Below are 249,065 nucleotides of genomic sequence, written 5' to 3' on the forward strand. Positions count from 1 at the left end.
TTAATATGACATTAAACAGTTCAATAATATTAAGGGGATACATCTGCCAAAAACGCCTTGCAAAGCAGGTCAGCTCTTGTACTTATCACACAATTCCATGAGTCTCAGTAAAGCCTATGTTCCCAAATTTACTACAGGGTTACATTTATCTTTGCCTTAAACAGGGTGACTGCCTAAACAAACAAACAAACAAAGTACAACAAAACACTCTGGAAGAAACAGTGGGAAATCAGAAAATCATAATCATTGGCATAATACTACTCAGAACACTGCATATCAGTATTAGAAATGAACCCTTTCCCACAAGCGTTATTTTCATGAATGCATATAATGTTTATACATCAAGATTTAAAAGCCGTTTCAAAAGCAATCAAATGTCCCCAATAGGAAAAGGAAGGCTTGATGCTATGCTCTGCCTTTTAAGCATAAACTACATGGGTAATCCACTGTTGAGCCAAGGATCTCGCAAATTTTGATTGCCCTATATAAATAGTGTTTTATATGTGATATTGTCTCAAACATGTTGAGTTTATTAAATTGTTTATAAGACATAATGAAAACAGTTATAAGAGCCACATTGGATAATGGTTGTGTTATTATAAATGCTTGCAATATGCAATTTTTTTTTTTTTTTTCTAAAGATGATTCTGTTGTAGTGCAAGGTCCCAAATCAAATGTATTTTTACAGATGGGAAAAGAGAGTGACTTACCAAGGGAAATATAGTATTCACCAAATACACAAATGTAACTCACAATGACACCTTGAAAGCATTCAAACCTATATTAAAATATTGTGCATGATTTTCTTTAGTGTTTTCATATGATCAAACTAATTATATGAAATCACTGCATATGTTTTTATCTATATTATGGAATGTACCTCGTCTGCATTGATAGATTTGAGCTTTGCAAAAGATTAATGCAATCCAAGAAGTGACAGAGTGGTACTGTCTAACTCTGCAGAAAAGTGACTGCTAAAATGGTGTCTGGAAATGAACCAGAATGGTATTCTGTACACTGTAGACATCCATTCCTCCTCTGAGAAGAATTAAAACAGAAACCTGAAAATTTGTAATTTAAACAAATGGATAAATGATAATGTCATAAACTGTGATCCACACAACATGTATTATCTCATTAAAATACATAACAGAAGACAAACATGGTCTTAACATTATCTATCATTAAACAGGAGCAAAAAGCTAGAATAAACTGAATACAATCAGTTTCTCACTGTTCCTCCAAAGACTGGCAATTTAGAAAAGTGTAGGTTACCACTTCATTCTGAACAGCATTATATTAATTTTCTCTAAATTACAGCTTTTGTTTTCAACACAGCTCTTTTCTGCTCCTTGTCAGTTAAATATGTCAAGCCAAAACTTGTAAAAAACCTACATTTATACCATTCAGCTGTCTCATGAAGACAACACAAATAAATTAAAAAACGCAATCAAGTAAGACACACAATATGAATATGCATTAACAACGATAACACAACTGATGCAGCAGTATTGCAATATTATGGCGGTGTAAGGCAGTGACTTGAATACACAATCATATGATATGTTTATTATTAAATCATGTTGCCTTATTACTATTATTTGTGCAGTAAATCAGTAAATTGCACAGAAGTGGTATAACTTTTGACTGTCCATTACTATTTTTGCATTCAGATGCTCCACAGACAAAACAAAATGAATAAATTGAAGCTCCCTTTAAATTCCAACGTGGTCCCTGTCCACATGTATGGGTGCTGAAATGTTGTCATGCATTTGAACAAGTATGGTTTGTATAGGTAGGCATACAACTTGACAATGTTCCTTGCTGGAACTCAGATGCCACTAAACTTTGGAAGAACATACTTAATTTAACTTCATTATACTTCATCTTAGAAGGATGACACCTCATCTGTCAGTGCTACAGACCCAAAGTCTCAATCTGCACGTGCACATTTTGAAGTTTTAAAAGAAACCAGCATAAAACAACATATTACAGCCATCAAACCTAAATCTCGCTGTTGATCGTAGATGCCGTCTGCCTCTGTAAACTAAAACATGGGGATATTTTAATTGTTTGCTTATTTTATTAAATGTTAAGTGCAGTTCATAGCTGGAGGTTGTAAATATAAATTCAATAAATATAAACAGATGTTGGTTGGCAAATCACAGTCTACTATTAGCCAAGATTTGTATTTAGTTCAAATTGACTTTTTTTATTGTCCCTTAGTGTGACGTCTGAAGGAATAGTCATAAAATTACTGTTTAATGTGTGGAAAAAGCATTCCTGACATAGTTAGTGTGGTTGTGTTCAAACTTCAAATTAATATTCAGACTTGGCAGCATCCTAATATAGAGGACTGCATTTGAAATGGTATAAGCACAGAACTGATAAGTGGCAGACTTTACAACATCTTAACCAAGAGGTATCTGAGAAAATGTCCTAGAAATACAAACTTAGTTGAGAATAATTTACTATATGGACTCAAGCCTGGATGTCTATGAGGATAATCCTGAGCAAGTCTGGGAAAGCTTTGTTTGGAATGTCCTGCCTGACACAGGGCCTGATTGTCGATGTGCCTTTAAATATGCTGTGTATTTGTAAGTGACTTGCTATTTTCTTCTAAAGTATATCATTTTGTTTGCTTTGAATTGTTTTTCTTGGATGGATGATTGCTTTGGTATGCCAGCCGCTTTTATTTTATTATTCAAGAAATTTGGAACATCTAAAAAAGAAAGCATAGTCCTGATAATATTTATTAAATGACCGTCTGGTTCTGCTGATATCAGGAATAGATATAAAACATGTCAGTTTTTTGTCTGGCAATTCTTCTCTCTGGACCCCAGAATCTTTAAAACGATAATCCTCAATATCTGGTTAGTCTCCCATATTATAGAAGAGAGCTTTATACTACAAAATAAGACCAAATAATAGACTTACTCCAATAAGAATAATATTTTTGTCCAGCTTTATCTGTATAAAACAAATTATTAATTGATTACATGTATTTGGTATAGATCTCGGTTAAGCTAATAGGAAGAATCAGTAGGGTAATATCCAGTTTAAATGTAAAGATTAAACAATTGCTTTTACAATAATTTCTGTAACGGTCTTGTTTTTATGTTAAATAACTCCAGCAGAGCTTCAGAAACCACCCTGTCCCTGTCTCTGCAAGCATGGTTTTTGTACATATTTGCCCAAAGTTTCAGATATACTGGTTTCTATTACTAAAACTCTTGTGATTCCCCCAGTTGTCACTATTTATAAACATGATTTTCCTGCAATAAAACAAAACAAGAAAAGTCACAGAAGAAGGGAGTAGATTGATGTGGTATGCACATGTGTAGAGCAGTTCCTGTCCTTTAAATTTACATTTTTATCCTCCAAATTTGAGAAACACTCCACTGTGGTTTAGATTGTTTTTATTTTTATTTATACCATTTGTACTTTTTCATGGATGGTGCTGTATAATCTCATAATTTAAAACATTTGCTCTATGAGAAGGAAGTAAAGGGCAGAGGCTGAGAAGAGAAAGAGTTGAGAAGCTGGCAATACATGGGGTTGTAAACAGCATTTTGAAGTCACTTTGACTGGGAGGCGAGAGATGAAAATAAGGAAGAAGTTAGCAGGGACCAGCAAAAGGGTGACAGGGGGAGTGCACTATCACAGCATAAAACTCAACACTGCATAGCACAGAAAAACTGTAGTAAACTGTAGGTTTTGTTCACAATTAACCTGCACTAGAGATTGGACGCACTAGTAGAACGTGTTGATGCACAACTGCAGATCCTTCTCACACAGTGCAGAGTGCAGGGGTGTTGGACAACACAAGATAAAGTGGATTGCAGCATTAAATTGTAGTATAGAAGGAACAGAGCTTTGACACAAGCCATTCATATAAAGTATATCGGTCTCTCACACAAGGATAAAGAGAGAAGGGACACAGAAGCACTGAAACTGAGTCAGCTCACTCTCACAGATGTTAGCTCTTTCCTCTAATTTATGCAGGTTTTCATAAAATGTTTGCATATTTTCAATTAAAGGGAAAAAAATGCAGTTTATATAAATGTGAGTGGGCTGTAATAGGAGAGGTCTTGTGTGCGGAAGGAAATGTTGTTTATAAAAGATACAAAGGGAACACAAACTTGTCCAGTTACATTTCCTGATTGTTAGTCAGTGTTCTAAATGGCTTGATAAAAAAGGACAATTCTGCAGTTAATTTTATACCTGCTCAGAATGAGTCGCTTACACCTTCAGGAAAAGGTAAAAATAATGGCAAATAAATCAGAAAAGGGTATGTAAAATATTGCCCATTGTAAGTAACAACATGAATCGTCTCCAGCCTGTTGCATTCATCAGTATGTAACAGGTTTTAAAGTCAGAGTACACAAAATAAAACAAAAAATACTTGCTGCTGGTTGAATTTAAATATTATATAATAAGACTGTGTTCAGAAAAATCTGAATAATGTAACAGGGGGTTATTTATTAAAGAGCCAACGTAACCTGTACCATAATTAAAACACTTCTGTTAAGATTGTCAAAATTTCAGTATTATATATACACTACATTATGATTGGAAATACCACTGAGTGTGATTGTATTGATTTCTGAACCCTAAACGCATTCAGAATGTTGTGCTGTTCCTTGACTTATTAGGTATCGACTATATTAATGACAACAAACATGGCAATTCAAACCGGATAGCCTAAATCACATGTGGAAATACTATGCATTTTTTTCCTTTACTTTAATTGCAGTAATTAATCATCCAATTTAGACTCGTACACTGCCGTAAAACTGGAAAAGTCCTGGGGACATACAGAAACGATCAAGATTTCCACACAGACAATAATAGTGGGCACATGACTCTGCTTTGGGGGGTTGTCAGTACTCGTCCGTACTCAGTCAGTGCATTGAATCAGTACCATGAAGAGAACTTACGTGGTCCTTAGACTGGACTGATGCACTGACATGTCAGAATGATATTGTGCCATTATAAAGATGGTTTAGATCATACTGTTATTATACAATGATTCATTAGAATCAGAGCAGTGAGGTATGAGGCATTTTTGTCTTCAATTTCCCTTTAATTACTCACCCTGGCTTGCCAGTGGATGAGGACAACATACACACATCCTCTGAAACACACATCACCGTCCATGTTTTTGACAGTGCTAGCCAAGACTTAACAATATGGGCTTCTGTGACTGACAATAGCCCAGTGAAGTGCACTTTCAAAGCTACCCAATCAGCAACACGGTGAATTGAAGCTACTGCTGCAGATTCTAATCTAATTGTATGCGGTAACCTGACCCAAGTCAGCAAGTGACATATTCTGTCTGCAGGTCACATTTTCCCATCTGGAATGAGACTCACCAGATGAGCCACTGAGGAGCCCTGAAAATGTTATATGTCATTGCTAGCTGTTTGCAAATATTATCTTAAAGAATCTTATCATTGTGGAAGCCCAGGCAAACTTTCACTGACATTTTGTGGTAACTGACTCCTGATGTATGTAATAATGAGCTAATATAAAACATCTTGGTGGGTTAAACATACAGTGCTTGTCTTTAATCTGACACCTTTGTCTGCTTTATGTCACCTTTATCTCCCCAGAACATTGTAAATACATAAACTGGGGGTTTATGTCATCGCCTTTAATGGACATAGCTAAGTAACCATCTTTAACCCAACCAGCAGAAGAGACGACTTTAAATAAACATGACTACTGTTCCAAGTTGTAATTACAAGCACATTTTGTGCTTTTCCTTCTGTCCCATGCAAGACAATAACAGCAGATTTATTTCCCTAGTGGGACTGTCATGAAATTACAACCAGTTGATATTTTGATTATATTTACATTTTTCAAAGCCCATGTGTTAAGCTGTCCTTTCTTCGAAGAGCCATGTGGTGTATATTTTATAACAATTATGCATTTCCTGATTAAATAAAAAGAGATTACTGCAGTAATAGAAACATAAAATTGAATAGTCTGGCAAGAAATCTGACTACTGTGTTTCTGTAATATAAGGATTAGGCTGAATGGAAGGACAGGACAGGGACAAGAAATGTAACACATGTCCGTTTGGATTAATATAAGTCAAGCCCTACCACAGTCATAGGATGACATAGGACTGTCAACCCAAATAATTACTGTTCTTTACTCTTGCTGATGGGTAGTTTATAGCTACATTTCTTGAGAAGAAGATAAAGGATTTTTCGTTTTTTAAGATTAAACTATAATTGAGTATCCAAAGCCGCATTAACTAGATGATTTTTAACCAAACACAAGTTTAGGTAGCAACACATGTGTATATATATATATATATATATATATATATATATACACTCACCTAAAGGATTATTAGGAACACCATACTAATACTGTGTTTGACCCCCTTTCGCCTTCAGAACTGCCTTAATTCTACGTGGCATTGATTCAACAAGGTGCTGAAAGCATTCTTTAGAAATGTTGGCCCATATTGATAGGATAGCATCTTGCAGTTGATGGAGATTTGTGGGATGCACATCCAGGGCACGAAGCTCCCGTTCCACCACATCCCATAGATGCTCTATTGGGTTGAGATCTGGTGACTGTGGGGGCCAGTTTAGTACAGTGAACTCATTGTCATGTTCAAGAAACTAATTTGAAATGATTCGACCTTTGTGACATGGTGCATTATCCTGCTGGAAGTAGCCATCAGAGGATGGGTACATGGTGGTCATAAAGGGATGGACATGGTCAGAAACAATGCTCAGGTAGGCCGTGGCATTTAAACGATGCCCAATTGGCACTAAGGGGCCTAAAGTGTGCCAAGAAAACATCCCCCACACCATTACACCACCACCACCAGCCTGCACAGTGGTAACAAGGCATGATGGATCCATGTTCTCATTCTGTTTACGCCAAATTCTGACTCTACCATCTGAATGTCTCAACAGAAATCTAGACTCATCAGACCAGGCAACATTTTTCCAGTCTTCAACTGTCCAATTTGGTGAGCTTGTGCAAATTGTAGCCTCTTTTTCCTATTTGTAGGGGAGATGAGTGGTACCCGGTGGGGTCTTCTGCTGTTGTAGCCCATCCGCCTCAAGGTTGTACGTGTTGTGGCTTCACAAATGCTTTGCTGCATACCTCGGGTGTAACGAGTGGTTATTTCAGTCAAAGTTGCTCTTCTATCAGCTTGAATCAGTCGGCCCATTCTCCTCTGACCTCTAGCATCAACAAGGCATTTTCGCCCACAGGACTGCCGCATACTGGATGTTTTTCCCTTTTCACACCATTCTTTGTAAACCCTAGAAATGGTTGTGCGTGAAAATCCCAGTAACTGAGCAGATTGTGAAATACTCAGACCGGCCCGTCTGGCACCAACAACCATGCCACGCTCAAAATTGCTTAAATCACCTTTCTTTCCCATTCAGACATTCAGTTTGGAGTTCAGGAGATTGTCTTGACCAGGACCACACCCCTAAATGCATTGAAGCAACTGCCATGTGATTGGTTGGTTAGATAATTGCATTAATGAGAAATTGAACAGGTGTTCCTAATAATCCTTTAGGTGAGTGTATATATATATATATATATATATATATATATACATTGTTTACTGTATATCTCATATACACTTGTGTAAACGGTTAATTTGTTAAATGTATTATGCCTTGAACTGCACTGTATTATTGCACTTTGTATCTCTGGACATGGGTGTCTGCTAAGAAATAAATAATAATAATAATATATTGGTGCACATTTAAATGTCTCTAAAGCCCAACATGTTGTACTTTGTTGTATTAATGTAAATTACAAACATTTTTTTATAAATGACGTACTTTACTGCGTAAACCACATTTATCTTGGAAAACATGCATTCACTTTATGCTGCTCAAACTAAACAACTTGGAAACTAATAGCCAATTAAATACATGTAATCTTTTTCTATAAGCTCCTAACACACTGTTATTTTCTACCCTGGTAGGACAGAAGAAAAGAAAAAAAGAGAACTGGGTTGATATAAATGCAAAAAATTGCCTGAATGTGTGTACTTAAATCAAGTGTTTTGTTTTTGTTTAACTCTTATTGTCTGCACAATTTTACAGCTGATAAGCAAAATGAGTTAGCAATGGCAAAGCCCAGACCTACTATTATTGTTATGGCTATTTCACCAAAATCTGAAACTGAAAGGAATGTAGAAACGCAGGGACTTTGGGCTTCTTAAAAATGATGCTAGGCAACTATGGATGTCTCAGGTGGTGAAAGTTAGTGACAGATCTGTGAATCTGAACTGAAAACCTAGCAGTAATGTGAAAATGCACTTAATGTGATAATCAGCTCAAACTGGATGTATCGTACCATAAAGACTTTTGACATCACCATTTAAAGTTCTTAGTAGCTCCAGCTGCAGTCCACAATTAATACAACAGCGGATTGTGTGAGTAATTTAAGACTCTTTTTTTCTGACATCCTACATCAGAAAAACAATATTATTTTATGAGCAGCTGCATTTGGACTTTTCCAAACAATTGCAGCCCCTTGCCTAGTTCAATGAATTTAGCTGTCACCATAGTGAAAGGACATCAAAGGAGCACAGAGAGACCTAACACAGCAGCTTTTTTGAACCATTAAGAGCTTGGCCTTTCTTAAGGCCGTCTCACATTGCTGCTCGAGAGGAGAAAAAAAAATGCAAATAATTTAACTCTCATGTAAGAAAGTATTCACGTCAGACTTCTTGCTGCTGAGTTAATGTGCACGGAGGAAAAGAAAAGTGTGTGTCTGTGTAGGGAGCTTTAGAAATCTCGTTCCTTTCTGTGATTCAAGGTGCTCATTATTTACCTTGGTCTGTGGAGTCTGAGATGGAAAAAGCTGGCTAATTGGAGATTCAATTGCCTAGAACCAGCTAGTCTTTTTGAGAGGCTCAGTAACGCAGAGATCAAGGCTATGGTACATGTTGAGTAATCACAAGCATCACAATTCTTTCATTTCTTCACCAATGGCTTGAATGCTATCTAACAAGCCTTTTCAGTGAGGGTAATGTCTTTGTGTCAAAGGATGAACCAACACACAGTCCACATGCTCTAATGTGTTACATGCAGGTTTAATCTGCATACATCTACTCCCTTCATGATAGGCGAACGTTTTTGAGATGTTTACGAACAGTGTCGTGGCCTCTTCTTCTGTCAGTCTGGGTTTTTAAATGGGACACTGCACACCAACAGAATGAATGGAGCGAGGAATGTCCTTTACTCTTCAAGTGTTGGGAGGGGTGAGACACTTCAGTGTGCAACCGATAATTAAGATCTATACCACAAAACATTTCTAGAGAATTCGGAGAGACCATAAACAATACCAAATGAACTGGTTACACTTACTGTCAAATCTGGATTGATGAGGGTGGTTTTGATGCTTATTCTGAATAACAACAGCTCTACAGCATTGATGGGAGTTTGGATGTTGTGCATGGAAATTGTTTATTTGTGTTTTGGATAAATACATTGCATTGTTTCTACTATAATACCTTATTTTATTTTTTTTGGTTCGGTCTGTGATGGTTTTCATATTTAAAGGTAAAGGAAGACATATATTTGGTTCTTTCTTTATTTGTTTCTGATTATTGTTGTCAAGCCTGCCAGGTTCTACTAAAGGTATTTGGTCCAACACTTGCACATACAAGCATAACTGAACCAGAAAGTGGAGGGAATGTTGAAAAGGTGAGGTCTTGCCATTATCAGCTGATCATTATACTGAGTTGAGAACATCATTAAAGAAACATTTCACATTATTAGAAGCATTGGATCTTTTGAAGCACTGTTGGAGTCATTTTAAGTGTGTATATGGATTATGAATATGGAATTATATTATTTGTAATGAAAAAGGAGTACACGCATTTCCTACAGAAACAAAAAAAAAGATTAATATATTACTTTACCTGAAAATATTGTAATTGTTTTCATTAAAAAAATTTCTGAAAGTCTAAGCAAACATACTGTAATATAATTATTGTATTAAAAGTTCACTTCAGACTAAAGATCTCACTACATCTGTTTTCTCTATAATCACAGATGTGAGTGATCTATGCTTTTTTATCTTTCTTTCAATTACAGTGACTTATCTGTTAAGGTATCTTCCAAAGGTTAGTTTATGGAATAACATGCATCACTGGTTTGGTTTTCTTCTGTCATGTCAGATTTTGGTTTATTCTTGGTTAATGGATGAGCTGTAATGTTCAACCTGAAGGCAGTGATCTGGATTGTGTGTGCTTATATTGTATTATAGTGTATTTTAGTGGATGTTAGTAGGGGAAGTTTTTATTTTTTAATGTCCACATTAATGCATATAAAGGTCTAGATTTTGGTTCAATTAATTGAAAATTGTTATCTCTTAATAATAGGCTAATAATAATACAAAGAGAAAATATAAATGAGCCAACATTAGCATGTTTATTGCAATGCCATGTTAACATATTTTCTCTCTGTGCACTGCCACATCAAGCATTCTATATTTTTCACAATACATACAAGAAGGCATGGGAGTGTGTGCATGTATGTCTAGTTTTATTGCATGTGCTTTGTTAACATTTGGCATAACTACAAGAGGGTCTGAGACAGCTTGAAAGCTGGCTAAAATAAGAAGAGTGGTGATACCTTTAGGAGGTTGTTTTTTGAAGGTTCTTGTTTGTTTGTTGTGCGACACCAGTGCGGTGAGAAGTTTGATTCACATCATCAATCTGTTTTATTTTAATACCTCAAAAGTTTTGCTGTTGCCAAAACGATGTGATTAAATACTGCTGCTGAAGCATTCCCAGCGCAACATTTTAAAAAGTGTCATTTCAGGCCTATATCTCCACAGTGGATAAGGGTTGTATTTGGTAAACTAATGCAACACCCACAAATATATGATACAATATAGATATATACTGGTGGTATAATAATTATTGCTATAATTGTAATTTTATAAAAATAAAATATTATTTTGTGACATCCTTTTTTAGTTCAGATGCATCCAATAGCAGTGTAGATTTAAGTGAAAAATAACTTTCAGACAAAAATATCAGTAGGAATTTGCAATAAGAGAAAATGTTCTATGAGATGGGAGACAAACTACGAATCTCTGCAGTAGCGATTTCCCAGATATGTATTTCTCAGATTTCCCTTAAAACAATTACAAAATATGTTGGCAATGTTGCTCAAAAATATATTTTTTTCTTTTCTCATAAAAAGTAATTTCTTTGTCAATATAAACTTTTGACCTCATTGGACAGTGGACAAATTTTCTTAATACAAAAATATATAATAAACTTTACCATAGAACTTTATAGAGAGTTTTACATTTTACATTACAGACAATTGTGGCTACATTTAGAGAGATTTTACTAAAATTGAAATTATTAATTTCTTCCCATACACAACTTGTCATTAGCCCCTTTCCTTAAGAAACATACCCAATAAAAACAAAAACGCTTATCTGGACTTTCAACTCATATAGGAAGTTTACTTTTTCAATGTTTGTTGTCTGGGCAGAAAACAATGAGATGTGTGTAATATTCAAGATCTTAGGAGCCATATTTATCAGTCGCATACAGTTGCCCCAGAGACTTGTATTCTTGAAGTAGTGGCAAAACAAATATCTCCTTGAATGAAGAAAGATATGTAATCATTTGTGAAGCTATTATTCCCTTGGAAAACAAATACAGTGAACATTGACAAAGTGAACAGTGAAATGTGACACATGCTTTACTGTGCAATGCCTTGTCTGATTAATGAGTATACATTGTATACCATAAGGGGAGAAGACTTGCATGAAAATGAGACCCCTTTCCATGGCCCTCTCTCATATCTGAAATTTGGCAGTAAAAAAATGACCTTTGTCATTTGGAATATTTAACGTCCAAACAACACGGCGTCCATGTCTGTTAAACACAGATCTAATGTATATACTGTACGTTCTTTCAAATTTAGCTTACACATTGTCACCAAGTCAATGGAACTTGTTTAAGCAATATTAACCTTTAGTTTGTGAGTGTCATGCATCTATGCAAATCCTACTGTTTCTTTTTGTATTTTCCTCCATTGTAAATTGCTGTTAAAAGTTAGTTCTTTGAAAATATTTACTTTGAAAATAGTCTTCAAATTAGTTTAGTTATGGACCATCCATTCACTATTTGGAATGTTCACAAATGCATGTAATAAAGGAACAGAATGAGTTACAAACAATTAGACATTATCAGTAAATGCATAATAGTATAGTGATTTTTAAAGTTATGAATCTGTATTTTTCTTAGTGTTTCCCCATTGGATTACATATATTTTGCCAAGTAATACAACATAGATTTTTCATGTTTTCTTGATCCAAAAAGGGAAATATTTGACCACTTAAGATGTATTTTTGATCAAATTTGTTTGAAAAGAGTGTTTATGCTTAAAATTCAAAATGCAAAGTGACCTTTGGGTTGAATTCAAAAACTTCATTCACTTCACTTCGGAGGAAATACTAATGTTTGAAAGAATAAATACATGGTTAGACTTTCAAAAAATATTCTACAAAAAAGGCAATCATGAACTAAGTTTTGTAAGATTAATTGTAAACGTGGAAGGAATAATGAAAAGGCTTTCCACTTTAACTGTATGGAAATGGATGTGCATGACAAACATTTTGACTAGCGATATAATTCCACAGCTGTTGTCCACGACTATTCGAATAGTTGCCTGCCCCCACAGTCAAAATGCAGCATAAATGTCATAAACACACCAGCAATAAACATACCTGCCAAATCTCAGGCATTTTGTCAAACTCTCGTATTATTATAGCTTTTTATTACTTTTGATTAACTTTTTTTTATCACAATTTCAAATTAACTATAAAGGTTGTGACTATTTGTTTATAAAGGAGCTATGGCTTATACAATGTGTCTCCTGAAAATTACAGCAGAGTTGACTTGTGCTTAAGAACTGAATATTTTTCAAACAGCTGTACCGACCAACTTCTTTTTCAATTTGTTTTAATTTAATTTAATTTTAATTTATTAGCCTAAGTTTAGCAATGTGATCTGCAACAAAAATGCCTTGTCCTTGCGTCCTTGTGACAATGTTTTCCTGTCATAACAGTGAAATACAAAATGTACTAGAGTATCTGTCTATCAAACCACTCTCAACAGAGACTCAGACTGCCTGCCGGTCTATGTTTGGAAACACCTGTGTGTTCGAGTTACAATGAATACAAAATAAATAGCAATAGCTGTCTGTGTATGTAGCTTAAAATGAATTTGTTTATTTCGGTGCTCTTTTCTTTTCTGCCATTGCTAATTTTGCAGAAAGGTGTTTGGCTTTTAACGTACTAGCTTTAGATTTGTGGTAGTTTAATTGCACTGCACATATTTCACACTTAACAGTGTTTTAACTTACTATGTTAAACTATTTCCATGGAGAACGTCTCTGTGAGGAAGCCATTGGTCACGCTCTTGTATCGATTTCCACGGTTATGCGCAAATCTGCAGAATTACACTGATCCCATTGGTGGAGCCGCACAGGTCTGCGCAGAACTGCAGAAATCCGCGCTACGAACGTGACCATTGTTAGCCAAGGTGCGTTCTAGTTTAGCCAATCACAGACAAGAAATAACAAATCCCACCCTCCCGTCAATCTTCGTTACAGCTGCACAGAGACAATCATCAGTACAGGCTTTAAAATAAAATCCATATATACTTTTTTGTTTTCGTTTTTTAATCTTTCGGATGTGAGATTCACTGGTCATTAGTGGCCATCGTTAACGAATAGTCAAATTTGGTAATTTTGCATTGCTGCTGTATTTCTCCCCTTGCTTCAAAGTTGTTGAAGATGAAAAAATAACAATAATTCTACTTTAGAATATTGTATATCATAAATCATACCCAATCTGAAATGCAAGTATATATAGATAGATAGACAGATATCCTGTGCCATATGATAAGAAACATACCAATAGGACAGTCTACGTGGGAAACGAAATTGCAGCACTGATGTTCGTTTTGAACTATTATGTATTGCAGATTCAGAAATAGGGGATATAATACTGAAACGTGAGAGAAAAAGTCAACGAAACAGAACGAGACTCGCTGCTCAAAAAGTAAACTGGTAACAAGAATGAAAAAAAAATATATTTTTCAACTGAATTTAATTATTTGTCTAACGATGTTAGAAGAATACTTTATAATCATATTCCTCGTTGAATAAAATAGTGGAGGATGTGCCATGTATTACTTTTAAACATTCAAAAAACATCAAGGACAAATCGATACACTCGCTGAGCCTAAAACCAGACTTGGGAAGCACAGAGTTTGTCAAAACCCCTGAGAGGTAACTTTAAATGCACTGTATACATTGTTCCAATACAATGTATGAAGGCTGGGCATGGATCTTCACCACACTCGTTTTGTGGGTCTGGAGAAGATTAGTATACCTGAAAGAGGAGGGAATCTGGTCAATTTGCTACTGAGGAGAGAGGCATCTTGGATATTGGCATTACAGAAATTAGAACCACTGAGACTTAATGAGGATCTTGATGTTAACTTTTTCTCCAATAAATTATGACATCGGGGAATGTGGACTGTTTTTAGATGGGAGCTGCTGTCCATCCTTCCTTGAATGCCTTTCCATTAGAGGATAATCTGTTATATATAAAATTGTTACTGGTTGTTTTAAAATAAATTTTAATTTGATATTTAGCGTTACCAGGAACAACATATAATAAAGACAATACTGGATGGACAAATAATGTCTAGGTACAGTGGTTATTATTTAGGGTGTTCAGGCTTAACTGACTTGATACATTTGGAAAACTAGATGTTATACGGGGGAAATTGCTGGGTTTTTGCCAAAACAACAGTACCAGTGGAGCAATAGCTGTCATATGATCTGAATCTAATTGGTTTCCAAAGTAAATTAAGAGAATGGTAGTGCATTCTTACTGTCCCACTGTTGCAAAGCAGAAATGACAATGGTACTGATTAAATCTCCCCTTTCAAACTGTCTACATGTATTTTATTTGTGCTTGTTCATGTAGCACAGTAATTGTAGTCACATATTTGTTATAAAGATACAATGTTAATATATAGGCAGTAATTCCTCATTTGAGTTTCTCCTGTTTATTTGCTGATGATGCACTGATCTTCCGCTCTTTTCCCTCCTTCACTTTTGCAATGTCCTCTGTCTTTTAGGTGTTTTATCTAAACTCTGTCTGTCCCTCTAATGAAATGTCATTCCATCTCAATTTCCATTGACTCAGACTTTACTGCTCTACCACAACCAAGAACCTTGGTGTCATCCTTTATGCCTCTCTCTTACTTTCAACTAGAGAATATTAATCATATATGTGTGTCACATATATATGATAAAAACGTAGCAAATGTCTATTTCAATCCCTTCCATGGTAGGATTGTGGCTAATCCTGGTTGTAGATTAACCTGCACAGCACTGGAAGGTTCTACATGTTTAAACAATCTTTTTTTTTCCCCCGAGAATAAATTGGGGTTAGGTGAGATTTAATCAGGGTATGTAGACTCCTGGGGTCCATACTTCGTACGTGGTTTACTAAATTCAGTTGACATATCCCGGATTGAGCTAACGCGCTAACTGATATCCATGATTTTCAGTGCTTTCAACACACATCTGTGATTTAATTCGCTTGTTATCTTAAGATAGATGATTTTGCTCAATGAGGATAAGTGTGCGCTTCCATTTAGATACAAAATGATGCTCAGTGGCACACCCAAACTATGATTTGGCAATGGCAAAAAAAGTGCTGCCTATTTCAACGCTGCTGAACAGCAGCTAATTATGCAAGGGTATGAGGAGGCAAAGGACATTATATTGAATAAAGCCAATACAGCTGCATCTGCAAAAGCCAGGGAAGAAGCCTGGCAAACAAAAGCAAAAAAAAAGCCCCTTTCACACTGAAATACCAGCAAAATGCCTGCTTTTTTTGTATTGCACCCCATTCACACTGGCGTGGAATACCTGCAAAATACCGGCGTGTACCCATTCACACACAAAACAGAGAAAGCCAGCAAGAGCGCTGTAGCCTTTGGAATGAGATGCTACAGAAGCCTGTGAATTCGGGACAGGAGACATGGACCCATATTCTGGACATGTTTGTAAAAGTTCAATCATTTCCACATTTTGCCAGTTTTCTTTCATTGTGTTTACTAGGCTATTGGTTCTAACCAGGGCGCCGGTTCAGTATGTACTCAGGACAAAGCCTCTTGAAAACAACAAATAGTCAGGAGGGAAATGCAAATGTTACATCAATCTAGGTTTTTTTGTGCTATGCCCATGTCATCGGGTTGTATGGTTGTTTGTTTTTGTAGTGTGAGACTCGGTTCTCGGTTCATGGTCACATAAGAGGCATTGTGTGGCATTTTGAGGGGCATTGTGTGAGGTCTTAACATATACTCCAAAGTTAAAACAACTAAAATAAATGAGAAAAAAAACATGACATTAAATTGTGTGTATATCTATATTTACCAAAAGGCTGGGTGTGCAGATATGCAGTTGATTGATTGCTCAAAATAACTTATTTTCTTTTTCTTTTAAGTTACTGCCTTAAAATTAAATAACTCGAAACAAACTACCATTAGTGTACACTGTAATGCAGTCTAACACATTTGCCTATGTATAGAGATATATTTTGCATGATTTATTGGGAAATAATGTCTGATATATGAGTGACAATAGTTAGCATTATATACAACACCTGTTGGTTCATCAATAACACTCAGAATTGCTGCAACTACATTATTTTCAACCTCTGCCATTTTTTACAACCCAGTCCATGTTTGCGTTACAGTCACGCTCATAAATTCTTTGTCAAAGGTGGCTTAAAGTGGTTGCGCTCCCCTATTCTGATTGGTTACGCCAGTTAGCTAACATACTGCATCGACAATGTGAGGACGTGGCTTTCTTAATCCTGCCTGTTTAAACTGAATTACCGGTTAGGCTTATTTAAATTATAGTTCCTTAAAGATGAGGAAGGTGGAGAAGGAAATAGGATTGTTGGATTAAAAGCTGCCTGTGAGAGTGAACTTGGGTATTTAGTTGTCATGTCTTTACTTGAATATCTAGGTTTCAAGGACATAGTGTTAAACTGGATCTGATTATTTCTATTCACGGGCTGAGCCCTGATGTATTTTGTGCAAAAAACTTATTTTTGAAAGCAATGTTTTAACAATACTCCAAAATGACATATTATTCACACAAAATTCACACTCAAAATTTACGAACATTACACACTGTACATTTGCTTAAATTTTCCACGTCGTCTACATGAACTTACCCCTGGCTAAGTAGCGCAGCTATACACAGAGGGTCTGAGGCACTGTCAGTGGATGACTGCGGGAGGTGACATTAGTGGTGATCAGTCCTAATAAATCAACTAGATAAATCATCCCTTGCCACCCGAACCTGTAATGCTGAAATAAATAATCATCTGTAAGATTTAAAGACTCTTTAATATCTATGAATTCTTTCTTGCCAAAAAGCTTGCCTTATTAATATTGCTCCCATATTTACAGGATCTGTTAAGAACGGCACAGTCATTGTTGGGGGCATGTCAGCTGTCATTTCATTGGACAGGATTAAATACATTCACATTCTTAGCCTCCTAACTTAACCTGCCAGGGAGCAGGTTTGAGATGCTGGACATGTTGCTCTGGTAACATAGTTGGCTGAACTTTAAGCTCTCTTCGGAGATCAGAAAATCCTATGTTTATTCCAGGTTATCTTGAAACTTAGCTAGCTAACCTGGTTATCCACATTGATAAGTGTATTGAGAGAATGAATCGGGAATACCTAGAGTGACAGAACATTCAGGAAAGATGATGGGTTGTCAGTATTTAATATATGAATTGTGAATTGTGTCTAAGATAAATTAACAAGTAACAAACAGCTTTTTCTTTCTAACTGATCTTGCTTGCTATTATTTTTTCTGTTTATAATTTTCTTTTACGTTATTTTGTGGTTTCTGCAAATATATATTTCCTTTCTTTTAACTGTTCGTTTGTAACCTACTCCTTTATAATTTACTGTATCAATAAATGAGAAAAATAAAAAGCTCTGATTGATTTATTTTTCTTGGACACCTCTCAGTGACTTGGCATACCACAGTATGAAGTAACAATTGCCTTGTTATCCTTACTTCAGCGGTTCACTAGTAAATTGCTTGTACAACACGACCGCTGAGTTAAATTTAAAACAGACAGGAGTAAGAAAGCTTTTTTACTCCTGCATCCAGAAGACTGTCTTGGGTGAATGGAAATAAGTGGCAGAACTGTACCAGTTAAAGCAGGCGGGGGGGGGGGCACAATGGCCATGGTAACACACATTGTCAATTCCCCCTTTGGGTAGTACTCTCATGTTCAGATAACCGGGGGTTGCATTCATGACTGATCCTCTTAAGGCTCAAATATGATCAAGGAAGGACAATCACGTGAAATGCTAGTATGTCTGATTTTAATGTCTTGCATTAATAAAACTGCCAATAGTACTGATTTCTTTTTTTTTATGCTTGTACGGTATGTAAGAATAGAAACATTGTTCATGGACGCCTCAATCAACTTTTCCTGTGTGTCAGGATTCACTGACTTTCTGACTGATGGTCTGCGATTGTTGTTTATGAAGATAATTTTTAATGTACTGTTTAATATCATTTTTCCTTCCCCCTTTTTTGTTTTAAGTGACAGGTCCTGTGTCATGATTTCTCTCTACATGTTTAAACTGATACTTTACTAAAATTAATGAATACAGGCACCAGCTGGCTCAAGGCAATTACCCAACTATGAGACATTAAAGTGTAATATTAAAAATATTAAATGTAATAAAATATAGGTTACTCCCCAAATTATGCTGTTTGCTAATGTTGAAACAATTTATTGCAAAATAAGAAAAATTGTACGATAAAGTGCTAAAATCTGTTTATTTGAATTGGCAAAGCGTTCACAGTTTGGTGTGTATGTAACCCAGTCAAGAAATTTAACCTAGCCCAGTGATTAAGAAATATGTTTCTACTGTTTTGGTGGACAAAAAGAGTGCTGTATGTATGAAAAGGAGAATGTTACTTAAAATATTTAATGTAAAATGTACATTTATTTAAACAATATTTCTTATATATTTGAATAAAGAATGTCTTAAATACCTTAAAAATAATAATATATATAGGTGAAACATTCAGAAGATGTTTTGATTGACATCTGCGACTCCCAGGCAGACTTTCATTAAGTTTAGGTGTCATTATTTAAAAATAATTTAAGTTTACTTATGTTTTGAATTTGCACACATTGGTGTATTTTGCATTTTAAATATTGATAAGTATTACAGAGGTATTTGCAAATTCAAATAGTCTACTTACTGTTACATAATTTTAAATATGTACAGTCTATAAAAATTACAATCTGTTAGCAGATTACACTTGAGGTCTACATTAATGACAGGAATGTATGTATGCTTTTCCCCTTAAATAATTTTCTATCTGCATGTTTTGACAGTGAAATATTATTGTTTTAAAATGGAAAGATATAATTAAAGAAAGATTTGCCTTCCACCTGAGGTCCAAGCTGTTTCCAGTTGAATTTTAAACCATGCCGTTTTATTACTTTTAATAGGCAAACCCAGTGCAGCTGTTAATTTTATATGCTTTAAATATTAAGCTTATATTATGAAAAGCCTATGCATTTTATAGTTCCCAGTTGAAATATTCTTACTGCATTTATTTTGTATTAGCATTTAAATATATTTTGTGTGAGTTTATTTTTAATTGTATTACCTTTATAGTATGTTAAATTCATTTTGCAAATATTTTCAAATTTAAAAAACAGCAGATGAATCGCAGTTGAGCCATTAGGAAGCAAGTGCATTTGTTTTTTCACTTGTCTGTCGGCAAATAAAAGTTTTCTTTAAAATGTTGCATGAATTTGTATTAAATGGTGAAGGTTGATTAGGGCAGTTGCTTTAGCATATGGTGGTAGATCTGCATGAAACCAAATAATTTATTTCCAAAATGTTTTGATATATTCTAAAAAGCATGGTCAGTCAACTGTACATGAGAATACATCATTTGTCTCCATGTATCATTTTTAGTGTGTTGCCAAACATTGGAGATTGACACTTTCCTAACAAAATCCAGTTTCTGTTATATATTTTTTACTTTCATGTTGAATCAAATACAGCATTAAAATAATGTAGGTTCCAATTTCACCACATAAAAGCCTTAGGATGAATCCTAAAGCTACATATTTTTTGCAGTATATACAATTTGTTGTCTGTTGCTAGGAGTCAATGGTGTCAAGAAAATTGAGCAAGCACTTACAGGATTTATGTAGGAATAACCATCAAGGCATTCTTGGTTTATTGCAACAAAGTAACCCCTGTCACTGGTCAAGCACGTGGAGGATTTTATGTGATAATTAAATGGCATTTCAATTTTACACATTTAAAAATATATATTGTTTGTGAGATATTTCATTTTTGTGATATAATAGGCCATCAAAGCTTTTGACAAAGTATATTTTAAAGAAATTGTAGTGTCCAGTTTCGAAGTTATCTACAACTAGAGGAGCTGCAAGAGCATTTTCAGGTTGTTTTCTCGCAGATATTTTCTTGATTTAATGCCGTGAAAATGTAACCACTCCCACTTTATTATTGGGGGGGTTAACTACAACTTTAACCAGCCGCTAATAGCAAACTGCACATTATGGGGTTTACATAAAAAAAATTAAGAAAGTAGAATCTAACTAAAAATGAAACAGCGACTAAGTACAGATGTGTAGTTTTCTAGTAGCGGCTGTGTGAAAGTTTTATTCACTCACGTTGTGCAAGAAAAGAGCTGCGAGAAGGTAATTTTGAGATGCAAATTGTGTTAGATTTAATACCACGAACGTTTTGCAGCGCAATATCCATTCACAGACATGCCGCTAATGGTTCTGCATACATTATCACCCTTCTATTTTCTATTTAGATTTTATTTTATTGTGTTGTATTGGATGAAGGCCTCCCCAAGATGTTTCCACTAGCTTCAATCTGCAGTTTCTCTTTTCCATGTCATGCCTGCAAAGTGTATGATTTGATTTTCTCATCATGGCGTCATCTTAGGTATTTTTTCTTCTCTTGGTATCCATTCAATAGCTGCCTTTGTCCATCGTCAATCTGTTCTTCTTGCAATTTGTCCAACCCATTGCCATTTTGAAATGTTTTCACAGTGATGTTGCATATTGTTATTCCAAGCATTCATCTTTCCATGCTCCTTTGTGTTGTCCGCAGTTTCTGTATCATTTTTGCATTAAGTAATCATGTTTCACATCCGTAAGTGTGAGCACTGGTAGTGTGCATTGATCGAATACTTTTCTCTTGAGGCAAGTGGGTAGATTTCGTTTCAACAGTGTGCTGTTTCTTCAAGTTGCACGCCATCCCATTTTCTTTTGATTTCTTCCATAATATCTCCATCTGCTCTGATATGTTGTCCAAAGTATATTGAACTTCTGCCTTTTTCAAATATCCACTGATCTACTTCAATGTTCTAAGATTTAGCAAAGCTGTTAAACATGACTTTTGTTTACTCAGGTTGATTTTAAATCCCATTTTCTTGTTTGCATCTGAGAGTTCTTGAAATTGAAGCTTCAGATGTTAAATAAAATGATTTATTTTACCCGTACTCCTTTACCAGTCTTTATTTCTCAATGTCTTGGTGGAGTCAGATTGTTAATGTAGCATTGTTGTAGATATATTTAATAAGAGTTATGTAGGTTTCCTCAATGTTTTGATTTCTTAGAGCTCTGATAACTGAGTTTGTATATATTGAATGAAATGTTTTCTTGTAATCAACAAAGCAGTTCACTGGGGAAGCTCATATTCATTGGGTCTTTCCAATACTTTATATAATATAAATATAAATAAATATGAATGCTACTATATATAAAGTTTGTGCAGATTACACTTATGTATTCCTCCCAGTGTCTGTGATTATTTAAAGTAAATATCACATTTTATAAGGCAGCAGTCCCCTCTGTGATTTTGATTAATACATTCATTCTGGATTCCAGTTTGATGGTGGTCTGCATGGTTCACAACTGTACCCATTAGTCTGCGTTCAATTGTCATGCTTTGGGAGAAGACATCCAGACCACATTGAGCCTCCTAGATAATCCAGCAGTTTGACATAACACTTTCAATAAGTGTTATATAGTCCAGACCGCATTGGCATTACTTTAGTGTAGGAGTGACACTACTACAGCTATTGTTTTGACATAAATATTAAAACCATACTAAAATCTTACAAAAAAAGGAAGGCTGTTTGGCTTTGATGCACTTGAAAAAGTAAGCATTGCATTTGTCTACATTAACAAATTGAAGAACATGTTTTGGTCTAAATAAATAAATTGAAAGACTTCGATTAGTCTAGACATGTGTAGTACAACGATGATCAGTGGTGTCCTAGAGCAACAAGATCTTTATAAACAAGTTTAATAAGAAAGGAATCTCAAGAGAGACATCACAAAAATAATTAAGTAACATACACACTCCAATTAGAGTTCATAAGGAATCAAGGGCATTCAACAGTTGTGTAATCTCTACTTCAGAATTATAGCTTGCAGCTACTCAGTATTGCATACTAAAATATAAATCAAGTTTGTATGTATTCATTTAATTTTAATTAATTACCTGTATTCATGCATAAGCTAGGATCCACAGTGAACATAATAATGACATCAGGCAATAATTTTAAAGACAAGGTTTGGAGGAAATACAGATATTCTTTCAACACCACAGCAAAGCTTTGAATGGTACATTGACATAAATGCAAACACATGGTATACCAAATATAAGGTTTACAATACATTTTCCAACATATTTCCATTGAGTGCATGAAGCTATTACTTAGTAAGAGCACTGATTTCATGGTTAAGGTAAAATCTTTCCATGCTTTTCTGGGGACCCTCTCAGGACACGGAGGCTTTCCTGGACTTCAAATTGTTTATTGCTGACAAAGATGTAATTGTGTTTATTTAATATTTATTTTGTCATTTACCATTGATTGTTGTCACAAACGACACAACAATTGTTGTAGATTGCTAGCTTAGGCTGTGTAGACAAGATGTCTTTTTCATAAACGCCCTATGCATCAGTGTTTGTTTGTTTGGTTTACTTTTGTTTAATTTTATAATACTTCCTTAGCTTTAAAAAGCAAGTTGTATTAATTAAGCCAAGCTTTTATTCACACAGTGGGATATTTACAGTTCTCTACTGGGGCACTATTTATAAGAACATAAGAACATAAGAAAGTTTACAAACGAGAGGAGGCCATTCAACCCATCATGCTCGTTTATAATTATCTTGTGTTTATGGCAGTATGTGTAATGCATTTTGCACTGATATACAATACGTATTATTATTATTATCATGACAAATGTCCATTCATACCTAAAGATTGGCATTTAAAAATAGTGTTGAAAATATGTCTTTTGTGCAATGCCCTTGTCAGTTTTGTTTGGATCATAGTTGCTAATCCCATTTTTATTTTCCAGTACAGCTATATTTCAGATCTCACCAGTCTATATTATAATGCTCATGAAAGTACAGTGTTGCAATTATGTAATTAAGGATCTGCACAGGAGTGGCTGTACACATGACACAGTTTTGTGATATAGGTACCCAACCTTAGAATGTAGCAAATTTTACAGGTCATGGTGTCATTCTCAATCATTATTTAACTTTGAAAAGTCATAGGTGGTCTTTGTGTACATTAGTCACCCTTAAGAGATGCACTTAAACATTAACTGCTTTTGTCAAGTAGCAGTTTGGGAAACATAAAATTCTGTTTATATGAATCTCACTTAGCTAATGGTAATTAAGTAAAAGCCCAGGATTTACAGTTTTTTAAACAAGGACACTATGTATTGTAGCTTCTGGAATTTCCAAGACATAAATTAACAGTGTCAACTCTGGTATGGCAATATGCACCCCCCACAGTTGAAAAAACATCAAAACAGTGCATTGTTTTTAAAATATTGGGTAATATTAGTTTAATTGACATGACTTTGCTAGATGTTGTTAGTAATACGAATTTAAGAACACAAGTAAAATTGCAAAGGAGAGGCTCTTGTTTGACTTGTTTGCTTCTTAGCAGCTAATTTAATCCAAGCATTGCTAGGCTACATTGCTGCATATTCATTAGACTTTGGTCTAGAAGCCTATTTTGGAAAATTGGGAAGATATAGGCAAAGTAACAGATCTCTGAATAGGACACATTTGTTAGTTTTTTTTGTTTATTGTTTCACCCTTTTTTATTTTCATTCTTCATTCTACTTCAATTTATGAAAACTATTAACTAAAACCATAAAAGAAAAGCATTATATGCACATCTGTATACATTCTACCTGTTGATGTAATATTTGCGAGCATTAATCCCGGTTCACAAACCCATACGCTTATTTTGATGTTCTTGACAGACATTATTTAATTGTTCTTTTTTTAACACATTTGTGAGCATTAATCTAAATCCAACTTTAATTTATTCTTTACGATGTTACATAATTCCCTGGTGAAGTGTAGGAGTGTGTCACTTGAATCTGAGGTAGGTTTTTGTTTAAAGGATATTGTTGGATCTGTATTTTCCTAAAATGAAAGATAGGGTCAATGATGAAAGTAGAGCTGTTAAACATCAATGGGCCATCTGCCTCCCATGTTTCCCTCAAAATAATCTCTCATTTCGAGCTTACTAACAAATGGGTGTAATCAATCTTAAAAAATGCTCTCTTTCCTTTATCTCTAAAACTGAAATTAATAGGGACTGTGCAGCTTAAATGGCAAGTTCCAAACCCAAGAGACTAGTGACCTTGCTCATTTTAGATGACCCCCAGTTGGTGGTCAGTAAGTAGACTAAAACAACCTTCCCAATGGCCAAAAAAGCTGGCAAAACTGTAGACATGCATAATTTGGTCCTTCCGGCTGAAATCTGAAGTCCTTTACAATTTAAACAACATTTTCTCGTATGATATGTACAAATAAATAAACAAAATGTAAAGATTACAAGAACATAATAAGGACTGTGAGATTAGTTTTACATGAGAAAAATGTGTAATTAGTAATAGTAGTAACTAGTAACTAGCAATCCAGGCAATGTATTCTAAACTCTTATATTTGTACTTTTAATTTCACATTTAGAGTGCATTTCTTTCAGTCTAACCTCTTTTATTTCAGAACAGATTTATATATGTTAAGGATTTTTACAACTGGAATCAATCAGATAAATCATTGCTTAAATCTGTCCTAACACGGAAATATTTTCTAAGTTAATCAAACTAATTAGTTATACAAAGGAATACAATTTGATGATGTGTAAAGCTCTTTACTGTAATCGTTGTACAATTTGTCAATTTATTCTGTCTGCCAAGAAAATTGGACCAAGACATTCCTCTTTCACACATAATGACACAGAGAACATAGAGAAATCATTCATTACTTTTAGAAAGGTTACAAGCAAGGATTCAATTTGGCCTGATCCATATGCCCAGAAATCTTTGTTTAAAATCTTTGTTTTGCACACTGCGTCCGATACATCATTTGTAGTCCGTCATCCGAAAAGTTATCCATCAAGGAAATTGCACATTACACCACTGTTTCTTTACCTCCTCAACTACAATGTTATAGAAAATAATAACAAAGAATCAGAAGCAGAGTGCATGGTTCAACATTAAACTATTTATTTGAAAGTGCAAATCTTTGTAAATAATGTCGGTAACTTTTGTGTTGTTATTCTGTGCTTCATCACACTCTCTAGGAGAATTCTAGCTACATCAAGAGGTACCATTCATGCCCAGCTCCTGCCGTATATTGCCTTTCTTCTCAATTTTCTAAATTGTATTCTTTATTTGCTTTGTTGTGTAGTTCTTCATCGTTAGACATGAAGATGATAAGCTTTTCAGTCAATTCACGTCTTCCTGTCATTTTTCATTGGTTAATGTCATTTTTAATGCATGTAAAATCGGATCGAATTGAACTCTTTTCGATTCCAAATTCCAAATTCACCTTTGTGTGACACTTATGGACTTAAGGTGAGATTGGAATGTATCATTGGATCCAATGTGCAAAGACCTTTAATGCAGTGAAATAGAATATGCATCCTGTGGTGTTCTGGTGTTTTGTTTGATGCTGTGTTAGTACATTTAGTTTCTTGGTAACTTTCAGGGTTTTTGAATATCAAACACATATCTGCTCAAGTGTTTTTTTTAAATACCAGAAAAAAAAAAGTTTTTTTAAAAACTTTAAAAAGTTAAAATAATGATGGTTAGTTTCCCATTATTTCCATCTTTCAAAGTCATGGTGAGATTGTTTGCTGTAGTGGTAACAGTACTGGTAATCCTGATAATTAAAGAAAACATGTAATTATGTATTTACTTTTAAAATATTAGCAGTTTTCCTTGGATCTGGAATGATCCCCCACTTTAGTAATGTGTTACAAATCTTTACAATAGCCCTTGTGTGAAGCCTATATGTTTGGAGTGTCACCATGAGGCCCAGGCTATTTGTTTGTTTAAAGTGCCCTACTCCTTATAGCACTTCTGCTTCACTTACGTTACGGTCACCCGAGCTTCTGACACAACAACAAGCATTCAATGGTCTGCTGGTTGTTCTGTTCATTAGCTTGCTGTGTTCTTCTGGCATTGGTGCAGAACATGCTAATACCGATCTGTCAGCACTGAGCAGTCAGTGCAGTGCTCATACTGGGAGGAACCCTGAGGTCTTACTGGTCCTCTTAGTCTAGTAATTACCGGTAGGTGTTTGTCTGTGCACCCAAGGGTACTATTGTTTTCTTGTTGTTGGTTTTTTTAACTATATATTTACTATTTAGCAAGTTAATATTTTTTTAATCATACATTATGAAGTACTTGTTAGTCTTTCTTCACTGCTTTGTAGAATGCAATCATCTTTCATAAGACAAATTTTGCTCTAAGAATCCTAAGCTCATATTTGAATGCCAGTTTAGGACTGAGAACTTTAAATGTCTTAAGAGTCTTTCACATTTGTATGTTTTCCAACATGGCTTCGTAATATTAGGGGGCACAGTCCAATATGGGTTTTCACAATCTTCCCTTAAATTAATTTTTATCTGAATTAGCATTTTTCACTTTTGTTTTGACTTACCTAATCATGAGTATCCATCAATGAATGATCAATAAAACATTAAACAGTATTAGGAAATGGTTTATGAGTTTATGATGATATGTAGCCTACTATACACATATACATAAATAGATTAGGAAAATTATAAGTGAAATAAATTAGAAAATAAATATCCTGTTAATTAAGTAACATTGGTTAATGCAGATATTTGAAAAAAACTAAATGTATGCACCGTTTTGCTATAACATTAATGTATTTTCTTTGCAAAAGAAGACATTAAGGTTGTGAATTTCTATAAGGTACATAACAGCACAGGATCTCCTCTATCTGAAATTTAAACAACATACAAAACAGCCGAATATTATTATGGAAGGAAACAAAAGCAGACATTTTAAATTATCTTTTAAATGTCTGTGGACATGCTGGTTAATAAAGTAAAACGTCTGCCTGAAACTCCAGGGAGTTATAAGAATGCTGAACTGAAAACTATGTAGATGGAATTTAATTTTTTCTTCAGTTTAATTCTGTCAACAGTGCATATTTCAAGCATTGTTTCTTTGATTGACATCCTGTTATTACAGATCAGTTACTTTCTTTCTACGGGTCCCATTGCGTTGAGTTCTATTAAAATTACTTAGCTATTTAAATGTGTATGTTTTTCATTCTTCTGTCCATTTCAAATAAAGACATTTCATGCTATAGTAGCTGATGGAAAAAATGAAGCATTTTTTCCCTTTGTCATAAAGGATTAAATCAGGAAATATTGATACTTAGGTTATGCTTTATAATGGCTACAGGGGCTAAATTATTCTCGTATGAGTTATATTTTGATTATGAAAGTGAAGAACTCATTCCATTAAAAAAACAATAGTATTGGGTGTGCCTCTCATTTAGGCCTATTTATTAATTTGTTTCATTTTTTGCATTGAGAAGTATGTTCTTTAGTACAGAATTAGTACAAATTATTTCATGTTACATTTATTACATTTTTCAATATAAAAATATGCTCTTAGGAAATTGAATAATCAATGTTATATCCTAAGCCAGTGCCAATTTGTCTTGATTAAAAAGGGTATCATACAAGTTACAAAAAGAGTGCAGTTAACATTCAATATTCAGTTATTTGCAAGAGATGGGAGATGGTGATCAATCAAGTGTATTTACATGAAATACAAAATAATTTTAGATTACATTATGTGGTCTATATGAAGAAAGTGTTAGGCAAATATATTTATCTTATGGAGAAACTAGAGGTGTGCCTTTTCTATATTTTTTGAAGTGGTCAATCTAATGGCTTTCACACTCACTCAGTCATCGTTTCTTCCAAATATCTCTATACTCTTACCTTGTTAGTTATACATCATTCAAATTGATTAATTTATAGAATAAAATTCTTAAAGTGATCCATTGGCCACCAATTCAATGTTTAGCCCTCAAAAAATTTGCTGTGCAAGTATGATTCATGGATTTTACTGAACTTACTGAGCCTTCTATTGTTTCAGTTACATTTTTAAAATGAAGTGTGGTCATTTAGTTTACCTCTTAAGGCTAACAATTAAAAAAAATACACAATTTCACACAGTCACTCTATAAACATTCTAACCTTGATTTATTTTTCCATTTTAGTCATTGTTTCTAAAAACATATATATAGCGAAAAAGAGATGCCGAGATAAAAATGGTTTGGATTGGCAAATAACCTGACACCCACACTGTATAATTTTATGGTTTTCCAAAATGGTATTTTAACATCAGAGGGCATGTTTGTATGCCCTTGGTTCTCCTTGGTACTTTCCATTTATATTATGCACAAATATCCAACATGAGTCAGGCTGATCCCCATAGGAACACAGAAGTGCTACTAATATCTGCATTTCTAAAATAACTGAGTAGTAAATATTCTAGATTTCCCTCTGAATGCATATTATGTTAGGACAATTTTCTTCTACAAGTACTAAAGAAATATTATTCTTACGAAAAGTTAATAATGGCAGCAAAGATGATTATTTCCAAAAATGTTCAAGACTTAATGCTTGTACTCTTAAATTGTATTAAAACAATTATAAATAAGTTAAAGAGCAACTGCACCACACCTTTTTAAATTTAAATTCTGTTAGCTATATATATTACAATTACATACCACTAGTTGTCTGACCCAGGATATGTTCCATTTTAAAGAAATTGACAACTTTGTACGCGTTTTGGCTAACTTTTAGTCCCAATGGGTAGCGCCATTTTGGATTTCAAAACGAGGCTATGATACGAGCATGACGTAGTGACGGCCCGCACTGCCTTCAGACTGGCGTCAGGTACAAAGTGCTTTTGTTCACACACCAGGCTTACAAAGCACTACAATTTGAGTAAGATAGGTAAATTATTATTGTTCATCAGGGTTTTTTTTTTTTTCAAGCAATGTAAAAAAAACGAATCCAGATGTGGCACCCACTCTGCCCAGAAAACTCTTTCTCCCTCCCACCTCTGTTCTCTCAGCTGTGGCTCTGGCACATACCTGCCATAGCTTCACCCACAGGCTAACTTAGAGTTTAAGTGCGTCTTTACATTCAAATGGATGGCATGAGTCTCCCAAAACACAGAGACTTCTCCCCAAAGATTTCAATAACCAACTGTATATTTTACCTGCACTTCTGTAACTGTATTGTGCTGGTTTGTAATTTTGTACTGTATTTAGCACTTTTGTTTTGCTCATGTATCCTGTAAGTCGCAATAACGAGGGCAGCTGGCAAGGAATAATTAATAACATATTTTACAGGCCGCTCAGCGCATATAGCCTTTGTGATTTTATGTCTCATGAAACAATCAACTGATACATAACTGAAGTGAAGTGCCTGCTACACAACCTGAATTTGTTGGACCGTTTATCCGACTGATCGCGATCAAGAAATGTGTTGATCAGTCTGACTCAGGACCCATATTTACAGCCCACTGACAGCCAAATTGGCAATCTTTTGGGAAGGGGAATAATTTTACTTTCTCCTCATCATCTTGATAATGATCTTTGACTTGTTGACGGTGTCCACTGTGTTGTGTGCAGCCAAAAGCCACACAGTGTGGCATGTTTGTACACAGACTGTGCACTGTGCAGCCGCACTGACGTCACTGACTGTCAGCTATTGAGAAAATGGCATGCGCCTATGCGTTCATAAATCATTGCCATATTTATAGTAATATATACAGCTAACAGAATTTAAATAAAAAATGTTGGGGTGCAGTTCCCCTTTAAGAGTGACTGGGAAGTTACTTCAAGGGAAATAATGAGTACAAATCATATTTCATACACATGATATGATTATTGTTGTCCTATTTCTCACTTTGCTTTTATGAAAAATAAAACTGTTAAATTATTATTATTTTTTAGTCAATAAAATACCCAAATATTGATTAGTCATAATCAAAACATTGACCAACCCATTTTATTGTCATTTTCAATTACAATTAAAATTGATGGCTTTTGTTTGCCAGATTATTATTTCTTCTATATAATATAAAGTCCAGATTGGCTGATGGATCAAAGTTTTATTTTGGTCCCAACCTAGAACTGCTGAAAGAGTTGAATTCAGCAATTAAGGAAGGAATGTGTAAGTTCATACTATACAAAGTAAACTAATTTAAGTATGTTAACCTATTCAATTACTTACATAATTACCAGATCTGTTTATATTTTTATATAATCTAATTTTGTATTACAGAGAATCTACTCATTTAGAAAATGTACACCTCTGTTTCAAATGTTATAAAATATTATGGATTTTGATTTAACAGTTTAATCTATTTCAAATGTTGCATTAAACTGCAAGATGTGCCAAGATGTAGGCTATAACTTCTCTCAATTGGAAAAGAAAAGTTATGAAAAAGTTGTATTAATTCAAGAGACCGGTATAAGTAAAACATGATCTAGGCCTATATTGTATTCTAATACTACATATTTAAATAATGTATAAAAAGTGAATAAATGCAGAGTATTACAAAATTAAATCACAAAAACAGAATAAAAAAACGTTGCTATATCCGAAGACATAAGTAAACATAGAAGCTCAGTGATCAGTAAATGTAGAACCTAATGTTATCAGATTGAACACACAATGTTTTTCTTCATAATTGGTTAACTGGCTGTTGTGGTTGCAGTAAAATACTAAAATATGCATAATCATAAAGAAGGAAAAACACAGACCCATTAAAATCTCTATCTGACCATGGTTTGTTGAGAATATGTAATTATGGTGGCGACTACTTCACTTCATTACAATTATTGTGGTAAGGAGGGATGGTGGGAGGGCGGAACAGGACAGAACGGACATATCATGTCCTTCACAATAAACTGCCATAGAGATGTAAACAGGAAAGTTGCCCGAGAAACATATCTCTGGCTCAGATCTCACATGGCAACTTATATTTTTATTAAGTTCAACTTTCAATACATATAACAGTATATTTTTATGATTTACCTGATAGAAGAACATGCTGCATTATTATAGCGAAAGAGATAATACAAACCTATTTCTTAGGCTAGTTTTTAGTGCACTTGGATAATTAATATGAAGCTGCACTAAATGCTATAGCTTTATGATGTTTCTTGTTTGACAGTATTCTTCCTTGTACCTAATCCAACCCTATACACTTTTGTGTTTTTAATTTTTGATTTCTTTTGAAGTTTTGATTTGGTCTGGGCCTTAATCTGTAACATTATAATTGTGGCAACCTACTTTCATTTTACCCAAACACAACCCAACTTGTGATACTGAATATTCTTGAGCTCAGGAACAGTAATGCACACACTGCTGGCATGGTCATTGACTTTTAACATACTCATGAAACCACACCCTGAGGATTAGGTCAATATGGAGTAATTATCAATCACATATGAGAAACCAACCACTCACAGAACAGCATTTGCAAACATTCCTATACCTCTAAGCTTGTGTTGAAATGGCATCCCATGCACAGAATTATCAGGATTTTATCATTCTTCAGTTATCATGCCAACCAGAGCTGGTGCACACCGGTTACACATTCTGTCAATGCTATTTAAAGTACAGGCACCCGGAAGTCGAGGCAGTGTACCTTAGGAAAAACGCATGGAGGGCCTTTGGTGAACAGAGGAGTAGTTAGTGAGTAGTTAGTGAGTAGTGAGTAGTGAATTGTGTTTTGTGATTACCAACTTTGACCCATTTTTACTGAGAACCCACTTTTGGGTATTGACCTTGGACTTGACCCCACAACGAATCTGTAATTTACAGCTGATCCTGGACAAAACCATTTTTAAACGGGAGAAGTTATAAAATAAAATATACTTTTCACGATATTGATATTTTTGTGTCTAATCCTTATGTGTGTGATGTATAATAAGTTAATAGGTTGAGTGAAAGATGTCTCTTATTGAGTAAGAAATGTTATTTCACACAGTTTGTGCAGCCAGAACTCTTGCCCAAACTACATTTCTTATTCTGAGATGCATCCTTTAAATCACACATTAACTCGTAGCACATGAAGACAGTGAAGAAAAGCATACCAAAAAGATCACATCTCAGTGTTGAAAATGTATTGAAAATAGTCACTTACCTCAGAAAATATCTCCTGTCCCACAGTCATGCACTGTTTTCATTTCTGTTTTATTAAGTGTGACATAAATGTGAAGAACATTAATTCCATTACATGGTGGCTTATGAAAATGAAAACATATAGATGAGATGGAATGACAAGTTCAATAGCAACATGATTAAACACAACAGTGCTGATAGTAATATTTTATGACAAGTCTACATTGCTTGTTTAGTGGAAAATTATCTTGTTGCTGAGAATTTACCTCCCATTTGAACCACTGCCACTTTTAAAAAAAATGATTTATTTATCACTGAATGCATACACTGTTAATGGCTTTAAAGAGTCAAAATCAGATCAGACCTGTATTCAGTATGGTTCTGTGCTCTGGGATAGCCTGACTTTTGCTGCATTAAACAGAACAGATTTGCATTATTAATTGTAATGACTTCAAAGTACATGGAAATGTTACTTAATTCTCCAGAATGTGTATAAAGCTGATTGTTGCTTTCAAGATCCCACGAGGTACTGGGTGTAGGGATAGTATGGTAACAACATTCTTTATTCAAACCTAATACATTTTTCATTAAATAAACGGGAAGAATATTGTTATCATGCTGTTCATTTAAAGAAAACTACTGTATATGTAAACTTCCTTCAGTCATTGTTTTAGAAAATGTCAGCAGAGTTGGTAGAAATTACAGTTTAAAGAAAAATGAATGAATAAAATGCATGTATACTTGAACAAAATGCCATACCAGGTACTAATCAGATACAAATTGCATGGATACAATAAATAATTAGGATTGAATAACACAATAGCAGTCGTAGCTACATAAAATACATTGTGAATTTAATTTGTTATTCATCATTGTACAATCAAATAATTGTGTGAATTACTACAATTTTGTATTTGGATATTGTGGGTTACATGTAATAACATGTTTGGTTTAAATTTCACTGGAAATTAAGATGATTATTCTGCCTGAGAGTTGTCCAGCTGCTGGCACCCAGTTTTGGGCACTGCATACCTTTCTGTCAGTCTGAAGACAAAGTTATTTTAAATGCATGATGTAGAAACATAAATATTAAAGATGGAATAAGCAGATGTGCTTCTGTAATATAGCAACTGCCATCTTCAGCTATCTTCCAAAAGAAATGTAGAAAATAAAGAAGCTGATATTTTAAGATTGCAAGACATATAAATACATGACTTTTAGAAATTAAGTGTGAGCAGTCTGCATCATTTGTATATGGTTTAATATTTAAAATATGAAGTATTGTTTGTCTGATTATTTCTCTTCATGTACAGTGTTTTCAATGGTCTCCCATTCTGTGATTGAAAATGCAACAATGTATTATAAGCCAAACCAGACACAATTGAATTGAAAATTGCACCAATATTAATTTTGAAAGGATATTTTCAAGTTGGTGTTATGAAACAGGCTGCTCTGTACGTTTCAGGGAACCAGGTGGTCTGGAACTCAGTCCCAAAGACTTCAGCACTACAATTCAGTGTGTTCCCAATATCCCATTCAGACCCAGGACACTAATTGTGCTTCTGTGCTGTTGTATGAGCCAGGTACATCCCTACTTCAGAGGACCGAAGGATAGCTCCAATATAGTGTTTATCCCAGCAATTCTACAAAAGGTCATCTACTCCTAACAAATATAACAAGTTCAGACATAAATGTAAAACTGAAATGACTCATGGGTAGTAACTTTTTCTGTTTAGCTGTTTGGTGCATTGTATTTCTGCAACAATTCTTGGCTGAATATTTCTTTGAATATTTAGTCATACTGCTGGAGAGCTGTTCTAATGGGATAATGGGAACAATCTGTACTTTCAGAGAGAAGTAAACTGTGTGAATGGTTCCACTGTCACCATCACTTCGCTGAAATGTCTTTCAGCGGATTCACTGATACACAGTGCAAGATATGCCAAACACATTTACATTTTAAACATTAATTATTTAATCTTTTTATATCAAACTAATTCACTAATGATTACTTACATCATACACGTAATTGCTCTCATGTATAGTTCATTTGTTTCATTTGTTCACTGACAATTTCACAAAATATTTGTGCCTGTGTTTGAACAAGTGACGAAAAATGTCTTTATAACAATGTTTTTTCATCCCTCATGTTTTGCTCTGTCTAATAGCATCTCAGATGCTCTTTTTTGTCCCGTGTATTACAGCAACTGAAATACATCACAATACATCAGTGGTGGTCAATTGTGATACAGATATTTCTTCATGATGAAGATAGCCTCTACATATATTTGTTTGAAATGAAAGGTTTTGACAAAGATTCTTACATATAGGTAAACAATATCTCATAATCTTAAATCCAATTACTTTTCCAAAGTGGGATTTTATTTCTCTCCCTAGCTTCAATTTCAACTAGTGTACTGCAGCATCGTGAGCCTGTAAATGTGTTATTAATAATCTTTTTTTGTAGAAAGTGTATTTGTTTTTCCACACTGTTATTTAGAGTGCCAAATGTTTTTTGTTTTCTTGTAACCAGATACTCCTGTTTTATTTTATTATGGTAACCACCAAATAATAACAAACCCTTCATTAAGATGTTTAATGCTTTTCACAAGAGAAGGAAACACTTACAAGAAGAAGGAAGGACTTAAACGTGGAAATTAATTAGGTTCGATTAGTCATTTATTTAAATAAATTGTTTAGACAATCCAAATTGTCCCTTAAACCCTTAAACCAGACCAGCTGCGAAGTCATTGATGTAGGTATTGTAGATTAAGACTGAGTGAGATATTTAAAATATATATATGATTCAAGTCATATTTCAATGCCTTATTCCAAGAACAGACACAGAGCACAGCATGGAATGTTTATGCAGTCTCAACTTTTATATTATTATGCTTAGAAACAGCAGATGCTGTAAATTATGTTAAAACATGTCAGGAATATATTTTTAGAATCCATACTTATTATATAACTGCTTTAGAGTTAATTAACTGAAACATTAGAAAAGATTCTTTCCAGCAATATACGTGTAATACATAAGACTGCTGCTGTTACTACGACTACTACTACTAATAATACAAATAGATCATATTTTCACATAATCAGGGTGTTTTAAGGATGATGCACAAAGTTTGAGGGTGGATGAAAAGATCTTAAAATATTAATTCATAATACATGAGAGGGAAGTCTTTGTGTTCCTTATGCTGTATATTCAGCTTCTGACTCCTTCTTGTGTATCTGCATCTGTCTTCAGCCATATACTTACAACCTGGGTGGTTTACAATTGAACTGGCAGATTTGTGCACGTCATGATGTTATGTTATGTTATGGTGCTTTGAGGAATGGTTTAATTCAAATTCAGCTACGGTTTAAATGACTAATTCTTAAGTGATAATTAAATCTTCATTATTCCCTGATGTTTTCTTGGCTATGTTTTGTCAAGGGATGGGTTCTATTTAAGCTTTACATATCTCCTACTGGATGGCGCTAATTTATTTCACAGTATTTAAGTGTCCATGTTAATAAGAACTAAATACAGATAATTAGATCCCTCAGGGCATATTTTGGTTTTGTGTGGTATTTAAAAATGAACTTAAATTATGTTTTTGGCTTTGAGTTGTCAACGAAAATTCACGAGTAGTGGTTGATGTATATTAACCTTGAGCTTTTCTGAAATAAAACTAGAAAAAACATTTTACAGTAGATGGTCAATTATCATTAATTTGTAGGCTTCTAGTTAAACCCCTGTGTTTTTCCCTGTCTTCACATGTCCTAGTGTATGGGAAAGTGCTCCTAGATATGTAAAAATCAAATTATAACTCAAGGAATCATAGTTGCTTTTCACAGTGGATGCTGAAATCATAAGTTTTTGAGTAATTAATATTTTCAGTGTTGTGTACTGATGTTTATATATATATATATAAAAAAACATTTTAAAAGGTTTTTACAAATTGGATAGATGAGCTACTTACAAAGACTCATTGTATTTTAAAATACATTCTATATACTGTAACAGAAACCATAGGTATTTACGGGTTTATCATTACGACTACTTTGGTACCTACTTTGGTATCTGCTTTGTTAGAAGTACAATACTGGCATGATGCCATTTGAGTTATTTGAAAGGATTAGTTTTTACTGTGGCTTAAAGGTGAATGCAAAAATCTGCTTTTTGCAGAACAGTCAACGTTGCTAATGTCCTTATAAAGAATAATTACAAATATTACTTTCCACATATGCAGGAGACAAAAAACAGGTTTGCTTCAGCATATTCCAATCAGTATGAACTGTTTATCACTACAGCTTTAGCAATTGATGAGTAGTGGTTAGGGCTCTGGACTCATAACTGGAAGGTTGTGGGTTCATATCCTGGGTGGGACAGTGCTGTTGTACCCTTGAGCAAGGTGCTTCACTTAGATTGCTCCAGTGAAATGCCCAGCTGTATAAATGGGTACAAATGTAAGTTGCCCTGGATAAGAGCATCAGCTAAATGACAAAAATAATAATTGTTGCCCAACATGGCCAAAAGATTAAGGTAACCCCAAAAATGTTTCTATTTAAACAGTTTGGTTGAAAACGTCTCATAACATGCAGTGTATATTATGTCCTGTCCTGAGTTTGTTCATTTTTAAACTGACTTTGGATACTGCCCTCTCTCACACACAAACATCTCAAAGCAGTGATAGATTAATCAGTTCTCAATAAGGATCACAAAATATTACACCAGCATCCCAGTGTGATATGTAAGATATTTGAAGCAGACTTTTCCCAAAGGTAACAATGTTGTTTTATGTATACAGTTTTCAGTTATTCTGTTTGTCTGTTTATACAGATTGAAAACTATATTCAGGAGAACATGAAGAAGGAGATGGCTCAGATTCAACAGAATGCTGTTCACAACCACACAGCTACCATGTTGGAAATTGGGACCAGTCTGTTGAGCCAGACAGCAGAACAGACACGAAAACTGACAGATGTTGAGACGCAGGTACGTCCCATAGGACACATTCCACACACCATTTCCTCAGCTATTTCACTTTTAACAACCCAAAGCCAGTGAGGGTTTTGCCTGAATGATCCAAGAAAAATATTTGTTTAATTACGCATTTACCATTAAAAAAAGGTAAATGTGAACAGTCATGAAAATATGATGTTCATTTTATATATTAAAATGAAGGCACTAGTGTTTACAAAAGAAAGGCTATTTTACTTTGTTTATAATAATTATAATAATACAACAAATGTTTTTGTATGTTTTTGTTACTTTTGTGACTAAAATGTTTGGGTTATAAATACAAGTAAGAGACACTTTCTTTAATTTGTTTTTAAAGGTTTTGAATCAGACATCTAGACTGGAAATTCAGCTGCTAGAGAATTCATTGTCAACAAACAAACTGGAAAAACAGTTATTAGTTCAAACAAATGAAATCAGCAAACTTCATGAGAAAAACAGGTAATGCATCTTGTGCCCATCTTGAATATATTTTGTCTATGAGAGTAGTGTTTCCACAGATATATGTATTATCGTTTTATTTGATTTGCTTTTGCCACTAACAGTACATTTGATATTGCATTGAACATTTTCGATTCCTATCATAAATTAATTTGCAAGGATAAGTATTAACAATATCACCAAAGTGTGTATATATATATATATATATATATATATATATATATATATATATATATATATATATATATTGAGGTAACAAATGTTTGGCTTATAGGTGAATCTCAAATCACAAGCTTGTACCTTATCAGATTTATATTTATAGGTAGGAGATGGTTTCTCCTGACAATAAATTAAACCATGGCATATGAGATTGTAATTTACAATTGAACTTACTGTCAGAAGACAATTACTTCTGTTTATACATACAAATATCATAGGGTACACACTTATATTTTGCAAATGGCAAGCAGGTCAAAGTTTTGATTTGGTCTAAAACACAATAGCATCTTTACAATAAGACGAGAAATGCAGCTGGGTGACAAATTGCTTTTTACAATTACATAAAGTAATATATTATATGGATCAACGTTTAATTAGACCATAATCAAGAGAACCGAAATGCTCATTTCTAGTTCAAGTAAATGTAGCCAATGGAAAAAAAACAAATGATAGATTAGTTTCCTTTTTAGGTTACCATAGCATTATGCATAATATTTGGTGACATACATGTTTAGTGGTGATTAGATAATGTATATTTCTCAAGATTAATCACGATTCAGTACAGTACAGTATAGTTTTAAATGCTGATCATTTAATTGTAATGCAGCTCAAAATGATGTAGGTGGTTATCGGCTTCATCCCATAGATATCTATTTACAGCCTAATTTTAAAAAGAAAATGTGGTCCGGTTTGCCAGCTAATCACCCAGTTACTTGGACGATGCAGGAGAGGACAATGTAGTTAGTTATGGTATTTGTTTTGCTTTTTTTTAAGCAGTCCAAATTATACTTCTGGAATAATTCTTACCTAGGTTTAAACAATGCTTAACAATTTTGCAAAAAATACTTAATATTGATGCCATTTGTAAAAATAAGAATAATAGTAACACTTTATATTATCGTGTCATTAATACATGATTGGTAAATAGTTTATAAACCAGTTAGGAACCATTTATAATTTAATTTATAAATTATCAATAAACATCTAAAACAAATAAACAAAATACTGTTTTGTGAGCTGCCAAAACTGTTTAAAATCAATCTTATAAAGGTATACAAATAAAAAAAAGTTTAAAATACTTTATGAGCACATATATATGTATATTTAGCAAGAGCAATATCATTGTCTGTTTTTGTTGTTGTTTTGTTTATCCTTTCCCTTATATGTGATTTGAAATAACTAGGGAACAATAACCAACAAACAATAGGGTATTATTTCTTAAAAATAGAGTTTAATTTCGCAAATGAAAAAAGTTGAATTTATTTAGTCAGTTATTTAAATGTGAATTAAGCAATAGTCTAATCTGGAAATACAATATAAAAGCAAGAAGTAATATATATTTAATTGTTTATTTTTTGTAGCCATCAGATTGTCATCATCTATCTAATTCAAAATTGTGCCTTTTTTCAAAAGCCGCTTATAAATGAAAGTTGCACCAAAGCAATTGTTTTTATTTAATTTGATTTCATTTTGCTTGGAAAAGAGGCATACTTTCTTGGTAAATTGTTACATTTGCTCGAGAAATTCAGCCTTATAAAAAGTAAATTCCCATTTGGGCTTATAAATAAAGTTCCCACAGCAAATGTCTCTTAGTCAGATGCTTCAATAAAATCAGATTTTGCAATTATTGACTTGTAGAGGTTAGTGATTAAAATATACAGTACTGTGAAAACAGACCTTGAAAATATTACTTTGCTTTTTGCCAACTCTTGAAAGGGGTTTTTATGGATACTTTAAATAGAATAGTTAGTTTAAAGCATGATTGACACACATGCATACAAGTTCAACTAGAAAACATACACACACAAGCGCCTAGACTAAATCAAAACATTGACCTACCTGAAAATTGCAAATAAAAACAATATACACTGTGGTGTTTTTATTTAAAATTAGTATTTGTGCAAGAGCTCAGAAAAAGCTTCCTTGAGGGGAGGGGTTTGAAATAACTGAGCTGACCTTACATCGCTGGCCTGTCTCTAGTATGGCTATGATGCTAAACACTAGTAATTGACTACTGAAGATCAAGGTTGTTATTTTGATAAGCACAAAAGTTGATTTTAGCTATACATGTGAAGATTGCTGAGAGATGTCTTCTTAACTGTTTTAACTCTACACTAAACGATTCAGTTAGGCCGATCTATTATCCAGATATTATGCTTAAAGTGCAGAAAACTACATAAACCATATATTTACTGTATTATATTTTGCCTATTGCTGCACAAAATGCATAACACAGATTGGCTTTCCTATCAAGGTGCTGTCAACAAATTAATTAAATATTGGTAATTTATCATTTAGCTAAAAAGGTAAAGTAGTAGGAACATTTGAAAACAATACTACAGTAAGGGGCAGCTTATGCCTGAAAGTGCCAATGAAGATCTGAGAATTGCATCAGGAGCCGGAGTTGAACCTTGGCCATATTTTAAAAGTGTAATAAAGTGTGAGTTTGTAATGGAGAAAGGATGTGCATTTGCCTGTGAGCTTTGCAAACTAAATAAATGATACCTGTAAGTGTCAAAACTACAAGAACTTATAACGGTGAGTTAAGCCTATTTTAAATACATTTTTGGATTCTGACTTTAGACGCACAACCTCTTTAAAATCACGTGTGCTGTGTTTATGGCATTTTATTCAAAGGCTCGATAATAGTGTGTGTATGGTATTCATTTGAGTATGGAGCCATTCAACTCTAAAAATGCTAATCCTGTACTAAACACTCTTAATTACATTATTATATACAAATTGATATGATTGAGAGGTGTGCTAGAGCAATTATTTCAAATGTTCTGGAATGAAGGTACCAGAGGCTGCCCAGCTCTGGTGCAGAAGTTGTAAATGTAAAGATATATGTTTTTAATAACTTTAAAACAAATCTACTGTGAGAAGAATGTGTTCATCACATTCAACACAGGTTTGCCTGAGTGTGCAGCCTGTGAATGCCTTCTCAGATTCCCACTTTGAAATGTTATTATGTCATATCAACAAGAGTTTACAAGGCTATGCTAGGAAGTATATGGTTGCATAAGCATTGCAAGCATCTTTGACATTTCTCCAATCGTAAATTTTGTCAGACAGTGTTTTCAGGGTTGAAATATTATATTATTGGAGCCCTGGCAAATACACAACATGCTTTGTGTGAAGGATTCAATTACCTGTTATGAAACCACTGTTCAATACCTGCTACTATTTAGTGTTTGATTTTGTTTGATCAGGCATATCTATATATTTAAAAATTAGATTTGAAAGTATCAAGCTACTTTTAAAAGTAGCTATAGCTGTAGCTGGTTGTTTTTTCCCCAAAGTATCTTATAATGTGGCCAGCTACTTTTTTCCCAAAGTATCTTATACTGTAGCTATCTATGTTTTTCAGGAGTAGCTTATAGCTTTAGTTAGCTACTTTTTTAAAGTAGCTTTTCCAGCATTGCTGGTCTCTCCCACATAGAGTGGTTTAGAACACAAACCATAAAATACAATAAAATCTTCAATTTTTTTTTTTTTGTTTGTTTAATCGCATTAAAAGTGTGATAGCATACTGCAATTTGTGGTGGATGCTTATTCAACAGGAAATGTAAACAATGGATTATGTAAAACCCATTGTTTTCACAAAATGTATGTTGTCCCTGTCCAAGTGTGAATGTATTCAACAAGTTGCAAACATTTGGCAGAAGTAACTGTAACAAGAAACCTACAAGAATAGTCTCTGCTAAGAAAAAGTCTCAAAATTATTGGCATTATTATTAGATACAAAAAATACATTTATTTCTATTTCTTCAGTAAGATACTGGCGTTTGATCTATTATATTCTCTTGTTATTAGTTAATCAACACAGATACCACCTCATTTAACTATAATATTTGTTTAATACTTTAATAGGTTTATCATCTGATTATAATTATGAATTATGAAATCATTTCAATATAATATTTTTGGTATTTATTTCATTAAGAATGTGATATGGTGTAGCACAGTTAATATGAAAGCTATTAAAGCTACTAAATATATTTGCAACATCATTGAACCTTAAAAAATGTGTGCAAGTACTTCCATTGTTATAATTTATATTATTAATATGTATATTTTGGCCAAGAGATTTTCTGAAGTTGTGAGAATCACTTGTTAGAATCATTAGTACTAGGAAGGAAAAAGACCAAAGGGCTAAGGAAAAAATATTTCTTCTCAGTTTTCTGGAGAACAAAATGTTGGAAATGGACGACAAGCACAAGGAGGAGCTGGAGGCCCTGAGGGATGAGAAAACCAGTCTCCAGGACTTGGTGGGCCGTCAGAGTAACATTATCCAGGAGTTGGAAAAGCAGCTCAACAAGGCAACAGGCAACAACAGCATCCTGCAGAAGCAGCAGCTTGAGCTCATGGAGACGGTGCACAGCCTCGTTAACCTCTGCTCCAAAGACGGAGGTAAGGCCTAACTCCCTTATTTCCTCTGCAGAAGCAAAACAAGGGTCTAGCTTTCCTCACTCTGTGCCATTGGGCTCTTGGAAAGGTCCCGATTCTCCCAAATAAGCCGGAATTATGAGGAATTAATGTTGCTCTTAGAGTGATTCGTGACATGGAGAGGCCTGAGAGCAATTTAAAACCCACAAAGAACATTAGGAAACTGTTTTTTTGTACACGTGACGTACACGATTACATTATCGTCTGAGATTTTTCTGTAGTTCAAGAAAATAAGAAAAGATGTGTTTTTCTTTGGCGACGTCCATTTAAAAAATAAAATAGTATGTAAATATATAGGTATTGTACCAGTACATCTGCTGTAATATTTTCTTTTTGTTCATGCTTCCCTAAATTCTGTGATTATGCGGGAAGGTGGATTTCATTTTTGTCTACTTCCATTCGAGTAGCAACAGAACTGGAATAGTAAGGGTCACTCAATGTCTAAATAATGCCTATTGCTTTTTTCCCACCATTGGTCACACATCATTGAATGCGGATGTGGAAATAGAACTTCTTTAGTGCAACACCTCAGGAGTGAGAAGAAAAACATTTTGTTGCCGCACTTCACACGGCGTTCTCCTCGAGATTGAGTTTGTTTCCTTTGGATCTTAAAATGTAAGGGGAAATGAGGCATGTAGACAGCTCTCTATCTAACATAGAAGGACACATGCAAATAAACACAAATCCATTGGATCCTGTCCCCACACATGCTCAGCATTAGCTCCCTGCTGTTACTCCTTTGTAGACGAAGTAAATCACTAAAATGAATCTACAATATGACTGAATGCAAAGCTCTAATACTTGCCCCCTGGTAGGAAAATGAGAAGACCCCATATGGGTAAAGTAAGAACCTGTCAGGTGACACACTTCAGCACTGCTTTGTCGGAAAGGGGAGAGTTTCTGCTCAGTGTACTGAAAAGACTTCTGCAAGATGTATGGCTGACTTAATATGAGAGGAGTGAAATGAGACATTGCGACTGTCCCGTTGAGGTCAGTCATTATTTTCAACATGGCACCACTGAAATGTGTGGCGCATAAAGGTCGCAAGTTCATCCCTGCTTAAATTCTTCATTCTGAAATGCAACTCTGGGGACACAACGGTCTTTGGGGGAAATATCTTTGATAAAGTTAATTGTTTAACATGTGGTTCCTCACATGATGTCTCTTAATGAGTGGCATTGCAGTTGATGGAGAGCACACATCTTTCTTCAAACTCATACAACAAGGCTTTTAAAGAGAGTAGTTTTCAAATGGAAAGGTGTACATGTTTTCAATTGCAATCTATCATATTGTGTGCCATTTAATTTACTTTAGTATACATTCATTACAATGTGAGCATATCACCATGTTTTCTTATCTCGAGGAGGTGGCTCCTTTCATTTCATTATAAAATGTCTTACAACAGGATCTCAAATCCACAGATGTTTATATATATATATATATATATATATATATATATATATATATATATATATATATATATATATATATATATTTTAAATAACAGAATTACAAATCATACTTACTGTGACAGGACATTAAAGAAAATATTAAATATCAGAGAGCTTGAACAGGCTATGAACGATACTTATATGAATATATATATACACACAAACACACACAAAGTTAGGTCCATCAATATTTGGACAGTGACACAATTGGCTCTGTACACCACAACAATGGATTTGAAAGGAAACAATCAAGATGTGTTTTAATTGTAGATCTTTAATTTGAGGGTAGTTACATCCAAATTGGGTAAATGGTGTAGGAATTACACCCATTTTTATATGTGGTCCCCCCTATTTTAGGGGCTCAAAAGTAATTGGACAAACTAGCATAATCACCCTGGATAAGGGTGTCTGCCAAGAAATAAAAATAATAATCATGAATTAAATTGTGAGTTTCAATACTTGGTTGCAAATCCTTTGCAGTCAATGTCTGCCTGAAGTCTGGAACCCATAGACATCACCAGATGCTGGGTTTCTTCCCTGGTGATGCTCTGCCAGGCCTGCACTGCAGCTGTCTTTAGTTCCTGCTTGTTCTTGGGGTTGTTTTGCCTTCAGTTTTGCCTTCAGCAAGTGAAATGCTGCTCAGTTGGATTCAGGTTAGGTGACTGACTCAAAACAAACCAATCAGAGAGATAGCAAAAACATTAGGTGTGGCCAAATCAACTGTTTGGTACATTCTTAAAAAGAAAGAATGCACTGGTGAGCTCAGGAACACCAAAAGGCCAAGAAGACCATAGAAAACAACTGTGGTGGACAACAGAATTATTTCCCTGGTGAAGAAAAACCCCTTCAGAACAGTTGGCCAGATCAAGAACACCCTCCAGGAGGTAGGCGTATTTGTGTCATAGTCAACAGTCAAGAGAAGACTTCACCAGAGTAAATACAGAGGGTTTACCACAAGATATAAACAGGAAGACCAGATTAGAGTCATCTAAAGAACCCGGTACAGTTCTGGAACAACATCCTATGGACAGATGAGACAAAGTTCAACTTGTACCAGAATGATGGTAAGAGAAGAGAATGGAGAAGGGAAGGAACTGCTCATGATCCGAAGCATACCACCTCATCTGTGAAGCATGTTATGGCATGGGCATGTATGGCTGCCAAGGAAACTGGTTCCCTTGTATTTATTGATGATGTGACTGCTGACAAAAGCAGCAGGATGAATTATGTAGTGTTTAGGGCTATATTATCTGCTCAGATTCAGACAAATTCTTCAAAACTCATTGGACGGCGCTTCACAGTGCAGATGGACAATGACCCGAAGCATACTGCGAAAGCAACCCAAGACTTTTTTAATTTGAAGAAGTGGAATGTTCTGCAATGGCCAAGTCAGTCACCTGACCTGAATCAAATTGAGCAGCATTTCACTTGCTGAAGGCAAAACTGAAGGCAAAATGCCCCGAGAACAAGCAGGAACTAAAGACAGCTGCAGTACAGGCCTGGCAGAGCATAACCAGGGAAGAAAACCCAGCATCTGGTGAGGTCTATGGGTTCCAGACTTCAGGCAGACATTGACTGCAAAGGATTTGCAACCAAGTATTGAAACTCACAATTTAATTAATGATTATGTTAGTTTGTCCAAATACTTTTGAGCCCCTATATTTGGGGGGACCATAAAAAAATGGGTTCCTACACCGTTCACACAATTTAAATGTAATGACCATCAAATTAAAGATGAAAGTCTTCACTTAAAGCACATCTTAAGTGTTTCCTTTCAAATCCATTGTGGTGGCGTACAGAGCCAAAATAATGACTATTGTATCACTGTCCAAATATTTATGGACCTAAATGTATATAAGTATAATGTTCTAAACTGAAAAGCATAAACTATAATAATTTGCAGTTCATTAGGTGTAATGGGATTCCTATTTCCGATTCTGATTATTTTATCTTCATGTTAATACAATGCTGTTGAATTATTCTCTCTCACTCACTAGGTAGTTTGAAATGAATGAATGAATTAAAATTATTCAAACATTTTGTGCTCCAACTTGTGTATACATCCAAGAAGTTTACTTCTGATTGTCAGCTGTTTTTCCCCACTCCACACTACTTAACAATTGGTGATCATGCAGTAAAACAGTCTCAGGCATATATATATATATATATATATATATATATATATATATATATATATTGTTATATAAGCCTGAATAGTATCTATTATATATTATATTATATATATAGGCTATAAGCCTGAGCATGTTTTTCTGCATGATTGCCAATTGTCTTGATTTGTATATAGTATGGAGTAGGGAAAATCAGTCGACAAATCAGAAAAATAAATAAAAAGTAAACTGCTCGAATGAGAAAAGTAATCGCTGGAGACAATTTATATACAATATAATAGATTTGTATTGCAAAACAAGTAGAAAATAAAAAAAAAATACAAGTATTGCTGAATAATCATTTTCTGGGTAATCTGTCCCACAAGCCCCACACATATCCAAAAAATGTATTACAAGATTATAATGATATGCCCTAATTAAAAACATGTAAAATCTCTTTTTTAAAAGGGGAATGATGTGTTTCCTGCAAAAAGTACCCATTCTAAAACATTTAAAACAATATCAGAAGCATTTATTTTGGCTCCTTCCTCTTTAGACGACATTATATTTTGTATTGACATTTTCTTTGATGTGGTAAGGAAACTTATGGGTACAATTTTCACGTAATTATTACCAAATCTTCAATAGCACACATGCATCTTGTTCAATATAATGGTGACTGACCTTTGCTTTATAACTCTCCTAAATATCTGTGATTCTTAAATAATATTTTAGAATATTCTATTACTGACCTAATGAACCACATAAATCACGATAACATTCAAGTTATCCAAATCTCAAAGGACTTTTTTTTGTCTGGTTTTGCACTTGTTGAAAGTGGTTTGGTTAATTGCTACAATGCTCCTAGAAATACATTTTCTATGTTCTTGTGCTTTGTCATCACACACTCACAAGCCGGTTATATCAACTTTTTGTTCGTATTTCTTGTATCTCAAGCTGCGATAATATGCAATTTACCTTGTAATGGTAACCAAAAAAGCTCCAGAAAGGGCAAAAATGAATTAGAGGAAATTGCTTGGCAAATATTTACAGTGTACCATCTGTTTGCTTAATTTCAGTCATGTTTGTTTTGTTCGCTAAATTTATCTGAGAGACATGCGAGATACAGAAAACTGGGGTATTAACATGTCCACTTTCTTGAAATGTGATGTGCTGTCCCCAAGATGCATTTACTTTGATGAAATACATGTTTGGCAAGACATATGCATAGAAAGTTGCATATTTAAAAATTATGCAAAGTTTAATGATATTTACATTTCAGTGGGTTTCAATTCTTAGGAGACTTCTGCCAAAAAATACATTAATAAATAAATAATATAAACACTTTTTCTGAATTAAACCGAAGTTTGAGAAAAAATGGATATACAAATATTGCATTTCTCTATCTGCTAAAATACTGTTGTCTTTACAAACAGTATAGAACTAAATGCAGGGCCAAACCTGAGTCCTTTTACTCCACCCCAGATGAACTGGATAGAGTTTGGTGTGTGTGAGGCACAGTACTCTAGCATCAGCTGACAGTTCTTCGTGTCTATAGAGGACGTGTTAATAGTTATGGCTTATCTCACTGATGGACGACCGGGACAGTGGAGTCAATTTTCATAAGATCTGCAGTGTCAACCTTTTAAAATTGTTTCTTGTCCAAGCTTGTCACCTCACATGACACCTATGGAAAGAACCTGGAAGTAAGCTGCAACACCACGTACTGCAACAGAATTACTGGCAGCTAGATGTTCTTGTTCTGGAGTGGAATTGATAGCTTCGAAATTCTTCCAGATACTCATTTGATCAATGGGACAGTGCTTTGTAGTCTGTAATGCCAATAACTAATGCTTCGGTTCCACTGGCTTAAGTGTCCGTGCCGTTGTCGGAAGTTCATCATTTGTTGTGGGAGGAGCAGAGCAATTGTGGGTTTGGTTTGTGTTGCGTTTTAAAAAGAAAGATAGAGAACACTACAAGCGATAGAGCCTGACGTGGAAAGGAGTTTTGTGTCTATTGTATTCTTTATGCTTTACATGATTGGAGACAGCGTAATAAATACACGTTTCTGTTAAGAGATATTAGGAAGAGCTAATTGTGTATAGACAACATTATATTCAGAAAAGCATTACGTTACAGTTAAAAAAAAGTTTCCATGTGTAACAATAAAAATAAATATTTGCTATTGATTATTATTATTATTATTATTATTATTATTATTATTATTATTATTATTATTATTATTATTGTTGTTGTAATCATCATCAAGATATGTGCTAGTAGATATGTATTTTAAACTGAAATTTTAAACTTGACTCCCATAACTTATTACTCTTACTATATATTTGTAACTGCAAACAACACTTTTTGCCGTATTATTTTAAATTTACTTAGCAGACATCCTTAACCAGGGCAAGTTACAGCTGAAACAAAATACACACGAACGTTTCACAATTAATCATACTGTAACAGCAGCTACAATATAGCAGGTTTTATTTTAACTAAAAGGTGCACGTTTCAGTCATGGCATTTATGGGCTTATGGACGCATTTATTAAATCAGTCCTTAATGTTTTAGAGGGAAACCCAAATCTGCTGTATTTATTTATTCATTTATTTAACTTTTAAATGGGCAAACATTAACTCAGTCGTGTTCTCCTTCCTACTGATTGTCTCTGCGGGGCTGTTATACAACAGACCTGCACACCATTCAGAGGAAAACAACCCAAAACACTTGTTCATAAAATATTAATAAAATCGTCTGCTACTCCTGTATGATTGATACACTGGTACAGGTTCAACTGCTTGGTACAGGTACCCTGCCAATCAGGGTATGTTTGAGTATATTCAAGTGTCCATTGTTTCTGGAAATATCGGCATGCTACCTATTGTACATTCAATATCATCCTGGTGGACAAAAAGAAGTTGAGACCCAGTTTGCAGTCCATTTTTTGTTTTCACAAAGCTACCACTGTTATGGCAGTCTACAATGTACAAGGTTACGCTCTGTCAACCTGTCACTGTGGGGGATTCTTGGCATCGACACTCAATACTTGTTAAATCATTGAAATAATAATTTGGTCTAATACCTCATTCTTTGAGGAACCTCTAGATTAGAAGGGATCAAAGAGGTATGTAAGGAATTCTGACATACTTCACTTTCCAGCTATATCTCTGTGCATAAACAATTTCAACAGTAAAAACATTAGTTTGAATCTGAGATGAACGGCTTGTAAAATCAGGAGGAATTTCCATTGAAAGATTTGAGACTCACAGGGTAAATATAAACCACTTGTTATAACAGGAACTTGAAATTTATAGCTTGTATTTAGTCCTTAGCTCTTTGCTTGGTTTCAAAATATCCCGGCCATAATTATCCACAGATGGAAATAGATGAACAGCTGGCATATTCAAACTATTTAAAAGTTGGGGGATCTCTTTGCCCAGAGGTATAAGGTTTTTTAGTTGAAAAACACATTTACACTTGCACTTGTTGTTTTACTCACTTCCTGAAGTTTTTTTATTGTCAGTCATATGATATTCAACAGTTTAGATTCATGTGGACCCAATGGTAGGGTAAACATGTCAACTCATTGCACACCTTCTTTGAATCAGACATGAAAATGAGATCCTGTTGTAATTTTAATCGCTTTTAATCATTAATATCAAACTCTTAACAGCATTTACATTGTTCATCTAAGTGGTGTTTTATTTCTGAACAGTGGTTCCAAACAGCACAAAACGGGCAGAAGAGGACAAGAAGTTTAGAGATTGTGCAGATATTTATCATGCTGGATTTAACAGAAGTGGAGTGTATACTATACATATCAACAACATGCTGGAGACTAAAAAGGTAAATTGTGGTTTTAACTGATTTCTGGTATACACAATGGAGACAACCCAACTAGATAACTGAATTGCTTCCACTAGTAAGTTTATAGTAAGTAACTTAGAAAGGTAAGTTCCCACTAACTCAAAAGTATAAAATAATTATGTAATTTACATAGTATTTGTATTAGAAATACTATTTTTTTGTTTAGTTTTTTGTGAATATTCTCTAACCTATTTGATTTGTAATGTAATATACTTTTAAAGGTGTATTTTTGTTTGTTTTGTTTTGGTTGTTTTGTTTTATTTGTTTTGAATGCTATACTGACCTGTTGGATGCTAGCCAGCCTTGGGTAGTTATTGGCTCATTCAAGATTAATCTCAGGCTTGAAATATATCTGGCAACTCTGTATGAACAACAGGTGTCCACAGACATGGGAACTGCCAGACCACAGGATGTTGGCAGCCATTCGAATTCTAATTTCAGGACTTCTCAAGTCAGTAGGACATCCCTAATTTCTGTAGTTATGTTTTCAACTGTGGAAAACTCTCATAGGTCTAGCTCAACTGTGTTTATATCAGGGGAGCGAAGATGAATCCCTGTTACATGTTCAGATCAAGCACACAGTGCAGTTGGTGCTGCAAAGCTGCAGATCTGCAGGTTTTATAGGTAACTTAAAATCCTCAATGTCTGAAGATCTAAGAACATCGGTAATTTACAGCCATTATGTCAGTAATAAAATACAATTATTTTAAGATCGTATGGGGTGAAAACCAGGAGGACATTTGCTTGGCAAACTTTCTGAGATGAACCCAATTAATTGTACCCATTAGTCTTTAATATGCACAAACAAAGAGAGACATTTGAATTAAGATCCTGCCAAACAGTTTGCATTGTTGCCATTTACTTTGTCTCGGCAGGTATATTGTAATATGGAGGCAGCCGGAGGGGGATGGACAGTTATTCAACACAGAGAAGATGGCAGTGTAGACTTCCAGAGGACATGGAAGGAGTACAAAATGGTAAGGAAAACATGCTATATAGTAATGGTTGAGATATTATATAGGTCTAGAAAGTATTCTAGTATGTTTTATACTGGTTAGTAAAAATTGTAGTTTCCAAATTGATTCTGTCATATTCATACATTTTGCTTGATTTTTTTTTAATTAAAGGATTGTTTAAGCTTCATACCTTACCGGTTACCTGTTTTTGGCAAAGCATTAATTTAAGGTATGCAAACAATACTTCATAAATACAACCCAAGGAGCCACTACTAAGTTCAAATGTGCAGCTAATTTTAGGTTCGGATGGAGTTAGGGTTAGGGGACTTAAATGTAGCCAAATGCACATAAGGTACATACTAGTGCTGCCAGTAATAACCCTGTGAGCCACATTGAGACTGTAACCTTTAAAGTGAATTTGGGAGAGCTTTCTCAAGTAACAGGGGTTGAATAAATGAAAATAAAAAGTTGTTTATAAGTGTAGTCTTTTATGCAACAGTGATTGATTTCAAAAGTCGTAAAGGAAAATGATTATTGCAGCTGGTATTTACATTTAAAAAACTATGTTCTTGGAAATTCTATGCAATGGTAAGGCATGATGCAATGCAAAATACGAAGGACGGGTTGTTCTCCTATCTACTGTATGCAGTCTCAAAAATCAGTACAGCCACAGAAGAGGATGTTTATGAGGGCTTATACTTGATTTGGAAGGATTTCAGCGTATCTGCTGGAAATTACTTTCTGTCCCCACTTACTTCAGTTTAGCAAGGTCAGTGTGGAGTCCGAGAGAGCATCTGCAGGTCATGTTTTCACATTCTAAATTCAGCAAGCAGATGATAATGCTGACAGATTCTTCAGATCCAGCTGTGGCATAATACTTTAAATATAGAGGCGGGGATTTACCTTATCATTAGCAATGATGTATTAGTATCTCTTGCTCTGGCACACAAATTGCTTTTGCAAAACCAATGTTATTCCACATTGCATTTCAAGCCAGACATACCATAGACATATTTGTGATTGTTGTTATGATTCCTTTATTCAGTGTAGATAATTTCATATTATGCTGTCTTATTACAGTTACACTACTTGATTGTTTTTCCTATTTTGTATTATTTTCAATGTGAAATGGATGTTTATGCACCAATAGCTTTTAATAATACGTCTGTAAATGCTGTACAACATTCAATTACAACTTAAAAATTGTGTCCACTACATTGTGAAATATCAGTTCCATCCTATCAAAACCCTTTCAATGAGATATTCAGAAACAATGACAGTCACACCCTCAGTAAAACATAAATTATACAATTTAGGGAACCAAAATGGATTCTGTATTTTATTTTTAATTACATTTAAATTTAATGTAATTAAGTAAAAGTAAAATGGCATAGTGGCATTATAATGTAAAGAAATCAAACTCTGGCCTCAGATCCAAATCACTAAGTTGTTGAATACCTCCCCTCAGAGACTTAAGTTGACAGAGCATAGGTTAAGGGGAAGGAATTGCCAAAAGAAACTTGACCCATTAACCCACAGAACAGTGTGATAGAGAGTGGGGTTGCTAAGTAAAAAAGTAAGAAAGGGCACCTTGTAGAGAGCGATGAGGAAACTATATTAAGCATGATTGTTTATGTTGCAGTCTTGGCAATCTCTAAACAAGTGCTAAATCATTGTAATATATTCTTGGACACAGTGTAAGAATTAAACTGAGAGCAAATAAGTAGATTTAAACTGCTTTGTAAACGAAAGGAAACATTAAGAGCACATACAAATAGTTAAGGTTGTCAAATTATATAGACAATCATTAGGCCCTTTTTATTTTTTACTAGATTTCTTTCCTTAAGTATTTATGGTTCTTTGAAAATAAACCGTCTCAGTGTATATTTATGTAACATTGTGCTATAAAAGCTTCATACATTCCATTTTGTCACAGAAAAACAAAGGCAGAAAAGAGTACAGTGAGTACTTTCATGTAGTCGATATACTGGTCCCTTGCTGTCGTTGCGGGTTTTAATACATTTTAATGGATTGCATCCTTTTCCCTCTCTCGAGACTGGTGTAGGTTTAAAAACACTTTGAAAGGTCCGAAGGTGTCAGACACTCTGAAATTTAGGAGCTTTTCCACCACCGCATAGGTAATAAAATAAATAAATAATCCAAATTCACTTAAAGCTTTGCAGGAGATCTGTGCAATAAAGCTTGCGAGATTTCTCATGGCATACCAGCTATGTAATCTAAAACGCTACAGGGATAAAAATGGCTAGATTATGATGCATCCAATAACTGAGTGAAATATAATGGAGGTAAGTAAATCAGGGAATTAGTCAAATTACTGAGACTAAGTCCACAACTCCATTTTCGATTTTGGTAGAGCGGTTACAGTGGTTGTGAATGGAAGATGGCACATCTCCAGGGAGACATCAGAACAAGGTAGCTTTTTTAGCTGGCAAAGATGCTTGCATACAATGGCTCTTTCTTTACATCTCCCCGGGGAAAGATGATGAGAACTCTTATTATGAATGTCTGGAGCTCTTCAAACAGCATTGAACATGCCAGGTGGCTTGAAGGTTTGAATAAAATGATACACTTCCCACTGCTGGTAAATGTATTAGTTTTAACCTGATGTTGGTGACTGGTAAACATATATATTTTATATCAATGGTGTAACCCCTTAACACTGCAAATAAAAATGGAATAACTGGGTAAGCAAACACCAGGAAAAAGATTGCTGTAGAATACTGCTGTAGAAGCAACCACATTTTTGTACTGGTTTGTACCATGTTGTGGTTTCGTATGGTCTTTGTGAAATGAAAATTCTACATTTATTGATCAAAACACATCTGTTCAGAGTTTACCTTAACATACTGCCTTTCTTACAACCTTAGTTATTTCCTATATAATTAGTTTTTTTCTGATTACTGCTGAGATAAACAAATGTGTAGCCTACCAACCAAACAGTGAACCCTTTGACAGTTAATATACCATTTCATTCTACCTACCAAAGTACACTTTACATAGATATAGATGGTGTTTTTAAAGAATAGAGTTTAAATGGTAACTAGTACACTGTGCCAATGTTTCTATTATATACTCTAATAATGAAACAATACATTGCAGCTGTCTGAAACTGAGCAATTTGAATTATTTTGAACAGAAACAGAAATAAACTTTGTAATCATTACAATTATATATATATATATATATATATATATATATATATATATATATATATGCATAACATTGTGTTTTATTGTATTGATTGCTTTAAACCATGAAATAGAGGGGAATAGTTTCTGTATTCCAGTAAAAAAAAAAAAAACACTTTAGATGGAAATATCTGAAAAGAAGTACCCTGTGCATATTTTTCATATGTTTCTAATTTGTGTAGTCGTAACCATGACTGTTAGGTCTGTTTAGCATCGCTAATTTGTACAACTACCAAGATGTTTTGTCATATTTACTGTTCAATCAGTTTCCATGTTTGAAGGTGTTTAAAAAAAAATCCTGAATGCAATTTAATGAGAGAATTTTTATGAGATGGGGGGACGAAACAGTTATACATTACCTTAATGCACATATTAATGGAAATAAACACCAGGTTACCAAATGATGATTAAGGAAACAAGAACTTTACTGCCACAAAAATATATAATAATAATAATAATAATTGTACTACCTCCTTTTTGCTTTAGGGTTTTGGAAGTCCAACTAGTGAACACTGGCTGGGAAATGAATTTGTCTTCTTGCTTACCAGTCAACGGCAGTATGCTCTGAGGATCGAACTGACAGACTGGGATGGAAAGCAAGCCTTTTCTCAATATGACAGATTTCATATTGGAAATGAGAAGCACAATTACAGGTATGGAGTGTCAGTGTGGAGCTTGTTTATATATTTCAGCTTTATCAATCTATTGTTAAAACAGTTTGAGAGACAATATTTATGTTTCATGTGATCAAACTCTCCTAAGATTAGCCACCACTTACAATACTTTTATATATACTTAAATAATGCAATAAGTACTTATCTGTTCATCAATCCTCTTTTCTAAACATGCAATAGGTTTCAAGTTTCAAACACAGATTATAATTAGTTGGAATGCAATTACCATTATCTGTATCTGACTGTGTCCAATCACAAAGTAACACTTAAGGGTTCTTGGTAGATAAGGTTAAAATGTTTTCTACATATACACATATTTTTAACTTGTCTTTCAGATTTGTTTTTTAATACAATTTTTACATATCGAGCAGCCTAAAAGGGTGGACTAAAATGCAGTTAAGGGCTGTTACCAGGTTTGACAGCCACAGAAGTGAAAATTTCAGAATATCCTAAGAAATCAAATGTCCAACAGAAATGGTCTGACCATTTAAATGTAGAGTCTACATGTCTTCCCATAGACATTACCTAAGAAGTCAAGTCTCTTCTGATAAGACCTTATTTTCCCTTCTTCAACTGCGTATTTATTTTTTAAAGTCATTACATACTCCGTTCCTGTTGGGGCACCATGGAGTCAAAGCACAAAAATACACATATCAAACCTTTAGTTGATATTAAACAGTGAGTGGCAGGTTTTAAACAAAACTTTGAATTTAGATATAACCAATAACAGGTACATTCATACTTTTGTCACATTTAATTTCCTTTTGTGCTGGGTGGACATATTTTTAATTTTTTAAAGATTTCAGCATGACTCTACCCCTTCATTGTGTTTGCAATGGAATTTGTAGGTATTTTGTATGTACTGCACTCTGTAGAGGATCAAAAAACCTCAAAAAACAAATTAAGAAATAAAACCGCAAAACTAAGTTGTGCGCAGTATACAAGCAATGTTCCTTTCTCAAAATACATATTTTTTCTGTTTATGTAAATTGATTCTAAGAATCCTCTGCTGTGTTGTGTTATTATGTTTAAATTATAGTAATAACAGGCAGCCACAAATGAAAACTAGGACTGATACATAACATCTTATGCTGCTTTTTTCTTCTTAATTTTTCCACAAAACAGCAAGGAGGTCTTGGAAGTGTTACCATTTGAATCTGTCACTCTTTTTTTCACATCAATAATTTTACAATTCAAACCATATAAGTATGAACTGTGTAAAAATGCAAAAGAGTCTAGATAAAGTGTTTGGGACTGTCCATCCCTACATTGAAATGTAAAAATAGTACCACTAGGCAAAACTGTTTTTCATGCATGTGTAACCACTAGTAATAGGGCTTACAATTTGCAATGTACTCTAAGGTTCGTAAGACTGAAATGTATATGGTGGATTTTGTTATTTCCCGTAAGATTTCAAACAATTTGATTTGTTCTGGTAAATAATGGCAAGTTTATTACCAGTGTAATTATACCAGATACAAAAATAATAATACAAAAAAAAAAAACTTATGAAAGGGATTGTGCACTCAGTTTCAGATTTAAAGAATCAGTCAGATTCCTTGTCCTATTTATATCCTTGGGTATATTTATATTCAGTTCTACCACGGTTGAGTCTAATAAAGAAAAGGATAGAGCTGGAACCGGAGTGTAAGAGTTTGCAGTCCCAGTGTTCATTCAGGTTATCAGTGGAAATCTTCCTTCCCTATCGGTGCCGTCATCAAAGTGGGTCCTGGCTCGCCCACTTTCTCCATAAAAAAACAAGTTTCCAGAGGAAGTTGCACTCGGAACACAAACACAAATTAAAATAAAATGGAGCAAACGATAAATAAAGCTTTTCTTTATGTTTGTATTGTTCTGAGTTTAACTTCTTTCTTAGTTTAGCAGCTCTCTGTAGTGTTTTTTCTTTTTGGGGAATCTAGCAAAAATGGCCGATCTCCCTTTTTGTTTTTTTTTCTTCCTTGCTATCCTCAGCCAATCACAGAGCTACTCTGAGTATATTCAACTTAACCCATTAGTTGCTGTATGGTAATCCTTCATGTGGGTTACACACTCCCCCCAAAGCTGCATATGCCCTCGTATGCTGTCACATGAAATAAATGTTATTTATGGATTTCAAATCACCTCAGAATCTCTCAATGACCAGTTATTTATGGGAACTGGATTCACATTGTTTCCTAATGATTGTGTAACTGCCTTTTCTAATCCACAAAACAATGACTGTACCACTATTGAAAGAGGGTGCCCTAATGTCCCTTTCAGGCAATACCCTCTGTCTTGTGGATCTCCGTAACCATTCGTCTCTAGGAAGTTCTTCACCCTCACAACCATTACTGCCCTCTACAGACATATGTACATTGTCCAATAGGCCGATTTCAGTTGTCTTAATGGCAGTCTGACAAGGGATATTATCTAGACGGTCATTGTCTGATTTAGATAGAAAGGGGTTCTCAAGCACCTGGGTGAATTTTTTCGGATATGTCGATGGAATGATGCCAGGTGTAAATTCCACATCCTCATCACTGTCAGATGAGTTCTCAGGGCACTGGTCCGTTTCAGAAGAATTCATGGATTTTGCGTTTCTCCTTTTCTTTACGGGGGTCTGACTGCTCAGGGTTGTTTGGTTTCAGAGGCAAGAACTCACATGGTAAAAGGAGGTCTCTGTGCAATGTTTTCTATGATCCTCTTCCGTTTTCTGCTTTGACCACATATACTGGGGAGTCATCTATCTGTTTCACCACAACGTGGAGAGTAGAGAGTCATCGATCTGCAATCTTGTGCTTTCCTCTGCATCCTACGTTGCAGACCAATACTTTATCTCCTGGGAGTAGTACAGACTTTTTTTAAAGTCAAATCTGGCTTTGTTCTTTGCTGCCGACTTCTCTGCCTGCTTAGTTGCAAGTTTGTAGCTTTCATCTAGTCTGCTTCTTAAATTTGTTACATATTCGGAGTGAGTTTTAGCACTACTCCCATCAGGTTGGAGTCCAAAAGCAATATCTATAGCTAGTCTTTGTTGACGGCCAAACATTAGCTCGTATGGTGAAAATTGTGTCATTTTTAGTACAGTTGTAGCAATGAACCATCCAGAGCTCGTCTTCTGTATTCACTTGGGAGGACAAGTTGGTAGTGTGGGCTTTCCCTCTCCCAGCGTCTCTGATATAAAACTTCATTACGCTCCTCAAGCTGATCAAAAACCCTCAGAAACATCTTAACCTCAGGATCTTCCACTTGCTTCATTCTATTAGATGGTTTCCGTCCTGTGCTTAGTAGAGTAATTACCCTATTTATAGACGGATCACCTCTCTGTGCCACAGCCCAATCAGCCTCAGACAACCTGGGAAGGGTGCTCCATCCTGAAGACTGGTTTTGTTCAGCAAATTGTTCTGGAACCACGTCAATATGAAGAGCAAGCGACTCCACCAGCACTATAGATGGATTTTCAGTTTTCTGACTGACTTGGTGCCCTACGCCTATGCTGTGTCTTCCACAAACTGCTGTCACCGCATCTCTCAAAGAAGTCAGAAGCAAATCTCTCATCTAATTGTCGTGCAGCAAATTAACGGATTCTGTTATCCTCTTCTTTGCTCCAGAAATCGTCTGGGGATGAATTTTGTGGTTTCTCTTGCCAGCTCGATATTTAATACTGAAATTGAAACTAGACAGGGAAGCTAACCACCGGTGTCCTGCAGTGTCAAGTTTTGCAGACGTCAACAAGTACGTAAGGGGATTGTTGACGGTCTGTAAATTCTAAATTCTGTAAATTCTACTCCATACAAACAGTCAGAGAATTTATCAGTAACTGCCCACTGTAAGGCAAGAAATTCAGATTTATGTGCAGGATACCTCTGCTCACTTCTAGATAATCCCCTTCTTGCATAAGTGATAACTCGTGGCTGCCCTTCCTGTTCTTGATATAGAGCTGCCCCAAGTGCCCCAAGGGATGTTGGGATTAGCAAATCCCAGTACTGGAGTGCTAGTTAATTTGTCTATAATTTGGCAATCTGAGGTCCATTTCCCGAGAATGGGTTTTTTGTAATCTGCATAGTTACTAGGCAGCATGTGGCTGTTCTTTTTAATTGTTCTCTTCTTAGGTGGTACATAACCTGCCATCAAGTCCCAAATTAAGAGGCCTCAAAATTTTTGAGAAATCTTTAACAAAACGGCGGTAATAGCCTGCAAAACGAAGGAATGACTTCAAATCTTTGATGCTGTTGCGTCTTGGCCAGGTCTTTAATGCCAAGATCTTCTCGGGATCTGTTTCAACTCTTTTTTCACTTACAACATGACCTAAGTATTTTACAGAGTTTTGGAAGAAATTACATTTCTCCAGCGACAGTTTTAATCCAAATTTGTTTAATCTTTGAATTACACAGAGGAGATGCTCTTCATGGTCTTCTAATGTTTTTTGAGAAGACTATTAAGTCATCAAGAAACACAAGCACCTCCTTTAGATTAATCTCCCCCATACATCTCTCCATGACTCTGAAATGTGCTTGGAACATTCATTACTCCTTGCAGCATCGTATTAAACTCCCAAAATCCAAAAGGGCAACAAATGCTGTCTTGTGCTTATCTTCCTCATTCACCTCAACCTGGTAGTAACCTGACTTCAGATCCATCACTGAAAACCATCTGGAGCCTGCTAAAGCTGTGAAAGTCTCTTCAGTGTTTGGTAAAGCATAGGTATCTTTGATGGTCTGGTTGTTTAGCTTTTGATAGTCAATGCATAAACAAAAATCACCATTCTTCTTCTTTACAACCACAATTGGGGAAGCAAATGGGCTCCCTGACTCTCTGATGACCCCAGAGTCAAGCAATTCCTGCAGGTGACATCATACAGCCTCATGGTCAGATGGGTGACTTGGTCTGGGTCGGAACTTGAATGCTATCAGATAATTTAATGTGGTGTTTTACCACACCAGTGTGTCCAAAGTCTAAGTCATGTTATGAGAAGAGAAGACTTCTGGGATTTCACTGAGCTTCTTAGTAATGCGGGCCCTCCATTCGTCTGACAGTGGTGAGCCCTGGAATGCCTGAGACACAGCTGGTTCAGTCTGCCCTTCATTATGATGTATAGAATTACTCTGGACACTGATGGGGCCCTGTTCTGCTATTCCACAACCATTGCTTGGGAATCTTGGAGAATCGGTACCTTGAAGGAGTTCTGAGATGGAGCTGAGAGGATGTAGTTGCAGAGCAATATACCTCCAGACAGGTGTGACTGTGTGGGCTCCTCGATGAGAACTGACGCACCTCCTACCACAGGCTTCATCCTTGCATATCCATCTACCACCACTTTCTGACCTGCTGTTATAACAACACATCTCTGACTTTTCACACACCCCATCTTTCCATTTGTCATTTGAACCTTATGTCTCTGATACAATTCTCTTACAAGGTTTCTATAACTACACTTCATTGAAATACCACTTTTATTCTTTCTACTGACACTGTAGAGTTGGTCTAGGGCATGTGTCCCAATTAACAATGGGATTTCAGCATTGAATCAACAGGTGGGAACTACTAGGACAAGAACATATATCCTCTCTTTCACCCCAACAATGTCTTTGGGGAATAAAATACCGACCACAATGTAACCCAAATATGGCACTGTCTGTCCATCTGCTCCCTCTAAAATCTCTCTAAGATTGTTTGATGGAAGATTTTCTTCATAAAAGAGCTGAGAAACTGTAGTGACCTGTGACCCGGAATCTAGGAGACAATCACAACTAACTCCTTCAATGACCACAGTGGCTGTACATTTTGGACCCACAAGACCTCCTGGTACACCATCCTCCATCTTGGAGTCAGTAGCACTCAAGATCTGATTGAAAACAGTCAACTGTTTCTGATTGCATGTGGGACTAAGTCTGTTCTTAGGTAGGGTTACAGTGTGTCCCTCAACTGAAACCCATTCTAGTTTAAAGACTCATTTTGTTTCAGTTGCTACTTTTCCTGTTTTCCACAGAGTTCTTGATACTTTTGGTCCACTAGGACCTTGTTTGGAGGGTTTGGGATCACCGCATTTAAAACAAAACCAAGCTTTTGGCATATTAGAAGTGTTGGCTTGCTGTATTTTAATTTCAGATTTCATTTGCACTAGTGGCTTGTTACTTGCTCCTATTGACTTCTTATGGGACTTTGTGCCTATTTTGCAAGTTGCAAGTTGCTCCTCTAATTCAGCAACCTGTGTCTTAAGACTTGCTTTCACTGTAATGTAAGTCTGTAGCATAGGCGCCGACTATGCAGGGGCTCAAGGGCTTCAGCCCCCCCTGAACAGTAAAAAGCGGGGCTCAGCCCCCCTGGATTTTTTATGAGTAACTTAATCATTCAAGGAAGAAAATAAAACAAATGACCCCCCCCCGGTCTCACCGGAGAAAACACCATCAGCCCCCCCGTTCTTGCTAATTATTTTATCTGACCGTGGTCATAGGGGTTTCGGCTTAGTAACTCAGCCCCTCCCGGGAATTTCAAAACTCGGCACCTATGGTCTGTAGTATATCAACCTCTTTATTACAAATAGGGTTGATTTCAATTGTGCAGTGTGCATTCACTGGGGATTTCAATTTGGAACTGCCGAAGTGGCGCTTCATTCTGTCAAGCTTTGTAGCTTTCTTTTCTTCCTCTGTTCTCAGTAAAAGTAAGAACTGTGCAAAGTGTGGGGGTTCTGTTTTTTTCTGTTCTAATTGTAAGCTCAAAATAAGTGAATGGTCCCAGCATCCCCTAGAAAACTGCTTTACCAGCTGCCAATCAGCAATATTAAGTGCAACGTGTAGACGTTGCAGGAACTCTGTTGGCTTTTCACCTGGATTTTGGTTAGTGTTCAAGAATTTAGCAAACAACTCATCACCGTCTTCAACCAAGCCAAATGCAGAGTCCAGTAGTTTTAGATATTCATGGGGGGTTGCTGCCGAACCCAGTGGTTTCACAATATCTGAGGCCAGGGGCAGAAGACTTTCTAAAATCTTTTTTCTCTGTACATCAGGGGGACTGCTGTCTTGTAAGAGAAGCTCCACATGAATACTCCACGTTTCAAAATCATGTTCGCTAGGTGGTTTTGGGGTCTTGCAAGAAAAGGCACATAGTCTATTTGGCCCTGAATAAAGAGACAATGTCTGACTCTTTATGACATGCTCAACTACTAAACGTTGCACTTCCAAGGGATTTACAACACTTTCATCTAATGGAGCAGATCTATGTTTTGGTTTGTATTTCCTCATTGGAGTACACTGTCCTTCATAAGGACTCTCAGTACTAGAATCCAAATCATTACTGCTGATGGAGCTCTTACTTGCCCGAACCAGAGGTTTTGCCATTGACATTGGGGGTTCACTACTCGCTACACAAAAGCATTTTGCACTTTGTATGAGCCAATACACAGTGGGATCTGTAGGACTAGGCCTATCACATGGTAAGCTGGGCTAAAGATACTGTAGTGCTGTTTGGTATTTAAATTCTACAATAACTCCCCCTTCAGTTTTTCCTGCAACATCCGCAATCCTCACAATTTTCAAGACTACCCCATACTCCTCAAAATTGTCTATCAATTCCTGGTCTAAATAGGAACGACTCAAAGCACTTGCAATAATGGACTTCAGAACGTCCACATTGTGCTGGCTAACAACATCTAGTATGGAAGTTTCACTCATTGTGTTGTTTACTCTTACTAGAAATGCAAATGCTATGACCAGGAATTGTACTTACAGATTGTTTCCCACAAATAAAAATATACCTATATATTTCTCAGAACAAACCAAACTGTGTATTATACCAGATACCAAAAATAATAATACAAAAAATAAAAATAAACTGAATGAAAATGAAAAGGATTGTGCACTCAGTTTCAGATTTAAAGAATCAGTCAGATTCCTTGTAGGATATATTTATATTCAGTTCTACCCGGGTTGAGTCTAATAAAGTAAAGGATAGAGGTTGAACCGGAGTGTAAGAGTTTGCAGTCCCAGTGTTCCTTCAGGTTCTCAGTGGAAATCTTCCTTCCCTATCGGTGCCGTCATCAAAGTGGGTCCTGGCTCGCCATCTCAGAGTTTCTCCGTAAAGAGGAAGTTGCACTCAGAACACGAAAAAACAAAAAAAACTAAAACGGAGCAAACGATAAATAAAACTTTTCTTTATATTTGTATTCTTCTGAGTTTAACTAAGTTTTTTTCTGTTGGTATTTATTTTCTTTTTTAGTTTAGCAGCTCTCTATATTGTTTTTTCTTTGTGGGGAATCTATCAAAAATGGCCGATCTCCCTTTCTTTGATTTTTTTCCTCCTCGCTATCCTCAGCCAATCACAGAGCTACTCTGAATATATTAAATTTAACCCATTAGTTGCTGTATGGTAATCCTTCATGTGGGTTATACATGTAAATCCCAACCCTAGCCACAGATTAATCCAGGCTATATCCACAAACACAAGCATAGATTAGTGGATTTTAGTTGGATCCATGAAGGAGAATGTAAACATTTTTTGGTAGAATCTTCCATTGATGTTCATAAGTCCAAAGCATCTCATTGTGGCTTTCATTAATTCTGAATAATTGAGGAAGCTGGAGGTATCGATCTGCGAAAGCTGTAAGAGACCCCATATTACTAAAAAGCAGAAATAGAAATGAATGTTTTGCATTAGAAACTAATGGAATTCATCACAGTCCTCAATAAATTATAAAACTAGCCCAAAAAGGAATTCTTAGTGTTTCTCTGTGAATTGTCTGTTATTAAATCTTACTGTACCCTTCCATCTACATCAGTACTTGGAAACCATTTCAAATATAATTCATACCACCAGATTTCATAGACATTTCAAAAGCTTTTGTTTTAAACTGTCTCGAACACATATGTGAGTTAGAAACGATTGCTACTGGATGTATTAGTTCTGTTTACATGCTGGATTTATTTGTGTGTACATTTGTGTTGTATAGCAAAACATCTGGGAAATTACAAAAGCTGTTCGGACTGACACACATTTTTGGAATCTCATTAATCGTTCTGCATATCTCTATAAATAGATTTACTGTCTCAAATTCTTGAGGTATGACAATCTTGTGGTGCTTTTCATGGAAATTATCCAAAGCAAACCGTAAATCTTAAGACAAAGTGAAATGGAGATACCAGCTATGTCTTTAGTGATGCTTTGGCACTCCTAGTTACACACTTAACTTCAGGCATATTTTATTGAATTTCATTGAGCATTAGTAATATCCATACTTATTAAAGAATGAAGGTGCTCAAAATATATAACTTGGGTTTCATTAAACTGAAATAAAGACATTCTGGCATCGACAGCTGTATCGGACTACAATATGCACAAACCCAATTGCGCACATGATAATTTAAAATCTCAGAGTATTATATTGTAGCATTATACCCATTTATCATAATAATAATGGATATCTGCCAATAAGCCATTTTCTTAGTGTTGCCAGTTACTCTCTTTCAGCTAAGTCTGTCTAAAGGTTAAAGAAAATGAGCAGTGAAGTGAAAAAGTGAACATAATAATTATTCAGAGAAACACAAGAGGCTAGCCCCTTTACCTAAATCATGTCAAAAACTAAATCTACATTCTTTCCAATGTTTATTTAATTTATTTTCTCCTATTATAGGTTACCCTTGCAGGTTTAAACATAATATTTTAAATTTGTATCAATCGGCAGAATGTATTCATACTTTTCCTTTTTAAAATCAATTTCATTAAGTTTTGTTGTGACATTTCTGTGTTAATCTTTAACAGTTGCACGTGTCATTCTTTCATGCTATTGAGAGGTTGTGTAGAAGCATTTTGAAGACAATTCCTGTGAGTGTGCTAATGATGTTAAAACCAGAGGCTCACATGTAGGAAACCAAAAGCATTTTTATATGAAGTATGAAAGTATTGGCACACCATATATTCAAAAAGCTTCACAGTTCATATCCTCAAACTAAGTTTGGCGCTCACCACAACACTGTCGCAGAAAGTGCTTCCCATTACTTATTTAATTGCTAAGAGTTTCAGACAGAAACACAAGAGTATGTTTTTTGTTTTTTTTTTAACTGTAGACAAAGGTATTATTGTTTTGGGTGATTGAGTGATTTGTCATTGAAAGAGTCTGTTGACAATTTAGTTAATGTAGAGTGGTAACTGAATGAGTAATTAGACACTGAAAGTTAATTGAATAATTAGATACACTGAAATGTAATTGTTTCTTTGTGCCATAAAAGCAATATTGTTTTTTTTCTTAATACACTGAAGATGGCTTGTGGTGCTTCCAACTTTGGCTAGAGGGGAAACTTCTTCAAACCAATGGTTTTAATAGGGGCCCCTGATTGAAAAAGTACAAACCTACATTGTATACTGAGAAAAAGAAATTCAATCTTTCAAGCATGCAGTTTCTCACAACTATGACTGAATTACAATGCAGAGTCAAATTTAAAACACATGCAATGTAGGTGTAAATGTATACATTAAATTAAATCACTTACGTGTCTAAACTGTGTTCCGATCAAGCATTGGTTGTTTTGAGAAATTGTGTGTGTGTGCATGCATGTCTGTTTATATTATTAAAATGTTGACTTTAAATCTTGTTAAGAATGCATTGTCTTAGTATACTTTGAAACATAATTAAGGTATTTTTTCATTATCATCCTGATTATCTAAAAGCAAAAACTCAGCATCAAACTGGAAAGAAAAGAAGCCAATACAACATTCATGACCAGTCCATTTTGGATTGTTTAATGTTACTGATTTGTCAATGCATTTTCTAATAGCTACAACTACTTTAAATTATTAAGATACCAATCTCAACTTGTTATATAACGATATTATGGGTAATCTTACTTTAACAAGCTACTTTGGAAGTAAAGAAAACAAGAGAGAACTAATACTTAATCATATAATCATTCCCTCCTAAAAATATGCTTATAGTTATTAAGGAAGTAAGCAGTCAGCCAAAAGATTTGTTTTCATACATTACAGAGAACATCCTGAGAATTGTAAGGTGCTCCAGCCTGTCTTTTCTAGGACATTGTGTATTGTGTAAGTGTATTTAAGGCCTCTAAAGTGAAATAAAACATTTCCTTGGTTTCAGCTGTTACTAGCTACATCCTTATTTTAACACATAGAAGAGGTCAAACAAGAAGCCTTCTGGCTCAGTCATGGTGATGTTTCTAGACCAAAGAGTGAAAAAGGCAATGAACCGTTTCTTCATATGTGACTGTTTATCAACTTTGAGTGACGCTGAGGGAGTTGAGATATGTTTAGACAGTACATTTGTATATTTTATCATGAGTCTTACTGCCTCATAGCTCATCAGGGCACGTGGTTTCATTAAATGGGGACTTACAAACTAGACAAATGGGGCAAGAGGTATTTGTTTGTTTTAAAGCTCAAGTAAAACCAACATTTCCTTTTTTTTTTTTTTTGCTCATTCAAAAGGTGCATTACATGATAATTATTTCATAGTTGTTGTTTTTTTAACATAGTAACTTCTTTAACAGGAAGTTAAAAAGACTACCTAGATGGATAATTGTGCAGTATGGAACTTGGAAATACTTTATGCCTTTGGGTGAAACCTACTCTTACTTTTTTATTATTCTTTTGTTATTAGTTTCTGAATGGAGACACTCTACATCTTTTTTAATATCCTTTTTAGCAAACAGGCCAATTCTTCAAACATGCAGAATTATCCATACTACAATTGAAAAATTATATCAGGGAGCTGACCATCTTATGATATATATTTAGTGTTTCTTTGTAGGATTTTGTTTTTAAAGACATGCCATTTTTTTAATTCGTTTTTTAGGAATGACGTGGAACAGGGGACCTTTCGACTTGCCATTACTGAGATATGGAGATCTGACCCCCTACAGTTTGCAATTACCAAAATAAAACATTTTTCAAAATTACGAAAGAAAAAGTCTCGAGAGACGTAGTCAGTATAAATCAGTTGCTCTTAAAAGATATATTGTATAGCTAAGGTTCTTCATAACTAGAATTTACCAAGGGTTACTTAATTTAAATGTGTGGTGATTTGAACTGTGAGCTATAGCCTACTATTTATTTTTACTTTTATTTGTGTTTCCTACTCGTAAAGCATATATAGCCTCAACATATTGCTAGAATGGAGTAATTACATTTAAGAGATTATTTACATAGGCTTAGGTTTCTGTCAACTGCCATTTCAGTTATACCAAATCTTAATGGCAGAATTAGATTAAATCTTGCCTGTAAAGAAGTCTTTGGAGAAGATCTTTAGTAACACTAATGAAAATGCTTCAGGGTTTTGAAACTGTAGATAGTTATTCTGGAACAAGGTGCCTGTATCTTTATATTGCACTGTATGAAATTCTAGGACAGAAAGACTAACAAATATGAGTGCACACTGACGTGCATCTACTCCCTCAAAAGGAAATGATCCAGTTTGCACCCTGTTAACCTTTGCATGGAGCTAACTGGAGAGCAATTTTGGAAATAAGTGCCAGCTGGAAAACAATTTGCTGATGTGCTGATATGTTCATTCTCCTTCGTCTGCTGATCAAAGAGCTGAGTTCAAGGTCAAATGGCTACCTAATAGAAACAAAACTTTAAACATGAATGCTTAGATTTCAGCTTCCATGTGTGGTATTAATTCTAGCTCGCAAGTCTGAAGCATTTTACAAATGTGCTTCTCTGGAGAACTGTAATCAAATGTTTTTGCCGTTGAGGGACAATGGTAGCCTAAGAAGGAATCACTTCTATTCTGCTTCGCATTGTCAGCGAGTGAGCAATTATGGCATTTGCAGAATGGCATTTACTGACGCTATACCAACTAGAGCAGAAGAGGGGTCTGTACGACATGCTTTACTGTAGTTCCTGAAAAAGATACATTTGGATACACAAACTCTTCATAAATTGTGGTCTTAAAAGCAATATTCTACAAAAGGAAAACTGAAATGCAAGTATTGTTCCTTCAGATTTTTTTCTGTTAGGTTAAAGTCTTCAGCAAGCTGTTCTTATTTTGCACTTCCAAAGTAATTTGTTGATACAGGGCATATACTTTGAAGTTCCAATACCATAAATGAACTACTCCAAGGAAAGGAGGTCAAGCTATCCAGAAGGCAGTAGTATTAATCACAGACCATATTTATTATGCCATAGAATGTACACAATCCTTCCCAAGGAAAGAGATTTCATTGTTACCTTTCATAATAACCGAACATTCATTTCTCCTGCCTGTAGATGTATTTATTCAATACTTCCAAAAAATGATTTTAATACACACACATGAAAAACGGGCAATTCCACTAAAATGCAATGTATCATTTTCTGGAGTTTTTCATCCATTTGGACAGGTTAAATGGAAAACTGATTATTCAATTTTATCTAAACACATTTTCATCGGGATTCACCTCCCCTCAAATAAGTTTAAAGATCAAGCCAAATGTGTTTAAACAGAGCATGAGAGATTACTTTATATAATACATATATATTCAATTAACTCTGTGTAAATGATAATACCCTGACACTGTCAGTTTGTGTGATATTTATATAGGCACAGTGTGTACTAAAGCGTTTTATGGGGGTAAGAGAAGGGGAGAGAGAGAAACTTTCCTAATCATTAATGAACAAAATGTAACCATGAATCAGCACTTATCATTGAGATTCAAATGAAGTGTGAATGCTTTTGAATACAATTGTAAGTTGTTTGTCCTGTAGTGTGATGGGCCTCCTATAGATTGCATGCAGATGGTGCATCAAACTTGTTCATGTCTCTATATAAAGACATGAAATGCAGAACTAAATTGTCATCCATTGAAAAACATACATGTACAATTGCAGCACTGAGATGAATAATGTATTATGAGCTAAAAAGCGTGTTTGTATCCTGAAAGACTTTTGTTGCTAGGTGAGTGAAAATGAAACAAAACATGCCAGACCGATTAGCAAGGAAAACATAATTTATATGAAAGGTTTGGCGGTTATCGTTTGTCAGCCCGAAAAAGACAAGTAACAAATTGCACTCTCCTAACCTTAATAATAATTTATATAGGTGGTGGTGAAATGAATAGCTGTGCTTTCTTAGTGAGTCCATTGTATGTGGTTGTTTGCAAATGTAGCAAAATCTCTGGAATTCCTTGACCTCTGTTTCCAGGCTATGTCTCCCTCTCTCTTGAGAGATGACATAGGCTTTGTGTTCTACTTGTGACATGCCATTTGTCACACCGAAACTGCCAGAAATTTTCTTTCTTCAATTTGCTGGTATACTTGTTGTCTCATTTGTTTAGAGAGGGAAAAAAATAACAACAAAAAGAGTGTGCTACACTAGTGTTTCCATGTGTAAGTTAAGCTTGGTCTTACATTAGTAACAAATTCAATGAAACAGCAAAGCACCAAATTAGTTTAATATAGTCAGTGATTAATTATTGTACTGTATATGTGTTGCAAGAGAGTAAAAAGATACAAATGCTCCACATGTACACAAATAATGTATTGAGATTTACATGCAGTTCTGTGCCATGTTGAATCTAAGAGCAATTGTTTTATACAGTCGTTTATCATTTGAGGACAGTACTCTGTAGTCTCAAGGAAAGACTGTATTTGTTTTAGTTTGCTTATAAAGTAAATTCTTTGGTACAGAATATCAGATCAGTTCACACCTGAAGGTCTGGGAGGATTCTTCTTAACAATGCCTATTAACTGATTGATCTGCCATTCTGTACCACAGTCAGTATTCTGAATAGTAGACCACTATTTGGCAAAACCCCTTCTCAGAGAACTTCACTACAGTGTCATTGCTCTACATTATTGAAGATTGTGAGTTTGAAAAACAGAAGTATAGTATATACTGGAAAATGTTAAGTCAAATCCAAGATATGTGAAATACGCACTGCTGGATGTACTATACAAGAACCATAACACCCAACCTTGTCACAACATTTCAAAACGTTGCTGTAAGGTTGTGGTTTGGTTGTGGCGGAAATAATGTTTTTGCAACATTTATACTATGTTGGTGATTTTATTCTGTCAAACATAATATTATATTAAAATTACAGACTTTTAAAATTATTTCACTAGTAGAAGATGTTTAATTCTCATTATATGAATGTTAGTATTTTACATTTTTACATTTCATGTTTTTTTATTATTATTTTGAAATGGAAATACAGCTGTAATATATACTGGTCTCTAATATTTATATTATTATTCAATACTGTTTTCTACATTATTTGACAACATTCAAAATTGTTTTAAATACTTAAGATTTTGTAGATTTACACTGTCCCCCAGTGTAATTTCACGGTGATGTCACAGCTTTAGAGTAACACCAGTTCTTGGTTGCAGAAATGTTGTGGTTCTACTGCACTTTTGTTCTCACAAATTTGTACTGACATATCTGTGAGTCTTCAAATTTACATTCCATAGGTATATTTCCCAGGCAAAATGTTGTTACAATGTAGTCACAATGTACAATTTATTAAGGAATCTGCAACAAAACAAGATCTAATTAAAATTGTCATTTTGTTAAAAAAATGGGAATACTGATGACAGCCAAATAGCCTCATCGAGGGATATCTGGAAAACGAACACATGTAAACATTTGCACAGGCTCAAAAGCACTTATTCATCAGCAGCAGAAAACAGTAGAAAGTTAACCGTTATCTGTGAATGTTTAAATGTAGTAGTTTTTGTAAGAAGAGAGAATTATAAATGATTTAATTTGTTGCATTGTGTTGCAAAGGAATGTTGGTTCCATGGAAAGGTCCCCAATGTATAAGCACTAGAGGCAAGCCAGCATAATTTATGGGAATCTGAATTTTCTATGACTGTAATCCACTTCATTGTTGATCAAATACAATTAACGTCATCATATATTCAGTGAATTCTGCTGATCCAGTCACGCTATTTGTCTTTTTAATCCTCATTTTATTTATTTATTTATTTTAGTTGTACCAGTTGTACCTGGCCAAAAATGCAAAAAAACTAGACAAGGAGGGAATTATTACACTTTCAATACAGTGACACTTTTCTTTTATATCTCAAGAACCATTATGTGGGCAGTACAAAAATCTGTCCTGTTCAGAATTCAAAATGAAAGGACCCTAAAGAATTGTTTTCTGTTAATCAATGCATGAATGCACATTGGATTCCTTCAAGAATACAGTTACATGTGAACCTAAAAATTATTCAGCATAAAATGTAGACCTCAAGATTATAAAAAATAGGTTTGTAAAAGTATATTTTTAACTACACACATGCAAGCTGTACATAATCTCAATGATGAAATTGTTATTTTACACTTTCAGATGATTTCCAGTACAAATGTATTCGTTTCATCAGAAATGGAAAGATGCATCTTTGTTTACAGTAATATATAATAGAAATAAAAATGCTGCTTTATTTCCAGAGGCAACAGAATACAATCAGAAATTATTGCCTTTGCCTTTTTGGAATTATAATTGCTTGGCACTAAAACACTTCCCCTTAGAGTTTATACTTCCAAATCCAAAAAACTTGTGCACAACTCCTTTATTACTTATTATTTATTTAATGAAACTTGGCTACTTTTGTTTTAGTAAGTTCTTAAAATGAACTCAATTAGATTTATTATCTGGATCCTTGACCTTTTATTGAAATCTAGCCTGCAAACCATTTTATATTGTCTTTCTATGTTTGTAATATTTATAAATTGACAGACCCTGTTTAAATCATATGGAGATAAAGTATTTTACTATGTAGTGAACTGTAAACAGATCAAACTAGGAAATACACACAATCTGAGAACACAACATCATGTTATTAAGCAATCTCTGGAACAGTTCTGTTATCTTTCATTTTCTAAATGGTTCAAGGGAGTATGGGGCATCACCTTTCACACGGAGGCTCTGAAAAGCCTTAAGTTATAGCAAAGGTGCTGATAGGCCCCTGCATGCAGTGACTCAGGTATGCTGTAGGTGATGTCCCAAACTCCCTCGGCAAACGGTTTCCTCATTTCAGATAACCAAGGTTACATCCACAACCCAACTCTCTTGCTTTTGCTCTTGGGTAGAGGTTGATCGCTTCCATTCACAATTTTAAAGTCCAAGTTCCTTTTTTTTTGGGTCAATTTTGTTTTCTTAAACATACCCTTTCTTTCACTAGCAAGTCATAAATTTTGTGCAGCTGTAATTTATATTGCTTTCTTCAGTTGTTTGTCTTTTCTTTAATGTCTACTTTTGCTTGTCCTTGGAACCAGGCAGCCATTGAAAACGTGCAATTGGATTCTTCTTTTTTTTTTACAGAAAACTTTTTTTTTTTTGTGTTTTCACATAATATTTTTCCTACTTGGGTTTAAAGGTACAAAGGACCTCTTTCTAAAATAAAGTCTTTTAATAATGCACTTCATTGTACCAGCTGTGTGTTGATAAAATTAATCAAGAATTAAAAACACTTTAGAAATAACTGTCTCCTAAACTAAATTAGATGGAGAGATGTTGGGAATTATGTTTAAACTAGAGAAGGGAATATAGGCAAGGGCTGGGCTTTGTAATACAGAAGAGCACCACCAACCCCTATTATCCAGACAAAATCTGATTTCTTTGATGTTTCCCCTACATTAACTGACCAGACCTACCTTTAATTAGCTTGTGAGATGGTAAAGGGATGCACATAATATCTACTAGTTGTGTGTTATTGTGGTGTGGTCACTGGACCCAGCGCTCACAGAACATTTGAACCAGTGACCCCAGTATGAGCTCTCGGTTCATAGTCGCGTAAAGAGAGGCATTTTATGGAGTCTTGACATATACTGCAACAAAGTTAAATCACCTAAAATAAATGGAAAAAAGGACAACATTACATTATGTGTATATCTACAGTGAGGGAAAAAAGTATTTGATCCCCTGCTGATTTTGTACATTTGCCCACTGACAAAGAAATTATCAGTCTATAATTTTAATGGTCGGTGTATTTTAACAGTGAGAGACAGAATAACAACAAAAAAATCCAGAAAAATGCATTTCAAAAAAGTTATAAATTGATTTGCATGTTAATGAGGGAAATAAGTATTTGATCCCCTATCAATCAGCAAGATTTCTGGCTCCCAGGTGTCTTTTATACAGGTAACGAGCTGAGATTAGGAGCACTCCCTTTAAGAAATTCCAAACTCTCCACCATGACCAAGACCAAAGAGCTATCCAAGGATGTCAGGGACAAGATTGTAGACCTACACAAGGCTGGAATGGGCTACAAGACCATCGCCAAGCAGCTTGGTGAGAAGGTGACAACAGTTGGTGCAATTATTCGCAAATGGAAGAAACACAAAATAACTGTCAGTCTCCCTTGGTCTGGGGCTCCATGCAAGATCTCACCTCGTGGAGTTTCAATGATCATGAGAACGGTGAGGAATCAGCCCAGAACTACACGGGAGGATCTTGTTAATGATCTCAAGGCAGCTGGGACCATAGTCACCAAGAAAACAATTGGTAACACACTACGCCGTGAAGGACTGAAATCCTGCAGCGCCCGCAAGGTCCCCCTGTTCAAGAAAGCACATGTACAGGCCCGTCTGAAGTTTGCCAATGAACATCTGAATGATTCAGAGAACTGGGTGAAAGTGTTGTGGTCAGATGAGACCAAAATCGAGCTCTTTGGCATCAACTCAACTCACCCTGTTTGGAGGAGGAGGAATGACCCCAAGAACACCATCCCCACCATCAAACATGGAGGTGGAAACATTATGCTTTGGGGGTGTTTTTCTTCTAAGGGGACAGGACAACTGCACCGCATCAAAGGGACGATGGACGGGGCCATGTACCATCAAATCTTGGGTGAGAACCTCCTTCCCTCAGCCAAGGCATTGAAAATGGGTCGTGGATGGGTATTCCAGCATGACAATGACCCAAAACACACAGCCAAGGCAACAAAGGAGTGGCTCAAGAAGAAGCACATTAAGGTCCTGGAGTGGCCTAGCCAGTCTCCAGACATTAATCCCATAGAAAATCTGTGGAGGGAGCTGAAGGTTTGAGTTGCCAAACGTCAGCCTCGAAACCTTAATGACTTGGAGAGGATCTGCAAAGAGGAGTGGGACAAAATCCCTCCTGAGATGTGTGCAAACCTGGTGGCCAACTACAAGAAACGTCTGACCTCTGTGATTGCCAACAAGGGTTTTGCCACTAAGTACTAAGTACTAAGTCTCTCACTGTTAAAATACACCTACCATTAAAATTATAGACTGATCATTTCTTTGTCAGTGGGCAAATGTACAAAATCAGCAGGGGATCAAATACTTTTTTCCCTCACTGTATATCTATACCAAAAGTCTGGGTGTGCAGAACAGCCATTTGATTGATTGTTAAAAACAACTAATTTTTTATAAATTTGACATCACTCCCATAAATAACTCGAGACAAACTACCGTCAGTGCTGTAATGCAGTCTGTAATGCAGTTTGCCTATGTATAGAGATATTATATTTTGCATGATTTATTGTTATATAATGTGTGACAATAGTTAGCATTACATATGTTGCCAATCTGTTGGTTCATCAGTAACACTCAGAATTCCTGCGACGACATTTTTAACACTCCGGTCCACTTTTCGTTGCGGTTACAGTCACAAGTTCTTGGTCAAAGGTGGTTGTGTTGTGGTCAAAATGCAAAAACACACCGCTATTCTGATTGGTTACGCCAGTTAGCTAACGTACTGCATCGACCTTCAAAAGCCAGCATTTGTTTCTGTGTGAATGGAGTACTAGGTAGTGTAAAAAATGATAATAGGTGTCTCTCAGCATACATTCTCTGAGGTATCTTTCAATACATGAGGAACCCTTCTTATAGCTAAAGTGAGAAGTGAAATGTTTGTATTTTTATCTGGATATCACACCAGTACAGTGAATAATACCTTTATTTGTACATTAGTCTTGGGCATACTTTGCAACAAAGCACTATATTTCCAGTGGGGTGAGGGGATGATAGCACCATTCTGAGACACCAGACTGCTGTGTTTGTTACTTTTTTTTAAATGATGGTCTTGTAAACCACACATGAGTGCTTTAGCTCCTGTAGGAATTTACAAGCACCACATGCTTTCATTAAAAGTTAATTAAAAAAAACAAAAAAACATACTGCTTGACTTAGGTTTCACTACAACTGGAGTTTGTCCATCAGAGCCTTGTTTATATAACCTTCTTTGGCAGTGCCAGAAATAAATGTATTCACCAAACAGACAATATATGCTGTGTATCTATATTGGGAATATTCCTTGTCAAGCACAATTTGGACCAGTTGCTCATGTAGAGAAAAATATCCTCCCTATAGTGTCCAAAGGGATTACACCTGTGGCCAACTGGAACAATGAAACCAAATTTGGAACTATAACCCTGTAATATATCAAACAGCATGTTGATCTCACAGTGAGCATGTAGCTTCTGAGACTTCAGTCACATTTTCCAGAAAAAAAAAAAAACTTAGACTTAAAAATATTAGATCTCTGCTATGATGAATATACTTTTTTATTGAAAGTACAGTCCACAATGTTCAGTTTCTGTTTTCAATTGTGATTAACTTCACAGAGTTTAATTTAAATACATGCACCAGTTAATTCAATGGATATTAAATGTGCGCCTTGCACCTCATAGGACGTGACCTTGTGCATGATTTTGGAGAAATAAAATTAATCATCTTCTTCTTCTAATTGCAGGTTGTTCCTAAAAAGTCACAGTGGCACAGCAGGAAAACAGAGTAGCTTGGTGATACATGGAGCAGATTTCAGCACAAAAGATGTAGACAATGACAACTGCGTCTGCAAGTGTGCTCTGATGTTAACAGGAGGTAATGTAACACAATACCGACATGTCACCTTATATCATATGTTAACGTCAGTGTATTCACGGTGAAGAGACCTGCCACTGTTTCCTTCAAAAGATAGCCATGGTTGAAGAATGCTCATGAATATTGTGTGGTCCACTCTATATATCATTCTAATTTGAAAGAAAGTACATGGGAAAGCCACTAGCTCAAACTTGCATGTGTGTGAAGAATAACAGTGTGTTAATTCTCTGAAATACTCTTGTGTATATTTAAGTATTGTAAATGATTCATAGAGGTGCTCAACTGTACTTGACTTTTTGCTTTTCAAGAGAACAAGGGAAGCCACCATATTGGCCTGCTGTCGCTATCTGCTCCCATAATCTTTCAGCTTCTGTAATTGTTGCAATGAGCTTCTGCTGTATCTCTTTCCCCTTTCTTTGAAATCCCTTTCTCTCGTCCCACGCATCAGCCCACACTTTAGTTATCACTCCCAGGGCTGACTGGTGTGGAAGACAATTCACAAGACGCACATTAAACCAGGTTCTCAGCTTCCTAAGGATAATATAACACTTTCTAAGCCCATACTTAAGACAGCAGTTCCTCCCCAAGCAGTGCTAACCACAATTAGTGCAACTATAAGTAAAACAGTATCAGAACTCCTTAAAAGAGGGGGTGGGTGTAGCCTGCAGCAACCCTATAGGCTCTATCCATACATTGTGCAATAGTAAAACTGGAACTTACATTCACAAGATAAGGAGAGGAACAATATAATGTATTTACAGTTTGAAATCCTTCACAGCACACTGTCAGTTTCATGTTATTCTTGGCAAGGGAAAAGGCCCAGGACACAGAACATCAGAAAATAATGAACTCCATACGGATCTTCAGTTTCTTTATACTGTGCACCTATTACATTCAGGTTTGAAAAGCTCATGGGGTGCATCCATTATGTAGGGCTCAGTACCAAGTTCTCCCTCAGACTAAAAACAATAACTCCGAAAATATCTGAATTATTGAAGAGAAAAATAAGGACCCTATCATTTTGCTCAGACACTTTAAATTCACATACAAAAAAACATGCACCGCAAAGGTTTTCAATTCACAAAATCAAAAAGCCCTTGAGCCTGTCAAAGGTCATTCCATCATATTATCACATTATCCAACTGGATCTTGACACAGGCAACTGTATTAGATTAGATGGTGGTATCTGGCCAACCACAATAACAAAATAAAGAGTATATGGACTATGCCAGTAAATGTAATTCATTACTAAAACATTGGATTGACAGGAACGTTCAGTGCTTCTCATACTAGTGCTTCTTTCAAATGCGTCCATGTTATAAAAGAAACAGGAGCTGCTTCACTTTGCAGTAAAAACCGAATGAAACGTTGAAAAAAGATAGTAGCTATTGCTAGGCATTTCCAGCTTCACAGAAGGAGCTTGATGACCATATACAATTAATCCTGGCTTACAGGTACAAAAAAAGGGACAGATACCAAACTATACACAGTGTCTTTCCGTGTCTAGACTTGAAATGTCACTGCTGAGACTGGTATGTGACACTGTTAAGACTTGTGCATGCCCTGCTGTGTGATAGACACATGCCAGATTGGGTAGTTCACACCGGTGAATATGCCAATGTCCCACTAGCACGTGTTGGCACAAATTATCAACACATATTCTTAATATGAGGGGGGGTAGCATTCCATAAATCTGAGCTAATCAAGCTGAAGAACCAGAAGTAAAACAAGTGTGACATTTCAATACGAGCTAGTAAAATCACCTGAGATCAGCCTGTCAGGTTTTTCCAGTACAGACTGACAGGATTTTCACATAAATGAGTTGAAATACATTTAAATGTCATTGTGAATTGTTCCTATCCTTCCTGTCATTCCTGCCATTGCCTGAAATACACAGGAGGTGGGAAAGACCTGAAAGTAGCAAAGAATATGCTCTGTCAATCAGCTATCAGAGAGCGTTGTGATACATTTGAGTACCAGTAGGAGCTCTGTGCTGGTTGTCTCTTTCATTAAAGACCTTATAGCAGATTGCCTGTATTGCCAGGTTGGGCTTGATTTCAAAGTTGCAATTGCAGGCACTTAATGCATTTTTTTTCTGATGAGCCCCAATTTAGCTTGGTATTTAGATAAGGGTCTGGAGATGTGATTGAGGACAGGTATGTTATATTAGGCACACGATGGGATCAACAGTGTGTAAAGTTACGCTGCACAGTAGCTCAGATAGGCTGCATCGTCTGTTAGCATTTGTCACAATTTTGTCCTTCATCTGATAAGGCTTCATGCATGGGATGAGATCCCTGTGGAAAACATGGCTCTGACAAGGAAGGAAGCTCTCTCCATGCCCTGTGAATGGCCTTGATCATTCAGATTGGAGTCTGTCCGTAGTGAAGCCAGTTGTGTAATGCTTGACTGAATTTGACTCAAGATCTGATTTTGTAGAGTCTACCTGGAGCCTGTCTATAGCATGTGTTCATTTTGTATAAGCTTTCCATAGCCTGGCCTGAAACAGACTCCCGATGAGGTGTGAAGAGATCCTTGTTCACTTTAAAATGCACAAATCAGGCATCTGCATTCAGAGTCTGACTCTTGCTTCCGCTAAGTCATGGCTTTGACAATCCAGAATACAACAATGTTATACAAAATATGGAATATATGCAAATTTTTATTTCAGAAATAATGCCTTTTTTAACACAAAAATAGTCTAATCCAGACTTAATACATGCAAATGGATGTGAATGTATACAATATTTTACAAGACTGCCAATATATATTTTCTAGGCAATTTGTCCCTTAAGGCCAGATAATTAAGTAACTGACTTAAGTATCTGGCAAGTATCAGGAAAATTGCGTAAAAATGCTATTGTTGTACTTTTTGAGCAACAGTGTGGTTAGTTCCTTGCTGGTAACAATGTTTCTTGAAGAAATCTGTCTTCTCTGATCAACCATAACTTGTCACAATGGAGTTGTTGTTTTTTTCTTTTGTTTTGTTTTCCATGTATTGTTTTTTTGGAACCCATCCATTATTATGACTTTTTTGTCTAAAATCTCAGATGTTTCATTTCAACCTCTGCTTTTCCAGGTTGGTGGTTTGATGCCTGCGGACCGTCCAACCTCAATGGGATGTATTACACACAGGGACAGAACCTTGGCAAACTGAATGGCATCAAATGGCATTACTTCAAAGGCCCCAGCTATTCCCTGAGTGCCACAACCATGATGATCCGACCTTTGGACTTCTGAATGAATCTTTCCATGAATGCTGTTGACACAACTGGCATTTGCAGAAAAGAGTGTTCTGGAAACGTTCCCTCCAATGATGAAGCAGCATGAAAGAGGGAACATACTTATGGAGCACAATATTGACTCTTAAGCATATCTTGGGAGACTAACCTTTTGAGCCTTATTGACTTTGGTGGTGATGGCCGTAGACAGATGTCTGAAGGAAAACTATTGAATCTATAATGCATTTTGGTCCCGTTTTGGCTTTGCTAACTAATAAAGCAGAACTCATTTGAGGCCTTCTGAAATATTTTATAGTATAATTTTTCATTTTTGGTTGTTGATGGCAGAGAAAGAACTTTTATGTAAAAACATAAAACTGTCATTTTTCTATTTTTTAATGTTTGGAGTGCAGCACTCAACTGATCTTGAATACTATTTTTATCTAATGCAAACTTTTGAAATATCTCATTTACATGCAACAGCCTGAAATATCCTTTGACATTTCGGTGTATAATTGACAGACGAAAGGAAAAAAATATGGAAAGTCACCTTCAATGGAATGTAGAATACATAGTTATCTCATTTAAAATATACAATTATTTGGAAAATGATGTTCGGTGGATAGCATAGCTATCACAGTGAGCCAAGTGCTCCGAAGTAAAGTACTGCCCTGTTAGTTGCATATAATTGACAGCACTTTAGCTACATTTAGCTACATACAACAATACTGAGAACAGTGACTGGTTTGCAAAACAGAATCTGGAACTTGTAAAACATCTGCAATGACAAGTTTATAAATATTATACAAAAAAAGGTGTCATTTTACTTTTGTATATTTAAAAATACTTTCCTAAGGAAAGCACCTCTTTACTCTGTTTAACTTTCTACAGAACCAGAATATGTACATTGTGAATTAATAATACTTCCAATGTCACTGCTTTTACCTCATTTAATTGTAGATTTATTTTTATTGTTTGATTATTTTTTTGTAACTAATTGTCAAAACCTGTCATAGTGTGCAATTCAATAAAAGCATGTGATGCATGATTGCTTTAATATTTCTAATACATCAAATCCCCACAAAAGATATAGTCTTAATCAGTTATATTTATGCAGACAAATAGTAGAGATGCAATTTTCAGCCCTAAATGAAAATGATTGTATTTCTATATAGATGTTTCAGTAAATTAGATTCTCCAAGAGAAAATACAGAAGAAAGTGTTGCCACGGGTGCAGACAGGAAATAGAGTAGGCACACATTTAACTCTGATTCAATTAAATCTGAAGTAGCCCCAAACAAAATAAAGAGGTTTTGAAATTAAGTAAATAGGGTAGCCTCCTATGATATAATCATGGTGTTTTAATTACCACACATTTAAATGTATATTTTAAAAGGTGTATCCAACATACTTGGATGTTTTCTGAAACTACAAATTCACAATATGTATCATTCTTGTGCTGACGAAAAAACATTACATTTATATATTATGCACATTTACAAGATCTCCCAACTGTTTTTGTACTTTTGAAGATGATGATGATGATTATTGTTGTTGTTTTTGTTAAAGAATATCTAATCAAACTAAGAATCGTGTACATTCTGGCTATATACATCTTCATAGAATGAATCAAAGAATCAAGGATTAGCTTAAATATTACTCTACTGTAAGACTTAAATAAGACTATACCTTCTAGGAATTTTCTGCATGGGCAGAATTTATTATTTTTAAATGGTAATGACCTCAAACATACTTTAAATAAATACTAAAGTATGTTTCTAGGTTTGAATTACTGTTGTGTTGAAAATAAAAAAATACACATTTAAAATGTACATGAATATATATATATATATATATATATATATATATATATATATATATATATATATATATATATATATATATGTTTATTTGAACAGTGAATAAATGAAACATCATAAGGTATCGTAATACATTTATCTACTTGAGAATTTGTACCAAATCTTATTTTAAGATGAATCTACAATTGTATTATCTATTGAGGCACAATGAGATAACCTTTGTATTGCAAGGCATTTATGAGTTGAAGTTTTTTTACAACCACTTTGCCTTCAATACTGTCAGCAAAATAAGTGCACATCTATTCATAGACACTCATGTTGCTGCTTGCATCAGAGTTTGAAAATTGTACTATACATTTCTGTGCTCTTTTGCTCTCAAGGAAGAAGTTAATCTTTACATTTAGACAGAAAAAATCAAGGAAGAGCAGTTTTTCAGTTTAATGCCTGATAAGGGCAAGGTTAAACCCTGAATAAGGTAATTAAAATACATGGATCTAACTGTTAATACAGAACTATCTGTAGTGACAGATTGCAGAGGTGTCAAATGATGCTGTCAGGCCTCCAGCTTTCCAATAGCGGACATTCCTCAGCCTAATCTGAGGTTAAACAAATTACTGCTGGTAGCAAACAGCAGCTTATCTTTATCCAACAAAGGAACTTGCCATTCAGGTGGAATGTACACATAGGGGTATACATATAGAATAAAATGAGTGTGTAGAAAAAACATCCATGAAGGATAAGTACACACAAAAATAGGGTAACATTAAATGCTAGAAATACCCACAGGTTCTGAATTGTTTTCTGTCTGCTGATGCTTGCTTTCATTGTGTGGCTTATGTGGATTCAGACTCACTGGTACAACTCTAAGTGCTGTGCCAAAAGACCGTTCCCTGAGCACAAGGGGTTTATAAAGTCTTCGGCAATCACCGTAATAGTCTCACATAAATGATGAGACCTGCTACATTAGTGTAACTGGCTCTGGCTAATTTAATTATGTGTTCCCTGCCAAGTGTTAAAATACAGTTATTAGTGTCTTATTACATAAAGACACAGGGGATACATGTGTAAGTGAATTCAATAAAGTAAAACAGACTGATAATGACACATAATAAAAAGTAGAAAATGTAGGTTAAACTATATGAATTCTAATGAAACCACCAGAACATTTCTACTTGCAAATGTGCTTTTTGTGTGTGCAAGTATTCTAATACTGTAACTAAATAATCTGGATTAAGGCTGGTTTTCATCAGTATTGTGTAAGGGGACCTTCAATGCTGCAAGTTATTAAAATACATCTTCTAAAATGACGATCGGTACATTTTTTTTTCTTATTCTTAACCAAGGAATTGTAACGTAAAATACGAATCCAGACAGTTGGTCCTCAGGTACTGCTTAAATTAGGTAAGGTTTATGTCAAGACTCAGACTCCTTTCCTGCATATTTCAAGTATTGTTGACTATTCTGGATAACAATAATTTCCTATTCTGAAACTTTACAAGAGAATAGCATCCCTATGGGATGGATAGCTTGGCTTGCAATGGTTTTATTTAAGTCCGCAAGAAAGATCCGATAAGACTGAAATTACCTACAGTTTCAATATTGTTTTAGATTTTATTGTATTATTTCAGTTTTTTTAATAAATATGTATAAAAAGCATCACAAAAATGTAGGTCAGTGTATTGTAGAATGTGCTGTTGACTACTTTGTTTTAGGAACAATAAAATTCAGTAAACAATAAAAGACTATAATTGCCTTTGCTGATGCAGCAATAGTAAGAGCTGTATGGTCCATAATAATGAAACATTTAAATAATCACCTCCACACAAACAAAGAGCAATATGTCAAATTATAAAATAGATTTTTAAATCTGTACTGCTATAGCTAATTTCCTGGTTTAAAAGATATACGGTGATCATGAAGGTTTTATATGAGCCTTAGGGGTCTCAGGCTCAGCTTGAAAACTGAAACTAATGATCATGCTCCAAAAAATCTTTTCTGTATCCTCAGTTCCAAATAAAACCTTATTATGCATACTCGGGACCTCAACAAAGATACATGCTGTAAGAAATCAGATCAGCAAGGCATTTTTTTTTTATTATTGGATTGTTTTATACATTCCAAATTGGCTTATATGAATCTACTATGTACTATTGTAGAGCAATATAAACATGGAAATATTATATGGATATTCAATCCATATCAAATGACAGAGTTATTATATTAAGTATATTTAATAACCATCAACCATTAATGTAACAGTTAGGCATGTAGGGTAATGCCAACTCAGTTTGATGGAGGCTAACAAATGGTACCTAATGAACTGGATCTTCTGACCCACTCAGGAGGAGATAGCAGCCTATTTGTAGTCATTGATATTGAAGGTTGGAAACTTTCTAGCATACAGTGTCTGTGATTCTACATTTAGCTAGATTAGGCTCCTTGGAACATTGGGAATGAAATAACAAAATGTTTGGGGTGTCTATTAGTACATGGACTAGTTTGAATGTTTCCTTTCAAGACTGACTCAGGCCATTTACTGTGTCCCATATCTAGAACCCCCAAGTTAGGATAAAGCAAATTAATTACTATCAGAAATGAATCCCTTGGTATATGGCCAGTAGGAAATGTTGAGTTGAGTTGACAGAGAGGCTGAACAGATTCAATACTGCAGTATACCATAGACCATTTATATTGTGGCAAAGATGAAGAAAAAAAAAAAAAAAAAAGCATGGGTGCAATGCAAAGAAGAATAGAAATCTTCTACTTGAAGGGAGTATTGCCTTTTAGAACAGATTTACAATATTAAATATATATCTTACGTATACAAAGGCAAATCATACATCTGTGCCCTACTCTCACATTTTCTGAAATTTGCCAAAAGGAAGTACATCCTTTTCACTCCCACAACGTACGCTTCACGGAGCACTTTACATCACAGACAAGAACAGGGCAGACAGTTCACTAACCACTTGAGAACTGTACATCACGTGTATGACCACATAGTTATTTTAAGTTCATTTTAAAAAGTATGGCTTTGTTAACCAGTTGGCAAAGATCACTAAATTACTTTTTGATATGGGTGTGAAGACAGGTATTGGTTTGGTTTGTATGAAAATCTGATTGAATTACTTTGCTGTGTATACAGTCAATATCAGCATTGCATCAAAAATACTTATAAAGAGAGACAGATGTTTTGATGCACTATTTCAATTGCTAAACAATGTAATGCAGTTAACATAAGTAAATTTGATTTAGAACGTTTCAGTCTTGTTCCAGACAGCTGTTTGCAATTTACAAACAGGGGAAACAGGTATCAGAGAATATTACTAAGATGTATACTTGAAATAAAAGTGTTGAGAGTAGTATTACTGAATTTCCTTTGCTTCTATCTTCTGTTGTGCTCATGTAATTTTCATTGTGGAGGGCAATAACTACAGGTTAATAGTATGAATGTGTTCTTTGGTTCTTTTTCTAAGAATAATTATCGATATATTTAATAAAATTGGTCCCTGGGAAAACAAAGGTATACAGATAAACAGATCACATAGGGCTGTGAGTGTGTGGAACAAATGTTCTAGGATCTGTAGGATAGTTGACACACAGAAGCATGATGGGTCAAATGACCTCTTGAAATTGGTAAATGTTCATAATATTTACTACTCTATCCCTTCTAGCTCTCTTGCTATACTTTGGGTTTGGACTTTCTGATTCAATACCAACTACCAATCATCCAGGAAAAATCAAGATCTAGTTAGTTGCATGAGTTGCATTATCTTCTGAGAAAATCTATTCTTTATTCTTGTTCTTCCTAAGTTGTATTTCAGAAATGTTGTATAGAACAGAACAAGGTGTATAGAATGATGATAGTAATAAAACAAAAGATTAAGTCATCTTAATCGGTAAAATAACAGCTCAAAGACAACACTTTGTTTCATACATGTGAAAAGAAGACTCCTGGTTCAAATGAGACTATTGATAAGTGGATAAGGGTTTAGACTAGCAGGTTGGATAAATTGCATTAAGTTTTGGGACACCAACAGTTGAGCAATTGTGTGTATTAGCTCTTTTACTTGAGTTAGCAGAAGTGTGATCACGCTCAAGGGAACTCCTGTGGATGACTCCAGAATAGATTACATTTTACTTTGGTAACTACTGTGAGATATTGCAGATATTTCCTTAGGGCAGATTCGCCTTGTTGTGGAACAGGTCTCAGTAAGGCGTAAATCTCTTGAATGTCTTTTAGAAATGTACACCTGGGGACAGCTCTGAAGAAAAATGAATCACTTAGAAGCAGAAGATATTTCTTTTTATAATGAAGCCATAATATTTTGCTACTTAATACAATAATATACTAGTACCTAACTTAGTTTAGTGTGTTTTTGTTGAAAAGCAGGCTTTAGAATACACACCATTTTCACTAAAAGTGTTGTTATTCAGTTTTTGGCTAGTTTATATGAATGTAAACTTTTAAAACTTTCTTCCAGCTAGAGGACAGATTTGGCACCTTTATGTATTTGGCTTGTATTGTATTTGAAAAATGATATTTGGAATCTAATTGATTTTCATCAGTCTTTCAAGAAATTAATAAAAACAAAATATGGTTCTTATACCCCATTCAATAAAATGCTGGAACTGGGAGAAAGTATAAGCAGATTTATGAATGCTTGGTATATCTGCAGACAACAGACACAAAAATGGTTGCAAAGTGGGCCCCATTTATTTTTCCCAAAATGTAGGCCTAGATGTCCTAACCAGTTTTAGAAGGAGTTACAGTTTCTGTTGTTGTTTTGCAAAAATGCTCATAAAAAAGTGTGTGCTTCATACAGCCTGATCCAAAGCAACTGCATTTTGCAACAATTTAGGCCTTTCAAGATCCTTTCATTTGCACTTTTGAGCAAATATGTAACATTCTCATAGTACTGGTGGTGTTAAATGTATGGATTTGTAATGCACTAATTTAAAATAACTGTAACCATGAAAATACACATATACTGTACAAACACACATAGTCGTATGCAAGCAGACTGATGTAAAACAGGCAGACCTCATTTCCCAGTATGTTAATGTGAAAAATACATCGATCTGAGATTGTATGAGACAAAGCCAAAGCTCTGGGTAATGTTCCCAATTAATCTAATCCAGAATCTGTGCCTTAGACGTGGGTGTGCAAGGTTAATAGGCTTGATTAAAATTGAATTGTATCTTCCATCTTAAAATAAATCATCTAAAGTTAGAATAACAACCACAGCAGAGCGTTCTTCAGCTTAAATAGCACACAAACAGGCTGAGCTCCTGCAGATGAAAGCAGTATTGGCATACAGTATCTCAAATGTAATTGCATCACTTCGGAAACTTCATAGAGAATGTGTTCAGGCCAAAGACAAATGTATTTTTAAGTTTTGTAGAGCTATGATGTTACATGATGAATATTTGATATTTTGTTTCACCTTCAAATTAGGATGATTTTGTTCAAACACATTTTTACAGCTGGGAATAAATGTGGGGAGCTGAGTGAAAGACATAAACAAAGAGGTTACGGGCTAATTACTTAATCAAGACTAAAAGTTTATGCAATGCAATCCATCTGATGAATTCTTAAAAATAGCTAATTGAAATAAGATCATTCCTTGTTCTGAGAACAGATCCTTTTATGTGCAGTTACTGGGATCAGAATTGATTGATATTAAAAGTGCACACATTTCATCAATCTATATCCAGATAATGGATTCAAATAATATATGAAATATGAATACTTTCATAATTTACTACTTTATTTTCAATTAAATGTGGTAATTATCCATCAGTCCTTGTAGAAATTTGCACAACAAAAACTAGATAAAACAGGCTTAAAGTTGTAACACAGTTTTACGTAAAGGGATGCATTTTTTCAGATCTTCTTAGGAAATCTGAGCTGCATGTTTATACCAAATAAGAAAAGATTGAAACACATTGCAAGAGTTTGGAAGCAGGCATGTTTCACTGTTGAAAACATAATAACGATGTTTCAAAACAGCTGAGTAATAGTCAACAAAAGGAGATCTGTTCAATCTAGAGAAAAGACAGTTGAAAGAGAATATCGCATGAAAACAAGCAGTTCAACAGAGCATGTATACAGAACCAACTGCAGTTAGCAAAGAAAATAAGAAAAAACATATTTGTGATGCGAAAAGGAGATTGTATAACAAATATTTATACATTTACCTCTCCGGAAATAAGAGCCCTTAGAATTCAAACTAAGCTAAACATGTGAGTTTACATTTTTAGGTCAGGAAAAGTTAAATATCTAGTAGCGTAGAAAGTGTGGATGGGTATCCATGTTTCAAAGTGACTTTTTTCAGAAGAAGCAAATGTAAATGGACCCCTGCCCCCTCATATCTTACACACATTTGCTTGATTTAAACAAGAAAGAAAGAAAAATGTATTAGACACTTTAACACCAAAATTAAATTAAATAAAGAAATTCCAAGGCAATTGCCAAAGAAACAGAGTAACTGGTCCATATATTTTGTGTTATATGTAAGTATATATATTTTTTAAAGACAAGGCCACATGCATTTAGTCAAGCATATACTATAACAATAACAATACAGTGAAGAGTTAAAACAACTATGACTTGAGCAGATAAAGCAGTAGCTTACCTTTCATCAGCAGACTATTAAACATCGAAAGTTATTCTCCAGTCATCTCTATGGCCATTAATAAACTAGATCTTTCATCTCGTAGCAGTCACTGTGCTCAAGTACTTGACAGACTTGGCCCTTCCTGATGACAATAAATTAGGACAGACTAATTTGAGACATGAGGAGATGTGGAGGAGTATTATCTTATTTATGTTTCTGAGGTCTATCTGGAAAAGGGCAGATTGGCTTTCTTTATCTTGAGCTGACCCCTCATTTTGAACTGTCCATCATAAAACTGAAAGAAATGCACACATTTTGTAGTGACTGTAGAAAAGCAACACATATTTACATTTAGCACCTAGACTTATGATAAGACTGAAATTCAATAATGGATGCAGAATTCAACTTAATCTTTGACATTATATTTTGAACAAACTGCATTTGAATGCTTGATGGCATGTATGCTTGGAATGTAAAACCAATATCTGTATTTGTTAAGTGTCATTTGTATGTTTTATGAACTAGCACAACCACATGCAACTGTATGAGGGGAGAGAAGGAAATGATTTACATTACCATGAAACTCAACCATCAAAAGTGGTTGAACATTACATTAAACTTTAAAATGTAATCTTATTTTTATATATCAAAGAGATGTCAGCAAAGTTTGGTAAATGTAACTACGCATATGCTCTATGTGCCACAGGTTTCAGTCAAGGCTTGTAAATGGTCAGTGTACATTCGATTTTTAATGAACTGGAACATCCTCGGGGAATGTGTTTATACGATATTTGAAAGCGAGCTCAGAAGGATATTGCCATGAATCTCATAAAACCATTAGTAAATGAAAGTGACAGCTAAGGAAACTGTGGCGATCTCTTTTACTTAGCTAGTACTGGGCAAGTCTCGAGAGGCTGGATTCCTTGCCAGTTTGTGTTTTGCTAGGGACGATTTGGTGAAAAAATAAACAAATTAGTGTTATCCACTTTGGAAAATGATTGCATGGAACTGGCTTCTTTGGGGAATGGATTCAAACAGCTGCTAGAATGCAACTCTGTGAGTCTTGTGTATATTGACATACAAGTTAGTGCCTCTACACCACGTTTGGAAGGATGAAGTTCAAATCCTGACCAAAGATTCTACAAATGGGACCTGCTATCTTCTTGTATGTGCCCAGAATATGCAGAAGGGCCAGAGTTAGCGGATGCAGCTGGGGTAAATTGCAGCGGTCTGGTCTTTTTGAACATAACTTGACATCCCCCCAAGTATAACACAGAGGATAAAACCAACAAGTAACACGACACCTGTACGACACTGGAGTTTCTGCAAAGCACCGCCATTGACAAAATTCTGGGTATCTCGAGAGTTATACAGAAGATCTCCAGGTACAAATCACAAACAAGAGCACTTTATGTTGGGTGTCAAATGGGTATAAAAATTTGATCTCAGTCTTGCTGTTGAACCTATTCCATATAGAAGGAAATTACATTGACACAAAAAAACAGACAGATCAATGCTGGGAGATGGATTGGCATGCAAAGCTAATGTCTACCATCCATCCATTTTTGAAACCGTTTATCCTGGTGAGGGTCACGGGGAAGCCAGAGCCGATCCAGGCAGGCATAGGGTGCAAGGCAGGAACACACCCAGGATGGGACGCCAGTCCATCACTGGGAAACACACCCACACACCCACAGACACACAGACAGGGACCAATCAACCTAACCCACATGTCGGTGGGAGGAAACTGGAGATAATGTCTTAACATTGTGAAACTGAAAACATCACAATCACACAATGAACACAGAATACTGCCAGTTACAAACTGAAGACAAGCTTAGACAGAGTTAGACTGACAGTCTGAATAATTTGAACTGTATGTTAATTGTTCATAAAATAGATATACACCACAACCATCCCTCCACCATTAATTCTGCAATATTTTACTTGAATGTCTAAAAAGAATAATTGTTGACAGTAGGAAAAGAAGCTGATCAAGGAAAAAAAACACTTTGAAATAGTATAGGCCTATGTGGCAGATAAATTGTCACAAGTTTAGACAGTCTATTTAATGCACATTCAGGAATTGCTTTTCTTGGCCTCATGTTTGCATTGAAACCATTTTCCGTCTTTCATGTTTTCCGCGATGTTTTGTAAATGGAATGGTGTTTGTGTCAAATAAAGTTTCTTTCCATTCTCTCCGTGGAACATGGTTGTGGGTTGTGTGCTTTGGAAACCGTAATGCCTATAAAAGGACATCCCTGCAGATATGCCAGGACATTTGGAAAACAAAAAGAGATAAAAAAAGAAACAGAGAATTTGATTTGTTTTTGTAATGTGGTGAGATTACATCTGATTCTGCGTGTTTGCTGTAAATGTCATCCATTCTTTTCGAGTTTAATTTCACTGATGATGGAATGACTTGGCTGCTATAGTGGTGTTGCTCACTGTGATTTTTAGACGCTCACTAAGTAAACCGTCAAAAAATGAAATGGGGGGTCTTTCGGTCTACTTCGATGACTCGTCTTTGTTTGATGGTTGTTAACCCTGGTGGCATTGCCAAGTCTAATGCAGGTTAATAAATACACTCCACCTTCCTTGGGATAAATCCTGCTTACTGCCCCATTCCTCTTGTTAGTGTTTCCCATGAACTCACTCTTGATTGCTGTTCTGGCGGAGAATGGGCTGCAGCATTCCTCCTCAGAGGTGGCTGGTCTTCAGTGTGAGACTGTTGGTTCTGCTGTGGCATTATTTTGAAATGCTTTGTGATCTTTAGTTGTGACTCAAAATAAAGAAAATGCTACAATGCAGTTAAAGTTGCTGTTAAATCCTCTTGGGTAAATGTTGGCCCCTTCTACTTTGACAGATTTATAAAGCCTGAAGGAAACATTGGCATGAAGCCTGTACAGCAAAACAGACATGAGGGGGATGCAAATAAATGAGTGACTTAGTCAGTGGACACATAAGGGTAATTCTATTGGCCGCGTTGGCTGTTTTAAAAAGAACTGTTTCCTAGCAAATACATCTTTTTCACATACATTCGAACGGGGGGTCACTTTTAAACCAAGCCTATCATTTGTTATTTCTTCCGTGGTAATCCTACTTGGACATTAAAAGTAAAAGAGGCTTGTTAGTTATTACACACAGCATTAGTTTTGACGGGCTTCATATAACAACACATTTGCGCTATCGGACTGCAAAAACAATAGTGTTTTTCTCAAAGCCAAGGCTTAAAGAACAAAACGGAAGAAAGAGATTGTGTTTCAGCAAACCACTGAAAGAATATCTTACCACTCATTTATGTCTTTTAAACTCTGGTCATGTTTTATACTAATCCCTATTTTCAAAGCAGCTGAGGTTCACAAAAGTTGCTCTGATGTTTTGAACAGTAATTATTTCTTGACATGTATCACCACTGCGCTAATTGAAGACGACATTGGTAATGATGCCTATTATATAAAGTAAAGTAGTATTAAGTCAAGATGTAATCTTACAGCAGATTTTAATTAATATTGATTGCTTCTTGTAATTTTACCTGTTTTACTGTAACACTTTATGGAGCATTTTAAGGATATTTACATATTGATTGTTTGAGATAGAAGCTCACACAATTTAACAAGGTATAGATGTCTTCATTATTTAATTTTTTTACAACTTTCTCTTAAAATGCTTACATTTTTTAATGCAAGGATGTATTAATAATAATAATAATAATAATAATAATAATAATAATAATTATTATTATTATTATTATTATTATTATTATTATTATTATTGTGGATTGTAATACATTATCTTGGGTTACACAGACCTGAACTTGATATAGTCAAAAACCTATGAAATAAATTAGCGTAAAGCATGTTTTGCAGCCTGGCTTGCTTTTACTACTGTGGTAAGAGAACAAATAAACAATGCGTTAAGCTGCTTTATGCAAATGGAACACGTTCAAGAACAAATTGTACATCTGTTTTGTTGTGTGGTTAAATATATGTTGGAAGCATTAATGTGCTATATTGTTTGGAAATTGGGGATCACTTTTATGTGGCCCACATGGAGTCAGCTTAAAATCAGGAATAGGTCATATGACTCATATGATGGCAAAACGCATACTCATTTTGATTAATCTAATAATAAAATAAAAAAAGAAAGGTGAGCAGATTCTCAAGCTGAAGACTGTGAGAGGCTGAATATATTGCTCATGCTGATCACGTAATTCTATATTTTCTGTACCAATTCAGTACCATTAATATTAGTCATATCTACCTGCTGTCGGAGGTTTCACGTGCATTAGGAGAGACGTATGAGGAAACAGAAGAGTGGATAATACAAGGAAGCATGTATGATGACATATAGGTTACAGTCCTATCCTATAGGTGTGCAAGTCATGCAGAGGGCAGGGGAAAACAAATTATGTCTTGTGGTAAGATGCTTGGGAGAAAGATCATTACCAACGAGAACTAGGTACCAAGTATAAGATGTGTCTTCTTACCCAGCTGTAATCATGAAGAAACCCTAAATACATATGATGGAGCCCAAGCCAAGTGTACATGCAATGTTTAATGTCTCTGCAGAGTGGGCATCATTACAATATTTTTTTCTGAACGTTTTACAGTTTATTTATTTTTTACTCAAGTAATAATGCTGTGTAATGGGTAGCAGTTGTAGGGTTTGAAGGAGATATTTCACCCCACAGGTGTACACATTAAGAGGTGCTGGACCATCTATCACTTTCCAGGGGGGAGAGCTAATGAAAGGCCCTGTGATAGTACAGCTGCTTATCTTTACAAGCTTTTCTGGCAATTGCCCTCCTCATATTAACCAACATCTGAAGGTGTCTGAGTGCTCTTTCAGTGCACACACCACATTGTGCGTTGGATTTGCCAAATTACATACTTAGTTTATGTAAAATGCATGGTATGCAACTTCATAGAAGACGTAGAGTTGAGTTCTGCACATCCCAGATATTGCATCCGTCTCTTTCGTAGACATCCCTGAACTGATAAACTACTCTTGAAATATAAACAACCCTCCCTAGTTTCATAGCTTTCCTGGAATACAAGGATGATGTGTTGAGTTGTTGGTACACTTATGTGATTACACCTATGAGACACCTTCCTGATCCGTTTCTTCATTTTTAGGAGGAAGCAGACAGCTATCAGGTCAGAGATATTAGGTGTCAGAATGAAGGAGAAAGAACCTGGCCTCCCCCTAACTCCCTGTGTATTGTATTTTGCTATTCTCAAATGATTGTCCGGTCCTGCAGATGTGTTTATTTCATTTTTAGATGATTCAGGAATATGTACTAAGAGGTGACCTCAATCCTACCTTAAAGACATGTATATTTTGCCACTGACAAAACTAGCTTTGGTACTTCTAAACTAGTATTTACTATTGTTTGGTTCTGTGGGGACTAATGAGGAATTACTTCTGTTTTTCACCTTTCACACCCTTACATCAGCGTTTGTGTTTTAGAATGTTTTCTGCCAAATACAATTATATATAAATATTCAAAATTGTCTACGGCATCGTCAATAACAAAATGTTTTACACTCTGTACTGATGCAAGCTCCTCATAAAAAGGATTTGATATCCACTTGAGGAATACAAACAGTATATTATCAGTAACGGGCACTGACTAGGTTAGAAACTGTCAAATGATGAAGATTCATTGTGAATGTTTATGGTGAACCAAAATATCGTGCACATCCAAACTCTACTTTCATAGCATGAAGCAAGAAGATTTGATCCAAAGATTTGTTAATTTTGTATATACCACTAAGTTAATTTAAAAGCTGTAAATTTGAACTGCTAGGCTATAAAGTACATACTCAAATATAACAACAATGGGAATTCACTGACAGTGTGTGGAAGGATATATAGTATTTATTTTCCATCTTTTTGAGATATGTTTCCAAAACCTATAAACTGTAAGATATATTCATGGACATAAATCCAGTGGAGTTCAGGAAAAATGATGGTCTCAAAATAACATGAATCATCCTGCAATCTAATTCTGCAAAGGCCAAGTTGAGTTGATTTTATGTTTGTTTAGGACTTTATTTTGCTAATAACATATTACCACTGTCCACTGTACATATGGAAATGAACAAGGATAGCTGTTACAGCAGAAAAGCCACCCACAAGGCAATGCATGAAGAGAGATGGCTACAGAGGTCCCGAGTCCATTGACATTAAGGTCTCGTACTGTAATGAGTCTGATCGTTAAAAGAAGAGAACACAGTCCATAGAATACTACAGGTCAGTGTGGTTAGGATCAGGGCTTTTAAAAAGGACGCCAGAACACAATGTGACATTTTGAACTGTCATGTCAACAAGGCATTCAAGATGAAAGCTTCAAGGCATTTGAGACGGAAAACAGGAGATACTTCTTCACACAGAGATTCCCCAAAATCTGGAACAAACTCCCCAGCGATGTGGTTGAAGCTGAAAATTTGGGAACATTTAAAAATAGACTGGATAGGATCCTTGGATCACTTAGTTATTAATGGACACCAAACGAGCATGATGGGGCGAATGGTCTCCTCTCGATTGAACACTTTCTCATGTTCTTATGTTCTTAAGAACAGAACTTCTCTCACAGGCTATGGGAATACAGTGCATCTTCGAGGATTGTACCTGTTGCTTTCAATTTGAAGTGCTTCTTTGTGTAAGACTTCTTTATGCTGTATTTATCTAAAGTGTCATTGTAATTGTCTTAAGTTATCATCAAATAAATAATGACCATCTGCTGGTGGTGTGAGACAGAAATTTAGACTACTGGAGCAAATTTCCAAGAACCGCACTTGAATGAGGCTTCTATGACGACAGTCCAACCAATCTCTGTTATTTAAGTTAAAGTGTGACATTTAATTTCATATATGTAGATTTCAATGGGGATAGGTGCACGTCCTTCCCAACAGTAAACTCCTCATAGTTTTCAACCCTTTCTAAGACTTTCTTTGAAAACAACTCCACCGAAGCCTGAATGTTCAAGAACACACGAACCTAAACAGAGAAAGACGCAGGTTTGGCAACAATGGCCAGAATTGTGCAAAATATTTACAACGTTTTTTTTTAGAAATGTAAACACGTTGCAAATGTTTAGTATGGTTTATGACAGAAAAGAAAAATGTTTTTGTTTTTGCAAAGGCCAAGTTCTAAAACATGAAAAAAGGTTTTGAGACATGTTTATTTTGACACTGACAGCAAATTATTGCAAGTGTGTATCGTAGTTATGATTAAAACAGACCATTCCAATTAAAAGGGAAAAAATACTCCGCTTATAATATGTCATTGCTGCAGTCACTTTTTATGTTTCATGTAATTTAATTTTTTATTTACAGATATAGGGTATCTTTTTATGTATACATGTATAATTCCAAGAAAGCTCAAAAGCCTTTTTTTTACGTTTAACAAGGAATTCTTTAACATACTGCAGTAGTGTGTCCTGAAATTGACTGGTGGCAAATGTTTGAATTACAGTAATGTTAATGTTTAGTGAGGCAGAAAAACGAAGGTCAGTTTATGAAGAAGGCAGTTTACACTTTAAGGTTTAAAAAGGAAAACAAACACAGACACAAAAACATTTGACATAAACAACATAAACATTTTTCCACAAAGGCGACTCAATGCCTCAGTTGGCAAAACATCTTGAAGCAAGTTGAAAGCACCCTGAAATGGCTGCATCTCTTTCCATATGTCCCAGAGAGCCATGAAACCATGATGGTCCAGTGCCATCTGAGAACTGATATGATGCTTTTTGTCCAGTAAAACGGATGTATTTAATTAGATAATGTTTTTGTGTATGTGTGTTTATGCTGAAGTTTGGTAAGGATGCTGATTTTGATAATACAAGTCTTCCACTATTACAGAATATGCAAGGCCTGTATCATCCACCAGATGGTTGTATGGCATGAATAAACAAGGTGAGGATCAATAATTTGCTTTTCCCTAAAACTACTCAGGAAAAAGTATACAGAAGATAAGGTCAATAAAATGTTTGTAAACCAAATGTGTAAACCATCTGTGGTGTGTGTGGTCAGACCACTACTGGGACTTGCAACACCTCTTATAATGAGTGGAACCCATGTAGCTACAGCTTGAAAAGGGTGGGCTCTATTAAGTCTAGCAGTATTGAGTGTCTTGTGCTCCAGATATGCTGTGATTGAATCCCGGCTTTGGCAGCATCACTCTGAGCACCTGATCCACACATTAGTATGACAAGCTTACTACACCAGAAGACCAGTCTTCTGACATGGGGGGGTTTGAATGTTCTACCAAGTCCTGAGGAAATTATGTCATCATAACAAGCTCATTTTATACCATATGAGCCCTGTTACACCTGCAAGTGACTTCATTTCACACTTGAAATTGTTCAGTAACTAACTAAAATGCCCCGATTTATGTAATAACCTTCCATTAAAATGAATGTACAAGCAGTGACCTGTAACTGTTTAGCCTGCAGCTTGAAGCCTCACCAGATACCTTGGGTGTTTTGTTGCTCTCCTAGTAATGAACTGTTACAATGGATAAATGCAATCCCTCTCTCCATACATTGGGATGTTTTTGTAGGAAACTGTGCCCTTAAATGGGTGTATAAATGATCAGCTCTTAAATACCTTGAGAAGAATTCTTAAATATGTAAAAAAGAAAGAAATGGACCATTCAAAATTATTCTTAAACATAAACTCTAAGGGTAAGTCTCTTAAGGAAAAACAGGAAACTTGAACAGGGTATTTATAATGTTTGTTTTGTGGGCAATATATGAAAAAATCTTCATCCTAATTCTTCCTTATTAGTCCAGTGTAGATCATTGAATAATACATATATATTTTTTCCCAAAAAACTGTTAAGTGCAGATCAAATCAAGAAAAATCACTTTTGTTCTGGATTGGTGCCTAAACCCTGTTGGTTCCTTATCCATTTGTTCTATTCATTTTTTTTTTTTACTTATAATAATGTATGTATTAAAACATTATTTCTAGTGATGGTTTTGATCTAATTTGCTTTTTGTACTTTGATAAGGTTCTCTATGTGATTTTGGTCTTTAATTACATATTACATCTGTTATCTTTCGTAAATACATTTACATTTAATTTGAGCTAAAACAAAATGGTTAGGGTACATACACACACATATTATCATGAATATCTGACTGGGCCTGCTGATCATCAGTATAGTATTCAAGTATCTCAAGTGTACAGGAGACTGGAGAATGTAAACTTAAGTGTTGGGTCCAATGTGTGAATCCAAACTTGCCAATGTTAATCTGTCTGCATTAAGCATTGAATGTCTACTAAAAGTGGACTGCAGTAGATGCTCAGCAGATTTTGGTACAATAGATGACATCACTGTTCGCTCTGTGTCTGCTGAAAGGCAAACTAAGCAAGACTTATGGTCAGTTTTGATTTAATCCTGTCTAGAGTTTTATAGATGAAGACAATTAGTTTGAGTCTGTCTTTGAGTCTTTATTTTTTTCTTGTAGAATCCTGTATTGTTAAACATTCACAATACTTCTAGTTTTCTATATAGCTAAATATGTTTGCTATTGGAAATACAAGTATTAATAAAGTATGTGTTAATATTTATATCATACAGCATTCATAAAATAATTAAGATCAATGTTTTAATATGTCAAACAGAAATAACGGTCTCAAATATTTATTTATATATAATACTGATTTCTAAAATCTATATGTCTATATACTTATTTTGTTTTCAGTGTTTTCACACAGTATCTTTTAGAATACTTTTTTTCTGTAAAACAAACATTTCATTTGAACTGTACATGTTTTACAGTAAATATATAATCCAGTGGACATACTAATACTGTCTATCAGACCCTTCGTCTGTTTCAGAATCATTCTGAATGTTAATGGCATTATAAAACTGGTGTTATATAACTCAAAGCAGACACTTGCAAAAATAAAGTTGTGTTTTTCCTAGACTACCACTGTTCTTGTTTTTGTGTCTTGAAATTTTACCTTTGTACTTTGATTTTGCCTGTTTCTCACCACTTGAGGTAGCTAGAACACCATGGTATCATTGTCTATGTGATAAACAGGACACTCGACTCTGGTGTAAAACCAAAAAACGTGTTTCTGAACAATAACAAATGCGAAGCGAAGGCGAAAAAAAAATGAACATTGGAATGTCACTACACACTCTCGTTAAAATATATTAAACAATTTAGAGGAAGCCTCTCAATTCTTACACCTCTCTGTGGATTAAATATCCAGTATTTGATGGGAATTACTGAGATTTCTAATACAGCAATAAAAGTGCTGAGCTTGTGATGTGAGTGGAGGTATTGTAAAGTCCCAGCTGTTCTGCAGATGTAGTGTAGATAATGGAATCACCATGTGGCTGTAGAAACTCAGACTCACAAAGATCTGGGGATGGGGAGTAAGGAACAATAGCACAAAAATAGACGTAAAAGGAATACACCACTGACTCATGAATGGAAAAACATCAAAGACAATAACAGTGAAAGTGATCATGCAAATGGTTGTAAATAAAGACTCAACGAATGAGTCAGTTTTTCATTTGACAATCCCCTTCCTTCCCATCTCTTGAACTGTATCCACTGGAATCAAAAAAAGGAAAGCTGTGACCTTGGAAAATTAACATAACTCCTTTTTCCTCTTTCTCAGATCATACTTCATGGTAGCATTCAATAACTCAAAACTGTTGTCTGTGATCATCTCGGTTACTCTATTCTTTTAGTCTCGCTGTCAGCATCTCTGTAGGGGAGTGTTGTTATCAGTTTCCTTGGGAGCGAATACTGACCCCACCATTGTAATAACAGATTTTATGCCCACTCATGTATTTTAAGATGCTAAACATAACCAGGCACTGACCATCAATAACAGTTACACAAGGACAGTAATTGATTTAGGAAAGGTTAAGACTGGATTACTGGTTGATGTTTTAGTTGGTATTGTAATTGTTTCATTTCACTATTTCTTGTTACCCACTTCTGGAAAGTACTACACATATAGTCCATTTTGAAGATAATATTTCTGATTATTTTCAACTTTAACCCAGGGAAACACTTTGTCACCCGGTTTCCTATCAGTTCCGCAGCTGCAACCTGCTTTTACTAACATGTGAGGGTTGTTTTGCTACGTTATTCTTTCAGCTTAATTATCTCACCTGTATCAGGAAATCCTCTATGATGTTTATCATGGTACTCAACTGTATTGGACATACAATCTAGGGAGCAAAGTTAAACATCCTAGAACGACAAATACATTTTGAACCACTTAATTACGTTATCTATCTATTTGCATTGTTACGAAAGCGACATCTCATAATATGTTTTGACCAATTGTGTATTTATGAGACATTTCTGTAATACACAACGTCAAACAGAAATAAATACCTAAAAAGCAGCAGCGGACTGTCAAATTAAATGGCAGAGCTGCAGAGAAAAAAAAACTACTGCTCTGTTTTTGGTTTTGGTCTTGAGAATAGTCCCTCGATCTGGTTTTGGGTTTGGATCAAGGCCTTTTATAGTATGTGTGTGGCCACGCTTCTCCTGGTCTCTGAGAAAAAACATTTCCTTGTTAAGAGATAGCACTAAAAGAGCACTAATTTTAGGGGCAGATGTGGTGTCATACAGGACATTTTAGTATCCAGAGATTAGATTATTGATTAAATCCTTGCAGTTGTTTATTCTAACAAATTAAGGGGTGGTCAGTCAATGTGCACCTCATATTTGCGTGTTTCACAAGGTTTTGCCTAAAACTCTGTTAAATAATTGGCTCATAACGGCATATACCAAATGTTTTTAATGAAAAATTAAATCATATGGCCTGTCTTATTGTATAAGACAACAAAATATGTTCACTATGGAAACAGTAAGTCTCATGAAACAGCAAGAAAATGTTAGGTGTATAATCTTCATAAACCAGTACCTAATGTTTGACTGTTTGCAACTGATTGATGGTTAATAATGTTGAAACACAGCAGTGGTACATCAAAAATAAGTCAAACTTGTGTGGAATATTCTAGAATTTCACAAACTGTCCAATCATAATAGATCACTAAACTTAAACCTATTTTCGGTGGGACGATAGGTGAAGTAATACCCCAGATGTCTCCTAAAGTTTAATGGTAAGTGATAGGAATACTGTACTAAGTGAACCCTATGCCCAAAGTGTATAACCTTTTACACATTTGATTTCTTGCCAGTGCCTTCAGACTTCATAATCTTTTAGGCTTTATGAGGTAAGACCTGGAAATAAGTTTTTGGTTAAAGCCTGCTTTAAGTCGAAAAAATGCAACAGGAAGAAAATCTGGAAATAAATCAAGTGTGTATTAGAAAATGAACCAAAGGGAAATTATGACGTGGCTATATAGGGCAAAAAGAAATAAGATAATACAGTACACTGTCTGGATTCAAAGAGTTCAGATTTCATATTTAATTGTATTTGAAAGAATAAAAAAAAGAAATGTCATCCTGGAAACACAGGGGAACTCTAATCCTGAAGAACCAATTTATGGCACAATATTTCCCTGTTACTAATTTGCAACAGTGTGTGAAATTAAATGCTAGTTCTGCCATGATTTACTATTGATTGAAATCAGATTTAGCCATTTAGCAAATCTATACCAATAACATTTGATGATTCAGTTGGTCCCTTTCTCTTTCTGTCAGAAATACTCATATATACTGCTAACAAGTTCTGTTATAGAGGACTTTTTAAATGCTTAAACAAAAGCAGGTGTTTGCTTTGGGCAAAACAAAAAATAATGGTTCAAAATAATGCAGTATATCTTCTTCCCTGAATTGGTTAAATCTGTCTTTCTAGATCTCATTCCTTATATTGATGTTCAACAGAAGAGGAACAGCATGTGTCAAAGGATTCTTAAAACATGTATTAGTCTTAAAGCTATCTTTTTCACGCTGGGATTTGTGCTCAAGCAGGAATTAACTTTTTTGTCCTTCATGCTGACAATTTCAACTCAATAAAATGTGAAACCATAGAGGTAACCATAGTGGAAATATATTGATCAGCAGACTTCCTAAAGTCTGTGTAAAGTCCGTGTCTCTAAAAGGATTGCAGCTGCCCTGGTGCTGATGGTGCTACCAGGCCAGAAAACATACATTACCAAAACATACATTGGACTGATCCGTTGCCCATTTACCTCCTTTTCACCCCAATAGAAGAGACACCACATTAAGATTACCCACCTTTTACCGATACATCTGTAGTAGTAGCAGTATGAATACGAATTCTATATTCTTGAATTCTCTTGTGGCTCTAGCAAGAGCTTGTTGTTTTTTAACCAAGAACAGACAGAACTGGAGAGGAAGAAAAAAAAAATAGATGGGCTTCTGAATAGCTAAATTGAAAGTGAGAGGTGTCGTGACCCATCTCCCCAACTCCTATCTGACCCCAGCTGTGTGTCATCAGTCTTGTGCCTACACTCGTATCGTCCTTGTCTCCTTATCAAGCCTCCTATATCTCATGTTTCTGTCGGCCTGAGGTACTCCATCTCACTCTGTCACTACCTCCCCAGCCTCCCACCAGACTCTCATTCCTGTCTGGCCTTTCATCTTCTTTCTCCTCTTGTGCTGTAGCTGTAATATATAAACAAGAGTCTCTGCTATCAGCACAAAAAAAGCATCCCTGCGTCGGTTAGTCTCTCGGCAAATACACAGATGGCGCCCTCTACTGACAGAAACTGTGAATTGTCAAATAAACTCTTCTTGTGTGGATGAGGTCATTTGAACCTGGAAAAGGACACTAAGCCTAATGCTCGGCCTTTTCCCGCACTAATTAACTTAGAGAACATTTACATCTTCCTGATAATTATGATAAGGGTATACACAAAATTAACCAGTTTAGTTCTATCATATCTGTGTTTACAAGAGTGGGCTTTCAGTTCTCAGTACATCATCTCAATGGCAGGAAGCAGTGACCACTTGAACAGGATCAAAGAACTTCAATTTCACATCTGTATGACAATTATGGATGTTGATGTTGTCTTCATATGACAATATAACCATATATCAAAAGAAAACAGTAATTGTGCAATTACTAGAACTTTTAAAATGGTAGGGTATCCACATTAAATAAGCACTCATGATTCATGTTAAAATGATTATAGCACTTATGATTTTAGCTTGTGATGTTACATTACATCGTTAAGTAATTGGTAATACTTTGTTACACTTAATTATTTATGTCCATAACATTCTTGACATACAAACACATGACAAAAAAACATTATGACTGCATATAAGGGTTTGTTTGTTCTACTGATTAAAGGCTAAGACTAATGAATACAAGAGTATGAAAATAAGTACTAGTACTAGTTGGTTGTGCTCAGTCTCAATGCTTTCTGTCTAAAGATCAAAGTTAATGGTTTGAGCGTTCCTTTTAAAATAAGGTGCAAAAGTGCAAACAATAGAGATGAACAGTACTTATTCTTATTTATTTAAACACCCGTAGATGGCGCTATAAACCACAAGTTTAAGCACGCCGGGAGATGGTTGTTGTTCTTAACATTTATTTATTTTTGTGTTGACACAGTAACTGTCTGTCCCAATTAATAAAACTTAATTTAATTAGGCCATCTAGCATTGCCTCATTATATTAGTTAAACCTAACTTGTATTTTCTAATTTAGTGACACACAAATACAAATTTCTTTGCTCTTAATTGTGACATAATTATTACACAAATACAGGCTGCTTTTCTTAGCATACTAATAATTATTATTACGGTAATTTAATTATTGGTGACTATATTGGTCCCATATAACATTTATATATATATATATATATATATATATATATATATATATATATATATCATCAAACCATAATGCTTATGTTGTACATGTATTTGTATTAATGTATTTAAAATATACAATTGTGTAAGAAAATTATTTCATTTTAACTTCATTGTAGATTGTCCAGAGGAGAAATTTTATATATTTTCATCAGCTACAGTTCGGTGTTTCACAAATAATCTCACCTAGTCTTTATAGGCAGCAATAGCAATAGAAAATGAGAAATGGACTGGTGGAGAATGACAGAAGGAGGAGTGTTAAACTAACTAAACATAGACATAATTTTCACTTAAAAGCTATCTGTTGGCAGTATCCTCTTTAGTATCATTTGCACCAAACTAATACATCATGTTAACAGTGATTCTCTCTTTTAAAAATGCTGGGTGTGGTATTGAAAAGATTACCTTACACAATAATACAAGATGTTCACAGTTAGAAGTTCAAATTAAGTTAAAATTGAAAGCATAGAGACAGCTGAACCTGGGTCAAATTGAACTCTCAGTCAAAGCAAAGGTCAGTTGTGCATCTTCCCATATGCACAGATGGAAAACAGCTAAAATATTTGAGTGCCCCCCCCCCAAACACACACACACACACACAGAGCTCACCACCTGTCTTGTTTGATAGGCCTCACTTCTACATATCACTTTGGCAGCTATAGTTTCATTACACAAGGATAAGTCTGTAACCATTTTGATACTGTAAATATCATTAAACATGATTTTTACAAATGTATAGTCAACAATATGATTCACTGATCAAAATATATCTTTTAAAGAAGACAAAGGTATTTTCCAATACAGATGCACATTAGTCTCTTAAACTGAGTTTCGAACACATCTGACAAAAGTCTTTTAGATTACTTGACACACTATGATTTAGCAGTGACTATTATTAGAGAAGCGTTAGCTGCTGGATCCTGGACTAATCCTCCGCACATGTATATGTGTATCCTCGATTGTGAGTGACTGATATCTAACAGCTGCTTTTCACCTTCTAACCCTGTGAAAGCCAGATTCTATAAATACACCCAAAATGTACCAAGACACTTGTGTGTGTATGTGTGTTTCAAACTGGAAGAACATGCACAAAAATGCAGCAATACATTTAAATAAATAACTGCATACATAGACTCACACAAACATGAACCCATATATAATCTCAAATGTCATTTTGTGAGCCTACTCTACATTCCCACATCAGACAAGCCTCCAATCCATTGGCAATGCATGGCACCAGAGGTCATACACTATGTAGAGGGCATTAAAAGACAATCTGCATCCTGTTGCTGTGGATGGCAGCATGACCACTAATATATACTCTGGACACTGTTGTAATGCCGTTATTAATGGAATTTTATGGTCACAAATCCTGGAGTGTAAAGCAGTACTTCAAAAGAATAACTCTGAAACACATTTATGGTTTTCTCTTTAGACCTGACCATAGTCCCATAGAACACCTCTACGATAAATTGTAACAGTGAATTAAGAAAAGTCAGAAAGACTAACTTCACTTCCTGTAGGCGACTAGAGACTGCACTACTAGGAGAATGGCATAGTAATTATCTGGCCATCTATGAGAAGTACTACAGTAGTCATTAATTTAAAGTAATTTACCATATTATTATGTACACATTGCATTTTTCTATGGCAGTATTCGTTTTTTAAGACTTGCAAAAATCTATAGGTGGTCTGGGGAATTCAATGAATGGAGGTGGGATGCAGAGAAAGTGAAAAATCTATCACTTTTTTTGTTGGTTTCCTTTTCTCAAATATGTGAGCTGTTGATTGGTTGACGACTGTTTTTTTGGTCCATCCCACTTTCATACCTGCTTCACCAAAAAAATGTAATACGCAACCAAAAACCACCATAAGGGAGAAAAGGAAAATAAATCCATGCAAGATTTAAAGGTGTCTTAACAGACCACAAATATAGAGGAATCAAGAAAGTATCATGTATCACTGGAAAATGTAATATGGGAGCAAGAAAGGCCTTACCTGCCCCCTATGAACTCAGCTATGACATGCCATTGCCCTCTACAATACTTTAAAGGAAAAGTCCCACCAGTTCTAAAATCATGGTTTTATGCATCTTTATATGTTGTTACAGTACACTGCCGTTTCTGATCCGGATCAAATGCATCAGTATATTTGATCCAGATCAGTGGTGTCGAGGCTACACTGCCATTTGATCGGGATTAACTGTCAGCAGCTCCAGGGGTCTTCACATGCACACTAGAAATCCAAAATTAATTAGAGGTCATTTCTATATAAAAGCTATATAAAAAAAACTGTAATTTTATCTTGTTACAAATTATTCTAACAAGTAAAACCAACGAACTTGCATATTTGTTTTTGTAATCAAAGCATTTTAAATACATTTTTTTAGCTAACATTAAAAAAAAAACATTTAAACAGGATCAAAAATGACAGTGTAAATGTGCCTAGTGTATAAATAAGATGCATACCACTCTCCCAGATCAAGTCTATCAGATAACCAACTTCTAAAAAATTTAAATGTACCGAATAAGTTGGCGGATGTTTGTTCAGATGTGTGTTGTCATAGTTTCCTGGATAGTGGAAAAACTATGGAAACACCAGATTTGTCTTCACCATGGAAACTATTACCAAGTCAACTCTGGTTTAGCATTTGGTCTTACTCCTTGATAGAAAATGTAGTTTCCATTAACACAATGAAGTGTATGACTGGCAGTCAGGCAAAACTCTGGATAGGCAGAGTGGATTGGGGCTGTTATCTTTTACAAAACAATTTTACCCTCCAGTACCTGATGCCAAGATAAAGGCATCTGCAATTCAAATGTGTGAGAATTTCTTTAATGATATTTTACATAACAGTTTCCGACATGTCACATACGTTTCTATTACCAAAAATGTTTACACAATATTTTACAGTAGATTTACATTTGCTTTATCAAGGTGTGTGTGTCTGTGTACAAGGAGTGGACTGGGCACAGCTGCAGCTACACATTGTATTACTTTAAAGCTAGGCCTGCCCGGCACTCTATTAAGTATAATATAACACCTTTCCTATGTATTTTGCCTGTTTTAGCAGACAAAATCTGCAAGAATATTTCAACATTTCTTAAAATAGAAATTCGAAATGTCCAGAACCTTGAAACCCCTTCACAATGGCAGGGAGTAGAGAAATGAGGAAGACTTTACTACTTTTCATAATATTCTTTCAGCTGCTCACTAAGTGTTTACTCAAAGTTGGCAATGGTTTTTATATTACTGCTTTTATATTCATGATTTTAAAAATGTATTGCAATTTCCACACACGTACACAGTTTGATCTGACACTTACATGATTCTTACATGCCTGTGTTGTCCCTTGTAACAAAAATACCACAGAAAATTGTCTGCATAAATCTTCTGCTGAAATATTAAACGTGTCAGATGCATGCAAAGATTCTCACATCTACATCTAGAACCAAGATCCCTCTACGCAACATTGATTTCACCCGTATCATGTAACTGCTTTTTGAAATTCTAAGACAGTATGATCTGCCACTCCTGCAGTCACAGGACAGAAACCACTACACATGCTTCCCAAATGCATCTGTTTAATCTTTTGCCCGGGTTATGTTGCAGCCAAATTTAGGTGCTGTGCTTCCACAGTGCATTAGCCTTGTATTTGGCCATAGGCCAGTGGAGAAGTATACATTTCACAGCACACTCTCACTTTGGCCTAAACCAGTGGTGTTCTGAAAAATCTGTAGAGGAAGACTTTCAAGATACACTGTATAGATAAGCTACAAGAGATTATAGGACTCCTATTTTAATGCTCTTATATTTCATAAGTTGGCCTGGATAAGGGCATCTACTAATAAATAAATACTACTACTACTACCACTACTACTACTACTAATAATAATAATAATAATAATAATAATAATAATAATAATAACTGATAGAGGGGATTGTTATGGAAAGTTGGCAGCAACCACATTTGAATGATAATCAATTATTTTATTCTGTAATGATACAATTTCATGAAGGACTAATATGATGCATGCACACACGGCAAGATAGATACATATATAGATAGATACTGTGACAGTGCAGGGTGTATATAGAGCAAGAGGGAAGATATATAAGGAGGGAATGGCTCCACCTCCTGGATCTGCCATGCTGTAGCGAGTCCCGGCTCAACCAAACTTTCTCACACATCTATCAGCTCGGGCAGGAAATGCACACCTGCGGTCAATTATGAGACCGCCCTATAAAAGGACAACGCCCCTGCTACCTGACTGAAGAGTACCTGAGGGGAAATGTGAAGAGGGCTATATGAGTAGAGTGTCAGAGCTGTGTGCAAGTGTGAGAGAAGGAGAAGCAATTACTGATTACTGACTATCCAGCTTCTGACCTTTTGCTTGCTTTGAGAAATCAACCTGGGCTGGGCAATGACCATGAGACCTCCTTACAAGACCATGGTTGCAGTACATTCAGTACACACTGCTTATTGTAAATCAGGAAACTGCTGCCTACACCCTTTTAAAAATGCATTTTTGAACACACACTGGAGAAATTGAAATAATTCTAAAGATGATGGTTGCTGATGTAAAATAAATAAAATAGAAGCTGTAGTGGATTTCTTTATATCTTAAATTTCTTTCATATCTTATGTTTTCCTTCTGTTGAAAAAAAAACTGGGTCTGAATCATTATGTGTAAAAATACACCTCATAAATAATTTGGAAATTACTCTTTGCTATACTGGACTGCAACAAAACCAAACAAATCTCTCTTATACCTGAATACCCAAGAAAGATGTTTCCATTTTGCTAGAACAAACTCAGCTTTGTTAAATAAGGATAGGAACAAGGGTAGTTCAACGAACACAAGAAGCATGTGCTAGCTGGACTATCAAGCTAAAGTGTCCTGTTGATAAGATTGAAAAGCTCCAGTGTGCAATAACTGCAGCTGCCCATGCTTAAGCAGGGTCTTCTCCTCCTTTATCTTTCATTAACACAGTGACTGTGAAAGATTAGCATGCCTTATCAGCCAACCTTGTTTACCATCTGCAATGGTCATCGTCTGTGATGAAACATGATCTGTGAAGATTTTTAAGGTGACGGTGTCAGAGAAAGATGATCAAGTGGCAGAAGTGCTTTGAATATTTTCCATCATCATAAACTGCCCCGCTCTCTGTTTAAAAACTAACACTGAGCCAGACAAGAAGCACTCCGACTCGAGAAAGCTAAGGCATAAACTTCAACAGGAAGAGAAGAGCAAAAATGTCCGAATCAAACACCAAAACTAGTCAAAAGAAGCCGCCCAACAAAAATGTGAAGAAGTTGCGAACTATAAGCATGGTGTGTAGCTTGGCGAAAAGCTGGCAGAACTGGGTGGCAGAGAATGAAGAAAAGCAAGCCAGTGAGCCATCTGGATGGACCCCTTCTGATGATAAAAATGAGAAATCATCCAAGACGCATCCAAGAGCACAAGACAAACGGGGAACGAGCAAACTCACAGTTGACTCTGAGAAGGAGCTTCTCAACTCTAAAATAAGGAGCAAAAAAGTGGTTAAAACCGTGACCAGTAAAGTACAGGAGAAAGGGGTGGGCATTGGATTTTTGACCAACAGGTACCACAAAGAAGCAGATGAGGTGGATAAAATACTGAGAGAGAAAATGTCTCCGACGAGAAGAAGGAAATGCTCCAACCTGGTGTCGGAGCTCACAAAGGGTTGGAAAGAGATGGAGAAAGAGAAAAAGGATGTCACAGTGGAACTGGAGGAAAACCGGATCAACAGTATGGACTCGGAGGACAGTGGGTTTTCAGAGGGGAATGACAAAATCCAAGAAAGGGCAGAAAATACAGAAATACAAGAGGAACTAGTTGAAGTTTCATGTGTGAAGATCAAGCGACCTTCTACTACAGTGTAAGTACCATGTGTCATGAAAAAATCAATACAGAAATTAAACAACTCTATGAATGTTTACCACAGTAAGTTTTCTCAGTAATTTTGGCAATTACCACATGTTTTTCCATTGTTATGCCATGTTTTTCTTGGTTTGTAGGTTTACTCTACCTCTGTGTGCTTTACCATGATTCCGCTTTGTTTTCCCACTCCTGTCATGCATTTGACTTCACAGCATCCAAAAACATTGAATTAAATATTGGTTATTCCAAAAAGAATAGAGACAAATAATAAAACAAAAACACTATCATTGATTGTCTGAGGTTACAGATCGTATATAAGAAGATTTTTTCTTTGCAGATTTTTTCCAGTTTCCAGTAAGGTCCGCTGTGCAATACACACTGGAATACTTTACCCAGATTCAGTTACCAAGTTTTGCCAAGAGGATTATGACTATTTCAATGTGTTTAAATTACAGTAGGAAATTACTTCAGGGGAAGAACAATAAGATATGTACAAGTGTCTTTTGTATATAGGTCATTGCAGAAGATATAAGTTTAAGCACTTGCTCACAAAAATACAAATATAAGGCTACATATTCACGATAGCATTGAGGCTGCTGCTACCTACCAAGAAAACTGACTCTAATTGAAACTGACGTGAAGTGAATTAAAGTGAAGTGGAGTGAGCTGAAGCAGGTCATTAATAAAGCATGTACATGGATAGTAAGTGGAACAGCAAAACTCAAATAAAATTGTAGTCTCTATTTTGTATGCAACATTGACCCCTTGTGGATCAGCCATATAATGCAAATTCATCTGATTTGTTTATGTAGAAAAATACTGAATGTATACCTTCACTTTTTTGCTAAATCAGTATCTAATTATCCTGGTACGATTAAATGGGTACAGAGCCCAGACAAATGTGTATAAGAATATATCAGCTTTGATTAATTAGCCTTGTTGACTTTACTGGACATGTACTGTGCTTTCCTTAGGATCAATAAAGATGTGGACGAAGTCAAAAAGATTAACATTCTTGCCAAGAAATACAGCCCAGTGGGGAACCTAAAGAGCAAGTGGCACGACTGGGCAGAGGAGCACACTGTGAACCAGAAATTGAACCCTTTCAGTGAAGAGTTTGACTACAACCTTTCCATGTCTACTCGGCTGCATAAAGGCGACGAAGGTTATGGGAGGCCCAAAGAAGGCACCAAAACGGCAGAGAGAGCCAAAAGAGCAGAGCAACATATCCACCGTGAGATTAGTGATATGTGTTACATCATCAGAACCATGGTTGACCCGGGGCCTGATGGCAAGACACGGGTGACATTTGGGGAACTGTTCGACAGATATGTACGCATCTCAGACAAAGTTGTTGGAATTCTGATGAGAGCCAGAAAACACGGAAAAGTACACTTTGAGGGAGAGATGTTGTGGCAGGGACGAGACGACCATGTTGTGATTACTCTTTTAGTGTAGATATTTACTTGGTTAGGAGGCCAAAATCCCCAAAGCAGCCCAAAAGGCCCTTGTTCATTCAAGAAAGGTGATATACTCTTTATTTTTTAATTCACACTTACAGAGGAGTGTTTCCAGATAAAATAGTTTTTTAGCCAGTATATTGGTATGAACTGTAACATTTCAGTGAATTTAATGCTTGCACCTACAAATGATTTCTGCTACTTCACAGGCTTGCGGTGACAAGGCCCCATTGTCCCAAATTACCAAATCTTTTCTTATTTTAAGTCAAGTGCTCTTGCGTATGTCACATAAACTATAAAAGATCATCTGCTCTAATGTTGGGTGTCATGGAAAGTTATGTTATCTGACTCAGAAGTCTTAAATTTGTAACCGAATGTAACATGCTAAGTAAAAGAAAAACTTAAGAAAACAGAAAGCGGAATTTCCCAGCTTTGTGTCTCATAAAACTATTTGTTTCTATAATAGAGTCACGTCAAATCTGATAATGGCTGTTGTTTTTTAATCTGCACCAGTATGGAGCCTGATTTATTCCAGCAGGGATCCACAATACATTTTAAAGTTTATATTCCAACACTTTGCACAGAATAAAAACAAAAAAGGTAGACGAGTCTGTGGAAGAGATCAATTTTCTGCAATGCAGTGCTCCCACAGCTAAGGCCAATTAAAGTGACAAGTGTTTCAATCGAAAATGAAATAAATTAATTTGTCATCCACTTGGCAGTCGGTGATAAGTCCAAACTATTACATAAAAAGTGTTTTATTAGCCACATAGACATGTGTAGAAAGAAAACATATAACAGACTCCAGGTTACTAGCGTCGATCAAAATATAATTCAGATTAATTCAGTTGCTGTTCTAAAGCAATCTATCAGTACTCATTGTCTTCAAAACCTGCAACAATAACAATCTAACAATCTGTATAGCTTAATTAACAGTAGTTTGCAGTAGTGTTATCATAACAATTTTAATATCAATATGCTCTTTATGTAGAGAAGGGCAGGGAAATTGTATTTATCTAGTATTCAAAGTAAGGGATTCTTGGGAATAACTCACTGACACGTTGTGAATATTTAATATTCTGTTTCAATGTAGAAATCATCCAAGACGCATCCAAGAGCAGAAACGTAAAATGTATTTATAAACTATAATAATTCCTGTGGACTATATTTCTTTTTCTATTTTTCTATTGTAAAATGTAGGCTCTGTAAATTAAAAAGCTGAGTGTTTTTCACTTTGTCCCTTTATCCTTTTATCCATTTTCAACACTGAATGTGGTGTATTTCGAATCATTTTTTGTTTGCGGTTCATTGATTCTTTTAGCATAACTTCGTTTGCCTTTGCTTTAAAATCTAAAGTAGTGCTCCATGTAACTGTGACATTTTCAGATGATGATTGCTGTAGTATATGTCTGGAAAAGTACATGTAATACTCCAATAATTTACAAAGACATTTACTATATTCATTTTCATTTATTACAAAAAGCAAGCCTTTGTAGACTTATCTCAGTGACAGGGGCACATACCTGGAAACAGATGACACATAATGATAAACCAAGTTTTGTATTCAACAGAAATAGAGAATAAATAAGGGAAAATACTGCTATGTTTACAAATAGGAAGGCAATCTTCATGTACTTTCCAAAAGTCTTAGTTTGTGTTTCTATTCCCACCAACTAAAATTGATTAACGGTGGAATTGGCTTCGAATGAGCCTGATTTCACTACACAGAGAGCCAATAGTGCTTACATGTCCATTTCTCTAAAAGGTGAGTGGCTGTGTAGCATCTGTTGGTCATTAGAAAGCATCCTTTTGAACATGTATTCCAGTAATTGTTTGATTCTTTGCATTTGTTTTCCTTTTTACTGTATTTGACAAACAGCTGTGCCTCCATATGGAATATTGTCATTTTAACAAATTAACCAGTGTGTAGTCACTACAGGGCCCCATGCAGGACAAGAAGAGCAACCAATTTTCTTCAATGAATTCATAGCTAGAAAAATATTAATATGATTTATATGAATGAAGCATACCATAGCAGGTAGTGTACACCAGGGACCTGGGCCATTATACATATATAATACATACACATTACAGAATAGTGAAATTTGTAATTGAAATGTGATATGTAAATAATAATAATTATTATTATAATTACAATTATAATTATAATTTAAAACAGTGGTACAGGATAGTTGTCTGGCACAATGTTGTCATTAGTCTGCCTGGTAATGGGATTTTTTCCACTAAGACTTAAATTAAACAGCACAGCAAAAAGCAACATAATGACACTTTGCTGGGAAATATGATCTACTCTGAATCTATTTTATGAACAACATATCTGTGGGAGATAGTGTCTGGAAACAATATTAAGTTTATTTAATTTATACCCAAAGCTCAGCTCATACTGTACTCAACATAACACTTAGTATCCAGTAGCAAGGAGGGAATGTTAGAACTTAGATAGTTACTTTGAAGCCCATTTTCTCAATGATGGCAGCACATTTTCACAGTACATCCGGCATCATTAACAGATATAAATAGGAGCCCTCAAAATGAGTCACACTGTAGCAGAGTATTCACCTTAATGCACCTCTGAGAAAGACCTTTGTTAGTCACTTACTTTTCCAAGTCATTACAGGTATTCATTTGGGTCTGAAAAATCTATAAAACAACAAGAAGAGTTTAATCTTTGTGTCATCAGTTCCTGTCCAGAATGAAAAAGTGTCACACAAATTAAAAGAGCTCAACCCGAGCTCTGAATAGAGGCTGTTGCTTCACTCACCTACAGTAGTTTGTATTCAGTCTATATATTTATTCTCTGCAGTCCAACCCAATGGAATGGTACATGTTCAGGTGTCAAATGATCAGGCCTGGTCTAACAAACTGATAACTCCTTAACAGAAGAATGTCTTCATGTATTGTTTTTTAAAGAATGAGTATCATACATTTCCATTTCTAAAAGAATGTATTTACACTTAGTAAGGCAAGTGATTAATTGCATGTTGCATTTTGATAAATCTAGGAACTCATTCATTATGTTGTGCCTGCTATGAAAAACCTGAAAAGTGGAGGAAGAGGAAGAAGATAAACAAATAAATATAAAAAAGGAGAAAATCTCTAAGCCAGGTTGGGGTTCTGACTAATTGATTCTCGAGTCTCATTCACTGGTAAATCAACCAATTTAATACATTAGAGATCCTTCCAGCCTTATAATCCATCCAAAGTTCAACTCTTAACTGAATTCAGCTTGTGCATGAGTGTTCTTCAAATTGTTATTACTCCTGGAAGTTTTGTAAGAGAATATAAGGCACGATTTCTCAGTTTCATGGGTGCAAGTTTAAGGTGTAGGTTCTAAAGCTAGATCAAAAAAATCAAAAAGATAATATACTCCAATACAGACAAATTGCATGGTTTAAACACACCATTGTAAGTGTCACAACTGTCTGTGCAAACAGCCATAGACATGGAGGACTCAATTGTGGGATGAAGGTGTGTAGCAGTCCAGGTCAAAGAGCTGGCTAACAAGGCAATAGAGGAAAGGCAAAAGCAGTAGTTGGGGGTCACAGGTGGTAGGTCATTCAATCAGGCATACAAACAGCCAGAGGGCAATCCAGGAGTCAAAACACAGGGTGCAAACAAAGGCCAGAAAACCATGTAATCCAAAAACAGGCAGTATGCTTCAAAATGCATGTAAACTGACAAGACTTAACATTACATGCAACTAACAGGGGGTTGAAATACAGAGCAGAGGGAAGCAGGGGACAGGGATGTGTGGTGCTGGTCCAACGAGAGAAGAGGGTTGATGGTGCATGTGCACATGGTGCTGAGGAATGTTAATTGGGTGATTGATCATTGTGCTGGGAGTGTGAGAGACGGGGTTAGAATTCAGGTGATGAGGACCTCTGTAGGTGAACTGGGGAAGTGTGGAGAGCTGATGTAACAGTAAGCATATCACACTATTTGTATGTGCCACTATCAAGCCATATCACTAGATGGCACTTTTTACAGTAAGAATATGAATGCAGTAAAAGCTATATCATATTGTTATTTTCATTTATTTGTTTGTTTGTTTGTTTGCTTGTTTGAAATTACTTCTAATAAGAGTATTATACTCTGAAAGAATCACAATTTGATTATTTGCAAGTAGTGTCATTATTAATACAAAACAATGGTATGAAATGTGAATGAAATTCTCGTTTATGATATAATTTAAGAGCATTTGTTCCTCAAGAAAATGTATCTGAAACATCCAATTCTTCAATTAACACACATACAGTAATTAATTAAATTTCTGTACATAATATCACTAAATTACTCACATTAATTCACTCTAAACAACTTAAATGGAGCAGTTAGGTCATTGTGACCATCATCTGTATCACTAATTAAAATTTAGCTTGGGCCATTTTCAGATTTCAAATTTTCCATCAGTTGTTATTGTGAAAATGTATCTAGAACATCCAATTATTTAATTAAGACGCATAGGCAATTAATTAGCCAAACATGTAACAAGTATGCAGAATCTCCTTGATGAACAGTAATACTGCATTATACTTCAGAATAGATAGACTTTTCATGGTAACCCATTATAAAGCATCAGTGGCTTGTCCAAGTTTAAGGCCAATCACAAGCCTGAACCCTAACCCTAGCAAACACCAAAAATTAAAACGAGGCCCATAGAAATCTGCACTCAGTTCAGCCTTCTCTGCACAAAAGTAACACCAACCTTAAGGAAAGCCTACGTTTACTGCATACTCTGACCCTAGCCCTAGCCCGGACTAAAATAAATCCTTAGCTAACTTAATTTACATTGCATAATTTAGCTTTATTACACAAAATAATGCTGTCTAAAATATCTAAATTTAATCATACAAACAATCCAATCCCAACTGAATTACAGTTTTTCCTATTTATTTATCACGATTTTCAGTTAATCCAGATATTGCAATTAATTTGCCTTATGAAACTGTGGTACAGCAGCAAAGAACAGAAATATTTAACTGTAACTGTTATTACTCAAAATAAAAAAAAACAAATGTAACCATTAGACTATTATTAGTCCCAGTTTTATCTGAGTTTTTATCTTTCTTGCTAAGAAAGCCTTGTAAACCCATAAGTCTACACTTAACTGTATTGGCCTTAGCTGTTTAGACTAAAATGTAATTTCCCAGGCCTAAATGAAAATGCCACTTTGTTTTGTGTTATGTCCTGGGGGAGTACTATGTCTACTGGTTTTCACCAAACTGTTAGAAATATTAAGCCCATAACGGGACTATTTTCTTAATTTAATCTTTTTCTTCTTCCCTCAATCTTTGGTTTCAGAAATCTATACTGTAGAGGTGTGTTGTTATCAAGACCTTGAGCAAACACAATTCCACTCAGTCAGTGCATGACTTGTTTAGTTTTGCTCTCTTAAATCAACAGCTTCAGACAGGATATTGATTAATGATGTATAGACACAGGTGGTAATTACATTGTGGTTCATTTCCATTCACGCAGCCATGGCACAACATTCTCGACTGCTTTGTCCCTTATTCATGCCTTGTGTTTTTCAGGTGGGTTGTAATGGATAAACAACTCAGCTATCAAATTTGTTGGTGTGGAAAACATTTCCAACATGTATCTGTACATTTGACTCAGTTCAGTGCTCTCTGCCATCGGCACAAACAATGCTTGTTTTATTTTATTTTTGGCATCCATTATGGTATAGCCTACCTGCTTATACAAAGCTTTAGTTTCCTATTCTGGCTCAGAAATCTTGGAACCTCACTTGCAACCAATCAGTCATTTGTATTACAGACATTCATTGTATTTCCCCTTGTGTTTTTTCAACTACAGAATAATGTATGATTGGAAAAACTCCCACATTCCTTTTCTTTGGGTGTTTAATGAAATTCTGAGCCTTACAGAAATAAATCCCAGAAACCACTGCTGGTAACAGTGCAAGGCTGGTATTAGCATAGACAAGTCACAATATTCTGGACTGCTTTGATCATTAAAAATGCTTTGGGCTAGACTGAATCAAAATTTGGACCTACTTGCAAATAGCAAAGTACAAATCTGTACCCTATGGCAGTTTCATTTAATGTTAGAAGCCACTTTCTCTTACTTATAAATCAAAATTTGTGACTTTGTAATTTGCGATTTGGTCTGGCCCTTTGTCTTAAGTTGGCAGACATGAAATAAAACCAGTACTGAGCTGTAAGGTAGAGAACACTGAACTAATGGAATATTAACAATGCATGTTGAAAGTCTTCTCTACCATGTTATCTATCGTCAAATACACAATGGCCTACAAATCAATAATATTATGATTTGGATTATAGAAAATGCATCAAAATATCAGGTTGTAACACAATATAATGTGAAAATGGGAGTGAATATTTCATATAGCCAATGTACATAGTAAGAAAACCCATCCTATAAGTAATTACTGTAAATATGACAAACAGGAAAAGGAAAACATCTGTGCCCAGCCAGGGGGAACTAAAGAGACATTGACATCATACAGGAGCTTGAGGCATAACCCATCTGTCTGTTTTAGAGATGCAGATAAAATTCCATTTGGAGACTCATTCTTTATGCATTCAGATCAAAGAGACACTTAGCAACAATGGGACAGATACCTACCTTGGAAAATTCTCCCCAAAAACTGTTTAGTTATAATGTTCATGTATCATTTAACGTACAATTAAATTCAGGTTTCCATGCAAACAAAACATTTAGATAACTTTTTTTTTTTTTCCTGAGCTTACAAATATGTTTTTATATTCCATTTCTTCCTGTTTTTTAATCATATTTTAGATTTCAAATTCAGATTCTGATAACTTAATACTATTAGAAGGAACAACTGTAGGTGCTGTTTGATGACCAAAGAAGAATACTTCATGGAAATGTAAGGGTGTAAAAATTATACTATATACACACTGAGTGTATAAAACATTCACAACACTTTCCTAATATAGAGTTGCACCCACTTTTGCCCTCAGAACAGCCTCAATTAATTGGAGGATGGACTCTACAAGGTGTCAAAAATGTTCCACAGTTCCTGGCCCATGTTGACTCCAATGCTTCCCACAGTTGAGTCAAGTTGGCTTGTTTAGGATCTCTACTCTGAATTGCTCGCCCCATCACATCCCACAGATGCTCAATTGGATTGAGGTCTGGTGACTGGGCAGGCCACTGCAGTGAGCTGAATTCATGTTTGTGGAACCATTCCTATACAATCCTAGCCTTGTGGGATGGGGTATTATCCTGCTGAAAACATCCAGTAGCAGATGGATAGCAGAGACCAGGCTTCATCAGACCAATCCTCCAGTGTCAAGTGTTTTCATTCCTTAGTGCATTGCAAGAGCAGTTTCTTGGGATTTGCTGATAGAAGTGGAACTCTGGTAGGCTGTCGGCAGCCGTACACATTTGTGTCAAGATATGATTTGTGCTTTCTTTTATGGGTCTTTTGGCACCAAAGTTGTACTGTAGTTGACTATCTGTAGCCTGTCTGTTGCTCTGCACAATTCATGTCAGCCTCCTTTGGCATCTTCAGCAATGAGCAATTTTCAACCACTGGCCTGCCGTTGGCTGATTGTCCTTGGGGTGGTGGACCATCCTTGATACAGATAGGAATGTTAAAATGTCAATGAGCTGGACACATTGCAAGAAAAACAGATCAAAGATCGACAAAAGAAGCTATGAATATACACTCACCTAAAGGATTATTAGGAACACCATACTAATACTGTGTTTGACCCCCTTTCGCCTTCAGAACTGCCTTAATTCTACGTGGCATTGATTCAACAAGGTGCTGAAAGCATTCTTTAGAAATGTTGGCCCATATTGATAGGATAGCATCTTGCAGTTGATGGAGATTTGTGGGATGCACATCCAGGGCACGAAGCTCCCGTTCCACCACATCCCAAAGATGCTCTATTGGGTTGAGATCTGGTGACTGTGGGGGCCAGTTTAGTACAGTGAACTCATTGTCATGTTCAAGAAACCAATTTGAAATGATTCGACCTTTGTGACATGGTGCATTATCCTGCTGGAAGTAGCCATCAGAGGATGGGTACATGGTGGTCATAAAGGCATGGACATGGTCAGAAACAATGCTCAGGTAGGCTGTGGCATTTAAACGATGCCCAATTGGCACTAAGGGGCCTAAAGTGTGCCAAGAAAACATCCCCCACACCATTACACCACCACCACCAGCCTGCACAGTGGTAACAAGGCATGATGGATCCATGTTCTCATTCTGTTTACGCCAAATTCTGACTCTACCATCTGAATGTCTCAACAGAAATCGAAACTCATCAGACCAGGCAACATTTTTCCAGTCTTCAACTGTCCAATTTCGGTGAGCTTGTGCAAATTGTAGCCTCTTTTTCCTATTTGTAGTGGAGATGAGTGGTACCCGGTGGGGTCTTCTGCTGTTGTAGCCCATCCGCCTCAAGGTTGTACGTGTTGTGGCTTCACAAATGCTTTGCTGCATACCTCGGTTGTAACGAGTGGTTATTTCAGTCAGAGTTGCTCTTCTATCAGCTTGAATCAGTCGGCCCATTCTCCTCTGACCTCTAGCATCAACAAGGCATTTTCGCCCACAGGACTGCCGCATACTGGATGTTTTTCCCTTTTTACACCATTCTTTGTAAACCCTAGAAATGGTTGTGCGTGAAAATCCCAGTAACTGAGCAGATTGTGAAATACTCAGACCGGCCCGTCTGGCACCAACAACCATGCCACGCTCAAAATTGCTTAAATCACCTTTCTTTCCCATTCAGACATTCAGTTTGGAGTTCAGGAGATTGTCTTGACCAGGACCACACCCCTAAATGCATTGAAGCAACTGCCATGTGATTGGTTGGTTAGATAATTGCATTAATGAGAAATTGAACAGGTGTTCCTAATAATCCTTTAGGTGAGTGTATATGAACGGTATATGAATGGATACCGAGAGATTAAAAAACACCTATAAGAGGACCACATAAAAGATGGGTTGATGAAATCATACTTTGCAGGTGTGACATGGAAAAGAGAACTGTAGATCAAAGCAAGTGCAAACATCTTAGGGAGGCGTATTGTATTAATGGTTCATAAAGCTATTATTGGGTCAAATATGTCTCTTCTCATCTATAATCATTCTTCTAATAGATAAAATGTAATGTATTACACATTTCATTTTTTTTTTAATTAGTAAAAGCTACTTGATAATTTTCACAATTAGAAAGACACAACAGCACAAAATCTGTGAAGTTGCTGATTTAAAAATCTCAGGTGCTTATGTGGAGCTCTCTAATAGCATCACCTTTTTTCTTCATATAAAATCAGCAAAATTAGCACAGTATTTAAATGTATATGAATTCAAACCTTACAACCACATAACAACGTGATGTATCTCTTAAGGTATTTGCTCTCGTTCAGCTTTCAGAATGAGCGTCAACCAGAGAATTGTAATGAACAAGTCAGACAGGAAGTTCAACAAGGAAGAATTTAATTTATTGGAATGAGCATATCTACAGTACACCTTAAAGCATGTATGAATGTATGACTGAATGAATGAATGCTTTGACTGTTAATGGAGATGTTTTTTCAGATGTTTTTTGTCATTCACTATGTGCATACCACTATGTGGTATGTATTGTTAGTCAAATTATTGACCAATGACTGTAGAAACACACATTGGAGAGCACCGAAAATGTCTCAGGGTATGTATACAGCTTTCTATTGTGATAACTGAGAAACTATGAAATAAACATCTTATTTGTTTCTATTTATAATTGATCTTGCTGGGTTTCTTTTTGACAATTACAGTAGCTGTCCACACATCAGTTATTTATAGTTCTAAATGCATATGAAAATCAAGCTATATCCTCAGATGATCTGTCCTGAATAAATAGTTTCCATGAATAAACAAATAAATTGCTTTGATAATATTGCCCTGGGAAATCAGATAAATTGTTTCAGTAAACATTAAAAAAGCTCCATGCTCTTCCCAGGGTGATGTGTAAGTAATAACTGGAAGGAAGATAGATAAAGAGAGTCTCTCCATAAAACAAATAATACATTTAATAGCAACCTCTTTTTTATTAAAGATAATATTTCATTTTTTTTCTCAATGCTTGCAAATCAGCATGGTTTATGTTCAGCATTATTTACACTGTTCAAAAATGCAATATTTATGTTCATCAAAAAATCATATTTGTTTCCCTCAGAGAAAGTAATTTAAACTATTAACTAGACAGGTTGTTTTTATGGAATTGCATTCAACAGCGCTTTTGGCAGCCTGATGTAGGTGTGAGTATCAAAATGTCACTGCTAATTGTGTCCTAACAATAAAGCGTAAATGTTCCAATTATTGGTGTCTACCTTGCATTTGAATCACTTTGATTAGATATTTGAGAGTTCTGGAAAAGTCTGCAGAGGGCAGCACCCAAAAAGTGATTTAAACCAAACATATTTAGCATATTTCACCTCAAACATACAGACATTTCATATTAATTGTATGCAGTGGTTGTGGTTTACTGTTGAGTTTGCTTTCCAGACTTTCCTGACAAACTAGTTATGGATTGTCACCCAGTCACTATTTTTATACATTGTTTCCATAGTTCAAGTGTTATGTATGCGCTAGTCATTCTAAAGTTCTAAGGCTGTGATACACTATATTATCAAATTTGTTCTCCTTGAGCCACTGTGTTATAGGCCAGTCCAGAATTTGTCAGATAGCATTGTTTGGTGTTTCTCATTATGTTTCGTAAATAATCTAGAATCATCTAGAATCAAGACCACACATACCAGTTTGTCCTTGCAGCCAAACAAAACAACTTCACTTGACCCTTGTCCCAATACATTAAGTCACACAAGACAATATAATTATAGTAGCAGGAATAGATATCTTCATTAACCTTTCAGCTGATACACATTGCATTCTGGTTGTAGTTGCTGAACTAGATTATTCTTCCAAAGATTAATTTGCCCACTACCTTATCAGTAGTGTCCCCCATGGATATATATATATACACACACACACACACATATATCCATATCTATCTATCTATCTATCTATCTATCTATCTATCTATCTATCTATCTATCTATATATATATATATATATATATATATATATATATATATATATATATATATATATACACACACACACACTTCTAACCTGTACACCATGTGAAACCTCACCTCAACATTAACACTTAATGTTAACATCAGCACTTTTCATTGTTTCCATATTTCCTGGTATGCAAATGTTCTTTAACTCAATGTTACCTTATGAATGTGGTTTATTCCGAGTACTGCATTTCCTTAAAGTGGAAGTAATTAAAACTAAAACGCATTAGTCAAAGCTAAAGACATATAAGGAAAGTTATTTCTATATATTGATACAAAAAGTGAATACTGAATATCTGTGTACTAATCAGTCTTATTCTTGTATTACTGATCAAGCTCATTATCCTTAATACTCTTAAATATTAAATATTGCTGTATGGGTCTACATTTAATAAATGTCAAAAATGTATAGACCTTCCTGCAAATGTCGTGCTATTGCCTGTATTAAAACGCAAATATAGTTAATCACTGACTGAGAGAACGCTCTTCCTCCTTTACCCTTAATTTATCACCAAGGAAATCACTTCTGGATTGTTGTATGGGAGTTGTAGTGTTGAATCATGGGACATAATTTACAAGAAATGTATAATGAAAAATAGGAACAAATACTTTATTTTTATCGCCAGCGTATTGAATCACTATCAACTACCGTCTCAGTTGGAAGGTTGTTATTTCCCTAACGTGCGTGTTCAAAATAAAAAGAAAATAAAAACAACTACAACTCCCAGAGTGCTTCGCGACAAGGACTCGGCATTGTGCAGTGCAGGTTGATTTGTCACTGGCTGCAGATGCCCAGAAGGAAAAACAAAATCTGGTATCATGCGATTGAACTTCAGATCTATTGCCGCCACACGAAGAATGAATGAAATAAAGGAAGAGTGATAGAATGGCTGTTGAAGGTAAGGACAGAGAGGTGTCAATGCTCAAACTACGGTCTTTGGCACCACAACGCGAATAAACAGACACCTGGAAACTAGTTGACTGTGATTGGTTAGCGGCGGAGTCGGTGCATGCCACAGATGCTCACTGATGTATGACAATCCAGTGTGGCTTAGAGAAATGAAACTGGGAGCATTATGAAATATTTATTGTGCATGTGGGCAGGCCAATCTGTTAAGTTGCTGAACAACGAATAGCAGTTAATATTTGAAAGCGACCACCGCTACTGCACTTGTCAAAAGAGGATCTGTTTAGACCGCTCTGGAGACATTTTACTTGACTCTTTCCTTTGACCTGTGATGTGCGAGTTGGCTATGGAGGGATAAGGTTCATTCTCATGGCATGAATTGGGCAGGACCATTGTATTATTAAGTGCAGTGAGGTGCCAACATACTTGATCATTTTGTTCAAGCTGTCACCACGGGGCCCTGGCAGGGGGCAATTATTGCTACTTTAATTCCACGCACTTTTTAACGCCATGTGTTTGCTAACTGAGAATTGAGAGAGACTTGGGTTTTGGGCTGTTATTTGGCTTGGGCATTTTCCTAACTTGCAAGCAAAAGCATCCACAGCAGGGATTGTAGAGTTACCTTGGTATGTTGGGACAAGCACATCACCTGCACATCAGTGGCAGTCTTTGGATACAGAATCGGACAAGAGGTAGGCGTGTAGGTTGTGTGTTGCATGTGTGTGACTAATGCAGACATTAGTGTGTCTTTTCTAAATGTATATATGTGTGTATGTATATATCAACTTAAATGCATGCTTGAAACGTCTATTGTGTACTTATGCCAAAAAGCAAACTGTTTTATATATGCAATGAATGTATACAATCTGTACATATTTGCAGTTGTTGTAATAGGATTTTTTTTTTTTTTTGGAAGGGTGCAATCGTCCTTTTCTTATAACAGCATAAGGATTCTATACATTTGCAAGTACAACCTGAAGCTAGTGAACTTATTAGGTATATTGACCCAATACCCAATGAATTATCGGATTAAATTAGAGCTCTTTATTTAATAAACTCTTCAAAATCCAGTGTCTTTATTTATATGTTTAAGTATTCTTTGTATTATTATTAATACATAATATTATTATTCTTGTAATGTGTATAAGCATCTATATTTGGGATAGTGTAATTCAGGCCATTCTGTATGAAGGACTGATTAAAACATTAATCTCATATTAATTAAATTGGAGAAATGTAGAGGCTTAGATTTTGCTTTGATGCTTAATAGGCTATGCCACTGGAAGTGCATATTCTGTTTCAGTGCAGAGATGCGAGTTTGTTCTGTCTTGACTCAAGTTTCACAAAATCTTCAGAATTACTAACATAAATAAAAATATTATCTGTAATCAATAATGTAAAACTGATATCTAATTAAGCTATTTATAATTTTTCTCCTCAGCACTTGGAATTTGTACAATATTGAATTTTGTTTCGTCTGTGTATTTATCAAGTTCACAGTATTTTCAGAATAGGGATTTTGACTACTTATCATTAGGAACTAACCACAGTACTGCAAGTTTTATAAGTAACTTAAACCGTACAACAACAATTTGTATACCTAAACTGAACAGCTGGTGTGGTAATACAATTATACATTCTTTCCTATTACTATTACAGAAAGGTATATTTATGATTATTTATTTATTTATTTTCCGACTCCCTTATCCAAGGTGACTCACACGATTACCCTGTATTGCACTTGAGACGTTGTACAGAATAGTGATTTATTGAAACTTTATTGATCTGCAGTACATTATGTATTCTCAATTTGACCAATGTGTCTGATAAATTACAAGGAAAAGAATAGTCTAAAATCGGATCTCATAGTTTGCCACAAATGTGTTCTCAGACCATTTCCTAATTTTTGTCTGTGACTACATACAGTTTATCCAAGCCAGTCATATGACTGCAATGTTTACTTCATGCTAAGTGAACAGTATCCAGGAAGTAGTACCGTTCCTTTGTATTTCATACAGGGTTGGTCAGACCAGGGACCTGAACAGATTAACCTCTTGAGACCAGAAAAAATATCACTTTCTTTTTAACCAAACATCTAAAGTGGTTCAATTGTCTGATTAAGGACACCAAAAAAAAGAACACCTAGATCAAAATTAAATCAAGACTACAACCCACCCGCTTAATCCCAGTTTCCAAATCTAGTTCTCTTTTCAGAAGATACTGGATTTAGGTGATGAAAGTAATCAGTCATTGTATTAGATGTTTGTAATTGTCAGGTGGATCAACATTTTTATCTTGATTATCCTTATCTATTTTCTTTTTGTAAACCAACTCTTGGGCCTTAAGGCCTTTTTAATACCATATACAATTACATTAAAAGTTCACTTGTTTTCATCTGTCATTAAGCTATGGGTGGGAATTAGAATCTTAAAACTGATAATAAATATCACAACGTTCCTTAACTTTACCAAAAATGGAAATTGAAATGTAAGTCATGTAGTATTTTACACTTACATGCTAATTTCATTCTTTCATTCAAACTATCTGCATTAAATAAAATAAAAACTAAAGGAAAATAATGTAAGATTTGTTGATCAAGGCTATTATTTGATTATGATAACTGGGCCAAAAAATAATACAATAGGTATTAACTTATCTGTTATATAATTCCTTTGGTATTCGGAGTGCTAGAGGAATATTCCATCCTCAATACTCTGGCTATCCAGAGCTGGAATATTCCAATTCATCTGTAATGTCAGGCTCTTCTGGTTCACATCAGATTGACCTGATGTTCCTCTTGACAAGGTTCACACTTAGGAATTCCTGTCACTAGAGTCGATGCAAGGGTTGAATGGATTTCCAGTGAGACGCTAGTTCTGTGATAATTTGGATTATATATTTCACACATTATAACTGGTATATTGTTATGTATTAGGCTGTACAACAAAAGTTGGTATCCCTAAACTGAAGTACAGCTGCTGTGGTAATAAAAGTAAACATTTTGTCCTATTTCTATTACACAAAGGTACCCTGTGCTGCACTTGAGACATTGTACAAAAGAGTGATTTATTGAAGCTCCTGTGATCTGCAGTACAATATGTAGGCTGTTCTCAATTTTCCCAATATTACATGGCAGGAAGAAGAATAGTCTTAATGCACTGGATATTCTATAACTACTGTTCTTGGAAACATGTCTTTTATCTGTGAATATAGTTGTTTTGCTGACAGTGTTAGGCTAGAAATATATTAACAATTTAAAACAAGTTATTTGACATTTGTTCAAGTGGTGTTTTGCAGCTGACAAGAAGAGTTGTTTTTTTCAAAGCATGCACGAAATGCTTGAGAAATGATATTATAATTATGTATCCACTTCTGGTCACATTAATGCAATTGTCCTGAACATGTGACAGGGACATTGCTTTTGAAATAAGTATTTGATATTATGGGACTGTTCCTCTTCAGCATTTATCTGTGTTTTTAAATGTTGGGCTTGACCTTTCAAGTGCATTTCTCAAAGCTCAGCTGGTGGTTTAATTCAACTTTGCTTCACAAGATTTATATGCATATTACCACTGTGTTTACACTATTGGTGGTCGGGGGGGACATTTGCTAGAACTTATGTAGTACACAGTAGTGTTGTGAATGTTTTCCTATTGTAAGGAACAGAGTAGATTTAACAAGCAGTATAATAAGCAAGATCTAAGAATGTTTGATTGCTTCTTTTCTTCTTTATGGCCGAGTACTCATGTTGATTGTTCCCTGTCTCTGCATTGTTGTTATGTGCCTCTATTGTTTGTACTAAACGCACTGTCAGAGTTGACACTTCTGGGCGCCACTCTTCTCAAGAATGAGTTGAATGCAGTATGAGTGGGAATTAGTTTGTAATTTGGAAGCTGAAGCTGCTGGCTGCATTGCAACAACACACTGGGATAACAGGCTGCATACCTGGTGTATAGGAATGTCTGCGAATTCCAGACTACTTGCCATTTACCTTGGCAGCAACCATTACCCTTTTATCTTACGCCATACGTCTAAAGACGTACGAGTGATCCCTGCCTTTGAGAGAATCTTTGTGAGATTATTATCTCACAGTTACCCATGTTTACAAATTTGTGAGCATTTTAATTAAAGAGTAAAATGTTTTCAAAGACCCAATTTACATAATGATATCAGCAGGAAATTATATTCATGTTCACATCTTACAGGTGTTTAATACAGATATTTATCTTTATGCCTAACATATATTGTATTTTTGTAATCACCTCCTATTCACTCAATTGGCAATGTGACTATTTTTTCAACAGTATTTAAACTACACAGAATTCAAGATTTATTAATATCTGAGAAAGTGCTCTGTTTGGCCATTTTTGGTTTGTCATTATTTCATAGAGTCCCCTCTTTACTTCTTGAGCCATTATGTGGATTCACATAGAGAAGTTTGAGATTTTTCAATAAAGTGCATATTTTATTAAATTATTAAATTAAAAAAATCATATTTTATTTTAAGTTGAAACAGCCCAACACATCCAACTTGATAGAATGCACTTTTGCAAATTTGAACAAAAAGAATTGGGCACCATGTCTCCATGTCTCTTTTGAATATAAATAATTAAATGCATAAAGCAAATCAAACATTCATAGTTTTATCAAATAATACAATAGGCCTAGTTCTACATAATACTGTTTCTAATTTAAAATCCAAACTGGTAATAGGTTAGATAATATGAAGATAGCAACTGTTTAGTATCCACAACTGCAAATGAAACACAATCTAATTTTTACATTAGATTGTCAATAAAATAACTTGTACCAAATAAATGTTTATTTCCAGGCATTTGATCAATCTTACAAACAAACCACATGAATCTAGAGCTGACAAACATACTGCAAAAAGTACAAATTGTGAGAGATCCTTTAGGTTTTTCCATGGAAAAGAATGTTACTTAAGCATCAGAAATTTACATAATCAAAGCCTCTCAGCTCAAACACTCTCTTCTATTGTCTCTTACTATTTATCAGTACTGTGTAATTATGTTGCCACTGCTAAAGCTGGCTTGGAGCCCTGCCAGTGGTTACAAAGTGCCACCCTCACATCAACATATTGTTCTTGTAGGTTGTTAGAAAGTCCTCATAAAGAAAATTGTAGAATCAAATAGCCAGTGTGAACTCGGTATAACTTTAGTGAAACAAGTAAAACAAAGGACACGTTTGTTGGTGACTTTTCTACATTGCCAGGTACATTATAGTTCATTATAGTTATAATAAAATCAACTGCTTAACTGTAGACATGGGGCAGATTTCAATCAAAAAAAGATACAGCCTAGAAATCCATGTGAGTATCCTTTCTTACAGTGTATCTTTACCCTAGACCCACGGGCAGTAACGCACTCACCGCGGATTTAATGTGTATCTAATAGTAATTCTGTAACCGAAGTTCGGATCAGGTTTTCAATAGTTCATGCAGCTCTCTCTCTGTTTGAAGGCAAATTTTAAGAGATGAGCACCATCGAGTATATAGTATAATTGCTATTATTAATATTTACACAAATAGGTAAAGCATGGAGATGTCTGGATGATATTTATGGAATATTGTTACAGGCATATATGTGTGTAACTTGGAAGCCAACACATCCAGTGTATGAGGTTTGTGCACTGCACATTGGGTGGATTAAATAAATAAATACATAAATAAATAATCCGTTAAAGGCAAATGTCCACAGCATAGTGGATACATTTAGGATTGGAAACAAATAGAAACAAACAGATAATCTTGTATGGGTGATCAATGTTTTGCCTTTATCCCAGGCACATTATACAAAGTGGAAGTGATAACTATACATGTTACACTCACACACACAGACGCGCGCACACACACGGTACACAGCTGGACATATTACAAGGTGTATTGTAAAGAGTATTTATGTATGGAAATGCAATGTAGACAATGCTACAAGGCTAAATATATCTGTGTAACATGATCAAATATTTAACATGTATGTGTAAACATTAAACACTGGTTTCTACATTATGTATTTTGTCAGTGCGGCCACAGTTCACAGGCTTTGGAGTGATATGGCGAGTACCGCAGGGTCTTCTGTCAGGACCCTCCTAACACAAAATGTTGCCACAATGTTGTGTGTTAGCTGGGTAAGTACTGCACCTTGAGACACAGAGCATAAAGTTTGTACTTATTGTCTCTTACAGTAGATGACATCAAGAGATCTTAAAAGTATGTACTTTGTACTGATGTACACATCACTGTTCAGTTTCAAGTGATGATAATACAAATTGTAATAGGCGTTTATATCACAACATCGTGTCCCGCAGTGGCATATTTAGGGGAAAATGAATGCGGATGGAGCTCCACGGTGGATTCGAAGCCACAGCTCAGGCACTCTGCACCCCAGTACTGTGTTACACCCGTTAGGCCAATCGGTAGACATATTGAGGGTTAACACTGTACCTCTTTATTTGAAGGGTTATATCACTTGTAATGTGCTCATATTAGCTGGGAAGTGAACGCTGAATAAAAGTTTTACATTGATCTGTTATTCACCTAACACATAATTGATCCACCTAATAAATAACACCTAGCTAAGGGCTTCTGCCAATAATAATAATAACTGCACAGTTTTCATCAATGGCGGCTTTGGTTTTTATTTTTTTATTTTTTTATTCTATTAATAGTAACCGCTACAATCTATAGTCTTGTAGTTTTGTGTCAGCGGGGAGAATAATGCTGTGGATATATATATTCCTCCTTGTGCTTGTGCAGGGTTTGTGACTACTTTATGGTTCCCCAGACTATCCCATTAGCTTTTAGTTTGCATTCATGCAGACCAGATTAATTTGCTTTAGGTTTAGTGAATCCTGCAAGCTGAATCAAGATTCATCCCTTGTAATATTTTATTCCACTCATTAGACAGGTGCCACAGTGCAATCCTGCATAACATGTTCATAAAAATAAATACAAAAAGTCAACAAACATTAAAACATTGCAATCTAACATGTTCCAGTCTGCATTGTTCTGCATTGTTTTTTGGTTTGCTACAGCTTAAAGACTTTTTGCAGCATAAAATCAAAGCTTTCTGTGTAAGTGTACCTTTGGCTGTTCAATGCATCTTCTGTTGTTTTTGGAAGAACACAATCAATACCTACACTGAAAAATACAATATACAGTTCAGACGGGCAGAAATGTGCAGTTTCTAAAATTGTTATTATTTATATTTTGGTTGATTATAGTAAGTACAAAAGTGAAACACCTTTGCAAACTGAATACCATCATTCTGTTTGCCAGTCTTTTGAAACTACAGTTCATGTGTTTTGTAATGAGAATGATGAGAAGAAGAAGGGGAAAAAAATATCTGATCATAATGCATTGCCTTCCACACATCGGCTTAAAGCTTACCATATTTCACAAAAGTCTTCAAATGTGTCTTGTGTTTTAAATCGGGTTCCTATCTCTGTGAAACTCTGCAACCACGCAAGTTCCCCATTACTGATGAGGCAAGATAATTAGGCTGAACACAGCTTTGGATCATCTTGTTAATCCTCCCTTTCCTCTAAGGAATTTCACTGCAATAAAATGAAATAAAAAAAAAAAAACTAAACTCTGCAAAACGCATACTAATGCTTGCTTATTTCTAGAATACTGAAGAAAATCACAAGCTAAAATTATTCCAGCTTCTATACTACTAGGTGTATAGAAATGTAAAATAAATCCACATTCAGTATTACTAAAGAAGTCACTTTTCACATCCATCTTAATTGTTTGAAAAGAGATGCTGCTTAATGTAGTTATCTGATATTATTGCAAATGCCCGTTTAATCTCCACTTTGGTTGTAACTTTGCTTTAAAGTAAGGCTACTTATTAATTCAGAAATGCTTTATAACTGTACATTTACAAAATTGTTCTTGAAACTAGTTATTTATCAATTAGGCCTATATTTTTTTCAGAGATTGTTTAACACAGAGTCAGCCTAGAGAAAACTGTAAAAAAAAAAAAAAATAGAAATAAAAGTTAGTGTTTAAACATTGGACAGCCACTTCATTGATTTCTATTTAACGAACAACACCAAATGAACTAAAGGAATTGCCAAATAACATTGTTTCAAATGAAGGGTCTGACTACCTTCTACTTTTATTCTCAATCTATTTAATATGGAAAAATGCCTTGCACACGGAAATGATCATAATGCAAAAACTTGAGCCTTGCATTTATTAAGCAAATACATAAATACATTTTAACAATGGAGTACTGAATTTTCTGATACATAACTTTTTCATTGGTTCACTGATTCTCTTGTTTAAGCACTAAGGCTGCATGTGCATGCATGTGGAAGTTAGTTTTCGATTTCCATTAATTAAGATCAAAATTGCTAAAATGAGAGACCTATTAACCTGAAATTCTATACTGATTACTGAAACTAAAACTAAAGATTTGGCAGAACTGCATGGGTTTCCATATAGTGGCATTGATTTTAATATCAAATAAGTGTCATATTTCTGTTGACTAAATAAACCTCTAATAAGCCATGCAACACAATGTATATATTTTTTAACGTAAGACAACCAATTTAAATCTGATGTCTTATTTAGCACTAGTCTAGCAGTCCTGTGGTCCGAGCTGAAATGGAGTGGAGAAAGGTGTTTAGGATCAGTGATTTTCCCTGATAACACAAGGTACTGGAGTGCCAACATTGATTTTTGTGTTTGAAAACAAATAGCCTATACAGAATTGACTCTCGAATGCAGTAATAGTGAACATTATATTAACCTATAATTGTACCATGTCATTTTATTTGCCCCCTAGTGGAGGCAATAACTGCATACTCGGTGTTTCTGTCACAAGCTGTTTTTACAAAATATTATATATCACACATGAGAATCTAGCCAATCACAGAGCAGCATTTTCAGAAATTACTATACCTCTTATCTTTTGTATAAATGTAAAATGTATATAAATTAAAAAAATCTTCAGTTACCAATGACGTTTCAGTACACTTAGGCTAGTGCTAGTGGATGTATTTATTTTTATTTTTAATTGTTTCTTCATGTTTAACTAGCATGAAAACACAACACAGAATGACTACTGTAGTTACAGCAGATCCTAGACCAATACATTTTGAGATGGAGAGAAAGTGGGCTGATTGTTAAATGTAACAAACATAAATGTATTTTTCACTGTGAAGATGTTTTGTTTCATTCTGATGTGTGTGATTTATAATAAGTTAATAGGTTGTGCGAATGCTGTCTCTTATTATAGAAGAGATGTCATTTTACCATTTGTGCAGTCACAACCGCTCAGCTTCACGGTTCTGTTGATGTCTCAGTGACCTCTCTTTACAGTAATCCCCTGAAGTTACGTCGTGATTGGTTCTAAGACTGGTGATGAGATGATGTAATTGAAACCATTAACCCATAATTGTATTAAAATAAATAATCGATACAGTCAAGTAATTTGTAAAGAGTATACCGACTTGCTAAACTATAGAACACGAGGTAAGCCTTGTACACAACTGATTCAGTCACGTGCTGCATTCTTGTGGATGATTCTGCACAGAAGCAAACTGAGCCATGTGTTCACAGGGGTCGCGTTCATGTAGAGCAGATTTCTGCCGTTCTGTGCGGATCTGTGCTCCAACAATGGAATCGGAATTTTGTGCAGAACTGTGGAAATCTACACTACGAGAATGCAACCTTAGCAACAGTAGTGAAAACAACAACTGCTCAGTGCAATTTTGCCGAAATAAGTGTGGAACATCGTAAGAGGAGACAACTTATATTGGGGGATGACTGTACAGTAAGAGACACCCTTTCCAACTACCTATTAATTTATATAGTAAACCAATAGATGGCAGCTAATCTTATCTTATCTTAAGCTTATTTGTGTTAGAAGTTGAACTTCTCCAGCAAGCATTTTAGAAATGTATTGTTTAAGAAAGGGATGGCTGCCTTGTACTGGCACACTAGTAAAAATGCTTCCAATTAAATATTTGATGTTCTCATTCAGAATTGTGAAACATCTACCTGACTGGTTATATTATTTAAAAGCCCAAAGCAGATTGAAAATCCATCAAAGGAAAAGTGAAAATATAATGTACAGTCACAGTAACACTTCCTATAAGTTTATGGAGTTTAACTAAACTATTACTAATGTATTAATTTACTTTTTGTGCAATCCTACAAACATTGAGATGTTTTTTTGCTGCTTTAACCTTAACTTCCAGAATATCTTCATACCTGGGACTGATTTTACCAGTGAAAAATAGCTGCTTAATGGTGGCCAGCATATCCAAACCTTCAAAGCAGAAATAAAATCCAAGGGCTTTAAGTGGAATTACAAGTGCTCTATTTTTACTGAAGCAAGATTCTTAGAAAAAAAAAAAAAAACTATTACATCTCCGTAGCAGTCTTATTTTAGTAATCATAAATATTCATTTCAGTGAGACACACATAACAGTAATGTTAAGCAGGCGAATTCACAACACTAGCAATTCAAGCAGAAAATATTTTTCACAGCCAGGCTTAATACCTTAAATGTTATTAAAAATAATAAAGGCTTGACCTAAATTCAAAGATAAAGAAGGAACAAATTTAATAATTTCCCAGCAAGTGATACAGTATTATGTGTGGTTTTCATTAAAGGAATGCTACATTTTCATTCAAGTCAGTTCGTAGCTTTCAATTTCAATGTTGACTTAAATCACTTTTCTTCTTTTGTTCACCTTTGCAATGGATTATGTTTATTCCCATATTAATATCAGCAGTGTTTGCACTTAAAAAATGCATAAATAAAATAAACAACAGATCTCTTTGGTGCCGTGTTGTAAAGCCAATGCTAAGTGCATTTCTTAAAATAAATTACTGTGACTCCATGTTTGTAGAAAGTGACACAAATTCAATGTTGTTAAATGTTTACATTAAACATGGTGCTTGTGCACTACAATCAGGGTGACCCATAAAGACTTTGCTTAGGTAAAGTGTACATGAAGATACTGTCTATGTATCTTGGTTTCTTAGTTTTACCATGGAATTGAATAACATCAGATTTGTGACAATCAAATGGACTTACCCCAGCTAACAAAAACAGGTCCTTGCGATGTCCCCTAAATGTTCTCTAAAGTTGTAAAGACGTTGCAAACTAACATTACCAGAGAATTTTATGGGAAACGCAAAGTTAAGTTGTGGGTTTAGGTTGACTTCATTTTATTGTTCATTTTATTTAATAGTTTTCTTTGTTGTGGGAGGAGTCAGCCTGCCAGCACCAATATAAGGGTGCTGGATGCTTCAGTAGAGAGACTTCCCCCTTGTTCATATACTACCCTGGTTTCTGTTAAGACTGAAGTATGTATCGGTTTAGTATTTTCAGTTACATTTAGGTTTTAGTTTGTTTGGACTTATTTTTGCCGACTGTAATTTTTGGTTCCCTGCTTGAACACTGCCCTGTTTTGGAATAAACGTATCTTTTTTTGCACAACTCCTTTGTGTTCCCACAGCTTTGTCTCTCCCCCATCGAGCAGTTGGGAGGGCTCCTTCACATTGATAATTAAGATAAATGAGGAATGTCAATTGTAGAAATTAGATGATTGCTAATTAATGATAGAAAAATTAAAACTCAATAAACCCATTCTTGACAGCTAATTGAATAACAGTATTACCCATTGAATTCATTTGCCATAAGGTATATCTGCTGCATGATCTCAGATTCACTAAACCCTGATGAAGGCTTATTGGGCGAAACGTTGGTGGGTTTCTTTCCTAATTGAAATTAATTGATTTAATATTGTAGTGATTTAAGAGTGTGCTGTTTTTTAATTATTGTTTGAGATTTCATTCTGTTATCTTGCACTTCTACCGTGTTTGACTGTAAACCCTGTTAAAATGTTCCTAATGATTACATTCTACCACTAAAAGCAAACAAGAACAACGTTAATGTCCTGTGAATGTCCTGATTATATTGTCCTGCCATAACCATTAGGAAACCAAAAGGGGACATTTCCTAAAGTCCTTTGAATGTCCTGATTGGAACGTCCTGCCATAACCAGTAGGAACCCAACATTTCCTAAAGTCCTGTGAATGTCTTGACTATAACTTCCTGAGAAAAAACAATAAGAAACCATAAGGGGACATTCCATAAAGTCCTGTGAATGTCCTGATTGTAACGTCCTGCTATAACCATTAGGAAACCATAAGGGGACATTTAATAAAATCTTGTTAATATCCTGATTAAAACATCCCGTAGCAACAAAATGGGTTCCAATATAGAACGTTCTTAGTGTCCTGTGAATGTCCTGATTGTAACATCCTGCCATAACCAATAGGGAACCAAAAGGGGACATTTCATAAAGTCCTGTGAATGTCAGGATTGTAAAGTCATAACAGAAACCAAAGTGGGACCAAACCGTAATGGAATCACAAAGTCCTGTTCTGACCACTGGGGGACCACAAGGGAACTGTGGTCCTGTGCAGGTCCGCTTTGTAATGTCAAGTAAGAACCTAAAGCGGACCTATTCATAACATTCAGTGTGTTTGCAGAACGTTTTAAAAACATCCCAGAGAGAACGTTATTTCTGGGACCTAAATAGAATGTTCCCTAAAGTTCCCAGGACGTTCCCTGTTAGCAGAGTACTCTATTGCTTGGGAAAAAAACTGCTACTCCCTCCTGGCCGGCCTGCCTGCATCTACTACCCGCCGCTCCAGCTCATCCAAAACTCTGCGGCTCGTCTGGTGTCTCTCTGCCCCGATTCGCACACGCTACTCCACTGCTCCGATCCCTCCACTGGCTCCCGATAGCGGCACACATTCAGTTCAAGACACTGACCCTCACCTACCGCTGTCTCGACCACACTGCACCAAGCTACCTTCAGACCCTCGTCTCCCCATACATCCCCTCCAGACCACTGCACTCCTCCAGTGCCAGAAGACTAACCCTGCCTCCTCTCCACTCTCCTTCCTCCAGAGCCCACTCCTTCTCATCCCTGGCCCCTAAGTGGTGGAACGACCTGCCCACCGAAGTCAAAACAGCAGAGTCCTTGACCTCATTCCGGCGCTTACTCAAGACGCATCTCTTCCGACAGCACTTGTAATATTAGTCCTCTATCCCTGCTAGATAGCACTTCACAGTTTTTATTATGCTTCTTGCATTCTTGATTTGTTTTCCTCCTTTCTCCCTTTCCCATAACCCCTGACTGTGACCCTACATCTTGACAGCACTTAGCTTTCACCGTCCAGGATGTACGACCTCACTTACTGTACTTGTGTAAATTGTAAATTGTAATTTGTAAAATGTATTATTTTGAATTGCTATGTTTTAGTTAAATTGAATTTGTAATGATTGGTGCCTTGTACTTACTGTATTTTTGCACTTAAGTTGTAAGTCCTCCTGGATAAGGGCATCTGCCAAGAAATAAAAATAATAATAAAATAATAATAATAATAATAATAATAGGTAAATGAACTGAGTTGACAAAATTCATATTAAACAAATATCTTGACACTCAAGCATGAAAAACGAAAGCCCACAAAGTACCAGTTTAACAAAGTACCAGCCAGTTCTTACAATGGAGAAGCCCACAAAGTACCAGTTTAACAAAGTACCAGCCAGTTCTTACAATGGAGAAATCCTTCATGGTTGGTTGACTGTCAGGTGCATAAATTTGATTCTTTCACAAGTGTAATCCATGTACAAAACAACTTTTTGGTTATGAATAGAAACCTCCTTCAAAATGAGGGTGTGATCTTAAGGGCTCATTAAATTAAGAGCTTTAAACTAAGTTACACATTGAAGCCTTTATTAGGATATAACCATAAATAGATACATTTCTAGAAAGATATGAATACAACCGTAAGACCATTAAAATTATAAAAATACTTAAGTTGGTGAGTGAATTAGAAGAAAAACTAGTTACATTTTTCAGTTTTCACGTCAGTGGATATAAATGTCTTTAAAAAAAGGTGTTGCCGTGCTTGTGACCATTCTAAGCTGCCTTTTATCTGATAACCTTGAAAAAATATATTTATACCCTGCAAATAACCAAGGTGCGGCTGTTGTACTGTTTCTCAATCATAACAAGAACAAAAATATATAGGTCAAAGTAGTTTCTCCTGGGAATACTTGAAAAGCTGCAGAGCCTAAGTGCTCTACATCTGAAGTTTCTTACTTTGCCACCACCATTATATTTTTCATTACATGTTTTTAGACATCAGCAGTCTTTCATTATACATATTTTGTCACAGTGTTATCTGTGTATTTTATCCTTCCTGAATTGTTGTGGATCAAGCAACATCCTTTTACTTCTCCTCTTTCCAAAGGACTTTCAGCTATCAAGTAAGTCCACATGCATCATCATTAGTAATTGCAGCAAATATTTTTATTTTGCCCGTAGTTCGTGACTGATATTCAGGGCTTTTGTTATTTATGTCCCTGGCGATATAGGTCATTTTTTTTTCCCTGAACCACATCTCGCAGCTATTTTCAGCTTTGTACTTGGCCAACTTTTCCAATGCATGAATGGAACTGTTTGGCACAAATTAGAAAACTGCATGTGAACAGATTGCATAAAATATTGCTTTTAACAATATACTTGTATTCTAACATACTTTTGTTGTACAATTATTGGATCTGAAAGAGGAAAATACCTAGGTGGTTTCAATTGTAAAGGGCACTCCAATCCATTACAGATTGTAATGATGATATTGGTTATGATGTAAGAATAGTGAGAGAGTAATTCATAAGGGATGATAATCATAGATTTAAAACAATTACGTATATATTTTAATAATGCCTGCAGTGTTTTCCTAAATACATCTATGAAAGTGAAGAACACTTTTTTAAAAACATGCATTTGCCATTCATGACTTTTTAGAATGATAGGATACATGCATGAATTTGGTTTTAGGCAGATTAGATTACAGAACAAACCACAAATCCAGCCTGGACCGCATGAATATCTACAGTGCACGTATATGGAAATTAAGCAGAAAACCTTAAATTAATCATTTTCAGCTTCTTGCATTGTGAAATTAACCCTGCTGTCTGCTCCAAGATTTCTTGGGGTGAGTTTGGATATTCTTTGAGAGCAATACTAGTTCAAACTTGTGAATGTTAAGTCTGGAAAGTGCAATTTTCTGTAGGAGATTTTGTATCTTGGAAACAGCAGGAGACTGATGCTAAGCTTTGTAAGAAATTGTACAAATTTTGTTACACTGCATTTGAAAGTTTGTATTACTGGACTTGTAAATCCTGTGCTGCATTATTGTGCTAAATCCTGTGAATAAGCATCTATTTGCTATGTGCAACCTCTCCTTTGCACCACAATGAACATTTGGCAAAATCAATACATTTAAAATAATAAACTGGTCCACTTCTGATTTTCCATAAAGAATATTTGAATCCTGAAAATCACTAAGATGTGGAATTTGAGTATTCTGTGCAGAATATTTTGTTTAGGATTTCCAAAGAGACCAATTAATATTTCACCAACTTTGTCAGTGAAAGAAAAAATGCCCCTAGCTCACATCTCCTGCTGATTTCAAATCTGTTCTGTAAATTCCAGCAAGTCAGCACCACAGAATCGATGTAGGTGTTATCATACAGAACTAGTCTTCAGTCCAAGGTAGCTTAAGTGTTCGTTAGTGTAGAGTCAAGAGAGATGCTGCTTTTTCCATTTACAAATTAATATAGTGTCAGGGTTGGGGCTAATTAGCTTTTTCAGACCCATTCCAAATTCCAGTTCCAATTATTTTTGCCACTAACATAATGGGCTGTTCAGGAATTGGAATTGAATTGAAAAAGGAATTACATACAGAATTAGAATGGAAACACTGGAATTGACTCCAACCCTGTGTACAATCCAAGTGATATCCATTATTTTTTATGGTTGGAAGTTGTTACTTCTCCATTGGAATGTTGTTATTTTAATTAAAAGGCCCTTTTCATCTCTGCATACCTATTCATTCATCAACCTGGTACAAGTCAAAGTTGTGGCTTATTAAACAATGTCTACTAGGCACACTTCACTTTCACAAAAAATATTTTGGCGATCCAAATGTTTTTCTTTTGTTCACTTTAGATTAAGTAAGAATGTTAGGTGAACTTTAAAACAGCATCCTGCTGATGTTTTGTTTCATGCATCTTGAAATTGGATCAAAGGTCTCTTCTATAACTGGGGAAATTCAGTGAATTGGTCAACTTACAAGGTTGGATCTGTCCTTTGTTTCTGTATTTCCTACTCTATCCATCCATAAATAAATAATAAAAAAGTAAATAAATAAATAAACACTGTTTAGACATCTCCATCTTAAATGTGCTTTCAAACTCTTGTTTTTACTTCTAATTTTAACATCTACTTACAGTACCCCTGGGATGAACCCATGGACTTTAACAACAATAACAACAACTACAAAAACAACAACATGGATGTTTTAATGAAGCCTGATTTTGTTACCTTTGTATTGGTCTATCAGAAGATTTAAATGCAGTCTTCAGAATTTGACACTTTCATGTTTTTTTTTTTTGTCATTTGTATGCATCATTTTTTAAAAAAAGATTTAAAATAGAGGTAAAGTGACTAACAATTCAGATGGGATGAGAGGTTATTCTAGCTTCCAAGACTGATGGGAAATGAGCAATCATTTATGGTTTTATAGCATTTGGCTGAGTTTCACCTTTGCTAAAGTGAAACAGATGGATTTTCTTTTTTTTTTTTTTTTTCCCAGCAGCGGGCTGCGAAAGCCTCCGAGTACAGTGCTGACAGTGGAGCTTTTCAATTCACTTTTGATTGCGATTCAGTGTACAATACTAGATAGTGATACACAGCTTAAGTTGTTTTAAGGAATGTCTGGGTATGTGCAGTTTTGATTGCTAAAAGGGGTGATATTTGTATTATGAAAGGGCACTGAAATGTCAATGAAAATATTCAGCTGCAACAGAAGACATTTAAGGAGATGGTGAAGAACTGCATTAGAAATTACCCTAGACTGTCACTGCAGTGGTAGGAAGCTCTGTCCATGGTGCTGATTCATAATCTTTGAGAAGTAACCTTGCATTGTCTGTATGATTGTTGGACACACTTTATGTAGACATATATCTGAGTTTCCCATATTAAAAACAGCATACACAAAATAGATTTACTTTGTTGTGATGCCTATGTCTGGTGTTCCTTTTAAATGTTTTCCTGTAATTTTGTTCTATATTTTCAGTTAACAAAACTCAAATAGATTTTAGCAAGGACATCTGTATTACTTTTCTATTTATTTGTGGAAAACTCCTTTTGTTAGGTAGTGCTTTGGTGCACAAGTATATGGAATTTTAGCTCCTTTACAGAGAAAGTTCCTGAAACCATGGGCTGCTGTTTGGTGATCAGCTGAGCTAATAGTAACTGCCCCTCAGAGTTAGCTTGTGAAAATCTGCTGCCTTCATAGGCAGTTCTTTATACAATAGTTTGTTCAATACATTGAATTTAATACTATATTACATTAAATTCAATTATCATTCTGGCATAGTTTTTGGAAATGGGAAAAGCCTCTATGAAATTACATGTTGATTGTCTTAGATAACTTGGCGGTTTTCAAAAGCAATTGCAGAAAAGTATAAGGTGGTATAGTTTAGTGTTCTGCTACATTTAAGGTTGATTTGTCTGGTATATACACTGCTCAAAAAAATTAAGGGAACACTTAAATCACACATCGGATCTCGATGAACGAGATGTATTAAAGATCAAAATCTTTACATTGTGTAATTCGTTGAAATTCAATGGAAACCAAAATCACCAACCGATTGAGGGCTGGATTCAAACTCACACCGAAAATCTAAGTAAACAATTGAAATCACAGGCTGGTCCAACTTGCGTGAATTTCATCACGGCAACTCATAATGTGACTCAGTAGTGTGTATGGCCCCCACATGCCTGTATGCACTCCCACCAACGTATGGGCATGCTCCTGATGAGATGGCGGATGGTGTCCTGGGGGATCTCCTATCAGATCTGGATCAGAGCATCAATGAGCTCCTGGACAGACTGTGGCGCTACTTGGCGGCGTCAGATGCACCGATACATAATGTCCCAAAGGTTCTCAATTGGATTCAGGTCTAGGGAACGTGAGGGCCAGTCAATGGCATCAATGCCTTCGTCATCCAGGAACTGCCTACACACTCTGGCCACATGAGGCCGGGCATTGTACTGCACCAGGAGGAGCCCAGGACCCACTACACCAGCGTAAGATCTGATGATGGGTCTGAGGATTTCATCCCGGTACCTAACAGCAGTCAGGGTACCGTTGGCTAGCACGTGGAGGTCTGTGCAACCCTCCAAGGATATGCCTCCCCAGACCATCACTGACCCACCGCCAAACCGGTCATGTTGGATGATGTTGCAGGCAGCATAACGTTCACCACGGCGTCTCCAGACTCTTTCACGTTTGTCACGTGCTCAGTGTGAACCTGCTCTCATCTGTGAAGAGAACGGAGCGCCAATGGCAGACCTGCCAATTCTGGTGTTCTCTGGCGAATGCCAATCGAGCTGCACGGTGCTGGGCTGTGAGCACAGGTCCCACTAGAGGACATTGGGCCCTCATGCCACCCTCATGGAGTCTGTTTCTGACAGTTTGTTCAGAAACATGCACACCAGTAGCCTCCTGGAGGTCATTTTGTAGGGCTCTGGCAGTGCTCCTCCTGTTCCTCCTCGCACAGAGGAGGTTGTCACTTTCATGTGCACTAAAACAGGTGACATTGATTCACAATCGCTTAGGCTTCCTAACTGGACAGATTGATATCCCTGAAGTTTAATTGCATTGGTGTTTTACTTTGATTACATGTTCCCTTCATTTTTTTGAGCAGTGTACATATTAATACGGTTTCTATGGAAGTATTTTTAATCAAACAATACCATCTCATAAAAACTTGTCTATAGTAAATGAGCATATACACTGTTTAATAGCAAATTTCAATGTAATGGTTAGATGCCTCTTTGAAGATATAGGGCCTAGTAAAGCTTTTAGAACAAATTATGCAAGTCTGTATACTCTATGAAAATAAAATATATGTATAATAGCTATTTTGTATGGTAGGATACATATTGGTATAATGCAAATTATTTGGTATTCAGTTAGCTTATTTATTATTTGAAATGTAATTGGAAAATGCCTAATGTTGGGCAGGACACACATTATGTCTTGCGTCTCAACAGCTTATGATTTAAATAAATGTATAAGCACATGTACGTTTGTACTTGTAAACTGAGAGAGTGCTTGATTATCATATGGCGCCCCAATAATACTATTAAAAATTAAAAGATATAAAATAAGTTCAACAATAGCTGTGTTCTGTCTTGCTACCAAGCTGTTTGACGTGATTTGCACATTAAGTGGATATATGTCTATGTATTGGGTATTGGGGGATTTTAAGGTACGCAGAGGCAAATTTGCATGGGGGGAATGGAGAGTTGGGGATTCAAAGCATAATACATTAGCTCAATTTTAACGAGGAGCTCCTCAGAGCACTTTGTTTGGCTATTGCTTTTTTATGGCATTAACATCCAACAACCAACTGCAGCAGCTATTATGCAATGGTTTGAAATATATTATTTAAATACAGTATTTAACAAAGCACTCTGGGCTAGATATTCATAGGGTTTGCGTAATCCATTCTGCGCCGTTCACCCTTGAATTGTATGCAAGGTGCAAAATGGGGGTAGTGGCAGAAATTATGCTATTTTCGTAGCTGTGTGCCATGCAAAAAACAGGTTTGCGATGCACATAACGCGTTGAAAACCATGGCCTTAACTTCGCATTAACATCATTATTTCAGGGGGTAGCGACTGGACAGCGACATTCCAGCGCACAGTCGACCATGGGGCTGTCTGTTTTTATTTATGGTTGTATGTGTGCTGCACCAGAACTTTGTTTGACAGAATGACAATACATGCATACATAAATACATACATATGAAACGTAGTTGGTAGCATGCAGCGTGTCCGTGGTCATTGCTAGTACTCGTGTTGTTTATATTGATTGCCCCTATGTCCCTTTCCTCTGAGCTATTAACCATGACTATATCTTGTCTACAATTATTAGCTCACAAATCTAGGATGTAGGACATGTATTAACTGTATATTTTTGTTTGCACTGTAATTTTGAACTTGTAATTTGAACTGTTTTGATCTGTAATTTTAGACTGTATTGCACTTTTATAATGCTCTTATGTTTTGTAAGTTGCCCTGGATAAGAGTATCTGCTAAGAGACTTGGTTTGTTTCACCTGCTCTTGGTGTATTGTTTTCCCCAAGTGTACATGAACAACACATGCTTTGAAGATATGAACAGCACAGTTACTTTTAAAAATCTTTCATCAGAGGTTTAACCTATAATAACTTAATGAAATTATTGTTGCAGTTGGAAAACTGAATGAGAAAAGCCCTGATCATGAAGTCACTCATATAACCCAAAGAGAATTACTTGTTTTTCCTTTTTCAGTTTTATTTTTAGATTACTCCTCCGCAGAAGATTCGTCTGTCCTTTGTCACTGATTAATTCTTAAACTGAAAAGATTGTTTGATTAAAAATTCCTAAAGCTCTTGCAGCATATCCATTCCTTACTAGCTTAAGTGCTTTAACTGCAGACAAATTATTTTTCTGAGGATAAAAATGAAGTTATAAATTCAGGTCACAGCTAGAAAACTTTTGTCTAGGTTTTCTAGGTTCTTTCATTTTGACTTTTACCTGATTTGAGATTACATTGTGTGTGTAGTATTTTGAAAGGTATACAGTTGTTGTAATGTCAGTCTTATTTGTATTCAAAGAAATTCTTTCACTGCTTGGCCGAACTCTGAATCCTTTGTGTGCTTATTTTTGCTTTATACTGTTGTCGGGAATGACGTCACAGTGAACGGGGGCAAGTGGTCTGAGCTAATTTTAGCAATGGTGGCAAAAAAAAATCCTTCTCCCTGTGGGTTGTAGTGAATAACATTTCAGCAGAAGCTGTAATTTTCTGTGCAGCTGGGACCCACTTCAATTATATATTATTCATCCATATACAGTTTTATCATGCCCCAGTCCTTCTGTGTTCTCCTTGCCTTTTTAAAAGAGTAAGGTCTTGAATGATAACATCAGTGTTTCATTTATGGGAACCTTCATCTAATAAGTATAATTTCAATTAGGACCAAATCATTAAAAAAGGACATATGTAAATAAAAAATAAAATAAGTAATGCATTTCTTTAGTTTTTATGATTTTATTAGAAAATGCTGTGATGTACAGTATTTACTTTTTAGTTAGGAGTATTGTTTCTTGATGGATGCCATGTCAATGTATGTCATATTAATTTAATAGACCTACATGTAATTAAAGATGAAGGCAATGCCACTGGGGGTACAGTTTTCCCTGTCCATATATTTGTATTTCAGACAACAATGTTTTTTTAAATGGTCTGATCATTTTTTCAGATCTGTTTATCTTTTTATATATTTTTCATATAATTTTTAATATTATAATTCATCTCATTTTATATTTTTCCACATATGATCATTATATAATATGAATGTAGCTTTAGTATGCTCTGGATGTGTATTGTTAGTATTGCTAGGATATTATTGTCTGTTTGACTTGAATGCATGTTCTTGTAATGCAACCAAACCAAATAAAGCTTGCATGTATAACTAGCAGACAAAAGTTAGTTTTAATAATATAGGCTTTTGATTAACATAGAATTTTCCTTAATACATAAAATTAGACTTGAAATATTATCAATTTGTCTATTAAAAGTAATTTTAAAGGGAGTTTCAGTGACTTTGGGATTTATACAATCCTCATAACTAGGTTTCCAGTAATTACTAGTTTTATTTGCTACAGAATTGTTGTAACGTTAAGGGGTAATTATAATAAAATATCCAGAGGGCTTAGAAATGTTAGAACAATCTAACGAGATGTATTATTATTATCAGGATTATATATATATAGTGTGTGTGTATGTGTATATATATGCGTGTGTGTATATATATATATATGTATATATATGTAAAAATCCTGAAGATAAACTGAATTTAATAATTAGCAAACAGCATAAACAGACTTTTTGTTCTATATCTTACGGTAAAAGAATAAGGATGTTTTTGTTTAGAAAAGATGCCATGTGTGACCATTTTTAATACATGCCTTTTCAGTGAGTTTACTATGTCTATGTGTCGACCTGTAAATGGCTCTGTATAAATGATCTACAGTAGCTTTAACAAATGAACAAAAAATAAACCTATCTGTAAATCTTAATAAAATAATGCAACATTGTATTACTGTTCCAAAGTTAAATGTTATTTTTGCATATAGTATAATATGTTTAAGCAAATTACTAATTAAATAGCTTTAATCTAAAAAAACAGATCTCCCACTCTGTACCTGGTATGATTTTTTTAAATTGTATTTTTGTGTTCTACACAATCTTCTTTTCACTAAAGCTGTACATCAGCACCATCTAGTGAGTTAACCATAGACTAGCTAGTACTTCTCATATGGAATAAAATCCATGATTTTAAATATATTTGGACAGAGATCGGCAAACAGTTTTACAATAAATTATAACTACACAGTTTAGAATGTACACATTTATTTTAATTTACAAATGTATTATATAATTATTAACCAAGTGCATTTATACTTTGAACACATCTCTGTTTTTATTGGAAACTGTTAAAACAGTTTCTCATAGAAAAATAGGAAGTGTCTAAGTCAAATACTAGCTTTAAGCAGACCATGTCATTTTTCCTCTGCAGTAAATTCAGTGTGTAGCCTTTTGGACTGCCTGTCACAGGGGATTTACAACACAACTGCTACAGGAAGAGGAATGCATTATTTATTTAAAAATGTCTTTACTATGACAGATTATCTGTAGGATGCATTTGACATAAGGCATTACACTGACACAATCTAATATTTAGCTGAAATTGTTGATTCCTTGGCATATGTATACATTTACATGAATTAAAGAGGCTTCAAATTAGCCACTGCCCTTAACTGCACCATGAAGTAAAGGCATTTTGTAAACGTTTGTCACATTATTAATAACTTTGGTTGTCATGCAATATCCAAGAAAAGTGGTTGCACTGATGGTGTGGCTGGACAGTTCCTGCAAGGCTGTCCAGTACAACACAAATGTTCTATTTATGTAAAATCCCTTAACATCAGGAAAGACCATATTTCCAGATTGTGCATGTTCTAAGAACATTTATTTGACAGAAGAAATCTGTGCACAGATTGGTTGTATTCGGATGCATTTGTATTTTAATTTATTTTTATGAACTTAATAATTTGAATGTATCATGTTCAGTTTTGAAGAGTGCCCTCTATGCAAATATTGAATAGCTTTTTTAATCATTTGTAGTGTACCCTGTTTGCTTTAACGGTAGCACAATCTTGGACAGCCAGTAGTGCTGTAAAAAGGATGTTAATCTGTTCTTTGCGTGATTCTTTTTGAATGGAGCTTGAATTAGGTGTAGTGCTTTGGTGAAGAAAGGGATAAAAAGATTTCAAACTATTTTGCTTCCAAGATAATAAATTATTTTAGTGAATGTCTCAATGTTTTTTTTTTCCCCTCAGCTGTCCACTGTAACCTGAGTCAGAATGGTATAGATCATGCAGCCTGTGTAGAAGACGTTAGCCTCCAACTCGAAACTGAAACGGGGCAGAATGCAGGAGGAAATGAGGAGAGCAGTCCGAGGCCCAGGGAGAAGAAAGGAAGCCCAAAACAACAGGCATCGGAAACGGACACAACCCGGGTGAGAATCCTCATCTTTTCTAGATTTCTGTCCGGAAATGTTTTTTGTTGTACCTGAAACATGAAGAAATGAAAGAAAATGCAACCAAGGTACAATTGATTAAGTGTCTTTAAGGTGTCTTATTTATTTGCCAAAAATTGAGAATGCTATTGGGAATTTGGCAGCGTACATGCATTACGATATCCAAGTAGTACAAAAACTACAGAGCTAATAACATTAAAATGGAAAACCTTCCCATATAACTATTATTTAAAGGACAAAACAGCAGATAGTAGATGACTACCCATGGTAGTTTATAAGGCCTAACACACATGCTCACAGATATCATTAACAATGTAATGCGACAATTCCCTTATTTTTCAGTAAACACTTCTGTGTGATGTTCAGATTGAAACACTGGAGGGTGCTGGCAGTCGCTGTCAGAAATCAAACTCTGATTTACCATGCCTTAGCTGTGCATGCTACCACTTTGACAAAAGGTCCAGACCAACAGGGGAGGTGGTAGTTGTGTGATACTCAAAGTATTTCATTATTCAGTGTGCTCTTGCGTAATTTTTCAAGTGAAAGTAATAATTAGTTGAGAGCAAACCTCATTAGCGGCAGTTTTCTTTGTATTTTTAAAAGCAACAGTGCTCACAAGATTTGCTTAAGAGCCTTTCTTTTCACTCAGAGAATTATGCTGTGGCACACTGACCAGATAATTACTTAAACAGCTGTACTTCTGTGTATTACCTGATTGCAGTTTGAAGAGTGGAAGGAATGGTAAAGGCTGTTGACCTCTCTTGGAGACCAAACACGTATACGTTTTTAAAAGGAAACTAAAGTCATCGCACAGTCAACAACCCAACACCCCTTGCCCTCCCAAAATTACAAAAAATCCAGTTTCATCATCTGGAACTGATGAATATGCATCCAAATCTTTTGTCATGTCCACAGGTTGCATTGAGACGTACGCACTTATTTGTTTGCCAACTCTCTCCACCTTAGCTTGCTGTATCAGTTTTATAAATAGACTCTTCTTCTGACTTTCACATATCACTGTTCAAGAATGAGTGATTGTGCACTCATATAATTCGGCTCCAACCAGATAAAAATAGCTACATCTGCCGGATTGGGCCTCTGCTTGATGACTCAGAAACCAAGGGGATTAGAAACATTATATAAAATGTTTGATTTTTCCAACATTGTCTGCACAGTTAGTAAATCTAATTTTAAATGCAGGCTTTTTTTTCTTTTTCTTTTTTTGTGTGTATCTCCGAGGATGCAGGTTTTTCACTGCTGGTCTTTTGAAATCCATATCACGTCGCTAACAGAAATAATTAACAAAGTAGCACATTTCAGTCCTCCGCTGTCAATGTATTAATGTTTGCAGAACAAAAGGTAGCTTTCAGCAGATGTAATGCAAGAACTGTTAATTAACAGTGCTGCAAGATGTGTGAAAAAGAGACCTGGGCTTGCCTTGCTGACAACCCTTCAAATAAAAAGAAAGCAATAACTAAACATTGTCATAATCTAAATACGATTGCCACTGTAAAAAATAAATCTTCTGCCTTTCTCCCACCCCCCCCCAGTGCTCACAGCTGAGATACAAGAGTATGACAATCCAGTCTGCTGGAGAGACGAGATTGATCTTTTACACGAAAGCAATCGATGCGAAAGGCTTACAATCGCACTGAAACTGTTTTTCCTATTTCAGTTCAGTGGCACAGATAAATATGAGAACCACAGCTGTATGTTCTTTGTGCAGTGAGATTGTCTATCTTTCTGGTTGTACCTACCCACCCTTTATCCCAGAGAAGTGCAACCAGCGGAGTTTGCATTATAAAAACTATGCTGATCCAGACTTAGAGGAGTACATTGAAGAGGAACGACACTACTTTGTTTTTCTTAATAATTCTCAGATACGTTGGTGACAAGGATCCGTTTAGAAGAGCTGAAATGTACCCACCATAACAATATTGAGGATACCTGAACCTTTTTGTCATTGAAATGGGAAGCTGTTTTGTTCCTGATTTGACACTACCCACAAACATGATTTCAATAGAGGCTGTTGGGGATCATAGCTGCTTATTCCAGCTCATCTGGATTGTTATTTTTGCATCCAAAATGAAGTATATAACAAATTACATTTACGTACACGTTTACAAGTGTACACGTTTCAGTCATGGCGTTTATGGACGCATTTATTAAACCAGTCCTTAATGTTTTAGAGGGAAACCCAGATCTGCTGTATTTATTTATTCATTCATTTAAATTGTAAATGGGCACACGTTAACTGAATCGTGTTCGCCTTCATACTGATTGTCTCTGCGGGGCTGATATACAACAAACCTGCACACCTTTCACAAAATGACAGCCAGAAACACTGTCCAGCTGTTCATAAAATATTATTAAAAGTAATTTTTTTTTAACTTGTCCCGGCACTGCTTCAGGGTCCTGTTAAATCCGCGTTCGACACGTTTTTAATACTTTCGGATATTAACTGTAAGCAGTAATTGTTTATGTATGTGGACTTCACTCCATGCAGCTAATAAAACTGTAATAATCTTCGTGATCCCACACAGCACTTCATAATGTAGCTTATGTGTATCTGATGCGTTTTTCTTCCCTGTCTGTCAACAAGTCAATCACACATCTCCACCTCTGAACACAGTATTTCCTCAGCGGGCTTGACGGACGCTTATGGCAACGTCTGGCACCAGATACTAAAGTGTCCAGAAAACACCCATTTAACCCATTTAAGTGTCCACCAGTGGAAACAGGGCATAAGTTTACCCTTTTCCCCCCACCTCTCCACAAATTGGTATGTTCCCTTCAAACTTTATTTAACTGATGAGCCCCACACGTCCACCAGCTTCTTGGAACGCAAGTCTTTAATATCTCCACTGAGCCATCTTGTTTATCTGAATTTCACCAGTGGCGGCTTCAAGGCTAATAAACCCTGGAGAGGGGGCTGTGCTGTTTCCACCTGGTGCTCCCCATGTGTGTGACTGCAGGCGTATCAGCCTGAGCCAAACATGCTCTTTCTCACTCTTTAGAAGGCATATGCCAATTGAACTCTTATCACAGGCACCCAGCCAGGACAGTCATGTTGGTGCTACCGAGGGTCAAAGAGATGATTATCAAGGCTGGATGGCACCTCTGACAAATTATGCGCTGTTGTGGTTTTTGCTTGGTGCACCTCTGGTGTCCCTTGCTTATAAGCGATTCTCTCGGTTTTAATTAGTTTTGTCCACGCTGTTTAAACATGCGAGACCCAGCAGTTCTGTGCTATCCTGCTGGAAAAAAACAACTGGTCTCTCTCTCTAATTAGGAAATCAAAGGAGTCAATTGTAGGTCTGATATCCTTTCAAGAGCAGACCGCATTTAGCCACCAACTGTTATTTTCCCCATATTAGTTGCACTTGCAGGAGAATTATGCATTGGTTTAGGTAACACCGCATATTTATAAATAATGTGCCTCTTATGAAACATGGTACATTTTCCTTTAATGTACTGTCGTTAGACAAATATATCAATAATAGCATTCCCAGGTTTAATTTTAATGACATCTCTGCAACACGGGCCAAGCAAAAAATAAAATAGGCATTTGATACCTTACTGTAACTCTGTCAATGTGAAGTTGTGAAGAGAATCTGATTAATTTAGAATCATTGGTGTTTATTTTGGAGTCTGCTGGGGAGTGCAGTAACATCGTCTTACATGGTCTGTGATGCCTGAGGAAGGGGAGGGAGCGGTTTTGTTTATTTATATCTATTAAGTACAGCATATCTATTCAAGTTTTATTAATGTTTTAAAAGCAACATAGAAATGTCCTGGGCTTAAACACTCTGAACTGTAATATAATTGAATTGTTGGGCTCATTTTGAGATACATGCATTTTAATCTAAGTAGAAGGGCATATTTTCAAAATATACTCACTAGGTGGCTCTATGAATGCACCAGATTAGTTTAAATAAAGTAGTCAAAGTACAAGTGTACTCTGCAAACCGGGAGAGTTCAGAAACAGGAGCAGAAAAACACCACAAACTGTATTTTATTTGAAGGGGGACACACACAATGCTTTCCCTGCTTTCCCTGCAAGGAGCTAAGATACATACTTTTCATATCTTAACATTGTTTTAAACAGCCAAAACCACCACCAACATTTTTTTAACCTTGTTAAGGCACCCATTTTTAAACCATTTTAAATCTAATATACTTTTATTCTTAAATGTTGAAACTCTTAAATAACAATGATTCTTACATAATACAAATATCTCTGCAACAAAATAACTTTTAAGGGGCTTTACAGTGAAACCATGTCATGTAAGATTTTTTTATAGTTTTAAACTAAATCCTGTTCTCGGCAGCTGGACCTGTTCAGGGAAAAGATTTGATGAATGAATCCCTGTGGCTTTGAACTGTTGAACTGACTTGAAATTAATAAATACCGTAGTTAAATTAATTTGAAAGTTGAATTCAAAACTATGGCATCATTCATTTTCTGCTTTTATCAGTTTCATTACATGACCTAGTTAAGTAGTGGCTAAATTAGTTTTAATTTACTTGAATTTTGCTATTTGGTCAACCAATTAATTTATCTTTATAATTAATGCCAGCTTAAGTTTTTTACTGCTCAATTTTACAGTGATAGTGATAGGGAGATACATTAGTTTTGGAGAACAGTCGGAAAGTATTGCATGAGAGAGAGAGATTTGGTTCTTCACATTGTAATAGGTATGACATCAAAGGAAACAACAGCAATGAAATATAGTTACTTTTTTCTTTAAGTAGCTGCTACATCAGAATAGGAATTGCTCTTTCAGAAATAAACTGCAACAAAATTCCCACAGGGTCTTTTAAAGAAGGAGGGGCAGACGAGAGATGGAAGTAAATTGACCTCAGTCAAAAGAAAACACTGTTTTAACACACCCACACATGCATTTCAAAGTTCAAAACACACAGGCAATATTTAATACAAATTAATCATTCAATGCAGAGTGAAACAGAGACAACATGATTTATTTTAGCTTTATTTTACTTCTCAGTTTTTAAGCTTAATTATATTTAAAACTACTACTAAATGTACTTGATATTCTCATCCTACAAAATAAAAATATGACACAGAATCCCTTGTGTTCCTGTTTCGTCTCCTTTCTCCATCTGCTCTCCCCTCCTCCTACACAAAGCAAAGAGAGATAGATGGCCACCCTGCTTGGTCAAACTATAGGATTTGTAAAATCAATCCCAACATAACAGGCCACTAATTAAAAGAAAAAAATTGAATCCTTTGAAATGCGACCCTGTTACAGTGTTCATTCAGGTGTTAGTAGCATATTGAACCAAGAACCCCTATAAAGATATGTCTTCATTGATAGTGAATAAGCTTCAACTATAAACACACTTCTTACTGAACTTTCAACTCCTTCTAATGTATTTTCTGCTGTGTTATTCTGGTCCTAATTTCTATGCTAAACCGGATTACTAATCTTGTTCTCTGTGGATCCTTTACATTTTTTAAATATTAAAAGAAAAACAACCAGTGAAATCCATTTCATTCAGGATGAGGGGATTTAAATCCAAAATATTTGAAAGATGCGAACACAAAAAGTTGTCGAATAGTCGCAGGAGGGAATCTCACAGCACAGCTTCTCACTGAATTAAATCCGAGATTAATGTCAATATGACGGCCAATCAAGCCTACTTCAATGTATTGTGTGTGTGTCAGTGTAACAGTGCAGAACAGTACATTGGGAAACATGTATAGTTATCACTTCCACTTTATATACTGTGCCTGGGATAAAGGCAAAACGTTGACTACCCGCTACTAGATCATTCACATTTCAACAATTCTCCCTAAATATCATCCAAACATCTCCATATGCTTTACCTATTCATGTACATATTCATAATGTGGCACACGTTGCATTTGATGCAGTATTAAAACTCGCCTTCACTCCCATAATGTATGGATTATTGCAAATCTGTACTTAGACAGATTTCTGAAATTAGACTACAAAATTCATACATTATATATACATAAAATCTGTGGTGAGTGCGTTACTTTACACGGTTCTATGGTACACCCACTGTAAGAAAGCATGCGTACACGGATTTCTAGGTGGTATCTGGATATGACAACAGTGAATGCTCAACTTGAGAACTGCTGCTATGCGAATATATTTTAACAAGAATATGTATGCTAACCTAATATTAACGGATATTGGCCTGCATTACATTTGCCCTTCTGTTGGATATACCCCGTCTGAAATAAGCACCAACAATAGGGAACATTTTGTTTGTGTGGATGTTGGGCATTTGTTAACCACACTGTACAGCTTTTTTGTGGCTACTGCCATAAGCAATTATTTCCACTGTACACAGAGAGTCGTAGAGGCATTGGAATAAACATGGAGTTTATTAACTGTGGAATAAACCCATTCTTAACATTTTTGCATAATCATGAGAGGCTTTTAAACAAATTTGAAATTGTCTAAAACCAGAGGAGCTGCAAGAGCATTTTCAGGTTGTGTTCTCGCAGGTATTTTCTTGATTTAATATATAGAAAATGTAACCACTCCCACTGTATTGTTGGGCGGGATTAAATACAACTTTAACCAGCCGCTAATAGCAAACTGTACATCATGGCAGTTGCATTATAAATTAGAAGAAAGTGGTATCTAACTAAAATGAAAGCATGATTCAGTACAGTTGTGTAGTTTTCTAGTAGTGGCTGTGTGAAAGTTGTTTTGTTTTATTCCCTCGTGTTGTGCGAGAAAAGAGCTGCAAGAAGGTAATTTTGTGGCGCGAACCGTGTCAGTTTTAATGCAAATGTTTAGCAGAGCAATATCCGTTCACAGACATGCCACAGATGTTTCTGCAAGCGACCCGCAGCATGAACATTTTGTGTTTTATCGGGGCCCTAGTTTTTTTTTTTTATAAGAATGCCCAAAAACAACAACAAATTCCACATTATTATTGATATGGACTCAGTTACAGAAACTTTTCTGAACATACCGGTGCCTACTAAATTAGTATAGTACTAGATAATTACTGGAAAGTTTTAGGTCCCTATTAGGTCCAATGTTCCCAATAAAGTGGCCACTCTGTGGATACTATAGCGCAATTTATAATTTATAAACTGCCCGGGCCATGGTCTGTAAAGTAAAGTTAAATGTGGCTTGCTTGAGATTTTTCCTGCACTAATATTAGGCTACATACCTAACTATATAACACAATAATAATAATAATAATAATAATAATAATAATAATAATAATAATAATAATATTTTACTCTGTGGTAGGAAAATCCACAAGGCATTGTGGTTTAAATTGAAAATGTTATCCAGGTAACTTTTGCAGAAATTGATAGACATGCAGTACGATGCCAAGAGGGCAGCCTGGACAAGACTAGGTTCCCTCATTGAAGACCCCACGCACTCAGGATGCTCAGGTTGTTTGGCTGGATGTACATTTGTGAGCAGACACTCTCTCTCTTTTGAGTATGAACAAAAGTTGCCTGAGAACCAGCTTGACTGACTTCCATCTATGTGACATTCTGCGTCTGACAACGACCACATTTTCACCTGAATGACACACTTGGCAACAAGTCACAGCTTCACTACATTAGTTGTGACACCAGTGGGTCCCCCAAGACAAGCCTGATTTGATCAGGCTATAGTGAGGATATTCCTTTGCCTGTTTTTTTCTATAATGATTGTGATGCTGTGATTAATAGGCTCTTAATTACAATTTTACTGTTTTGTCACTGTCATTTGGCATACCAATATGGAAGCAACTTATGTAGGCCAACCCATACTCTTTATTTTCTGTGATTTCATACTTGGTTCACCCCACCTCAGATACAGTGTATAATGTTATTGTATCTGAGCAGTTTTTTTAAGTGAAACATTTTTACATTAAGTGGTTGTACATTAATATCATGAGTAATTATTTGCTTTGATTTGTATGCAGCCCCTGAAGATACTTTCACATCTGGCTCTTTGAGAAAGTTTGGACACCCCTGCCATAGAGCTTCTGTTATTTGCAACTGCAGACACACCTATTATGTCTACAATTTATATGTGCAAGGGCATAACTCACTTTTATAGGCCATAAGAGTGATTCCTTGAGTCATCATTATCAGTAATTTTCCCTCAGTGGCTTACGCTGAAGAATTTCCGCAATGAGTGCAATGAGACCTTTTTAAATGCATTTAGATTGAACACCTGTAAGAATCAGATTAACTAGCCAAATGCTGGTCTACGTTAAGGCAAGAGTTCCCAGACATAACCCCATGACATACCGATTATTACACCACAAATGTCTAAATATAGATTATTTCATGACCATAGAATGGCAACAAAATAAAGTGGTTTTAATGGCCATTTTATACTGTTCATAAAGCTAAAATATTAGGACACAACTGACATTGACTAAAGTAGTACTATTTGTTGATCTTTTATTCAACACTGTGCCAATTACAAATAAACTTACAAATTACATTTCTGCAGGATTTGTGAAGAAAGGCGGTTGCGTTCTTGTAGCACAGATTTGCCCATTGGTGGAACCACGCAGATCTGCACAGATCTGAGGAAATCTGCGCTACACGAATGCGACTGGCGTTCTTTGACCAGATGTGTGACATCAGACATAGCGCAGCCACAAAACAGCCGGCGCGGCAAGCTGAGAGATATGCAAATGTGACCAAGTTTATTGGTAGCTGAATGACACGGTAATTAGTAAATTATTCAATTTAGCATAGAAAACTTTAAAATACAGATATGAAGAAATCGTAAAAGTCCAAACCTTAAATTAAATTAAATATAGTAAATTATTATAATTTTTTTATGGTATACCGCCCAGCCATAATTTTGAGTATTCAATATTACAACATTTATAGTGGTATTTTTAAATATACAGAGACCCTTACATCTTACTTTTTTTTTTTTTAAATCTTATTGTACATTTATTTTTATTTAATTTTTTCCTAATTTATTGTTGTTTGGAAAGATCGTTGTTGTTGGTATGGGTGCCACTACAATCAACGCAGGTACCTTGGTTACCTGGCTGCTATTGTGCCTGGAATATGAGTCTTTATAGATATAGAAAATGTATTTTGCTATAGCATTGAAAGCCAGCACTTTCTTTGAATTATGTGAAATACATTTTTTATGGTATGCTTGATTTATGATGCTTATTACAACATGAATGAAGTAATGCACAAATCTGTTCACAGAAGTAAATCCTATCAACAACTTTATTTAATCTTCATCAGAGGATCTCTTTAGAACAATAAACAAAATGTAGTCTTTGAACATTTTCCTCTCACTCAAGATGTACAGTTTGAAATACTGTAAACATTAACCAGAATCAAACGGGAAATCCAAACACTCCTTTAAACAATAGCTACTGGTTCTTGAAAAGCTTCAGATGATATTCCACCTTCCAAGCTGGTCAGTGAAATGGCATCTACAAAGTGAATTAACATAGCACAAAAGATTTAGTTGTCATTTATAATATGGCATGTATCATCTTTCCCTTTTTAGATGGATAACGGTTTATTTTATGTGTATAAAAGGGTGTGCGTGTGTGTATCTTTTCCCAGCCTCCCAAAAGATGGTGTTCCAAAAAAGTGGATTGCACAACATTTGGCAGCATTACATGTTTTTTTTCCTCATTACACTCTTAGACAATATATCAAAGTGTCATCTGATTTAAATCCATTACCATTGAATAGTAAGACACCCAATGATTTAATGATTTGAATCATTCCTAAAATGTAGTTTATAGAAAAATTGTTTAAATTGCTCATAGTAATCAAAGTGGAGCAACCTTCTTTTTGGTGTATATTTTATCAGTAAAACATCTTATCTTTATAGTGCTGCCCAGGTCTAAAGAAAAACAACTCAAAACCTCTGTTCTCAGTCCATATCCAGCCAATCTGGGATCCTGATCCAACAAATTCTCAGTAGTTCATTTTACAATCTATGCTGCTTTAGACTGCATGTAAGCAACCCACATGTTCTTATGATTTTAACCCCAGGTATGTAAGGACACATAATGTACCCATTTCAGTAGATATTTATTATTTTTTAATGATGGCCTATAACCTAGGCAACACACTGCTTTATGCTTTTTAGTGCTTCATATTTAGGCAGAATCAGTGGAGAATTGGGAAATTGCCCATGACATAGAAGTGATTCAATTATTGTCAAATAAATGTCACCATTTTGTGTTTAATGGACATCTGGAGGTGGTATGGCTATATATCTAGACAACATTTTACTCTGCTTGGGAACATCTGCATAGAGTCAGCTGGGCAGCAACATAGTTTAGTATTGGCAAGTGCATCCCTGTATAGTTTATTCCTTAGAGACAGTTTTCTTTTTTTATGAGAGGAAAAAAAAAATTACTGCCTAGCTGATGAGGATCATTACCATTTCCAACTCCACTATTTATTTCCCCAAAACTCTTACAACACACCAGCAAGCATTCTAGCATGAACCACAGCTATTTTGTTATCATCGGCAATTAACATTTTTATGCCTGGTTTACATGAGATTGCCCTGGAGGAGAAAGCCAAGTGGATCTGACGTGACTTGCATAATATGAAGTCACAGTATATACACTTCATAAAAAAACATAAGAAAAGAAATGTAAAATTCGACAGCAAACGGAAACCCAGAGACACAGTATCCAGAGCCAGCTTAACAGTTTTTCAGGTGGTGACAATGTGCTCATCGTATATAATTCCCCCCCCCAGTAGAAAATATGCACCAAAGAATGTTATCTGCACTAACTTCATACCAGCCACATAAATTAGCTTAAATCATGATGAATTTTGGCCCATTTTGTGCTTCCTTAATACAGTTATACGTTAATTATTGTATACTGGATTTACAGTAAGTCTTTTGAAAGAAGTGATTTGTTTTTCATTGGATTTTATGAACTGTCTACTTTTAAACAATTTCTCTCCAATATGTATTCTAAGAAATGTCAGTATCCCCTTTTCCCCGGGCATATATAGGTAAGGCTGTGTGTTTTGTGAGATTTGTCATAGCATTTTATAGACCGATTGTGTAAAACACAGGGCCTTATACATAGGCTGTGAAGGCCCAAAACCTTTTCAGTTTGGGTTGGTTTCTGTTGGCCGTTTGCTGAGCCAGCCTTGGACCATGCTGTGAAACTCCAGCCTCAAATCACATATCCACATCTGGTCAAAGCAGGCTGTGAGCACGTTTTTGGATTCAGCACTAAGGCAAAGAGGGACTTCCATTATCATCACTGAATAAGCACATTCATTACATGTGACCTCCTTCTAGAAAAACAACCCGGGCTCTCTAAGGCACACCAGGCAGACCAGCCCTTGCACAGCTGTGTTGTGCCAGTGAACCAGCATTGACTATGTCTGGCTGAGGTTTCCAGGAGTGACAGAACAGACATTTGTAACTTTGCTGTCAATGATCAACTTAAAAAAAGGCAATGAAGTACAAATAAGCACTAAGCAACTAAAAGGAAATCACTGTTTTGGGACTAAAAGTTAACTCTGCATCATACTTTCTGATTCATAAATAATTGCATAAGACTACGCATAACATATTTCAAATGTGTGTTTTTTTAATGGCAGGTTGTATTGTATAAAACACAATTCACAGACTTCTAGGTGCTTGAATCACGTGATCATTGCTTTTATCTCTTTACGATGCTCTCAAGTGGCATTGCTTATTCATCTGCTGTGGTTGGAACTGCAAGAAGATGAGATACTGTAGTCATCTTGTCTGATGTGCTAGGATGCCTAATATAAGAATGTCTCTTTAAAATAAACAACTGATCAATAAATAAACCCTCAGTGTAGTGACTGACCAATTCTAGTTCATCATGTTGAATTAGTGTCCTGCTCAATAGAAAAATCTGCAATCTTTTACATATGAAGTGAACAACAAAACCATCTTTATCTCCCCAAGCCAGCCACTTATAACATTTAAATACATTTTCACATTTTATGCTCGCAGAGAAAGGTGTCTATCTGCTGTTTTCCATCATTATATTCTCTGCAGAGACATTTCAGCAGAAGCTCGTGGGTATATTTCTTAATGTAGATGGGAGTTCTGTAGTTTTATGTTTGTGTGTTTGTTGTTGCATTGAACTATAAAGATAGTGCTTGCATTCTGGTTTGAAGGTTTAGAAAATGTTTGCCAGATTATGATTATGAAAAAGGGATTTTCTTCAGATGTGGCGATTCACTGTGAGCTGATACAGTATATGGAACCCTAAAGTATGGTATCTTCTCTGCAGTTATTGCTTGTTTTGATTGTACTGTTTGGGAATCTGTCCTAAATCAGAACAGTGCAGTTCTTACATTATTTGACATAACAAATTCAAGAGGGGTTTACGATTTGTGTTTTGCTTTTTGTTTCCACAGCCTGGGAATGTGAAGTTGACAAAACCAGTTGCTCTGTGGACCCAACAGGATGTCTGTAAGTGGCTAAAGAAACATTGTCCAAACCAGTATCAGATCTACAGCGATTCCTTCAAACAGCATGATATAACAGGTACTATTTACTTTCAAAGCTTGTTTGCATTTGTATTATCACTGTTTAGTTTTATTTGATTATCATAGAAATCAATAAAGTGGGCAGTAAAACATTTACACACCCCTTATAAGAAAAAGCATGACGGGCTGGTTTATTTGACTCACGGGGTCTGAAGACTGAGGCAATATGAGCAAAGAAGTCGGGCCTCAAAATGTTTCTCAAGTCATCTTCTTATGATAGAGTATTCAGCAATGTAAAGAAATACATATATAAACTATAAATATATATATACCAGATTCTGACAAGGCAGCAACCCCATTTGACTAATCAACCACTCTATATACTCTCATCTGAAATTCTAATTTTCTCCATTTATTTTCTGTAAGTAATAAACATATTCGAATAATGCCTGAGGAGAAGTACACCAGTTCAGTGCTAATCATTTTTATGCCACAGTGCATCGAAGAACAAGTGCTTATTACAACCATCTTGGTAAAAATAAGAGAGGAAAAAAAAACTTTATATGTAATCATCCGAGAAACATTAGGTTTCAAATGCTATTTTATTACTGTTGATCTGCTGACTGCACACGTTAAGTCAATTTAAGATAGTAACATCCGAAGAAAATAAAATACATTATTTCCTTCATAGCGAAAATTGCTAATATGCATTAAAGATTGTCTGAGGGGAAATACTGAATCTCTTGATAGTTTTTGTGCAAATTAATCTACTTCATATACTTTTTTGTACACACTGGATACTGTCCTTTCTGGATTATGTATTTAAATTTCCTTACACACTCTTAAGTGCCCCTAGATGATTTACTTATCTTTCTGTTCTTCTATTTCTCATGTGAAATACAGATTGTATATCCCATAACATCCAATGAAGCTGGGATACAGAAATCTCGGTCTCACCATATCCGTTGCGTTTGCCTAAGGAGCCAGAACACTACTTGAGTCATCTCAGGGTGCCAATCACTTATGACTATGGGACACTAGCATTTGCATTGTCTCCCAGTTCTTATCCCAGCCAACACAATTTGTGACGAGCAGGATTTGTACACTCTGCTACATTCAGAGAGGGATTATGTCACCGTAACAAGTTCATACATGATGAGCCCTATTACAATAGCACAGCCTGTACAAGACTTCAGTAATCCTCTTGCTTGTGATAAGTTTTACTTTGTATCACGCAGTTAACCAAGAGATTTGTCATCCCTCACGTAGCTAATAGATTGCCCAGTCCATAGTGTGTTTGGGAACAATTGTACATTTCATTCAGCTTACCATACAAAATTATGTTAAAACTGACTGTCATTTATAATTATATTAGTTGTTTCTCTCTTCCAGGGCTCATTTCTGTGTTAGACTATTTGGCAGCTATGGGATTTATATTCTTCAGTTTTGCATTGAGATAATACTGAAGTTTGCAATTCCTCTTGTGTGAAGTTGTTAGTGCATTCTTTGTGCTTGCTTTATTGCCTACCAGTCAAGAATTTCCCATAAGTGACTGAAATCTGAATCTGACAAATGTAGTGTATGGAGTTCTTGGCCTTAAAGGACTACTTGATTTCTCCAGATTTTTTTTCCTCCTACCTTTTTACATATCCAATTATGTGTGTTCTGCACAGTTATCAGTATTTCTGCTTAGGTTGCTGTTTCCTGCTTGCCGATCCTAGCAGAAAAGGCCTCTGATGTGTCAAAAACTGGTTGCCAGGAAAGGGGAGAGAAACTGATTAGCGTCACAGAATGCGCTGAATGTCATTGGTGAAAAAATGTTGACATCTGTGCAGAACTGTTTTACTTTACCCCTTTATCTTCAGATTCAGGGTCTCTCTTGAGAAACCATTTTTAGCTGTGATTTTTAGTGAGCAAGGCAAAATACAGGCTCAAAACAGTAACCGAAAACTACTAAGTCTACATGCTGTAGAATATAAACTGAGTGAAATAATCTGTCTGAAAAAAAAAATGTTTAAAATGTACTTGCCTGAAATGTATGTTCAGATGTCTTCATTAAATCTCTGAGGTGCAAATGTATCCATAATATCTTTTTATATGGCTCGCAATAAAAGCATATTAATGTATTGGCCATACCATTGACTTACAAATTCTCCAGCACTATCCAAACCCTGTGTTTCAAGGATAGGGTTAGCGTTAGGGTTAGACTTTGAGTTGGGGAAATGGTCAGATGTTACTGCTGGAGGGTTATAGTTGTGTATACCAGAGTATGGAAACTCCGCTGAAACTATGATGCTTAGATTAATTGAAACTGCATTCTTCATCTTATCACATTTCTTCCCGATAGTCTCTTGGTGTCGGATTTTAGTCCCTAAACTCCTTTGGAAAACAATTCTGTAGAATATTAATGATTCAGCTTTTTAGTTTTTTTTAACCTTTGTTCAATATAGCTTCATTATGATGATACAAAAGGATAGCACTGCATTGTATTTATCTAAAGGTTAAAAGTAATAAATTAATTAAATAAATTAAGTGCTAAATTAATAGAGCAGTTATTAGAATTTGTGCTGTCAGAATTAATACATTTATATCGTAACAAAGGCCAAACCAAAATTTATAATTTCATGGTTTACACATGTACACTACAATTTGAATAACATTTAGGCAAGCTGAGACACTTTTTCACACAGAGAGTTGTTACAGTCTGGAACAAACTCCCCAGTGATGTTGTCGAAGTGACAATTTAGGAATTCAAGAAGAGACTAGTTGTGATCCTTGGATCACTTATTTATTAATTGACACCAAACATGCATGATGGGTCGAATGGCCTCCTCTCGATTGTAAACTTTCTTTATGTTCTTAAGTTTTTTTTTTAATATTTTTTTTAAGTATTAAATCTAGGATTTAAAAGCAATATTATTATGTGCTGTCCCTAAGTTTGAATTCATAAACAAACTAATTAACTAAAAATCACATTATCATTCACAGGCTTTTAGTACAATTATTCTTTACACATCCATTCTGCATTTCATGTGTATCAGCTGTTTGGTGCTCTTTTGTAGTATTTTAATGATGTGTACATACACAAAGATTTGCTAATTGATTTGCTAAATTAATCAGATTACAGCAGTAAGAAAAGCATTGGTGATCAACAAAACCTATTGCCTAAAATAACCTTAAGAGTCCATAAAGTCCTCAATGCACTTTTGAACAGTGTATATTCATCATAATTCAATTGGTAATTGTACACCGAAATCATGAGATTATGGTATAACAAATGCATTTGAGGCGAAAAAATGTACCTGATTAATGATGATTGTATAACTACATAACTGAGATTCACAATATAACTACATAACAGATATTAGGTTTCCCAATTTCCTGGAAGAAATGTTGAACCATTACTTACTGAAACAATGTGTTACAATTGTTCAGAACAACAGAACTATTGTATTACTAGTAGTTGGAGAAGCAGACCTTTAAAGTCATTTGACTAATCAAGGTGCTTTACAGTCACAGACAAAAATATTAGTATTTATTAAAAAGTTACATTGAAACTGATATTTTATAATTTCTGATTATCCAGTTTAAACTACAAGAAGAAATATAAGTGAAAATGGGAATATGCTATTGCTTAATCTATGCTAATTAATTATTACATAATTGTATTGTGAGATGTGATACCATTTACTCATTGTCAAACCAGTAAACCCCTGCACCATGTTGTTTAATTGTTGTAATATATAAATCTTTCACTTTATATATAGACTTAATAATTTTCTAAAGTTTGTAGTCATCTGTAGCAAATCTGTCTTCTAGACAAGTGTATTGTGAGATCAGTACCATGAAGAATAAAAATGACCAGAAATATTGCACTCTGCAAAGATGCCATTCTCTCCATTAACCTTCATTATTTTGCGGTACCAGGCTGAAATGCATATTAAATACTGCTGATTCCTATCCTAGAATAAAATTAGCATGCAATTTAGAACATAACATCTGACTCATATCCTTATGGGATCACTTTGTGACCATGTGGAATACTGTGTTCAAAGAATTACATTTGCAGTATTATTCATTTCAAAATTATATCTCCCTCTCTCCTACATTTCAGTTTGTTAAAGAGTATTTTTTTTAACCTGAATAGAAAAAGTTGGAGAATTGTTTGCGTGTGTGCCCATTGTAGGTACTTGCGGCAGTGGACAGGGGTCAGCATGGGCACCCTGACTGGTCTGTGGCTACGCAGCCACATACGCAACTGCGATGCACTGTGTGTACTGACACCTTCCTATCAGAACCAGCATGAACTTTTTCAGCAATTTGAGCTACAGTAGCTCGTCTGTTGGATCGGACCACACAGGCCAGCCTTCGCTCCCCACATGCATCAATGAGCCTTGGCCGCCCATGACCCTGTCGCCGGTTCACCGCTTTTCCTTCCTTGGACCACTTTTGATAGGTACTGACCACTGCAGACCAGGAACACCCCACAAGAGCTGCAGTTTTGGAGATGCTCTGACCCAGTCGTCTAGCCATCACAATTTGGCCCTTGTCAAAGTCGCTCGGATCCTTACGCTTGCCCATTTTTCCTGCTTCTAACACATCAACTTTGAGGACAAAATGTTCACTTGCTGCCTAATATATCCCACCCACTGACAAGTGCCATGATAACGAGATTATCAGTGTTATTCATTTCACCTGTCAGTGCTCATAATGTTATGGCTGATCGGTGTGTGTGTATATATATATACACTCACCTAAAGGATTATTAGGAACACCAAACTAATAATGTGTTTGACCCGCTTTCGCCTTCAGAACTGCCTTAATTCTACGTGGCATTGATTCAACAAGGTGCTGAAAGCATTCTTTAGAAATGTTGGCCCATATTGATTGGATAGCATCTTGCAGTTGATGGAGATTTGTGGGATGCACATCCAGGGCACGAAGCTCCCGTTCCACCACATCCCAAAGATGCTCTATTGGGTTGAGATCTGGTGACTGTGGGGGCCAGTTTAGTACAGTGAACTCATTGTCATGTTCAAGAAAACAATTTGAAATGATTCGACCTTTGTGACATGGTGCATTATCCTGCTGGAAGTAGCCATCAGAGGATGGGTACATGGTGGTCATAAAGGGATGGACATGGTCAGAAACAATGCTCAGGTAGGCCGTGGCATTTAAACGATGCCCAATTGGCACTAAGGGGCCTAAAGTGTGCCAAGAAAACATCCCCCACACCATTACACCACCACCACCAGCCTGCACAGTGGTAACAAGGCATGATGGATCCATGTTCTCATTCTGTTTACGCCAAATTCTGACTCTACCATCTGAATGTCTCAACAGAAATCGAGACTCATCAGACCAGGCAACATTTTTCCAGTCTTCAACTGTCCAATTTTGGTGAGCTTGTGCAAATTGTAGCCTCTTTTTCCTATTTGTAGTGGAGATGAGTGGTACCCGGTGGGGTCTTCTGCTGTTGTAGCCCATCCGCCTGAAGGTTGTACGTGTTGTGGCTTCACAAATGCTTTGCTGCATACCTCGGTTGTAACGAGTGGTTATTTCAGTCAAAGTTGCTCTTCTATCAGCTTGAATCAGTCGGCCCATTCTCCTCTGACCTCTAGCATCAACAAGGCATTTTCGCCCACAGGACTGCCGCATACTGGATGTTTTTCCCTTTTCACACCATTCTTTGTAAACCCTAGAAATGGTTGTGCGTGAAAATCCCAGTAACTGAGCAGATTGTGAAATACTCAGAAAGGCCCGTCTGGCACCAACATCCATGCCACGCTCAAAATTGCTTAAATCACCTTTCTTTCCCATTCAGACATTCAGTTTGGAGTTCAGGAGATTGTCTTGACCAGGACCACACCCCTAAATGCATAGAAGCAACTGCCATGTGATTGGTTGGTTAGATAATTGCATTAATGAGAAATTGAACAGGTGTTCCTAATAATCCTTTAGGTGAGTGTGTATATATATATATATATATATATATATATATATATATATATATATATATATATATAGTGACGGACAAAAGTATTTGATCCCTTGCTGATTTTGTACGTTTGCCCACTGACAAAGAAATTATCAGTCTATAATTTTAATGGTAGGTGTATTTTAACAGTGAGAGACAGAATAACAACAAAAAAATCCAGAAAAACGCATTTCAAAAAAGTTATAAATTGATTTGCATTTTAATGAGTGAAATAAGTATTTGATCCCCTATCAATCAGCAAGATTTCTGGCTCCCAGGTGTCTTTTATACAGGTAACAAGCTGAGATTAGGAGCACTCTCTTAGAGGGAGTGTTCCTAATCTCAGCTCGTCACCTGTATAAAAGACACCTGTCCACAGAAGCTATCAATCAATCAGATTCCAAACTCTCCACCATGGCCAAGACCAAAGAGCTGTCCAAGGATGTCAGGGACAAGATTGTAGACCTACACAAGGCTGGAATGGGCTACAAGACCATCGCCAAGCAGCTTGGTGAGAAGATGACAACAGTTGGTGCGATTATTCGCAAGTGGAAGAAACACAAAATAACTGTCAGTCTCCCTCGGTCTGGGGCTCCATGCAAGATCTCACCTCGTGGAGTTTCAATGATCATGAGAACGGTGAGGAATCAGCCCAGAACTGCATGGGAGGATCTTGTTAATGATCTCAAGGCAGCTGGGACCATAGTCACCAAGAAAACAATTGGTAACACACTACGCCGTGAAGGACTGAAATCCTGCAGCGCCCGGTCAGATGAGACCAAAATCGAGCTCTTTGGCATCAACTCAACTCGCCGTGTTTGGAGGAGGAGCAATGACCCCAAGAACACCATCCCCACCGTCAAACATGGAGGTGGAAACATTATGGTTTGGGGGTGTTTTTCTGCTAAGGGGACAGGACAACTGCACCGCATCAAAGGGACGATGGACGGGGCCATGTACCATCAAATCTTGGGTGAGAACCTCCTTCCCTCAGCCAGGGCATTGAAAATGGTTCGTGGATGGGTATTCCAGCATGACAATGACCCAAAACGCACAGCCAAGGCAACAAAGGAGTGGCTCAAGAAGAAGCACATTAAGGTCCTGGAGTGGCCTAGCTGGTCTCCCGACCTTAATCCCATAGAAAATCTGTGGAGGGAGCTGAAGGTTCGAGTTGCCAAACATCAGTTTCGAAACCTTAATGACTTGGAGAGGATCTGCAAAGAGGAGTGGGACAAAATCCCTCCTGAGATGTGTGCAAACCTGGTGGCCAACTACAAGAAACGTCTGACCTCTGTGATTGCCAACAAGGGTTTTGCCACCAAGTACTAAGTCGAAGGGGTCAAATACTTATTTCACTCATTAACATGCAAATCAATTTATAACATTTTTGAAATGCGTTTTTCTGGATTTATTTGTTATTCTGTCTCTCACTGTTAAAATACACCTACCATAAAAATTATAGACTGATCATTTCTTTGTCAGTGGGCAAATGTACAAAATCAGCAGGGGATCAAATACTTTTTTCCCTCACTGTGTGTGTGTGTGTGTGTGTGTATACACACACACACACACTAATGTGCTTTGGTTACTGGCCAGTGGACATTTGTTTTCCTTTTAGTCTTCTTGGAAATCAATACAACTTCCATCAGCGAAGTATTTCACCTACAAAAAGAAAAAAAAAAGCTTCCAGTTAGTTATTAACTCTTTCTCAGCAACTTAATTAAAATAAATCAATATCACTGTGGCAAAGAGTGCTACTTCAACTGAATCTTGAAGTCTTTCTTATCATTGATTTGTGAAACGTTGTCACTGTCTTGCGGCAATTGTTAATATGCAGGACAGTAACTTTGTAAAGCTGCCAACTGGTGAATCATTTAAAAGCTCAGGAGCAATGCAGAACTCAACTGATGGGGCTCTTTACCAGGGAAGAAATGCCTCCAAAAAACAAAGAATTTCATTTGGTAACTGGTGCTTTTCACAAGAATGTTTGTTTTTATTTGGGACATTGAAGATTAATTAATGTATTAATTTATTTCAAAGAAGATGTCAAGAAAACAATACTGGAATAGACAAAAATGAATACAAACCAGTTCATATGTCCATAAATAAACCTATTTTTTAAATGCATATACACTCACCTAAAGGATTATTAGGAACACCATACTAATACTGTGTTTGACCCCCTTTCGCCTTCAGAACTGCCTTAATTCTACGTGGCATTGATTCAACAAGGTGCTGAAAGCATTCTTTAGAAATGTTGGCCCATATTGATAGGATAGCATCTTGCAGTTGATGGAGATTTGTGGGATGCACATCCAGGGCACGAAGCTCCCGTTCCACCACATCCCAAAGATGCTCTATTGGGTTTAGATCTGGTGACTGTGGGGGCCAGTTTAGTACAGTGAACTCATTGTCATGTTCAAGAAACCAATTTGAAATGATTCGACCTTTGTGACATGGTGCATTATCCTGCTGGAAGTAGCCATCAGAGGATGGGTACATGGTGGTCATAAAGGGATGGACATGGTCAGAAACAATGCTCAGGTAGGCCGTGGCATTTAAACGATACCCAATTGGCACTAAGGGGCCTAAAGTGTGCCAAGAAAACATCCCCCACACCATTACACCACCACCACCAGCCTGCACAGTGGTAACAAGGCATGATGGATCCATGTTCTCATTCTGTTTATGCCAAATTCTGACTCTACCATCTGAATGTCTCAACAGAAATCGAGACTCATCAGACCAGGCAACATTTTTCCAGTCTTCAACTGTCCAATTTTGGTGAGCTTGTGCAAATTGTAGCCTCTTTTTCCTATTTGTAGTGGAGATGAGTGGTACCCGGTGGGGTCTTCTGCTGTTGTAGCCCATCCGCCTGAAGGTTGTACGTGTTGTGGCTTCACAAATGCTTTGCTGCATACCTCGGTTGTAACGAGTGGTTATTTCAGTCAAAGTTGCTCTTCTATCAGCTTGAATCAGTCGGCCCATTCTCCTCTGACCTCTAGCATCAACAAGGCATTTTCGCCCACAGGACTGCCGCATACTGGATGTTTTTCCCTTTTCACACCATTCTTTGTAAACCCTAGAAATGGTTGTGCGTGAAAATCCCAGTAACTGAGCAGATTGTGAAATACTCAGACCGGCCCGTCTGGCACCAACAACCATGCCACGCTCAAAATTGCTTAAATCACCTTTCTTTCCCATTCAGACATTCAGTTTGGAGTTCAGGAGATTGTCTTGACCAGGACCACACCCCTAAATGCATTGAAGCAACTGCCATGTGATTGGTTGGTTAGATAATTGCATTAATGAGAAATTGAACAGGTGTTCCTAATAATCCTTTAGGTGAGTGTATATGTGTATGTATGTGTGTGTATATATATATATATATATATATATATATATATATATATTTAGGTCCATAAATATTTGGACAGTGACACAATTGTTATCATTTTGGCTCTGTATGCCACAATGGATTTGAAAGGAAACAATCAATATGTGCTTTAAGTGTAGACTTAAATCTTTAATTTGAGGGTAGTTATATCCAAATTGGGTGAATGGTGTAGGAATTACACCCATTTTTATTTGAGGTCCCCCCAATTTTAGGGGCTCAAAAGTATTTGGACAAACTATCATAATCATGAATTAAATTGTGAGTTTCAATACTTGGTTGCAAATCCTTTGCAGTCAATGACTGCCTGAAGTCTGGAACCCATAGACATCACCAGATGCTGGGTATTTCCCTTGTCGTTAGGGAAGCTGTCTAGTTCCTGCTTGTTCTTGGGTCATTTTGCCTTCAGTTTTGCCTTCAGCAAGTGAAATGCTGCTCAATTTGATTCAGGTCAGGTGACTGACTTGGCCATTGCAGAACATTCCACTTCTTCACCTTAAAAAAGTCTTGAGTTGCTTTTGCAGTATGCTTCGGGTCATTGTCCATCTGCACTGTGAAGCGCCGTCCAATGAGTTTTGAAGAATTTGTCTGAATCTGAGCAGATAATATAGCCCTAAACACTACATAATTCATCCTGCTGCTTTTGTCAGCAGTCACATCATCAATAAATACAAAAGAACCAGTTTCCTTGGCAGCCATACATGCCCATGCCATAACATGCTTCACAGATGAGGTGGTATGCTTCGGATCATGAGCAGTTCCTTCCCTTCTCCATTCTCTTCTCTTACCATCATTCTGGTACAAGTTGAACTTTGTCTCATCTGTCCATAGGATGTTGTTCCAGAACTGTACCGGGTTCTTTAGATGACTCTAATCTGGTCTTCCTGTTTATATCTTGTGGTAAACCCTCTGTATTTACTCTGGTGAAGTCTTCTCTTGACTGTTGACTATGACACAGATACGCCTACCTCCTGGAGGGTGTTCTTGATCTGGCCAACTGTTGTGAAGGGGTTTTTCTTCACCAGGGAAAGAATTCATCTGTTGTCCACCACAGTTGTTTTCCATCGTGTTCCAGGTCTGTTGGTGTCCCTGAGCTCACCAGTGCATTCTTTATTTTTAAGAATGTACCAAATAGTTGATTTGGCCACACCTAATGTTTTTGCTATCTCTCTGATTGGTTTGTTTTGCAATACGCCCCAAGAACAAGCAGGAACTAAAGACAGCTGCAGTGCAGGCCTGGCAGAGCATCACCAGGGAAGAAACCCAGCATCTGGTGATGTCTATGGGTTCCAGACCTCAGGCAGTCATTGACTGCAAAGGATTTGCAACCAAGTATTGAAACTCACATTTTAATTCATGATTATGTTAGTTTGTCCAAATACGTTTGAGCCCCTAAAATTGGGGGGACCATATATAAAAATTGATGTAATTCCTATACCATTCAACCAATTTGGATGTAACTACCCTCAAATTAAAGATGAAAGCCTACACTTAAAGCACACATTGTTTCCTTTCAAATCCATTGTGGTGGCATACAGAGCCAAAATGATTACTTTTGTATCACTGTCCAAATATTTATAGACCTAAATGCAGTTCAATTTTGTTTGAATACATCACAGGTTAATGGTTGAAAAATACTATTTGTGTTTTTTTCCAGATATTGAACACATGTAATTAATCCCAATCATATTGTGTTGGAGATGGAGAAATGTACTGTGAATCTCTGTAACATGTAACATAAAACATATGCAAAGGGTGAACACTACAGAACAATCTTCACCTTTTCACTGTGGAAAATGAACTTCACAAATGTATTTTTCTTAAGCTAGAATACACACATGTTGACAAACCTGTCTTTTATCCCTTTTAATGTAGAAATCGGGGTCTTCTAGGTCACTGTCATTTTTGTCTTTGAAAGGGTTCTGTCAATGACATCCAGCGTTGTTAAATTGCCGCTTTTATGACATTAGCGGATTATGTGGGATGAAGGGTTAATTTACTAACTACTGACCTCAATGGCCCCAGTTTGAATGCTATATAGTTCACAAGTTAAATGAATTATCTTCAGTAGTTGGCAGTTCAGTTCATGGCCACATCATTTATTACAATTGCCAGTCTCCTCTAAGGTGAAGCCCAGGAAGTTAAAGCTCAACATTAATTTGGAGAGATGCTCACATGGCAGATTTCCGACAGCGTTGCTTTCATTAATCTCTCCTTTCAGCAGCGCCTAATCCAACGGTGCACAAATCTTAACACCTTCACCTGTATACTCCTTCTTCTTTCCCCCTACTGACCTACTTACTGACAGCATGTGCCAGGTCCCAGTTAAACATGTAAAAGTGATGCATTCATGTAAAGCTCGATTGTACAGTTACACATGCTGACATCTATGGGACTACAGTTTCAATTTTATAGTCGCATTCATAAATAATATATTATACAGCCAAGTCTAAGTCATTATTTATGATTCAATGCCTTCCCCCACAGATGATATATATCTGTCATGCAATCATTTTCCAATGCATCTATTTTTAATAATCTGTCCTTACATTTCCCATGTTGTAAAACTAACTATACAATTATATGAACCCATTAAAAAAATACATATATATTATTCTTGTCAAATTCATACATAATGTTACATTTTTAATACGTTTTAAGCATTGTTCAATAATGCCATGTGTGTATTGTATTAGAAGGTACATGTAATTGTATTAGAAGGTACATGTAATTGATATTGAGGCATGTGTGGGTCATGTTTGCTGTAATGTTTGAACTTCAGTGTAACATATGTATGCATTGGTTTACTTTACTAATAGGTTTGCAGTGGTCCAAATAGGACAGTAATGGAAGAAGTTGCCAACGCTCAAACTCAAACACAACTTTACCTATAGCCTGGCCAGTAAACCCCCCGAGCTTGTGTGGAAGGCCCTCGACCAGCAGCAAAATAAAAAGGTGTTTGATTCTGTAGCGTATGAATTTACTCCTGCACTGTTATGCATTTTCAGTCGTGACCATAAGAGAGAGAAGACAAGTGGTCTGCTCATCGACACTAACTTAGGTGGACGTGAGCTATTAATATGTTTCTCTCCTCAGGCCGAGCGCTGATGAGACTGACAGATAAGAAGTTGGAGAGGATGGGCATTGCTCAGGAGAGCCAGAGGCAGTATATTCTGCAACAGGTGCTGCAGCTGAGAGTGCGAGAAGAGGTCCGGAACCTGCAGCTCTTAACACAAGGTAAGGCTTATATATACACACTTCACACCAAAACCAAGGTGTACATGTACAAAGTCCATTATAATCAGGGTTTGAAGTTTTTATTTTTTATCACATGATGTCCCGTTAGCTATTTTAAGATGATTTCTCCATCTTTATTAAACCCGGAAAAGAAAAGTCACCTTTTTTTTTTCCCCGTCACATCTTCATTGGGCTGCTGATTTTGTTTCGCCTCCTTTGTCATTTGAACACAAGAGTTAACCAATTACATTAATCACTCACATATTAATCGTGTTTTAACTGGCATTTCTTTCTCGAGTCAGTTTCCTATGTGCCAGTTTTATCAACCGTGAGTTAAACAGAATTTTCTTGTAAGCAGGATGTGGTTACGTCTATATGACAATTCATTCAGATTTAGAGGCAAGAAGTGATTAGGATAATTTAAATGGAAAAGTTCATGCCTATATTGTAAGACAATTTCTATGGAAGAGGTTTATACTTGAGTGTCACATAGAAGCAGTGAAATAAACATTCATTAGTTTTATTTCTTTTGATTTTATGTGCCTTATATTGTGAACATCCCCCCTGGATTTCCTCTTGTGCATGAGCTACACTGTAGTGACACAACTGACAGTGTTTTACACAAAATCTGCATTTTCCTCTTAATGAATATCCTTCCTGTAACCTAAAAAGGTGCCTTTTCTTCAGAGTGCTCTGTTGTTGACAGATTACGTTGGTAGCTGGGGAACACAAATTCTACTGCTTCTGAAAAATAATGCTCACTGCAGGTTCTAATGAAAGTAAGTAAGGAAACCTATTCCTTGGGCTAAGTTCTCTTGCACTTTCATGGTAGTCTTCAGCAGAGATAGGTATTCTTCACATTTTGCCAGGCAACAGTTCCTATAATCCCAGTAATGACTGACATCTCTCTCAGAAAAGAAGCAGAGCTGCAACAGCTTACAAAAATGCTCCGCTGATGGTCCTCAAAATTTTGAAGCATTTTTGGGACCCACTTCCTATCTTTTTTTTTTTGGCCTTAGTCAGATAGACAAGTTGCAGTCTAAGCAGATATAAAATCTGGGAGTCATGCTGAACACACACAACAGGATATGCAACATGAAAGAAATGAAGCAAGAGGGAACTGGAAGCCATATAAACCTCCCCTGTAACAGGAAATTGGTTCCATACTTGGTAACAGATTGCCGAAATTGTTCTGCAACTAGATCTGCAAGTTAATAATACAAGTAATGAGCAGATATAATTTGACTCTGAGACTAAATTCGGTTGAGGACTTCTATGTTATATTTGGCACAGAGTAGGGAAAACACAAAAAATACTCTTATAAAATACCAACTGAAATGGTGGGATACATTTACACAACTGAGGCTATTTTATTAGCCATCTGCAGTGGCTTTTAACTGGTATTAAAGGCCGCCTGGAGGTCAGAAGGCTATTGGGATAATTAGTACAGTGAACAAAAAATTACTTTCAGTATACAGATAGTAATTGACCTTTCATACTCAGTGTTATGTTGCTGCACTAATTTATAAACCTCAATGAAATTCTGCTTTTCTGAATGCCAGACTAGTGATTTAAAAATTTCCTCAGAGGACTATTGTAATTTATATGTTGGCGAGAGGAGCAATTTAAACCTTTAGGATCAAAATAGGAAAATATCCACATGCTGAAGTGTATTGTGACTTTAAAATACTGTTAATCTATACACTGAATTTCCATTCAACATTCAGACTGGGGGGTGAGAAAACAAAAAACATTTAACATTTAATTTATCTTTGCTCGGTTTGAGAATTTCAGTTGTAGTTGGATTTGCTAGCTTTGCTTGAGTAGCACATTGTGTCACTTTAAATACGAGTCACAGCTAAATGATTTTTACACTGAATTAATTCATGAATTTTATTAATGAATACATTCATTTTTATGAGGTGATGGTCTTTAACTATTGCCCTTATTGATTGTTTTCAAAGTTGTTCAGTGTGTCCGTGTGGGACTTTCTGGATCAGCTCGTGCATTATGATGTACTAAGTGAGATACCCCATTTACACAGATACTTATGTCTGCTTTTTGGTGGCATTTCTTTGCCGTTAAGGTCTGTGTGAAAGGGTTTATGCCAGCATTTTGACACTATCAATATTCCACCTCGGGACCTAGTCTAAATGCCAGGATTTTTGTGTCAATGCATCTGTGTGAATGGAGCAAGATAAGTAATGCCGGCATATGACGCATCATATCCTTGCGTTGTCGATGCAGAACGTTAGCTAACTGGTGTAACCAATCAGAATAGGGGTGCATTTTAGCATTTTTATACAATAAACAAGGTTAAGCAACCTTTGACCAAGAACATGTGACCGTGAACGTAATGAAAAATGGACCAGGTCGTTAGAAATGGCGGAGGATGAAAATAATGTAGTTGAGTGTTATTGATGAACCAACAGGTTGGTATATAATGCTAACTATTATCACTGTATGTCAGAAGTTATATACCAATAAATCATGCAAAATATAATATCTCTATTCATAGGCAAACATGTTAGACTGCATTACAGTGTACGCTGAGGTTGTTTTTCGAGTTAATTACATTTTTTACATCAGTAATGTCAAAAAATACGTTGTTTTGCACACCCAGACTTTTGGTAAACATAGATATACACACAATGCACCCTAGATAGACGTATCCTTTGCTTTTCCCTCCTGACAATTTGTTCTTGGTTAGTGAGAAATACCGAACCTGCTTAGAACCAATAACTCATTAAACACAATGGAAGGAAACTGGCAAAACAGGGAAATTATCTAACTTTTACAAACACGTCCAGAATATGGGATCGTGTCTCCTCTCCCGAATCTACATGCTTGTCTAGCATCTTGTTCCCAAGGCTACAGCTCTAATGCCAGCTTTCTCTGTTTTCTGTGTGAAAGGGTACATGCCTGCATTTTGACGGCTTTCAAAGCCAGTGTGAAATGGGGGTGCAATAGGAAAAAAACAGGTAAACGTTGCCTGCATTGTTGCTGGCATTTCAGTGTGAATGGCGCTTAATGCTTAATAGTGAAGTAAGACCAATCAAAACAAACAACGGACACTTTCAGCAACAAGATTACACAAAAACGCAAACCGTTATGATGTGTGCACGCTTTGGGTTTTCCCTTAAGAATTGGAAGTAATGCGTCTCTGAGATCATTCTTCTGTACAGAATGATGTAAATATTACATTAGAAATAAGTAGCACAGGTAGTTTTACCTTTACACTCATAGGCATGGATACAGTCAGGGGACAAAACACTTCCACTCTATTTATATGGATTTTAGGAATTACATTCTTTAGCCAAGGCCTTTCCTGGAGGGGAATCGAACATTGTTCTGTTGGAATTTCTAATGTAAAGCAGGCAAGGATCCAATATTACTCCTTAGGTCACCCCCATAGTTTTGGAAAATGTTTTTTTTTTTTTTTTATATATATATATATACAGTCTCAGGGGATTTTATTTTTACCTTCTCAAGAGTTCTTTTCTCACAGGGTAACAGTAATTTGCACCCTGCCACACGTTGACAGAAAAATATATGACAGCGGCACCTAGTATTTAAAAGTTCATTTTTCTTCCTGCGCGCTGTCTACCTACTGCTTTCCGCCCACACTGTTGTGCTGGGTGTGTGCTTGTGGTGCTGTATGAAGTGAGACTTGCACTGTAATTATTACTCCATAATTACACACCTTGTTCTGTGTAATTGCTTTAATTAAAATAACATTTAAGATAACACGACTATATGAATATATAATATAATATAATATAATATATATATATATATATATATATATATATATATATTTATATATATATATACACTCACCTAAAGGATTATTAGGAACACCTGTTCAATTTCTCATTAATGCAATTATCTAATCAACCAATCACATGGCAGTTGCTTCAATGCATTTAGGGGTGTGGTCCTGGTCAAGACATCTCCTGAACTCCAAACTGAATGTCTGAATGGGAAAGAAAGGTGATTTAAGCAATTTTGAGCGTGGCATGGATGTTGGTGCCAGACGGGCCGGTCTGAGTATTTCACAATCTGCTCAGTTACTGGGATTTTCACGCACAACCATTTCTAGGGTTTACAAAGAATGGTGTGAAAAGGGAAAAACATCCAGTATGCGGCAGTCCTGTGGGCAAAAATGCCTTGTTGCTGCTAGAGGTCAGAGGAGAATGGGCCGACTGATTCAAGCTGATAGAAGAGCAACTTTGACTGAAATAACCACTCGTTACAACCGAGGTATGCAGCAAAGCATTTGTGAAGCCACAACACGTACAACCTTGAGGCGGATGGGCTACAACAGCAGAAGACCCCACCGGGTACCACTCATCTCCACTACAAATAGGAAAAAGAGGCTACAATTTGCACAAGCTCACCAAAATTGGACAGTTGAAGACTGGAAAAATGTTGCCTGGTCTGATGAGTCTCGATTTCTGTTGAGACATTCAGATGGTAGAGTCAGAATTTGGCATAAACAGAATGAGAACATGGATCCATCATGCCTTGTTACCACTGTGCAGGCTGGTGGTGGTGGTGTAACGGTGTGGGGGATGTTTTCTTGGCACACTTTAGGCCCCTTAGTGCCAATTGGGCATCGTTTAAATGCCACGGCCTACCTGAGCATTGTTTCTGACCATGTCCATCCCTTTATGACCACCATGTACCCATCCTCTGATGGCTACTTCCAGCAGGATAATGCACCATGTCACAAAGGTCAAATCATTTCAAATTGGTTTCTTGAACATGACAATGAGTTCACTGTACTAAACTGGCCCCCACAGTCACCAGATCTCAACCCAATAGAGCATCTTTGGGATGTGGTGGAACGGGAGCTTCGTGCCCTGGATGTGCATCCCACAAATCTCCATCAACTGCAAGATGCTATCCTATCAATATGGGCCAACATTTCTAAAGAATGCTTTCAGCACCTTGTTGAATCAATGCCACGTAGAATTAAGGCAGTTCTGAAGGCGAAAGGGGGTCAAACACAGTATTAGTATGGTGTTCCTAATAATCCTTTAGGTGAGTGTGTATGTATATATATATATATATATATATATATATATATCTATATATATATAGATAGATATCTATATCTATATATATATATTTAATTACATTGACATTAGCAAAACTAATCAGACAGGTTCTCAATCATATTTTAATTCCACCTTTTATTGGATGTATATTTGGTATGGTAAATTCTAGACTCGATATAAAAGTTAATTTATATGTTATTAGTGATAATATGAAATAATACTCATAAAGGGTAAGTTGCACCATTTCTATCACGGTTTTATACATCTTTGTGTTGTTATACTGTAAAGTAAGAGAAGTTCCACTTATATTATTATTATTTAATAGCATAATTTAGTGATATAATTATTACAGTGAAGGTAATAAGTAGGCTTGGGATTGAAATTGACATTTTTTAGGCATTAAACCAAAGTGCTAGTGCAGCTTGAGTTCTTTACTATAGTGCCTGGGGGGAAAAAATGAAATAATGTATCTTAGTGTACCATTAGATGGCAGCATGTATACAAAATTTCGCTTTTTTGGTAGAAAATAAAACAAAAACATTACACATTAAAAAGTGTATGTCGCAGTTTAGATATTTAATAACTTTGGAGTTTGTAAACCAGACAGGGAGTTAATATGAATTAATTGTAACTTCTCTCCCAAGCTGACAGTGCTCAGCATATTTAATACTTCCAATCAGGCAAGCTGTTATCAGGGGATGGGGAAGGCAGATAACCTCCATATAGAATCTGTAAAAGACATGTTTTTGCCTCGCTTGACCTAAGTTGTGCATTTTACTGCCTGCTTAACTGACGATATTATACCTGACTACCACAATAAACTTGCTGTTTTCTTACATGGTATTCAATGTCAAAAGGATATTTAACTGGTGTGAAAATTAAAATTGGCAAAATATATATTTGTTCATTTCACACACACACACCCTTGCAACATTATTTTGTAATTCTTGTAATTCTGTATTGGTCTGTGGAGTACAATGTAGTTTATGAAACGGTGTAGTTCTGGAACTTTTAACATCCATGTCCAACTGCATTCACAATCAAAGCTCCCCTAACACAAGCAGGCCTAAAAAGTAAATTAGCTACTGAGCAATTAAACCCTGAACAGCAGGTCAATAGGATGTCCTCCTCTTCCTGTGGGTTGACACTGAAGTTCCAATAATTCAATCCATTCCTAGGCAAAAACAATGAATATACAATACTAGTGTCTTCACCTCTGTGTTTTTTTTTCATGCGTTGATAATGTTTGTGTAAATCATTTGCTGAACAAGCAAATAATAAAAACTTTACTATCAAATAAACTTTATCAAAAAGGCAGTAGAATATACAGACAAAAATACAGACACAATCATGTAAAGTTTAATGGTCAAAATGACAGTATATGTATTATATGTATACATTGTTGTCCTTTATTACATAATGTATTCCTAGTATGGTGTTAGTTTATGCAGCAAGGCAAATGCTTTTGCTTTTCATTGTAACAAAAGCAATTACATTTGCTTTCATAGACAGTTAAGTCCAGCTAATAAATAACTTGAGTTGGAAAAAGCACAGAGGAAGAGGGGTTATAGAGAAAGTAATATTTAGAGAGGTCACATTTCAGATTAAGCTAAATCCATCAAGGATGAGATACCTGGAAGGCAGTCAGACATGAAAGGGGAAATGCTAGGACAGAAATTTAAAAAAGAGAGCAAGATCTGGGCATCATTAACATAAAACTGGCAAAATAATCCATTAATAAAATATCAGATCAGATCAGAGTGTAGAGAGAGAGCAACATATGGAAACATGGAAAAGAGTAGTAAGATGGGGGGGTACATACATGTATATACATACATAAACATGCAATTACAGATTAAAAATACAGATATTTTAAATAGAGATAAATTGGACATGTTACAGCTATTTAGAATTTAATTTCACCCTTTGGCTATTTTCAGTGAAAACACTTACTTTGTAATGATTATAACTGCTTTAATTATGTAATGCTTGACAGTATGTTCTGCCCTACATTTGAATTGTAGAAATACCAACTGTAAACATGCTTGTGATCTCACCCCTGTCAAGTCAATGTTAACTTCCTACTTTGGGCATAATGCCATCTTTTTACTCCCCTGGGCGCTGATTGTGCACAATTCAATATGTAAAACACCATTAACAGACCAAGGGGGATTATCAAATTCATTCACAGCCTATTATGAAATAAACTCTTTTCACAAATCAGCTTGCATATGGATACATTAATTAAACAATCGTTATGTGTGGAGTTTAACTCTCCTGTCCCAAATCATACAGGAAGTTTGATATCAAGTGTATGTATGTGTATATATATATATATATATATATATATATATATATATATATATATATATATATATTACACATTAGTGGGTTATATACACATTCTGCACTCCCAAGTACAGGCTCTCTGGTTACAAAGATGATATACACAACAGGGCCAGGGCGGAGACAGTGTTGTAGTTTGAGTGGTTTGATGAATTCTTCCACTTACGAAAAAGGTCTCCAGTGATCAAATTCCATGATGTATGAAACAAAGCTCCAGCGTAATCTTATTTTAGGTTAAAATTACATACAGATTCTTACTCGGTTTAAAACAAATAAATACAAACGTTCTGACTGTCAATCGATTTTATTCACATGAACCATCTTTACTCCACTCATGTAGTGGAGGATTCAGGAAAAAAAACAGTGAACCAATGAACTTTTGCATGCAATTGAAAGCAGCATAATAACTACCAACTTACGAACTCAAAAATAAAATACAAATAATTGCTTTTTCATGGTAGCTAGGCAAAGTTAACTTGAGTGCACAAGTTTTCCATAGAACAAGACTGAACGATCCAGTTATAGCTCTTTTAAATAAACAGGATTATGCAATTTAGCCTTGGAACATTTTAACCTGCTTCTGAGGATCTAAGGCCTGGATAATGTTTTTTTCTTTTAACTAATTAACTGATCAGTTTCCTAAGAACTCATACTCAAGAACTAGATTTTAATTGGTTCTCATTTCAGGTAATAGTTTACTCGCATTTTAATGTATGCAACTAATTCAGTAGCTAAAGATTTTCAATGCTGACAATTGCAAATCAACTATAAAAAGCATTCACTAGGGACCCGGTTTATGAATGTGACAAAATTGTCCAGAGTTATGTTTTTCTTTAAGTTGGTGTAGTCAGAGATGATTTATTCACGATATTTATTGGCCGACATTTAAGCATTAATTAAGTGTTTAAGTGTTTAAGCACTTTGTCACTTCTATTGGTCTACAGTAGCCTTTAGTCTTTCCAAATCAGAACACTGGATTAAAACACATAAATGTAGCAGCAATTTTCCTAACTCGTTACCACTCACATACAGGGCAGAATATAAATTAGAATGTTAATGAGTAGCCAGGATTCAAAACTGCCTACATCTATTCATTTGGGCGTCTGTAATAATAATTTAGTTTTGTGAAACATAAGAAAAAGGGATTACTCTAAGTACTTTAACATTTGCATAGTCTGCATCTTAATTTTTGGAGAGTGGCAACATAATTGTACTAAAAAGAATCTAATGTATTACTACTGTTCAGAAAAAAATGCATAACATACATACATATATCTCTATACACACACATACATATTTAATATATCTGTATAATGTAAAAAAATCCATTTATTTTTCACTAAAAGTATCTCAAAATAGAGATAACAGGGTAACTCTTAACTAATATGAAAGGTAAATAACCTGCCCTTAAATATAGATATCGAAGAGTTGATGGATATATTCATCTTCTATTGTAATTTGTGCAGAAAATGTTTTTGAACCTGCATACATATGAAATCATTACGAAATTGAATAGGACAAATTCTACAGAAATCATTTAATTCAATACACAGTTAACCAAATTATTTTAAAATGTTTTCTGTTGTGCTAAGAAATATATATTTTTAAACTAAGGTAATACATACTATTAAAGCTAAATTTAGTGTTCAATGGTGATTTTCCCCATCTTGGTAAGAGTTTACTCTACAGTGCCATTTTGCATTCCAATGTTGCTTGCGAACACCCCCAGAAAATGTATAGATATAGACATAGACATTATAAAATATAGATTTCTCTAACAACAAACGATAATGCGAAGTCTTGTATCCACAAAACTATGGCTTCTTAAATAGCTTAATATCCTAGAAGATGTATAACCATCTTCCTGTAAAAACACTCCACTTAAACCAAGCCTATCAGGCATACATGCAAGAGGCCAATCAGCAATACTCAACAGGTGAGAAAACTGTGGCCAGTCTCTAGATGCAGGGGATTTGTATTCTCTAGGAAGCCCAATGAGGCATCATCCCTCTAAGAGGCTCATTAGAATCCACACGCCCTGTTATACTAGTGTTGAACATGCTGGGGAGACTCTGACAGTCAATACAAATATAATGGTGTCCCTGAAAAAACAACAGTAACTTTCACTAATTATGTGGAAAACACTATTATGCAGTCCCAAAACTGCAGCACCTCAAATATGTTCCTCTTAATATACTATCAAAAGGTGAGATAGAAGCTTATATAAAATGGTTTAAAAATCACTAACAATATGCAGAGCATCCTTTCTTACATAATTTGATACAGTGTTTAGAGAAACATTCAATTAAAAACAATAAAAATACATTGAGGCATACACTATACAAGGTAAAGTAACAGGAAATGTTCAATTATTAAGATCAAATTACAGAATAATGATCTGCATTTAGGACATTTCCATTATCGTAGCCCATTTAATTACTTCCTCGCATACTGGATCGGTATTGGGTTTCTGAAATTATGAGATGAGTCTTTGCTGAGATTTCCGAAAAAATAAGCGGAATAATCTTTCTTTGGAGGTGCGGTGGGGCGTGGTATGTAGCAGAGAGATTTATTTAACTTTTAATTTTACAATATAATTTTATACCTTGAGAGGATTCCAAATCTATTGGGTAATTGAACAAGTCAATATGCTGATACATATATATGGTGATGATGATGATGTTTACAGTACCTATAGAAAGTCTACACCCCCTTTCAAAATGTTAAACTTACCTTATATTCTGCAATTAAAATGCACAGCAACTCCTGCACAGGGCACAGTGAATGCAATTGACTGTCCTCCTCCAAAGAGAAGGAATGGTCAGGCCCAGTGTCAGGCTGGTCCATCGGAGACCTCCCTGTCTGTTGATGTAGGCTACAATGGCTGCGTTGTCGATATAGGGCAGCATGTGCCTGTCCCGTAGGGCTAGGGAGATCTAAATTAATGATCTAAATTAATGTAGTGTATACAAAATAATAATAATAATAATGGAAATGTATTTCAACCACACAGATTTACATACACACACACACACGCACAAGTAATTTGTAGGCGGTTTGAGGTCTGAGTAGGATCAATTCAACAGAGAGTAAAAGTAATTGAAAACACCGGCCTATAGACTGATAAGTCTGTAATGACTATAATGACTAAGGGCAACATGCTTAAAATACTACTGACCAAAGGCAGTAGAAGAAGTCTGCAAAAGTCAAGTTCTTTAATTCCTCCTCAGGCCAATTGAGTCATGAAGAATATAAGAAAGAGGCTTTTATTCCAATTATATAGTAGTGTGGGATTTTGGATTAAAAGGGATTAAAGGGCAGGTAAGTAATCTTAAACTTTTTGCATTGTTGAGTATAATTAAAGTAATACTTTGAACGGCGTCTTAGTGGTTTAGTCCTTAGCTTTCGGTATAAGAGAAAGCAGAGGATGTATTGAGAATTTTAAACAGTATTTTACCCTGTTCCTGGTTTAGATTTAGTAATATTAAGTTACAGGCTAGCCTTTGTCTTAGTTCACATCTTATGAAAGAGTAAACTCTATAATTTACCATAATAGTGACCTCTGTCCAAGAAACTGTTTTGTAATGCAATCCACAATTAGTCATACACAAAATAGCAATGTAGTAATAATGCCCAAGATACATTTCTTTGCCTCTATTGCTGTTAAAATTAAAATTATATACATCCAACAGGTCATCTTAATATTCTTCATTAATCAGTTGTGTAGGTGTTGTAGCATTTGTTGATGTTATTAGTATATATTTCTACTTGTTTTGTTTTGTTTTGTAGGCTTTTTTATTTTTCCATACAACATTTTGCAAATACTATAGGTCAAAGAACAGAAAGATAACTCACTTTTACTCATTTGACTAACAGTTACCTATGTATAATGGATAAACTCGGTTTAGAAATTAAGTACAATTAAGTAAGTTAACACACAATTTACAGTGCCCGAAAGATTCAAGAATTGGTTTAAAATAAAAATAAAAAAATCTTAAATTTCACTTTAGTGAAAGAAATATGAAACAGACTTTTACAACTTATTAGATTTTTAAATGTGTAATATACATATAAATTGTAGCGACTATGTATACTGCTCTCCTGCAATTGCACATGGTAAGTATATAATGAACTCCCCAGGAGATCAGTACCCCTGTTGGACGCAACTATAAAATCCTTCCAAGTATGTCAGATTTTGTACTTACTGACTAAAGACTTTGATTAGATTAGCCACCAGACTTTTCACAGAGTTAGTCATTTGGAATTCATGTCACTGCTGCTGTATGAAGGTGAAGAAACTTGTTGGATGTTGGATTCTGTTATTCTTTTGTTGTCTAATTCCCTACGAGTATATCTGAATACCATGTGTGCTGCTTGTAATCAACAAGTACACTTTCTCAGCCAGTGGCTCGCCTAGAGCAGCATAGCACCAGGATCTGGAAAGTAAACCACTTGTAAATCAGTTATAGGCAAAGAACACTCCTCTAGTCATGCAAGTACAAAAAATGCATCAAACTATAATGAGAGTAAGAAGTATACAGTGTGTATATAAAGAAAACATACATACATGATTTAAGAAATTTGATTTAGTTGAACTCCAGAGGTTCTTATAGTCCAGCACTGAAAACAGCAGTGGTGACTGTGGATAGATATGGCCAGAGCGGATTATTACTAATTATATTTTGATGTCCGCCTGCTAAGGTGACAGTACAGCAGTAAAACATTTCCATTGCCACACAGTTTTGATGTTTTGTCCCTGCATCTGTTTTTGCATCTGCGGGAATAGCGGGGCATCGTGATTGCACCGGGGGGCAAGGAGATATGTTGTGGTTCCCCAATTCCCATGGGGGAGTAGTAGTTTGGAGCGAGACTAAGCTCCGTGTTGTTCCAATAAATCGGTCTGAGATTAAACCTGTTGCATTAACCCCAACTCACCCTCTTTTATTATCGTTGTTTTGGTGGGTGGGGAATCCAGCTAGCTAGTGCAAATGCTAGAGTATACCACCCTAAAACTATTATCTATCAAAAGTGGACTAAGATGACCCATGATGTATAATAAATCACAGATTGCCTGCACATTGTATTGTGTTTTGTTAGTTCGATGGCCCGCTTTGGAGGATGACACACATTTATAGTCTGCCAACTCCTACGCTGTGGCTAAAAAAGCTTTGTCAAATGTTTAACCGTGAATGATGGGAACTCTGAAAATGTTTATATCTGATAATGTGACTTACATGACCCATGAGCACAAGGAGCAGAACTTGTAGGCGTGAAAAGTGGTAGTTTTAAAACAAAGTACAGGGGGTTTCGGGAAGGTTGCAGAATGGTGATATTTTAAAAAGTTGCTGGAGAATTAAATAAATCAGTGCAGAACAGTGCATGTCGAAAATGTATCTTTCAGCATTGCAGATATCTGTGTCTTTGTTTAATTACAGATTCCATTTGTTTAGTTTCTATTCCAGGGGTCAGGGAGATTTATTTATTTTTTAATGGTGGATGGCATTGATTCACTGACATCATGTACACTCTGTGTGTCGGTGGTGAAAAGACATGTCAGCTCTATATCTGTAGTCTGCCAGGGTAATGCAATCACCACATTACAAATCTATTACCAACACAAAAAGAGCTTGTAAGTGTGTAGACTACATATCTTGTTTTTATTGTTAATGGTTCTGAATTGTTTACAAAAACACTAATACAAATAACTACAATTCACTTGATCTTTCCAAGGTATTTTAAGTGGATGTAAGCAGTATTATAGCATTAAAAAATGTATGTTGTTGAATGCAACCCTGGGTGTGATTTGCTGCTGTGGATGGTGGGGATTTTCCCCTTTCTGCTTTTTTATATCCCTCCCTCTGGTTGTTATATTATATACCCGGTGGGAACACAGTATATCCCCACTTCTGATTTGCCTTTGTACATTCAGTCTCACATTTGTCGTTTCCCATAAGACCCCATTCACACTTATTAGGCCAGCCCTCGGCCAACTCAAATGCAGTCCTTCTTTTTTTCTGACACCGTTCACATTTGAGGTTTTAGGAGGCCTAAGTTCATTCACATATGTAGCTGAAAAGGTGGCCTAAAAGAAATGCATGCCAGGAATTAAACAAATCTGCTAAAACAAACCAGTTACGTATGACATTAGGTATGTTTACAAGTGTAATCGCATCTATATTTTCTTTGAAAGTATTCTTAAACTTTTGGAGCCGTCGCTTTCTAATATAATTTAAAAATACATGACAAGATGTGTCGGTTGAGAAGCTTGGTTCAATGGGAATCAAATGTAATATGTAATATATGACCCATTTCAAATGTCTGTATCTTCAGTTATGCAAGTCTAAAAGTGCTGTATAATTCACTCAAAAGCGACTGATATGCATCGATAGAAGCCATGCACTTAGTTATATCCTATAGACTTTAGATTTTTCTCTCTGGCATCTCAAACAGGCACCGACAGAAGAGTGTGAAATCGGCACACCTGCCGCAGCCTGCCCTATCCTCATCTTGACTATTCTCAAAAGGGAGGAAGGGTCTGTTGGTCTTCACTGAAGGAAGACTCATAGACGACTCCGCTGGTATATTTGTCGTCTGGCCAAACAAATGCGTGAACGTTGAGGAAAAAAACTCTATGATAATTCACAAGCAAATGCCTTGCATTTATTTATCCCCCCCTTAATTTTTTTCTCAAATCGCACTTTGATATTACCTAACAAACATAACAAGTTTCAAGTCTACATTTTTACCTGTCCCATTACAGAAATAAAAAACATATATCCCAAGTTTTTGAACAAGTTTCAGTAAAACGATTAAAAAAGTTTTTGTTTTTGTAATCCTCTAATTACCAAAATGTAATTAGAGCTGATTTTCTTTTTGACTGTTTTCCTGCTATTCATTCTTAATTAAATGTGTGACCATTTAATTAAATTATAGAATGGAAATGGAAATTGTATAATTGAAAATGATGTGTGCTAATTCAGTGGAATTTGACAACCTGACTAAATATAAAGTTATCGCTTAATTACATACTAGAATATGACTAACAGTGCTGTACTTTATTCAGTAATCAGGCTGTGATGACATTTATTTTTTAGAAAAGCACTCACCTTTTTATAGTTCACTGTTATGTCTAAACCAACTTGGATACCTTTTAATTTCTTCATAGATATAGACAGGGGACATAGGACTTATCTATGTAATGTGGTAAGCCTTCAATAAATCAGCTTTATATTTTTTATCCTGAAATTAAATAGTGTCAATCCTAGAACTAACATGGCCTTGTATTGCGTTCAATGTTATCAGATTAATGTTTCCTTTAAGTCATTCTGACGTATTCTGTTCCATTAGTACAAAAGGAAGACAATTATTAAATGTGAGCCTTACAGTTTCCGAATACATTTAATTTGCAGGAGTCTTATCTCATCACTGAGGTGCTATTAACTTTCAGCAGGTGGAAAACAAATTGTTAAGCAGTCAGATGTCTTGGGAAGTTAACAGATTTCAATTAACAACTTTAGAGACTCAATTTGTTTCAAGGTAGGTGTTCTATTGCATTAATCTAATTCTGTGTTTCAATAAACATTGAATAGAAGCAAGTCTAAATGTAGCTCAAGAAATTAAAGAATGCATGGAAACCCGCATTTAATGTGCAAATGCTACTGAGATAATCCTTACATGGTGGCATAATAAAAGTGCAAGACAACTGGTCAGTTTATTGTAGATTTTAAGGTAGAGTATGTTGCTGATGGACGTTTCATGGTTAGCAATTGTGTATTTCAGGTTAATGATAAGAGCAGAAAGATGTTTTTTTCCTATTATCATTATGCTCTCTATATTGTTGTGGTTCTATTGTGCACTGCTCAGTAATGTACATCGTGTTATAATCCTAACTTTATTAAACACTTATATTCATGGCTTGCTGCTCCATCAGTGACGTGAAAAATCACTCGGGTAAGATTAGTAAAACAAACTATTATACAACTTGACGTGAGGCACAAACCACAGCTGTACACCGTTTCATTTAAACAAGTTGTCACATGACTGCCACAGAGTCCGTTATGTCAGTGTCTCGAGGAATTGTTCTAATCCATGTAAACCACCCTTTCTGGCATTTTCCTGCAAAAACAGCACAAGCACCATATTTAGGGCTAATGTACATATTGATTCACTCTTTTGCCCTGTAGGGTAAACTGCAGCTCGTCCCGAGTGCATTAAACTAAAACCACGTAAACCCCATGAGGGAGAGAGTCATTTCATCTTTGACTCAAGCATATTGTCTCAAGTAAGGTTAAAACATACATGTAAACTAAAGTAGAATAATACAATATTTATTTCACAGTTATGTCTGGATTTGTGTGTAATTATTAGAGGTTGCTCCAAGTTAAATTGTTAGTAATTAATGACAACATTGAAAAGCCAAGGCTTAGACTCTTGACCCTGACCAACCGCATCAGTCATCTTGTTTGACCACTCACCAAGAACAAGAGTGATTTATTAGCCATTGAGTCTGAAATCTCAGTGACATTACTGAGAAACGGCGTGCTCATCCACAGATGTTCTGCCGTTGGAATTTCGGACAGTGGAGTTTCTAAATGGGATGTTTTTCACTGGCGGTTTTTGTGTGACCTCAAATTGAACACACCCTGCTTTCCAAATGGAATGCATAATTTATCGAAGTAATGCAGAGCGATATGATTCAGTCGGTTAGATTTTGTCATAGGGCTAAATTGAAAATATTTGTTGGACTGATTTATTGAGAAGTGGGAAAAGAAGTGCGATCAAGCTTCTGTTTATAGTTTTCCTAGCAAAATTGCACCAGGGAGAGAGAAAAGGACAACAGTGTCAGGACCTGTTCCCCAGTTTTGCTCTCTCTATTCAAAGATAGATCTCTTTAACAGCAGTGCAAAGTACCCTTTATGATTTATGAGTAGTAACATCCAGGAAATGCACAAATAAGGCTATTGGAAGTCTACTGTTAAATCCTGCAGTGATTTATTAAATGATAAACCAGGTGCTGACTACTAGAGGAAAACCAAATCAAAAAAGGACTTTTATGTGTGATACATATGGTGCTGCTGTCAACTGGTATAAAAATAAAGTAGTCTGGGCTTTCTTTTTCTTGTTAAAAGGATACTTGCCTTTTATCCACTTCATTATTTTTTCATATATAATTTTAAAAGGACGAGCCATTCCTTGGTGAAGCATGAAAAATATATTACGGTGTCAGAGCAATGGAAGAATTATGCATTTACCAGCTGTAAAGCACTGACAAAAATATATTGATATTGTGGTGACTAATAAAAAACAAAACACAAACAAACAAGAAAGATATAAAAATGAGTATAAATGAAGTACAGGGGAGACTTTTTAATCTTATTGGCATATTTTCATTAGAAGATTTTACCAGATAAAATTTCTTATAAACCCACCCCACCCCAAACCTCATTCCCAAGCCAAGTCTTAAACATGGCTTATGCAGTTTTACCATTTGTGTGGAGTAGGCTTAACAAAAACTAGCTCTGGATTCGTAGTTAGTGCTCAGTCAGGCTTGGAGACTGGAGAGATGACATTGGTACGCTCCAGAGGTCGGTATGATTCATGACCTGTGTAGAGCACGCTCTGACTCATCAGCTGTACATTTTCATGGTCCACATTCCCCCCACTGCTTTCTGCTCCTGTGAGCGCAAACTGCCAGATTGCCAATTAGTGCCATTTGTGGCAGGGCTACCTCTGTGACAAGGCTGTGTGTTATTCACAGACTTTTAACAGCTTTGGTTGCATCGCCGCAAATTAAGCAAAGAACAAAAGAGAAAAGAAAATGCATGTAATTATATAAAATTTGAGACTTCTGTTTGGGACTTGTAGACGTTACCTTGGGATTTTGAGAAATAGCCCTGATAGATAGACACAGTAACACATTTGTAACACTTCTGCTTTTCTTAACTCCAAGACACGCCAATGCATGTGATTTAAAGGACTACGCCTTGAATCAATCATCAGACACAATTATTTGTAATAGGTTGGAGCTGACTTTTTACAGTGGGAATTCCTGAAATACAAAAGTCACATGGAAAATCTGTTTATATGTAAAGAGAATCAAACCGTACTTTTCTTTTAATTTATATGAGTTGCAATCTAATAGCTTACTTTTGTATCATTTTGTATGGCATATAAATCATCCTTTACTTTTCAAACTCTGTTATTAAAATTATTCAAACTTGACGAGAAAAGTGGGGGAGGTTAATTTGCTTTTGGTAAAGAAGAGACACCACTGTGGTAAATCACGCTACTGCACATTATTGCCTCAACTCACTTGACACGACTGAACAGCAAAAAATAAATTAAAATCTGCAAGGTATGAGTCAATTTAAATGATCCCCATGTACTTTCAGATATTTTTCTTTTACCTACAATTATTTCTGTAGTAATTCCATTGATTTGCTCAGCACGTTTTACTCGACATTCAGTAATCAGAGTTCTCTGAGTTTAGGTTTCAGATTTGTCAATCAGAGAAAATAGCCCTGGGCTCAGGATTGGAAAATATCATCATCTCTGAAATCATGAGGTCCTTGTAACTGGATTGCTGTGTTTTAGAAGCTCCACAACTCTATGATAATGCTGATGCAATTAGGCAATGTAACGTGATGTATGAAACCCATTTCTTTAGTACTCACTTGTTCCCACAGCACTTCACTAAATCCCAAAACAGATAAGCACAGAACTCTCGGGTGACCTGTACATGGCCCAAGAAAAATGACAAGACTGTGATTAGTTTTGAAAAGGTTTTGAATAAAGTTTACAACACTGACAACTCTAATTACAAGTGATAACAACCTAACCTAATCCTGATCCCCGTTCCGATTTCACAGATTTCTCCAGCAGTGGATTCAAACTGGATTTGCGATAGAAAGTTACGAATGACAAGCCATGTTTGTAAATGCTTTGCTATACACTGTTTGTCAATGAATAAATGCATACAAATCTGGTTAGACTAAAACAACAAGTTTGATTCATGAAGGGTAACTAACGATTAGAGTGTGGTATCAAAATTAATTGTAGATTTCCTAAATATGTCTAAATTTAATTTTTCCTTTGTAGAAATGTAATACTAGGATGCAAATTATCAAACTACTTGTCAATTAAACAATTAAAATAAAATAAACAAGGCCACCTATATAATCTACCCACTTTTGAAAGCATACAATTTTCAGATATTTCTTTATTGCTGTATACCTTTATTTCGTCATCTCTTGATATCCATAGAATATAGGCTTCTAATTTAAGTAAACAATGCTTACACTTTATAATGCAAAATACTGGTCAATAGAATTAATCATGCAGGGCCATAATCAATGAAGCAAGTGTCTAATTCAATACTCTGAAGTCCAGGTGAGTTGTGATCAATCCCTTATGAGCCTGCATAGGCCACTGTTAATTTTTAATACAGTAGCATTGTTTTTAAATTAAAGCTCATTTATACAAAAGGAATTTTCACTGCCTGCCATATTGATGATGCCATTATGGGTCTGTTAAAGCTTAGAGGAATGGGTTTCAAATGTTTTTTTCAAATGTTTTGTGAATTTCACCCACAAGTGCATCCTTGCAACTCCCCTGACAATCCTCCAAAGATAGGTGGCGAACACATTTAACACGCTAATGTTGTATGGTCTAAAACGGTTTAACTTATTTGTAGGTTAACGCTAATTGAGATTAGTAGAAAGCAGTCCTCTTACATTTTAACTTTACCTTTTTATTATCTTTTTTTTAATTACGAATGAACCTTTTTAATTTGAATGATAAATCATCTGTTTTGTTTTTATAACAGTACTTTGTTATTCAAGCTTCATGTTTAAAACTTTTTTTAAACATTTGCAACCAATTTGCAGCAAGCCCATGTTTCTTAGAAAATTACCTACATTTCTTATTAAATAAAATGTGTGATTTCCCCCCCACCTCTCCCTCTCCTGGAACTCCGAGCTTACACACTTGTACGAAATCTGGGGGCCTCCATTCTTTGCCTCAACATTTTTAACACTTATGGTACTGCAGACATTAGGCCCTGCAGGTATGTGGGAACTTGTTTCCCCTTGATTAGCTGTGGCTTCTTCAAAAGATTTTTTTATGAAGTTGTAACAGTAAATCATGTAGCATTTTGCTCAACTAACTCAGGTAATTGGCTCCCTGGGTAGATAGCTGTACGCTGGAGGCCACCAAACAAAAGCGGAAAACCCAGGTTCCCAGGCAGGCTTGATAACCTTAACAGCAAGCTCTGTCAGCCTTCTCCTTTCATTGCCGTGAATTTTGTTTCATGTGTACAGGACTTGCACAATTCAAAGCTTAACCGATGAATCAAACGGTTTACTTCAGATTCTCACACCTAACTTGACCAAAATGACACCAAATGACTGCATTCGAAGAGACCAGGTTTAGGCAGAATGTTAAGTCCTCTGCATGGGACCTCTTAAGAACTTGTTCAAGGCCCGAATCAGTGTATGAAGTGGATATCTGTAATTTGTGTCCTATAAGACGAGCACACAACCTGCAGTCTTAATCCGCTGGAACACTGTTTGTGTGTATATATAAGAACATAAAAATGAATAAATATTTGGTTGTCATTCAACCGCATGTAAAAATATGTAGACTTAATAGTATTTTGAACCTCCAGAAGCTTGCACGGATTTTAATATATGGAGTAATTTTCTGCTAAGCAGGTGTATTTTCATGCTTGTCAAATCTCAGATTATTAAAATTAGAGCTACCAAAAGCCCTATATGTTTGGGTTGTCTTTGGAATCTGGTGACAATCCCTATAAATATTTGACCCAATTCTGCTTTAAGAATTCAACTCGGCAATTAGAAGTTCACTTGTTTCATACCGCATTTGACTTGATAGAACTTGTAACATCACTTTTTTTTTCTTTAACTTGTTTAACTAGGTGTCTCGGTTTGTTAAGTTGTGTGCACTAACTGTCTATAATCATATCCTCAGTTTTAGAACAGATAGCAAATCATATTTAGGCTATATCTAAAATAAAACAATATACAGACATTCATATAAAGTGGGATTTATCAGCAAGAGCAAGATTAGTATTCAAAATATTGAGGAAGCTAAAGTATCACAATCCATCAACTCACTGCAGTTATTTCCCTAACAAAGAAGCAACAACATAGCATACAGTCAAAAGAAGAGAAAAATATGTTTTGACTAATCCAGTTATGCAAAAAGTCTGAGAATGAGTGCCGTGCATGAGATTTTATTAAGTGAGCATGTGGGAGTGAGATTAGGTCCAGATCCGTGTCTCAAAAGATGTCCGTGAGATTTGAGCTGTCTACATTCACAGTGTAGAATTTAGCCGTCAAGTTATCGATATCGGTGGTTGTATATCGAATACATTACATTGCATCAGCATATTTGTCCTCTGGCAGTAAAGAACACACAGCTCAGTTAACAGAATAACATGGTGTTTCTTTGCAGCTAGCTGTATTGAGCTTGTTTTGTCTCTGAGTGCGTCCCAAAGCAGTGTGCACTGGCACATTGGTCTGCCTACAGGCATTAACATGTGTGCGACAAATTGTGAAGTAACACGTGTGCAAAACTTTTAAGTAAAGTAGATGAAACCTCATTTATTAGCCCTAAGAAAACCCTAGTCCACAGAAGCCTAAGAAGGTTACTCGGGATTCTAACCCTAACTCTCGTCCGGGACAAATTGTAACTCTAATTTGCTGGCTAAATGTAATTACCGTTCATTTTTTAGCTGGATTACTCAAAATAAAGCTCTCTAACCATCCTAAATGAAAGCATTGCATCATTCCTTCGCTTTTTGAAATTGTCTAATTTCTCTCATCTCCCAAATGTATCCGTTATGCTAGATTTTAGGTATGTCATTCTGTTTTGTTTGTTTTTGTACTTTTTCATACTGTGCAGCTCAGTTGTGGATGATTTGAAAATGTGCTTGTCTGAACTAGAGTGCTGCACAGGAGGAGAAGAAGCCAGATTATCTCATTGTCAACATCCCGACCCCTGCAGGTTATTGAAGACTCCTACTCATTAGGCCGAAGTTGCGGAAAACAATGATGTTGTAGAATCCGGTACATTTATTTTGTCTCGTATGTCCCATGTCCCATATTGCGCTGCTTAATTGCAAGAACTTTTCATATCAGGTTTATGAGTCATGGGAGGAAATATTGTGCCACTCTATATGTATGTAATGTTTTCTGTGTTATGTGCAGCATTGACTCGGGTAGAGGCACAAAGACTACACATGGGAAGCCACAGGGGCTAAAAATAGAGGCCAGTGGAGTACCTTCACAAGAAAGATCATTTTCTTTAGTGCAATGAAAATAGTGTCTCGAAATGGCGTGTGGGTAGGTTGTTAAAATGTCACTGCTTAAGACCGTTAGTAAAGATAAACCGCTCCAGAGGGTAAAATTAAATGAAAAAGAAACAACTGAACATTGGGGAAATAAGGCATAATGATCCAATGAATCAAAATATGGTGTTTGTTCAAAAGGTGGAGTGCTTGTTCATAAGTGGGGAAATGCTTAACAGGTCAGCATGCTAGACTAACTGTTAATCTTGGGGTAGTAGAATAATGCTTTGATTTTCTTTGCCTAATCACATTTTCGATTTTTAAATAAATCACTGGAACGTTTTGAAAGCAGAAACCCGTAGTGTGTGTCATGAAAGCAGACAATATTTTCCCCAATCCGATGCGCAGGTGTAGATGCATGTTGCGCAGATGCATGTTAAGCATTCTTCCGAAGAGTGCAGAAAGAAAAGAGAACCGAGAACAACAGGATGTTCTTCCAAATGTAATTTTAACACTGCCGTCTCCAACATTATCACCCACTGAGTTTGTGTGGGCTGAACGAGAGAGAAATGCAAGAGGAATTTTCACTGTAACGCAACACAGCCATGAGAGTTCTTTCAACACATCTCGGCACTCAGCAACACAAGCCTGATTTGTGAAAATATAATTGCTAGAATGCCCAGCATTTAGGCAGCTATTAGAGATTTGAAATTGGTTTGTTTTTTTTATTTTCTACATTACACATAACATAATTAACTTTTGACCTATGCAATACCGTATATTTCAGTGCAATTCATTTGGACCCCCTGTGTTTTCTCATTTTGGTTCCAGCTGTGTTCTTAATTACGGAGGCTTACTGAACCCTTCCTTCAATTAACTTTTCTCTTAATAAAATGTTCTTTAACTGTTTTAGAACCAGTCTTTTCTGTCAGAGATAACATGCCATAATATGTAGCAGGCCTAATACTGTTCAGTCTGTTCTTAATTTTTGAATACATAGTTGTTCTCTATTGCTGTTTAAATAACTCCTAATAGGATATAAATTAATGATGTAACACAGACACAGATGTTTCTCTGCATGGGCAGTTCCAGACAATATTGAAATAATATTCCTAAATGAGTGGAGTTTTAGAATTCTACCACCATTCTACCAAGTAATTTTTAATAATGTACAATATTTGGTAGCAATTGCTATTAATTTAAAATGTAGCCTAAAATGTAAATCTATTACTTATGTTCAGTGTACAAATATATGTGTTTTTACTTAACTTTTACTTAATTTTAATGAATAGGTGATAAGAAATTCAAGTAATCCAGCTCCTTGGTCTAAGCAATCCTGATAGAACAAGTAAATCCAAGGAAATAATAGTTATTATTAGTAATATGCATGTAAATGTTTTTACCGTTATACGTAAAATAAAACTGCTAAGTAATGTATTAATGTCAGTGTACAAACTGCTTAAATACAAATACCTGGTCTGTCCAATTAGCTTAATTATTTGTATTTTATGAATAATTATGAGTTGAATTAAAACCAGAAGAGAGGCAACATTCTGAGCACTAACAGTTAATAACTCAGTCTTAGAATCTATAGTATAAGGAATGTATTGAGTATTTTGCATTTTACAAGAAGCACTACACAGATGCTTGTGTAACAATGTGATATAGGTCACCTTTCTCTTAAATGTGTGGGGTCACCTCAATGAAAACAGGCAAGTGTGGCTATGTCTGTTCAGTGGGCACACAGTGTATATCACCATAGTTGTTAATGCCCATAGTGTTTTCTACAGATTAGGTAAGAGAGAATAGAGTCACAGGTACCCAGTGTACTGTTTGTTCTGTCGTTAAGGAAGTGAAAAAGAATTGTGTTAGATCTTCTCATCAGCATGTCCTGTTCTTCATATTTGTGTATGTTGTTTTTCATTTGTCATAAAATTAAAGATATATTTATATTTCATTCCAAACCAAAACACATGGTTAAATTGCTAAATACAATACCCACATCACTATCCCGAAAATACCTAATCCTAATACAGCAATAGACAAACACTACAAAACAAATACCTATCCTAAAACTCGAATCATGATATAAAAACCCACAGTTAAATCCCACCCCCTTCTAAGGTCTGCAATTCAACCGAGAACAGCAAAAAATAAGCAATAAGACTAGAAAGTGCTGTCCATTGGCAAACCTTATTCCTCACATATACAGGGAGCTACAATCGTAAGATCATATTATAATGAGCTCAATGATTCTGGAGGCAAGTAAACACAGATTTACAACCAACAAACAACCAAAAATGTGGATGAAACTAATGTGACAGCGATATGCAAATAGAAAAGTGCTGTCAACAATGTGCTTAAATGTGACCCTTGTCTCACAGCATTGTGTACTGTAGTTTCCCTTAGGCGCCATGTTCACGTGCTCGTAACATTTTCAAGCTTTCATTAACGTGAAATAGCAAGCAATATCCTGGTTGACGACACCGTACACGTACAGAAACATGATGATTATTATTATAAATACACAGAAGAATTGACACTGGATTGTTGTACCATTTTTGCATCTGAACAACAGTGTCAACAATTTCTTGTTTCTGTAGGGACATTATAGCTTGAGGAACAGGAAGTTTTGAATTGTGCTTTCACCAACACCATGATTTTCACCAGTTCAAAGTATTTTATTTTGTAATATTAATTGTGGAGAGGCTTTGACACAAGTAAAATGTGATATGGACTCTTAACTTTTAATGGATGAATATTGGTTATTCATTCCCATCAGTTACATTCTGCTAGATACAAAGACTTTTGCAAACCACAGGTGTTTTATGCAGCATAAGAGAATAATTATTTTGAAAAATGAACCTTGCTTCTCTAGCTAAGCCACAGCTACCTCTGCAATTGAAAGAATTGTAATCACACAACTTACGCCTAACAAAATAATTCAGATCAAGATACCTGTAAATGTATTATAAATCTGCCACAGGGTTTGGGTACACACTTGAGAGAATACTGGATACGCTAGTCTCTGTTTTAACCAGTCTTGACATAGCTTAAAGGTCAGGTGCGATTTAGTTTGTTTTTAGTCTTGCTTCGTAAAGAACACATCCGAGAACACAAAACATTAATGTTGTGCTTTACTAATGTAACTTGGGAGGCTTTTAAAGCTTCTGTTTCACCTCCCTTAGAGGATAAGAGATGGAGAAGTAAGATGGCACATGGTTAAGTTTATTTTATTTTTGGTAACAGGGTTCATTTATTTACAAGGAATGCTTTAGAAGCACAGCTGGCAACAGGAGCTTCTAAAGAATCAAATGCTAATTAAAGTGAAAGAAAGAGAAGAAACAGCTAAGTGGATGTCTGTCTTCTATTCATATACCAAGTGCATTAGGGGAGTTTGAAGTAATACATTAAAATAAGAAAAAACCCTCCCAATACACTTGTAGATGTAAAAGAAAGTGTTCATAATTAATTTTTTTATAGAAATATCTGCAGTATACAGTATTGGACACACATTATTTAATTATGTTAATTAAGCTTTAAGGAGGCTTTCCACCTTAAAGTTTGATACCATGGTCCTGGAGTGCCACAGTGTCTTGAGGTTTTCTACCTCTGCTAAACTATCTAATTCAGGTCTTTGTTTTTTTAACTTGGCCAAAGTAACACTGTTTCCAGTTCTCAAGGCACTGAAGATATCAGGGACACCTATAAAATCTGCTGGTGCTGTGTAGCTCGGCACTGAGCTCATGCACGTATTGGAGAAAGCTTGGCTTCTAACCTCACTTAAATGGCCAAAATAAGGAAAAACAAAGTTCAAAAACTTGGCATGCCTAAAGTCATCCTACTAATGATTATTTCCTACCCACTTTCCCCACTTTAGGGAGTTCCTATATTTGGGCTGGTATGTGGTGTGCTGACGTAATAAAAGCCTTCCATTTTCCAAGCCAGTGATGGCTGTGCTCCAGGGAGTGACTGTTGGTTCAGCTGGGCTTTGCTATGAAACATTATGACAGCCATACTGTGAGGTTTGGTGCTGTTTACACACATGTTGCTGATGTTGTTGCTGTAAGGCCAGACTATAAAACACAATCAAGCTTATTTTCCATCACAAGCATTTGGTGCTCTGTAGGACTAGGCCAGCCGAGATACAAGCAGGACCTCAAAAGTTCACATCTGATTCAATGATTGCTTCCTGGCTGGCTTTAATTAAACCGCTCGCTTCCCTTTCTCATTTACCGACACTTTGAAAAGATCTTAAAGTATATCTTTCACCCCTGTATGATATAAATAATTGAAAAAGGAAAAAGAGAAAAGTTTCCCTTTTAAAGTTTAAACTACTATGAAATAATAATGAGGAAGCAGCTCCCGTTTAATATATTTTGACATCTCCATGGCCGATTGTAATAGTATATTCATAATGTAGGCACAATGGATTTAGAGGGCCAGATCTTCTGAAAGGTTTATTGTTGATTTTAATCAAATTATAAATATTTACATGCTACCGAGGCCTGGAGGTTCAAATATAAATAGGGCTGTTGTTTGTAAGTAGTTGATGTTCTAATTCCCAGTGTGTTATTAGCCTCAAGCTGTGTTTGCCCTCTATTAAAAATGTACTTTCTTAGCTAAGGCTAGTTATTAAACCCAGGAGTCCCCTTTATGATGGTAACTTTCAAGTTGATTGTAACATTGTGAGGTGATTAAAGGAAGTTCATTGAAAGGTCTTTTAGCTATTCCAGATGATTGATCTTTCTTAGCCTTTGATATTAAACTTAAGAGTGCTTCTTTTCCTTTGCTAATGCCATCTAAGATTCCTATTTGTCGTTTTTGATGTAATTATAATGCTTAATTATCCATCATAAATGCAGTAGGGTTTGATATATTAGAGATAATAACCTGGATAGTAAGGCCACATGCCATAAAAAATGTATGTTTCTACCACAGCTGTTCTGCATTGGCGTGTGAATTTTAGAGTTAAAAAAATAATAATCTTCATATTTCACACTGATTCTTGGTCACTTCTTTGAAACAGTCTTAAAAAAGATGTTAAAGGAAAAAAGCAAAATGCCCAAAACTTATAGCTTCTCAAAATATAGCTGCTCCACAATTACAGGTTTCATATGGAGCTGTGAGGTCACACATCATTAAAGGATTATGAATCTTACTCATGAATGTCCCACCCAGATAATACTCTTCCAAGATGAATGGGTGATGTGCAGAATCTTAATTTTTACCTGTTTTGCAAAAGTCAGTGTATTAAATGGAAGGGTTATGTTCTCGTTTCTGATGTAGCTATAGTTTTTTACCCAGTGAAAACCCACATTGTAAATGGAACACCCAATTTTCTCTCAATAGTTTTGAACATGTTACTCGCAGTACATTTTGGGAGAGTAATACAATTCTATGCCATAGTAAAACATATTTTCTTTTGTTATGTTCTGTTTGTTTGTTTGCTTGCACACAGATTGTTTTATGATTTACTGTGGGTTACAGGTATTCAAGTCATGTACTAAGAGCTTGAGCTAGTTCTTTCATTGGATTTGTGGATAAACTCTAAACCATCTAGGGGGTCCTTGTGTATGCCTACAGACATACATTATAGAAAGAAGATCGTTTCACTTGTCGTGTGATTATATATGAATGCCAGAACTTTAGCAGTTCAAAAGAATTTAGTCAGAGATCAATTAACTGCTAACGGCAGTGAAATACACCAATGGAAACACATGATGTATTCTGTTGTTTTTTACCATGCAAACAAATCCACGGTGTAGACTTTTAAAAATGAGAATGTCTCCAATAATTTCAAACAAAAATAAAAAGGTTAGATTGGAATTTTAAAAAGTGGTGCCCAGTCAGCCGTTTTGTAATAAGCATTCAAGATTATTTTTTTCCATAAGGTTCCTTCAGACAGTGAGTAAAGCAAACGTATGCATGGCAAGCCAAATGGAATTATGTTTCTGTTAATCCAGGAAATATGAAGGTCGGTTTTTTTCTGCTACCATAAAACAAGTGACATCAAACTCCTGACTCATAAGCTTTTTCATATGCTCTGTTGCAGGGCTATGTGACTGGAAATTGCTTCCCAGCCTGCAGCTTTCACGCTGTAACTTCCAGGACGAGTATAAATTATTTTTAGAGGTTAATTTGCCTTGGGATATTTCACCCACCCCAAACAAAAAAAAAAAAATCTATGAGTGGAAGTATGCCCCAAAATTAATGACATGGAAGTGGCTAAAACAAAACCTCATTATTTTTTATGTTTTTCACCTAGACATTTTTTTGCATGTGGTTTTAAATTAACAATTTGCTTCATAAAATGTAGGTGTTTGCTATAAAGCTTTCACACATGGAACAGTTTTCTAGATAGGGAGTTCCGTGGGGGAAGGGTCTTTAAAAGCAGACCGAGAATGCACACAGGAGCACAATTACCCTTCATCCAGAAAGCCTGATTCTTTGTGGAATTGGTGGTTGTTGTTGTTGTTATTTTACTGTGATGAACATTTTTCTCCAGGCACTTTTCATGTCTGAAAATTTACTTTTGCACTTGCCAGTTGTAGTCATCTCTAGCATGTAGGTGGCCACTGACATTAATTGAGACATGGTGTTCTATGCACACAAAATATAAATTACTTCCTGAGGACATAGCATGTGTTACTTTTTTATATATATAAAAAGGCTTTCATTTTTTCTTCACCATTACAAACAATTTTAATGTTCTTGCTTCCCAAAATACAGCACATACAATCATAATTATTTTCAGATACTGTAATATATGTGGAATTAGCAGATTGCTTATAATTATAGAGAAAACAATCAAAGTAAAATACAGTATTCTCCCTACACAATTTTCCTTCAGCAGCAACGATTGGCATTTTTACATGAGAGAGACACATTTTCTCTACTCCATAAATACTGCCAATCCCACAATGTACTGTAAAGTTCAATATGGCCTCTGGCAGAAAAGGTTCACTGCATTGCAGTCTTCTTTTTATTGCCACTGAGAGTCTTGTGGTTTCTTCCCCGTTTATTGTTTTTCAGAGCTTCTGAGTGACTTTGTAGAATATAACAAGTATTTGAATTATGTAGGGTGACTTATAAATCATGAGAATGTTTGGAAATAAGGGGAAATGGGGGGGATGATGGGCAAAATGATAAGATTGATGGTAACCCAATAGGTGAAGGGCTCTTTCAGATTATATCACAGCAGTTTGCAAGAGAGATGCGTCCCAATGCTGATGTTTTGACAGTTGACACTGTTGTTGGCCTCAGACAGTCCACAAGACAAATAGCACAGGTGTCCACTTGAATGCATAGAGGATTCTTTATTGTAGTACTTTTCATCCATATACGTTTACCGATGTCACCCCCGCATCAGCAGCAGATAAGACACACTCACAGCAATCCTGTAAATGGATGACAGAACAGACCCCCAGTCTGGCACAACATCATTCTCTCAATACATTTTGCACCTGAATGGAATAATGAACACTCACAGCATGAATTGCACCTAAGACCTCGGAGCGTGTGTAATTTCATTCTCACGTCTGTGCTTCATCCTGATGTTGTGGTGTAGAATCACAACAACCCTTAAATCAGTGAAGCTGAAGACCTCTAGTGGGATGATTATAACCATTTTAATTGTTTTACTTATATCACATCATCAGATCACTGATAAAGTATTAGAAACCTAGACAGTGTGTTGCCAAACAAAAACCAATTTCACTGCAGTAAAATTCCATATACGGTGAATCCATGTGATGCTATTCCTCCATGAAAAAGAGTTTGAATTATTTTGCATGATATTCACAAATGTGCAATATTAGGCTTCCTTAAAAGCCAGACACAAGAAAGAAAACTAATCAACTATTAGCACCATTATTTAGGAAGCTAATGGCTTCTTTATTAAACAAAATGATAAGTGGAACTGGTCTTACAAGAGCCTCTACCACTCCTGTGAAGTATTATCATGAGAGGGAGTTCTGTATCGCTGTGCTGCAATATTGATGCAGTACAGCACACCAATGTGAGGTCACTATTGAAGCCCAGAAAATGTATTGTAATGGCATTCTAAGTTAAATAGCACTCTATGCTACATGGAGCTGTGCTTTCAAATAAGATTACCACTCTTCACATGTATTTATTTATCTATATGTAATGGGCCAAGAGAGTAGAATTTTTTTACTGTTCAGTATTTTATGGCAGCTTTTTACACTTTAAATAACTTACTTATACCTACTGTGACTACGTAGACTAACAGTTGCACACTATTCTATAGCATGTGATTCTTTTGTGTATGTGCAGTTTGTGATTTAAGCCCCAATACCCCAATGACCTTGAGCTATACCCAGCTATCCAAAAGCATTTGTTTGTTGGCACTGTCACACTCTCAATCACTCAAGGACTTACAGCCTTTTCCTCACCATCTTGATTTATGCCATGACCTGACACAATCAGAGAATGCTCTGATTAAACCACAAATCCTTGGAAATACAAATATATATAATTTTTTTTTATTTTATTTTATTTATGAGAACAATTGAAAGCAACATATAAACCAATGAAGACATCGCAAACTGAAAACTTCAGGATTCATGAACTATTTCTGAAATTGTGTGTGAGTTGTCTTCTGTTCTGCTGTATTGAATCAAAGTCATAGAAATGGTACAGTCACACAGTACATGATCTGTACATGGCATTCTTCATCATAATTTTTTGTAGTGACTCCCCATTGTCCTGACACAGATAATGTGCACTCTGACTCGGTAAAGCTTACCTCCAATTATGGGATAATTAAATCTGCAATTTGAAATGAAACCCATAGAAATGACTTCTGTCACGAAAGTGAGAAGAAAATGTGTGTTCATCTTGGAAGCTATATTTTGAAGCTGTGTACAATTTACAATAGAAACTATTTTAGCTGAATGAAAATGTGTTTTGTTTGATTATTAACCATTTACAGTATATTTTCTCCTTGTGCACAGTAAATATTCAAACATATTTAACAATGTGTTCATAGCTGTTACAGTGAGGGAAAAAAGTATTTGATCCCCTGCTGATTTTGTACGTTTTCCCACTGACAAAGAAATGATCAGTCTATAATTTTAATGGTAGGTGTATTTTAACAGTGAGAGACAGAATAACAACAAGATCCAGAAAAACGCATTTAAAAAAAGTTATAAATTGATTTGCATGTTAATGAGGGAAATAAGTATTTGATCCCCTATCAATCAGCAAGATTTCTGGCTCCCAGGTGTCTTTTATACAGGTAACGAGCTGAGATTAATCTCAGCTCGTTACCTGTATAAAAGACACCTGTCCACAGAAGCAATCAATCAATCAGATTCCAAACTCTCCACCATGGCCAAGACCAAAGAGCTGTCCAAGGATGTCAGGGACAAGATTGTAGACCTACACAAGGCTGGAATGGGCTACAAGACCATCGCCAAGCAGCTTGGTGAGAAGGTGACAACAGTTGGTGCGATTATTCGCAAATGGAAGAAACACAAAATAACTGTCAGTCTCCCTCGGTCTGGGGCTCCATGCATGATCTCACCTCGTGGAGTTTCCATGATCATGAGAACGGTGAGGAATCAGCCCAGAACTACACGGGAGGATCTTGTTAATGATCTCAAGGCAGCTGGGACCATAGTCACCAAGAAAACAATTGGTAACACACTACGCCGTGAAGGACTGAAATCCTGCAGCGCCCGCAAGGTCCCCCTTCTCAAGAAAGCACATGTACAGGCCCGCCTGAAGTTTGCCAATGAACATCTGAATGATTCAGAGGAGAACTGGGTGAAAGTGTTGTGGTCAGATGAGACCAAAATCGAGCTCTTTGGCTTCAACTCAACTCGCCGTGTTTGGAGGAGGAGGAATGACCCCAAGAACACCATCCCCACCGTCAAACATGGAGGTAGAAACATTATGCTTTGGGGGTGTTTTTCTGCTAAGGGGACAGGACAACTGCACCGCATCAAAGGGACGATGGACGGGGCCATATACCGTCAAATCTTGGGTGAGAACCTCCTTCCCTCAGCCAGGGCATTGAAAATGGGTCGTGGATGGGTATTCCAGCATGACAATGACCCAAAACACACAGCCAAGGCAACAAAGGAGTGGCTCAAGAAGAAGCACATTAAGGTCCTGGAGTGGCCTAGCCAGTCTCCAGACCTTAATCCCATAGAAAATCTGTGGAGGGAGCTGAAGGTTCGAGTTGCCAAACGTCAGCCTCGAAACCTTAATGACTTGGAAGGATCTGCAAAGAGGAGTGGGACAAAATCCATCCTGAGATGTGTGCAAACCTGGTGGCCAACTACAAGAAACGTCTGACCTCTGTGATTTGCCAACAAGGGTTTTGCCACCAAGTACTAAGTCGAAGGGGTCAAATACTTATTTCCCTCATTAACATGCAAATCAATTTATAACTTTTTTGAAATGTGTTTTTCTGGATTTGTTTGTTGTTATTCTGTCTCTCACTGTTAAAATACACCTACCATTACAATTATAGACTGATCATTTCTTTGTCAGTGGCAAACGTACAAAATCAGCAGGGGATCAAATACTTTTTTCCCTCACTGTATTGGTGTCTGCCTGTTTGTCCTAGTATGATTATTATTATTATAGGGCGACTTACAAAATATAAGTGCAATACAAAGTGCAAGAATACAGTTAAGTACATGCATTCAACAAACCACCTTGGGGGGGACACTAATAGTAAATACTCATTTAAGGATAAAAAATGTTGTTCCATTGACTTTCTGCCAATTATATATTGAATTTCTGAATGTCCATAATTAACATCAACTATATAATGAAGCAGTTAGTTCCAATTTAGCTTTCGTTCTCATGACTGGCAGCACTGAGAATTGTTTTGCAAAACATATTTGCAAGGGTTTATCAGACACCTCATATATCTTTCTTGATGGTACTGTTGCTGTCTGTGGCCGCATATCTTTAGATTCCAAGCCTGGCTATAGCTTATTAACAGAAGTATAAGATTCTGTGTGATAAGATCAGTTGACTTTCCCATAATCCTCTAGCAGGGTGTATATATCCTTGTCTTCGGGACCCATTGTTTCTTCTGGTTTTCATTTTAACTGTACTTTTAATTAAATCCCCTTAACTGTACAATGACTTGTAGTCATTAGTTTCAGAAATACCCTGCTTTAGGTCTATTGTTGGCATAACATTTTGCAGACAGAGCTTTTTCCACATATATCTCTATTAACTGTTTTTGTTACAAATTACTGATGTAGAAACCCATTGATCAAACACTTCTCTCATAAGCTGCCTTAGTTTAGTTTTACCAGTTGTTTCAATTCCCTACACTGGGTCATTGATACGTTTTATCTAAATGAGGGAGTTTTGAAACCCAGCACTAGGTACAGGTTTTATGGTAATTTTATACTATGCCAAAACTATTTTCAGATCTGAAAACAGTTTTAAAAGGAAGGTCTTATCAAGCAAATTCTTCAGTTAAAAGATTCAACTGGCCTAAGTTATTATGTTAAGAACTGAGTGGGAATGAAGATCACAATAAATGGAGAGTTTTGAAGTCCGTGATTCAGAAACTGCCCAAAACTATCTTGGTATGCTCAGATTACATATTTTTTTTATTTAACTACAAAATACATTAAAACTCACCTGTTTTAGATTTTCAAATGTAAACTCACATGATTATTCAGGGAAGTATAGCAGGTGATTCCAAACATTATATACACATACATCGTGTTTTTTCTGTTCAGTTTTGTTTTCGTCTTCCTTCAAAGCTCTTTTCAATAGTTCGTAGCGTTTCTACCTACAAGGCTTAAACAAGATTTAGCTCAGTGAAAAATCCGTCTGCAAATTCTGCAAGACGTTTATCCACTAAAAGACATTTTTCAAGTTCATGGATGGTACAAATCCTAAGAGAGGCATCCAGAATAAGCTATAAGATAAACAAGAATAAGATCTTGTTAATGCATGAAGCATATATCTTTGTCTAGTTAAGGAATAAAAAGCAACTCAACTCATCCAACGATTACTTGTATAACTTTGTCATCACAATGCATGTTTAAAAGTAGGTGAAGTGATGACGCTTCTGTGACAATGTAGAATTAGGAATTCATCATCTAAAAGAAAAGAGGGGAAAAACGCTCTTTCAGCAAATTAAAAGGCCAATTAAAAACAGTCGATTTATGACATCCAATAACTCCAATATTTAGATCCGTAGTACTTAAAATATGAAAGCAGACCCTTGCGTTCTAACGACAGTCCATCAAAGCCATTAATCATTTTGATGTGGTTTCATCTCGTACAATGTTTAACCCCTGACGAGATTATTACTGATGATAATTGTATTCTTAATTATCATGGAGGGCCATGACAGGATTACATTTAATTGTACATTTGAAGTCTTTGACTCCAGTCGAGGGGTTATGCTGTTCTTGATGTTGAAGGCAATAGGACTGTGAACATTCACTTCAGTGCTATTTAATTAAGCAGGGGATGGCTGTACTCGTTCTCAAGGTGATCTGGAAAGAGGGCAGCAGGATTTACAGCTGCTACAAATACGATGAAATACAGATTGCTAATACGCAACACTTTAAGAAAACCTTAACCGCTTCAACAAGCCGGCTCCTAACTGAACAGGTCAAGTCAATTACTCAAGGTCACAGAGGAGAGGTAAAAATACAAGATTATTCTTTCCTTCATATTTAAAGTAAGAGAAGAGAGCCCACATATAAAATTAAATGTTTTTTTTATTCTGTAAATTATTATTATAATTTGTCATACATGGGTGGCATTTAAGAGCAAATGAGGAAAAAATACTTGGTAATTTGACTCTTATGTAATTTACTTCAGTGCTTTGTACATCGTCTGGTTAGCACTTTCGGAATGAATGTAATGTGGCCTTTTTTTCATAAAGGTCTGAATCTTAGAGTGCAAAGGAAACATTGTCCCAGTCTTACGGTTAAACAGTGGCTTCTCTGAACACTTTAGGTAGAAGAGGTTTGCTGAGATGAGTGCTTCTGTCAGTAACAATGATCTGAAGATTAATTTAACGTGTGGTTTAATTACCGGCCACTGAAAATGAGAGAGGCTCTGCCAATGTTTTAGCTTGTTAGCGCATATGAGTGAGGCTGCTTGAGAGGTCATGTTTTCCTGCTACATTTGCTGTTTGTCATTGTGGCATTTCAGTTGCAGAGAGGGTTTTGTAACGTCAAGTTCGGCCATTGGGGAATAAAAGCTACATGCTGCACGTCTTTGGGGGAAATGCGAACAGGTGTGTCTTTATGACAGAATTGTAAAATAAATATCTTTCAGCATTATTTACATAAGTTTTATCATTTTGTGTTAGTATATCACACTTCATTGGATTATTTTATATGAATCAGGTTTAATTCAGGTTATTTGCCTGAAAAGTCAAATGTTGTTTAAATTAAATTCTTACGTGGAATGTATACCCTGTGCTGAAAAGTATATGGAATATGGAACTTGGACTATTTCTGATTCTTGTGTAGATTTTCCCATTCTGAAGCTGTTTTGAATGACTTATAAGCATGCAAATATGTGTCTCACCCTGAGCACTTCAAACTTGCTTCAAACATGGGCAACATGGTATATCACTTTCTGTTATCTGAAACCTTCTGAAAGTTGCAGGCAATTGCTTTTTTTGATATGAAAGCTCCTGATTTGGCATAGTGTCCATTCCGTTTCATTCACCTACTATTTGAAGGTTAGGTTGAGCAAATGTAAGGAAAGCAGCTCCAAATTCTGTCCTACCACACCCCACCTCACCTTTACTCCTTTTAGAGAAGTCAAGACTCTCCACACTTCTGATCTGAGCTGGGTATTAAAGCAGAACTCATGTGATAAAATGATGAGAGGGCACCCTTTCCTGCCAAGTCAATTCCCTCTGGGCTTTCTTATGTTATACAGAGTCTAATAGACATATGTCACTTGCCATTGTGATTTGTGCTTGAGTGTAGAAGGCCTAATGATTTTTTTGTTCTATGACTATCTTCAAAGCACAAGCCTACAAAAACAGCAGACACGTTTAATGCTTTGTTGAAGAACAAAGAACATCTAATATTTGATGGAAAGTCCTGGTGGCACAAAAACAAGGATGGCAGATGACAAAGGGATAATGAACTGGATGCCCTATGTGAGCAGTTGTTTACATCGGTGTAGTCAATGAAGCATAAACCAGATGCCTGAAAAGAATTGGCACAACGCAAGGTGAATGATACTAGACATTTGAGTATGTGCACTGATGGAAATGATCATACATTATCATATTTTCTGTAGGGTTTGAAGATAAAAGCCTTTTTTGAACTTTTTTTTTTTTTTGACATGAAATGGAACCCCCCACTTAGTATAGCAGCATATGTTATTGCTGTTAATATTTTAAAGAGATAACAAAACCTCTTGAGAATTTGCAGGCTGTAAGGAATCACTTTGGATTGATGGGGAAATAATATTATCTGCATCTGAAGCAAGATGCATTGTTTTAATAACACAAAGTTATTCCAGTGCACATCTCACGGTTGTTTGTTTTACTGAGTTGTATCGAGTTCTGGATTTTACTGCTTTTTGAAATAAAGGCTCAGACCAATTAGAAAAAGAGATTATAGATATCTTGTAATTCTTCACAGCCTTTTTCTAATTACTGTGAATCATCAGAGTCATAAGATTGCGTTTTAACCAGATATTATTTTGAATTTGAACGTTCCTATGCAGGGATAATTACTGACTGACAAAGATTCTGATCTATGCTGGTCTGTTCTCGGGCCTTTCATCAGACCTCTTCTGCAATTGAGTCTATTTAAAAAAAAAAAAAAAAAAAAGTAATATCCTGCTACCTGCCTTCAGAATATGCAAGATGTACAAGAAACATATTTTATGGCATACTTTGTTGCCAGAGCAATAACTAACACATCACATCAGGAACATTCTGTGAACTGGTTTATTTAGTGCAATAACAATTTAATTAACCTCTTCCCATGAAGGGTAGGAGAGGGTTCTTTTTTTTTCCAAGCAGGCCCAAAACCTTGGCCTTCTGATATTAAATGTGTCTTATTGCCGTCGACTCTACAGCTGGATACATTTATTTCTTGTGGGGGCTAAAACTATGGTGAAGCAAAATAACAAAACATGATGTAAACCTTCCATTGGATATTCTCCTAAAAATATTTCAAGCATCTGTTTTAATAATATGACATGTTCTATTACTTTAAATATTTGTATTCAGAGTGAATTCTGAGTGAGCCATTTTTACCCAGGATATTGATGATGCAAGACATTTGCAACACAAAGTAATGGAAATCAGATGATATCTACTCTGTGCTAATGTATGTATTGTATCCTTATACTCAGACTGGTAGAAGTGAAGCGTTTATAGTATGTATTATGGAAAAGAGATATTTGTCCATCACCATTTTAATATTTTCACACTTTAAATAATGTCACCTATTTTTATTTTTAATAAGACTTCAGCTGACAATTACTCAGTATCTTACACATACAATGCCCATCACTCTACTGTAGGGCAGGAGGTCAAAATCAAGGCTCTAAAAACCTTAAAGGGTAACAGTCTTCACTGTGCTTGAAAGTCGCCATTACAGCCTCCAAAGCATTGAGCAAATGATTCTTCTGCTGTGTGGAATCACTGGTCACCAGAATCGTGGCATCTCAAGCACTTAAACCAAACATTTGTGCAGTTGCAGAGGTGAGAGGTTTATATAGACTCCATCAGTCTTTATCTCTTCTGTTGTTACCTTCACCACTGTAAATAGGTTTTCTTCTTGTTTTTAAAACTTAGGGTAAAGTAGAACATTTAATAATAATTTTAAAGGAATTGATGCGTTTATTCAGTTAGTTTGATGTTTTTTCCGCATCTGTCCTCACTCATCCTGAAGTGCAATGGGAAGAGAAACGTCCTTGTTCCTTTCAGATGACTGTGCTGAGCCCTCTGTAATATCAGTGCCAAGCTTGATTAGCTAAGCCAAGATAGCAATCTCATCACCTTAAGATTCAGTATCGATTCAGATGTGGTAAATATTCCAAAGGGAGCTTTTTCCTATTATTCCCCATGACCTCACTAATAGCGGATTCTCTCATAATGGAGAAGTCAGAACAATTCAGCTCACACTCCGTCTTAATTACTTTTCTATTGTAAGCTGGTTTGTTGTCTGTTCAGTTTTTAAGAGCTTTATTGTCAGAATGGACTTGACAAGCTGCCCTGAAGGAAAGCTCCCACAGCAAACCTGGATGCTGGCATCTGTGAAAAGGTTTATAGGCACGATAGATTTCCACTGCTGACTAACCACGTGCCCATTTTGTTTGCTGTATCTCAGATGCCACAAATAATAACGTTTAATATTTAACGTCTGTCTGGAGATCACCTTGGGCAAGTGCCAAGTCAAATTTTTGAAGAGCAGCTGTTGCCTATTGTTTTTTCTGTCGATTATGGAGTGCTGGTTTTATGTGTGAGACACTAAGTCTCTATAGTTCTTTGTCAGAAAGTCCCAAATGATGCACAGGAAGTGACTCATGTAACCGCAGTCAGATGTGACCTAGAGCAAAAGGGATGAGATGGCCTGACCTGGATGTCATTTCTTCTTGCCTGTGAGAGACTGCAACAGTATTTTTCTAGCTTGCATAGCTGTTAATGCACTTTTATGAGCCATTTGACATTGGTAATGTATCCTAGCTCATAATCTTATATAGAACCTTTAATAAAATAAAAAATATACACCAAAAAAAACATGCATATGATAGCTTCCCTTAAATGGAAGAAATGATGACAAGAAGCTAAATTAGTGTGTCATTGCAATCTGCGAAAAGCATTTATGGTCTGAATATGTCTTAGTCATTCTCATCACATGCTATATTTGGCTTTGGCTGTGTCTTTCTAACGTGATCCAATGCCCATCACATACTGTTTATGGGACCCAAAGCACTTTTATGTTAATTCAGCTTGCATCAGGCGCTAGCCAGGAGTGTTATGTCCAAGTGAAATATTATTTTTAAGGGTGTCCTGAAGTCACCATTTTCAAAACTGGCCCATGAGGATGATTCAATTTGTTTGAAGTGCAGTGTACACTTTTTGAAGACTAAGGCTACTGGAAACAAACGCTGAGTAGGCACTGAAAGAGAATGTGCATCAGGTCTTGATTTAGACTCAAACATGTGACATCACAGAGTTACAATACTTTACATTCATTTTTGTATGACTTTTAGTTATTTTCCAGAAATGAATCACTTTTAATAACCAGCTGTCCTGAAATAATTAATATAATCTTGTAGGGAAGAAACATCCCATGTTTTCTCAGCCTGCTGGAAATAAAAAAAAAAAAAAAAAAGGAGTAGTTGCATTGAATTCAGAACCCCACCCAATCCATCAGTGGATTACGTTGAATGCTCGCCCTTAATTTTAAATTATACATATTCTTTTTGCCATTCTCAAGCATGAAGATTCCCTGCATTCACTTCAGATGCCTTCACAGTCTTTTTTTCAGTGGGTTGCTAAGTAACATGCTACAGAGCATGCAGTCTTTAAATGGGCAGCAGCCATTTTCTGGTTCATTGTACTTGCTTTTCAGCTCTTTGAATGGCAAGGATGTAGCTCTTTTCCCACTAGTCCTCTTGTTAGGATGCATTTATTTTAAGTGAATAGACTCAGAAGTTGTAAACACTCTGAGGAAAATACACAACAATTTTACAAACCGCTTACTTGCTGTTGTAGGCTACAGTCAATAATTTTTTACTGTACTGTATTTCTGTGAGGTGTGTAAAAATGTACCTCAAATTAACTAGCAGTTATTAGTAGTCCCTGGACAAAAAGTGAATTCAAGTATGCTTTTTCCTATTTAATGTTTAATAAATTAAAATCTAGTGTTGCTTGTCAGAAAGCTTCACATTAATTTATTTTGCTAAAGATTCAGATATACAGGCATTGTGAGCTTAAATTTGAGTTGTATCTCAATTATTTACCTAATTCATATACCGACTTTTAGTTAGTGTCTCATGTTTGCTTTGGTAGGAAGTGGTTTGGATTCAATCCCTACTTAGTATATTAAATTAGGGACATTGACTACTTTCCTAGTAGCTCCTTCCAACAGATAAATGGAAAATACAATGCTTCGGGTTAGATCAGACTGAAATTCAAATTGTTACAAATATCTCATTGGTCTGAGATTATCATGAATTCATCTCTTAGTTTGTCATGAGAATCAGGATCCTTAATATGGTTTGTGTGAAGTAGTGACTTCAACCACAAGAGCAAGAACAATCTGTTTTTCTACTTGTGCACCAATGCAAATAGCTTTATTTTTTATCACTTGGGCATAACTTTCAGGGCTGTAATTAGCCTGGTTGATCTTTAGATCTTGCCAGAAAATCAATGTCCTTTTTAGTGTACTGAGGAAAACTGGACACAATATTCTAAATTATCTATACTCCCTTCATATGTATCCACAACCTTACATTATCCAAGAATTGTGCTATCTCAGGTCCTTTTCTTTAACAGTCTCCTTTGGTCTAGTTTGGATTTCCGTTGGATTTTCACCATTCACATTCCTGTTACTGATAATAATATTTTACACCTGCAAATTGAATTTCAGTTAAACAAATGTCTTTCTAATATGTCTAAAAGTATGAATAGATCAGTCAGATTGGCTTTCATTATAGCAACCAATTTACCATCACTGATATCCAAAATTCATCTTTATCAGAATGCTAGTACTTTAAACCTGACTGCAAGGGGATTTTGAGAGTTTGGTCTACGTGCATGCAGTAAATGTTTGCTAAATGAGGCAGCACGAGAGCTGGCATGTGAATCCCATCAAAACGACAGTGCTTTAAGCAGTCTGTAATATCATATGTCAACAGTACAGTGATTCTATTACTGGGCCATGTACAGTATCCTGGAGCTTTCTGGTTATAACTTCTAGCCCACGTGTGCAGAGTTGCTGATCTTGGTCGGCGCTCCGTGGAGATGACCACATTCATCCCACAGCCTGGGGAGAGAGGATGAACAGTGATAGCTTTGACTTGCCCTGCCTTCGTAACCCCACATCTGGTCAGACCACCATTGAGAACAGGCCGAAAAGACCAAAGGAAAACTCATGACCTCACGACTTGGCAAACACTTTTGTGTTCTAGTCAGGGCTGAAGCTCTATATTATTCCACACGAGGAGTAAAATAACAGCAAAAGAAACACTGCCCTCAGACATGTACAGTTGCATGAAAACCCACCTAACATGGATGGTGTCATTCAGTTCAGTGGACCTCAAATAGCTAACATTTCACCGTCCTTGCTTTCTTTAAAACTGATCATCTACTGGCCTTTCTACTTGGTATCTTCATGGTTAACCTATTTTCTCTCATAAAAATGTCAGAAACAACAATTTGACACACTAGGGCAGCTTGGCGTTGACGCAAGATTGAAGCACCAGGTGTGATTAAATAAGATCCCACATTTCATTCAAACTTTAATTTTCCCATCACACTCCAGCAGCTGCTGGAGCCCACTGCTCGTTCCCGAAAGACCAAAAGTGTACTACATTTATAGCATATACATACTGTAATGAAAAAATGTGCTCTAAATGTCATTCTCTCTTGGCCTGCTGTGAATTGGTGTAGGCCTCATGTGTTTCAAGTTGTACAGCTGCTGATGAGGGACTGTTACAAATCTATTTTATTTCTCTGGGGAGAGGGAGATTGATAATAGTGTTATCGTTATGGAGACAGTCGGAATTTAAAAGGTTTAAAGCCTTATGAGCTATTCCATATTTACAGTGAAGTGACAAGAGGGAGCTGAAGAAAAAGGACAGACCAGGCAGTACTGTGAAATATATGTATAAAATAAGCTCCTTTAATAGCTGCCTGTTTTTCTTGGTCTGTAATACATTTTTAACGGGTTAGGCATCTGCATTAAAACATACAGATATAAAAAGACATAAACAGAAAATGCATATTTCTGTATCTGTTTTTAATTTGAGCCTAACATGTAAATGCATTTACAACATATATTGTGAAATCATTAATCCTGAAGTCAACATGCTGAACACTATATTTCTTTGACCAATATTGTTAGCTTCCTATTGCTACATCCATGCAGCTAGAGCTCTCTGTTTTGCCTTGTTCAATTTCTATGAATCTGTTCAATGTGTCTTTCATACTGGAGCTATAGGGGTGGTGCTGAACCAGAACAATTGGCAATGAAACTCTTAACACGGTGGAGATGCAATGAAAAGGACGAAGTGAATGATCAGATGCACTACATTGCTTGTCGCAGAGTGCAAATTAAAGAAGCTTATTTTGAATCCCCTTTTGTTGTAGGTCAGCTCGTTTTGATTTGTTCTGACGCTGCAATGTCACATTTTTCTGTCTGTATTCACCCTGCAGTGAGATCAGTCAAGGTTTAAGCCCATCTGCTATATGATTTTTAATGAAAAAGGAAATAGGGGGTCTGTTGTTCTGCGTTCTTTTTTCGCAAGGCATTCTCTTTAGACACATTTGACAATATTGTGCCCAGTACAATTACTATATTTGAATCATGCCAACATTCAACATGGGCTTGGTGAAAGGGAAACAACTGCACTGGGAAGAATCCCAAGGTAAGCAATTAGACTAACCCCCAGATAAGCAGAATGAAATAGACCATAGCTTTTCACCAGGAAAAAATAATCAGCAATACCTGACTGAGGTATTAAAAATAATGAAGGAGTTAAAGGTAAGCTATGCACGTCAGTCATTGAGTTCCTGCTGGGTGTATAAAAATATGTGACATGATTTTTAATCTCAGTATTCATTGAGCTATATTGTCAAAGGTAAGGGGATGAATCTCCCTCTGCCAGTAACAAATTGTACCATTATTTAGTTCTAGAAGGCATTTTCGAAGAGCATCCTGACAGATTATAATGTTTGTGACATTTTAGACAAAAGTGTCCTGCAAGCATCGCTGAAATTGTATACTCCTGATCCAAACATCTATCAAACAAATTGCAGTAGTTAAGTCAGAGAGTGAACCTACACCCTATTAAATGTGTTGTAGGCGGCTGTCTTTTGAAACTATCTGTTGTAGGTTTGCTAAAATATGGCTTGATCTTCCAAAGATGGTAAAATATTGACTCCTATGTAAGAAACAGCAGTTTGAATCAGTTAATACATTTTGCTGTTTTTTCATTTTTCATGTTTTATTTTTTATTTTAAAGTGTGCACCAGGTAACTCGCATTGCCTTCATAAAAGCTGTTTAAGCTTTTGTTGACTGAAATCAATCTGCAAAATCTCAAAATATCACATGGTACCACAGGCAACTGAAGACCTTAATGGCAATTCATCACCTAGGACTGTGCATGATGGGCTTTTGTGCTATGAAGTAATGGGACGGTGAAACCGGCCAAAATCAGTTGTATCACTGAAAACATCACTTCAGACACAAGCGCACTCCTGGCGAACTCTCCCTTATCGAGCCTGCCAGCTAATATGCCCTGATAAAACGGGTCAAGTGAGCATTTTGTCAAACAGGAAACATTAAAAAATAAAGGAGTCCTCTGCCACCAGACCATAACTTTTTCAGGATCATTAGATCTGCTTGGGGAAAAAAAAAAAATAAAAAAAAATCCCTAGATAATACTTTTACAGAGACCAAATTACATCTTTTTCTGTTTCTGCTAGACACAACTATGTAGGATACTATAGCACAGTATCATCATGAAAGTATACATCAAGTAGTCTGATTTTCTGTTTATAGTAACACTGGTTAACGGCACATACTAGGAAGACATGTTTATTTTAAGCTTTACCATCTACCAGTATATTCAAATGCATGAATATATATGTGTGTCATCATCAGTTGACCTTCATTTATTGTTATCATAACAATTGTTTTTCTTTTTTAGGACATCACATTACATGATTATTACCCCATAGTTGCTATAAATTACTAGTTCCCCACCTCGATTGTATCCTCATCTTATCAATGTGCCTTTTAGATATTCAATACCTGTCAGAAGTGTGTTGTTTTGCTGTGCATGGGAGTGAGACTTCGAAGGAGACGGTGTGTACAAGAACATTATGCTGAAAGGTGGCCTTGTGTATCCAAAATGTCTGTTAGGCTTTGGGGGTTAGGCTAAAAAACAACCCAGTCAATTGAAAAGGACAGTAACAAAACCAAAAAAAAGTGAAATTGATTGAAATTGCATTGAGGTGTTCGAAGGAATGCGGGAACCTGCTGGTATGTGCGTACTGTTATCGCCACATGGATTAGAGAGTAACCTTTAAAATCCCTCATCCCAAGCTGCCGAGGATGCCAAATGTATTTAATTCCCTTAAAAAAAATAAAAAAATAAAAACACTGTGCATTTCTGTCAGCTCCCTCCACCTCAGAGCAGAACTGACTATCTAGAGAATTCAGCACTGATGAAAGTTAAGGGTCTGACAATCTTGCAGACAAAAGTCCTTTTTTTTTTTTTCCTCATGTCAGAACTACCGTCTGGAAGCATTTCACTCGGGACCTGCACAGCTGTCAAAATGTGACTGACTCGTACGCGCTTCTACTTCAGGGAATACCGAGAAAGGGTTGGCAGATTGCAAAATAACCGTATTTTAGTTGCAACATATCGTTCTTTCCCCAACTGCTTCCATACTTACTTTGTGTTGAAATGGTTTTATTGTTGTTGTTATTTGTATATGTGTCAATTGTCAAATTAGGTGCATGTGTGTTCCCTAATAGTACTGCAAAACAGGAGGTTGTGGCTGCTAATGTACTGCTGCTAAGTTATTAAAAGGTGCTTCTCTAAACCAATTTTTTCAAATATATTGTTTAAGTGTTATATATTAGGGTAGCATTTATTACAAGATTTAAAATCAGTCAGTTGAGAATACATTTTTGTCTGACTTACCTTGTTTGTGACATCCCAGTGCTATACATAGTTTGAACAGACATGTAACTGTCTGACATTAGTATGAAGTATTGGGTATTTTCTTCCACCCTATTAAAAGACGAGCACAAAGGTGCTTAATTATAGAGCTGATGCATTTTCTATAAGAGTGAGTGACATCTGCACAGCCTGACAGGGATATTTAGGGAATGTCGTCAAAGCATCACGACTGACATTGTACTGTGCACCAAACAGATGACGCAGTTCACCAATCTGCTGGTCTTAAAATATCCATATGCCGCACACTCTTCATAAACAAATGTATATACTGGATTAAATGTATGATGCTGAAATGGTGTCATTAGAATGTTACACTGAGAGAATAGAGAACTTTGCTTGACACCCTTACAAATTGAAGTGATATCGGTAGAGCATATTTCAGGCAAAAACAAGAACAGTTTCACATTCTAGTTGCAAATCTATGCAAAATAATGAGGCTACCGCTAGAATGCACAAAGGTCTGGAAGTTATAGAGCAATCCAGCTTTCCACAGACATGTCAGTAGTTGCCCATGGCGGTGTTGGCTTGTGGCTACCCTTTTTTGGTTGTTTTCTGTTTGTTCTCCCCTGTGTCATTTTCCTGCCGCATTACATTTAACGTGACAGTTACATATTCATGATGCATTGATAGTGTGCTCAATACTATAGTGATGTGTTTTGTTATGTATGTACATTGCTTCCTGTAACTGCATGGGTCTTGCCTTTACAGGGGACTGCCATTAGGCAATTTTTTATGGGAATGTATTACCCAGTGAGTATGTGTATCTATATATAGATAGATAGAGGCATTTCTTGTTTTGTTTGGTTTGACAACATGTTTTACCAAGCTGCTTGTCTTCCTGCATTGTGTGTAATGAAGTACTGGTAATGATGAGCGTTGGTACAGACAGGTTGTACCTCTGACAGGAGGGAAGGCAGTCCTGTCGTCATGGCTACATTGTTGATCTATCCCCAGTTGTTAATTGTCAGTTTTGAATACAGCAGCTGTTTGGATGTGTCTTGTATCATTCAGCAGAATTAGACCGTTCATTTCACTACATTTTATCCCTTTTCACTCGCATTTCTGAACAGAATCACCTGTGAGTTCAGCTACTCTGTCTTCATCTCCTGGCTCCTTGCCTATATGACTAATATGCAAATATTGGTCTTGCTGGGTGTTCCCGTCCCGTGATGCATATACAACATTTTAAAGACATTATCTATCTATCTGTTAATATTGTGTTGTTTGAAATTAAGGGGTGTAAACTAGTGACTGATCTATGACGTATAGTCTAATCTATTTTTTTCTTAAATATTTTGCAGTATGTAGGGGTGGTGGGGGGTGGGAGGGATTTGAAATGTTTTTTTTCTTTCAGCATCTTTTTTTTGGGAGTCTGTATTGTGGGGGGATGGGGGATAGGGGAAGCCTTAGATATCTGTCTATGTCTACCTGTGCTATATATGATATGTACAGTTTCCTGCTATATTTTAATAAGCAAGACAATATGAATGGCTAAGAACTTGCTCAATAGCAGTATTGTTTATTACATTTCACTCGTGTTCAGTGACCAAGAAAAATAAGTGAAAAGGCAAACAAATAGCTCTCTGCATTGCTTTTTAAAATTCTACCAGTTGAATACATACATGTTTTAGTATAGGCCAACTTCAATATGATAGGAATGTATTTATTTTTTATTTCCTTCTGAGGCCTGCTATTTCCCAATCTTTAAATTGATACCGAGATCATTAGGCTCTGCATGATACACGAGGCAGCTTCTGTGCATGTGTCTACTTTGTGTTTTGTCTGAGTTGTCTACTTTAAGGCTCTTCGTTTTCATATGCAAGCACTTAGTATGTCATCCATTTGCATTCAATTGAAAGAGTACTTTTTAGTTGCATTTTATTTTCATTTTTCTCATCTGACAGTATAGGAGGATTTTGAAAGCCTTGTTGTTCCCTCATTTAGCTAGAGGTCAATGGTCTGGTCCTGGTGAGACTCTGCGTGCTATTTTCAAGTTCACTCCAGACAGCCCTGGTGATTTAAGTTACTGCCAAATCAGGCACAAATTGATAATTATATTAAGTGAGTGTGACCTATATCATCTCTTAATTGCTGCAGCGTAAGATAACTGCTATATATGTGGAACAGGCCTTACTGAGTCTGTGAGCCCGTTATAATGATTTCACTACCTTGGAAGACTGTACATTCCTCCCTGCTTCATGGGGTCGTTGTTATGGCATACCAGGTTTGTCAGTCCTTTGGATTGTGTGCATCAGGCAATTTCTGATGAAAATCCACAGATGCTTTGTTTTGAGATACTATTTTCCTATACTATACAGACCGCTTTAAAATGATATATTGACCTTAAGGGAAGTACAGAAATGGAAACTTTAAAAAGCCCTAGTTATAATTATATACGATTACAATTATATCAAAATAAAACATGTAACTACAGCACTAAGCACACAATATTCCTAGTCCATATATGGATTTTCTCATTTTGTTGTACCTTCTCTTCTACATGTATATAGTTACAATTTCTCTACACAGGAGTGCTGGAGGATTGTGTGTTTATGCCAGTATAACTGTATACCTCATTGTATAATTTGACATACCTCATTTATAATGAGAATATGGGTGACCAGATGGACAATGTGACTTTTAGTTGTTTAGTTTTAACATAACTCATATTTGTTATCAAATGTGCTGCTCTACTTTAAACTAATGAATGCACAACAGGAGCTTTAAACGATCGTTACACAATGAAGACTTTTTATCAAACTGAATTAGTGCCTTTAAAACAAAACTATTTAAGGAGCTGACACAGGTATCTGTGAATGTGCCTGCTGCTGGAAATACCCTCAACTCCAGAACAGAGGAACAGGTGTAAAACCCAACACTACAAGGTGTAACCTAATCTGCAAAACTTCCTTAAATTAGGCCACAGCTGGTACTACTGAAGTTGGAAAAGTCTCTTGACAGTTTGTGGTTTTAATTGGAAACTGCTCAAAGACCAATCTTTTTTAAGTCTCTGTTTCAAACCCAAAAGTTGTTTTAGATACCTGGTTGTATTTGCTTCTGAATTCAAATATACCTCAAACCGCAACTGTATTACATTTTCGTATCTCATAATTTCCTTGCAATTATTGTTAGGGACATTGGTATATATGGTACAAAATATTTAAATGTATTGTTTAATATGTCAGAGAGAAAAGAGTTAGTGGCAAAATGGATGCATTCTCTACCTCTGTTTTCTTAAAGGTTACATGTGCAGTGTGAGGCTAAATTTATGAAGCCTGTATGTAGCCAGTTATCAGCTGTATCCAAGTTATCCTTAAATCTGCATGAATCAGTTTTCTTCCTGTTGGGTATTCCTAGCAATTAGCAAGGTAATAGCATTCGGAAACTTTGATTTCTAATTATTTTAGCATTGAGAAAGAAAGAAACATTCAGAACAAAAAAAGAAAAGATAATACTGAGTAATTTTGCAGCTCAGACTTTAGCGGGAGGCAATCATGTCAAGAAAAAAATATGAGAGAACGGCTGCTTGAAACAATCTTTGGGCAGAAGGAGTTGAAAATGTCTCATGGGTCCAGTGCTGTGTGCATAATTTTACAAGTATTGGCTATGTCAGCACCCTCATCATCTCACCAAGAACGCTTGACCCAAATTTGGTCCCTCCCTCATTAACCTAAGGTTCAGTGCTAACGAATGGTGCTTCTTGTCCCTTTGATCTAGATGTAAGCCATGCCCTTAAGAATTGCAATTAAAATATGAATGTCATGGATTAATCGGAATCCTGACACTATTTTAATAGTATATTTTATCATCCTGGGGTTGTTCAACAATGATTTTTTAAAAGAACATTAACTAAATGAAAGCAGTTCACTTCAGAGTTCACTGTACTGAGAACTAGCTATTTTTTCTACTGCAAATGAAAGGCCAGTCTGAAAGACTTGAGGTAATACATGGGCCTCCACAATTATTAATCATTGCAATACCACAAATACAAGGAAAATGCACTCCAGAAAAAAACAGAAGTGTATCATGTGACCCATATTCATACAAAAATCTAATATTTGAGATCTTGATTAATTGTCCTTCACAACTTGCAAGTCACTTTAGATGAGTGTGTCTGCATGACGATAAATGTCACTTGATATTTTATATGTATTTATTTTAATGGTACTGCCAAACAAAATACCGCAAATCCATCTCTGTCATGCATATGTGGGGATCATCCATCTGAGCAAATGAAAAATGTTTGTGTAATAGGGGAAAAAATATTTAATTGTGATAGCTCATCTTTTAGAAATCAAATGTGAAGGGAATATTGAAAGTATTGAATTGAGTTTAATGTTTGTGTGATGGCAGAGTAGTATGCATCTTCAAGGTCATTTATTTTGTAAGAGCCCACATGCGCCATGCAGACATGCGATTGACTTCATAAGAGGAAACCAAGTATTTGTGTTTGATGTGCTACAAACAACTGTCACTCCCCCTTCATGGTCCTTTTCACTGTTCCACAAACTCTTATCGACAAACCAGACGTATTGGAGCAGTCCATAATACCCCGTTCCTCCGGTGTGCCAAAGCCTAACTTCTCAACCATATGGTATAGGGCTACGCTTCCACACAACATGATAATACAGCCCCAAGATGTCTAGATGCCAAGATGGCATAGAAATGAGATCGTAGCATTGCCTTCTCAGGAACGGCTATTCCCTCTGTAGTTGAAATGAAAAATTGTTGGGTCTGAGATAGTATCTTGGTATTCATCTCAACACAAACCTTTTTCCACTGATCCAAAAGTGGGTTCCAATGCAGGGTGTTGCTCCTGAACTATAAATAACAGAAATGTATTTTTGTTGGATATCTTTCTAGGAAAATACAAACCTTTCCCTGACCTGGTGCCTGTTTGCAATAGAAAAATATAAATCCCATATATATATATATATATATATATATATATATCTCCAGCCTTTGTGAATTCCTGAATTCTTGCTTTTAAAAAGTAAGCAGCATCTTGTATCTATTTTAGTTTCTTTCATCATCATTTCATCATTCACTATAAACACAAATGTATTCTCTTTCTGGGTGAATCCCAGTGAGTTGAATGTCTGTAAAGGATCATGTTAAAGAGTCTTTCAAATTATTATATGATAAGTCTCCTTAAAACTTTATAGAACATGACATGCACAGGTCCAAGAAATTGCTGTTAATATATATGTATGTATTTATGTACATAATCTAAAGTAATTGATATCTAATTAAAATATCTCCTCACCATTATTGAGTATTGAGGAGTGCAAATTGCACAGTTGTCTGTTTTAATGAGGCATACCACAAAGGACACCTCTGTTTTTCTGAATTAATAAGGTAACAAACCACATTGAGAATTGAATATATGCCTTCCTATTTCCACAGGGAAGGCATATCTTACTGTAGGTATAACATAAACACCATGATACACAGAAAGAAGCATGCATGATAATGGAGTAGATCCCAATGAAGCTCTCAAAATGTAAGTAATTGATGCAGCCACTTCTAAAGAAATGATGTAGTGTTAATTTGGATGTGTCTGTTTACTGAGAAAGATGAAAGAAATGCCAATGTGGTGTCAGATCATACATGTGAGATGATATTGCTATTAAAAACCTTTACGCTCACTAGACAAAAGACCGTTTGGGGCAGAGGATCTACAGATAGTATGCTAACAGTCAACTTATCTTACAAAAACTTGATAAGTGTAAATTCCCTTCCCAACATAGTTGCTGAGCTGCAATTACAATTGAAGGCCTCCATGGAGAATTCCTTTGTGCATTCAACCACTCCTCACTGTATCTTCATCTACGCATCTCCCATGGAAACAGGGAAGAGAGATTGCAAGAGCTTCCCATGATAGAAAGAAAAATAATGGTGAGCAGTTATTCAAAAATGGATGCCATAGCTGTAGCACTGAGGCAACTATATACACTTACCTAAAGGATTATTAGGAACACCATACTAATACTGTGTTTGACCCCCTTTCGCCTTCAGAACTGCCTTAATTCTACGTGGCATTGATTCAACAAGGTGCTGAAAGCATTCTTTAGAAATGTTGGCCCATATTGATAGGATAGCATCTTGCAGTTGATGGAGATTTGTGGGATGCACATCCAGGGCACGAAGCTCCCGTTCCACCACATCCCAAAGATGCTCTATTGGGTTGAGATCTGGTGACTGTGGGGGCCAGTTTAGTACAGTGAACTCATTATCATGTTCAAGAAACCAATTTGAAATGATTCGACCTTTGTGACATGGTGCATTATCCTGCTGGAAGTAGCCATCAGAGGATGGGTACATGGTGGTCATAAAGGGATGGACATGGTCAGAAACAATGCTCAGGTAGGCCGTGGCATTTAAACGATGCCCAATTGGCACTAAGGGGCCTAAAGTGTGCCAAGAAAACATCCCCCACACCATTACACCACCACCAGCCTGCACAGTGGTAACAAGGCATGATGGATCCATGTTCTCATTCTGTTTACGCCAAATTCTGACTCTACCATCTGAATGTCTCAACAGAAATCGAGACTCATCAGACCAGGCAACATTTTTCCAGTCTTCAACTGTCCAATTTTGGTGAGCTTGTGCAAATTGTAGCCTCTTTTTCCTATTTGTAGTGGAGATGAGTGGTACCCGGTGGGGTCTTCTGCTGTTGTAGCCCATCCGCCTCAAGGTTGTACGTGTTGTGGCTTCACAAATGCTTTGCTGCATACCTCGGTTGTAACGAGTGGTTATTTCAGTCAAAGTTGCTCTTCTATCAGCTTGAATCAGTCGGCCCATTCTCCTCTGACCTCTAGCATCAACAAGGCATTTTCGCCCACAGGACTGCCGCATACTGGATGTTTTTCCCTTTTCACACCATTCTTTGTAAACCCTAGAAATGGTTGTGCGTGAAAATCCCAGTAACTGAGCAGATTGTGAAATACTCAGACCGGCCCGTCTGGAACCAACAACCATGCCATGCTCAAAATTGCTTAAATCACCTTTCTTTCCCATTCAGACATTCAGTTTGGAGTTCAGGAGATTTTCTTGACCAGGACCACACCCCTAAATGCATTGAAGCAACTGCCATGTGATTGGTTGGTTAGATAATTGCATTAATGAGAAATTGAACAGGTGTTCCTAATAATCCTTGGTGAGTGTATATATTATTTGTTTGTTTTTTATTTTTTTTATTTTTTCAGAATACATAATTTTGTAGAGCCTCCCATGATCCTGCTTTATCCTGGGTTTTTAGAGTATGAACTGAAACAATACATTGGTTTGCAAGATACTGATGTAGTTGAAATATGTAAAGGCATGCTATATAGGTTTGTAGTGGCATTCTTGTGGTCATGCAGGTTGATGTCCTGAAATGACTGTACAAGTGTGTTGGGTGGAGACATACCATCACAGGCGTAAACATGAAGAACCTTAAGCTGTATAATTTCTGAACGCTGTCTAGACTGCAGCTTCACACCCAATGTTAAATGAGATCTCCAGCTCCCACAGCAATTACCAGGGAGACCTGTTAACACAACATGTAACAAGGGAATCTGTCAGCAGTGAAATGAAACCACATCATTGTCAATGGGAGCAATACTGATAAGGAAACCCATACAATATATTTCCATGTTTGTTTTCTCCATCCTTGCAGATTAAGGCACCCCTTATACAGCAGTACTTTCATTAGAAAAATGAAAATCCTCTGCGTCACTGACTTTGGCATTTAAAGTCACAGATTTACATTTGAACCACTATCAGATGAAAAATAAACTCATAAATGCATGGACATTTTCATGGATAAATAAATGACATTACTTGTACTGCATTCTTGATATAGAAAGACATGTTACTCATGTCCACAGTCAAAATAAATGTGAGTATTACATCAAAGAAAAAAGGTTTATGTTCCATTATCTGATGATTGTGACATTGCACATGTTCATTTGAATGTACATTATGCATTAAAATGCAGTGGATAATAAATACAATTATTCTGTATTCTACTCCCTGCTGTATTTGCTTCTTTTTGAGACATCGACACACTTTTGTGTGCTTGTGTGGGATGAGCAGCAGGATAATTGGCATGTCTCGAAAGATGTCCTTCCCAAGAAAGTGAGATTTGAGCTGTGACTGGTGATGGCATTAATTACAACTAAATTACACATTAAATCATAACCTGCATGCTAGTAAAGGGGTTAAATTGGTTGTGAAGTGGATAATTAGTTCAATTAAAGAATTAAGAGCTCAGGAGGGAGTGGAAAACAGAACTGTTGTGGTCGTTGTAGACCAGATTTGAAGAACATTGTAAAAGCTGAATTCATAATATCTTTAAAATACATTCTTTGACTAATGTTAAATATTTTTTTGTTTAAGTTTGAAAACACAAAGTTCCTTTTACAGAAACAAGTATCAATTCATTCACAAGCTTTTTCGTCAGTGAGTTAATTTAATTGTAACTTGGGCCACTGACAGGTGCTCTAACTAGTCAGTGTTTTACATTGGTCTATAATAGCTTGTGACCTTCTCAGAAATTATATCATACATTGTTTCTGGTTTCTAGCAGTAGCTCTCATTAATCATGGCAAACAAAGCAGTTAACACACTTCACTTTTAGCTATCAATCACTCGGGCACAGATAAAGAAAATGACTTCTATGACACCAGCACAAGTCATGAGGTTCCTCAAATTAAAATTCAGATTATCAGACATGAAAAGGAAATGGCAAGCTTCAAAATAAAACTCGCTGGAATTGCAGATTTCCATCCCTGGCGTCGGCTGAGAACGCATGTGGAGCTGAAACTGGTTCGTTTAAAAGTGGGACGTTCCTTACCAGTTCAGGATACTATAAATCGATTGCATTTCACAAACAGCTGCTCTTCCAATCAGTGCTAATGTGAGCCTCTTTAATCTTTTGGTTACCTCAGCTACAGGCTTTCCACTCCATTCATCACTCTGAAGGTTAGTCTGCTACAACAGATAGACAAGGAGACCTCCTTAATAAAAAATGGCCAAGCACATTTGAAAGGCAGAGAGAAGTATTGGAAAGATGGGACACCCAGGCCTGCAGTATTCTACAGAGGCATAAAAACAAGTGAAAGACCAGTGGCTTATAAGCTTTATCCACCTTGCATACAGATGGACTGCTCTTTAAAGCAACACCGCAAAAGAGTAAAATAAAGCCAAATACAGGGCTAGGAACCATTACAAATGACTTATAATGGCCACTGTCGCCTGGATTGGATCTAAGCCTTAGGAGGAATTTTGGAAACTCATGAACTGGCATCGGGTCTCTCTGCTTAATAGAAAAGTCACCTTTTTAAACAGAGGTCACCTTTGTTGTTAGATATTTTATTATTTGAATGATTGTGCGCCTCATGTGCTGTGCTACCAAAAGGAATAAAACAAACCTCCCTCCTCTAAGATGGAAATACTAATGTAATGTTTTTTTTTTAAATGGAAACGTGGTCATCAGTACACATTGAGATAATTTGGGCAACAATCTACTAGCGGCATTGTATTTTTTTTTTTTCTTCTTCTGCATGGGCCCATACGCCAACACACTATCGGCATTCCAAACAGCATTTCAACTCAGATCTCGATCCCATAGTGCACCTCTCAAGTGAATTGGACTGATGAATCAGGTAGAGACTACTCTAGCTGCACTAGAAATTGTGTTTTGGGCTGACGCACTATTCCTTTGGCTATCTATCAGAAGGTTTGAAGTTATTTATTAATACCAGGGCAATGACCCGTTAATATATTGTGGACAGCTCCTTTTCGTATAGTGTTTTTTCCCCAATACGGTTTCATTTTGTTTTTTTTAAAGGTCAGTTTTTGGTTTGATTCCAAAAAAAGTGTTTATTTATTGATGTTGCTGGTGTATTGAGTTGACACAGGGCCAAAGCAGATATGATTTATGTGGCATGGATTTTAAGATTGATAGCTTTGTGAGTCTAATTTAGGACTGAGTGATTGGAGTTGCCAACGCGCTGAAGTTCAGTTTGTGCGATCCACAGGGTTCTGATTGGGTCTGACTGGTTTACTTTACTTAATGACTCTGCTGAAATAGCTGTCATGTCAATGATTAATAAAGCTTTCTAAATTTGAGAGCAGGAAAAGAAAGACAAATGACTGTTAAGGTTCTTGCCATGCTTCCACCTTCCAAAAAAGAAAAAAATGCACCAGAAAGCTGCCTGTATGTGAATGTGTACCTTTTCCTTATTTATTAGCTCTACTGGAATCAGCACTTCAGGAGTTAATGAAGAGCTCCCACCTTGCCTTGCTGAATGCAAAGTGAGGTCCTCTGACCTGTTATTGCGTTTGACACCAATCATCTATTATTTTAATACCCTGGAGAAGCAGGCCTGCCACCAATCTCACCAAGATGCATGGTCTCATCTGAAACATCTTTTTTATTAATCCTATAAGACGACCACTAGTTGACTTCTCATTGAAGGTCATATGGGCCCAGATTAAATCAAAACCCCGAACTACTCGCCAATCGCAAATTACAAATCCAGTTCTTGATGGCAGCCTTCCACTGAGAGGAAAGAAAGAAGGCTCTTTCAGACTAAAACTGCCGTCAATTCTGGGAATGTAATGTCCAATTGGTAGGTGCAATGATTGTTTTATAGTCTTGGCCATAGTGTTGAAATATTTGTATGTGCACAGTTTATTAAAACAATAATTAAAATTCTTTGCCTATGTATTTGTATATTATTGTTGTTGTTGTTATTAGTGTTTTATCTCTCAATATTATCCATTAATTTTAACTGAGGATAAATCACTGTCATTTATGACTGTATAGAACCTTAGCATTCTGGAATTTCAAGCATTCACATAAAACTCTGTAAATGTGAGAACATATTTGATTCCTCTGTATGTCATTATGCCTAAAATATGTGAAATGATATAGTACTTTAGTGCACATACAGAATTTAATGAACATTGCTTTTTTTTTTTTTTTCGGTAATGCAAAATGAGAAGAAATCCCAATATTAGGTGTTGCATTTACATTCATTATAGAACTGTCACAGAGGTAATAATTTGATGACTCCCATTTCCAGTAAAATAAGTAATTATCACTGGTGCTTAAGTAGAAAATTAAGATTTGTGTTGATTAGCAATGTACCATTGCATCAATGAGTTTTCTCTCTGAAGAGATTGCTATTTAATTAAAACGGATCACAGAAGCATTTGAGTGCATTTTTTTGTTTTATTTTTACCAGTGCAGCATAATGCTTGTATATCATTGTTAAAACTCTCAATTTATTCATCTGTGTATGTGAAAGAGGCTCAAAACAGACAATGTGCACTTAAGTAAACACTGTCAGCAGGGCGTGGATTAGAAACGTACAATTGTATAGACTGGTTAAAGGGCACTGGTGCTGGGCTGTACAGGATTCACAGCTGGATGAGTCGGTACACGTCTGCCGTCCTGCTCTAAGCATCACGTTCTCCATTGGACAATGCTCTCAATCACACCACTGCTATTGCATATGACACGATGTGATTATATACAGTATATCCCTAGCCCGAGTATTATTCTATATTGATTAACATGTTTTTCATTGTATTAAGCACTTAGCATGCAATCTTTTTTATAGAATACTTATTGGTAACTGATTGAAATCAAAATCAAGAGGTATAAGAGTGTGCACATGCATGAAAATTATCTCTTTCATGCTTTACAGACAGTAGTTCTTAAATGCTACATGAATGATCTTTGTTTAATTTTGATTTCCATTTTGGCTTCACACTTGAAAAGGGAAAACCAATTACACTTGATTATACATTTCTAAATTAAAAAGATGACACAACCCATGTTAAAAACACTTGAAGAGATTAAAGGGTTTTGTTGTCTTTTTGTTTGAAAGCCGTGAATGATTGCTACAGTTTTTGCTGTTTGTTTCCTTTAATATGTATATCCTTTCTAAACTGTGGCCAGTTAAAAGAAAGCTTATTTCAATGCTGTTTCAGCTGGCCTTTGCCATATTATGACTTACAAATCAATAATATTGAAAGCCATGCATTGGTGGTGATTAAACTTAAATTCCCACCATAAATTGTAGTGCACACAAAAGTTCAGGTATAGAATCTGAAATTACAAATCACTTGTAATCGTGCTTTTCGGGAAGGTTATTTCTGGAGCCATTTCGCCTGAAAGAAAGAAGTAAATGAAGCAAACAAGTGGGTGGTTATGATAATGTGTGAAACGCCTTTGTGTCAGCATTTTCAGAGAACTGCTAATAAGTTTGACTTCATGGGGATAAAAATGGTCTGTTGCTTGGTAATGTAGGGTGTATGGAATTATTTTTGTGCTTTTAAAAATGGCCCCAATTTCTCAGCCGGTGACTAATCATTGGAGGGTAGGCAGTTAATCAGGAGCATTTATTCTTCAGTGAAATAATCTTTTGTCCTCAGCACTAAATTGCTTCCCTTTAATTAATGTACTCATAATATTTTTATATTAATTATTCATTCTGTTAATTCTTTCTTTTTTGTCTTTTGAAAAAAAATTAACATACTTGGCCTATTTTAATTTATATCCTAAAAGGGTTGGAAACTAAATGGCATATAGCACCTACAAATCTCACCACACCTACAAAATAAATAAGCCTGCATTGAACAAAGAGCCAAACCTATACAAATCCTTTGAACTAAATAGTTTACGGCATTTATATTTAAAAAAAAAAAAAACATAAATATGACTTGCAGCCTCTGCTTCGAAAACTATCATCCAAAGTGATACTTAAGGGGTTGTGCACAGAAATGATTGGTGCATCACTACCTTGAAATGTTTTACTATGTTGATTAAACACCCTGGCACTAAATGATAATACAGTTCTCATCCAAGTTAAAAATGAGTTGTAGCAGTAGAGCATGAGTAGGGAATAAACTCAAGCAGCTACAATTTACATACACAATGGCCTATTGATGAGTGTTTTCCTGAAAAACAGCGTATAAAGCGATTCTTGTATAAAAAATCTATTTTTCCCAAACTATAAAGTTATAATTAACAGTGCAGAAAGACCTTTTTCCCATGAGCTTCATATTATAAATGGTATTAATCTTTAACGGGTGATTATGTTTAAATATAAACTGTAGAAACACATGATTCATAGAAAAATTATAGGAGATTGCTGACTTTCTAATAAAAAAGTAAAACGACACGGTGCGCTTCCCTAAGTTTATTGCATTATGAGTTGTTATGAGAATTGTTCCTTTGTTCTAGGAAATGTAAAGGCTCTTAAACCCACGTTGTGTTGCATCACCTAGCGTCAGTTTTTAATGTAATGGATGTCTATGGACCCTGACATACCAGCACATCATGTTGCTTCAATTTGTGGTGCGTTGCGTCAAGATTTCTCCCAGAGCAATTTTTTGAAGCGCCGCTTGAGAGACACGTGGGCTCTCAACTGATCTCAGCCAATTCTTTATGGGAGAGATGTACTCAAGCCCAGGACACACCAGACTGGATTGTCTTTTTCGTGGAAAATGGAATCCCTGCCCTTTTTTCCCGGGGAAAGTGAATTGAGTGTAGACACTTGGCCCAGTCTACCACATGTCCAATTAGAAGCGAAACAACGTGACACAACCTAACGTGCTGGTGTATTCCGGCCTTTATTTTCTCAGGGGGAAATTCCCTGCTTTAAGTTGTTCTACTTTGGTCCCTTACCCCAACGTATAGCAAGGACCCCCTGTATATGTAAACATGAAACTTATCTTCATAAAACAACACTGTTGTTAAACATTGGATAGATAATTTTAAACACATTATATTATAATGACAACACTGCATATAGTAGTTTCTGGGAATAACAACGGCATATCACAAGTTACACAAAAAGCAACCATTGTGTTAAACTGCACAATCTTAAATGCATTAAAAATAAAGGCGACAGACAGAAAGTACCCTTTAATGGAACTGGAGTCTGCATCATACAGCGCATTACGCTACTGTCTGATCACGCTATTGCTTAGTTTTCAGGGTGCATATGCAAATTTTATGTGTTTTTATGTTGTGAAATATATATTATATATATATATATATATATATATATATATATATATATATATATTTATATTTATATTTATATTGTGACCCTTCCTGTACCTTTTTCTTTTAATACTGATTGTTTATGCTGTCTCTATAAGTAGTATTTTATTAACAGTACAAGGCTATTTTATCTCCGCTCTAAAGGAAAGATTGCACATGCAGCTTAATATGTTAGGAAAGGCACACACTGATAAGCATTTGCAACTTTATCCTGTCTAGTCCAATATTTCTGGCCTTTCATCAAATAGAAATGTTGAGGTAAAACAGTGTATCATGAAAATACAGCTTCAAATCCTGGCCCTGTCCAATTCAGACCAAACTGACTGGTACTCCCCGAGGTTAATGTTGGGCTAAATGAGACAAAAAAGGCACTCAACTACCTGTGAGAGTATTTGGTATTTCAGTTTGACAGTATAGAATCTTGAATAATTTAGTCATTGTGACTGTTTCTTATATAGTAGATATTTGTTTTGACAAGGATTCTCACATTCAGTGGTTCAGACATCCAGTGTTACGAAATTAAAATCTCAATATAGATATTAAAATTCCTCACTATTTAGAGAAATCCAGTTTAAATGTTTTCATTGACCACATTTTACCTGGGATGCAATTCAAATGCAGGTCTACTCTAAAGCTTTTCACTTTAACAATCCTGGGTAGATTCATAGTTCAAGTTCCTAATAACCCAGGTTTAGGTCCAAGAACATGCAGGTGTTTAAAATGCAACGTCTGAATAAACAATTAGATCCTAATTGGATTGAGAGCATAGGCGCTACAGAGTTTGAGCAGGTCTTAAGTTGGCCTTGGTTCTAGACCCCGGAGAGGACCCCAGTGCTATTGTTGTCAAAGAGGTGTTTACTTGGGACATGCTTCCTGGGTATCTTTGACTGCTAAGTGGGTTTTGCCTTATGATCTCTGACTCGTGAGAATGTCAGGGTAATCAAGTTTTTCTTGTTAAAGTCAAACACAGTGAATATAGTTTTCCCATTCAAGTCATAGAACATGTACATGCATGTCTGGAGTTCTTAATCCTGACAGTATCTGGCTGATGGACATCTGAGTGAGCTAGAATAGGGGAAAAAAAAATCTCAAAAAATAATATTTTGTGTATGTATGTTTGCGTGTAAATAATATAATATGCATAAATACATATATACTCATGTTATTGTGTGTGTATGTATATATAATATGGATTAAGTGAATGTGGCCAAAAGCAATTAACCCTTAATGTTTTTGAGGTGTTTGAAGAAAGAACTTGAATGTCAGCATCCAAGACATTACCCATGACATATCTAGATGATTAGTTATAACGTACAAGCCATTAATTCCTCAGGATTTGAATGATGTTGGCCATAAGGAGTTTTCATTAACCATTAAAGGGTCAGAGCTAGTGTAATATGAAATATGAAATATGAATTTGCATTATATTTGCAATTGTCAGTGAATTTCAAAGACCGTGTATGAAATGCATTTTCCCAGTTTTACTTTAACATCCAATGTTCCAAGTTCATTTTTAATTGTATTATTAATAATATTTGTTTCTTATTAATAGAGTAATTAATTTGATGTGTAAATAATAGTCTACCTAAGTAACATTTAAAATACATTATACAAAGAACATCCAATATTTTCAAGTGAAAGTTTTAATAAAATACATAGTGGCACTCACAACATAAAAGTACAGTTGTTACATATGAAATACAAATAACAAAAAACTCCCAGTCCTTACCACTGGAGTCCAGAACATTTTTAGAAATTGGACTGTATTAATTAAAAAATAAATAAAAGTATATGTACTTTTGGTTCTGTGTTTTCATAGTTTTCTTTGAGTTAAAAATCCATTAGACATAATTTTCATTGTATCCCTCCCATCCCATGCATAATTAGTCAAGATCAATGTGTGCATTAGTTAGGGTTACCATCTGGGTCCATATCTCCCCTGACACTTTTCTGATGGCACACAATTGTAAAGTCGCCCCCAAACGGAAGAAATTTAACATGTAAATTGAGCGTTAAAACTTTACTAAAATGATAGTGTTGCTTTATTCCCACAAGGCAGCATTACAATACAGTGTTATTAGGCTTGCCAACTGGTCCTGTAAATGTGGGATGCCATGGGAAAAAAAGGCCTGGTCTAAATCAGAACATTTAACCACCCACTAAGCGCAAATTCCAAACATAATACTCAGTGCTGGCTTTCCACTGGGTAGATGTAAAGAAGCTTTTGCAAGACAGAAAGGACATGTCTAGCATTTGCAGTTGGAAGGTGGTTTTGGTTGAGTTCAGGCCAGAATTTATAAAACCTGCATCTCAACCAGTGAATGGCTAAATTCAATGATTCAAATGTATTAATTTCACGCATAGACATGATTAAGTCGCACTTTTACAGGCAAAAGCAAGTTGGCATTCCTTGTAGGAATCAGGTCATGTGAACAGCTGATCAGTAGTCATTGTTTTACGTGTCTGTGTGAATTAGGATGATGTATTAAAAGGTGAATATCAAATTTAAAATGTGGGCAATTTCAAAAATAATAATAATCATTATAATAATGAAAGATAATGGCATAGTACATGCTGGCTCATGTATTGACCAGTATCAACTTATCCAAGGATTATTTCTCAGTTTATACATTTATTGCTGCCATTCAAGGGGGACGTGTCTGATTATTGGGTTAGATGATACAGTAACCTTTATATTTAGACACTGATAAAACCCAAAGGACATGTATCATTAAAATAATGTAGTTTTATTATTATTATTATTATTATTATTATTATTATTATTATTATTATTATTATTATTTATTATTATTATTTATTACCATGAATACAGAAAAAAAGAACATAATACAACAAACGTTTCCCAACAGCAATCTTTTCCCAGGAACATGTCATGTGACAAGGTTCAATCAATAGATTTTATAATCTACTCATGCCTTCGACCTTTTCATCACAATTCTGTTTTGCTGCTCTTGCATTACACTGTATGTATTATACTCCATTTCTATTTTAATATACCTTCTTGTGTTCTATAACCCATGCACAGCAACTTTGTCTAATGCAGAATTTTCTAACGTATTGCACGTGTAAGATTTTATATTGCATGTATTTATAATGCATTGTATTTTTCATTACAGCCCATATAAGTGGCCTTCAGCAAATACATAAATACGTACAAACATTCATGATAAACTGAACATGCTCTGAAAACATAGCAGTGAAAAGCAAAGTGTATAGCACAGCTTTATCCCAAAATTCAGCACGTTGAATTCCACATGAAACTGTTTGGTAACAAGTATTTTAACTTCTGTCGTCTTCAGCACTGAGAAGAGAAATGGAACAGACGATTGTAATCTTGAGCTAGGGTACCTGCAAGGCACAGGTGAAAACATTTGTCAGTGAGGGTTCCCAGAATATGGAGGATACTGTGATCTCCCCATGATACCAGCAACATAGATGGCCTAAATCTACATCAAATCTTCAGAATCCTGGGACATGAGTTGCTTACATTAGTAAATTGATTGAGTGCATTATGAACAAACTTAAAAATGTCTGTAGAATATGGCTTGTGAAAACTTATGTGCTTCCTCTAAACGCAATCCAAAAATGTGACACTCTTGTTGTAACATAGCTATAATTTAGTTGGTGGTGTCAAGTTAATGTAGTCTAATACCATGATCTGCAAGGGGTAGCTTCTTCTTTTATTCTGTCATACATCCAAAACAAATGTTTGGTAGAATTGATGTCACGTTAGAAATGTAGAAATGATAGTGATAGATACATCCCATCTGTACTATTCCTCTATTTCTTTTTCCTTAATCAAAACCTGTTTTTATGAGTAATAAAATACGATATTAATTTAACCTGTCTTGACTGGATTATCTTCCTGGTGCAGTTATTCAAAACTTTTTTTGTATACTTGTTTTTTCAATTATTAAAAACTCACATACCATTATTATACAAATGGACAGTGTTAGTATTTGATAAAGGTTACAAATCTCTTCTGTTATTTTTAACACAGATTTCTCCTTTATGCTTTGGCTATTTTTTCTCCTCTCATGTCAGGTCTAAGAAACGAGCTAGAATAATATTAATGATACCCTTCAAGCCTCATTAACCATGGCTCCCAATACTCTGATAAATTAGCACACGTTTTATTTCAGTCGGCCAAATATTATTTTACTTTCTAAAAGGTAGAATATTGCTAACTTAGGAACAGATAAAGTAAAAAAATATATATATATATATATTTGATATAATTTTAAAGTTCAGTATACACATTCAGTCCATTTAACACTCGATGCATTATCTTGTAAATACTCATGGCAGCTCTACATATCTATTTAAGCTGCCTTTTAGACATACGGTTTGATGTCGATTGAAGTACGGTTCGGTTAGTTTTAATCTATATGTGAAACCCCTGATAGTGATGTAATCACACCAGGATGCAGATCAAACTATATGGACCTAGACCACTAGAAAGAGGTGATCTCTGTTCTTTTGAAAGCGACCTCTGTACATTTATGAGATTGTTCTGCCAAACACAAAGGAACTGGAAATGTTGAGCAAGACCATGGCATGTCAAATATTCTCCTAATTTCCGCTCAAGTAAACTGCAGGAGAACCAAGCGTGTTGGGAAAAGCAATGTGTAACCAATCGAATTCCGGTCCGCATGAAACTGCAAGAGAATGTCACGAACAAATTCACTTCCAAAGAAATTCAAATTCAATTAATTTTCCTGGTGTGAAACTATCCAAACCTCAACTGAAAATAAAAAGTGCGTTTTCAAGTGAACCCCAATTGTTTCCGATTATTTGCAAATGAATTAGGTGTGAAAGTAGAAAATGAGCTTAGGCATTTCCCCAAGGATTTTACTTGTTGATGGGGATGGGGGACTTGGACACATATGGATTTTCTACATAGCTTCCCTTAATTTGAATATTTATTTATGCCAATATATTTAAATTCATCCATTTAAGTCTAAAAATAGATCTGGTTTTCATTTCTTTTGAGTACTATCTACAAATGCAGTTATATAAGTTATTACCCGACCCCGTTGAAGATGGTTTGATATTTGATATTCAACTTCCTGGTGAACACCACACCAGCACTGCCTTTATTGTACATTACTCCTTAAGTATTGCTGGGAAAATAACTATATTTGTCTCAATGACAACATACTCACCAAAGTACAAATTACACGGGTAAATTAAGCCTTAAATTACATGTTTAAAAACTGCACGAAAGGTCTTATTGTGTGATATACTGTGCCATATCTTAAAATAATGAATACACACAGATTCACTAAGGTCTGATATTTGGCTCATTCAAAGCCTAGACCATAACCAATAAATTAAACCATATCTGATCACTCTCTATTCATCGATTTATTTTGAACCCAATATTAGGGGATTGCAAGTTGAATAGTGAAATAGTGTGTGAATAACAATATAGTTCACTGTAAGGAAAATAGTCGACATTTTGATTCATAACCACTGTATATAAGCTTGCAAATCCTTCATATTTGTCTGACTCATAACCTACACTCTAATCTTTGAGATCAGGTGTCAAGGTTATGAAAAGTGCACAATACAGTACAAATCCACATGTGTAAGAATTTGTGGCCATTTTGATTTCTCATTTATTTCTTATCTGCTAATAAAGAAGTATAATTATTGTGAAACAATGTAATATGCTCTCATAATGATGCAACAATTATTATGAAACAATGCAGTGATTATAAATAACACAATATTATCACATAATAACGCTATATATCTTCCTCCCTGTGGCACTAATATGCTTCCATAGAATAGAGCACTAAAGCAGGTGATAACTTTTTCAATAACAACTGATTAAAAATCTGATGTGGCTCTTTATCAAACACCCTCATGTCAAATAGCACGGTCAAACTAATACTACAAGATAAATAAACAGATAAAACATATTGATTATTATATTTAATAATATAATGCTCTGTGTTTGGGTGTAGAAGTCCTGAAAATAATTGCTATTATTTTTATTATTATCACTCTTTCTAAATATCTTCTAATAAAACAGGTAGCAAATTCTCTTTAATATGAATGTGACTATGAAACTGTGCTGCAGCTAAATAAATTATTATCATGCTATTTTTAAGTTGAAGCATATTTTGCAGTAACCCATGTCATGTGGAGTTATGGGTAGAAAATGCTTTATCTCTGAAAGTATATCATTTGTATTATTGTTTCCCCATTTTCTGGCTTTGGCTGAAAATTCTGTCCTTCTTTCTTGTCATTACAAATAATTCGTAGAGAAACATACATATGCACACATGCAGTAGGCATGTCCTAGATTTGCATAATATAGGTCTTAATTGTTAAATGTAAAATATAAAAATGTATTTACAGGACAATATTCTCTAATCTAATTATGTGACAAACAACTAGCTTTGAACATAGCTTGGCCTGTATTTGCTTTACATTTTCAAATCAGTTTCTTGTTAAATTAATATTGTCTTGTTTTTTTCACCATGAGTGAAAACAGATTTTTACTTGATAATCTGTGAATAATAACAGAAGAAAATGCCGCTTTCATTGCACAAGAGAGGTTAAGCAGACTTGGATATCTGGATAACTCTGCATTCCCTGGCATTAAGATGTGGGGTTTCTTAATGTATTACAAAAAGTGCTGGGTTTATACATGTTTAACTTTTTCAACCCATCCATTTTTAGTTGTGGTATAATTAAATGAATAATTACATTTTTTATTAATATAATTATGATATTTATCTTTCAGTTGTAAAGTACTAGTTTTCCAAATCTAATAATAAAGCCACAATCTTTTCAGCAGCAGTTCTGAGGGACTCCTGTCTCTTTGGGTTTTGAATAGATGGCTGCCTAATTGACACCCTTGATTGAAGTAATAATGTACTTATTAGTCTGTTTTTAATTGTTTTCAGCTAGGAAGTAATTACAAAAACTGGTTAAACACATTAAGTTGTCAATCAGGTAATTGCAACTTCAGATGAGATTAACAAAAAAGTACAAATGCTGGGGCCCTCCAGGACCACACAAAGAACTCTGCATGCTGGCCAACTTTCAAAGGATCTTACAGTTCCAGGATGCACTCTTGAAAAAAACAAAGTTCATTTTAAGGAGAAGAAAAAAAGAAAAGTAATGCAGTTCTATAGACTCTTAATTCATTCAGCTCTGCAGCAGAATTTCTCTTTAGAAAGATCTTGTTTATTTCTTTGCTCCCCCGTGCCTCATCTGTTGTCTTCCAAAACACAGCAAAAGGTACAATGGGGGATGAATAAGCATGAAAGCCACTACAAAGAAAAAAATAGAAAGAAAGCAACAAAATACCAAGTGCCACTGTAGAAATAAATTAGTTTATTTAACCTCCAGAGGTGCTTATTAAAAGATCTCTGTAAAACTTTTTTATTTATAGTTAACGACAAAGATAAAAAGAAGGGAAAACTGTGTAGATATGGCCTAGTTAACCATCAGCTGAGTACTCTTTTAAAATCATGCTATTTAGTCATAGACCTAGCTTTATGTATGCAATATGGTTATGTCTTCACAAACCTGAAGATGTAAAAGCGAAGATACATCTGCTCTTAAGCAGACCAAAATATCTACAATTAATTTTTGAAAAGTACAGAGTCTAGATAGCCCTCGACTCTGTTAAACTGAAATATCATCTCCACATGAGTCGATGTACACTTGCCAAAGGCAGCCAGATTATGTAATAAGCAGACTAGGCCATATGCCCACCCGTGGTGTTTGTGGGATTGTAACATGAATCAGTTGAAATACCAGGAATCAAGGATTATGAGCCAACATGTATTTGTTGATGGGAACAGAGGGCACATTTCAAATAAATGTATGCAAGAGGCAGCAGGAAATGAGTAGGTTGACAATTACAAGAGAGAGCCCTTTATCATGTCATACTTTTGAATTTTACATCCCATTTTGCCTTGCATTTGTTTTTTGTTGACTCTGCTCTGAGGTGGAAGTTTAATTTTTGCAGCACCTGCTGAAGTTCCTTTTTAGAAACTGTTGTGCACTTGTACTTCACACTGTAATCCTGAACTTTGCAAGCTCTGGCAATTGCACAGCATTCCTGATTAAGATCATAGAGTAAACACGTGGATGGACAGTGTTCCCTTACTTTAGGGAAGGTTATCAGTGAGCTGCACGCCTGCTGACACTCCAAATAAACATTCTGACATCCTAAATAAAAATAGCAGGTACTAAACCAGAAAACTTAAAATAGCTGTTAAATACTTTGTACATGATTCAGTAAATAGATGAAGATGTAATCTATGGAATAAGAAACTAACATTTAGATATAAAGTGTAATGAAAACTAAAGTTGATAATACAATTTAAATGTTTTATATTCATGATTTTCATGATCAAGTTGAGAACATGATTGCAGGCTCACATGAGAAGTTACTTACTTTCTCACTGTGCCGATTCATTAAAGCTCCCAAGTTTTGGGTCTTCTTTATTTTTAATGCAGCTTAATCCATTACATTTTCTTCTGTTATTCTTTTAAAGATATTTTGCATGCAATTTCTGTAACTACAGCATGTGCTTTATGATGAACTAAATGACACAAATCGAAAGCAAATATGAGGCACAAGTCTCTGTAAATTGGAGTGATTCTTTTGCATGGATGAGTGCACTGTGAGTCCCTTCTGGCAGATTTTTAATTTTCTGCTTTTACCTTTTTCAGAACTGCATACCTCTACTTATGAATGAAATGTACTATTTAAAATGTCATGGTTCATATATAGATATATATGTAATTAAGATATGTCTCTGTAATTTGCATTGTAGAGCAAATATGCCTCGTATCATGACTTTATATATGCTTAGCATTTGGCATTTGAAATAAAGTCTGACAAGAATGGTGTGTGCCAGTTTTCTAAAATTGACTTTATTATAGCAATATAAACCATAACTATCACTAACTATCAATAACTAACACATCTAGCATTTCATCCATATCTCTGATCTGAAAATCATGCACATTGTTAAAGTATTTGTTCTCTTAAGAAGCAGCATTGTATTTGTCTTTGTTCTTCACACTGAATCCAGTTCTGCCATGTTTAACATTTTGCCTTTGAAGATTTGAACAAAAGAATGCTATTGAAAGTGACGTGAAGTTACAAAATTAACTCGCTTTCAGGCATTTGGGAACACAATATTTTGTAAACTCCTCCTCGTAGTAGAGAAAATAGTTTATTCATTATAAATGGACAGCAGGACTAGTCTCGTACAGTTAAGTACATAGCATTTGATCTACTGAAACAATGAACAATTCTCCTATCCACATCAATAGAAAACAAAATTTCCATGATCAAGCAAGATAGGCTATTGCAAGCTTTTCTCCACCAGACCTATTGCTCAGAGGACATCTTGCAGTAATATTAAAATAGAAACATTATTTTAAACTAGTATTGACCTCAAGGTCAATATATATGCAGTTGCTCTTGCACTTGCTTATTACATAGAGGTTAATTATTATTATAGAGGTGTTTGTAACATTTGAATAATAGAAAATCCATCTGCATCTTTATCTTCCATTGTTAAAAAATACTGGTGGAACATTAACATCTTTTAATACTCAAGTGATTTTTTTGCCTCTTATTTGACAATGGCAAATTCAAATGACTTTTAATCAGGCGGGGTTAGGCGAGACATGAGTGCTGCATACAGAAGCATTCGCTGTAAAACTAGGCTGTGGCTTGCATTTAAATTGTCCATTTCTAGGGATGTGATTCAGCATTTCCAAGCAGCCTATTGCTGCAGGTGCTGGATACTGTCAAAACACTTTAGCCATTTCTATACCGGCTACCTAGTCATGCTTCTTTTAATCCCCCCACGGTGTTTTTGTAGAGCTTTTCCAAAACATCTGTTTTTCTGTGCATCTCTATTAAACAGAATCACTGCACCCACTTTGATCATATAGAGAGCAGCTTTAAAATACCGCTGGACAGTGTGAATGAAAATGCCACATATGAATTACTGTATGGTAGGTTTTGTATTGTAAAGTCATTTATCATGTGGGATATGGTGGGGTGTATTACTGAATTCTTAGTGGGGGGAGTAGTGAAATATTGTGTTATTGTATCTGTTTTGTTTCACAATTTGTTTGCCTCGACCTCAGAACATGATCCTCTGGAGGGATTTAGAGATGCTGTAATTTATTGCAAGTCATTATCGCATAAGGTTACTGATGTCGTGGTACATTTTTTAATCCCCTTTTTTCTGGTTACCATGACATGCGCATGCACTAAAATAATTCATGATTTGTGATTTATTGCGTTGAATTAGCTCAGTTTCTTTTTCTTTTTCATTTATTTGCCCTTTTAATATTGTATTAACAAATACATTTGTGCATTGGAATGTTATTTTTTGGAAATTGTCACAATAAACTCTAAGTGAGCTTATTCAAGATATCAAACACAATGTGCCAACATGCGTTTGTGTTTTTCTCAATTTGGATTTGGATTAAATTCATAATTCGTACAAACTTCTTGGCAGAGCAATACAAATAATGTATTTTTATTGGAAGGAACCTTGAAAGAGCCTTTTCTTTTTAAGGTAGAATGAAGAATGTATTCAGACATTCCTGAAAGCACTGGGGCTGTATCTCTTGCTTATGAAACGTTCACGGCATGTCAAAACGTGTGAACATGGACCTCCGAAATACTGGTGTCCTGAACAACGCAATCCGTGAAGCGTATCCTGACATGAATCAGTGTTTGAAAGGGCTGGCTATTTAACATTGTTATTTTGCTTTGATATTGCGATTTGAATCTGATAGAATTAATACAGTTGCAGTTTTACAATTCTCTCAACGTTGAACTGAGAAGATCTGAAGAAAGGCCTAAAACTTACATTCCTGGCCGTTCAAAGGTGTTGATTGTCTGTATAGGATGATCTATACCGGCTCTTTCTCTTGGCTTGAAAACAACAATAACGAGAGAGGGGGAAGGTATTTTAATTAAAAGTGTAGGAAATAGTAAAGTGCATCCTCTATTGCATTATCTTTCAGGAAAGTTAATATTTTCTCATTTGAATCAATAGCTTGTGTTGATTCTTCCTCTATTAGTTAATATTTCACAGTGATTCTCCGTGTGGTTTCTTAATCATGACTACCGGGGTCAATAGACTCCAGGTTAGAAATGGAAACGTAAAGAAATTAGCTAACAAAATAGAGATATGCGAGGACGTTGTCTTGTCTAATCTCATTCTGTTTCTATGGGTACCCTTAGCTGCTTTACCTTATTCATTTACCTTATAATATAATTTATGTAAGAGTTGGTGAATCAATATAAAGATGCTCTCTGTACATGCAAAGTACAGTGTTTTGTGTATTCATATTAGGATGTTATAATAAAAAATATCACATGGAAAATACTGCCTAAGGCATATATTTTAATCTGTTTTCTACATGGCTTTTCTAAGTTACAAACAAAATCCAATGGCAGGCAGTTTTTTTCCCCCCTTTTCCTTGATTTAGATTTATGAAAAATGCCATTCTTTCTTCACATCCCTTATAAACGTTTACTGCAGTATACCATAGTAAAGCCACTGTATTGTGTGAGGGGGGACCAAAACTAAATAATGGTACAGTATTATAATGAATAGTAAACCATTATGCAAACTGTGGAAAAGGCAAAGTAAAGTACATGCATGGGCAGACCATACAAATGACTGAAATGAGTGTGCAAATTTTAAATTTCTGATATGGATTCTGTGGTACAACACCTCTGTGCATCCTTACAGATTATTTTTAAATGTTTTCTTCATGTGCTAAATATGTCTTTTATTTGTTCTCCTCTTCACAGCTTCACTGGAAAGTTCACCTTAGCAAGAACCTTCCAGAAAGAAAGAGGCACCCACACAGCAGCCCTCCACACATCGCCAGACGTTTAAAACAGAACAACAAGCGGATGAAAAGAAGTCTCAACAGATGGTTTAAAAAAAAAAAAAGTGTTTTTTTGTCTACTTGTACACTGTACTCCAATTCAACGTAGCACTTTATGCGTCTATCTCCTTTAAATACCCTGTAAGCACTGTATTCAGCAGGTATAGATGTTTTCATACAGCACTCAGTCAGACATACTGGTCTATAGTTAAACTGAGGTCTAGACCTGCATTGTATCAGGTATATTTGCCTTTCTTTTGATACATTTTCTTCCAGTCCACAGCTAAGATGACAAAAAAAAATGTTTGCACTTTTAGGTTTTATTTCCTTGAAGTTCCTGGATTCTTTTTTTTTATTTTATTCTAATTTTTTCTCTCGCTGTGTGGTAACAATGTTGAGTCTCCAGCATTTCTTGGAACCAATATGTGTTAGAAAAGTTCACTGTGACTCTGACCCGATGTCTTAAATGGACTGGTAAATCTGTATTACTGCGGAGAAAAGCACCTCAGATCACATCATTGTATTCATATGATTCAAATGAATGTGCAATGTGCCATGAACGTTGAGGTAATTTGGCTCTATTTATGGGGTAAGACTACTACAATACTCCACTTATCTCTTCTTGCTGCTTGTTACTATTTTTAGATTTCAAATACCATTTTAGCACAGTACACATGAATATCTATAAGAATAAGAAATAGGAAATGTCAGTTAAAAAGTATTTATTATATATTGACTGTTTTTCTAAAGGTATTATTTGCTAGTGTTACTATATACTGTATGTGTAGAAATAATAAGTTACAATAAGTCATAAAATCAGTTATAGATCAGTCAGATGTTCATCTAAAATCACATTGGATTACATTTAATGCTTGAGATGTTGACACATTTGTTTCACTTGTTTCAACCAGTCTATCATGAATGTTTCTGGTCATGACTACAAGAGTTTAGCACTTTAAATAGTTTATTTAGGTGCATCCTAAAAAAAACATGAACTATGCTAATGCTAAATGTCTAAAGGGATATTGATCAACACAATGCATTTTAAAAGTTAAAGAAATGCAAGCGAAAAGAAAAGTAGTAGTTTATTGTACATTTAAAAAGGTATTATTATGTATGTAAGTGTATATAAAAATGGAAATTGAAAGAGATTCATACAGCAAATTCAAATATATGAATATTAGAAACATGGTCTTGTTCTGAGCAGCAGCTGTATCAAAATGTGATTTCAGGGGGTCCAATTCCATTTTCTCTCATTGGCTGTTTAAGAGTCGGTATTGGAAGCAAAATTATTCTGACTCTTAAATCCCAGACCTTTATGGATACTGTTCAGTGGCTTTCTTTCTTTCTTATAGCAGCAGCTGAAGCATGAGATATACCCGAAAGATATTCAGTGCTCTTAATGAATGGTGCAGGCAGTGAAAGTTAACTTGGGAAAGATAAAGGCGCAGAAAGATGATATCATCTGAGATGCCACATTGATCGGGTTCCACAAAAAGTGTTTCGGCTCGGCAGGATACAAACTGCAATCTTCCTTTGGTCCTCCCTAATCTTGCCAACAGCATTCGTCTTTGAATCGTATCAACAGTTTTGTCAATAGATGTCCATATCAATCAAACTCAAGCCAGACAGGCATACATTCTGTAGACGGATTGAAAGGGCCCATCTAAGTTGACATGATTCTGGGAAGAAGATACTGTATAACATAAGGATAATCTGCAAGAATATTTATAGAATGTGTAATGAGAAAAGAATTCAAGCACTTTCTCCTCATTACTCAATAAAATCAAATAAATGAAAAGCATAACAAAAGAACCATTACACATTCCTTTAAATTAACTTGAAAATGTATATTTTTGCCATGAGAGACATTACAGCATGATTTCTATTAGGTTATGATGTTTTATATTAACCTGGCATGCAAACAAAGCCTTCTTAGGCTGCACAATTTTATGTCAAACTCTGCTGCAGGGTGCCTATGAATGAATGTAATGCTTTTGTGAATCTGTGGGTTTAAAAAAAAAAAATACAATACAAGTCTAATGTGTCACATCAGGTGAGCCTTACTATGTTAATTTCAGTACATCACATTTGTCAAAATAAACATTTATCTATTCAGACAAGTGATCTGTTTTAATATTGTAATGTATGACTTGTAAAACAACAAACCTATTTTGTTGATTAAAAGTAAGTAAAATGATTCAGACATACCAGTAAATGATGTATGTGGTGCTCTTGCATATGCTCTTATTATTTTTTTAATCTGTGTTCATTTTGTATTTGAAATACAAGGCCTCCCAAAGCATCTGCACTGGCTTCTCAGTGAAAAGTTGCATACATATTAGTGCTTTGTCCTTTTTTCCCCTTTTTAGTTTAATAAATTAAGCAATGTAGTGCTTCTTTTTTCTGTATACTTTTTATAAAACGTATCTTAAGATGTGTAGTGGAATAAATTAAATGTGGAATAGTATGGATTGGCTCACCTCAACTAAAAGTCACTGTGTCTTTTCCTCAAGGATTCAGCTCAAGAACTCAGTTTGAACACAACTGGTATCAACTTATATGATATGTTCTTTTATCAATATAATATAAATATTTTACTTACATAGAATCCCTGAATGATTGAATATAATTTGACTATTGTCCAAAAATGTGCATCCTAGAGGACAATTTTACATTCATATATTAATAAACAAAACATACCATGGTCTCGTTGTAGACTATGTAAATGTCTTAAATGTACCAAAAGCTGCATATGCATATGCTATGAACCCGATTAACAACTGATATAGTGTTCTGTTGAAGGATTTGGGGCAGGTCATCTCCAGAGCCTTCGTCACCTCATCTAACATTGTATGGTTGGACAGGAGACAATTAATTCCTCTGCTCAGGAAAATCCAATACGTCTCTTATCTGGATGGGTTCAGAAACCAAGGCATGAAGGACCCAGATTATGAGAATGCTCTCACTAATTAGTCCTGGTGTAATGCATAGCCTTCTTCTAAACGCAATGATTATCTTTGAGGGTATGGACATACTACAACTTAAGGCAGGGTGATGTTTGCTCAGGAATTACTGCTCTGCTGGGCCCTACAGAGCCTGTGTCTGGTCGATCTGAAGTCTCCATTTGAGGTAGGCTCATCAGGAGGTGCTGTCTGGGCCAGGGATCAAACCCCAAACACAAACACTGTAGGCAAACTATGACTGCATCGCCAACCAGCCCAAACTCTGTTGTCAGCTGCTCTGTGCATCATTGGAACTATACCAGAGGGCATTCACATTAACGTGGCATAAGCCCAATCTCCTTGTGTCTGTCGCCTTGACACAATGCCAGTCTCATAGGTCACAGGCAGTGTGCCAAGGGACTGTAACAACATAAGCTGGGTGAGAGAAGCTGATTATGGATTATGGAGGCACCAAGAAGGTTCTCTTACTTGGTGAACCTGTTAGCATGACATGGTTATGGCACCACATTTACCCCAGAGAGACCGATTTTCTGAGGTCTCAGTCACAGTTTGCCGATTATGGACTAAAGCCTATAAGTGGGATGTAGTTATTGGTACAAAATAGGCCTGTGGTGCCAATACCATTAATTTCTCAACTGCTTCAAATACAGGACTTTACCTTTTAAAACAGAATAACATTCATTTTCTGTATAAAGAATAGAAAGACTTCTGGACATATTCCAGTGCTTTTAACCTCTAATCAGGTTAAATTAGGAAAAACTGACTTCCATTCATTCATTGTGTAGGTTTGATTGTGGTTTTCAGTTGATAATGGATGAAACAAAATCAAAATAAGAAGCAGGATTTCCAACAATGGTATTAATGTTTCATTTTAGTTTGATGTGACTCGTTATTGTGACCTTTTAAAAGATGGAAAAAGAAAAGGAAAGCAAATCCCCACCCTTTGTGGTTTGTACAACATGGCATTCTCACAAAAACAAACTGGAACCGTCCCAATTTCCCAAGGTTTTTATATCTACTATGGAAATTGTGACGATATGTAAAGAACAAGTATATACCTGACAATAATTTATTACAGCAGGCGTTCTTATATCAATTCACTTATGTTCCACTACCTAATTATAGTTTGACAAAATAAAGTTTTTCACCCTTTTTGTTACCTGCATACAGTAATTATACTTACCCGACACCTCTGAGACTGAGAAATAATATAGTTTTAGAGTATCAGTAAGTTAGGGGAAAAATATTATGCCACTCAGCATTTTTTTTTTCTTATGTTTGTGTTATTTCAGTTTTTTCTGTTATTTGGCAGTTCTCCTGAAGCCAAATTTCTTAAATGTTTCTCTTCAGTTCGAGACAGACAGAGTACTATTTTCCAGACCATTTACTTACTGACTTTCAGTTTGACAGTAAGGTATAATGTCATTCATGTGTCACAATAAAACGTCATTTCACTTTTCTTTTAAAGTCTGATTGCTACATAACCAGTAGAGTTGACTGTTTCTTTAGGGATCGTGAATGTTAAAGCCATATTTTTTTTTTATAAAATATACATTTACCAAAGTACTTGTGCACTTTCTAGTCCTTGCAAAGGTGTGGTTTCTTTCCAGCACCTCTGGTCCCTCCCTCCCTCCAGCCTGTTGTATACAGGGAGGGGTTTTACACACAGCCTATTTTTTTCTCTGGTAACGACACTGCATTTCCAGTTAGGACAGGCACTCCAAGCATTTGACACCACGTGAATCACATAATTTGAGTCCAGGAAACTCAGGGAGTGATTGAATGTGAGTCATCACAGTATGGGAACTGTACACTGGGCAAGCTCAAGTTCCAATCTGTGGCTGCCAGATTTTTGGCAAAGAACCGAACGTCTGGCCTTACACCAAAGAGTGGGTGTCAAAAGTGATCAGACATCAATCAAGAAATGGGAAGACTCAGGAGTTAAGCCATAAAAGAGCAGAACGGAAGGAAAACTAAGACAGTCTCAAATCAGTCTCCAGAGTGCTCAGCTGATATATATTTTCTAAGAAACACATAATAATAATAATAATAATAATAATAATAATAATAATAACGATCCCATTATATTTCACTCAGAAGACGAGCATGAAGCTCAAGTTCATCTGTGCCATTGCCATCTCCATTCATACCATGGTCAACTAAGGTACAGTGTTGTTAGGTGGTTTTATGTGTTGTGCTCCAGTGACTTAATTGCTTCCATTTGAATATTGTTTTTTTATTCCAAGTCCATCAATCAAAATTCAGTTAAAATCCACACACTACTACACAACACTATGGATTACTTTCTGTTTTCATGTACCTTTTTGGTTTTTAGTGTAGACTCAATATTTTGGAAGGTGTATACATGTGTATGAATAAATATATATATGAACACAAATATAACATGTAAAGTGTTGAAATGAAAGATCCCAGCCATTTTCCATTCACTCAAAAAGCTTATTTCTCTCAAATTGAACGCACACATTTGTATATATCCCTGTTAGTGAGCATTTCTCCTTTGCCAAGATAATCCGTCCACCTGACAGGTGCGGCATATCCAGAAGCTGATTAAACAGCATGATCATTACACAGGTGCACCTTGTGCTGCGGACAATAAAAGGGCACTCTAAAATGTGCTGTTTTGCCACACAGCACAATGCCACAGATGTCTCAAGTTGTGAGGAAGTGTGCAATTGGCGTGCTGACTGCAGGAATGTCTACCAAAGCTGTTCCCTGCTATAAGCCACCTCCAATATTGTGTTAGAGAATCTATCCAACAAATGGCAGCATGTCCAGCCAGTCTCACAACTGCTGACCATGTGTAACCACGGCAGCCCAGGATGTCAAACAGGCTTCACCCTTGGGATCGTCTGAGACCAGCCGCCCGGACAGCTGATGAAACTGTGAGCTTGCACACGAACTGTCAGAAACCGTTCCAGTCGTCCTCACCAGGGTGTTGACCTGACTGTACTGTAACTGAACTGTAACTCCGTAAAATGCTTTTTTGTTCAGTGTATACGATATTACAATAGATGTTACCATTTACAATTAGTACAATTCCTTTAGTTTACATTGTATGTGATACATTCGTTTTTCGTAGACCTGTTTGACTGCATCTTTGGAACCTTGAAATCATGGTTTGTTTATATTTTAAAGCTGTTGTTTTATTAAAGCAAGTGATAACAACACCCAAAGAAATGAGAAAATAGTAGCAAACTCAATATCCTGTGCCCTTCAGTATTGAGTAACAATGCATTTATATATTTTAGCATAAGATCATTGTCCACCTTTTACATTATGTACATTAAAAATATAATCAGAAAGCTTAATCCCTATTAGAATAATTCAATATGTGTAAATAATTTAGCCTTTGTATACCCACACCCACACAAAAGCACTCCTCAAATTAATTATTTAATTAGTTAATAAATTAAGTTTGTTTTGCATTAAATATATTCAAGACATAAAACAAAATTGACCATTTCTGTATTTCAGTGACACAATAGCCTATTGCCATGTAATGTAGAGTTCCTGACTCATGTACAGCTGGCATGCTTCTATATTAATAGGTAATTAGGTAATCAAATATTTACAAAAACGTAATGGTCTCATATAAGCGTAACTGTCAAATTCAAATTTGTAATTTCTAAAGACTATAAATCTATTCACCTTTACACAAAAGGTTGTGAGTTTAAGGTACAGCCTGTCAAATCATGCTATAGACAATGAGTCATCGGGGGCTTTTAAAAAGGGCATTAAAAGGGTTGTTCATTCATTAAGGTACTTATAATTGGATAACCAAGATATGTTGTATGACCTCATCTCATCCGTGACCTCCCTCATGTTCTTGATCCTATCTTTGTGTTATCTGTGATGCTGTTTAAGCAGTGAAAATGTGTTAGTACAAACTACAATACACAGGAGAAATATGTACACCTACTAAATTATGTGTTAACCTTTGCAGTGGTAACTACTAAGGTGAGAATTTGGAGTGGGTGGGCATAGGCTGTTTTAACTTGTATTTTTGCCAATAATTTCCCAAACGATCTACTTCTTGCCAAGCCATGTATTCAATGTTATATATTGTGCACTAAAGCACCACCAAGGCATAAAGTCATTCAGTGCCACAGTTTGCAGCCCCAGTCACAGATAAGTAAATACTTCACAGATCATCAAACTGTGTTGGGTCAATGATGGATCAATGCCTTGGCTATGGAGTATGAACCATAATGCAGTGTCCTGTGACAGGTTAGGATTAAGGGTGCCCTATAAAACTGCTCTAGTGACTACCCCAGTTGAATCCTGTGCTTGGATAATTGGTGCAACGTTGCTAAAACATGAATGCAAGTCAACAACATGCAAACAAGTAATGATATTTGATCAACAACCAACAACCAAACAAACTCGTATACCTGGATTTTACATTTATTTAATGCTGCTTATCACATGTATTGTTCTATTTAAAAAATGTATTCAGTGCACACTTCCCCTAATCAATTTAATCAACAACAGAAGAATGACAAAAACTAAAGAGCATGGTTCTGCCAAAATCTGATCAATTAAGTTCATATAAAGCTGGTCTGATTTAATTTCTGTTCTACAATTGAGTTCAGAAGTATTTTTTGTGTATCACTTCCGTCTAGCTTTCAGAAAAGGTATTTTGCGACAATACAGGGAAATTGAAAAAGACATGTTAGTTATGATGTAGGTTTAAGTCATACATATGAAACATTAGTTTTCTAGGTCTATGCAGTCAACCAACCAGTGGGGATGAACTCCACAGGTAGATGATAAATGGTTGGTTTCACTACAGGAAGAGGGGACAAATTAAATGTGCACAGCCCTGTTAAACAGACATTACACAATTATAATCTTAATTGTTAGTGTAATTAAATCCAGAATTGCTACTCTTCATCACCCAC

At 35.8% G+C, this 249,065-nt stretch overlaps 3 protein-coding genes across 4 annotated transcripts in view; all 3 read left to right on the forward strand.

The window, feature by feature from the left end:
- angpt1 (angiopoietin 1) overlaps positions 1 to 80,106 on the forward strand; it is a 95,985-nt gene extending 15,879 nt beyond the window's left edge. Inside the window, exons 2-9 of the mRNA XM_066715964.1 lie at positions 37,520 to 37,675; positions 38,019 to 38,140; positions 42,540 to 42,772; positions 50,089 to 50,219; positions 51,116 to 51,217; positions 54,892 to 55,058; positions 75,707 to 75,837; positions 78,917 to 80,106. Coding sequence (XP_066572061.1) covers positions 37,520 to 37,675; positions 38,019 to 38,140; positions 42,540 to 42,772; positions 50,089 to 50,219; positions 51,116 to 51,217; positions 54,892 to 55,058; positions 75,707 to 75,837; positions 78,917 to 79,077 — 1,203 coding nt within the window. The 3' untranslated portion in view covers positions 79,078 to 80,106. The remainder of the gene's footprint in view (positions 1 to 37,519; positions 37,676 to 38,018; positions 38,141 to 42,539; positions 42,773 to 50,088; positions 50,220 to 51,115; positions 51,218 to 54,891; positions 55,059 to 75,706; positions 75,838 to 78,916) is intronic.
- A 27,288-nt stretch (positions 80,107 to 107,394) lies between these two features.
- Positions 107,395 to 110,899, forward strand: abrab (actin binding Rho activating protein b). Its single transcript, XM_066715965.1, has 2 exons — positions 107,395 to 108,205; positions 109,182 to 110,899. The coding sequence occupies exons 1-2, from the start codon at positions 107,559 to 107,561 to the stop codon at positions 109,663 to 109,665; spliced, it is 1,131 nt and encodes a 376-aa protein (XP_066572062.1). The 5' UTR covers positions 107,395 to 107,558; the 3' UTR covers positions 109,666 to 110,899.
- Positions 110,900 to 121,827: 10,928 nt separating this feature from the next.
- On the forward strand, positions 121,828 to 243,573 carry samd12 (sterile alpha motif domain containing 12). 2 transcript variants are annotated; one of them, XM_066715966.1, is made up of 5 exons: positions 121,828 to 122,378; positions 145,270 to 145,448; positions 157,855 to 157,984; positions 170,394 to 170,534; positions 232,570 to 233,112. In XM_066715966.1, the coding sequence occupies exons 1-5, from the start codon at positions 122,315 to 122,317 to the stop codon at positions 232,611 to 232,613; spliced, it is 558 nt and encodes a 185-aa protein (XP_066572063.1). In that variant the 5' UTR covers positions 121,828 to 122,314; the 3' UTR covers positions 232,614 to 233,112. The 2 variants fall into 2 exon arrangements, with proteins under 2 accessions (XP_066572063.1, XP_066572064.1); XM_066715967.1 differs by lacking the exon at positions 232,570 to 233,112 and adding an exon at positions 241,098 to 243,573 and having other exon boundaries at positions 121,830 to 122,378.
- The last annotated feature ends 5,492 nt before the right edge of the window (positions 243,574 to 249,065 follow it).

The sequence above is a fragment of the Amia ocellicauda genome, chromosome 10, assembly GCF_036373705.1.
Source record: "Amia ocellicauda isolate fAmiCal2 chromosome 10, fAmiCal2.hap1, whole genome shotgun sequence".
NCBI classification, from domain to species: domain Eukaryota; kingdom Metazoa; phylum Chordata; class Actinopteri; order Amiiformes; family Amiidae; genus Amia; species Amia ocellicauda.

Coding starts and splice junctions, on each gene's coding strand:
- abrab (XM_066715965.1), top strand. CDS start 107,559: ATGTCCGAATCAAACACCAAAACTAGTCAAAAGAAGCCGCCCAACAAA. Junction 108,206..109,181: donor AAGCGACCTTCTACTACAGT/GTAAGTACCATG, acceptor TGCTTTCCTTAG/GATCAATAAAGATGTGGACG.
- samd12 (XM_066715966.1), top strand. CDS start 122,315: ATGTTGGGACAAGCACATCACCTGCACATCAGTGGCAGTCTTTGGATA. Junction 157,985..170,393: donor CAAACAGCATGATATAACAG/GTACTATTTACT, acceptor TTCTCTCCTCAG/GCCGAGCGCTGATGAGACTG. Junction 170,535..232,569: donor CCTGCAGCTCTTAACACAAG/GTAAGGCTTATA, acceptor TGTCGTCTTCAG/CACTGAGAAGAGAAATGGAA.